Below are 287,029 nucleotides of genomic sequence, written 5' to 3'. Positions count from 1 at the left end.
TCACCACTTAAAAGCTGAAGATTTATTAGGGCCACTACCTCACCCATACTCTGGACAGAAGTGGTTATTAATGGGGCCAGGTGGGTAAAAAAGGAAGGAGTTTTAATTAAATATAATAATCACAATACATGGAAACAGATACAAAACATGCCCCCCCAAGATGTATAAGTCAACAGACCTAAGCAAAAGACCATTTATTTAACTTAGACAATCTAACCTCAATGAATAGCTGACTTTTAAATCACCCCTTGCACCCTTTTAATTTACACCAATCTATAGAACCTTAGTAGACATTTAGTTATTAGTTGGCACCTGAAAGTTTGTGCCTGTATAGCTTCGTTGGCTAACTGATTGATAACCCTCTTGGTCAAAATAAACTTTGTTTACCATGATTGATCTGTAAAACCTCCTGTACTTTTTGAAGTTATTTCTATGGTAACTGTTTCTGTTTTAATAATTACACTATGCACCTGCTCCATTGACTGTTGTATAACCTCCCCTGTAAAAATAAAGATTGATTCTTCTCAGGGAGTCGGTCAGGCCCAGAGAGCCTGGCCGTCCTCCGGCACCCCATCTGGTGTCTGTTTCCTTCGCCGAGTCGTTCCTCCTTCGGGGACAGCTGAGACCCGAGGAGGCTGGACCCTGGCAGCAGAGTTGTTTTGTTGTAGTAATACCACTTAATTTGTTAAGTATGTTTTCAAGTTATGTGCCAAATGTTCACTTATCTATAGTCAAAAATTACTTCTAATGACCTACCATCCAATAATTTTTTCAATTTTATGGAGTTTGAAACCATATGACTTTTAAAAGGATTTGCTATTCAATCACAAGAGTCACTTAGTTCTCAGTTTTTGGGAAGTAGGCAGAAAAGGCTTTTCTAAGACTTATCAGATGACTGCTAATTACAGTTACTTGACACCCACTGCTATTTCATTCTTGGAGGCAAAGAGTTTAATCTGATGTAATCAAAAAGGCTTGGGAAATTAAAAAGCAATGCAGTAATTTCAGTACACTTTTACCAGGACAATATTTTTATAGAGTTTACTAACCCTTGGAGTGCAGATTTAATTAGTCCAATTTATGGAAAATAATAACCATGTAAACTTTGCCAGTTAGTAGTCTTTATTATCAAATCAATCAAATAAATCAGGCTTATTTTCTCAGAAAAGTAGACATTCATTTTTCAGTTCAAATAAGTGTGAAATTTGTATCTCAAAACGAGGACTTATTTGTTTTAAAAAATTAGGAATACATCTCATAGGAGATCACTACGTGCAAGAGATTACTAACATCATGATTAAAGTTATATAGAGCCTACAGTCTGTTTCTTATTACTTAATTTAAAACAATGTAATATAACATGTGGCTGAAATTATGAGTTATTGATGAAGCAAAAAAAAGTGAGAGTGGGAATTCTATTTCTTCAGTAAGTATGTGTGCATGAGTGTATTACACTCTAGCTTTGGGGCTTTGGGGAATAATTAGAATTTATTTTAAAACTCATAAATAAGTCCTTCGATTTTGTTTTATACTATTATCAAACATTTTATATGTATTTAATATCACAGGAAAATATATACTGCTAAAAAACTATTCTGTCTGGCAACTAGCATATGAGGATAAGTACTTTTTAATTAACAGGAGGTAGAAATAAGAAATATTTAATTGGATGAAGAATGACTGTAATTGGGAAATAAACTTTACAAAAAAACTGGTTTTAACTATCTTAAAAAATATGCATACCTTATCAGGAAAAAATAACAAAATTTTACCCCATAGGTTTTACGAAATGTATTTTGGAAATATTGTCATACTCAACAATGGAGATGCATTTTGAGAAACACCTTCTTAGGTGATCTCCTCTTTGCGCTCACACAGACCCACATGGTCAGGTGCACTGCACCCCTGGGCTAGACGGTGCTCCCGGGCTGCACACCTGTGCCGCATGTTCTGTACTGAATACTGTGGGCAGTTGTAACACAACAGTATCTGTGTATGTAAACACAGCTGCACATAGAAAAGGTAAACATATGGTACAAAACATAAACAAGAATAGTACGCCCATCTAGGGTACTCACCGTGAGTGGAGCCTGCAGGACTGAAGACTTCCCTGGGGGAGTCAGTGAGTGAGTGGAGAGTGAGTTTAACAGCCCAGGACATTACTGTACACTACTGTGGGCTTTGTAAGACTCTACACCGAGGCTACCCTAAATTCAAAAAAACAACAGGAGATTAAATCAAGCACAAGAGAAAATGATGCAATCAAGAGACACAGTCTACGCAAGCTGGACGAGTCTGCTGCCTGGGTGACAAGGCGCCATGTTTCACAGCAACCTTGTCGTTTTAATAAGTAGAAACAGTACACTCTAAAATAAGGATAAATACATAAACCAGTAACATAGCTGTTTATTATCAAGTACCATGTCCTATATGTAATTGTATTGCTATACTCTCACGCATCTGGCAGTGCGGTAGGTTTGGTTACATCAGCATCGTGACAAACACGAGTAATGTGTTGTGCTATGATGTCACGACAGCTATGATGTCACTAGGTGATAGGAATTTTTCAGCTCCCTTATAATCTTACGGGGCCACCATTGTGTATATGGTCCATTGTTGACTGAAATGATGTTATGCAGTGCATGACTATAGTCCCCATTAACCATTTTTCTGCACCTTAGCAGGTATTTTAGCCCGCCTTCACCAACTATATAAACCGCTGTAACCCAGGTTCTTCCTTGAACTAGCTCATTTGTCCAGTCTGCACTCACAAGCTGATTAACTCTGAAAGGTATCCATTCTGTTTTTAGCTTTCTGGAAATCATACTTTGACCTCAAGCCCACACTCTTAACTATTTTCCATCTTGCAAATCTTATTCCTAGTGTGTTCTCAAATTCAATTTATAAAGCAGGCATTATCACCTCAGGTACGTGTTAGTGACAAACCATTTTAGTGCCAAATACCGGCAGATCTGAAAGAGAATGAGGTCTTCCTCAGGCCTTGTTGTTCCTAATCGCCGCTTTTTCTGACATCTGTTTATTTACCCCCAAGCCTTAAATGCCTTCCCTCCTCCAGCTTACTGTTTAAAGCAATACTATAGGAAAATTTAGACTCCTTAAAAACAAAAAATTTCTAAGTAAATCAATTGGATGGATACATAGTCTCATACTTGCTGCTTGCTTTGCATTCTGTCCAGCGTGAATTCCACACTCCCGGTTTGGAGTGGAGGTGAGGAGGGTGGAGGCCGCCATCTCCCCCCACAGCTGGGAGCCCCAGGCAGGCCCGTCCCCACCTCTGTGCTTCCCGTGCAGCGAAGGAACACGGCTTCACAAACGGCAGGAAGCTCCACAAGTGAGACATGGGCAATAGCGTTTCCCACTGGGAACACACACATTTTTTGACCAAGCAACCTCTAATTAGCCCCCAACGAGACCACCAGGCCTCCACTTTGCGAAGCTGTATAAAAATAAGACTGGCTGTACGTGAGATGCACCAAGATGGTAAAAATCCTATTCACTAAAACTCCTTTCCGGGAGACTATGCCCTGTGGCACAAGGAAGTATCTGGTATAAACGCTTGACAGGGTGAGGTTCCCCGTGGGCTTCCTGCAGGACCAGTGGATGGTCACCAATCAAACTCTGCCTTCTGAGACTTTGTTGTGAGACCAGAGAGAATCACTTAGGACAGCCAAGTGCCTGTGCCTCCTCCAGCTGGCACTGAGCTTCTCCTGAGAGAACGCTGAGCAAATATTTAAAGACTATTAGCTCAAAAGGAAGCAACCTATTAACTGCATTTGGCACCCACAAGACTGTCTGGCCTTGTTTCAACCCATTTCCCTCCCGAGTGCGAAGAGGTCATAACTAACTTCAACTCACGTGGCCTCTTCTCCATTCACTTAAATACTGAGTTTTATGACTAAAATACTGTGTGGTAGGACATTGCTGCTCTCGTCATAAATGTGACTCGGTGTGATTACAATGCGCACAGCCACCTTCTCTTAATCACTTTTCTTCTAACAGCCCTGTGAAGTAGATGCCATACTCTTTGCAAAGACAAAACTGAGGTGAAAAGAGGTGAGGTGCCCCCTTACTTGAAGGCAGGTCTCCTTACCACATAGGGGGTTTCTCTTACCACAATATGGTCTAATAACCATGGTTCTCAACCTCGGCTATTTGGAAGCACGTGAGACTCTAGAAAATTCCTAGGCCTGTGCCTGGCGCCCAGAAAGATTTCACTGGTCTGGGGTGGGGCCCAGGAATGTGTTTAAACTTTCTAGGTGATTCTAATGTGTAGCCAGGTTTGAAAACTGATAGGTAACATTGTGCAAGTCTGGGTGAGGAAGTGGTGCCTACGCTCTTGTAACCAGGACCTGAGGCCTCTCCTCTGTGGTGATGATGGAAAAGGTGCATGGGAAATCAAATAGGACTTCTTCCCCCTAGAGTCCCAACCACAGGGTGGGAGTCTACCATGGATATTTCCTGGATGGTTACAAGTGGGCTATTCATAACTCAGATGTTTGACAGTCTGAAATTCCCAAAGACCCTATCTCATTGCTAAGAAGTAGCCATTAAAAACCTGAACTTTCAATATGAACTTATTTTCCCTACCAGTGATGGTATCTAGCATTTATTAAGTGTGACCAGGTATCAGGCACTCTACTGTGTTGAGTGCTTTAGGCTGTCTTAGGCTGTAACAACCACACCTAGGTAGGTCCTAGAAGCCTACCCCATTTTGCATAGGAGGATAATAGCTTGCCCAAGTTCACCTTCACCACCACCCCACACACACTAAGCAAAGGAGGCAGGTTCACACGTAGTTTTGTCTGACTTCACAGCCCAACCTCCCAACCACTGTGCTTGTTATTTCCAGCACAAGAGGAATTGTGTGCTTGTCAAGCATTAAAGCCATAACATCCAAGAAAGCATGTCCTTAGCTCTGTCAGTGCCCTACCTCGGTTTTGGTGATGGCCAGGTGGTGGAAGCCCTTGCTCGGACAGGGAGCCTGGCTTCTGACCTCATACAGAATGTTGGGCAGGAGAGAAGTCGGGGCTCCTCCCGCAGCTCCAGTGTCTGGCAGCCACAAACAGTATCCAGGGCCTGACTGGTGTCTGTGCTCTCTGCTCCTGCTTTTTTTCACCAGTGAGAGCGGGTGGCCTTCACTCCTGGGGCAGCCTGCTTGAAGCAAAGTGCCCTCTGCCACCCCTTTCACAGAAACAAACACAACTGCTGAGGAGAGGTTTGACTTTACATTGTCACAATACATTGGTTGTGCAGTAATTCACCTGGCTGGTGTCAAGTTCCTGGTGTCATGTTCACTGGCACGTGTGTGGAAAACTCATACACTCATGTATTCAACTAATATTTACTGAGTTAACACACCAGGGAGCCAGCAGACCCTGTCATTTCCCACCTGCCTCAGCATGGCCAGCTGTGTGGACTTCAGATCATTCCGCAGACCCGGTTCTGCCTGGCGAAGAGAAAGAGCCCCACTCTCTTCAGCAAAGGCCCGGCTCCCTCCTGTACAGTGGACTCCCGAATGGTCCTCGGGCCATGGTTGGTCATCCAGTTTTGCTTAGTTAGAAAGCCTCTGCCTCACCACTAGATGAGGCATTGTGCAGTTTGTTTTCTACACACCTTATACCATACCAAACATGGAGCAAATCTGGAATGTTTTCAGTGATTGTTTCTTCAAATATTCTCTCTGCCCTCCCCCGACCCCCACACCTCTCTGGGACTCCTACGATGCATATTGTGGTCTGCTTTATGATGTCCCAGTTTCCTTAGGTTCAGCTCCCTTATTTTCAATCATTTTTCAATTTTGTTCCTTAGCCTTGAAAATTCCCATTGATCATTAACTGTCCTGAGTCACTTAAGCTGGGGGGGAGGTTTGCAACAACAGGGGAAGGGGCAGTAACAATGGCTGCCTCTTTGCATCTCTGTGACCAAAAGCAGCAACCAGCAATCCCAGCACAGATCCCCAATATTTGTAAGACAGGGTCCTTTTTAGCCACCCTGGCTGCCACAAGTTGTATGCAAGATGCTTACATGGCTAGGGGTGGGGGATGGGCAGCTGCCACTGCGTGGAGCTGAAAAATTAACAATTTCCAGTCCAAGCCTTCTCCTGAAGTTGCAAGCCTTTGACAGACTCGAGTCCCAAAACAGTTACATCTGATTCTGCCAATGAAACTGCTGCCTAGGTTGGGGGACAGATTCCTGTCTCCTCCATCTTCCTAGAACTCTCACCACCCAATTGGTTTCAATTTACTATCTTCCAACATAGAGGCAATTCTAGTGGGGCTTCCAAGCAGCCTTTCCCACAATGGCCCTCACCCCACAGGCCAGGGAACCAATGTGGGGATGTCATCAGTTACTGAGTACGTCTACTCTAATTATTCCTCTCATAACTGGGGGAATAACCACTGAATGGTTGGGGGGCCCAAGGTACCCACTGCGACAGGGACCTAAGCTGAAACTATTACCTGACCTCCGTAACCTACTGATTGGAGGGCCACAGGATACTTGGAGGTCTCTGTAGCCACTGTCAGTTCAGAGCCAGAAGCCAGGCATTCCTAATGTGTGATTATTTCCTTTTCCCCAAAGCAGTCATTCAGGTAAACGGCTGTGGTTCCCTTTGTGGAAGGCTGGGAAAGGGTTAACAGTACAGACTTTTTTTTTTTTTTGGCAGTGTACCCAGGCCCTTGCCCAGGGGGACCTGGCTGCCCTTTCCTTCAAGGAGCTCTGGGTATGCAAACTTCAAGACTGGGAGCTGAGGAGCCATGACTCTTTATGATTCAAGCTAGATTTTTGTTCACTTGACCTGTAATTCTTGCATTTAAACAAACCAACTAAGAATTTAGTAAGCTTCCCATATATTTCACCTAAGCCTCCTTGAGGTCTGTGGCATTTACAAGAGACTGGCTGGTGTTAGAATCAACATTATGCTCAAACCAACTTACGCTAGCCACCAACTGATCAGAATCAAAGTGTTGAAACATTTTATTCCAACAGTATTTTCAGTTTTAGGATTAAACATAGCATCCAGTCTGGGGAATTTATAAGGAAAAAGTACCATTTTTGCACTGACTCAAAAGTAAATGAGGCCTAATTTGGTCCTTTTTTTTCCAGCTCATAAAATGAAAAGCAGTTTAGGAAGAGTAACCTTGGCATGTGGAGAGAACTGTACCAGGCTTGGTGAGGGCAGGACTTTCAGAGGAAAAAGTGTAAGCAAGCATTACAGTTCAGAAAAGAAAAGGCAATGAGTAAGGTGGGATGGGAAGGTTACTTAAGGTATTTCATTTGCCAAAGCCTTAAGTAAATGGACCTTTAGGGGTCATTTTGTATTGAGAACGCAACATAAAATCAGTGTTGTAGCAACCCTAGTTTCCGGTGTGTCAAGCATGGGCTAGAGGCTCGACTACGAGCAGTCACTACCGCACCGATCTGTGCGCCACAATGAGGGTCTAGAACAGTGAGACCCTAGCAACAGTTATATTGGTTAAGAAAGGGTTGACTAGGCAAAGCAATCAAACCCCATTTGCAAACCCAGGTGTGGTAGGTAGAACGGCTCCCAAAGGTGTCCAAGCCCCAACTGCCAGGCCCTGTGAAAACAGTAGTTTATAGCAAAGATTTAAGGTCATTAATTAGCTGACTTTAAAACAGGGAGATCATCCTAGATTATCTGGGTGGCCCAATGTAATCACAAGGATCCTACCTAAAAGAGGGAAACAAAGTCAGTGAAAGAGATGTGACCACAGAAGGAGGCTCAAAGAGAAGCTATGTGCTAGCTCAAAGATGGAGGGAGGGAGCCATAAGCCAAGACAGGGCAGGTGGCTTCCAGAAGCTGAAAAAGAGAATGGATTCTCTTCTAGAGCCTCCATGAAGGGATGCCACGCAAGATCTCTTACCTGTCCTACTTGTTGGCATCAGGCCTAGAAGGAAACTCTGGAACTGGGACTTGTTCTTGAGGTGTCCAGTGTAAATTGCCAACCACTTGGTGCTTTCCCTGCCTGACTGTGCTCACCAAGATGATAGATCTGAAGCTTTAAGACCTTCCTGGTATTATCTAAACAGTCTTCCCAATTGGAATATTAATTTGGATGCCATAAAACAAAAAAGCACTCTTGTTCAAAAATGTCCAGGAATAGCTTAATTAAAGCCAGTGTATCTCAATCCTGGCTACGTAGAAGGATCCTGGTAGCACTAATGTTTCACATTGTGTACATGGAGCAGCCAGGGTTGTTACCACTGGAATTAAGCAACCTTTAATAAGGTAATGTGCACAGATGAGATTTTTCAGAATAAGCACCTAGGAGAGCAATTCCCTAACTTACCTGACCACAGAACTTTGAGAAAAGATTGTGCCAGATATGAAAAAACTGGTATGTTGAAAACAAGGGGAAATAGGAAAAAATAACAGAAAGTGGATCTCATACAATAAAAAATAAAAGATACACATGAAAATGTTGGTGACATGAAAGCCTTTTGTTTTTCATTTGATACACATTTGACAAAATATTTTAGAATAAAATAATCCATGAATGGGCTCAAGGTATATACAGTAACAACTTAAAAAAATGGACACATTCCCCAAAAGAAATGTTTGCGTATAAAATTTCCTATGGTCAATCTGGAAGACTTTCAGTTCCTCCCCATTACCCTAATCTGAAGTCCCGACGGGTGGCGCACAAGGCCCAGGAGCAGGAGGCACATCTCTAACGCTTGGCAGTTGAGGACCGTCTATTGGTGTGAGCTCACAGGAAAGCGAAGGGCCAGACCTTGGGATAAAATACAGAATGGAAGACTCCAAAGCAAACAACTAAGAACTAAACCCAAAAACATACTCACCTTTCTCAGTTTCCTATAGGAGAAGGCTGCAAACTACTTTTTATACTTGCTCAATTTCCCCCCTTTTAGCAGAAAATCAGCAACCCTGAGACTCCAATTTTCCATGACATAAAAGTTAATAAACATCTAGAAAATGTCTGTTCAAGATTTATAAAAATGATCAAATAGAAACTTCAAAATAACTTTTATGATCTGAAAATACTTTTAAAAAAAGAATATTTCTCAAAATTTTCATGCCTAATTCTTAAGCATTCCAACCAATTTCCATTGTCTGAAAGCAGTTTCACAAAAAGACACTTTAACTAGATATTTTAAAGTGAGTACAACTTGCTCTTGCTTGTTAAATGAATGCCTACATTTCATATTATCCACAGGTACTTAAAAGAAACTAGATACTTTATACATCTGGAATATACAGTCTGAACTGCCTTATAAGATAGCAACATAAACAGAGACCATGAAAAAATAACCAAATGCCTATTCTGTGTAACACTACTGAGACAATTAAAAACAGTACACCATACACGTCAACATCTACTGATCCAACTAAGCTACTTAACTATACTTCCAACAAAAAGTTTCAACAAACACCTTTGTAGAGCATATATCCACAGTTTTTAGAAATCACATCTGTTGCTCCTCCAGTGGCGGCTCAAGAGCTTCCATTAGCTTTTTGTTTGCCTCCTCATTATGTCGGCTCTGACAATGAGTTAAATGTTTCTTAAAGCCTCTTGGGAAATTTGATTCAAAATTACAACGTGGACATTTCAGTAGACTTTGCCCATGGGCTGCTACATGATTTTTAAGGAGAGATTCCAAGAGAAAAGCCTTCCCACAAATTGTGCATTTGTAAGGGCTATGGACATTATGCTTATTGACCAAATGATGCAAAACAGCACCTTTCTTCATAGCACGGCAGCAACAAATTTTGCAGTAATACTTTCCTTTCCCACGCTTCATATATTTTGCAATCTCTTCTTCTGAGATAAAAGCCTCTTTTTCTTCAGTAAACTGGAGTACATTTTTGGACTGCTCTGGACTAGTCAGGTCCATTTTGTTCTCTTTACTGAAATCAATAGATTCCACATCAACCTGCTCTTGATCACTGCTTGATTCTTGGCCCTTACTATCCGTGGCTTCCAAATCTGTTTTTATGTACTCACTACTACTAAGCTCAGCATCAGAGTTCTCTTGGCTGTCTTTCTTGAGCTTCTTTGAGGCAGGAAATAAAGTGTCTTCTAAGAGTTTCTTAGGTGTAGCTAGGAGTTCTTCCTGAACTAAAATATCACACTTTTGATCATCTATGGCATCTGTCTGTAGTTCATCACCTAGTTCAATTGCCTTTTGAGAGTCTGAGAACATAGCAGATTTGGCAAGTTCAGGGAAAGGGGAATGTTTCCGTGGCTCTGGGAAAAGAGCACGTTTTCGTGGTTCGGGAGAAGCAGGAGGGGCCGATTTGATAGGCTCAGAAAATAGGGCAGGCTTTCTAGGCTCGGTATCGATAGAGAGAACAGGCTTCCATATATCAGAGGTTGCTTTAGGGGACTCAGGTGGCCCAGAAGGTTTCCGGGTCTCAGGGAAGACAGGTTTCTGAGGTTCAATAAAGAAGGAAGATTTCCAGAGATCAGGGGAACCACCACGGGAACTTTTCTGGAACTCAGGAAAATCTAGTGAAGCAGGAGGAGTCTTTCGCTGATCAGGAGAAAGCTTCCAAAGCTCTGGAGACCCTGAGGGTTTTCTGAGTTCTGGAGATCCCGCTGGACTACAAATGTCTGGGGACAATGGTGGACCTGATTTGCGAAGCTCAGGAGACAAGGGAGGTCCTGCTTTACGGAGCTCAGGAGACACTGGGGGGACTGCCTTCCAATGTTCAGGTGACAAGGTAGGAGTTGTCTTTCGAAGTTCCGGTGGACCTGACTTCCATGACTCAGGAGATGCAGGAGGAGTTTTCCAGGATCCAGGTGAGACCGATGACTTCCAGGATGCAGGGGACACAGATGAAGCTGGTTTCCAAGGTCCAGGTGATATGGAAGGAATTGGTTTCCAAGGTCCAGGAGACACAGATGGAGCAGGTTTAGCTGGCTTCCAGGGTCCTGATGCTGAAGGACTAGATTTCCAAGACCTGGGGGACCCAGGTGGCCCTGGCTTCCAAGAACCTGGTGACACAGCTGGTGCTGGTCTCCTAGGTTCTGGAGAGACAGCAGGGAATGGCTTCCAAGGTTCAGGAGACTCTGACGGGGATGGCTTCCTTGGCTCCGGGGAGACTGTCCGGGCTGGCTTCCGAGACTCTGGAGACGCAGTTGGGGATGGCCCCCAAGGTTCAGGGGAAGCAGCTAGAACTGGTGACTCTGGAGAGGGGGCTGAAGGCGGCCCCGAAGTTTCTGGAAAATGGGAGTGTTTCTGAGGTTTGGGATTAATAAGAGCAGTCTTTACTGGCTCAGGAGACCCGGGAGCAAGCTTCTGTGGTTCTGGAGAAGGAACTGGGGTTGGTTTCTGAGATTCAGAAACAACAGGAATTGGTTTTGGAAGTTCAGGAGAAGAAACAGGGGTAGTTTTTAGTGGCTCAGGAGAAGGAAGAGAAGGTGTCTGTGGCTCAGGAGAAACAACAGGGCCGGGCTTCTGAGGCTCCAGGGAAGGAAGAGTAGGTTTGGGTGACTCTGGAGACAACACTGGACCAAGTGTCTGTGTTTCAATGGAAAGGGCAGGTGCGGGTTTCTGGAGTTCTGCTGAACTAGAGGGCATTTTCTGGTGTTCAGGAAGAGGAGGGCTTTTCACAGAGTCTGTTTCTTTGTTTGACTGATTTTTTGGTTTCTCATTCCATTTCTCTGGGGCTGCATGCTTGGATGTGATATGATAGTATACATTAGAGTACATCTTGCTGGTGAAGAAGCATTTATGGCAATGAAACAGCTTTGCACTTTTCTGGTAAAATATCATTTTACCTAACCCGCCAGCATCCATTTCATCACAAAATTCTGGGTGGATGGTGCCCATGTGGATCTGCACGTTTTCATAATCCGTGCCTCTGAAGCTGCAGTGGTCACACTCCAAACGTACTGGTGGTTTACGAAGCTCCTGAAAAACTTCCATTTTTCTTTCTGTTGTAACACACACAATTATATTCTTTAAAAAGTTTCAACAGGGCTGTAATGAAATAGAAATAAATTATTTTCAGGGAACATCATCTTTTTTAATTGTTTTTCCTTTTTTTATTGTTGTTCAAATACAACAATAAAAAATTGTCTCCATGTCCCCCCCACCCCTGCCATCCCCCACCTCCCACCCTTGATCCGCCCCACTTTGGCTTTGTCCATGTGTCCTTTGTACATCAGGGAACATAATCTTTAATGAAATGCTAGTCTACCTTATTGTAAAACTGCTTAATTTTAAGCCTAGGATGGCATATGCATATTATTCAATAATATCTCTATTAAAACACTGAAGAAGAAATGGAACTAATTTTTAACTAAGTCCCAGGAACTCTGCTAGTTACATATACATCATCTCATGTAACCCTCCTAACAATATGACTCAAGTATTATTTTTTCACTTTCATTTACAGATAAAAAACAACCGAGGTTCGGAGAAGTGACTTAACCAGGTTATGAAACTATCAGTGACCCATGTCTGACCCCAGAATTATCTACTGCATGAGCTTTACATCTTGATTTTAAAACTCCGAATATCAACAAGCTGACAGTGCACAAAACTAATAAGTAAACATCAAAATTCAAGTTAGGCTACTTAAGGCTGAGCAAGAAACTTTAAATCCATTTCAGAAAACACTTGTTAAATTAAGTCTAACTATGAAAAGATGTTTTTAATAAAACCCAACATATCTTGTATTTTAGCATCCTAATGTAAAGCATTTTATTAATTTATTTAATAAATTATTTTGTGTCCCATGCTTTTCCAAGCACCCAAGGCAGAAGGGGTGTCTTGCTGTATGGTGCTTAACACTGACAGGGAGGTAAGAGTGTGGAAGGCAATGCAGAGAACACTGTCAAGGAGACACTCCAGCAGAAATTTTGAATGACACACCATCCTAAGCTTAAAGTAATTACTTGAACAGAGATGTTGCCCTTGCCAAGCAAAGGGCAATTTAGATAGAGGACAACCTTGAGGCAGGAACTTGCTTGCCAGAAAATATAACTTTTAAAAATTTTAAATGAGTCTTCTTAGGTGGTAAAAGTAACAGAAGCTCGGTTAAAACCATTCACACTGTACAAAATACACAGTATCACTCCCCAGAGGCAGCCCCTGTACTCACATCACTGAGGAAATGCTCTGTGTATACGCAAATACAAAAACACATTCTACACAAATGGGGCATTAAACATACTATCTGCTTTCACTTAAGGAAGAGAAGGGGTCTCTCTGTCTCAAGAGAAAAAAACAGGACCAGGCTTGTGAGGCTCCAGCGAAGTCAGAAGAGCAGGTTTGGTGATTCGGGAGATAAGACCACGCCCATTTTCTGAGTTTCCATGGAAAGGGCAAGTACTGGCTTCAGGAGCCCTGCTGAGTCAGAGGGCATTTTCTAAAACATTTTTACATACAGAGTAAACGCAGAATTTTTGTCGCGTATCTTTTAATGTGAGGGTATTTCTGAAGGGAGAATTCCTAGAAATGAATTACCTGGTTCAAAGGCTATTTGCAATTAAAATTGATACATTTTACCAAAAACTCAAGAAGTTACAGGACTATTACGTGAGGAACAATTCCCCAAATTCCTCACCAACATGGAGTATCATTAAATTTCTAATCTTTGCTATCTCTTAAATGAAAACTACTATCTCACTGTTGTTTTAATGTGGTTTTCTTTAATGAGAAATATTGAACATTTTTCTTTGCTTATTAGCCATTTGTATTTCTTTGTCTAGGATATGCTTTGTCTATTTTCTTAATTATCTGAAAATCATCCTTATACATAAAAGAAATAAACTCTTATATAATGAAAATATTTCAGTTTATCAATTTGTCTTGACTTTATTATGACTATTTTTAACTACATACAATTGGTTTACATAAAAATTAAAAACTTAAGTGTTTTCCTTATGACTGCCTTTTAAATTATGCTTTCCCACTTCATTATTTTTAATCAATATTTCCCTATGATTTTGATACTTTAATTTTAATTTTTATTAATTTTTAGAGGGGGGAAGGGAGGGAGAGAAACACAGATGTAAAAGAGAAGCATTGATCGGGTGCCTCTACCCCAACCAAGGACTGAACCCACAACCCAGACATGTGCCCTGACCAAGAATCAAACCGGCGACCTTTTGCTTTGCAGGACTACACCCGACTAAATAAGCCACCCCAGTCATGGTGATAATTTACTGGCAACATTTTGCTTTGTGGGACAATGCCCTAACAACTGAGCAACACTCGTAAGGATGATAATTTAGTTCTTTTTTACATTTGTATCTTTAATAAGGACAAGGACTAGGAACCCAGCCTATTTTTTCACCCCAAATGAACAGTCCATTTATCTGCAACATTGATTACACAACCCTTTCCCTTACTGTGTTTAATTTTCCTCTTAGTATTTACTAAATTTCATGTATATAATTCTATTCTGGACTCTCCTGTGTTCTCCAGGCAGTTCCACCTGTATGCTCTTCTCAGCATAGGACTCCAACAATCGATAAAACAGACTCTGTAACGTACACATACAGTTTGTTTATTCACTAAGTGGCTTGCAAAATCTCTTCTCATTCAGTTATGCCCCATCATTTACCAAAAATACCAGCTACTAGTGAGAGTATACAGTGAGCTTTGTGCTAATGGTAAAACAAGGTCAAAATATACTTTTTCTATGTTACTGCTGCTCAAAAAGACAGTACAGATTAGAAACACTGATAATCACAGGATCTCCCTTTATTAACTTAAAAAACATTAATTTAAAACTCTATTACTTCTAATTTTAATAACTTGTTTTTAAAATGTTATTATACCCTGGGTTCTCTTCAGATCATATAAAAATCTTTCACCTTTTTAAAATGTTATTACTGACAATATTGTTTTCAATCACCGATATCAGTGGTATATCATTTGCATTTTTGAGAGGGGTCTAAAGTTAGAAAGGTGTGAATTGAAGAAACAAACTAGTGCTTCAGAAAGTATTAGCAATTATCCTATCTGTTAGAAAATTGTTTTCAGGGCCACAAGGACTACAAATATACACACACACAAATACACACACACACACACACACACACACACACACACACACACACACACATATATATATGAAATCACTTAGTTCAGAAAAAAATTTCTAAAAAGAATTTTTAACTTAAAAACAAAATAAAGAAAACATGTAAAAAGACTAGGTTATCTCAATAACCCCGTCTGGCCATAAGCGGCAGTAATGGACAGTAAAGGGATACTTCTATTATCCCTTTAGATAATAGATACTGGGTCTAATGTGCACCATGTCATACGCTACGTACATTATGACACAGAGGTTAAGAGCTCAGGCTTGCTAGGTTTGAGTCCTGATTCCACTATGTGGTTTTTATCAAGTGACTAAACACTTCTATGCTTCAGTTTCCTTGACTGTAAAATGGATGTACAGTAATATTTTATAGCATGTTTAGAATAATGTCTGCTACATAGAGCAAGCACTCAGTGTTAGCTATTATTATAGTATTGTGCTCCAGTCCTGCTTGTGACAAAGAAAGGCATTACTTTCATGATTTCTTGTCCAGGTTTTTTAAGCTTAAACAAACTTAACAGAAACTTTTTCCAACTTCTCAAGCAATAATTCATACACAGTATGAAGAACTTTTGTTTTCTCATTTCACTACAGCACTTACTCAGCCACACCTCTCTGCATAATGTGTAGTCCCATTAACAAAACAACTTTCTTCCTTTCCTACATGCTGCCCAACTTTTACCAACAGTAGCGCATATAATAGAGGCCATCAAAAAGCCCAGTAAGTATGTAATATAGGGATTAGATTATAAACTTTAAGGGTAAAGCATTTTTTTCTTCTATCCTCACAGACATGTCAGAATATACTGTTTTATAGTCAGGAAGATTTTTAAAAATGCTTCTGGCAAACTTACCAAAGAAAAATCAGAATAAAACAAAACCACATCTCAATACCAGGTGTCTCTAATACAGTCCCACAGTAGAGAACTGGTCCCCCTTTTCGCCACACTCTTCCCGACTGTTACCCCAGTCTTGTGGTCCCTTTCAGTAGGCGAAGCTCTACCACCTCTTCTTATTTCTATTGGGGTGGCCAAAAAGTTTGTTTTCCACAGGATGACTCTAGTAGCACTTAGATGTCTTTAACTTCATCTGAAATAATTTTGTTAGATTTTATTGTGACAGCTGTCATATCAGCATGCATTTTTAAAAACCATCAAAATTGGTGGACTTTTGTATAGCCATTTTAGTACTGAAGATGGAAGAAAATAAGCAACATTTTCAGCATATTATGCTTTATTATTTCAAGAAAGGTAAGAAACACAAAAAAAGATTTGTGCAGCATATGGAGAAGGCGCTGTGACTGATCAGACGTGTGAAAAGTGGTTTGTGAGGTTTTGTGCCAAAGGTTTCCTACTGGACAATGCTCCACAGTCAGGTAGACCAGTTGAAGTTGATAGCAATCAAATCGAGACATTAACTGAGAACAATCAATGTTACACCACGCAGGAGATAGACAACATACTCAAAATATCCAAATCAATAAAGTTATTGGTGAAAATAAAAAAATGTCTTTTATGAAAAAAATCATATGGTGTTTTTGACTACCCCAATACTTTCCATTGACTAGATTTCTCCCTTTCTCACCTCTTTTGAAGTTTTACACTAACCATCCATTTTACAGCTGCTCCTGTAATATAGTCCTTAATTTTATTCTTAATCCTCACCCAAGTACATATTTATTGACTTGAGAGAAACAGAGAAAGAGAGGGAGAGACAGACAGACACTGATATGAGAGACTTCCATCGTTTGCCTCCCAGCTCTGACTGCAGACTGAACCCTCAACATAGGTACGTGTCCTGCCCAGGATGGAACCTGCAACATTCGGGTATACGGAACAACGCTCCAGCCAACTGAGCCACCCAGCCAGGGATTCAGTCCCTCTTTTTAATGAATACCACTTAGCCTAATTCCTACTGCTCTCACCTTAAGGAGCCCCCTGCCACCGCAGCTTCTTGGAGTGGACAGACTACTTTTGTCCTCAACTGCTGCCCACCAAATCTGTCCATTCACCAGCTCTCCCACCCTTCACGTGGAGCGCCACTCTGTAAATACACCATCCGTTCCCTTTCAGTCTGTCTTAAACCCTGATGGCTCCTTAGACTTCAAACCATTCCCCATCTCTCCCAAATGGCCCTCCCTCTTTCCTCTTCTGACCACTCTTCTGGCCAGTCTCAAAGTTTCTATTACCCACACCTACCTACTATTAAGCCTCATTATCATACTCCAGTAACCTCTTAATTAAAAAATATTAAAAAGAATATTACAGAATATACCTCTCAAATCCCAAATTCTATCATAGCTATGAATACCACCAGCACATGTTCATATACCATATTATATTATGGCTGGGTATATTTTATAGTTTTTCCTTAAGAACTCCATGTGCTTTTCAAAAATATTTTCATCATAAAATGTTCTCCTAAACATTAAAAAGCAAAATAAAATAAAATAGAATTTTTTAAAAATGCAAAGAAATGCTGGTAGTTAACACTTTATAAAGACCAATATGCTTTTCCCTAGTAGACTTACCAGCTGTCTCACTAGAAATCTTAAAGTAGTCTTCAAAGGGCAGCAAGTTCACATGGCTTTTTGACTAAACCACAGAAAATAGCCTGGAGTACATGAAGAAGGACAAAGATGAACCTAAAAAAATAATAATAATAACAAAAGGCAATCAAAATCCTATCTCTGTGATTTCTTGTACCCCCTAAAATAGAATTCCGCCTATTTCTCTCACTATTCTGCCCCACCCCCCGCAGTGAGAGGCGTCTGATCCAACCAGCCTGGACACTTACTTCAATGGAATGACACCAAATACAGTAGATGCTATCTACCCCTGGCACCATCCCTGTCTAACTCCACTTTAGTAATCCATTATGGAACTAACGCCACGTACAGAACCAAACCTTTCTCAAACCACCATCTACCTTCAGCTGACGTGACAAGCACTCAGGAGACTGCTCCGTGACTTCAGCTGCAGCTGGCATTCTGTCCATTATGCGCACTGGACAGCTGGACAGCAAACTAACAGGCAGTGGGGAAGAACAACATAATCGACAGGATCAAGAGGCAAAGAGGAGGCCTCTAGAGAAAGGAAGGACGGTGGTGACTTCCTTTCAGTGACTGCTTTGTCATGCACTAATTTCAAAGAGAAGACACAAGGGTCTTGGTGAGTTGTTGACTTGAACAGAATGGGATAAACTGGCTGGGAACAAGCTAGGTGACAGCTCACAATACTTGTCTAATCAAGTTCCAGCACGTTTACCAGCCCTTTCCTCTATTCCCTATGCCACTGCTTTAATTCTGATATCCGACCTCCCTGCCACTAGTCTCACTTCCCTCCAATCCACTCATCATATCGCTACCATCATTTTCCAAACATAAAAACCCACTGTGACTTGACTGCTCACAATTTGTCAAGGTAATTCCAACCCCTATGGCACAAAATTTGAACACGGCTTATAAAGCTCTTCATAATCTGCCCCGACTACATTGCATTCTCAAAGTACTGACCCACTGGAATTTCCTGACAATTCAAGCTTCCAGACCTTTGTACAAGGCATTTCCTCTCCTTTACACTCTACATCTTGCCACCCAGTCATCAGGCACGTTCCTCCACACTTTAGGTGGGATTGCTTCTTAAATACTGGCCAATTCCCTGCCCTCTCCAGTCTTCCTTGGACCCCTTGCTGTATGTACATCTCTACTGTAGTGGCTGTCACCCTCTGGAACCACCGCATGATTCCACACCGGACCATGGGTTCTCAGAGGGCAGGGACTACCCACTCACCTCTATAACCCTTGCACATCCCTGGCACATGGTGTCTGCTCAGAGAGTACCTATTCAATCTCAAACCTTCTCTCAGGAAGATGAGCGATCTGATCTTAGATTCACAGGATTTTAAAACTAGAAAAGACCTGAGCTACCTTCTAGTCTTAGAGCCACTGGATTTTAGGATAAAAGAAGACCTCAGGGACCACCTACTTTAAAACTTCAATTTATAGTTGAGGAAGCTCAGACCTAAACATTAACTTGCTCAAGATCATGTAAATAATCAGTATGTGACAGAAGACCAGAATAAAGTTCAGCTATCCACCTGGGCATTTTCTAGTATATCATGACCAACCAAATACAGTGAAATTAATAAGATCTTGAAAAGCCAATACAATGGGCCAAAATCAACAAGATGAAATTCATCAGACATTCAGAATCCAACTATGAACTGCAGAATATAGCACTATAGAGAACTGCATTTCATATTCTGCATTTGGCAGAGTATCACTGTCTCCAGCTCTGGGCAGTTCCCTAACACCAGCAACTTGCATAAAAAAAGCAACCAGGACCACCCGCAGTCTTTGAAAACATGTCACTTGTGAACACAAGCACTTATCTTCAAAAGGGGAAGAATTGTGGATAATATGTAAGCTGTCCTAGAAGCAACAAGTGGAAGCCAGCAGCAAAACAGATGTGAGCTCAACACAAAGTTTTATGAACTACTCAATCACAGACCAGAGTAAGTTGCTTTGTCAGGTAGGAGCCTCTGTAATGGGCAGCCAATGATCAGGACTGGACTGGAAGAATCCTCAGAGGACTGGAGTCCTGTCTCTTCATTTCACAGTTGAGAAAACTGATGCTGAGTGAGAAAGATGACTTGTGGAAGGTCACATGAGTTAGGTCAGAGGAAGCAGCACAAGACCCTGATTTCCCAATTCTGGAATTATGTTGTAACACAATGCTGTCTTTCCCACTTCGGTGTAGCAGAACCGATTATAGAATTCACCTGCTGGGTAGAGAACAGACACTGAGATTCCTTTCGGCTTTTAAGATTCTAGCACATCCCCCCGCCCTTAATTTTCAGAGTTCCTAAGCCTAAAGATGAAAGTAAATCTAAACTGTCCAGATAATAAAAATTTCTCTTAGCCTAGCTTCACCTCTACAGACTACATGTTTTAAATACAGAAGTGCTAATCATTACTGTTTTGCCAGTGTATCATCCTGTACTTTTCAATGAAGTTATATGCCATATGGTATCACACCCATTTCCCATTCTTACTCAATTTCTTCCTGGTCATTTTAAAAAACATTCTGATGTATAGCTTTTAAAATTAAAACTCAACATGCAGAGCACATTTAAAGCTAACTGGGTTTTATGTACATACACACTAGTATGGCTCTTTACCACAGCTGATTTTTTAAAACTGTGTAAACTTTTTTTTGAGCAATTTTAGATTTAAAGAAAAATAAACAGAAAATTTTGTTTTCACATACCTTCCTGCACACAACTTCTCCTAATATTAACATCCGACAATAGTGTGGTACATTTGTTATAAATAACAAACAAATACTGATATAACTGAAGTCCACAGTTTACATCAGGAGTCACCTTACCAGTTTCACAGTTCTATGGGCTTCATAAACATATGGTGTCATATACCCACCATGACAGAATCACACAGAATACTTCCAATGCTGTAACAATTCCCTGTGCTCCTAACAGCCACTGATCTTTTTCCTGCCTCTGTAATTTTGCCTTTCCCTACACATTTTTAAAAACTGTGGTAAAACTTCCAGCAACGATATACTTTGTTTCCTCACACAACCAAAAAAAGGACAATCACCAATTAAAAAAAAACAAAAAACAACCAGAACTGCCAGAAAATCTAACTGTATGGAAGTATGATAACCAAGGAGTTAAAGAAACATTTAACCAGACCAGTAGTAGGGGCAGAGATGACATGCAGCAAGGCAGGGGACGGGGTGGGTGAGGTGGTGGCTGGTGGACGGGGTGGTCCCACATTCATGTGCGGATAAACCGGGAGGAACAACTGGGGAGTGAGACAGACCATGCAACCCAGGGTACCAGCGCTTAGAAATAAAGCCTCAAAACCTGACTATAAAAACCTGTGGGGGTTGAGGCGGCAGTGGGAGAAAGTCCCAGCCTCACAGGAGAATTCATTGGAGAGTCCCACAGAGTTCTTAGAACATACACAACCCATCCACCCAGGAATCAGCACCAAAAGGGCCCAATTTGCTTGTGGGTAGTGAGGGAAGCGGCTAAAAGTTGGGCGAAAGCCAAGCAAGAAGCAGTTGCTCCCTCTGACCCCTCCCCCTCATACATCGTCACAACAGAGATTTAAGTTGGCCTCCGCCAACTTAAGTCGCATACCTAAGGCTCCGCCCCTTGTAACACAACAGGTGCCCCAACACAAAGAAACATGGTCCAATGATAGAACTGATCAAAGCTCCTGAAAAAGAACTAAGCAAAGAGAAGATAGCTAACCTATCAGATACAGAGTTCAAAACACTGGTAATCAGGATGCTCACAGAAATTATTGAGTATGGACACAAAATAGAGGAAGAAGTGAAGGCTATGCAAAGTGAAATAAATAAAAATATACAGGGAACCAACAGTGAAGGGAATGAAATCAGGACTCAGATCAATGACTTTGGTCCAGAAGAAAGAAATAAACATTCAACCAGAATGGAATGAAGAAACAAGAATTCAAAAAAAAAAAAAAATAAGGACAGGCTTTTAATGTTGTCCCTAGGAGCCTCTGGGACAACTTTACATCACGGGGGTGCCAGAAGGGGAAGACGAAGAGCAAGAAAATGAAAACTTATTTGAAAAATAATGAAGAAAAACTCCTCAATCTGGCAAAGGAAATAAACTTCCAGGAAGGCCAGGAAGCTCAGAGAGTCCCAAAGAAGTTAAACACAAGGAAGCACACACCAAGGCACATCATCATAATTACATTACCCAAGATTAAAGATAAGGCGAGAATCTTAAAAGCAGCAAGAGAAAAGGAGACAGTTTCCTACAGTCTAGGAGTTCCCATAAGGTTATTAGCTGATTTCTCAAAAGAAACCTTGCAGGCAAGAAGGGCCTGGAAAGAAGTATTCCAAGTCATGAAAGGCAAGGACCTACATCCAAGATGACTCTATCCAGCAAAGCTTTCATTTACAATAGAAGGGCAGATAAAGTGCTTCTCAGATAAAGTCAAGTTAAAGGAATTAATTCATCATCACCAAGCTCTTATTATATGAAATGTTAAAGGGACTTATCTAAGAAAAAAAGATCAAAAACTATGAACAGAATATAAATCTTGACTTCTGGCCAAGATGGAGACGTAGTTATAAACAGTGACTCCTCACACAACAAAAAAAAAAAGGAAAACAACAAATTTAAAAACAAAAAGCAACCAGAACTGACAGAAAATCAAACTGTATGGAAGTCCGACAACTAAGGAGTTAAAGAAGAAATATTCATCCAGACCAGTAGGACGTGCAGAGATGGGCAGCTGGGCAGAGAGGACTCACGACAAGGCGGCAGATTGCGGACTGGGAGGTCCCACATTTGAGGGCAGATAAACAGGGAGGAGCAATGGGGAGCAAGACAGAATGCGAAACCCAGGATCCCAGCTGGAGGAGATCAAGCCTCAAAGCCTCTGACTGAAAACACCTGTAGGGGTTAAGGTGGCAGCAGGAGAAACTCCCAGTCTCACAGGAGGGTTTGTTGGAAAGACCAACAGGGTCGTAGAATGTGCACAAACCCACCCACCAGGAGTCAGTACCAGAAGGGTCCAATTTGCTTGTTGATAGTGGGGGGAGTCACTGAAAATAAGCAGAAAGCGGAACAAGCACCATTGTTCCCTCTTGGACCCCTCCCCCTCATACAGCATCACAAGGCAGCGATGTGGGTTGCCCTGCCCTGATGAAAACCTAAGCCCCTGCCCCTTACTATGTACCAGGTGTACCAAGACCCAAAAAAAAAAAAAAAAAAGGCCCAAATGGAAGAACAGATCAAAGTTCCACAAAAAACACAACTAAGTGATGAAGATATAGCCAACCTAACAGATGCACAGTTTAAAACAATGGTAATTAGGATGCTCACAGAATTGGTTGAATATGGTCGCAAATTAGATGGAAAAATGAAGGCTACGCTAAGTGAAATAAAGGAAAATGTACAGGGAACCAACAGTGATGGGAAGGAAATCAGGACTCAAATCAACAGTTTGGACCAGAAGAAAGAAAGGAACATTCAACCAGAACACAATAAAGAAACAAGAATTCAAAAAAAATGAGGAGAGGCTTAGGAACCTCCAGGACATCTTGAAACGTTCCAACCTCCAAATCATAGGGGTGCTAGAAGGAGAAGACAAAGAGCAAGAAATTGAAAACTTATTTGAACAAATAATAAAGGAGAACTTCCCCAATCTGGCAAAGGAAATAGACTTCCAGGAAGGACAGGAAGCTCAGAGAGTCCCAAAGAAGTTGGACACAAGGAAACACACACCAAAGCACATCATCATAATTACACTAGCCAAGATTAAAATGAAAGAGAGAATCCTAGAAGCAGCAAGAGAAAAGGAGATAGTCACCTACAAAGGAGTTCCCATAAGACTGTCAGCTGATTTCTCAAAAGAGACCTTATAGGCAAGAAAGGGCTGGAAAGAAGTATTCCAGGTCATGAAAAACCTATATCCAAGATTACTCTATCCAGTAAAGCTATCATTTAGGATGGAAGGGCAGATAAAGTGCTTCTCAGATAAGGTCAAGTTAAAGGAATTCATGATCACCAAGTTCTTATTATATGAAATGTTGAAGGGACTTATCTAAGAAAAAGATAAAAAATATGAACAGTAAAATGACAACAAACTCATTTACTAACAACCACACCAAAAACAAAAACAAACACAAACTAAGCAAACAACTAGAACAGAAACAGAATCACAGAAACGGAAAATCACATGGAGGGTTATCTATTAGTGAGGGAGTGGGGGAAAAGGTACAGAGAATAAGTAGCAAAATGGTAGGTAGAAAATAAACAGGGGGAGGTTAAGAATAATATGGGAAATGGTAAAGCCAAAGAATTTATATGCATGACCCATGGACATGAACTAAAGGGGGGGAATGTGGGTGGAAGAGGGTGTTCAGGATGGAGGGGAATAAAGGGGGCAAATGGGACAACTGCAATAGCATAATCAATAAATTATATTAAAAAAACAAACTATGAACAGTAAAATAACAACAAGCTCAACAACTATCAACAAATGAGCCTAAAACAAAAACAGGAACTAAGCAAACAATTAGAACAGAAACAGAATCACAGAAATGGAGATCACTTGGAGGGTTATCAGTGGGGAAGGGGAGCAGGGAGAATGGAGGAAAAGGTACAGGGAATAAAAAGCATAAATGATAGGTACGAAACTGATAGGAGAAGGTTAAGAACAATATGGGAAATGAAGGAGCCAAAGAAATTGTATGTACGATTCATAGACACAAACTAAGGAGGGGAAGTGCTTAGAGGGAGAGGGGGTGCAGGGTGGAGGGGATAAAGGGGAGAAAGTAATGGGACAACTGTAACAGCACAATCAATAAAATATACTTCAACTAAATAAATAAAATAAAAACAAACTGTATTAAAGATAACAAAATTTACCATACTATTTTAAAAGCACAATTTAGTGACATTACGTACATTCACAATATTGTAAAACCATCACCATTATTCATCTCCAGAATTTTTCATCACCACAAACAGAATCTCTGTACCCACTAAACAATAACTTCCATCCTCACCCCACCCCCACCTGGTAATCTCTTCCATTTTCTGAATGGAACTATACAATCCTTGTCCTTGTTTATTTGGCTTAATTCACTTAGCACATCTACACCATAGCATATAACAGAATTTCAGTCCTTATTAAGGATGAAAACCAATGGCCAGGTTGCTCAGTTGATTAGAGCGTCATCCCATATGACAAAGGTTCATTCAATACCTGGTCAGGACATAAACAAGAGTCAATCAATGTATAAAGTGGAACAACAAAAATCAATGTTTCTCCCTTTAAAATCAATACATTTTTTAAAAAGATAAGTAACATTCATCTGTCGGTAGACAATGGATTGTCTCCTTTTTGGCTATTTTAAATAAGGCTGCTATTTAAATCAACACTGGTGTACAAGATCTATTTGAGTCCCTGCTTTCAATTCTTGGGAGTGTATACCAGAGAACTGTGAAATTGTTGGATCACATAATAACTCTGTTTAAATTTTTGAGGAACCACTACTAAATCATTATCCACAGCTCCTGGCTGCAGCATTTTACGTCCCTGCCAGTAACGCACAAGTGTTCCAGTTTCTCCACATCCTCGTCAACACTTGTGACTTTTTTTTTTTGAATAGCCATCCCAGTGGGTGTGATACTGTATTTCACTCTGGTTTTTATTTTCATAACTTTGACGGCTAATGAGCATCCTCTGGTGTGCTCATTGGCCATTTGTGTATTTTCTTTGGAGAAATGCCTACTTAAGTCCCTTGCCCTATTTTGAGTTGGATTGCTTTGTGTTGTGAGTAACGAGAGTTCTTTACATGTTCTGCACACTGACCCCTTCTCTGACATTTTTCTCCCATTCTGTGGGTTGCGTAGCTGGTTTTAAAACAATGACAAAAACCCATGCAGTCTAGCATCGGAGAAAACTGCATCTAGGACTGAAACGAAATAAATGCATTCTTTTAGAGACAAAACTGACTTCCCAGCAGCGTTTTAAGTAAAATGTTACCTGCCTCCCCACCCTCAAGTCCAGTGCAGTCCACCCGGCCCGCGGCTTCTGGGAAGCGGGTCCTTCCGCCAGCCAGCCGAGCGGGATTGGAAGGGGTGCAGGCCCCTCCTAGGGGTACGCCCTAGGCTCCCTCGGGATGCAGGCCTCGGGGTGTGCGGGTTCCGACCGCGCCCCTCCCTGCCCGCCCCGCTTCTCACCGCTGGACCGCAGTGGCGTCCAAGTGGGCGAACGTCGGTGGGAGGCCGGGCTTGCGCTCTCGAGTTGCACCGCGAGGCCCTGCAGAGCAGGGGCCTTCCGAATGGCGGCGAGGCGCAGTCGCGGGCTCCAGACGCACGAGCGTGCGCGCGGCCGTGGGACGTGTGGACTGGGGCTGACGGGAAGCGAGTTTGGCGAAGCGCGCCCTTCCTCGCGGACCAATCATAGCTCCGATCGCGGGTCGCAGCCAGCTGTGGGCGTAAGTGCGCGTGGAGCTGCCCGCCCAAACATCGGAAGTGACGTGTCGGACCAGCTTCTGGAAATTCCCGCCAGTCGGTGGGGGCACTGGAAGGGTCGTAGTCGTAATGGTCCCGGCTGGCTGCGCCGTCGGCAGTCTTGTGTGGCCTGTCGGGTCGAGACATCCAGCCCAGGCCTGGGGACGCCCAACCGAGAAGGTGCTGCGGAAGGAAGAGGCCTGGAATTTCAGAGTCTTTGGCCGAAGGCGGGGGTAGAACCTGTTAGGGCAAAACAAACTGATCCTTACCCGCGGTTCCGCCACTCCGATCAGAGCGGGTTCCCACGTAGGAGCTAATGCCTCGTCGCCTGGTTGGCCGGTGCGAGCAAAGGGCGCCCCGCAAGGTTCATTTGTGTGAGCGAAAGGCATCCGCTGGACCTCAGTTCCCGACATCTCCATCTGTTCTGCCATTCTTTGTGTTAATCTCCCTTTCACGCCCGATTTAAGATCCTGTGTTCTTTACTTTCTGGACAAATGCTGACTTTATACAGTCACTTGGGGTGCATTTTAGGAAAAATTCAGAGTTTTGTTTTTGTACCAAAGTGACCTATTCATTTTGATTAGATTTAATCACTGCTGGGAGGGGGAAAGGGGGACCACACATTATTGAACATCATTTAAACCCTTCCCATCCTTCACGGCTCAACTCTAAAATGAACACTAATCTCCTAACATCAAAAAGTTCTTTATGAAAAAGTTGAACACCCTACTAGAAATACAGGCAGAAGGCAGCATATTTACAAGAGATAAATGTCTAATAAACAGTAAAAATAATCTTCAGCCTTAATAATAAAGTGCAAATAAAAGTACTTTTGAAGCTGTAAGTTTTAGATGCAGAGACGAGGGATCTTTTCTCTGAGCATCAAGTTCTATGTACCAACTTTTGGGATTGTTACTTTTAATATTATGTGGTAAAACTCAGTATAGGTATAGAGAGTGCCGTTTTTCTTATTTTTTAAGTCTACATTGTAAAATGTTGGAAGTGTTCTTATCGGAAGTGTTGCTGCTATATCAGCATTACCAAACTTGCAGCCCTTTATGATTATTGTAGTTGTTACTCCTAAAGCCACTTCATGGAAGGTAGTTTAATTTGTCATTCATATCGCCCAGCTTCCAATTAGCTGGTTAGAGCCCAGAGACTTGTAGCAATACATCATTTTATTCTTCCTGCAGTTGGTTAAGACGAGCTGTCCAGGGGTGATTTGTCAATGAAATATCAATTTGCAGATATGTACTCATTCCTTTGGTGTTTCGTACTTTATTATCTGCAGAGGGAATCCCTTGGGTCTAGAAGTGGTTGTGGGATGTGAGGAGCTTCTGGAGCATTGGAGTTCTAGCTTTCCTTCCTTTAAGGAGCTTCTTTGGATCCTTTTTACCTTGTGTTGTGAGATCCACTTTTAGAAACAAAGTTCTTTGTGACTGCAGGCCATAATGTGTGAGGCTGCTTTACTTTTTTTTTTTTTAAAGGTTTTATTTACTTAGTTTTAGAGAAAGGGAAAGGGAGGGAGAAAAAGGGAGAGAAACATCACTGTGTGGTTGCCTCTTGCACACCCCCTACTGGGGACCTGGCCTGCAACCCAGGCTTGTGCCCCGACTGGGAACTGAACTGACCACCCTTTGGTTCATGGGCTGGCACTCAATCCAATGAGCCACACCAACCAGGGCTGTGTTTTTAAGTGTTAGAATGAATTAATTATCCCAACTGAACTTTCAACAAACCTCTAGCATAGGACAATTCTTGGAAGCCAAAATCTAGATTGTGATGTGGCACAAACTCTGGGCCTTTTTTATTATTTTCTCTATTAGTAAGTAACGAACACCAAAACACCCTCTACCATTATTTTGAATTGAAAATCTGCCTTGTGAACCAAAGTGTTGCAGGTTCGATTCCCAGCCAGGGCACATGCCTGGGTTGTAGGCCTCGGGCCCTAGCAACCGCACATTGATGTTTCTCTCTCTCTCTCTTTCTCCCTCTCTAAAAATAAATAAATCAATCTTAAAAAAGAAGGAAAGAAAATCTGCCCCTTTCCCTCTCTCTTCTCTTTCTGGGACCCCCACAGTGATGCACTGATCCCCTTGATCCTGTTCTCTAAGTCCTGAAGCTGTCTTCACTCATTTTTTTTCCTTCTTGCTCCTCTGATTGGAAGAGTTCTATTGCCATGCCCTGGTGTTTGCCAATTCATCCTTCTACTTGATCTAGTCTGTTACTGAAACCCCCCTCTGTTGAAATTTTCAGTTTAGTTACTGTATTGTTTATTGTTTTAAACCACAGATTTTGAAAATGAGCACCAAAGACCTCTAGGATTTTGATCACCAAATACAAACAAGCCAAAAGAACCAAGATGGGGGCCTTAGCAATGAGATTTACTATGCCCTGGCCTTCAGGTCTGGAAATCTCCAGATCAAAGCCCAAATGAACAGCAAGGACCACAGCCACCTGCTGGCCAGGAGATCCAGTTTGATTCATCCTCTCAGCAGGGGCCAGCAAACTATGCTCCACAGGTTAAATATGGCCTGCTGCCTGCTTTTGTAAATAAAGTCTTATTGGAACCACAGCCCTGTCCATTCATCATGTATTGTCTAAGGCTGTTTTCTCACTACAACAGCAGTGTAATAGATGTGACAGACAGAGCCCATATAAGCCTGCAAAGTGCTCCTCTGGATCATACAGCCCTTAGGGAATCCACAGCAAAGCCTTCTCCCCACCGCCCCCCCACCCCGCCGCCCCAGATTCTTGGAGCTCAGGAGTAAAATGCAAGGAACATGGCAATATCATAAAACTGTCCAAAAATTACAGACGTTTTTAATGATAAGTGACTAATTCTTAGTTTTTTTGAGAAACATTTCATATTTATTAAGGGACATAATTAACAAAATGTTCAGATAATTAAAGCTACATTTTAAGAAGTAAAATTTTGTGTAAAATTCTATACAGGAAAAGTACAATAACGACTTCAAACTCATAGCAAGTAAAATTTTTAATGGTTCAAATCACAGCACCAAAAATACATGGACATTTTAAAATTTCACTAAAAGGAAAAGATACTTTAGAATGTATAGTTGCAGAAAGTTACAAAAAGTCACTTTAAAATGACCTCAGACTGCAAAAAAAAAAATCCTAGATGTTGTGCCTAGGCTGTTGTTCACGTCCCAAAATAACACCATTTATGTTAGCAATTCTTAAACCATAATGGTTATAAACCATGAGCACATCCATAAAAAGAAACTCTTTTCATCAAGTCAGTGGCCAAACCTGTAAAAGGGCCATAATTAAAGCTGTTGAGCTTTACACAGCGTTAAGGTTCCTATCGGAGGGACTACACACAACAGACTTCCTGGAATTGCAGGGCCGAAGGGGCACAAGTGATAGAATTACCAAGGTTATAATGGAGTGAGCCGCCCACTTCCCAGAAACTGGCTTATCGAAAACCAACAAGAAGCATAATGAGGTACAGATCCCGACAGATTATTTGCTTACAAATGTGTAAAATGCAAGGTGCAAGTTATTCCTACAACACGTCCAAAGTGTTTCAGAATTCATACTGTTTTGGTCATACTCTTCTACTTTCCAAAGGAGATTACTTTCTCTGTTTTGGCTAAATGATACACAGTAATTCACACTAAAAATGGTAAAATCGAAGAAAGCTCTGTTCAGCTTTTTAAAAGGTGGTTTCTGTACCACCAGTTTCTAGTTTCTTTGTACAGAGTACATTCACCTTGCAGGTTCTATTCCGGACCAATTTATACATTTCTAAGCCATGGGATTTGGGTGCGAGCTCACCCTTGTCACACCATGGCACACACACTGACTCATTCCGCCTCTTTGCTCTTCTTGGAACCAGCCCCTGCCGAATCTTCTGCCTCAGCTCTCCTCCCGGCACGGCCCTCCTCAGAGAATCTTCCACCACATTCGCGTGCTCTCATGCGTGCTCCTGGCTGGTACAGCGGCAAGGATGGCCGGTCCTGCCAGGACAAAAGGGTGGGTCACTCTTCAAAGGGTGACAATGCAGGAGGGATCAACATCTTTATTTCTAGGGACTGAGGATCTTAGTTACCTAAAGACTACGTCTTGCAGCTAAAAATCAACCTTTTTCACAGCACTATTTCCAAAGCTAAGCATTTAGAGGCAAAAAACAAAAAACAAAAAACAAAAAACTGTGAGACGAGTTACTATGTTATTGCTCAAACCTAGAACACTGAGGAAATAGTACAATGTGGCGTTTTCCTCCCAGTGTGAGAGCTGACAGGTCAAACACACACATCTCAGTGCCTCAAATTCGCCAGGCAGTGAACCCGAGGCCTGAAGCAAAATGAGGCATGGCCTCTCAGGAGGCAGCTTTGAGAGTCCTGAACAGTTATTAACATTCATAACAAGCAATTTCTGAGTGGATTACTTCTGAACTGTCCCCTTTACAGAAAATACTAACCCATCATCTTATTAAACTGTTAGATGTGTTGGAACAAAAACGAAGACTGAATAAAGTACATGAAATGCAATTAAATAGCTTCCGGGCAGAAGGACAGTGAATCTGGGAAGGACAGTGTGATTCTGAAGGCTGGGGCTGGTATCCCAGTGGGAACCACTCCTCTCGGGAAGCCAATGCTCAAGGAGAGGGAGGGAACAACCCCATGCCAGCCCAGCGGAGCTTAAAGCCCAGGGAGGAAGCTTCTTGCCTCAGTGCTCCTTCCTCGCCTACCTGTATGACGGAGCAGCAGCAGCCTTAATCTTTCCACAGCCATCTGGAGTGCAAGGACACTGCAACTGGGATGGGCATGTCCCACTGCTCTTTCTTTCACCCTTACCCACTCCTAGTGGAGGCCTCACAGTCACCGCCTGGGTTTATCAGAATGTTCTTAATGTAAGCCTGGCCAATGAGAAGATGGGAAAGGGGTCAGCAGATCCCATGGATCTGAACCCCTGTGTTGGCCAAGACACAGGCTTCACTGACCACCATCTCCTGAGCCAAAAGGCATAGCTTTGCTTTCCACCAGGGCTTAACGTCGATGTGTATAGAGTTCAAAACTGATTCTAAAAGCACCCTGGCTGGTGTGGCCAGTGGATTGAGTGCAGCCTGCGAACCAAAGGGTTGCTGGATTGGTTCCCAGTCAGGGCACATGCCTAGGTTGCAGGCCAGGTCCCCAATAGGGGATGTGCCAGAGGCAACCACACATTGATGTTTCTCCCCCTCTCTTTCTCCCTCCCTTCCTATCTCTCTGAAAATATAAATAAATAAAATATTTACAGAATAAAAAATATAAAAATAAAAAAAGCACATCATAACCTGCCAGGCCTGGTAAGAAAGGAGCTATTATGCACAAAGCACTTTATCACCGCTATACTGGAGACTTAATTGAAAGGAGTTATCATGAGTTCCCACACCCAAAGCTGTGCAAATACCCACATGCAAATACCCATTCCTGTTAAAAAAAAAAGGCAACTTAAAAACAAGTGTTCATAGGAATAACCCCCACCAGTGAGACCATGCCTGTACTTGGTGTACCCAAGGTTAAGGCAATAGAAACCCTCGTTAGAAACCCTTTGCAATACAGACTTGATCAGTCAAGGGTGAAGCTAGAAGGGTGAGGTTTTTCTGAAGATCTCCCTGGCCTTTACCAGAAACATTTAGAAAACTGACATCACTGATACCACACAGAACTTGGATGGATCTGACCGGACTCACGCTGAGTGAGAAAGATAGTCTCTAAAGGCTCCATGTTCTTGTTTCCATTTATATCATGTTCCTGAAATGACACAGTCAGAGACAGAACAGAGGGTGGCTGCCAGGTCAGGAAAGGCTGGAGGTGGGTGTGACCTGCAGCCTGGGCAGCCTCAGTCCCATTTGCCCTCCCAGAGTGGGGGCTTCGGGGGTATTGACGGCCTCATGGGGCCTGGTCCTAGAAGGGAGATGACCCTATTTATAGTGCTTCTGTGTGACAACGTGATCTAAATACAAATCAACCTCAAATTTCTAAAAGAAAACCTGCTTGTCAGTCATCTCAGTCCTGTTGATTGTGCAGATGTAAATTCTGGGTGTTTATGAGCCATTTGATTGTCCATTAATCATCAGACATTGTTAATAACAGAAAAGAAAGCTCCATGAAGTCTCATTAATATTTTCCTTACTGTCTTAGAGGCAAATCTGATAATATACCATTATTTATTCTCAAGCAAATGGTGTGAATGTGCTAGTTTTATGCTAAATAAAAGCTTATTTTTTTCCTGGTGAAAAGATGATGGCTGGTTCTAGTTTTCAATCTGCCATTCAGCACTTGGTGCCCCCTCAGCAGACAAGAATCACTGCTCCAGCAAATACAGACGCTCAGAGCAGTGCATCCCTAAGATAACTCGGCCTCTCACGGTCGTGGGCCTCACGGTCGGAGGGTGTGGTACTGTCCCTAAGACTCCTACGTACATTTCCCTTTTTTTGGTGAAATAAAAGGATTTCTGTTTGGAAAAGCAGTCATAAGCCTGCAGACGTACAGTTCATACTTAGCACAGACACATAAGTAAGAGACTATGTCAAATAAATAAAAGAACCTTGTTTCGCACGCTCGCCTTTCTGGGTGCCAGGCCATCCTCACTCTTCTGTTCCCTCCCTGGTCTCTCTGCTGCTTCCACAGGGACGCCCCGGTCCTGGCTCCCTGCCTTCCCTCTGTCTGAGGTGAATCCTTTCCCCAATTTCATCTCTTCTTCATTTCTTCTTGAAAACTTGTCAAACTCATAGTGAGCTCTAAGCTTTCTGCTGTCATCCAAGTGGTATTTTTGTGTTTCAAGTTCTTTTTCTCGAAATTTTCTCTCTGTTTCTTTTTGCTCTTTCTCACTGTCATTTTGTGACCTGTGATTTAATACAAATTATCAGTAACTTTATGTAAACTGCTTGTCCATTACCTGTCTTCCCTTCTAGACTGTAAGTTCCACAAAGAGCAGGGAATATGTAAGTCTGCCCATCACTTTATGCCACGTCTGCACATGGTAGACACACCACAGGCATTAAGTTAAAATAGTACTGCAAAGACAAGTAAATTGTATCAACAATATTCACTGCTATACCTGAGTGACACATATGTAGTAAGTCCTATGCTAATGTACCAGATATACGTTATTTTTCTAAGTTCTCAGTGGCTCTCCAGAGTATGTTCGCCCGCACTGCAGATAAAGTAGCTGAGATCACACACGGTCAAGCGACTTTCCCAGTAGCCCAAATGCGCATCAATTATGAGGCACAGGTGATACAGCTTAGTTTCTGTTCCACCCATAACTAAAATTAACTGAAATCTAGTAGTATTTTTATGTATGTCAAACTATTAAATAAATAGTAAACAAGTAAGTGGCTGGTTAACTTATTTGGTTCTCAAAAGTCTTTCCCTCCAGGAACCACAGGCAAAAGCCCTCTCACACCCCCTGTGGACCCCTGCACACAGAAGCAGCAGGGCTGGTGGGGCCAAAACAGTCTATCTGCAAAGTGTGAACTGATGCCAGAAACATGACAACAGGTACTGTTGTGTCAGCAATAATACAAATGTCTGTGACACAAACCACAATGCTAACAAATCAGACTGGATATCATGTATAAATTAACTTTACATATAATCCAATAAACCAGAATCTTCCAAAAAGCGGGAAAGAAAGCCTTACATAACTCTGTGCAAAGAAAGCAGTAATAAGTCATCCAGATTATTGTGATCCTGGGCAAACAGCAGCCTAAACCCATGACCTTGATCTCTGAACTCAAATCCACTTTCAGCCACTCCTGGGAGCAAAGCAACTCTAGCCTCCAGGAAGCTCTGCAAATATCCAAAGGTAATGCATGAATCCTGGGTCAACTTGGCCCCACTGGCTGTGGGGAAACACCAAAGCCACCATCAGAGGCAGGATGAAGGTTCTACCTTTTGACAGATGTCTTGTTGGTCTTCCTCTGCACCATATGCAGAGACTGCGATGTCTGTCTTATTCTCAGAGAAGCCCTGCCCAAGATCCTTTCACGAGCTCATGTCCTGAGCAGACAAAGACCGATGTGCCAAAGGACACCCAGCGAGAGAGGAGCAGGGCTGGGAGAACACCAGGATCTACTGCTGTGGGTCAAATTCCATGGGACCAGAGGGGTGGCAACTCCAACAAAGGAATTAGAGCACTTAGAATTTTACCTCTTCAACACAAAAGACTTTCAGCACCTAAAAGACTAAGTTCTCGAGTTTGTAATTCCATAAACAAATTGAAGGAGGTCTGGAATATCAAATAGGCAGGATAGCTCAAAACATAAGGAAAATTACAAACTGATAAAAACCACATGGCAAAGAAACTGGCAAGATCCTGAAAACATAAAGTGCACTACCAGAAACCCAAAGGGAATGAGAGAAGGGCATTTCCTCTATTCAAAGACAGACTTGAGGCTGCAGACTAAGTGGGTTTACCAAGATCCTAGCATGACCAAAGAGAAACAAAAATGTGGACAAGCATTCAAGAATTCCAAGAATGTTATGAAATACATGCACTCAAACAGACAATGGATATATGTCTATGAATTGGTGACACTCCTGCGGTGCTTAATGCGATCTCAGAAACGGGAAGTGCGGGGCTCACTTTTCCCTGCGCTCCTCCAGCAGGCTGTCCCAGGGCTTGGCCTTCCCGACAGCACAGCCAGGACAGGCGTCCCAGTGTCCATCTCCAGCATCAACTTCCTCTCCTGGTTCTTTTGGTTTCTCAGTGGCTGCTTCCTCTCCCTTTTCTGGTTTCTTAAGAAGCTAAGAAATTACGATGTTAGTAAAATATCACTTTTAGAGTATATAATAAAAGAGGTCATTTAATAAATAATTACAAATACATACTAATATGAGCCCAAATGTTTGAATAGCAAAAAATATAAGATAAAGGTCCAATAAACAGGTTTTTGGTTAAATACCCGGGGCAACATTCAGTCAATGAAACATCTTGTATTTATGAAAAATTATTTAGGATAATGTGATGACTCAATGTTTGTATTAATGAATAAAAGAATGTTACAAAAAAGAATGATTTGATTTCTATTTCCATGTTGATACACACACAGAAAAATATCTAGAAGTCTTACAACACTGTGTTAATAGTGATTATTTTTAAGTGGCAGAACTGAAACAATTTTCTTTTGTTTTACTTACAGGTTCTAATTTTTCTAAAATAAACAAGTATTACTTTTATAATAAGGAAAAAGACATTTTTTAAAAGGTTGCTTTATATTAATGACCTTTAGGGCAGTTTCAGAGTTTTCAGAACACTTACTATTCCCTTTCTTAGAACAGACTTAACAGGGAGCTATGGTGCATTAGTATGCCTTTCATCTGGGCCTTCCACCCTGGTAGTGACCCCACATAGCTTCTTACTCTTTGAAATTTAAGTACCACAGGTAGTCAGTCTGTAGAACACAAATGGAAGATCTACTTCTGAGAATTTTGTTCTCACTCACAAAAATAAACATATTTTAAGTTGAAGTACAGCAAAATTATAAGCAGATACATTTGGACTAAATGAGTTCATTAAAAAAAGAAACACCAGTGTTGCAGGTTCAATTCCCAGTCAGGGCACATGCCTGGGTTGCAGGCCATGACCCCCAGCAACCACACACTGATGTTTCTCTCTCTTTCTCCCTCCCTTCCCTCTCTAAAAATAAATAAATAAATTTTAAAAAGAAGAGGGAAAAAAAGAAACACCTGGCTGGCGTAGCTCAGTGAATTGAGCACGGGCTGCGAACCAAAGCATCGCAGGTTCAATTCCCAGTCAGGGCACATGCCTGGGTTGCAGGCCACAGCCCCCAGCAACTGCACATTGATGTTTCTCTCTCTCTCTCTTTCTCCCTCCCTTCTCTCTCTAAAAGTAAATAAATAAAATCTTTAAAAAACAGATATAATGTAAGGCAGTGGTCCCCAACATTTTTGGTACCAGGGACCAGGGTGGGCGGGTGATGGTTTCAGGATGATTCAAGTGTATTACATTCAGGCTCACCTCCTGCCCTGCGGCCTGGTTCCTAACAGGTCTCAGACTGGCACTGGTCTGCCACCTGGAGGCTGGGGATCCCTGAGGTAAGGCAAAAAACTAAAGGTGCTTCTCATCAAAGGCATGCATTATGTTACTTGTGTGTATGCTGTTATTCTGCCTATGTGGGATACGTGAATTTAAATATTTCTTTCACATAACTATCAACCTTTTTTTTAATAACAAAAGAAACATGTGCTTCTAATAAATGCAACTGAAGGAGGTCTGGAAGTGCAGTAGTATGTGTCTCCATCCATCCATCCATCCATCCATCCATCCATCCATCCAATAATTTGTGCTCCTATGAACTGTTTTTACGTGCAATACTTCTGAAACCAAGTGCGTGCTGGCTTTTCAAACACCACTTCCCCAACTCTCCAACACAGGCTACTATGCTATGATTCAATTCAGTTCTGACACCATCTACCCAGAACTAATGGCAGATTCCACAAGACTGTCCCCACTTCAGATGCAGTCAAAAATCCAAGGTTGTCACTGGCACTTCTGACTGAATGGCTACAAATTCACGGGCTTCCTGAATGAGACCGACTCACGGAACTTAGAAGCGCATTTCACTCACTACTATTGGTTTATTGTAACGGACACAACTCCAGCACAGCCAAATGGGAGAAATGCACAGGGCAAGGAACAGGGAATGGTTTAGAGCTTCCACACCCTCTGCAGGGACACCACTTTCCTGTCTCCTACATCTGTTCACCAGCGTGGATGCTCTCCAAACCCCAAAGTATGGGGACTTCTGTAGCGGCTCCATTACACAGGATTGATTACACCACTGGCCACTGGTGACTGACCTCATCTCCAGCACCACTCCCCTCTCTGGAGGTCAGGGGGTGGAGCTGAAAGTTCCAACCCTCTCACGATGCCTTGTGTTTCTGGTGACCAGCTCCCACCCCAAAGCTCTCCAGGGTATCAGCCTCCATCACCGCATTATTGCACAGAAGACATCTTACCCCCCATGGGGATTACAAGGGCTGTGAGACTGTGTGCCAGGAACCAGGGGAAAAGATTCCATGCGAGGTGCTAGGAATGTAGCTGTGAATAAGAGACAAGTACCCACCATTAAGGAACTCACACTTGCCATTCTAGCTGTGGCAGTGGTGGCTATGAGGTAGAAGACTGGTGTATGCAGTGACAAAAACAGAATGCCGCGAACAAGGTAACCTCAGGTGGTGTGAAATGCTACAAACCAAATAAAAGGACAGAAAGATGTGGGGTCAGAGGAAGAGGAGGAATGGTTTCTCAAAGGGGTTAGGGAAGGCCTCTCTGTGAAAATAAGACATGAACAGAGACCAGATGATGAGAAGGAGTCACTTATGAAAAGGCATACATCTTGGGGAAGGGCCCACTGTGAAGAAAAGCAAGCAGAGGCCTCTGGTGAAATTAGCCTGGCAAAGGGTGGAAGAAAGAAAGGAAAGAAGGAAGCAAGGGAGAGAGTGTGGGGCGAGCCAGGGCACGTGACACAGGTGGGGGAAGCGGCTGCCCATCCTGGCGTGGTTCCGTCCAGCCCTCAGCTGTGCTCCTATTTTTAAAGAGCTTCCTGAAAAAGATCATCACACAATGCGTTTTTAGATCATGTAATCTACCCTCTATATAATTTATATATTCAGGAACTTTACTTGTAACTTTGGTAGCCTAAGCTCTTCCTTCAACTTAAGCTGACTGCTTAGTTTTGGTCCTCACAGGGAAACAAAAAGCTGCTGGGCTGCTCTCAACCTGTGTCACATTTGTCTTCATTACAAAAAGTAGTCGTAAGCATGTCTCTCTGCCTTTTTATTTTTAGGCTATTAATATAAATTCATTTGGCATTTCTTCACTGACCTGAAAAACCCTGTTTTTCAGGGTTTGTTTTTTTTAATTCTCCAAACCATTCATAAGTCATGGGTCCCCAAACTGAGCAGATGCTTATTAAAGGCTAAACTTGTAACCTTGGGTCAGATACTCTTCTGTCACAACACCAGACACTCCCAGGGACACAGGCTGTGGACTCCTCACGTCACTGGGTCTAACCTGCCACTGAGGTTTTGTTCTATCAGATTTGGACAAGACTAACTCTTTCTCTTGCTGTGCTTAGGTGCTGATTTCTTTTTTTCCTATATGGAGGACCCTACATTTACTTTACTGACTTAAACTTATTTTTATTTCTTTCACTTATTTTGGATTTTAATTTCATTCTCCAAACTGAAAAAATGCTATACTCCAAACACTCGAAGTCTTATTTAAAATCATAGTTGAAATTGTAGTTATAAGTTTCAGTGATTCTTCCTGAAAAACCCTCAAAGCTGTTGACAAAAGTACTTTCGAGAATGTAAAACTATTAGGCACTGAGTGAGCTACTACTCTTTGTCTAGAAAGTAAAATGAAAAGGTTGGGCAATGTTCACACACCTGTGACCATACCATTTGCTTTAAATGTATACCTACTTTGTCTCTGGCCATGACAGAGCTGAATTTCTACAATGACAAAGACATTTCCTGTAATATCAAGGTTTCGTTTTATCTGTTGTTTGAGATTAGGTGGGGTCAAGTGCTTTGGCCAATGAAATGTGGGCAGAGGGACAAGTCACTTCCACGTGGAAGATTTAAGGACTAGTATACAATCTGCTGTATTACACATTCCCCCCTTGTCATGATAATTTTAGAGATAAATGCTAAGATGGAGCCTCCGTCAGCCTGGGTCACTAGATGGCTACAATGGGTAATGCACAATGGACAAGTGACACAAACTAGAACAGACCTTGAGTTTTACAAAACCACTGAGATATTTGAGACTGTTACTGAAGCATAACCTAAGCAGTCCTGACTGATACAAGTGCTGATGTGTTTTTGTAGGAATGTTGTTAAGAAATCGTTCCCTCCATTGTTAGTACACCCAATCTAGGAGAAACTTTTAGAAGCGACGGCCTAGACAAAGCATTGCTTCCCTGGAAAACCTGGCGTGTTTTCTCTCCACGAAAAATGAAAACTATGCTTCTGATTAACTTTGCTGTTTCTGACTGCTGAGAATATCAGAAACTAATCTTGCCCTGGCTGATGTGTCTCAGTGGATTGAGTGCCGGCCTGTGAACCAAAGGATCATCAGTTCGATTCCTAGTTGGAACACATGGCAGGGTCACAGGCTGGGTGCCTGGTGGGGGGCATACAAGAGGCAACAATGCATTGAAGCTTCTCTCCCTCTGCCTCCCTCCCTTCCCCTCTCTAAAAATAAATAAATGAAATATTTTTTTAAAAAGAAACTAATCTGTGGTGCAATGATGGCAACTGTGATCTCTTCCTCATCCTTTCCCTTTCTATTCTCTCTCTTCCCCCAAGTACCGACCTTTGATTTTTTCTTTATATGACACAATTTTAATGAATCCCAGTAAGGCACCTCATATTCTTCGTGGAGTAAGGGAAGAAGCATGTAAGGACTGACCACAATTTGGGACAATATATTTTACACGGAGAAAAGTTCCTCTATACATGAAACCACCTTCCTCAATTAGTGCATCAGGCAAAGGAGAAATCGGGCGAGAGATGTAAGAACCATTCTACGAGAAACCCAGTTCTACGAATCAGCCTTCATCAGCAAGGCCACTATACACTGAGCCAGTGGTTTTCAAATGTGTACTTTTCAGTCAGGAAACCTTTTTGTTAGAGGAAAATGTAAGCAGGAGCCCAATCTGTAGTACCCATACTGGAATGTGGGGCTCCTCTGGGGGAAGGGCGCCCGCAGCCCCAGGAGGCCGGTCCTCCTCCACACAGACCTCCCCCCAGCCTCCCAAACACAGATAGCCCAGAGGCTCGGGAAGTCTGAGAACTAGTACTACGGAACGGAGAAAGGGAACGGAAGTTAAAAGAAAAAGACTAGACAAATTGAAAATGTTCTTTTTCTTCTAGAAAGCTAAAATACTTAAAAGGCATAAGTAGGATAGCAGAACTATATTTGGAAAAAAGAAATGAAAGGTCTCCTCCAAATTACCTTAATCCTTACTTCTTTCTCAGCAGTTTTCTTTTGTTTTTCTGTTTCTTTTCTCTTACATTTTTCTTCTTCTCTTCTCTTTCTTTTCTCTTCTTCCCGTATGCGTTTCTTCTCCAACTCCCTTCGCCTTCGCTCTTCCCGCTTCTCTTCTCGAATTCTCTGAAGAGGTGGAAAAGTATGTGTATGAACTGTCAGCGTGGATATGGCAGAAATGGGCCAGATATTCATCAAGTAAAAGGTCAGACATACCTGCTTTTCTAATTTCCTATTTTTAATGTATTCCAAAAGAGGTGTGGTTCTTCTGGCTAAAATAAAAAGTTGTATTTCAAAAATAAGACTTCTTTCCTTTTTTTAATGTAATCTTTAAAATAATTAATGTAAGAATACTATCATTTTGACATTTACATAAGCATACACTGTATTTTGAGGGATTCGATTCCATCGCTTTAAAGTCAAGTAATTTGGAAATACTGACAATTTTACACACAACAGACATTTAATTCCTGGTTCTTAAAGGTGTCATAAATTACTCAAAAAGATGGTATAAAAGCAAAGCAGCAAAATGAGTACAATGCATAAAACTTCCCAAATGTTATACATGCATAACTTTGCAGATGTTTTAAGTCATTACATAACACTTATATATTCACTTTGCTTCAGCACATATTCTGACAACTTCTTCTTTTTGGCTCTCTATATAACAGTTTTAAGCAAAGAGAGTTATTATATTTTCCTTTTTTTAAGGATAGGTGTATTTTATAGATTTGATTTAATTACGTTTTTTTAGAGAGGGGAAGGGAGGAGAGAAACAGCAATGTGTGAAACATCAATGTGTGGTTGCCTCTTGCACACCCCCAACTGGGGACCCGGCCTGCAACACAGGCATGTGACCTGACAGGGAATCGAACCAGCGAACTTTCAGTGTCAGTCCACTGAGCCACACTAGCCAGAGCTCTTATAATCTCTTACAATATATGCTCCATAAATCAGAGTAACCAGAGGTAAAAGTTTAGAAAATAACTCCACATGGCACTGCTCATCTACAAATTACCAACTACTCAGGAATAAATGTCTCTACCAACTCAAAGTGGATCGTCAGCTTTCATGTCCTTGACCTGTCTGACCTGACCGGGATGTTGGGTGCCCAAACATGTAGCAGGCCTCTAGGTACTGCACCCCCAATCCCCCATTGCCGAGGGACTGGCTCTGAGAGGTATGTGTTCCCTGTGGCAGTGGCTGAGGACTTAGGTGAGCAGGTGGAAGATTCAAGACCTCAGATTAAATGAAAGAAGGAGGAATCTTTGGATGTACTTGAAGACTGATACAACATTTCCAGAATTCTGAGGATCAGGAATGAATCAGAAATAATAAGAGAGCCCCTGGCCAGGGTTCCTAACTTGGAATTGAGGACTCTTAAACATCCCAATGTCATGTATTAAATGACATCTGCCAGGAAGATCTGCCCCAGGTTCTCGGCCCTGGTGAAGAGCTGACACAGTGCAGATGCTCACGTTTCATCACAGGTGGGGAGGGGGCAAGAAGAGCCTCCTTCCTTCTTGTGTGGCTCCTGCGTTAACCATGAACTCTGGCCTAAGATTAATTAGCACAGCTGATGCACTTCATAACAGCAAGTTCAGGAGGACTCTGCTCTGCACCATGGAAGTTCTGCCAAGGATAGGGCTGGGACCTAGCTAGCTGGGTGGAAGAGCTGAACCTGCCTTCCCTCCTCTCCAACAAAACACCTACCTTGTTACCCTCAAAGAATCAATGTGAAGGGAGAATGAGACCCTGTATAAGAAAGTACTTTACAAACCACAAAAGTGTATCATTTATTAAATAGAGGACACATGATCATGTAATGTACTAATTTAACCTACAGTGTAACTGTTACCACCTACAGAGAGTCACTGCACAGTAGACACTGTCACCACAACCTTTGCAGAAATAGAGAACCTGAGGCTAAGGATGAGGCCACGGGGTTGATAGGTCCTAGGACTGTTTGCTCTCAAGACCCTGATATGCCACTGCACTAAGCTTCAACTTCAGAGCGAATTACTATTTCCATTTAACCCTCACTGCTTACCCCTTGATCATAAGAATCCACTGAAGGTCAGAATCTAAGAAAAGAAAGAAGCAATTTGCCATGATCTACCTGATAAGAATGCAAATCTAAGTGGACAGAAAAACGAATCACAGAAACAAAGCTCGGTAGCCTCGTCATGGACCAGTGGATTCTCAGTCACATTCATTCATTCGGTAAATAGTTATAATGCATCTACTATGCACCAGGCCTCGAGCATGGGTGAGGGAGGGACTTATCCATCCTCTGCAAAAAAGCCACTGGAAACTCCTGGAAGGTGTGTGCCTGGGAATGCAAGTTCTATAAACTTGCTGCCTTCTTTTAAACATATTCTACAGCAAGATCTGGACTTGCCCCAATACTATTTCTCCCCACCGTCTTCCTCATCTCAGCAACGGCACCACAATCCACTGATCTGTTCAAGTCAAACTCCTGGAGGCCCTTACCTCCCACATCCAACCCATCAGTCAGTCCTGTTAGTTCTACCTCCAGGATACAGGCCTCGTTCAAGCAGCCTTCCCTGGACTACTACAGGCGCAGCCTTCCCTGGACTACTACAGGCACAGCCTCCCAACAGAGGCCCAGCCTCTCCTGCTGGCATCCATAATCCATCATGTATAGAGCAAGCAGAGTGATGGGGAAAATAAATCAGACCACGTCACTCCCTCAATGGATTTGGGTGTTCCATAAATAAAATCCGAAGCTCTTATCCCCAAGCCTGGCATGATGGGCCCACCTGCCTCTCTAGCCACTCTGCTCCTTGTCCACCATGTGCCAATCACACAGGCACCCATCCTGCTCCTACAGCCCAAAGTGCCAACTTCCAGACCTTGCACTTGGAGTTCCCTCTTCTGGCACCCCTTAGCACAGCTGGCCTCAGCTCAAATACGGGCTCAGAGGGGCCTTTCTCTGTATCTCATTATCCCATTTCACTCCACTGTGCATGTATCACATAAGAAAATGCCCTGGCTTTAAGACTGATGATTTCTGCCTGTGTAAACCACAGCCATGTCCACGAGAAGGGCAGCGACATGAGGGCAGAGGCCTTGTGTGTCCTGTTCATGTTTAGCCCCCATGCCCAGGCTCAAGAGTCAGTACCCAGTCAGAATGTTCTGGGTACTGAAATAAAAATGCGCAAATGCATCCTGAGTACATCTTAGTAAATATTTACTTTAGTAATTAAAAATCCTTTGAGCTACATATTAAATCAGCCACTATAAAACATAAAACTTTTTTTAGACTAATGAAGAATATTTTAATAATGTTAACCTTTCTTATTAATTTACTTAACAAACATTTATTGAATACCTAAACTTGTCCAAGCAATGTACTTACTATGTGCTGGTCTACAAAGACAGAAATATAGTTCCACTGGGAGGGGAAGTAGAAAGGCCAATGAGAAAAGAGTTTATGCAGACAGACGGGAAAATAAGATAAATTATAGACTTCCAGTCAAGATGGAGGTGTAGGTAGAAACGCTTCACCTCCTTGCGCAACCACAGAAACAATTACAAATAGGCCTCAAAACAAGTAACACCCAGAACCGTCAGAAAATTGAGCTCTATAGAAGTCCAACAACCAAGGACTTGAAGAAGTCACATTCATCCAGACTGGTAGGAGGGGGTGGAATCATGGAGACTGGCAGAGAGGTGGCCAGGGCAGGGGAATGGACTGTCCCACATTCACATATGGTGGATAAAAATTGGGAGGAAGCCCTGGTTGGTGTGGCTCAGTGGAATGAGTGCTGGCCTGCAAAGGGAAAGGTTGCTGGTTCGATTCCCTTTGGGGAACATGCCTGGGTTGCTGCCCAGGTCCCCAGCAGGAGGCATGTGAGAGGCAGCCAATCAATGTAGCTCTCACACATGAGGTTTCTCTCCCTCTCTTTTTCCCTCCCTTCCCCTCTCTCTAAAAATAAATAAACAAAATCTTTTTTTTTTAAATTGGAAGGAATACCTTGGGAGCAAGTGATCTCAGCCCCAGACCACATGGCACCTCCTGGAGTTCCAGTGCCAGGAAGATAAATCCCTATAACTTCTGGTTGTAAGAAGCAGTGGGGGTTGGGGTAGCAGAAGAAACAGCCAGATCTTAAGGAGACTCCGTTTAAAGGGCCCACATGGCTCAGAACATATACAAACCCATCCACTCTGTGATTCAGCACCATGGCAACTGCTAGAAGGGTGCCAATTGCATACAGGAAGTGGGTGAAGTGACTAGATATGGGGCAAGTGACAGGCAAACCTCCAGAAGCCAGGCAGAGGCACTGTCCCCACTCCAAGCCCACTCCCCACACAGAGCCACAAAGTGGTGAAGCCGGTTGCCTCTAAGGCTCCGCCCCACACAATTTACAGGTATCTTTCCTACAACAGGCCACGCTACTAAGACATGGAGTCAAAGCAGCTTTACTAATACACAGAAACAAGCATAGGAAGGCTGCCAAATTGAGGAGATAAAGAAATATGGCCAAACGAAAGAACAGAACAAAACTCCAGAAAAAGAATTAAATGAAAGAGAGATAACCAAATAAGATGCAGAGTTCAAAACATTGCTGATCAGGATGTTCAAAGAACTCACTGAGTATGGCAAAAGCATAAAGGAAGAAATGATTATACTAAGTGAAATAAAAATCTACAGGGAACCATTAGTGGAGGGGAGGAAGCCAGGATTCAAATCATCAACTATTTGGAATATAAGAAAGAAATAAACATTCAAGCAGAACATCAAGAAGAAAAAAGAATTAAAAAAAATTAGAATAGTGTAAGGACCCTCTGGGACATGGCCAAACATACCAATATACAAATCATGGAGGTGCCAGAAGGAGAAGAGGAAGAGCAATTAAATTGAAAACTTATTGGAAAAAATAATAATGGAAAAATTCCTCAATCTGGTGAAGGAAATAGACATACAAGTCTAGAAAACACTAAGAGTCCCAAACAAGGCTCGACCCAAAGAGGACGACACCAAGACACATCATAATTAAAATGCCAAAGGTTAAAGATAAAGAGTGAATCTTAAAAGCAGCAAGAGAAAAGCAGAGAGTTACCTTCAAAGGAGTTCCCATAGACTATCAGCTGATTTCTAAAAGGAAACTTTGCAGGCTAGAAGGGACTGGCAAGAAGTATTCAAAGTGATGAAAAACAAGGACCTACAACCTAGATTACTCTATCCAGCAAAGCTATCATTTAGAATGCAAGGGAAAGATAAAGTAAAGCTAAAGGAGTTCATCATCACCAAGCCTTTATTACATGAAATGTTAAAGGGACTTATTTGAGAAAAAGATAAAAACTATGAACATTAAAATGGCAACAAATTCACAACTATTAATAAGAGAATCTAAAAAACAAACTAAGCAAACAAGCAGAACAGGAACAGAATCATAGATATGGAGATCTCATGGAGGGTTATGAGCTGGGAAGGGGAAGGGGGAGAATATGGGAAAAGGTGCAGGGATTAAGAAGCATAATTGGTAGGTACAAAATAGACAGGGATGTTAAGAATAGTATAGGAGCCCTGGCTGGTGTGGCTCAGTGGATTGGGCGCCAGCCTGTGAACGAAAGGGTCACTGGTTCAATTCCCAGTCAGGGCACATACCTGGGTTGCAGGCCAGATCCCCATTAGGGGTTGTGCAAGAGGCAACCACACACTGATGTTTCTTTCCCTCTTTCTTTCTCCCTCCCTTCCCTTCTGTCTAAAAAAAGTAAATAAATAAAATGTTTAAAAAAAAAGAATACAATAGAAAATGGAGAAGTCAAAGAACTTATATACACGATCTATGGACATGAACTTAAGAGAGGGATTGCTGGAGGGAAAGGGGTACTGGGCCGAGCGGGGCAAAGGGGGAAAAACTGAGATATCTGTAACAGCATAATCAGTAAAACATATTTTAGAAAAAGCAAGATAAATTATAAACAGCGTAATATCCTATTGTGTAATTCTTAGTGAGGGAGCAGGAGGCAGACACAGGGAGGGGGAGGATGGAGAACTGGGCCTTGAGGGGCAGCCTGGAACTGAGGAGAGAAGGACAGAACAGGGAACAGTATAGGTACTCGGGGAGCCACAGCTGGGTGCCAGATCATAGAAAAAGGTAAACTCTTTGTGTCAACTCTTGAGTTTCTGGGGACTGCTACTTGGAGATAACCAGTCCTAAAATACACCACTTGTAGACGTAGGGCAGAAGGCCTGGTTCAAACCAGATTCAGGGCTCCGGCTGGGTTTATCCACTCATTTGCTTGGCTTGTTCAGAAGGCTTGACATGTTTTTGAACAGCAGCAAGATGACCTCATACTGAAGACAAGCATCTCGTTTCTGTGATTGGTCTTTGAAAAGATACTGACTTCAATCCTGAGATATAACGCTCTTTCCCTAATACAGCCAGGGACAGAGCACTCAAATATCTTTTCTACCGTTCATTCATCACAACTTTAAAACAAGACAAGTGTAACTGAAAAATGAAGCTCCCCCATCCACAGACTCTGAATATTTTTCCCAAGCTGCCATCTTGCTATCCTTTTGTCAAAACTAGGAAATATTCTTCATTTCTGCCAAACCTGTCACAAGTATCACTTTTTTATGAAAATCATGAAAAACAAGAAATAAATACATACCCTATAAATACATATCTCAACAAAGTAAAGAAATAAGCAAAACAGACCAATAAGTTCTCTTGTCTTTGCCTCTATGTCCCCCAGAAGAGTTTCAGGATTGGCACTAGTTTTTTCTTCCTCCACAAAGTAAGTTTCTAAAAACTTCTTATATTCTGGATCTGTAAATTTAAAAAGAAAACAAATATATTCCTCTCCATATAAAGGAAAGAAGTTGTTTTTGATCAGTGTATTTAATTTGGTAGTTTCAGAATCCAGCCTTTGAAAAAGGACTCACCATTGTCAATGCTTCCAGTTTTGGCATCTTTTTTCTTCAGCTTCTTTTTGGCTATCTTCTGGAATGGAGCAAACTCAACCACTGCAGGATATTCTAGGCCTTCAACCAGAAACAAATTGCAAAAATCACTCTAAAATTCTACTATATTCATTTTGGAAAAGAATGACCTAGTGTTCAGAACGAAAGTCACTAGCAACTCATTTTGTTGTTATGTGGGTGGGGGGAACATACACATAGAAATGATCATTAAGAGAGTCTGCTACGTGCTTAATCAACAAATGGAACCCTCAACCTCTGCAGTGCTACACCCACCAAGTAATCACTTTTAGACTTGCCAGGAATGACCAGGTGACTACAATATGGTCATTCTCTCATTACCTGGAAGACACATGCTACAACATTAGTGGGCCATGACAACATTATGCTAAGTGTAATAAGCCAGTCAGAAAAGCACAGACTGTGTGATTCCACTTCTACGAGGTTTCTAGTGTAAATTCATAGAGACAGAAATTAGAAGGGTGGTTGCCCAGGGCTAAGGACAGGGAGAAATGGTGAAAGCTGTTGTTTAGTGGGTACAGAATTTCAGATTTGCAAGATGAAAAAAGTTCTGGAGACTGGTTGCACAACAATGCAATCATACTTAAACACTACTGCACTGAAAAAATATGATGGTAAAATCATGTTATGTCTATTTTACCACAATTTTTAAAAAGGTAAGAAACAAGCCAGATGAATTACTGATTAAATGAGCACTTAACACAAGTATCAAATAGTTCAAGCATTAAACTTGCTTGTACTCACAAAAAACATCTTGTGCCCCGGCCTAGTCACCCTTTCACCATCTTTTCTAGTTTGTGACCCCTCAGTGCAGGGGAAGAAAACACTTGTCAGTATGGGGGGGGTGTGGAGGGGAAAAAGGCTGGCTGGTGAGAGATGCACAGGAAACAATATGCTGTTAAAAGTGTACAGAGGTGATAGCAGCGAACACAATGGCTGTCGGTCTGACAGTAAAGAAGGAAGAAGAAAAAAGAATATCAAAAGCAAGACGCCAAAAGTTGGGAATTGGAACCATTTAGATAGGGAAAAATTACACGGTCTCAGTAGAGAATGCTATGAAACATGGTCAAAAACTGATGTTTAGTATTATAATCCCCTCCTCTCATGAAATTATCCAGAAATGGTATGTCATGAAGAATACTGTTTAGGAAGACAATAATATAAGTGAATAACACATTTGATAAAATCTGTATCAAACATGGGTAAAATAATTTAGTTTGGAGACATAAAAAGTAAAGTTCATCCCTGGCTGGTTGGCTCAGTGGATTGAGTGCCAGCCTGCAAACCAAAGGTCACCGGTTTGATTCCCAGTCAGGACACATGCCTCAGTTGCAGGCCAGGTCCCCAATAGGGGGCATGTAAGAGGCAACCACACACTCATGTTTCTCTCCCTCTCTTTCTCTTTCCCTTCCCCTCTCTAAAAATAAATACATAATTTTTTTTTAAAGTAAAGTTAACTTATCCAGAAAATTCACTTACTCATTTATATGAAAAACTTCAATCTCCAATGATAATATATAAATAAGTTGTCACTATTACATAATTGCTAGGATTCTTTCATGTATGTATAATTTTAATTTTTAACAAAAGCATACAATCATAGCAACATGATGTAAATTTATGTATCACTGTAGATTAGTAATATGAGATCTTTTTAATTAAAACTCTCAAATATTCCAGCAAAACTTAATTAATTTACATAAAGATTGTAACAAGAAGTTTAAAAGCCAATAACCCAACCTTTATTGTCAATGAAGATATATCCATCAAAACGATCTCTAAACAGAAGAATGTCATCAGGATTTCTAAAATTAATGTATGCTCTTGAGTAGAGATGAGGATAAAGACTGAAATAAGAAATAACAGAAGAATGGTTAGTAAAATATATATTACTTGTTAATTTGCCTTTTTTCTTTTGTCTGGATACAAAAAATACTTCAGATAAGACTTCTATGCAAAAGATTCATCTCTCAGTAAATGACAACAACCTGGATATTCTTTAGCAAAAAGAAAAAGGCAAACAAAGAAAACATAACTAGATCTTTTTAATGACTTGGGAGAGATACTTTAGGTTCGTTTTTCTATTGCCTGGAGCCAGACCTACACCACTGGCCCTCAGAGGTTGTAAACCAGAGGCAAGGTTATTCATAGGTCATGCCTCATCATGCATCATGGTGCAATACAACCTAGTTATAATTCCTTCATAAAAGAAAATGCTGTATTATAAAAAAAGATTCTGTACTGATTTAGCGAACAGTTTTAGGTATTAGAAAAGTATTTACTGTAGCACATTATACAGGGTCTACAGAAGAACTAGGCCTTTCTCTGCTCTCTCACAGCTACCAATTTCCTTTGCAAGCACAAACTTGCAAACCCATTTCACATAAGAGAACACTGAGGCTCAGAAAAATTAGGTATTTGCAGAGGGTGCAGTTACTGAAAGGGTGGGACTGGGATTCCCAGCTGAGTCACTCTAGGTCCACTGTCAGTCCTCCTTCAACTGGACCAGTTTTCCTACATTTTAGTCACTGGAAAATCATCTTTATGTTTTTTTAACCATACCTGTATTTACCTGTAAGTGGTATTTTTTATTGAATGGATTAACATATTTTACTTCAATGTATTTATTCAAAAGGAAAGTTTTTATGGCTACCATATTGAGAACTCATGATACTGAAGATAAAAAGGATAATAATAATAAAAACATAGTGAAAAATCACTAAATCACAGCTGAACTGTCACCAGTTGAAGACCAGTGCTGTCTTTGTTAATAAAAGGGAGATTTGAAAGTAAAAAGTGTTGTCAGGGTCAACCATCTACCAAGTTGTAAAGGGGAACTGAAAAAGATACAACTTGAGAGGGGTGGGGTGGGGCCTAAATGTTAGTTATGGAAGGGACCACAACGAGGCTTCTGGGGTCTGGAATATCCTGTTTCTTTATCTATTGTTAATTACATGGGCATGTTCAGTTGTGAAAATTCATGAGGTTACACATCTGTTATTTATTCAATTTGCTCTGTTATATCTTAAAACAATTCATGTTAAAAAGCTACATGAAATAAAGCTCACTGATATCCAAAAACAAAAATTAAGTAATATGTTGTTAGTTGGTCTGGTGGGTTTTTATTTTATTTTTTTAGACTACGGTGGTGTCAGTAAAGGCATATGTAGAATCTATTTTAGAAGAATTTAATGATCGGCCTACTTAGAAACAACTTGCAGAAATAAAGGACTGCACTGATTTCTGGGAACATGTGGGAAAGAAGATGGAAATAAAGATGTCTTCTATTATCTATAATAATTTGCCAGAAAGTGACAACGCCTCTCAGATTCTTAATGTTGGCAAACAACTTCTCACCTGAGATCCGCGGTAAAGAACTCAAAGTAATCATGTGCAGGTAGCGGGTGCAGATGCTCTTCCAGCTGCTCCTTGGTGAGGCTGGGAGGAAGGCGCCGGATAACCACCTGGTGAAAGGACACTGGCTGGGTTTTGTTTCACTATTACTGTGTTAAGCTTTAATTATTTCAATGCTTGGGGGCCTGTGTTTATGCTCAGAGGAAAAACTAAACCAGGAATCCAGCAGAAACACACATTTTAGAAAAGGTTCAGGAAAACATACATGAGAACATGGCTGCCAAAAGAGTAATGAAGGCCGAATAACTGAAAAGGGATCTGTGAGGTCAGAGAAGGCTGTACATGGCAGTTCTTTTCTATGTAATGATTTCATTACTACCAGGCAACTGTTGATACGTCTGTACCCAAAGTGAAAAATAATGCCTTCTCCTACACTCTTCTGCATGCTAGGCCACATCAGAAAGTTCAGACCCATGCAAGGAATGTATGAACCTTGGAATGTTTTTACCAGCAGTAACAAACTAACGGTACATTTGTTCTTACTGCCAAGAGGAACTCCGCCTATGGTAGACACCTGTTGCCTCAAGCCCACGGTGTCTACACTGCGAGCCCTCGCCCACCACACCATCAGGCTTTCCAGGCTCTCCACCTTCCTGCTTCTCTGGACCTTAGAGGATCTCCACCTAGCCGCACCAGCCGCCTTTCGTGCCCCCTCAAGCCCAGGTCCTCGAGTGTGGACAGCTACTACCCCTAGCTGGTGAGCCCAGCATCTCTGCCCTAACGTCCACCTCTGGAGGCTAAAAAGATTTTTCTTTCTCCCCAAATCAGAAAAGAAAACGTCAGAGTGCGCCGAAAACTGGCTCTGGCTCTCTAGGTGCTCTGGACAGGCCTGCGTGAATGCTGTCCACGGTGCTGATACGATCCGCCACTAGTAGCCCCGCCCACCGGCCGGAGAATGCACCAATCTGAGTCTCGCCCCTCCACCTCTGATCCTCCCCTAGGCCTCGCACATCCCGCCCCTCCCCTTGCCCCGCCCCGCCCCGCCCCCACCACGGTCTGAAACGTCTTCCTCTGAACTACGTACATTCGCATCACCAATACTCACTCCGCCTCCGCAAGGACCCTACTCTGGCTTTTGGCTCGCACCACCATTTTTCGCTGAAAACTCTTCTCTAGCGAATGTTGCTTGCACCGCTCCGCCCACCCGGCGTCCTTCCTCGCTCGGGTCTCTACTATTCTCCGGAGTTTGCAAGCACCACCAATTTTCGCCCCACTCCACAGTGGGCTGGACCTTCCACTTCCCGCAAAGTGTGCTGGCATCGAGCCGTCCTTACCCCCCCTCCCCCCGCCCCACCCCGTTTTTGGTCTCACACCCACCTTGCTCAGAACTGTCCTCTTCTCCTCGCGAGGTTTGCCTGCGCTGCCCCCACAACTGGAAGACAAGGCTGGCGGTGCCCCTGCATCTCTCCGTGGAGATTCCCGGCGGAATTGAACTTCCACAGCCGACGTCCTCTCCCTCCCGCTCTGGCCCCGCACAGCAACGGACACCCCGGGGCCTCCGGCCCCCTCCTTCTCCGAGCGCATTCCGCACCGCTGCGGACCCACCACCGCCTCCTGCCTGGGCCTAAACTTCGCGAGAACTGGAACGCCCCCGCCCCCTCAGTTCAAACACCGCCCGCTGCCCTATCCCCGGTCCACGTTGCTTGAGGTCCAGCACCCACGTTCCTTGCCCAAGACCTACGAAGCCACGCCCTCACACGGGACTGGAGACAGTCGGGGATCAGTGGGCCTGCAGCGGGGCCGGTATCGGGAGCGTAAAGTCTGGGAGCCCGGCAGCCTGAACATCCACACCTCCACCAGCGCCTGGTGCCGCCAGCGCCGAGACGTACGGTCACCGGAAGCAGCGGTCAGGGGCTGGGGAGGAGGGCGTGAGATGCCGGACTGTCCTCGCTCTCCTGCTGCCTGGATTTTGGAGGGCCTGGGGGCAGAAAAGGCGTCACCAGGAAATACAGGACCAAAGGACTTTTGGCTCCAGCTGGGGCCTATAATAATGCTGCAGGGCTGAATCTGTTTCCCACAGAGAAGAGCAAGAAGCCCTTTGGCTAAACGTTAAATACACATTCTTAATAAACTATTTACTTACTATTTTTCAGGGAAATCTGAACATTTCACCAGAGAATAGCAATTCTACTTACGAAAAGCCAGATGACTGAAGAACAGCACAAATCGACTTTCCTACATGGAATAAAATAAATGCACCGGAGTTGATAGCGTAAATGGCTGATACATGAGGTTCATTTCGGCTGTCCTTAGGAGCTCAGTTGTAAACGTTAACTACTGTCTGGATGGTGGTTCAGACTGGAGTATAGTAACTAGCAGCTCAGACCCGCGACGTTCACAAAACAGGACTTAAGGTTCTCAAGTGTAATTTTTACTGAACTTTTGGGGGGCTCTCAATTAATGGGACAGCAACCAAGCAAGGTTCACATTTGTTTATTTTTCATTTACAAACATACAGGCAGTAACACTTTAGGTTGGCATAATTTATATGGAAGTTCTTCATTTTTTAAAAGCCATGTGTTTTCATGTTTTTCTATTTTTTCTTTAGCACATTGGGCATATTTCATTCATAGCACTTTCCCCCAAGAACTTCAAGTATAAAAAAAGAAACTAGACAGTAGAGTAACTGGGGCATTAAGAGGTCAAGGGAGCTGCTGGCTGATAATGGAAGTAAATCTAGGCTTACCACAATCCAGTACTGTACCCTTGAACCACTAAATATCTGTGAACATCTTGTAAGTCCGAAGGTATCCCACTACAGACAGTTTTAGTATTATAAAGTGGCACAAACTATGAACAGATCCAGTGTTCTTTGTCTCAAATGAAGTCGGTACAGCAAGCCTAGTTATGCTGATTAGAAGCTCTGTCTTATCTGTGATAAAAATGAAAATGTGGTTGCCAGACAAGATCTTTTACTACATAGTGAGCGAGAAGTAGGAGAGAGTGGGCTGATAGTGAAAAACATGAAAACCATTCATTTGAAAAACTGAGTATTTCAGCAGTCTTTGAATACAAAGCACATATATAGATTATCTTTCTAAAAACCTGCTCTCCATGAATTTGCAGGTCTTCACTCTAATTTCTATATATAATTCAGATTAAATGATAACAGTATCTAATTTTAGCTCTTTAGTGATGTGTCTAGATAAGGGTAATAAAAAGGATCTTAAGTCTCACACCTCACTTCTATTCTTACTGAAGCACTCTTGCTCCAAGGGACCCCTTTTATTACTCAACTAAATAACACCAAAATTATCAGAGAAAATAACTCCTGACCTGAGCTTCTCAATAAGCCCAATCAGACACAACACCTTGTGATCTTTCTCATGTCCATATTTTAACCCCACCCTATGAAGCTACAGCTTATGCTATGAAGCCCTCTCAGCCCATCCAACTTCCAGCCAACCTGGCTTCATTTGAGATGGCCCAGAATCTTGAGCATAGCTCCATGAGCTAGTTAACTACATTACATAACTAGTCTGAAGGATGAAGTCTGTGCCCTACAACCCAAAACTGTACCCTTACTTAAGCAGGAAATACATCTTTATTCAACTCTCTGTGCCCAACTCAGGTCTGCAGCTGGCACTTACAGGTATTCACTGTTTGTTGGATGTGCGCAAGGTCTGTCCAGAAAGTATTCATCCATGTACTATGAAAAGTAGAGACATTTATTGAAGAAGATACAACATTGAACATAATACAATGATGCCTCAGTGTCCTTCGAAGTAGGCCCCTCGGGACCTCACAGTTCTCCCAGCATCTCTTCCACTGTTCAAAACAGCAAAATCCTTTGTTGGCATCCCATCAGCTGTCCCATCATATTTTCCTGAATCTCATCGATGGCCTGAAATCACTTCCCTCTCAAAGGTGATTTTTGTTTTGGGAAAAGCCAGAAGTCGCAGGGTACCAAATCTGGGCTATACAGGAGCTAAGTCACATGGGTGATTTGTTGTTTCAACAAGAAACTCTACACAAAACATGATGCATGAATAGGCATGTTGCCACAATGGAGCTGCTCATAGCTGCAGCCGTTATCATTGTAATGCATCTCTCAACTGACAAGACATTGAGTTAGTACTCCTTACTCATTGTTCCAGCTGGAGGAGTGTACTCATGGTGGACAACACCTTCCCAGTCAAAAAACGATTAACATGGTCTTGATCTTGATGTGACTTTGCCATACCTTCTTTGGGCATGGAGAACCAGGTAACTTTCATTGGGATGGCTGGGCCTTTGTTTCAGAATCATAGCCCTAGACCCACCATTCATCTCTGGTTATGACCTTCTTGAGGAAATCTAGTTCATTGGTAGGATTTTAAATCAATTCATTAGCAACTGCAACCGGATGTTCTTTCTGCTCTGGTGGCAGAAGCTTCGGAATGAGTTTTGCCACAATTCATGCCAAGATTCTGCATCAAACTTTCTGATACAGTAGTTTTTGGAACCCTAGATTAACCTTTAGTTCTCACACTGTCAGATGCCGATCTTTGGTGATTGCATCCTGTACATGTTCAACATCCTCAGGTATTCTGCTTGTTGCAGGCTATTGGGAACCAGTCCGCCTGGCAATGGCAAATGTAGCCCAGCCCTATCAGAAAACCAGCAGGCACGAGTTGGCACATAGGAGCCAAGCCCACAGATCAGCTTTCCCGTGGGAAACCAGGCCTGCATTATACCTAGGCTGCTTCAAGTCTTCCTCTTGCTAAAACTCCCTCACCCTGAGTTGAAGCAGCAAATGCTTGCTGCATATCTTTAGAGGAACTTCCTAAAGCCTGTGCTAATTCTTCCAAGGACAGAGTGTAACCAGACCAATTACTCTTATTGTCCCCTTGCATTTGCAACATTTTTCCCTGTTAATCTGTAAGAAGTCATCAGTAACATACTTTCCTTTGTTATCTATAAAAAGTAATCACCTAAAGCAAACCTGAGCATAATGAATGAAAATCTTCTTTGATGTATGCTATTAAAAAACAATAAAAGCCTGTTCAGGCAAGGGCGGGGGCACTTTCTCTCTCTCTCTCTCAGACAGTGGCCATGCCGTCCCTTTTGCTCCACAGGACTTGGGTAGTCCGTGTGAATTTGTTCATTGTAATCACAACACCACGGACACCACTGGCCAGAGTCCGAATCATCTGGCACTGAAAACAGGGACCCAGGGCTGCGAGCCGTCATTGTGGACAACACACCAACTTGGTTGGAGTGCACGCATCAGCTCAGGTAAGGGCAGACGACATCGAGTGCTTTTCGGTAAGGTCTCAGGGTATGTTGGATTTCAGAGAAAAAGGGGTTTCTTCCAGCGTTGCCCTCTTTTGTGGCTGCTTTGCATCTGCACCTTCTTTAGTGAGGAGGAGCCTTGCTCTCTCTCCCAAGTATTTGCCACAATCTCATCAGCACAGGGTGAGCAATTAAGAGCCACAAGGACACTTACTGCAATAGACACCCATGAGAGGATTAGCAGGAACATGGACCAGGACAGAACACTAGGTTTCCTGCCAGCCATAAGCACAAATCCATGCAACAAGAGGCACACTGTGAAAACACTCACAAGCCCATCCCTGTGAAACAACCCCCAACTAGGTCTAGGCTTGAAAGAAAGAGCAAAGACTTTCCCTTTAATCAGCTTTAAAAACAGCAACTAGTTACAAGGCTATTTACAAGCATCTCAGCAGATTCTTTCTTTCAGGTAGCCTCTTGCAGTCCTTTTGATTTTGCCTCTTTTGCCTTTTCCCTCCATCCGCCTGCATAAGGAAAAGCGAATAGTGAATGAGTGTTTTGGTTTTGACTGGACTCCGAAGATCACTTTCCAGAACAAATTAGTGTTAGTACCAGGTTTTGTATGAGAGCTTTTGACATTTGTCAAGCTCTGAAGACAAAAGGCACTTCCTCTCCCCGGCTGGAGAAATTCAGTATTCCCATGTGAGTCGGAACCTTGGGAGGGTGTCTGGGATTAATTCCCGAGACGTGTAGGTGCCTTGTAGGGAGGGACCTCCAAAATGACTTAATCTAACTTCTGGCTTGTCCAGGAAAGTGTGATATAAAGGTTGGTCACCTAGCACTTCAAGTCCCCCCTCACAGTCTTAAATGCTTGGGGGAGGACCCAAGAAACATAAGCAGGGTTAAAGTACCCGGAATGTCCGGTACCCTTCCCTGACTGTCTTCCGCCAACAGTACATTTCGACTCACTGCACTCCTCACTAGCAAGAAGTGGCATTTAAAGGTGCAGAGTGAAAACAAACCTGAAACTGGTTTTGTAATTGCCGCGCTTGCGGAGAGAGGGATTTCAGAAAAGTTTCTTTTATTTGTTAAAAAATTTCTTTAAAGGTTTCTACAAACCCTCAATCATGGGGAACAGGCTCTCTAAGGAACAGGACCAGCGTTTTAAGGTAACTCAGCAGCTTTTTAAGGCTGTTGGATGTCTCCCTCATAAGGGATCTTTAGACTTAGCTATTTAGGAAAAAGTTGGGCAGAAGGTCAAATAGCACCAGGTGGTGTGAGATAAGATTCTAAAGCTAGAGGATTTAATTTTAAAATACCAGTTTGCTTGAATTTTGTTTTTGTTTCTGTTTTGAAAGGAACAGCTCAGTCTCAAAATATTTTGCTAAACCTCTGGTAAATGGAATGAGATCTCTAATGTTACATCATAAGGATTCTACTCAGAAATAATTTAAATTGATTGCTTAAAGAGGGAAAAAGATCTCACTCCTCTCAGACAGTAAAAAGTGCAGGAAGAGGAAAAAAAAAAACAAGAAAATGTGCCTTTTAACCACTCTGAATCCCCCTTCTGGAGGCCCAGGGACTGCTTTGGTCCTGGGAACAAGCCGTGCCAAGTTTAGTATCCTCCCTCCCTCTTCTCCAGCCTCCCTAAAGTTATCAAAGGCACTAGATAATGAGACAGCTCACTTTTCAGCACACTCAAGGAATGCAGTGATCACAAAAAAAAAAAAAAAAAGTGTTGAAGTATTTGCCAGTGGAGGAAAAAACTGTTTCTGAAAGTTGTGAATGTGTTCATAAATTTGTCGATCTAAATCATGCTATAAGTGGGATGGGGGGTGTGACGTGTTAAAGAAATATCAAGAATCCTCCTTGTTTAAGCCAGAGCTGTGACCCTTTATTGTAAAAATGAAATATAGGTGTACTGTCTCCCAGAGAGAACTAGCCTTTCTCCAGGGAAGACTAACCACCATTTTTTAACTCAGTACCTGTAAACACTGATTATTTCCTTGGGGAAGAACTGTCCATTCTCCCAGAAGGAACGGTTAGTGAATAGAGTCACAAAAGGCTCTTGGTGCGTATCCACTTTTGTCTAAAACATATTTAAGTAGAGCCCTCCCCCCATCCTTCCCACTTTACTTGCAAACTTTGAACCTAGGAACTACCAGGTCCTGAGAACAACAGGGCAATCAACTTACTGCTCAAACTCATTGCAGCTTGTAGAAACAGCAGGGGGCCTGTCTTTCCAAGCAGAGAAAAAAAAATGGCACTTTTAAAACTGACGCTGTTTTTCAGCCGCCACTTGGACCCTCGTTTGTACTGCTCCCTGCCCCTTGCGAACTGGGAAGCCAAGGGTTAGGGCTTAAAGCCAAGAGGACCCCTCCCAGGAGGGCAAGAATCAGACCCCTGGGGCTAAACAGGAAAAGTAATATGAAAAATTAAAGGCCTGTTTCTTTATCATAGACTTAGCTAAAACGGATCGTGAGAGATTTGCTTTTTCAGTCCCTATGTTTAATAATTCACAACCTTTAGAGCGATTTCATTGGAAGTTTTTACGTCAGTGGATGTTAAATTGTCCCACTACTTGTCAGCATTTTGTTCATCAGCCATTCAGCCAGTAAGTTTATTTCCCCAAAGTGTTATTTATCAATACATGGGTGACATTCTGATCGCAGTTCCCCAAGATATTTTAGCAAAAACCTTCTTTCTTAAAAACTCTGGCCTCTGCTGGTCTAGTAATTGCTCCAGAAAAGATCCAGAGTTCAGAGCCTTGGAAATATTTAAGCTACATCCTTTTTAATAGGACAATTTGGCCTCAAGTCCTTCAAATTAATCCACCCAAGGATTTTACTCTTCATCGCCCCCAACAACTCCTGGAAGCAATCAACTGGGTGCCACCCAGCCTTAGAATACCTACCCAACAATTAACTCACTTAATGACCTTAAAGGGGACCTAGATCTCAATTCTCCTAGAAAATTGCCCCCCCCCCACCAAGTCCCTACAAGAATTACCTATAGTAAAGCCCTGGCTGGCATAGCTCAGTGGATTGAGCGTGGACTGGGAACCAAAGTGTCCCAGGTTCGATTCCCAACCAGGGTACATGCCTGGGTTGCAGGCCATAACCCCCAGCAACCGCACATTGATGTTTCTCTCTCTCTCTGTCTATCTCCCTCCCTTCCCCTCTGAAAATAAACAAATAAAAAAATCTTTAAAAAAAAAAGGAGATAATAGTTATAAAAAAGAATTACCTATAGTAAATCAACATATTCAGCAGTGACAATTAGAATTGATCCACTGTCTCCTGTCCAGCTTTTCTGCTTCCCAACGTTATGCACCCTAATAGGCCTTATAGGACAGCTGTCACCCACTTAGCTATGATAGAGTAGCTCTTCCTGACTTATCAACCACAACACTGATATTACCACCTACATAACTGCATTGTGCCATCTTATTATAAAAGGGCGTGAGCGAACACAGCAGTTAGTTGGATGTGATCCTGCCTTTATTCACGCCCCCTTACTCAGATTTATTTACAACAATGAACAGCTCAATCTTTAGAATTTTAGTGTGCTATAGCTAACTTTGTAGGAGGACTAGAAATTAATCTTCCCTCAGACAGATTGCTTCAAAACATTCTATTCTTTGAATAAGGCTAGAAGAAAAAGTCAGCCCAACACCAGTAACTGGGGCAAGAACCATATTTCTTGACGGGTCCAGAAAAACCAGACGGGCTGCTATTGCCTGGCAAGAAGGCAAAAACTGGAGAAATTTTGTGTCCTCAGAACATTCCTCTACTCAAAGGGCCCAGCTTTTTACTGCAACCATGGCCCTGCGGCAGTGGTCCCAGGAATCTCTGAATATAGTCTGTGACTCAGGATATACTATTTATACTATTCTGCATCTAGATGATGCATTAAGACTTCTATTGACCCCAATCTACTTAACCTATTTTTGACTCTACAGTCCCTCCTTGACAAGCAAGAACACTCCCTCTTCATTAGTCATATTGGATCCCATTCAGGCCCCCTGGTGGATGGTAACAATAAGGCAGATGATGCCTTGGTGTCCTTCCTGCCTTCCAGCAGGCAGCAGCTTCTCATCAGTTTTTTCATCAAAACAGCCAGGCACTCTGAAAGCAAGTTAACATTCCTCGCTCCCAAGCTAAGCAAATTATTAAATAATGTCCTGACTGCCAAGCCCTTACCAAGCTACCTCCATCTACGGGAGCTAATTCTCGAGGACTAGGTTCTCAAATAATTTGGCAAACAGATGTCACTCATTACCCTCCCTCTGGAAAATTCAAATACATTCATATTTCTATTGATACTTATTCTGGTGCCTTACATGCATCTACTTTAACAGGAGAATCTGCAAAAAAATATACAAGCCCACTGGCTTGAGGCCTTTAGTCATTTAGGATGGCCTCAGCAAATTAAAACTGATAATGGCCCCAGATAACTTGTCCATTCTACCTAGGTTCTTCAGCATTGGGATATCCAACATAAAACAGGAATACCTTACCATCCAACCAGTCAGGCAATTGTAGAATGGGCTCATCATACCTTTAAAAATCTTCTTAAAAAACAAAAATGGGAGCCATGAGTCCTCCCCTCAAAATTGACTACGTTAGCCATGTTTACCTACAATTCTCTGAATTGTGAAGAATCACTCTGCACTCCAATTGAAAAACATTTTCAGACAAGAGTCAAAATCACCTTAGCTTCAGGTTTGTTTTTTAATTTTTTTTCCTTTTTTCAAATTTTATTTTAATCATTGTTCAAGTACAGTGTTCTGCCCTTTACTCCCATTCCAACCCACCCCATCCATCTCTCCCCACCTCCCTCCCATTTCCACCCCCCTCCCCCAGTTTTTGTCCATGTGTCCTCCATACTTGTTCCTGTAAATCCTTCCCATTCTCCCCTGAATAGGGAGAAATTCCCTCCCCTCTCCCCTCTGGTCACTGTCAGGTTTTATATAGCGATCCACTAGGAGATGGCACTTGGCAGGGCCCTGCAGACCTCTTAACATGGGGAGGAGGGTATGCATGTTTCCACTCCTACAGGCACTGTCTGACTACCAGCAAAAAGAGTAAAACCTTATCATGAGCGGGACAGACGTCGAGCTCTGCCATCGGGAGGCGAGAACCAATCAACTGACAGACCTGATGGCCCAGCTGACACTGAGCCACCAGAAAGAAACTGGACCCTCACGGCGTACACACAGGTCTGGGTCCGCCAACGGAGGAAGGGGCCTGCCCCAATGATAGGGGCCGAGGCTCAGAAGCCTCCTGCAGAGGGCAACAACCCCCCCCAGGAGCCCCATAATGTTCCCTTTAGGTGTACCCCCACTACATGGGGTGACATCAAGGCTCTTAATGCTTGAGCCAAGGATACTCTTGCTGAAACAAGGGTAGAAGATAGCCCAGAAAACAGGTTTATCGCTTACCTAGCAGTGCTGTCAGCCAATTCGGCTAAAACTTTGCTTTTAATTGCCATTATACTTTGTCTAGGGTGGCAGGGCCTGGCTACGGAGGCTAATCCCTCTTCTATCTATTGGGGCCATGTTATTGATCCACAGTATTTAACATTCCATACCTGGTGGAATGTTGAGCCTCCCTCTCCCACTAACAATACTCAGTGGACCAGAGGAGTGTGGATGCCCCCTGATGGCCCACTAGAAGAAAATAAGCACTGGTTACCAGCACCAAAAAACAGTTTATGTTGCTGAACACTTACGAGTTTTTCTGTCCTTCTTAACACTTTGTGCTTTCCTTTAAAAGAACAACTTTAGCTGCAAACAAGAAGCAACGTAGTAACTACTATCAGCTTTCCATGGTAGTCAGCACTGGCCTGCGTACTCATGAGGGGGTCTACCATACTTCCAATCCCCCTCCGGTTTTTCCTTGTACCTTGGACAGTAGCCATAAAGACTCAGTCTTCTAGTCTTCATGCTGAGGACCAAATGCCACCATTGCTTTTCTCCCCAAAAATTCTTTGGTAGTGGAGAATTGGGGAGCTAACCAGAGAATATTAGCTAAGCCTGATCCAACAATTCTGGCTCAGCCTCAACACCTATATACTACTATGTGGCGGGAGGTGCCCTACACCGGAGCACCTATTACCAGAATTGTTTCTCCTAACCACACTAGCCCGTGACATTGTAACTCTTGGAAAATGGGTTTGCCTTTATTACTAGGAAGCATCCATATATAAAAATTGGTTGTGACCCTAAAGGTGTTCTGGGATGTTGGTACCAGGTTGATCCTCCAGAACAAGACTGGGTCACGGTTTGTACCTCTTACCCCTACCTGTTTTTAGCAAGCCCAGGGACAGCCCAGGTCTTTTACAATGAATCGGCAAAAATGTATTCTCTGCATGTCCCTGCAGGCTCCATACATGTCAGCTGCCTTACCCATCTCAATATTACTCAGCCAAACCTCACTACAGTTTATATAGTCACAAGACAAACTCAAATATGGGTGCCAGTTGATGTAACCAGAGAATGGGAGGATCCCAACGGCATTACAGCATTTAACGTGTTGTCCTCCTTACGAGTTTGACGATTCATCGGCACCCTAATTGCATTGTCTCTGCTATAGGTGTCACAGCTACTGCTGCCATGGCAACCGCTGCCCTCGTTGACTCAATTCAAACTGCTCACACTATTGATGTTCTCTTAATAAACACTACCTTAGAAATGCGCCAACAGGGTCATATTGATCAATAGATCCTGACTTGCCTTTCTGCAGTCGAATCAATACTTGACTGGATCGGCGAGTGCCAGGACACACTAATGACCCCCCAATGGCTGACCTGTGACCCTGGATTCTCCAAGCTGTGTGTCACCCCACTCCAGCGGAATTCCAGCCAGCACTCCTGGAGTGACATTCAACATTGCCTAAGAGGGGCTTTTTCTACCAATTTAAAAGGACAAATTGATAAAATGCAGCTAGAGCTGCATCAGCAGTTGCAGGACATTCAAACGCTTAACCAAGCAGGTGGTTTTTCAAACCCTCTATGCTAATCTCGGCTGGCTAAACCCCAAAAATGGGTTTGATGGACTTAAACTGAGTGTGAGTCTTTGGAGCTGCCGGTTGTTTACTGATTCTAATAATGCTTTGTATATACTTTGATTCATTTGCAAATTATTTTCCCAGGGTCATATAAGAGACCAGCAAGTACCAAGTTTGTGGGAGTCCTAACTAAAAACAAGGGGGGAATTATAGGGAACTGGTTTGCCTGGCAATGGCAAATGTAGCCCAGCCCTATCAGAAAACCAGCAGGCACAAGTTGGCACATAGGAGCCAAGCCCACAGATCAGCTTTCCTGTGGGAAACCAGGCCTGCATTATACCTAGGCTGCTTTGAGTCTTCCTCTTGCTAAAACTCGCTCACCCTGAGTTGAAGCAGCAAATGCTTACTGTATATCTTTGAAGTAACTTCCTGAAGTCTGTGCTAATTCTTCCAAGGACAGAGTGTAACCAGACCAATCCCTCTTATTGTTCCCTTGCATTTGCAACATTTTTCCTTGTTAATCTGTAAGAAGTCATCAGTAACATCCTTTCCTTTGTTATCTGTAAAAAGTAATCACCTAAAGCAAACCTGAGCATAATGAATGAAAACCTTCTTTGATGTATGCTATTTAAAAACAATAAAAGCCTGTCCAGGCAAGGGTCGGGGCGCTCTCTCTCTCTCTCTCAGACAGTGGCCATGCTGTCCCTTTTTCTCCACAGGACTTTGGTAGTCCATGTGAATTTGTTTGTTGCATCCACAACACCACGGATACTGCTGGCCAGGGTCTGCATCAGCAGGCCTTCCAGAACATGGGTCACTTTCAACAGATTTTCAACCATATCTGAAGCATTTGTGCCACTCTTACTTGTGCTGCATTGTCTCCCTAAGCCTTCTGAGTCATCTAATTTCCACGGAGGAATGTTCAAGCTTAATGCAAAATTTGATGCAGATTCATTGCTCTACTTGCTCATTTTGAATGGGGCGGCCACACAGTACACCTGCTCACTCAATAGCGTCTACCACCCCCACTAACTAGTACAGTGAAGTCATCATTGTTCACACATGCATGTTCCAGTCTACTCTTCTTGGCTGCCAGGTTACACTGATGTCTCACAAACTGTTCTCATTATATTAACAATGGCTGCATGTTTCTTCATGACCTATTAGCTTCATGACCTATTTCTTGTCAATTGAGCCAGCAAAATGTCCAAATGATTCTTTCCCTAAGTACAGACACCACTGTCAATTGTTAAAGACCCTCTGTTTCTGTACTGCCTGTTATCACAAATGAAATTCAGAAAAATGGATTCACAAAAATGACAGAATTTCACAATTCAGGTTTGTCTGCTGAAATTATTCTTTAAATAAAAGTATATAATGCAAATGTCAAGATATAGTAAATGAAATACAATAGGCAAAATAGCTTATGATTTTAGATGAAAAAAAAAAGTCATTAAAAAATGTAGCCTCTGTTCTGGCTGGTGTAGCTCAGTGGATTGAGCACGGGCTGTGTGAATCAAAGGGTTTGATTCCCAGTCAAGGCACATGCCTGGGTTGCAGACCAGGTCCCCAGTAGGGGATGGGGGAGAGGCAACCACACACTGGTTTCTCTTCCTCTCTTTCTCCTTCCCTTCCCATCTCTAAAAATAAATAGGGTCTTTAAAAAAACCTGTAGCTTCCTACACATCATCCAGCTTGTTAAAATGTTCTATTTTATATACGTAGAGAGCTACAGCAAAACAAACCAGTAATAAATCATCTTGAAACATCAGAGTGAACACAGTAACTTTGTTTTTGCTTAACACTCCACTCATAAATGTGGTCCTAGGCTAAATGTATGTCATAGGAAAGGCTGTTTCACTTGAGAGCATAGATCTAATTGGTGGTTGACAGTGACTTACAATCACCTGGTGAATATAACTCTCCCATTTTCCTTGGAAGGTGCCAGCAGAGCCACTTTGAAGAGGGAAATAAGGATAGCTTTTAGAAAACTATGCATCACTGTGAGGTGCTAGAGAACTGGGCAGTAACATGAAAATATGTGGCAGTATAATTACACATGACCTTTTTGATAGACTCCGAAGTCTAAACATTGGTATTAAATTGTTGATCTGAAAAGCAGCTTAGTCAAATGCCTGGAAGCTTTTGCCTTTTGTCTTTTTTTGTTTTGTTTTTTTAAAGATTTTATTTATTTATTTGTAGAGAGGAAAGGGGGGAAAGGGGGGAGAAAGAGAGAGAAACATCAATGTGCGGTTGCTGGGGGCCATGGCCTGCAACCTAGGCATGTGCCCTGACTGGGAATCGAACCTGCGATGCCTGGTTCGCAGCCCGATTGCCTTTTGTCTTAAAGTACTGTCTGTAAGGTAATGGCTCACTGTCAGGAGTTTGCTTTCCAGAAACCTAAAAACATCATAGATGATAAATGAAGAAATATCTTGATCTGGTGGGCAAAATAAATGTTAAAAAGATATATTCCTTTTTATTTTTAAAATGAAATTTTAAGTTTAGTCATTTGAATTTCTAGCCCCAGCTAAAGAGAAGGGGAGGCATAAAAAGAGACACATATATCTTGGCTGGTGTGGCTTAGCTGGTTGGAGTATTTTCCCATGAACCAGAAGGTCACAGGTTTGAATCCAGGCAGGGCACATAACTAGGGGGCAGGTTGGGTCCCTCGTCAGGGTATGTGCAGGAGGCAACCAATCAATGATTCTCTTTTACATCAATGCTTTTCTTTCTCTCTCCTTCCCTTCCCCACTGTCTAAAATCAATAAGCATGCCCTTAGGTAAGAATAAAAAAATGACAAAGAGATAGAAAAGCCATTTAAAAGAAAAATAAAACTCATAACATACTACTTGAGTCTAAATACTGGTAGGTCATGGTATCTAAGCGCCTCATTACATGAAACTGACATTCTCGGTGATGAGCTGAGCCAGAGATTGGGAGATGGATGCCTCATTGGCAGTGCTGATTCCTCATCGGTAGACAGCATTACTAGTGGGAGCCTCACAAAATAAGAGCTAGTATTTTTCTGCCTTGTATATTACTGGTGTATACATTTTTTTCTACCTTAGCTACTGTATTTCTACATTAAGAAGGTAGAGCCCTGGCTGGTGTGGCTCAATGGATTTAGTGCTGCCCTGCGAACCAAAGGGTTGTGGGTTTGATTCCCACTCTAAGGCACATGCCTCAGCTGTGGGCCGGGTCCCCAGTAGGGGGCTTGCAAGAGGCAATCACACATTGATGTTTCTCTCCCTCTCTTCCTAACTAAAAAAAAAAAAAAAAAATAGGTGGAACCATCTGGAATGCATTTTAGGTTAATAAGTTTTGGTGTTTAAGGAGCATTTCAGGTGCCTGAAAAATTCATTTCTGTGCAATATCTTATTTGTTAATGAAGCTGTGAATAAATGTCTTGGAATACAGAATTTTTTATGAAAAACTAGAATATTCATGAGCGAGTCAGGATGAGAACTTGAAAGAATTTCTGTAAATGAAGCATACATCTTTATTAAAATGACTAATGAAAGTGATGTTTGCTTATTGCAGGTATCACCCATGAAATCACAGTAAGATCTTGTCTTGTGCTGATTTCAGTGAAGAGGTAAGAAAATATTTAAAGATTAGAGACTTAGTAAATTTTTTATATAAACTTTGAAGAGTATAAATTTTCTAAAGAGAAAAATTTTAACATCTTTCACAAAATAAATCACTTGACAATGTGTAAAACTGAATGAGAACTTTTCTTTCTTCACACCAATAAATGCAGCATATCATTTCAATCAGCTCTACCATAGCTGATTCCAGATGCTTTTACTCATTACCTAGCTATGACGTATTAAAAATTACATGTCTTTACTGATCACCTACTTACTTCACATCAATTCAGTTTTCAATCTCATCCCTGTGTGAGACAAGTGCAAATGCTGCTGAAATGACTGAATAAAAACAAGTCAAGAGAGCTTACAACATTTAGCAACAGTTAAAAGGAATATCATCAGGTTAGTATGTGAGAAAGTAGGTAAAACTCATCTCAAGTCCTACACACAAGGATGTAAACATTTAGATAACAGTAGATCACATTTATTTTGTAAAACAAAATTGTAAGTTAGTGACAAAATTTGTTCAATTCTTTTGGCTTTTTAAAAGTGTCACAAAATGTGCTTACTAGTTAGTTGAATTTATTAGCTTAAATACAATTATGATCTTTGAGTGTTTTAATTAATTTTGGTATATACTGTAGATAATTTTATGTGACTCCCAACATTTATCACAGTAATAGGAAAAAAATCTAGCTACAGTTTTAAGACACAGCAGTGACATCACAGAAAGTGGCAGAGAAGGAAGCTACAGGGGCCAATCCCTCCACCAAAGCCATTCAGATGAAAAAAAATCATCAGAATTAATTTTTGGAAGCTGATCAGGCAGGTACAATGGGCACCAGGGGAATACTTCATGACAAACAAAACAGAACAAAACCCTGGCTGTTTGATAACGGTCCTTCGTGGAGAGGAACCACCAACTATTCCCTGCCGTGGGAGAAGAGCCTGGTCCAAAGGCTGACAGAAGGGAGACTGTCCTCTAAGAATCAGGAGTTGTACGTACGCCTGCCTCTCAGCTCCAAGGGATCAGCATAAATGCTTGACTCGATCTGATCTTGCTCTGACCCCCTAAGGCTGCAGCAATTTCCCTGGCAGCATCAATCAGAAAATTTAGACACATACTTTTTTTTTTTAAGATTCAGACATTAAAAAAATCTGTCAGTCACAGGCTGACTAGAGAGACAACAGAACAGGAACTTCAGTAACTGCACACAGCAAGGAATACAGACTTTTGAATACTCGCTAGACAAATGGACAACAGAAGCCCTCAACAAATAACAAAACCAGCTCCTACAGAGGGTAAAATCTGAATTCCAGAGTCGTCATACTGTGATACTCAAAATATATTCTCAAAAAAACTATAAAGCATACAAATAAACTGGAAAATATGGCCCTTTCACAGGAAAAAATAATTGACAGAAATTATCTCAGAGAAAGCTCAGGTATTGAAATTATTAATCAAAGATGTTAATCATCTCTATCAAATATGCTCAAAAAGGCTGAAAGATCCATGGATAATGAACTAAAGGAGTTAGAAGAATGATGGGTGAACAATGACAGAAAATATCAATAAAAGGATGGAAATTGTAAAAAGGAACCAAATAGAAATTCTGGAACTAAACAGTATGGTAGCTAAAAGAATTTACTAGAGGAGATAAACAACAGATTTAGGCAAACAGAAAAAACTCTGTGAAAAATAGAATAAAGAAAAATGAACAAAACCTAAAAGACCCATGGCAAATCACCAAACATTCCAAAATATGCATTACAGTAATTTAAGAAGAGAAAGTGACAGAAAATAATATTTGAAGAAATAATGACTAGAAATCCCCAAGTCTGATGAAAGACATGAATCTACACATCTATAAAACTCCAAGCAATATAAACTTGAACAGATTCACGCCGAGGTACACTAGAGTTAAATGGTCAAAAGACAAAGACAGATCTTTAAAGTAGCAAGAGAAGCTACTTGTCAGGTACAGGTGAGTCTCAACATAATTCAGAGTTGGTTTTTCACCAGAAACAATGGATGTCAGAGGCAGTGGGAGCACATAGTTAAAGCTCTGAAAGAAAACACTGCCAACCAACAATTCATATCTGGTACAACTATCCTCCAAGAATTAGGGAGAAATTTAAACTCTCTCAATAAACAGAAGTCAATAAGGAAGTCTGTTACTGGCAGACGCGCCCTATGACAAATGTCAAAGAGAGCCCTTGAGGCTGAAATGAAAAGGTGTCGAACAGTAACTTGAAATAATATAAAGAAATAAAGAACAATTGTACAGATAACTACACAGTAAATATGAAAGCCAGTATTGGTGTATTTTTGGTTGTAACTCCTCTTTTCCTACATGATTTCAAATTCAAATGAGTAAAAAAGTAATTATAAAACAATGTTAGTGGGAACACAATGAAAAAAAATGGAATTTGTGACAATAACAATATTAAAGGAAGAGGGTACAGGTGTATGGCATCAGTTTCTACACTATTAAACTAAATTGAGCCCTGTTCGGTGTGGTGTAGTTGGTTGGAGTGTCATCCAGTAAACTGAAAGGCAGCGGAGTCAATTCCTGGTCAGGGCACATGCCTAGGTTGTGGGTGCGGTCCCCAGCTGGGGCGTGTACGAAAGGCAACCAATTGATGTTTCTCTGTGACATCAATGTTTTTCTTCCTCTCTTTTCCCCACCTTTCCCCTCTCTCTAATGTGTCTTTGGGTGAGGATTAAAAACAAGAAAAACACCTAACTGGAATTACTACAACTAGGTTGTCATAAGTTTAAGGTGTAAATTGTAATCCTCAAGGTAGCCATGAAGACATAAACTAAAATGCAGAGTATTAAAATGGCACAGCACACATACAAAATTAACTAAATGCAAAATAATGCAGTAAAAGGGGAGCTGAGGAACAAAAAACATGCAATACCTATAAAGAGCTAATAGCTAAACTGCAGAAGTAGGTCTTTCCTTAGCAGTAATTACTTTAAATGTAAATGCATTACATTTTCCAGTTAATAAAAATATGATCCACTTGTATGCTATGTGGAAAGACTTGCTTTAGACACAAAGAGGTTGAATGCAAAGTGATAGAATAAACATTCCATGTAAATGGTAACAAAGAGTGTGGCTAGCTTTACTAATCATCAAATTTAAAAAGTCAAAACTACTAAATGGGCCAAAAAGGACATCATATACAGATAAAAGGGTCAACTGGTCAAGCAGCTATCACAAGCATAAACATCTATGTTTCCATGGAGAGAACCCCAAAATTTATGAAGCAAAAAATGGATGGAACTGAATGGAGAAATAGATAGTTTTACAACAGTAGCTGAAAACTTTAACACCCTCTCTCAATCACAGGTGGAGTAAGTAGGGAGATCGACAAGGAAATGGAGCTGGGAAAGCAACCTCCTTGTGCAAAAGAATGAAGTTTGATCCTTAACTTATAACATTTGCAAAAATTAACTTAAAATGGATCAAAGTCCTTAAATTTAAGAGCTAAAACTATTAAAATCCTAAAGGAAAACTTAAGTGAAAATGTGTATAACCTTGGATTTGGCAACAGTTTCTTAAACATGACACCAAAGCACAGTCAACAAGAAAAAAATATAATTAGACTTCATTGAATTAAAAACCTTCGTGTACCAAAGAGCACAATCACGAGCGTGAAAAGACGACATGAAGAGAGAAATATATGTAAATCACATATTTGATAAGGGTTTAATATCTGAAGTCTATGATGAACACCTACAATTCAACAAAAAATAAACAATCCAATTTTACAATGAACAAAGGACCCAAACAGACATTTCTCCAAAGAAGATATACAAATGACCAATAAGCACAGGGATTAGATGCTCAACATCACTAATTATTTGAAAAGATAAATTAACCCAATTAGTGATACCACACCTACCTAGTAGGAATGGAATATTATTCAGTCATAAAAAGGAATTTAAAAAATTTTTTTGTATTATCCTAACCTGAGGACATTTTTTCATTGTTTTTGAGAAAGAGGAAGGGTGAAGGGATGAGAGTGAGAGAAACATCAATCGACTGCCTTCTCATACACCCCCCGACTGCAGATCAAACCCACAACCTGAGTATGTTCCCTGAGTGGGAACTGAATCTGTGACCTTTCAGTCTATGGGATGACACTCCAACCAACTGAGCCACACCAACCAGGGCCATAAAAAGAAAGTTCTACTAGAAGCTAAGACTTGGATAAACCTTTAAAATATTATGCTAAGTAAAATAAACTAGACACAAAAGGACAAATATTGCATGATCCCGCCTATACGAAATTACCTAGAATGGGTAAATTCAGAGGAACAGAAAGTAGATTAGAATTCACAAGGGGCTGGGAGGAGGGATGAGTACAGAGCTACTGCTTAGTGAGTACAATGTTTCTGTTTGGGGTGATGAAAAAGCACTGGAAATAAATGCCACTGAACTGCATAACTGAAAATGTTTAAAAGGTCTACTTGTCTATATCCACATGTACTCACACTGTATTTCTTAGAGCAGTGTAGGTTTACAGAAAAATGAACAGAAAGCACAAAGTTCCTATATACCGTCTGCCTTCCCACTTCTCCCACATCCCATATTGAACTGGTATGGGCAGGCGTGTATACTTACCATAGAAAAGAAAACAAAACAAAAAAATGGACTGGGCATCTCACAAGAGCCTAGCTGAAAGAGCTCCCAATGGCCAAAGCTAAAATAATTAAAGCCATGCAATGAATAATATTGCATAGGATTTATAACCTAAAATATAAAACATACACATAAGTCCATAATACTAAATGACTGAAAAATGAGAGAGAAGAGACAAATTTTAATCACAGAAGAATTTCAAATAATATGTGCCGATATACCCTCTTCCAGGCTGTGGACCTTAATCGCTCTGGTCCCACTTAGGGTCGCATGGACTTAGTGACTGCTTCTGAAAATTCCAGTATGGTCAGGGAAAGCACAGTCCCTTTACAGTGGAGAAACTCGGCAGGCCCCATCATGACCAAACGGTCATGGTTAACACCATCTGTAGTAAGTTGTTACTGTGTAACTACTGTGACATGATGTGATGAGAAAGGTCCTTCATACCTGTGATATTTTCTCCCCTAAACCCAGTAATCATGACTCCAGTCAAATCATGAGACATATGAGATACAAACTCAAACTGAGGGATATTCTACTAAACAGGCCAGTCTTCTTCAAAACCGTCCACGTCAGGAGAGACAACAGAAGTCTGAGAGACTGTCTCAGCCACGAGAAGTGTGACGAGACAGGACAGCTAAGTGCAGCGTGGGCCCTGGATGGGCAACTGGGGCAGAAGCAGGACAACAATGCAAAAACCAGTGAAATCCGAATGAAGTCTGGAGTTTAGTTGCTAGTAACATAAAAACGTGGGTATCTTAGTTATGACAAAGGTCTCATGGTGACGCAAGATGTTAACGACAGAGGGAACAAGTGAGGGGTATACAGAAGCTCTGCAGGTTTTCCGTAATGAAAAAGCAGTCCAAGATACATCTACAGAAAAAGAGAAAACACAGAACAGATGCTTTACCTTCTTTATTCCACTACGCGTAACTATTTTGAAGGATCAGAAAATACCTGTTGCAAAGGTGTGCTGTTTGTTCAGTCTCTTAAGGCAGCTCTCCGTTCCTAAATGCAGAGGTATAGTCTGGATTCATGTGAAAAAACGGGAAAATCTTAAGACATGACAAGAATGTGAGGAACACTGACCTACTCTACTCGAGGACAAAACAAAATCGGGGCTCATTTGGGAATCACGTACTGTGGTCTGACATAGATGTCTCTAACATCATGTCACTTTCGTTCATTTCGATTTCAAAGGTTTCTTCCAAAGAAGGTCTGGAGTCTGGAGTTTTCCTTGAGGTTTCCAGTGGTGTAAGCCCTGTTTCTTCTGCAGTCTGTTTTTCTACTTCAAATTCCCTGAAATCCCACGGAGGTGAAATAATGTTTTTTAGAGTCTTCATTGTATGTACATCAAAGTCGTAACACTTCAATTTGTCTTTAATGTCTGCTCCTAAATAGAAACACCATAGTAAGAAATTCCATTAGTTAACTGTCATTTCCATTATTACATAACACTGTATCATTTAAGTCAAATGGGACTTTTAAAAGCAAAAGTATAGCTCAGAAGGAAAAAAATGTTCCCATCATTTTCCTCCTCTTCCTTTTATTTATATTATCAAGGGAGACCACTGGGAAGACTTCTAGAAGTACTGTATTTTGCCACATATAATGTGCATTTTTTGCCCAGATTTCTGAGGGAAAAACAAGGGTGCACATTGTACATGGGTAGTACCTGAAATACCTTGTATCTGTTCTTGTGTTTTGTAATTATTTGTTACGTAGAATTTTTTGTACCATAATATGTTCAAAAATAAATGCTAAAATTCCTTTATAATTAAAAAAACAAGTATCTAAATATAAATAAGTAAATAATTGAATGAAAAAATTAAAACGGAAGATTTTTTTCCTGAAAGTTTGGGCCAAAAACGAGGGTGCACATTATACATGGCAAAACGCAGTACATGCGGTTTCCAATTCCAGCGCAGCCCAACACCACCCCACTCCCGAAGCCCCTGCAGTGCTGACGGGAGCACGCGGGGAACTTCCCCTCAGCTGTGCTGCAGACAAGAACTGTCGGCACTTGGGCACTGGTATAGTCACAGGTCTTATGCATATGAAAACCGCTGTGAAGGTAAACATGCTTTCCACCTACCAAAATCTTTAAAATGGAAAAAAGATTTTCCACAGATATATTAGGTTCAAACATTTCTGACATAAACAAAATGACACTTTTACACAGCTCAAACTACTAGGTATTCTGACAGATTTAGACATACAAGCATTCTAAAAATGAAAACAGCACACACAGTGACTACAGTTAATACTGTCTCACACATTTGAAAGCTGCTAAGAGAGTAGATCTTAAAAGTTTCAACACTTAAAAAAAACCTGCCACTACGTATGGTGACAAATGTTAACTTACAGTTGTAATTTACATGTGTCAGTTATACTTCAATAAAAAGTAGTACAGGACATAAAATCATCGAGATTTTACACTTGGAAATCTTCTCTGTAAAAGCATTACCTTTGTGAGAACAGGCAAAATGTCTGTCTTATTCAGTATTGTATCTCCAGATGTCACTCAGCTGCATAAAAATTTTGCATTTCAGCCTCACAACCCAACCAAATGAGGAAAACTGAGGCTCGGATGTGCCCCCAAGTCTCAGGGCTACTGAGTGGCAGAGCTGAGATTTCAACCTAGGTCATCAGGATGCCACAGCTTAAGCTTCATTTTTCATTTTTTAACTTTAGAAAGCTGAGTCATAACCTACAAACCTTAAAGTGTGCACAGCTGGTTGAATTCTCACATATGTTTAAACCCACATAACCACACCAGACTAAAACAGAACACTTCCAGCTCCTAGAAAACCATGCCATGCTGCTTCTAGTACATACTTCCCTTTTCCAAGCCAGAAGTAATCACTGCTCTGATTTTTCTATCACCATTAATTAGTTTTGCATATTACTAATCTTCATATAAATGAAAGTAAGTACATCATCTTTTGGGGGGTCAAAATTTGTGAGATTCATCTATGTTACAACATGATTCAGTAGTCAGTCAGTCCTTTTCATTTTAATTGTGTAGTGTTTTATTGTATGAGTATACCAAAATGCATTTCTCCATTCTCCTATTGGTGGACATTCAGTTACTTCCAGTTAGGTGCTATTAAGAATAAAGCTGCTATTGAACAATCTTGTATGTGAACTTGGGCTTACTGAGGCCCTTGTTTCTGCAGGGCATACACTTAGGAGCAAAACTGCTACACCGTCAGGTAAGTACGATAGATCACTACCCTAAGAGCTGACCCCCACCCCCAATGATTCACATGGCCTGGCACTTCTGCTGCTCTTGAATAACCCTCTCCCTGGTTGATTCTGCACTTAATCACATGGCTTGTTTTGATGAATAGAATGTGATGGAAGGGATTTAATGTAACTTCTAGCTTTCAAGAAGTCTTGACCTTTACAACCTTGGGATAAAAGACCCATGGAAAGGCCCAGCTGTGTCAACTGAGGTCCCCATCTATGTATGAGACCATCGCAGATTACAAGCCCTGCCAAATGCCTGCTGACCACAGATGCATAACTGAATGAGAGTATCAAGAGCCAACAATCAACCCAAAGAACTTTGAGAAATAATACATATTTTTTGGAGCGGTTTGTTAAGCAGCAACTGATAACTGATATAATAAGCCTGTATAACTAGTAAGTATGTTAAAGAGTTTTCTAAACAGGTTTTATCTATTTATAACCCTACTGATAATTAACTATATGCAAGAGTTCCATGCCCTGGCTGGTGTGGCTCAGTGGATTGAGTGCCAGCCTACAAACCAAAAGGTCACTGGTTTGATTCCCAGTCAGGGCATGTGCCTGGGTTGTGGGCCAGGTCACCAGTTGGGGGCATGTGAGAGGCAACCACACACTGATGTTTCTCTCCCTCTCTCCTTCCCTTTCCCTCTCTCAAAAAATAAATAAAATAAAACCTTAAAAAAAAAGTTCAGTTGTTCCATATCATCACCAATACTAGGTACTACCAGTATTTCTAAATTTTAGCAATTCTAGCAAGTGTACAGTGGTATCTCATTATGGTTTTAATTTCATCTCCCTAGTAATGATATTAGCGCCTTCATTCGTTTTGTAAACTATATGAATATCCTCTTTAGTGAAACTCCTGTTCAAGTGTTTTATCTGTTTTTAACATCTTTTTTTTTTTTTTAAATTAGAGAGAGAGAGAGACATCTATTTGTTGCTCCACTTATTTGTGCATTCATCAGTGGATTCTCGTCTGCGCCGACCAGGGTTCAAACCTGCGACCTTGGAGTACAGGGAAGATGCTCTAACCAACTGAGCTACCAGCCCAGAGCTTGACTCATTTTTGGTTGAACTTTTTCTTACTGATTTGCAGGATTTTTTTTTGTACTCTAGACAAGTCTATGTATTATGAGTAACTTCTCCCAGTGTATTATTACATGCCTTTTCACTCTCTTAATATTAGTGTTTTTGGTTAACAGTTCCTAATTTTATTGAAGCTTAATATAACATTTTCCCCCTCTGTGAATTTATGTCTTGTTAAGGAAATCTTTGTCTACTCCAAAGTCTACATCTCAAGATATAACCTCATTGCACCTCTTTACCTTACAGTGTTTATAACTAAATGAGTGTCCAAGTATACCAGTTCTACCCACACAGGAGCTGCTTGTCATTAGAAAATAACTTAAAGAGCTAGGGCACTGTAGTGTGAATGTAAGCCAACTTACTACTCCACTGAAGTGTAAATTAACATGGTACACCCTGCATTATAAAATACTAAGGCCAGAGCCCTTTATTTATCAGAAAAATATCTCCAAGATTTTTCCAGAATGCAGTTAGATTTCTTATATGTCGCCATGTTCTGCACATATTCTATAATAGTATTTTGCATATAGGAAGTACTCAACTTTAAACTGAATGAAGACTTAATGAGTCATTAATTCTCACAGCATTGTTCAGCAATAAATAAATGTAGTTTCTTGACAGTAATGTAGTTAGAATGCTTAGAACCTTACACAAAAATTTGAGAAACGTAAACAAAGATATACGACAATCTAAAAAATGGAATATAATTATAATCTTACCAATATAAGCTTCAGAATCACCAATGTACATTTCAATGCAATGACCAAGCATTGTAACAGAAAATGTATCATCTCGCCTCAGACCAAGGGCCTGCCAGAAAAGATTCAGCATGGTTATTGTAAGAAAATGTATTTCCTTCTTTTTTGTTTCAAATTATTTCTGCTCGGCTCAATTCAACACACTCCAGGGAATCGGAGGTGCCAGTAGAGGGGGGTTGTTACTGGGGAAACAGCTGAAGCACAAAGAGCCACGAGTTATTGACTGTGAAGTCGGGTGATGGGCACACGGAGAGTTATTTACACTATTCTACGGCATTTTATATGTTTAAAATCCCCTTCCTCCAAAAATATTTTAAAGACCCCCATCTTCACCCAGAGCCCTCTAAGCCTCTGTGTTAATTAAATCACAGAAGAAAAACAAATTATGAACATTTGAATATACATATTTGAAAATCACAGAAACTAGAAAACTTGCTTAGTCCACACACTTCTGATGTGCTCAGTATTCAGGACATCCTCTCAACTGAAAATTACTAACCAAACCCTTTAAAATTAGTTATAAATCTACCACTTATGAATTTATCTTTGATATATTAATTTTCTCCTTTATCTTTCTTCAAGTACGGTTACTTCGTCAATTCCAAGATCCACATTTTTCCACATTCTAACTCCTCTGAACGTGGGATGTGCTACAACTGGTGTTCCTGCTCCTGCCGCCCGCTGGCCGCAGCCCTGCCGAGGGGCCCGTGGGAGCAGCACAGGTGAGGCCACAAATCACGTGAGGGAGCCACAGAAGTACACGATCTGTGGTGGTTGTCTAGAAACTTTCTGTCGACACTTTCTGGGAGCATAACATTGGCAGAGCCAACGTCCTTGGCTGGAAGGGACCTGAGTCAATGGCAGGGTGTGCTGGCAGCAGGACACTACTTTGGGAAAACCAAGGTATTGACCCCCCCAGTAAGAAAATGATCTAGGAGAACCGAACTCTGAATGTGAAGAATTGAGTATCTGATTTATTTCACTTATATATTTTTATGTAAACACTAGAGTGATTGCTGATAAAAGTCGATATTCTATTATTTCCAATGGAGCATGTTTTCTAAGGACAAAAAAACCCCCTGAGTGATAAAAACGAATTATGTTAAAATATAAGTGGCAGTGGTTTTTCTTGTTTGTTTTCTGTGGTCATCAGGTTCATTAATGGTGTCTTACATTTGATGAAATACAGCATAGGGATTAAGGAGAGATTCTTTCCTTGTAATAAATGAGGACTGTTTCGTTCATCTATGACAGGGATCTAAGGGAGTTCCTTATAAGCCATAAATAAAAAGACTAGAATTCCTAAGAGGTCCTCACTGTGCAACATGAATTTCTGCACTCCCTGCCTGGACTAACGCCCAACTCAGGCGGGCTGACAAACACCACCGGGCACTACCACGTCTTACTACACACAGGGGCGGGCTTGCCCTTGTCTAATTTGATGGCTACTGCATAGCATGCACGTGCTTTCCTCTGCCAAGAAGACAATAGAATGCAAGGTTGCCTAATGAATTTTAAAATTGTAAAGCAACAAAACACTGCCTAGAAAAGAGCTTAAAGTGGTAAATGACAACCAGATTTAAAATTAGGCACAAACAAAAGACATACTGTATGGAAATAGTCCACAGCATTTTCAAAGTTGCCCATCAGACTGTGGATATACCCTATGGCAGAATAGGTGGAAGCGTTTTGTGGAATTAACACCAAGGCCTGGCGGTGGTAATCCAGTGCCTCTGCATACTTTCTGCGAGAGAAGACAGAGAGGGAGTCAGGGGAGGGGGAGAAAATGGGAAGAGAGAGAGAACAATTAGTGGGTACAGTAAAAGCACTAAATTCCTCAGTCTAAGACAAGCATTGAAAACATAAGCACTTTCCTGTATCAGAGTAACATCTAGACTGGTAACGGTACTTAATATGCACTTTTGCGTATCTTAATGTATCTCACACCTCCTTGACGGGCCCCTCCCTGCCTTGCCTGCTCAGCCAGCTGAGGGTACTCCTGCAGGGGTATCGGCTGCACTCCTCTGGATGCTTCAAGGGAGACTGGAACCAGAACCTGCTACCTGACTCCCGGGCCCGGGCCCCACCTATCCCACGGCAAGGCCTCTCCTCTCCTGTGAAGTCACACCTCCCACGGCAGGGGCGGTGAAAACTGACTAAAGAGTTTTGCTTTAAGGGCCAAAGGAGTCACTTGGAACAGCATTTTCCAAAGTTCTCCGGAACACTTTCCTTGTAAAATCTTTTGAGAAAAGGTTTTGTGCTCAATAAAGTTTGGAATATGCTGTAGTCCATATGCCTAGTAAAGACTCCAAGGAATCTTGAAATAGAAAAACCTGTTAAATTTTGAGTAACCTAGAGTTTACTGAACTCACTTAATTAAAGAATCTATTCTTCAACTGCCATCTGTTTCTCACACCACAAAAGTGTTATCAAGAGGACAACAGTGAGTTAGAATATCGATATGGTTTTAATTAGATCCTACTGTCCTAATTCTTCTAAATTAATTTGGAACACTAAAATTTTTTAATCTAAAAGAAATGTTATTATAATTCTCAATATATTACTAAAAATCATACCAACAGAGATGATACAAACTACTTTGATGATTGTTCTATCTGAGCAGCCAAGTACAAGAGAGATGGAGGATCTCATAAAGTAAAAATATGGGAAAAACTACAAAAAATTAAGTAAACTTTTAGCTACAAAGAGTATTTCTGAAAATGCTCTATTTCACTTACTTCAGTTTTCTGCAAACATGCCCCAAGTTGTTCAACAAAGGCTCCCACTTGTCCACAGTTACCTGAAACACAGCGACAGCACACCCGCGGGTCTCAGGAGTCGCTCCAGCCCGGCCTGTGTGCACTGCATTACTGCACACACCTGTGCAGGTGGGCCTCTCCCAGTGCTCGTGAGGCACTAAGCAGGAGTACTTGGTTTTCCCATCTTTGTTTACTGCTAATGAGACTTCCTGAGGGCGTTATTTTATCAGCACAATTTTATCAAAGAGCTCACCTATGTTGAAGTTCAAATTCTGTATCTCTGGCCCAGAGCTGTCATTCTACCTACTAAACACTTCTGTTTAGAAATCTCACAAGCACTTCAAATTGAACATGTCTGAGGCTAAACTCCTATCTTCCCTCTCCTGCCATCCCAGCCCCCTCACCTCACCGCCACTTGAGTGCCCTGTCATCAGTACATGGCACCCACATCACCCCTGATGCCTCCAGGATCACCGAGGCCTACTTATCAGCTTCCCAGGTAAAATTACAACCGCCCATTGACAGTCTCTTCACGGCCCCGATCAGACAAGCCTGACCATGCTGACCTTCTGAAGCCTTTTGTTGCCCACTCCCTCAGGGTAAGGTGCAGGCTTTAACATCACCTTCAAGGCCCTTAAAAGCTCCTGTCCCATTTCTTGACATTCTCTGTGAACTCGAAACCCAAGCTGTACTGAATTAGCTCCAACTTTGTACACACCATCCCCAAGAGCTAAGATATCCTTTTTCCCTCACTTCTGCATGGCTAGCATCAACCATCCCTTAGGACTGAGGCACATGATGCTGCATCCAGGCCTTCCCAAACCATTCCCGAGTCTGGGTTAACGGCCCCTCTATGTGGGTTCCTTTCTTCCTCAATCACAGCCCCTTTTGTAAACTGTATTATTGCCAATTTACTTATCGGCATTCCTCAATAGATGTGAGGGCAGGAAATATCAAACCAATCCCTTGCTGCCTCCCAATGCCTAGCTCAGAGCTCAGGGCACAGTCGACATGCATTCGGTAGTTCCTAACTAACTGAATAAACAGACCTGAACCACACTAACTCTCCTGAGCCTGGGTCCGGGAGGCACAGCCCATGTGAATGAAACAAACCCTTTGTGATTTTAGGCATGACTGCTTTCCTGTGGCTATTTTGACAGTTTCTGTAGATGATAACTGAAGTCAAACAGTGTTTTCCCCTTTTCACATAACTTTTTAAAGGACATTCTGACAGTTTAATAGTATTGTGCTTTTATACTTAAAAATACTTTTAAATTTAAAATACTTTAAATTTCTCTAAGCCTCCTGAAGCACCTTCTGATCATCAAAGAATAGTTTCAATTGTAAGTGTCATTTTATGACAGTGCATCTCAAACTTTTCTATGCATGAGAATCGCCTGGGGATCTTGCTAAAACTGCAGATACTGATTCAGTAAGTCTGAGATTCTGCACTTCTAAAGAGCTCCCAGGTATTGCTGATGCGACTGGTCCAGTCTGAGTAGCAAGGTCCTACGGTAAACTGGCAAGGTGCTAAGTGGCAACCCTATATTAACAAAGACGTGTATTATCCAGACCATCCAAGACTGAGCTGTGACAGAACCTGTTTATATACATACATGTGCAAACACACAAAAATACAGTGCTTTTAACTTCACATGACAAATATAAAGACCAAAATAAACAAAGCTGTGTCTATGGGGACAGGAAGTCCAAGGGAGTTGTATCTGTCTCAGTAAGGAGGAACTACAGCCAAAGAAAAGGTAGTCTGTGAGCAAGGATGCTCGAACAGAAACAGAATGTAAGTGGTAAGTAACAATCACAACAGAATAAACCCAAATAGGTATAAATAAAAAAGAGCTAGGAACCAGAAGTGTTGCTATAGAAACATACAAATCCCTTACCTATAGAAGTTTACAATATCTATTACTTACTATTTAAAATAACATAGTGTATATACATCCATGCTAGCTGCAAGTTTAATTCATGAGTACAAATTCGTGGGGTACATCTTTCATATGATAAAACCTAGCAAATTTTTCAAACACTGTACAGTTTAAATATTTACTAAGTACAAGGTAAAAAAAAAAAGCAGTAATAGGCTGGAATTTGAATGACTCCTAGCCCTGTTTCAGCAAAAAAGGTATCAGCTACTACACCTGCCCATTAATCCAAGATGAGGCTTTGTGGGTGCTGAAGAAGGACAGACTATGTTCCATGCTACAGTGCCCACCAGGTCCCACTAACCATCACTCATCCCCGTGTCAAACAGTCATCAAATACATTCTGGTGACTCCCAATATCAAGACTATAGCTTCTTAAGAAGCAAAGAGCCAACATCTGCTTTCCTCTCAATTAGACACAAACTCATTTTGTACCATGTAGTGAAACAGTTAAGTGGCTGACAATTGTTACGATAAACATCAGGTTACTATTTTCGAGGCAAGACAGTCTGTATTATTTCCCTCACTCAACAGTAAACATACTTAGGAGTATGTGTGTGTATGTGTGTATTTATAGATATTACATAAAATACCTCATTCCCAATTGCTTTAATTTTTTCCAAAGCATCAAGAAACCATTTTTCTGCTGTTTTCCATCTAAAACAGAAGGAAAAAAGATGGCAGGTTAATCAAGTTAGCAACTATAAACATTTTAAGAAAAATCCGAGTATCTGCTTCCAGTGACATGAAAATGAAGTGAGGTAAACCTCTGAAAATAGTGCATTACAATTCAACTTTAAGTCGGATGATAAATGATTAGTGCTGGGCATTACGGTCACAGGAGTTGAAGATGCTGGGAGACACAGTCAACTCTGACCGTTCTCAGAAACTGTGTTGTAACCTCACGGTGTACACCACTTCGGTGCGCACTGAACCTCGGCTCCCAGGGGAAACACAGGGCTTAGGTTCCCATAAACCCCGGCTCACATTTTCTCCACCAACTGTTCATCCTACAATCTGTTTTATCTAAACTTGTGTCTAATGACGCCTAAGTTGACATATATTGTTGATTCATTAACACTGAACTCAAGGGATTAAAACTCATGCCTTAACAAAGTTTATCTAACAAACGTATTTTCCCCAAGGCACAACACAGCCTTCTTGTGCTTAGGAACACTAGACAGCATTTCGGCTCTGCACCTGGGGACCCTTTGTCAACAGTGAAATCGTCAATAAGAACACATTTACAGTAGGAGCGTGCAAATAAAAGGGCAGAACGTCATCTGTTTGACCTGAGCTGGGACACCTGCACATGGGAAAGCACCCTGATTGACTTTGGGGTTAAAAATAACTTGACTGTGTATCAGATTATTACTACATGTTATTTTAAAAGCTCCAAACTTTCTTTCATGAATACTAGTTAATCCAGTTTTCCGACTACACACACCACTACAGTAGTACTAACACACCACTACAGTAGTACTAACTCACTGCATTAACTTCCTGTACAATTTAGCACAAAGGGCTATCGATACTTTTCTCTTTGACTATGACAATGAATTACTTATTCTACAAATATCCAAGATTACAGTAATACCTCAATTGACTAAGAAATTCAGAGTAAGCCATTCTAATTAGTTTAATTTTTGGATTAACTGGTAACTAAACAGAAAACATTTTCATTTCAAAACTGTGGAAAACTTTCCTCAAACGCATGAATCCAACTCCTAATCAACAAGGAGACAGGGGACTGAGGATTCTGCAGTCCCCCGGGCCATGCTGTGAGGTTCAGTGACTTGACAGGGTTAGCTACGACTGTCCAGTCTTGGAACTTAAGAGCCTGTGACAGCTCACACCAAAGGGGACCAAAGCCCAAGGCTGAGCATTTTTAAAGAAAGCCAAGATAACCCTTTCTATTTTTTTTCACTGTCCACCTCCTCCTCCTAAAAGAGTACACATTTAAAAATAAAAACCCACCGAAGAGTCATTCTGATCCCATTCTAAAACTCGAGGTTGTATTCTGTTCATACAAAGGAAACAGAAGGGCCCCTCAGTACTTACTCTCCATTCTGAAATGCAACCACACCAACTTCATGCATAACGAAAGGATCTTCAGGGGCAATGCTCAGGGCCTGGCCAAAGAATCTTTCAGCCAATTTTGAGTTATTGGTCAATCCATATTCTAATCCAATATACAGCATTGGCAAATGACACCTATAAATATTGAAAAATTTCACATATTCAATACAAAAATATTTATAATTCAGTAGAAATTAATTTTTGACCTTAAATCCTGTCTGCAGATTAATTTAAACATAGCCAAAAAACCAGAGCATTTAGTTTTCTTTCTAAAGCTTTATATACTTATATTTAATGAATGTCAAATGAGCTTTGGCATATTGGACAACCCTCCAACCAGCTGAGCTATCCAGCCAGGGCCATGAAGAACTGCTCTGGAAGTATTTCCCTGCAGGAACTTCTGAAATGGCAGAGTAAAACCCACTCCTCCATGAAAGCAATTAAGAACATTACCAAAAATTATCAAAATAAACTTGTTCAGAACTTCAGAAGTTAACCAAAGACTAACAACAAAGTGAGGAGCGTTTACTCTAGAAAAACAGTGGAGTCCCAGCAAGAAGAACAGATTTAAGGATGTTTTAACTTATCCCATTCCCATCTCCCATGTCCCGGCTCCACACTGGCCTGAAAAATCAGCAGCCCCAGATCTTAAGATGGCCGAGGAATAAGGGAAAACTCCACTAACCCCCTCCCAGAACCAAACTGGAATTACAAGTAAATTAAAGAAAAGTTTGCCCTGGCTGGTGTGGCTCAGTGGATTGAGCGCTGGCCTGCGAACTAAAGAGTCACTGGTTCAACTCCCAGTCAGGGCACATGCCTGGGTTGCAGGCCAGGTCCCCAATGGGGGATGTGCGAGAGGCAACCACACATTAATGTTTCTCTCCCTTTCATTCTCCCTCCCTTCCTCTCTCTCTAAAAATAAATAAATAAACTCTTAAAAAAAAAAGAAAGAAAGAAAAGTCATGACCAACTAAACACTGGCTGGAGAGAAGAAGCAGCCTTATAACCAAGAACAGATAGAAGAAATCTCATCACCACAAAGAGACTGGCAGGGAGTGGGGAGGAGGTGCAAGAAGACTGGCTGGGCTCCACAGGCAGCAGCTGAATTTCCAGAGGGATTATTCCAGGGTTCCCCCTGACAAGTGTGGGATATAAACCCCAAGCTGGCCTCCCCAGCCCACAGTACCAGAGCCAGAAAGCCATTGATTTTTGCGGTCAGATCCCGACCACAAAAATCACTACACCAGCTTCTTTCTCCCTAAACTTCCCTAGTTATTTTATAACCATAAGCTAGTAACAAGATACAAGGTATTTTTCTTTAGTTTACCAAGAATATGACAGTGGCAGTAAAATTTCACTTTGTTAGTAAAAACAAAAAACAAAAAACAAAAAACAAAACCCCTTCCGTGGAGCTGAGCCCATTCGCGCCGCCATACCCTTTCATCAGCTGAGCCGCTGTGAAGTAGGCGGCCATCGCCTGGTCGTGCTCACTCTCCACCGCAAACGAGTGCCCGTATGCAATCCACGCGGGCCCGTAGGTCTTCTCCAGCGTCGTAGCTTTACTAAAATGAGATGTTTCATTCAATTAATGTATGTCATCTTAAAGTGTTAGTTTTAGGTAAGCTGATGGTTTCAAACACATTAAAATTAAATAAATGAGCTGTCAATATATCAGACACTAATGTAACATCTGTGTTCATTCATTTGAAATAAAAATAATATTTAACGGTACAAGTAAAAGGTTAAGAAATTTTAGGAGAGCTTCACAACTTTTAGGTACTATAGTTGAACCCATTAGCATTCTGTATAGAATTAACAAATTTTACTTAATCCAGGAGTGTACTTTACAACTTAGGTAAATGGTGGGAGCTGCAACCATTTAGGGCCTGTTTTATGCCAGGCACCATGTTAGATGACTTATGTGCATCATCTAATCCTTACTATTTATATTTTAAAGATAAGTATACTGAGGCTGGAAAGACTGAATCCTACACAAGGTGGCAGGCGATTCCCGCTGGTCCCATGAACGGGGCTACACAGGCTGAAACAGCCAGTCTCCAACCAGTGGCCCCTGGTGACCCACAACAGGAAATAAAGCAAACACCACAAAACATGGAAAATGTAAAGGGTAAGATTCAGACTTCCTAGAATTTTATTTTCTAAGTTTTCTTTCACCCAAACGTTCCCTGTTTCACCTGGAGTCCGTCAGCAAATAAGCATACTAACTCAAAAAAGCATGGCTCAGAAACAGTTCCAGAGCACACACCATCTCCTCACTCCGGGAAAAAGTTCCAGCGAGGTTTTGTGAGACACTTAACACAACTAACCAGACACTCTCCCTGTTTGCTTCCCAGGACAGGATCCTTTTATGTCATCTTATCCATTTTCCTAACAATCCCGGGATACAAATATTATGTAATTCCCATTTTTAGAAAAAATTATAGAGAAATTAACTTTGCCAAGAGATTATGGCTAGTCCAAGCAAGCAGCAGAGCCTGGATTAGAATTCAAGTCTGTGTTCAAAGTTTACGCACTTCCCCTAGATCCAATTTTATATTTTGCTCATGTGCAGTAAATCACAAGTATCATTATATTTTAAATCTTTAGTAATTAATTTTTCACATATAGACATTTTCCTGTACTTGCATAATTGAATAATACTTGATTGGGCTGCAACGAATTCCTTAAACTGAAACCACAGCAGGTCCTTGTATAAGTCAGTCCACTATGCCAAGAATTCTGTTTTACAGTCCCATTTAATGACCCTAATCTCACTTAAGTCATCTTCTTAACAAAAGAAATTCTAAAAGTAAATGGTTAATAGCATCTCTGTAAATAAAAGACAGAACCTTTCAAACTACTTTATATTGTTCTCTATTCTGTTGTATTTCTCATTTATAAATAAAAACTTAAATATAACTTCCTCGAGAACAAGGTCTATACCACTGATATACTTTTCTCTCCCTCATGACATCTTATAAAGAGCAAGGTGTGTAACTGATACCACTGAACTGAATCTGCCGAATAAAACATCTGTTCTTTTACACTTCTTTTAAAAAACTTACTATTTATTGCATTAAAGCAGATGAGCAAGAAATCTCTTCCTACCAGTTCACTAGAGAGTGAGGAATACAATAAATTCATACCTGAGATATCTTCTGGCATGTTCATTCTTATGGCCAACCATGAGATAATAGCATCCTACTGCAAACCAAGACACCTACAAAGTTCAAAATTTACCATGACCAAAGATCTGAACTTTGAGTTAAAAATACCTAACAAATTAGGTTAGTGGACAGACATGGTGTTCCATCCTACATTCTAGTTCAAGTACAAATTTTCTCTGAGACAGGCTGTCTAGTAAGGAATGAAAAGAACCAAATCTCCACAGCATTTCCTCAAGATGCCTTCAATCACTTCGCTACAGCACTGAATGTAAGACAAGGCTCCTGAACACATCCTATCTCAGATGCAGCCTGAGCCCTGGCCTCCCACCTGCACTGTGAGTCTTCCCTGGCCCGACCCCAATTCTCCCGGGTTCTACGTCACTAGATGACATCTCTTGCATGTTTTACCTCTTTGTAATTATTTTCACACTGGTCTAGGGTCCAGATTCTCACCTGAGACTCAGACCCTGATTCCTGACTCTTGTCCTTTTTAAGGACACAGTTCCTGATTCCATTTTCAACTTCCAGATCTTAGTTCTGATCCATGGCCGTTTAGAAGAATCAGTGCACAATCCAGTAAATTACCTTATGTATGCACTGTGAGAAAGCCACCAAGCAATTATTAGCATTACTTATAACAGGTGGGAATGTGACTTTGACTTTCAGTATTTTATTTTTCTGTATGTTAAGTATTTTTAATAATAAACATATACAATTTCTATAATCAGAAAAAGATGAAGATTTTTAAGTTATGTTTCGAGTACACTAAAAAATACCTTCATGAACTGAGAAAGTTAATGTTGCTTCTAATTATCATAAGCACTAGGAGATTCTGCTCCAACACCCTAAAATAAAACATATTTGCTTAATCTTAAATATAAGCTACTTTCTAAATACTAATTAAGCATTTTCTTTAAGTTCAAGTGAGAAGAAAAAAACACTTTAAGAAAAAAAGCTTGTATTTACTTACAGGGTTGCTAGGGTATAAATCCACCAATTTATGAGAAAGATAGAAAAGCTCTACATTAGAAAAAAAAGAATAAAATTATTCACATCAAATGAATTTTAAGGTTATCACTTTCCCCCAGTTATAACTCTTCACAATCATATAAATCATGTTCTCACAGCAATGACTGCATTCTTTCCTTTCTTTCTAGATACAAAATTCACTTACCTGATGAAATACAGAAACTCCAAGGGGCAGATACTATGGCTGTATCATTCAAGTCACCCCCAACCAATTCCTCACGCACCGTGCATCCCATGGTGGGCACTGAGCATTTGCTGAGTGACTGGAGACGAAGCACTTCATGCTCCTTAAGAGATTATTTCAAAGCACCTCACCTATCTTAAAAACTCCTGTCTCTTACTCCAGGGGCCTATATGGACCATGATAATCACCCACAACCCATGTGGGCGACCACGCTCTCAAGTTTATCCAAACAGCCAGATGATTTCCTCAAGTAATGTGTGAGTCCTGGGCATGTGACGATGATGGGTCCTACGTACAGGCCTGAGTCCACTAGACTGGGGCAGCTGGGAGTCTGAATCTCCTACAAGCTGCCTGGAGACGTGATGCTATGGGTCACGGGCCACACTTGGGCCAGCAGAGATTCGCAGCTGGGGTAGTGGCAGGCTTTTCTTCCATTTAACAGAACTCATTACACAGTTTAAAAGGTTTAAGGGCAAATACAGTCCAAACACAACTAAATGTTTCTAAAATGTTAAAGTATAGAAAACCTGAGCAAAAAAAGTCTGCCCCCTTCCAATTTCTAAGAAGTTACAGACTCTTGTCGTATCAGTTTGCTTAAGGATTTCACAGAAAGAGAGAAAAAAGGCAAAACTGCCATCCAACTCTTCGACCACAAATTACATTTGAGACAAGGAAGCAGTGATGAAGAAATAGTGTGTTGCTGAGATAACAGAACAGACCACTGGTCTCTCTGGTAAGCATTTCTTCCCCTAGCTGTTACTTTTATTGTAGAACTTCATTACGTTGTTACCTACAATCTCAATTATCCAGGACTTGTGAGACAAAATTTCAAGTTAACAGAAAAATTCTTACCGTTTGCTTTATTCAGCTCCACAAGTGTCCCTATGTGCACAGGTAAGCAATTTGCATGGAAAGGATCTTTTTCCATTACTCTGAAAGTTAAAGCAACACATCACTACCCCAGAGTCAGCACATACCAGCGCTCACTACAGTGAGCCGTGTTTAAGTAGTCATTACAGCACTGTGTACAACCCTGTTGGTTATAATGCTTGTTTTACTCTCTCAATACCACTGCCTTCAGGTTGGTTCAGTCAAGGCCATGATTAGGTTATAAATAAAAGGAAAATTCTGGTTTATTTAGAAGGAATAAAAACAAACATTGTGGGGGTAGGAGGGTATATGGGGGATAAATGGTAATAAAAAATACAATAAAAAATTTTTTAAAATCTCACTGATTTACTTTAAATCAATAGAACCGTAACATAAAATTAGTCCAATTATTTAGAAGAATCAAAAAAAATGTGAAATATAAAACAGATCACAAATACTTATCAATTAAAATTTTTCTGAATTCAAGGATTTAAGCAACCCTAAAAACCCATTAAAAATAGTATACGTAATTCAGTTAAAGGACAAGTTTGAGCTGTGTACCCTGGAAATTTGGTGTGGGGCAAGATGGCTTGGCTAGTCAGTGACTAAGCATCATTATCTACAGGATTTTACTAGTTTCTAACAAAGAAGGAGTTTTATAAAACTGTGTGCCATAATAGTATTTTCTTTCTGTTTGTTTGTTTGGCTCAAGGTTTTTTTTTTTTTTTTTTTTAATCTTTTTTAAATTAAATACTTTTGAATTTTATTGTTGCTCAAGTAGAGTTTTCTGCCCCCCCACCCCTCTCCCAGAATGGTGTTTTCAAACTTGCAAATTATCAAAGACTGAAATGAGACATGTATACCCCCAAGTTAATGGAAAGTCCTACAGATGTGTATAAACCGGTGTCTCTAAATGCTCTTTTAAAACAGTGCCCCCTTTGTTACTTTGCAAAGTAGTAAGGGCAACTTAAATTAGCATCAATTTCTAGATTACTCAGAAATCATGTCCCAAGCATTTCTTAGGTAAAATGGACTGAACTCTTATGTTCCTACATAAAAATGAGCGATATACTTACACAGAAGTAAGCTTGTAGCACATTTTAAAATCACAGTTATAATAATGTCTTTCAGCTAAAGATACAACCACATCCAGATTCTCTTGTAAACCATCTACAGACTCGGGGATGACCGTTTCACTTGGTTTATTATACTGAAATAGAAGAAAGTAAACATAAACTCAGTGAGCTACACCAAATTAAAAGGCAGGCTCCATCTGACCCATGTGGTTAAAAGATTTACATAAGGACATTGTGTGAGCCTCTAGAAACATTTTTAACCTCAAGACTCATCAGTATACTCTCAATGAACTTAATTTAATTCTCTTCTCAATTTTACCACAGAATTCCACAGTAGGATGTATTTTACAAAGTAGAAGTTCAGGACACATAAGACAAAGATCCTCATTTTCATGCAACATCATTCAATTTATCGCATAGTTCAGTATTTTAGTGTAAGTAGTCCCTGGGAGGAAGGCAGGTATTTTTAGAAGCTTTTTAAGAAATCATATATATTTTTTCTTTTCTAAATTTGTATTTAATGATTTTAGAGAGAAGAAGGGAGAAGACAGAGAAACACCGATCTGTTGCTCCACTCATTTTATGCATTCACTGGTTGCTTCTTCTATGTGCCCTGGCTGGGGATCAAACCAGCAACTTCAGCATGTCAGACAACGCTCCAACCAACTGAGCTACCCAGCCAGGGCCGCATCATATGTTTTAAATAATATAAATCTACTCTTGCAAAAGTGCTAAATTAATAAAAATTAATTTCTAAAAATTTAACTAGTAAAAGAACAGAGGCCAAATTGAGTGAAACAAGATACTTACATAATGCAAATACTGTGTTTTATTTACCTTTTTTAATTTGTTCTCAAATAGAAAACGTAGTAACTCTTGTTCTTCAGTACAAAGCTTGCTAAGAGGTAGTGATTCAAGAAGTTCTTTTTCTTAAAAACATTGAGAAAAAAAAGAATGTCCTCACAATACTGATGGAAGAAAAAACATTAGCAATGAAAAACATTCTTCTATAGCTCTTGGCCTAAGTAAATCAAACCCAAAGGAGAAAATGACAAGATCAAAATGCACCAGAGAAAGGGAAGACAGTGGTTGCAGGCCCAGCGATGAGAACTCCCTGGAGGGCCCTGCCAGGAAGCCTCCCGGGTGACTCTGACCGATGACCCACCACGTTGACAGCCCACCAAGCCAGCTTCCCACCCTCAGCACTTCAGCACTTTGTGAGAGTAATCCTCTGCCGTGTTGGCTATCCTGTGCACCACAGGCATTTAGCAGGATCTCTGGCCTCTACCTACGAGCAATCAGTAGCAACCTCCAACCCTCCCACCCTGTCCCCAGTTACACCAATCAAAAATGTCTACAGGTACTGCTCAATGTCTCCTGGGAGGCAAAATCACCCTGAGAATGACTGCGCTAGGCTAAAATATGTTGGAAACCCATTAAAATAACATCTGCATGTTCGGTTTCTCTTGTTTATCCACCTCACATTGCTGCTGACGCCTTCGGTCAATGGTTCTCAGCTGTTTTTTGTACCTTAGGATCATGTGGAAGCTTTAAACCACGCCAGAGTCTCCCCACCGGAGACTCTGATTCAACCAGTCTGGAGTTGGGACCTGCACACTGATGTCTTTAAAGTTCCTTGGGGATTTAATGTGCAGTCTGGTAGAGAGCCATGTAATCAGATATTCGAATCTTGGTTTACAAGACCTCAAATCACTTCTCAAAAACATGGCCCCATCACATCACAATCCCGAGATTCTGCCCGCAGTGGGCACTGCACAATACTGTATTCTGTACTGCACTTCATATTTGAAGTTAAGGAAGTTAATAAGTCTATTAAATCTAAATCTGTACAGAGCCTGCTCTTGATTCTACAGATTTCACAGGAAAAAAATAAAAATAAAAAAAGAGTATCAATTGTGCTAAATATAAAAACACCTGAGTTTCCAAACCTTCTTGGGCTGTCAACATGTGGTGTGACGTCAAAAGATCAAACGCTTCGAAACAGTAGACGTCGAGCTTCAAAGCTTCTTTATAGCTGTAGGTAGCTAGGGTTCGGTTATCTAGAGCATCATAGATTTTCCCTCGTAAAAGACAAATAGAACTCTTTATCTGTTGGAAAAATACGATGAGTCACATACTAAGTCAATATATTTTTGATAAACTTTATTTATCAAAAATTTTATACAATCTGAAGGCTGAGACCTTTTTACATCTAAAAGGATTTTCCCACCCCACTGTCCGACACAGTATAAACAGAAACACGAGGGCAAATAAGGCTCCTCTAACCTATGGTCGCTAGGCCCTCCTCACTTCCACAAATCCCTGTCATGTACACGCCACTGCTACTTCCTTCATTACCTGCTGTGTCTCAAACAGGGTAATGATTTAGGGACACCAACAACACAAATATAGTACATCAAACTGTAGTACAATTTGATGGGTGGATCTCATCGAAAGGATCTGGCAGCAATGTAGTCCGGTGGTTAGGAGCATGACTTTCTGGAACTGGACAGACCTGAGTACAAATCCCAGTTCCCACACATACTAGTGACCTTAGACAAGTGATATCACCTCTCTTGGCCTTGGTTTCCTTTTCTCATTAACTTACAGGGCTCTGTGAGGAGCAGAGGTAACACTCTCTGTGGAGCTAGCACATGGTAAGGTGCTATTCCCTCACTATTATCATTAACAAGAGAAAGCAGAAATCTGATTGATGTTCCAAGATCTGAACCTCAGGAAACACAAAACTGAGCGTAATGATGATCCTAAAAGGGGAAAAAGCTAAAACTGGCAAAGGGATGAAGAAGATTCATCATAACACCAAAACTTAAAAAACTACTGGAGGATCTTATGAAAGAACTATAGACCTACGCAGTATCTGATGAGTTATTTTTTTAAGTAATTTTATAAAATAAATAACAATAGATTACAAGTAAATCATGTATTTCTTAACAGATAAATGAATGGATAAGAGGTCCAAAAATAATACCAAGCTGTCATAAATGCATTTCTTGGCAGAAAGATGTACACTTTCTAGAACATAAACAGACAAACAGTCCAAAAACATAAGGTAAGAGAAAAAGAAAGCACCAAAAAATGTATAGTGTTTCTACATTTTTGAGATGAAAAGTAACCAAGTTTCTTAATGTCATAAAAAAAAACTAGAAAAATGGGAGAATTGATGGGCAACAGCTAAGCAGTTCCAGGTTTCTTTCTGAAGTGCAGTTAACACCGAGGCCCTAAAACTGACTGGGGTGAGGGCTGCTCCGCTCTGTGGAAACACCGAGAGCCAAGCAACTGCACACTGTAAGTGAATGAACTGCATGACATGTGGGTTATTTCTCGAGAAAGGATTTTTGTTCTAAAAATTAGAACAAAAAGAAGAGTAACAGTTCAGATTAGTAACCTGACTGCAGATGTCACTTAATATATATAATCTTTGCCAGCAAGGAATTTGCAATTTCATGCACATAAAAAGTATGCAAACTGAAACATATAAACTATCATAAATGGAAATGCCAAACCACTCTCCGTAAAGAAACAATCTAAGGTAATCAAAGTTTCTTGGGGGTAGATATAAACACTGTTGAATCACAGTAAGGATAAAAATTATTCCACCTGTGAGGAATAGTTTAAGGCATCAAATATGAGAAGGAAAATCTCAAATTAGCCTAATTCAGATTCAAGAATCTGAGAATGTAATTACAGCTTCCAACTGATAGCTCAGAAATGTCTCACAATCTTTTTGGGTTTTGGTGGGTAACTTAAGTAAGGTGGCAACCAAACTATTTTAACATGGTTATACTCAAGCAGAAGAAAATGATTTATGGTTGCTATACTGTGTGGGTAATTCCTACTGATGGTAATGAAGCATGCTCGTTACAGTATTACTTACTGAGGACTGTGACATTTCCCAGTCATTGGAGGGGTCTTTCAAGCCACTTTCATCCTTTGAGTACTTCTCAAATAATCGTTTGTTGATTGGCTCCTCCATATCAAGAATATCAAGAGCCTGCTGATGCTCTTTCGCAGCGTACTATATGGAAAACAGAAATACTGTTCATCAGCCATGACTTCTGACACTAGATATAGAGACAAATACTGCAGATTTTAGGAGCGTAATGAATATTATGCCCATTCATTACTCAAATTTAAAATGTCTAAAGCAGAATTTTCTTCATGCATGTAATGGGAGAATCAATATTTCATACCAAACAATATTTTAAAAAAGGACATTTCCTCACAAAATATTAATCTGCCAAACTCTATCGTTAGAATTCTCATACATATGTGAAGTATACGTAACACACACATAATTAAACTTTTATCAAATAAAAAGGAAACTGAGAGCACACTTACATGGCATCTAGCTGCAAGGTAGCGGCAGGACTCATACAACTAGAAAAGAAATTAATCTATTAAAATAGTTGTCAAGATAACATGCATCTTCACTCTGAAAACTGTGAGGATGAAATAAAGAAAGCTACTTTCATCATTTCTCCTTTTACTCTTGCAGAGAAAACAAGTCAGTCTCTTTAACCCACAGTCATCATACACCACTGCTTTACTAGGCACCGAGGATTCAACAAGGAGTAAGAACCTGTCCTCGAGGAGGTTAAAGCAGGGAGACACAAACACAGCACACTGTTTCTTTCACAACCATGAAAGGAAGACATGAAGAGGACTAGCCACTTAAAGAAGAAAACATCTGCAGGGGAGAAGGTAAACGAGAGTTGGTCAGTATTCCAGGAACTGAGCCTGAATAACTGCCTCAAGCCTAAAGAAATGCAAGTGACCAGCATGACAGGAGTACCTGTTCCATGTACCGATGATGGTGGGAGGTTAGAAGCAGACTGGTGAGAAATCATAAAGGACCCTGGGAGTCTATTAATGCTAATGCATCCAATTTTATACTGTAGGAAACGGGAGATCACTGAGAGGTACTGTGAGTGACGCAGTCAGATCTGTGTTTTAGGAAGACCACCCCTATGATAGTTTAAAAGATAAACTGGAAACAGAGAAGGTGGGAAGTAAGAAGTGGGAAAGATGTTACTGGAGAAAAGAGAAAAGAAAGACAAAAACAACAAAACAGATAAATTAAACGCCTGACATGTCTGAATGATAATGAGAAAGGACTATCCATAACTTCAGAGCTATTCAGAGAACAGAATTTTCGAAACTTGGTGACTAGAGGTGGAGGAAAAAACAAGGTGACTGAGATTAGGAATAGAAAACTTGAGCCCCGGCTGGTGTGGCTCAGTTGATTGAGTGCCAGCCTGAGAACCAAAGGGTCGCTGCCTGGATTCCCAGTCAGGGCACAAGCCTGGGTTGCGGGCCAGGTCCCCAGTAAGGGGCGTGCAAGAAGCTACTATACATTGATGTTTCTCTCCCTCTCTTTCTCCCACCCTTCCCCTCTCTCTCTAAAAAATAAATAAATAAATAACTTTTTATAGAAGGAAACTTGAATCCTTTTAAATAATTTTGACATAAAACATAAACCTACAATACTAATCTAATGACCGTTTTTAAAAACCTCTGAAAAACTTTAAAGTTCATATAATCACTTACTTTGTCCAGTTTTCGTGACCGAAGCGCATGAGCTGCTCTGTGATACTGTGCTGTCAGGTAAAGACATTGAGCCAACCAATAAATGTCCCGGGGTTCCTCTAGAGGGAAAAATTACATAAATGGTCAGAGGCCAAGGTAAGAGATAAAAAATTTTAAAGATAGAAAAATCAGGAAAAAGAATTAGAATTTGTCACTTACCATGAGAGAGTGAAGCTACTTTATCTGCCCAAAACAGAGCACTCTGATATTGTTGCTGTATTAAAAAAAAAGTGATGAATGCTGTTATTTCAACTTTTGAACAGATACCTAATATAATCAGAATGCTGTATAATAGGGTGACAACTCAGTACAATAATTTTTTTACATGTAGTAGGGGGTCTATCAATCAAATCTTTATTTTATATCTCAAAATAAGTGAGTTTTAATTCAAGGGTACAATTTTTAAAAAATGATTGCAAGATCATTGACATAAATAGTTGAAAAATGTAGTTAAAAAATAAACATACGGTACAAAATGTATCAGCAGGTACTGGCACAGAAACAGAGATATAGATCAATGGAAATAGAATACAGAATCCAGAAATAAATATTTACATGGTCAATTAACCTACAACAAAGGAGGCAAGGACACAATAGTGGTACTAGGGAAAATGAACAGTTACATGCAAAACACTGAAATTGTACCATATACAAAAATAAACTCTAAATGGATTGAAGACTTAAATGTAAGACCTAAAATCAAAATTCTTAGAAGAAAACATAGTCAATAAACTCTTTGACATCACTTAGCAATATCTTTTTGGATATGTCTTGGGCAAGGGAAACAAAAGGAAAAATAAGCAAAATAGGACTGCATCAAAATAAAGTTTTTGCACAGTGAAAGAAACCAACAAAAAGCTGACCTACTGAATGGGTGAAGATAATCACAAATGTTATTGGGTTGGCCAAAAACATTGTTTTGTTTTTTTTTTCTGTAATATGGCTCTAGTAGTACTTCATTATCTAACTTCACTTGAAACAATTTTGTTAAGATTGTATTGTGACATCTGTCATAGCAACGTGCGTTTTTTTTAAATTTACTGATTTATTTTAGAGAGGGGAAGGGAAAGGAAAAGAGAGGGAGAGAAACATCAATGTGTGGTTGCCTCTCATGCACCCACTACTGGGGACCTGGCCTGCAACCCAGGCATGTACCCTGACTGGGAATCAAACCAGCAGCCCTTTAGTTTGCAGGCCAGCACTCAATCCACTGAGCCACACTAGCCAGGACTCAATGTGCATTTTGTAAAAACTTATCAAAACTGGTGAGCTTTTGTGTAGCCATTTTAATATTGAAGGTGGAAGAAAATAAGTGAAATTTCAGCAATTATGCTTTATCATTTCAAGAAAGGTAAAAACACATGGGAAACACAAAAAAAGATTGTGCAGTGTACGGAAGTGCTGTGACTGATCGAATGTGTCAAAAGTGGTCTACAAAGTTTCAGGTGGAAGATTTCTTGCTGGATGATGTTCCACTGTGGGGTAGACCAGCTAAAGACAATGATCAAATCAAAACATTAACTGAGAACAATCAACATTATACCTATCACATGGGAGATAGCAGACATACTCAAAATATCTAAATCAATCAAGTTATTGATAAAATGAAAAATGTGTCTTACTTTGAGGAAAAAAAAACATATGGACTTTTCAGCCGACACGATACATTTGATAAGGGGTTAATATCCAGAATAATCTAAGGAATTCATACAACTTAACACCAAAAACATAAAGAACCCAATTTAAAAAATGGGCAGAGGACTTGAACACACACTGTTCCAAAGATGTCATATGGATACCCAATACACATATGAAAAGATGCTCAACATCACTAATCATCAGGGAAATGCAAATTAAAATCAAAATGAGATTATGACCCCACACCTGTCAGAATGGCTATCATCAATAAATCAACAAAGAAGTGCCCGTGAGGATGTGGAGAAGATGAGAACCCTCATGCACTGCTGGTAGGATTGCAAACTGGTGCAGTCACTATGAAAAACAGTATGGAGTTTCCTGAAAAAATTAAAAATATATGACCCGGCAATTCCACTTCTGGGTCTTTATCCAAAGAAAAACCAAAACACTAATTTAAAAAGATATATGCACCCCATGATCATTTCAGGATTACTTACAATAGCCAAAATAGGGAAGCAACCTAGTGTCCATCAGTAGATGCATATACAACGAAGATATGGGGGGAGGGCATAAGTCAGCAATAAAAAAGAATGAAATCTTGCCATTTGTGACAACATGTATGGACCCAGACGGTATGATGCTAGGTGAAATAAGTCAGACAGGCAAATATCGCATGATTTTACACACAAATGGAATCTAAAAAAATGAATAAAAACAGAAAGAGACCCATAGAGACAGAGAAGCTGACAGGTGTCAACAGAGTAAGGGGACAGGAAAAAAGTTTCAAAAACAGAAAAAAAAATGTTCCTGCAGGCATCTAAAACAGTAGATAATTTAAATCATTATTTTGCAATATCTAGTCATTAGTAATGGTTCTCAATTTTTCTACAATCTTTGCCCCAGTCCTCCTGGATGCAAACTAGGAATTCATTCTTCAGACTGGGAGGAGGAATGCTTGAGACCTGTTACAAATCAGCTCAATGCAGTAAGTGCCCCAAGGGCGGAAACCAGGCCTGTCTCATTCCTTACTGTATCCCTAGTGCCACAGAAAAAGTGCTCAGGAGGCATCTGTGCAATTGGTTTATGGGAAACCAAAATACAGCCCACCAAAGTAATGGCAACATTTGGTAGCATCATTTCACAACCAATTCCGAAAATCTCACATTCAACAAGCTTTTCTCTCCCCTCCTTGGTTTCCAATTTATTGGGAGAGCAAACATTTTACTAAAACTTAAGTGACATCAGCCTTGACCAGCGTTGGATGAGCGTGGTCCCGCAAAGCTAAGGGTCACAAGTTTGATTTCCATCAAGGCACATGCGTGGGTTTCTGCCCGACCCCAGATGGGGTGCATGTGAGAGGCAACAGATTGCTGTTTCTCTCCCTTTCTCCCTCCTTTCCCCTCTTTCTAAAAATAAAATAAAATCTTTTAAAAATTTAAGTGACATGGTAGATTAAACTGATGCTGCTGATTTTGGAGACAGTTCTTTCCTTACACACTGTTTGTTATTCATTGAAGGGCAGTGCAGGGAATACAGATGTAGTTTAAAGTACTGATGTGAGACAAGTTTGTTTCTTCACTCAAATTTGGCTAAATGAGAATTACAACTTCTCAAAAATTTTCTATTAGCTAGCTAAATTTAAAGGTCACCCTGCAACTTTCCTCCCAAAATAATTTTTTAACTTCCACTTAACAGTAAGTCTGTACTGAGCACCCACTGTGGGCCCAGGAGTTAGGTCAGCTGCAGAGCGGGACCTTAAGCACCTGTAAGCCTCACACTGCGTTTAGGTGACTTCTGTTTTCAGTGTTAACTCATCCTCCCAGCTGCAGAGAAGACTGGAGGACTGGATCCCGCCCTTCGGGTGTTTTACCCTAGAAGCCCAGGCCGGGCCAGGCCATGCACCACCAAACCCCCGAACGCAGTTATCCCCGCGGACAAGCTCGCGGCAGGATCCCCTCGCGAGTCCCAGGGCCCGCGCGTTCTTCGAGGCGGCTGCCCACCTGGTCTAGGTACTGCCGGACGCGCTTCCTCAACCGCTCCAGGTTCATGGCCAAGCGGCCGGGAGTCCGGCCGTGCGCCCTCCGCCGTCGAGACGTGTATACTCCCTTCCAGCTGCCCGCGGAACAGACCTTGACTCCAAACCCACGCTGCGAACTCCTGGAACCCAGCTGAACTACCCGTGCCGAACTGCCCGTGCCGCGCTGCAGCCGCCGGGGTTCTTCCGCTCCCGGCCGGGCCTCGCCCCGGAAGTCCTCTGCAAACGTGTCCCCCTCCGGCACCGGAAACGGGCGTCGCGCCATAGGTTCCGAGGCTCTCTCGGTGTTCTTCGGTTCCTAGGATGAGGCGGCTGGGTGGCTGGACCCTTTTTCTCTTCGGCTCGAGTTCCCTAGTGTGCGCAGCCCATTTACGTGTCCTTGCATCGTCCACTCATTAACTCGTTCTCGGCGGGGCTCGGGAACTCTGGGTCTGGGCCTGGTTCGAGTTCAGCCCCATTTACCTAGTTTTGAGTGAGTTCTTTGATTCCGAATGTCCCTCGTTTTTAACCATATGTGAAAGTAACAATACCCCTCCCAGAGGCTGTTTGTGAGGGTTAAATGAGCACACACTTCAAGCCTTGGAACAAGATGTATAAACTTTTACCATTATAATCATATCCAAGTGTCTCAGGTCGTCTTTTTGCAAGCAAACCCAAAAGGCTCGTTCCTCAACTTCAGTAAAGAATGCTGATCAAAAGTACATTAAAAAAAAATGATCTAGTAAAACTATGAATCTATGCCATGGAATATTACTCAGTAAAAAAATTGAATTAAGTGTTGACACAGGCTGCAACATGCAAGATGCTTAGTGAAAGAAGCCAGTCACAAATGACCATATACTGTATCACTCCCTCGACAAAGGCTCTCATCCACCAAACCCTACTCAGGCTCCCTTATCAGGGAAAGCACTGAACTCTTTGTCAACTAGTTCTCACTTTTGGACTTTATGTTGCTCTATATGTTGTCCAATTTTAGAAGAATTCTGTCAAGTTAGCCAGCATCCGTCTCTCATATATGATCAAATTCCTCATCCCCAATTATCCCCCCAGGTGATGTCTGATCACCCTGGCCTGCCCGACAGAATCTGAGGGCAAATACAGGGGGAGAATGTGAGACGAGGAAAATAAGTAGAATTTCTCCTATCAGTCAAACACACCTGAGTTTGTAAACATTTGGCAGAGTTCTAATTTTGTTTTCTAATCTCCAATCACTACCTAAAATGGGCCTCACAAGGCTTACGTCAAGGTGTTGGCAGGGATGCTTTTTTTGCTAGAGGTTCTAGGGGAGAATACAATTCCTTGCCTTTTCCAGCTTCGAGAGGCTGCCAGCATTCCTTGACCGGTGGCTTCTTCCTCCATCTTCAATGCCAGCAGAGTAGCATCGTTAAATCTCTCTGACTGTGACTCTCCCTCCTGCCTCTCTCACTTACAAGGGCCTTGTGATTACATTGCACCCACCCAAGTAACCCAGGGTAATTGACTCATTTAAAATCTTTTCTAGCATCTGATCCTGAAACATGTTTGTACATAGCTTTTGGGATCTGATAATAGGACTTCTTGTGGCTCCTAGATTCACATACTCCTTATTGCCACCTGCATAGTTCTGATTAGGAATTAGATGGGGCAACCAAGATTCTAGAATTTTACATGTCAAAAAATTTTTTTTTAATCCTGACATTAGTTTTCTAAAAAGGTATTATCTATATACCCTCTCTAAAACTATATACCTCCCTTGCCCTGGCAAGTGTGGCTCAGTTGGTTGGAGCATCTTCAGGTAACCAAGGTTGCAGGTTCAGTTCCCAGTTGGGGCACATACGTAGATCATGGGTTAGATCCCCAGTCCACAGCATGTGTGGGAGACAACCAATCAATATTTCTCTCTCACATTAATGTTTCTATACCTTTCTCTCTCTAAAAGCAATGAAAAAATATCCTTGGGTGAGGATAAAAAATAATAATAAGGAGGTGGAAGAGGGTATAGTAGGGATAAATGGTAATGGAAAAAGGTACAAAAATATATTTTAAAAATAAAACTATATATCCCTCTTTTTTCTGGAGAGCAAAAATTTATTAAATCTGAAAGAATGGCCTGAAATTTTTGTATTATCCTTTGAAAGTAACCAATGGAATTGGCTTAATCCAGAGAAAGGTTAACTCAAGCAAAAACTAGAATGTACCGACTTGCAGCACCATGAATCAATTGCAAAATACAAATAAAAAATAATAAAACCTTTAACTTAATCACATCAGCAAAGTCCTTTTTGCCATTTGAAGAAACATATTCACAAGTTCAGGAATTGGGCTTGGGTACCTTGTGGGCAGTTATTCTGCCTACCACATTACCTAACCAAGTCAGCCATCCAAAATCATGCTTTTATTACAACAAGGTAAAATATATAGATGGATCAGAGAACATTCATCCTTCCTATTGGAAACCTACTCAAAGTGCATTGACATGGACTACCCTTTCCAGGACCATCTCTTCTTTCCAACACTGTAGCCAAGTGACTTACCCACTCCTTATTGCCATGGGGTAGGGAGGGCAAACCTCTAAAATGCAGCCAGTGGCAGAAGAATAATGAAAGTGAAGGCCAAGGAAGCCCTAGGAAAAAACCCAGAACCATCTTGCAGGACCACACCATGGGGAAGGCAACAAGTGCGCTGATCAGTGAGAAGTGAGACACTGGGGTTAGACTGCCTTAGTTTGCAATTTGGGGGAAGTTTTCCAGCCTCTCTGTGTGTCATTTTCTTCATCTGTGAAATGGGGATGAAAATAGCTCATACACCATAGGATTCATGTATGTAAGGATTCAATGAGATGATTCATGTCAAGTGCTTAGAATAATGCTGAACATATTTTTGTGATTATAAATAATACAGAGTGGGGAAAAAGTAGGTTTACAGTTGTGAGTGCATGAAACAGCGTTTACTCTTATATTATTATTTCATTCTTGTATTGTTTTCTGTATGAACAACTGTAAACCTACTTTTGCCCCACACTATATGTATATCAGTATATATTGAATCACATTACATTATATTTTAATTTAAATCATTTTTATTTTTCAATTACAGTTGACATACAATATTATATTAGTTTCAGGTGTGCAGTCCATTGATTAGACATTATATAACTTATTAAGTGATCATCTCCATAAATCTCATACCCACCTGACAACATACATAATTATTAAAGTATGATTGACTGTATTCCCTATGCTGTAATTTACATCCCATGACTAGTCTGTAACAACCAATTAGTACTTCTTAATCCTTTCACCTTTTACACCCATCCCCTTAAGCCCCCCTCCCATCTGGCAACTGTCAAGTCATTCTCTGTATCTATGAGTCTGTTTCTGTTCTGCTTGTTCACTTGCTTTGTTTTTTAGATTCAATTGTTGATAGACATGCATTTATGGTCATCTTATTGTTTATATATTTTTATCTTTTTAAAAATTCTTCTTCTTAAAGCAGACCCTTTAGCATCTTATGTAATACTGGTTTGGTAGTGATGAACTCCTTTAGCTTTTTCTTGTCTGGGAAGCTCTTTATATGACCTTCCATTCTAACTGATATCTTTGCTGGGTAGAGTAATCTTGGTTGTATGTCCTTGCTTTCCATCACTTTGAATATTTCTTGCCAATCCCTTCAGGCCTGCAAAATTTCTGTTGAGAAATCAGCTGACGGTCTTATGGGAGCCCCCTTGTAGTTAACTAACTGCTTTTTTCTTACTGCTTTTAATATTTTATCTTTGTCTTTAACCTTTTGCACTTTAATTGTGATGTGTTTTGGTGTGGGCCTCTTTGGGTTCATCTCATTTGGGACTTTCCACACTTCCTGTATGTCTATTTCCTTCACCAGGTTAGGGAAGTTTTCTGTCATTATTTTTCTCAATAGGTTTTCAATTTCTTGCTCTCACTCTTCTCCTTCTGCCACCCCCATGATGTGGCTGTTGGTACACTTGAAGTTGTCCCAGAGGCTCATTACACTATCCTCATGTTTTGGATTCCTTTTTCTGTTCTAATTGGGTGTTTTTTGCTTTCTTATATTCCAGATCACTGATTTGATTCTCAGGTTCATCTGCTGTATGATTGATTCCCTGTTAAGTTATTCTTCATTTCAGTTAGTGTTTCAGTTAGTGTAGTCTTTATTTATGACTGGTTTTTATGGTTTCCATGTCCTTTTTTATGGTGTTGAAGTTCTCACTAAGTTCACTGAGCGTTCTTATAACTAGTGTTTTGAACTTTGCATCTGGTAGATTGTCTCCTTTTTCTTGATTTTATTTGTTTACATTTATTTATTTTTAGAGAGGGGGCAGGGAGAAAGAGAGGAAGAGAAACGTCAATGTGTGGTTGCCTCTCACGTGCTGCTTGCTAGGGACTTGGCCCAAAACCCAGGTATGTGCCCTGACTGGAAATCAAACCACCGACTCGAACCAGCGACCCTTTGGTTCACAAGCTGGTACTCAATCCACTGAGCCACACAAGCCAGGCATTTTGTTTAGTTCTTTTCTGGAGTTTTGTTCTGCTCTTTTATTTGGGACATGTTTCTTTGTTTCCTCATTTAGGCAGTCTTCCCCAGGAGGTGTTTGTGTCTATATATTAGGTAGAGCTGCTACATCTCCTGGGCTTGGTAGAGTGGCCTAATGTAGCAAGTGGTCTATAGGGGCCAGTGGCACAGCTTTTCCAATCATCCAAGCTGGGCATTCCAGGTGTGCCTCCCCACATGTAGGCTGTGTACACCTCTCTTGCTGTAGTTGAGCCTTGATTGTTGTTGATATGTCAATGGGAGGGATTTACCCCCAGGCCGATCATTTGTAAGGACTGGCTGCAACCCAAGGACCACTCTGGAGGATCAGCTATGCAGGGGCCCACCCCACAGAGTAGGACTTTAGCAGAACTCTGGTGCCCGCTCAGTCCACCCCTTCAGTGAGCTGCTTGTGAAGGTGGTTGAGTGGTGCTTCAATGTGATCTGAAGCTGTCCACCGGGTGTGCTGGCTCTGGAGCTTCCTGGGAGGTCAGGTCAAGGTTAGCCACCACCTGTGTTCTGCCCGGGGTCAGTTGGCACGAACTGCAAAGCAATCTGCATATGTCTGCTACTTGGAGGTGCTCAAGCAAGGCCAAGCTGGTTCACCTTGGAGGTGAACCAAGGCTGGCTCCTGATAGTGCCAGGCCTGGGGCTACTTATCATGCAGTACAGGGCACACTGAGACCAGATGCTGCTTGTCTGAGAGATTTTAGGAAAGTCTGACACATGAACCAAGACAAGCCATTTGTGTAGAAAAACCACTGGAAACAGCTTGGGTAGGCCTGCAGGTTGTGTGCGGAGGAGCCTCAGGAAATCAGCAGGGGACAACTGTGAGCCAGGTTGAAGGAGACTCAGATATGGCACCCCCTTGCCGGCTCTGTGGGAGGGGGTCTCAGAAAAGAAACAATGGCCTCTTCCAGAATTTTTGTCTGGAAGAAGGCTGCCCCTCACCCCCAGCTCTCACCCAGCTGATGCCAGACAATTCACGTCTTCCCCATGTGTCCCTGGTACCTTTCAAGCTGCTGTCCCAGCTCTGGAGCACAGAGGGAGTGAGTCCAAGTAAGCCTGTGCTCAGGTCCTTTAGGAGGAAATGGTTGGGACTCCAGAAGCCCTCCACCTCACCCAGCCACAGTCCCTGTTGGTTTTTACAGCCAGGAGTTATGGGGACTTCTTTTCCTGGCACTGGAACCCTGGACTGGGTGGCCTGGTATGGGGCAGGTACCCCTTGCTTCTCAGGGGGAACCTCTACAGCTGAGATATTCCTCCCAATTTTTAATCCACCGCACACGGGTGTGGGGCCAGCCTGCTCTGCATCTCTGCCCCTCCTACCAGTCTTGATGTGGCTGCTTCTTTAAATCCTTAGTATAAGACTTCCGTTCAGCTACATCTCAGGTGGTTCTGCATGATGGGTGTTCTGTAGCTTAGTTGTAATTTTGATGTGGTTTTGTAGTAGGATGTGAGTACCACATTTACCTATGATGCCATCTTGACCAGAAGTCCCTGCATTATAGTATTAATGGCATTTATTAGCAGTGATAGTAGTAGAAGTTTTGATAATGAGGCTGAGAGACACAAACTAGCAGCATGGAAATCTGTCTTCGCCATTTCTCAGAGTCCATCTCAAAGTTAGACGGTTTGCTCCAGTTCCATTGGAGGTATCTGTGCCAGGGCAGTTCCTGTCTACCTTCTGGCCTGCTCAGCTCTGAGGGGCTAAAAAGCAGGTTGCCAAACAAAGTTTCTGGGACTTGAGGTAGGCCTGGAGTTTCTCTCTAGTCATAAGGTTTACCAGGCAATTTGTCATACCCAATCTCATGCTTAGAGGTTTTACTGAACATTTTTTTTACTAACCTATGTCCTAGTTAAAGTTATATTCTATATTTCAGTGAGTAATTAGTAAAATCACAAATATAACTTAAATTTTTCTTTCCATCAAACTCATTTTTTAAATGGCAAAATAAAATAGTGAATTTTGTTTGAATTACAAGCCCTTAGTAGCTGAATCATGTTGACATTACCCAAATGTGCTTGAAGTTCATACATCTTTTTTTAAAGATTTTATTTATTTATTTTTAGAGAGGGAAGGGAGGGAGAAAGAGAGAGAGAGAAAAACATCAATGTGTGGTTGCTGTGGGCCGTGGCCTGCAACCCAGGCATGTGCCCTGACTGGGAATCAAACCTGCAACACTTTGGTTCGCAGCCTGAGCTCAATCCACTGAGCTACGCCAGCCAGGAGATCTTTTATTTCATTCAGTGCAGCCAAGCTCTCCAAATGTCTTCATGCCTTAAAAGCTTTGTTACAAAAGGATTTAATAAAGACATACCCTTGAGGGCACAATTTACCACTTTTTTCAGTTTACTATTTTCTGTTCTTCATGGCAGCTCCATAATCATCTCCACTGCACTCAAGTCAAGATGACTACTGTGACATTTGACTATCTGAAGAGTTTAAACCTTGGAATGTTTCATTTCAAAGTCCCAAGAATCTTTAAGTAATAGCCAATATCCATATGAGACTTCCTCCCTTTCAAAGCACTTTCCCACATAACACGTCATGCACCTCACACTTCCCTGTGCTGCGGTGGCGTCAGCTGTGTAGCTTGACCCGGGTCTGAGTCTCAGAGATGTGCAGAGACACAGCGCCAGGGGGCTGACTCTTTCTTGTGCTTTTTCAGGCCGCCCCACTGAAGGGGTGTGCAGGGTCCTTGGCTATAGTAAAATTTCTCTTAATGGGTCCTAGAATGTTCTTGTTAAGATCATTTCTCATTTCAAATGCTGTTGCTAGAAATGTTTAGAAGCTACACCAGTTTCCTTTAACGAGTTCAGAACTGTGGCAAGAGAAATAATGACAGAAGGTTCAACCTAACGAGCGTCATGCTGAGACTAGTGATGCGATGTGGCAGCAGGCTGTCATAGGTACAGACCGGGGAAAGCACAAGAATAAATTAGGTGGCTGCTGGACGCTAAATGTTTGTGTCCCTCCCACATTCATCTGTTGGAACCGAAGGAAGAATTAGGTATTACTAAAGCCTGCTCCTGACCTGCCCTTAGGGAGATGGCCTGTTGTTTGCCCAGCAACTCCAGGCCAGCATGTCAGCTATTGAGAGTCACCTCTTCTTCTTCAGTGGCCGTGGTGGCCGTGAGAGGGTGGCACCACCTCCCCTCACCTCGGGTGCTCCATCGCCTCACAGCCAGTGGACTCCTGGGGTCCTGAGCCTTCACAGTCCTGGGCGCAAAGGCCCTCCAGCTGCTGCGTGGCTGGTTGACTGCACTGGACGCCCACCATGGGAGGAGCAGTGCATTTATCTTTCTGGAACAACAACTTAATCTGGATTTGAATTTCCTCCTGCCTTTCACGGTCCCTGTGAGCACCATCTGTGAACTTCCTAACTGCATGTTTGTCTTCAGGGTTCTCACCAAGAATGTGAAGTAAAACAATAGCCAGTGCCTATGGGGCTCGCTGGATTCACCAGGTGCGGAGATAGCTGCATTATTTCCGCAGCGGGGATTCAAGAGGTACAACCATCGTGGGCGTCTGTGTGTGGAGGGGCACGATGTCCCCTCCGCTTGCTCCCTTGCACCTACACCCCGACCTGAATGCACCCAGTAGACGTCACCACTTAGGTGTCTGCCAGAGACCACTTACAAGGCCCGGTGGCAGGGTGACCTGGGGCAGTGGGCAGGGTGGCTGACCTTATGCTCCTTAAATTCCCTGTTTTCCTGCAGGAGAACTTCCCACTGCCTTCACAATGGAACAATGAAGAATCGTGTGTAGAAAGAGAATAGGACACTGATCTCAGTCACGTCACAATTTGTATTAGACAGTGATACATTTTCATCTAAGGAGTTCTAAACTCTTAACCCATGATTTTTCTGGTGTGTTAATTAGTGCGAAGTCAGCCAAATACTAAAAAGCAGCTGCCTATTGATATTCTTACCCAGTACTAAATTTTGCAAAATTGCATGTGTATAAATCTGTTTTTTTTAAACGGTTCCTTCCTTAAACTAGTCCATGAAATACAGTCAGGAAAACAAGGCATAGATTTTGAATATGACCAGAATATTAAACACCAAGTAGCTTCTCAAGAATTTAAATGACTCTGAAATGAAGAGGGAACAATACAACTCATTGAATTGAGAATTGATGTGATATTGTTACCACAGGAGAGTAATTTAAGAATTGATAGATTCCTGCTGGCTGAAATTGAAAAAGTATTGAGGCTTTGAAATAATTATTAAAAAGTCAGTGATCAGCAAACACGTTTGTTGTCATTTTACAATGACAGTTCTACAGATTTGGCAATAACTTCTACCCAAACACCAAACCTCGGTTTGCTGTGCCTGTCTTCAGGCCTTGATGTGCTTGCTGCTGGCGCAAGACTCAGGGTCTGCACCAAACACCTACCAGAAAGCCGGTTGGTCGGACCCGCCTGGGCTCCGATGGGCGGGCAGTGCCTGCAGCAGAGGCAGGCAGTGGAAGCTCAGTGAGCACCCCCTTCGCCTGTCTGCACGCCAGCACTGCAAGAAAGGCTCTGTTTATAATGTAAGAAACGGAGGCTCTTAAGGAGAAAACAGTGTCTTCTTATTAGTAATGGTCCTCTGAGTTAACCTCTAACCAGATAAATAATGTTTGATGAATAAATGTTCGTTAACTTGAACAGGAGCTGTCTGTTGGTTTATAAATGTGTAGCTTGTGATACTTACTCTTATGGACCATGAGACCCTGAAGGATACCTTACCTGGGCAACGTCAGAGCCAGTCAGTACCAAACGCAGCTAAAACGTGGCTGTTGAACTAACATCGACTTCTGTTGTCTTACTCATTAGTGACTCTAACTGTGGGGTTTTAAGGCAAATGTGAGCTCTGAGAGAGATATTTTGGGGCAAATGATCATCTCTGAATCTTCAGAGCATTGCCAATTGCTTGCCTCTGCGATCTTGTGTTCACTGGAGCACTGGAAAGTGGGTTAGTTCTTTGTTTTGCCTGGCCTCTCACAGTTGGGTGTAACTGGTATATCATTTTGAGCATATTTCCATTATGGAGTACTATTGGTTTGTTTATTGATTTATTCAGTTGGTCAAATTCAGGGCATGTGATTGGAGGCATTTCCGTGTCAGTAGGAGCCACAGCTACTTCATTCCTGTGGGACTTTACAGGAACACCAGCATCGCTGTGAGGAAAAGTCCAGCCTGTAGAGAACTTGTATGAGTTTATTTGAGCTGAATTGATGACAATTGCTGGGGAGCAACATCTCAACAGGTTGAGAAAATGCTCCAGAGAAAAAAATGGCAGTTTTGCAGCATATTTTACACATTACAGTCAATGGGGGAGATGTGGGGAGGATTACATGAAACTCATTGGTGGTAGATGAAGGGGATGGGGGAAAGCAAAGCGGGGTGGGGTGGGGGCCATGTTACCTGGGCATAGTGTCTAGTCTTCCTAGCAATGAGTGCATGCCACGCTATCTATAGGACTTAACAATGACCACTGCTCCACTGAGCTATGCAGCCTGTGGACACGGGCAGCTGGTCACACCAAGGTGGTAGGCCTGATAGGCCTTTTCATCAGGGTAAACATCCAATTCCCAAATGTCTTCTCTACTTGGTTACCTGATTACCTGTCTAAATGTATCAAATTAAGTGAATAAATCTCCGATGTTGTGTTAAGCAAACATGAACCTCATTATTTTCCAAGGAGTGGTCATCAGTCTCAGTCTGAATTTCAAATTCAGGGGAAGCACCTTTTAATAGAAAGTACTCTTATCATTGATTCATTTACATGTATATTTTAGTCTCACGTGCTGGCTGCTGTGCTAGGAAGTAGGATGATGACGAAGAGAGGAGGAAGGAGGAGGAAGGAGCTGCAAAACCAGCAGGAAGAGGTGGTGAAAGAAGTGCCTTAGCATTGAGCCTCATAAAGGCATGGCAGTGGGTCCTGGGCACTAGGCCTGGCATGTCTGGAGGGGCCGTGGAGTGTGAGGAGAAGGGAGGTGTGGGCACAAACTCTCACAACAGAGGTGCCCTCCTTGCACCAGGAAGAAGAGAACATCATTATCACCAGATGCGGGAGGCAACGCAAGGGGAGCCTCCACAAACGCACCTACTCAAATGACTCTTGCTTCCGTTAGTTTTCCACACACACGTCCTAGTCAGGGTCCCACAATTTACTGCCTCTGACTCAAGCCCCTTGGCCTTTCTTGTCACATCCCCACAAGTGACCATTCTTTGTTCAACAATGTATATAAACCTTTGGGCTAATGGTTTCCTCGGGGTTTCATTCGCCTTTTGAAGATGCTCGTGTACATGTGAAAATGCTAAAGAAACGTGTATGCTTTTCTCATGTTGATCTGTTTTATGTCAGCTCAGCACTCAGGCCTGCTCCAGAACCCAGCCGGGTAAAAGGAAGCATTCCTGCCCTCTGCAATTCTCACTCCTGCTGCTTGTTAAACACGATTTTAAGATTCTTGGGGCACCTAATATTGTTTCCCAAATTAAATTTCATAATTTGAAGAATCCTATTATAGAACGACAGCCCATAAAATTGTCGGAGAATTGCTGAGTTCGAAGGAAATAGAGCATGGTGATCAGATACAGTCTTCCACATCAGGTGTAAGTACAGACTGGTTGAGCACAATCGATTTTGTTGCTACAATTTACAATGTGATGAAGATGGAAAACATATGGGAAAAATGTTAATTTGGTGAGTTGAAGGGTGGGCTCCTTAAAATTTCTCATCAAACTTGGAGGAAAAGAGAAAACTTTGAATTGTCCTTCAGGATTTGGAAGTGCTTTGTGGTTTGCCTCTCTGACCAATCCTGGCATCTTCCTGCAAGCTGCAATTCCAGAAAACACCACTAGTAGGCGCCATTTCTCCATACATCCATTGGCTTTTCCCTAAGGTCGTTGGGGGACCAGGGCTGGCCTGAGGTATTTAATTTTTGTGCAAGTGACTGGCCAGACAGGTGCTTGGTCAGGATAGGGACATTGGAAGTTTGTCACGAAGTCCAGGTCATAGAGCCTGAGAATCAATGAGGACTGCTAGGGTTCTTTTGAATTTGAATTGAAATTGTTGAAGGTTTTGCTGACTTTGGTGCAGTCATCAATTCAAAGGGACACTGCAGCCAAAAAATCAAGAGAAGGCTGAGAGTCAGAAGGATAGCAAAGGAAGAATTTGAAAGATTTCTAGGAGTAAAAAAGTGTCATTAGAGACCAAGGCTAAGATCACGCACACCCTCCTATTCCCGATTTCTATGTAGGGGTGCAAAAGCTGGACAGTGAAGAAGGCTGATAGGGAAAAGACTGATTCATTTGAAATCTGGTGCTAGCGGAGAGCTCTGGACACTGTGGACCAGCAGAAAGATGGTCCAGAAAGATGAACAACTGAGTCCTAGAGCACATTAGGCCTGAAACATCTCTGGAGGCAAAACATGACAAACTGAAGCTGGCCTACTTCAGGCACATCATGAGAAGGCAGGGTTCTTGGGAAAAGACAGTGATGCTGGGAAGAACAGAAGACAACCGGCAAGGAGGAGGCCAAGTATGAGATGGACGGACTCCATGAGATAGCCACAGGCACGAGTCTCCAGGAGCTGGGCAGGACTTCCAAGGACAGGGCGTGACGGACATCACTCATTCACATGGTGGCCAGGAGTCAGAGTGACCCAGCAGCACGAAACACAGAGGGTTCTTGCTGTATTAGCCACTGTTTTGAGTGTTGGTCCTATTTGTGGTTTTCCCTAATTACTAAGGGTTACATAAAAGTGAATATGGTCCTTAAAAATATATTATTGTCCACCGTGTTTTAGGACATTATAGTGAACATTGAGGGGAGAAGACTAGCACTACACAACAGACCTGGCTGATAAATACGAGAAGCGACATCAGTTTGGGGAGGAAAACAAGGCCTCACTGATCAAACTCAGTGTGACCCGGGACAGGCTCATCTAGGAACCTGGTAACACTGTGCAATTTGCTTTTTTTCAAGTTATCTTCAAAATCAGCCACACTTGTTTCCTGGTGGGTTAAGCCCATGTCACAGTTTCCAATTTCAATGCTATTTCTGCGCTCACCCTTGGTGTTCTACACAACCCAGGTTGTGCAACCCACTTCAGCCCCCAAGGGGTTTGCTTTCTCTGCTGCACGAGTCTGTCTAACCTTCGGGGCAGACAGCCATTTCTGGAAGTAAGAAGTTACAGACCTCAGCACAGGACGGGCCTGGATAATCTATCCAGCCACCCACATCTATATTTCCAGAATATTCTCTCACATTCAGGACTCTGCCTACTTGGTAACCAGAGGAGTCTTCATGTTGAAGACTCCAAGGCCAAAAGAAAGGGGACTGCCCTATGTAGTGATCTCCCTCTTCTCCGTTTGGGGTACACGGGACATAGGAGCCCCAAGGGCAGCCTTATTTCAGGCCCCTTTGGCTGACTTAGCAGCAAGCAAGAAGGTGGGTAATGTAAAACTTGACAAAATTGGCCCATATCTCACCGTCCTTGAGAAAGGAAGAGTGTCCACTGTGTTGTGGAGCTCTCACTGGGGGCCCGGTGGTGCAGAGGAGGGGCCCAGGCTTCGAGATGGAAGGGGCGCCCACTCTCAGGCCCCACGAGCAGGGTCGGGACCAGTACACCCTGAGGGGAACCTTCTCCATTCTGCACGAGGCCTCTCCTTCCCTCGCACATGCTAGCCTTGGGCAAGGCTCTTCCAGCCATGGCTCCCCTTTCTCCTCCCAACCTCCTTCTCTTCCTCCTCTCCCCCCTCTCCCCTCCCATCCCCCTCACTCACTGCTTCTGTTTGTTGGATTTATGGTGATTTAAAAGTATTTCAAGGTTCTGCACATTTAAAATCATTTGATGCACAGTGTAATACAGGACAAACACCTTTCCTCACCTGAAAACATGCCTGGTATGGACTTTCCTTTTTCAAGTTACCTTCAAAGTCAGAGCTTCTGGGTGACCAGTTTTTGCCCTAAGGGGTGTGTACGGAGTAAGACCCATTTGCCAACGAAAGGCTCTCTGAGCAAGGTTCAGAGAGGAGAGAGCTGAAGTCACCCTGCGCCAGGAAGACTTGGGATAAGTCTGTTTTCCAATAGGTAGAGCCACTTACTGACCATTTGGAGTAATTAGACTGTCTTTATAAACTGTCAGCTTTCTGGGAAATGGCAGGTAGAAAAACAGGAATTGTGTTCTTATGACTAAGTAACATTTCCAGCGCTGTGATAGATTTTTGAAATTCCATAGCATTGGGGTTTTTCAGAACCGGGCTGCAGAGACCAAGCTGCTGAACCACAGTTCTGGGAGTGATGTGCTCGCTGTGGGGAGGGTCGGGGCATGGAAAACGCTGTCGTCAGAAAGTGCTGCTGATGTGAGCCCTGGATCGCCACCGTTAGAAAGGAGGTGCAAATCTGAGGGCTTGTAAATCATGTATGCCATCACTATTAAAGGGCCATTTCTTAATCGAATTTAGCAGTGATCTAGACATTTAACACAGTATCGTGCCCGGTTTGCAGGTTCACAACAGAAAGGGGCTGGGCAGCCAGGAGAGGTTCTGGAGGTGGCCCCTACAGTGCACTGAAGGAGGAGCACAGAGTCGAGATCTGGGCTGTAGCAGTGCTTTGCCCTGCGGGTGAGGAATTCAGCAAGACTGAGCAGTCTGCTCAAAGTCACTCAGTGAGTGAGATGAAGAGTTGAAATTCACATCCAGGTCTTTCTGATTCCAGGCCCACGATTTTAAACACTACTGACAGGCCTGCCTGCAAGGAACAGTATGGGACCTGGGATGATTCTGTTCAGATACAGAAACCTGGAACAAGACTCACTATTGATCATCAGTACGTTTTATAGGGTTTGTGCATAAAGGACTAAAAGTACGTTCTTGTTCTCCCTTTTTTAAAGTAGAGGATTCAACCCAAATTCAATATAGCAAAGAGTAACTGGGTGCCATGACCTTACAGAGGGGTCTAGCTCTGCGAAGCGGGGGGCCACATCTGTCTTCCTCAGCTTGAGTCCCCGACTGCACAGAGTTTGTTGAATAAAGGAATGAATGTGTGTATGGGTCTTTTCATCATGTGTTTTGAAGCACTTACTATAAGACAGATGTTCTTTGTTGTGGAACCCCTTAAGTGGGATGTCACCTGGGCGTGACAGAAAAGAAACGGTTTCTCAGGCACTCTCTGCTATGTTACTCTAACCGAGACCCACCATCCCTTTTACCTGAGGCTGTATATTCTGGAGGCGTGTTGTAGTCCCATCACATGGAGGAGTTTTCACCTGATTTATTTAAATATTTGTTAAGTGACAGTCACGGGTTTTTAAGATAAATTATACAAATCCACTTGGGAATCTTAAACAAATACACAATAGTACAAAATATATGGTAACAGAGAAAGTATTAATAGCTAGAGAAAAAAAATCTAATTTAAAACTCTTGAACTCCCGATATTAGTTTGCATAATTTGTTTCCAGCTATCAGCCTAAGAAGCACAAAAAATAGTTTCGCTGCATCATCTGGTCAAGTGCGTTGTGTAAACACACCCGGTTTAGAGTGCTGCCTCATGCACAGTTACAGCTGTCCCGGGGGTGATAACAGTGGGGGGGACCTGGCCAGCCCCGCTGAGGAGGACCTGCGGCGGCTTGGGCGTCAGGAAGCCAGGGCAGCCTCGCTGTTTCCCCATCACTGCTTCTCGTACTTCTCTTCTCTTCCCAGTTTCTGCCGGAGTCCTCCCTTCCCACCTCACATGTTGGGTCCAGGCTTGGATGTAGCCTTGCTTAAAGGTCAGTGTCAGCTCCTGCTGAATCAAAAATGCCTATTAGAAATAAACACTTTCCTTAGGCAAGAACAGTAAAATAGCATTACACTAGAATGTATGGGAAATGGAGTATTTCAATTCATTGACAACTCTACTCTATTTAGAACTAACCACCCAATCTTTATTCTTAACAGCTTCATTGAGAAATAATTCTATACCATAAAGTTCACCCTTTTAAAGTGCATATTTCAGTGGTTGTGGCATATTCAGCACTGTGAATCATCACCAAATCCAATTTTTAGACTGATTTTATTACCCCTCCCCCCAAACCCCACACTCCTTAGCAATCATTCCCCAGTTTCCCGTAGCCCCTGGCAATCACCAGTCTACTTCGTGTCTCTGTGCATTTGCCTGTTCCGGGCATTTCCTATGTGTGGAACCACACAGCATATGGCCTTTTGTATCCAGCTTCTTTCACTTAGGGTAATGCCTTCAAGGTTTATCTGACCCAGTGCAGTGTGTCTACATTTTATTTCTTTTTTTTTTGTTTTCATAATATTTCATTGCATGTTTGCATCACATCTTGTTTTTCTGTTCATCAGGTGAGAGCCATTTGGGTTGTTCCTACTATGTGATCATTATAGATAATGCTGCTACAAACATCCTTGTACAAGTTTTTGTGTGGGCATAGATTTTCAGTTCTCTTGGGTATACACCTAGGAGTGGGATTGTTAGGGTTCATGGTGACTTTATGATTAATCTTTTGAGGAGCAGCTAGACGTTTTTACAGCATGGCTGCATCATTTCACATTCACACCAGCAGAGCATGAGAGTCCCAGTTGCTCCACATCCCTCGCCAACACTTGCTGTTTTCTGTCTCTTGATCCAAGTCAACTAGAGGGTGTCAAGTGAGGTCTTGTGGTTTCGAGTTACATTTCCCTGATAATGTTGGGCATCTTCTCCTTAGCTTATTGGCCTCTTACACATCTTATCTGGATAAATGTTTATTTAAATAATCAGATAATCCCTTGTTATTACAATTTTGTTGTTGAAAATCTTTCTAAAATGCATCAAAGTACTTTTACATTAAACCAGTGCATCTGCAGTTACATTTTGAACATTGTCTGTCTGTTGGTGTTGGATGTGCTGGGCCCTCGGGATGCCATCCAAAGCCCAGGGTTTTTTTCTTTCCTTTATTTCCCTCGTCCCTCCCCAAAAGCTGTTCTGGGAACTGTCTGTGCAGAAAGCCTGGAGCGGTGGGACCTAGTCGCACAGCTCTCTCAAGGAAAGGGGTGGAACAGGGTCTCTCTCCCTGCTGTGGAATCGCCTGGACGTGGAAAAGGGGGATTACGGCTCAGTCCCATCTCCTCCACTGGGAGCGTCCACTCACCCTGACCTTCCACCGCGTGTGGGGCTGCAACGCACCTGTCGGTGTTTCATCTAAAACGCTAGTTGGATTCTTACAGTTGTATTTATTTGCAAAGATATAATTGGGTAACCAAGCCATCAAGGTATGGTCAATATAATCACAAAATATTCCCAAAGCTTATATATAACTCAAGGGGTAAACTGAAAGCCACTTTAATAGACACTGTGATGGATTCCTATGGTTTAAAATTAGTCACATTAAAGGTTTTTTTCTGTTATCTTAAATGGTTAAAATCATTTCATAGAACCTATTGGATTCTCTTTAGCTCTAACTGTAAGTCTAAAACAATGAATCCCTACTGGGGGCTACCCTGAGTGATTGATATACAGTAGGTGCTCAGTGAGCACTTTGTTGACTGATGATGCAGGGATATTTTAAAAATTAAATTCTTGATCTCCACTACCTGTGTAAAAATGTCACCTTAGTCCTAGTTCTGTACTCTCGTAAAATACTTGAAATAACTTTAACAGCAATCTCTGCTTTGTCATTAAATTTGTCATTTCCACACCCACTTCTTCAATACACACACGCACCCCATAATACACTAAATCCTTGAGGGGGATAAATGTCTTAAGGTACCACTTGTCCACATGTTCTCAATAAATGATTTTTGATAAAAAGAATTTAGAGTTTGCATAAATGTTAAAGGCCCTGTCCTTACACTTTTATTTTAACTTATTGAATTCCTTCACCTATTTCTCCCACCCACCCTCTGTCACTGACAACCGCTAATATGCTTTTTGTATCTGTGAGCTTGTTTGTTTGTTTGTTTGTTTTTAATATTCGACATATACGAGAGATCCGACTGTATTTGTCTTCTCTGTCTGAATTATTTCACTAGCATAGCACCCTTGTGGCCCACCCCTATTGTCTCAAATGGCAAGACTTCACTCTTTTTATGGCTGAAAATATTCCATCGTGTATATGATATATATCATAATTTATTTTAAAAAATTTTATTTTATTTTAATTGTTGTTCAGGCACAGTTTTCTGTCTTTTGCTCCCTATGTCATCATTTCCTTATCCATTCACCCTCGATGGGCAGTCTGGTTCACGTTTTTATTGCGTGGCAGGTGCAAACAGTAAAGACGGGGGAAAAAGAAACAACTTCATTGCTTGCCAAGTAAATGCCAGGCAATTTCATAGCATTTTCACAAATGCTACTTATTTAACCCTGACATGAGTTCTGGGATGCGGTTCGAATCCTCTCTTGACAAACTAGAAACAGAGTTCCAGGGGGCCGAGTGAGCTGGGAGTCGACCTCCCTTCCCCTGTGTCTCCACCGTGCCACTCCGCACGGGGCATGTAAACGTTTAAGTGTTGCTCCTCGAGATCCCTTGTGTTTTATTTTTGTTTCCTTCTCACGTATGTGGGTTATTTGGAGTTAGGTCACTAGATTAGAGTAATGCATACTCCTAGTTAACTGAGAGCTCTAGTAAATTCCGGGATGGCTAATGGGTTTTGTTGGATAATTTTGTAGAAATCTCATCTTCTGTTGGTAAACACAGTTACCAAATTAGTTAAGTGATTTCTTACTTTGGAGTTAGGAATACATGAGGATGATAGAAAGTTGAAATCCTTCCTTTAAAATATTTGACATATTTTTTCAGTTAACAGTTAAACTAACACAGCATACGGTGGAGGTGGGCAAAGGGGGCGGGGACCACGGGACATCTGTAATGCTGTCAACAATAAAAAGTTTTTAAAAAGCGAAACACAGTATTTTATTTTTATACCATGACATGCTGGGTCACTAGTGATGTGCTGTTGAAGATCAAAAAAACAGCTCTTTGGGGAAAAAAAGTTTGTGTATGTGTCTTTGTTCATTATCAATTTTATGGATATAAAGGTTATAGCTCATAAATTACAAATACAATAAAATTTAAAAATATTTAAACTAGCAAAAAAAAAAAAGGATTGAGACACCCAGGAGAGCTGGCAGTGCAGCCCGTCAGCAAACTAAGAAATGTGCAGCGTGCCCTTGTGAGCTGCCACTTCCAGAGCAGAGTAGGAAGCTGGGCTCTAGGCAAGGAGGGCAAGTCAACGAGAGAGGCCTGCGTTCTGGACATTTAGGGGTGAACTGTGTTATATATACCCTGTCTGCACGGGACCAGCGAAGGTCCCAGTCCCAGCTGACCGGACATCTGGGAGGCGGCATCTGGTCTTCGGACAGCTGGTCAAGGCAGCTACTGGGTTTCTTTGGTCTACTTTCCACCTTTCTTGTCCTATAAAACTGATTTCTTTTCTCCCTAAACTTGCAGTTTTCAAATAGCTGATTATTTTTTCCAAAATTTTTATTTTTTTATTGTTGTTCAAGTACAATTGTCTCCATTTTCACCGCACCATGGCTCCCCCACCCCCCATCCCTGCCTCCCACCTTCAAACCCACCTGTTTTGAATTTGTCCATGTGTCCTTTATACATGTTCCTTGATGGACCTTCCCCTGTTACCCCCCATTAGCCCTCCCCCCCACTGGTTACTGTCAGTTTGTCCTTTATTTCCATGTCTCTGGTTGTATTTTGCTTGCTTGTTTGTTTTGTTGATTAGATTCCACTTATAGGTGAGATCACATGGTACTGGTCTTTCGCAGCCTGTGTTATTTCACTTAGCATAATGCTCTCCAGTTCCCTCCACGCTGTCACAAAGGGTAGGAGTTTCTTCTTTGTTTCTGCTGCATAGTATTCCATTGTGCACATGTACCACAGTTTTTTGATCCACTCATTTTCTGATGGGCACTTAGGTTGCTTCCAGTACTTGGCTGTTGTAAATTGTGCTGCTTTGAACATTGGGGTGTATAGGTTCTTTTGGATTGGTGTTTCAGGGTTCTTAGGGTAGAATCTCAGTATTTCTTCTTTATGAAGGAAAGAGCCCCACCATGAAGGGTCCTGCCCGAGTCCCTGATGTTTGCAAGGCTGGGAGGCAGGGGCTCCTGGAGGGAAAGCACAGGCCCTGCTAGCTCCAAGTCCTCAGACCTGACCCCAGGAAGGGGATTTTCCACTGAGGATTCCTTGGCCCGACCCTCCACCTCGGTGCCTGTCACCACCTTCCTCCCTCACAGACACACTGAAGCAGAAGGCCCCAGAAACTTGTAAACAGGGTGTGACAGCCCCTCGTGACAGAGCTGCCTGTGGGTCTGGGACACTCAGACCACAACTCTGACTTGGACCAGGGGCAGCGAGTTGGCAGTTGTTCACGTACGCTTTCCACGCTTGTCTTTTCACGAGGAAGGAAAGCGCAGAGCACCCATCGGTGATCGTCTCACCAGGAGGCCAGGGCTGGGACTCCTGCCACCGGGCTCCCCGCCTCTGGTCCCCGCCAGAGCCGAGTGCTTCTCCGGGACCCTTGGTCAAGGCCCCGTTGTTCCTCAGAGCTGCGCCTCAGGGGCCGCCTCGAGACCCCCAGTAAGGCTGGCGACCCAGCAAAGAAAGTGCAGTCTCTGCGCTGCCGCTGCAGGAAGCCCTGTTTCTAGCCCTGCTGCTGTTTTCCCCTTTCTTTGTTTCGCTTATCTTAACATCGCTCAGACCTTATCTGCTTCCTGTTTTGTAAAAGGAGGCTTTCAGGAGAGTCAAAGTAAATGAATGAAGGATGGATTTGAAGCATAAGTTCCAAGTGGATTTTTTTTTATATTTGCTGAAGAAAACAACTTAAACGGGGGGAAAAAAGTAAGGAAATGAAAACAAACAAAAAATCATAAATAAGAGATAAAATGGAGGGGATAAAAGCCTCTTAGACTAGAACTAAAAGCAAAACCACAATGTTTGGCTTAGAAGAAACAAACCTGAAATAAAAAGACATGAAAATGTAAAAAAATAAAATGATGGCAAAATCTGAATTAGACAGACACAAACCAAAGGAGGGCAGCAGAGGTAGCAACACAAACAAAAGCAAGATCCCAGTGGAGCAGGGCCCCAGGACGCAGTGCGCCCTGCTCTGCGCTCACGGCGAAGGCGCAGCTTCACTGGCAATCTAGGTGGCCGTTCCTGCCTCCGAGCCAGTGAGGACCCAGGAAACGCCCGCATCCTGCTGGGGTCGGTGAGCCCCTGGAAACCTCCGGAGACCAGCTTGTATGAAGTGTGAAGAATATGAAAAGTTTCTGATCATGCAAACTGTTTTCTTCATGATTTGTTTTATTGTACATATTCTGCTTTTTATACATTAAAGAACATTTTATAAAATAAAACATTACAGCAAATTTGGCAAACAAGAAAAATCACAATCTATGACCATAATACAACTAATACCATTTTTGTATGTGTTCTTTTTTTAATTTTAATTGTTGTTCAAGTACAGTTTTCTGCCTTTTACAGCCATCCCAGCCCACCCCCCCAGCACTCCCCACCTTCCTCCCATTTCCACCCCACCCCTTGTTTTTGTCCCTGTGTCCTTTATACTTGTTCCTGTAAACCCTTCCCCTTTTCCGCTGAAATTCCTCTGAAATTCCTCTGAAATTCCCTCCCCTCACCCCTCTGGTCACTGTCAGCCTGTTCTCAACTTCAGTGTCTTTGGTTACATTTTGCTTGTTTGTTTGTTTTGTTGATTAGGTTCTTGTTAAAGGTGAGATCATACGGTATTTGTCTTTCACCGCCTGGCTTATTGCACTTAGCATATAATGCAAACTTTTTTTAAACTTGCAATAAATTTGGGAAAAATGAACTTTGATCTCTGACATGATGTATAAAAATTCTATTTATTTAATTCTGTATTAATTAAAGATTTACAGTTAATCTAAGAAAACTGTAAAAGCATTAGGAGGGTGTTTTCCACTCTTAGTTTGAAAGAGCCCTTTCTGTATATGGCACAAAAAACAGATGCCATAAAGAAAAATAGTGACAGATTTGACTACTTAATATAGGTGAAATCATAAGTAAAAATGTGGGGAAAACATTTTTGACATTGGTAATAGAAAAAGCCATTAGTGGCAAACAGTTACTACATACTGATAGCTAAGACACATCCAGCAGGAGAGTGATCCAAGGGTGTGAACAGACGATCAATCCACAGAAGAGGAAATCAGATGGGACGAGACCCTAAAATGTGTGTAACACCTGGGGTTGGCAACAGTGTGAGGATGCAGACAATTTGTTGCCCCCGCACGTGGAGGGGCAGATTGCTAGACCTTTTGGGAGAGCAGTTTTGCAGCATTAGAAAATTAAATGGGCTTACCTTTTAATTTAACAGTTTTACTTCTTAGAATATAAATTACAGAAATATTATATTGTTAGGTAGATAGACAGCAAACCCAGGCAGGGAGGAGGGAGACACATCTCACCCACTGACTCAGCTGTCCTGAGTCTGGTCCCAGGATTTTGCCAGGTGTTCCAACATCACAGAAAAACCCCATGCTAACATGGGAGGACGGCAGTCCTTGAAATTCTCTGTATTGTCTCCACTAGCTGGGAGAGAAAACATTTGAAACTGTGCTTTCATCCCAAGGCTAGAAAGGCCAGAAAGGGCCCACAGTGCCCAAAGGAAGAAGCCCATTAACAACTTTTGGGTATTCATGCCTCTCTGCGAAGCTGGCACCACCTTTACCTGTCAATCAATGTGTAATTTCTGCCCCCCAACCCCCCCAACCCCCCCCATCCTGCCGACTACCTAAGTACTCAGAACAAAGGACCTTGCTTTCTCTTGCTCTTGCCACAGCTGCCCTTGCCACCCTTGCTCTTGCCTTTCTCCCCCACCTCAGCAAGGCTCATTCTCTTCCATGAGTACATATCACCTGCAAACCCTGCTTGCATGCTGATAGACTTGCTGATCTGTAATTCTTTACTGTGTCGGTGAGAAGAACTGAGTTTCTGGGAGCTTCTCCTGTAACATAAAGATACACATGAGTTAGGATGATTGTCATAGTTTCATTGAAATAGTGAAAAACTGGAAATAACCTAAAGTTCCATAGTCAGGGGAATGATGAAATAAATCAGGGCACATCTGTACAAAAATCTAACTTCTCAGAAAGAGTGGAGAGGATCTTCTTGTACTGACGTGAAACTATTTCTAGGCTGTGTTATTGCAGTGATTGTCCATGGGTGTGCCGCAGCAGGCTGGCGTGCGGCAAGAAGCACACTGGTGCACGGCAAGAATTCTTAAACGGTGCAGTACCTGGTTACTTAGTCAGGGCCACTCACCTCTTTTCCCTTAGGTTGGCAAGTAAAAAATTACAACAGCCAACACGATGTCTGTTTGGTGTGAATGAACCAAAATTATACCTGTTTGTTTTTGTCAGATCGGCAAAAAATATATTTTTTTGGTGTGCTGCAGAATTTTGGTAATTAGTTTATGAGAGCTATGGGATGAAAAAGTTTGAAAATTGCTGTGTTATTGAATGTAATGAGCAATTTACAGAAAATATATAGATTATGGTCTTGTTTTTGTTTAAACAAATAAACAACAATAAAGTCAATGTTCATAAACAAGTTGTTAACAGTGGTTATTTACAGGAAGTTCAGGTCAAGAGAAGCCCTACCCTTTACTTAGACACTCTGTACTGCTTGATATTTTATTTTTTTGCAATGAGGATGTATTAGTTTTATAATCAAAAATAAAGATTTGAAACAAAATGTCCAAGTTTTCCATGTAAATTGCAAAACAAACTTCATTTTCTGAATGCCTTAGTAATTACTAATTGTGTATTAGTTAAGCACCTTTGCAAAAGATACTTCTTTTCTCCATGCCTCAAGGTTTTGCCAGAAATGCCCAAGTCAATCAGACAGGAAGGCTGGGGCTGTTCAATGTTCCTCAAGGCAAGGGGGACAGTGCTGGTGGAGCCAATGTCAACTCCGGTGCCTGTGGGGTCAGCAAGGACCAAAGGGAGCAGGACCCTTTGGGAGGAGTATGGGATGCAAGCCTCTGGGGCCTGGAGTGTGCTCAGGGGGTGGGGTCTTGGGGCCAGGAGTGCTTATTTAAACTTTGATATCATGTAGTAGACCATTCTGCATGACATGGACCCAGCTCCCACTCAGAGATGCACAGGATCCATGCCCATGGATAGGTTCTCCCGTGGGGAATCAGGCCTGCAATGTACCTAGGCTGCTTTGAGTCTTGGTCTTGCTAAAAAACTCCCTCGCCCTGAATTGAGGACATTTACTGCAAAGTAACTTCCTAAAATCCATGCTAAACCTTCCAAGGATGAGTGTAACCAGTTCAACCACTTTTGCCTTTTCATTTGCAAATATCTCTCTTCTGTGATGTGATTAGCAGCATTGGCTTTTTTGTTTTCTGTATAAGGTAACCACCTAAAGCCAGCCTGTGTATAGTAAATGAGGACCATCATGTAATGTGCCGAGAAACCCAATAAAGGCTGGTCACAGCAAGGGCCAAAGCTTTTGCTCCCCTTGAGAGAAAAGCCATGCTGTCCCTTTTCCTCCACCAGACTCGGTAGCCCTTGTGAATGTCTTATTTCATCCATAATGATGTGGAGGCCACGAGCTGGGGTCCACAGCAATACCATGCATTTTTCTTTATGATGGACTAGATTTTAAGGGTAAACAATGTGTCAAAATGTTCCACCACATAATGACTATATATTCAGGTAAGGGTAGTGAGCAAAGATTTTACAACTCTTTCATTGGATTTTTTGGGACATTCATGAACAGGATTATTAACAACAAAATTTAATTTTTCTTTGTTCAGAATTATGGTTGTGCTAGCCAAAAGGATAAGATGAAGAGGGAGAGTTTCGAGTTTAAATTATCTGGCAAACTCTTTCAAATTACTGATTTTCGTTGTTTTTCTGGACACAGTGTGCAGCAACTAGTTCAGAACTGTCACATGATTTCCTAATGAGGTTTTATGCATAATATCCTGCTAAGTTATTATTTTTCACCAAATCTTTTTCTCACAACCTGTAACCTATCAACTGAGCTCATTCTTATCTCCTCATAATTCACGTGTGTGTGTGGACAAATTCATCAGTTGAGTCATGGTTCTGTGTCTTCTATTATTAGGATATGGCCATTTGGCATACTCTTGTTGATGATAGAATTCCCTAAAATAGCTAAGAATCAGTGAGCCCATATGTTTGATAAATCTGAGAAAGTAAATGGAAATTTGAGACAGCTATGGATTTAAAATGAAAAAAAACTATAGGTACCTTTTCCCCTGGCTTGTCTGCCAACTCCAAGGATACTGTGCAAGGGCACGCTGGCACTTCTCAGTCCTTGCCCAGCCTTCCTGCCACCGTTGAGCTTGATAAAATGGCTCTGAGTTTGTGATCCTTCCCAGAATTATCTTGTTTTCTCTTTGTGGCACATTGCTTTTCCTTTGAACTCCGAGAAGTTCCTGTTCTCCTTCCCCCCTGTTTAGGCTAAAGAACAAAACAGAAACACTTTAGATATTTTCTTGAAGTACTGAGAGAGTTAAAGCCAATGACAGAGTTCTCATTCTGCATTCAAGAGAAAGCACCTGAGTGCCTAGGAGGCAGGAAGAGCTCCGGGAGGGGAGTGTTTGCTCTGGTTCACTTGTTTCACAAACCCTTAGTAGCCTTCCCTTCTCCAGGTACCTGGATTGGGAGATGCTGGGCTTCTGAGATGATCACAGCCATGAACTCAGGAACCTTATGACCCAATTAGAGGAGATGATATGTGCAGGAGAAAATGTAATGCAGTGTTGTAGATGCAAGTGGGGGCACAGAATTGGGAATACTCAGGGCTTCCTGAGGGCAGTGAGAAGATGTGTCAATCAGGAGAAGTAATGCTGGGACAGAGGCTTGAAAGAAGAGTGGATGTCACCAGACAAGCAAGGGGACGAAAGACACCCCTGGGGTGTCTTTCATGGCACATCTGGGAAAAGTGTAGTGGGAGGTTGACAGAGGCCTGGGTGCAGCTCAAGGACTTCTGACTCATCTTGAAGGTAATAAGGAGTCATCGAATGGCTTTAAACCACATTAAACATGTGTTTTAGGTCACTGTGGAGGAAAGGTGGAGAATGCATTGGAGGGAATGAGACTGGATGGGGCATTGATTAGGAGTCCTCTGCAGTGGTCCAGGTGAGAGCTGACAAAAACCTAGGCAGGGGGCTGCATCCATGTGGGGAAGGGAACTGAGGGATGGAGATCCGAGAGCGGCTGTCTCTCCATCAGCTGCAGGAGCTCAAAGGAACCAGGAGAGAAAAATGAGGCACAGATTTTAGGATCAAGTGATTGGGTGAATACTGGAAGAGTTGTTGAAATAGGGAATAACAGTGGAGCATCATCCACCATCAGAATATTTATTGAGCACTGTTCTAAATACTTTATCCATGCTCTGCTTTGTTGATTGCCATCCATTGTTTCATATACTACCAAGAGAGAAAAATTGCTGTCAGCAAACCACACCACACCATGCACTGTAGGGTGCCTTCCCACTTCAGAGCCATTAAAATGTGTGTGCGTGTGTGTGTTAGAAGGGGGTATATCTTAGAATCTAAGAAATAGGATTATCTCACATAATCCTTAGGGCTTATTATTAGCCTTAAAGAAGTTAAAACTTGACCAAAGTCACAGAATGAATCAGTGGAGGAGCCAGATCTCGAGCACAAGGTCTAATGTGTGTTTGGCTCACTATGAAATCACCTGTTTGGCTGATGTTCCAGGCGACAACAGGGCTGAAGATGCAGACGTGTGAAGAAATCTACCGCGTCGGAGTGTGTTGAAGTGAAGGCAGGGGTAGAGAAGGGGCGCCAGTATTGGCTGATAAGGAGAAACTTCTGACATTTTTCTACTCATTTTCCATATGCCCTATAGTTTTTGTTCCTCATTTCCTGTATTACTGTCTTCTTTTGTGTTTAATTGATTTTGTTTGTAGTGAGTCATTTAAGTTCCTTTCTTATTTCCTTTTGTGTATATTCTATAGCCATATGATTTGTGCTTACCATGGGGATTTCAGGAGTTACAACACTCTGAATTGAAATATACCAGGTTAGCTTCAATGATACACAAAACTGTTCCTTTACAGCTCTGTCTTCACTTTCTTTGTTATCAATGTCACTGAATTACATCTTTACACACCATGTGCCCCAAAACATAGAATGATAATTCTTTTAAATGAGTTACTCTCTTAAATTGTGTAGAAAACAAGATTTGAAGTTACAAACCAAAGTTCCAATGGTACAAGCTTTGATATTTGCCCACGTAGTCACCTTTACTGAGATCTTTATTTCTACACATGGCTTCAAGTACTGTGTGCTGTCCTTTCATTTCACCCTGCAGGTCTAGCGGTTGCAAGCCCTCTCAACTTTTGTTTACATGGATGTATCTTAATTTCTGTAATTTTGAAGGACAGATTTGCCAGACATAGGATTCTTGGCTGACAGGTTTTTTCTTTCAGCACTCTAAGTGTGTTGACCATTGCCTCTAGCCTCCAAAGTTTCTGATGAGTAATCTGTTGATTATCTGATGATTCATACATGTAGGATTTTGTTTCTTTCTTGCTGCTTTCAAAATGTTCTCTTTTTCTTCCCAAAGTATGATTATAATGTGTCTTGGCATGAGTATCTTTGAGTTTATGTTTTTTGAAGTTCATTTTGCTTCTTAGGTCAAGCTTAGGGTGTTTTTAGCCATTATTTCTTCAACTATTCTCTGTGCCCCTCTTTTTCTCTCTTCTCCTTCCAGGACTCCCACGATGTGCATGCTGGTCCCCTCCATGGTGTCCCATAGGTTCCTTGGTCTCCGCTTTTTTTTTTTTCAATCTTTTAAATTCTGTTCCTCAGATTTGATAATATACATTGATTTATCTTCAGGTATGCTGTTTCTCTTTTCTGCCTGCCCAAATCTGTCTTTGAATACCTCTAGTGAATTTTTTTTCATTTCTGTTATTATACCTTTCAGGTCTGTAATTTCTTTTTCAATTTTTTTTAGGATTTCTATACCTTTATTGATACTTACATTTTGTTCACACATCATTTTCTTCACTTTCTCCACATCTTCTTTAGGTTTTTGAGCATCTTTAAGAGAGTCGTTTGAAAGTCTTAGTCTAGTATTTCTGACAGGCCATTTTTAGGGACAGTTTTGTTGATATATTTGTTGTTGTTGTTGCTCCTTTGAGTGAGCTTTCTTTCCCTATTTCTTTGCATGCTTTGTGATTTGGGGTTGAAAATGGACATTTGGATCTAATAATGTGATAACTCTGGAATTCAGATTCTCCCTCTTCTCAGAGTTTGCTGTTCTTTTTTTTTAATTGCTGTAAGCTGTCTCTGTGCCAAAGATCAACCTGAGAGATAAATTTGATGTCTTCTTATTTCTTTTGTGAGTCTTTCCTTGGTCATGCACAGTTACTTTCTAATTTTCCATGTATATGCACCTGTGTTTGAATGTCCTAGACTTTAATGTCTGACTCTCAAAAGCGGAGAAAGAAAAATGAAGGTAGGGTAGAGAAAGGATGCCTTTAAATTCCCTGGATGCCACTTCAGCTGGAGTTGTGATGGTCTTGCAACAATGGGGTGGGTGCAACAAGAATGGATGCCACCTCTTCATCTGCAGGTAGATGAGTAGAAGCAGCAATAGGTGATCAGAGAACTGACCTGATATTTGGAAGTTGGTACTTGTTTTCTGCTTTGGCTCCCACAAGTTGCTCTAGGATCTGTACTCAGCTGTTTGTCCAGGCCCAGGTGGGGGATAGATATTTGCTACTTTGCTAAGAGCTGAAATTGACTGAAATTAACTAAAATTAACCACAATTTACCATACAGGCTTTCAAAAGGCCCCAAAGTTCCAAAATAGTTACTTCATACTGATTCTGCTGGTTAACTGTAGTGTAGGTGGAAAAACAGATATTGCTGGTGCTTCCTGCTCTGCAATCTTCCCAGCAGTGAGCCTTACTCATCCTTTTAAGATGAAAACTCCTTCCTGATCTCATACAAGTGTCTTGGATAGGTTCAACCATTGGCACAATGAGAACATTTCCATCACCTTCAAAAAGAAACCCTGTACCCTTTAATTACCAACTCAGTAGCCCTCCATACTGTCAACATTCATGTACTTGTGGACATGGTTTCATTTCTCTTGTGTATGTAATTAGGAGTAGAATTGCTGAGTCATATGGCAATTTTATGTTTAATCATTTGAAGAACTTGTAGACTGCTTTCCAAAGTGACTGTACCATTTTACATTCCCATCAGCAGTAGATGAGGGTTCTACTTTCTCCACATCTTAACCAACACTTGCTATTATCTGCCTTTTTGATTCTAGCCAACCTAATGGGTGTACAGTGGTATCACATTGTGGTTTTTGACTTGCAATTCCCTGATGACTAATAATATTGGGCATTTTTGAATGTGCACATTGGTCTTTTGTATATCTTCCTTGAGGAAATATCTATTCAGATCCTTTACCCATTTTTTGAAAGATTTTATTTATTTATTTTTAGAGAGAGGGGAAGGGAGGGAGAGAGAAAGGGAGAGAAACATCATGGTGTGAGAGAAATATCAATCCGTTTCCTCTTGCACCACCCCCAGCCAGGGAACTTGCCCACAACCCAAGTATGTGCCCTGACTGGGAATCAAACTGGTGACCTTTCAGTTTGCAGGCCAGAGCACAATCCACTGAACCACAGCAGCCAGGGTCCTTTACCAATTTTTAAAACTGGATTATTTATCTTTCTATCATTAGCCTGTAAGTGTTCTTCATATATTCTAGATACAATTCCTGTATCAGATACATGATTTGCAAATATTTTCTTCCATTTTGTGGGTTGTGTTTTCGCTTTCTCGATAGTGTTCTTTGAAGCACAAAAGTTTTAAATTTTGATTAACTTTGTATATATTCTCTTTTGTTGTTCATGCTTTTGGTGTCATGTCTAATATCACTGAAAATATGAGGTCAAGAAGATTCACCTCTATGTTTTCTTTTATGAGTTTTACAGTTTCACCTTTTACATGTAGGTCTTTGATCCATTTTGAGTTAGTTCATGTATATGATATGAGGTAAGAGTCCAACTTTACTCTCTTACAAATGAATATAGAGCTGTCTCAGCTCCGTTTGTCGAGAATGCTATTCTTTACCCCAGTGAGTGGTCATGGCACCTTTGTTGAAAATAAATTGACTATAGACATATGGGCTTATTTCTGGGCTCTCAATTCTATTCCCGTTGACCTAAATATCTGCCCTTATGCAAGTACCACATTATTTTGATTACTGCTGCCTTGTAGTAAATTTTGAAATCAGGACATATGAGTCATCCTACTTTATTCTTCTGAATTTTCAGGATTGTTTTGATTATTTGGCATCCCTTTCAATTCCATATGATTAGAACCAGCTTGTCAATTTCTGCAAAGAAGTAAGCTGGGATTCTGATAGGTATTCCATTGAACGTGTAGGCCAGTTTGGGGAATATTGCTATCTTAACATCATGTCTTCCAAACCATGAACACGGGATTTTTTCCCATTTATTTAGATCTTCTTTGATTCATTTCAACCATGTTTTGTAGTTTTCAGAATGTTTTACATTTCCTTTGTTAAATTTATTCACAAGTATTTTATTCTTTTTTATACTTTTTTCCTTTCTTTAATTATTCTTATTTATCCTATTATAGTTGCTCAGTTTTTCTCCCTTTGCCCTCCTTTGCCCAGCCCCATGCCCCAGTCCCACACCACTGTCCATGTCCATGGGTCATTCACACATGCTCTTTGACTAGTCCCTTCCCCTTCCTTCCACCATTCCCATCTCACCTCCCCTTTGGCAGCTGCCAGTCTGCTCCGTGTTCCCATATCTCTAGTTCTGTTTTGCTGGTTAGTTTATTTTGTTTATTAGATTTCTCTTATAAGTGAGATCATATGGTATCTGTCTTTCACTGCCTGGCTTATTTCACTTAGCATAATAGTCTCCAGTTCCACCCATGCTGTTGCAAAGGGTAGAAGCTCCTTCTTTCTTTCTGCTGTATAGTATTCCATTGTGTAAATGTACCACAGTTTTTTAAATCTACCCATCTACTGAAGGGCACTTTGATACTTTTGTGAATAGAATTACTTTTAATAATTTCATTTTCAGATTGTTCATTGCAAATATCTAAAAATACAATTAATTAACTTGTATATATTGACCTTGTATCTTGCTGCGTTGTTGAACTTGTGTATTAGTCCTAATAACTTGTTTAGAGGTTTCTTTAAGATTTTTTTATGCAAGATCATATCATCTATGTACAAAGACATCTTTACTTCTTTCTTCCCAATTTGGATGACTTTTATTTCATGTCCAGTAGGGCTTGGACTTCCCCACACTCTGTTGCAGATGAAGTCAGTTCCTTTTGCGGAGAGGTCAACAGCTGTCTGTTTTACGATCTGCTTGTTCCCCTGGGTAGGAATCTCCGAGCTTTGGAGCTGGATGGTAAGCTTCTCTCTGAGTGACACCTTCGGTTAACTGTTATCCTAGGCCCCTTCGTTGTAGCTTTAAGATAAGTAACACTGAAAAAAGAGCCTATACTCAGGTTAAATATCCGTCCTTAAAGCAGAAAAGGATGCTAGATTCAACATAAACTGTCCTAGGAAAACAGAGGTCGACCCATAGCTCCAGGTTTTAATGACAGTGACTGAAGTATGAGTACAAACAGGAAGCATAGGATGTTCCTGACACCCAGGCTGACTCCACCTGTCCCAGACCCTCCAGCGTGAAGCCGAATTTCAGGTAAGACTTTGATTCATGGACCATAGAGAAAAACGCAATTCTCCAGCATATGACTCTCCTGAGGGAGGAGGAAATGCCTCACTCTAGCTCATGGGTGACGCTCCTGCTCAGGCCCTGGAGCCAAGTGCTCTGGGTCCCTGCTGGGTCCCTGGGTTTGGTGCTGGGGCCCCAGTTACCTCCTGCATGCGTAGTTGTTTCTGCTGTCAGTTTGTCCCCTGGTCCTCATGATGCAGGACAGCTTCTGCAGCAGCAGGCGGTTGTCCCTGTCTATGACAGAGAGCCGCTCCTCCTCCAGCTGTGGGCAGACACACAAGGAGCCTTTAGAAGCGCCCACTGAATCTGTGCTCCACTATGCACTGATTGACTCAAAGGAACCTTTCAGCCCCACACTTTGACTCGAGCACCCTGTGAGTTCCACTTTGCCTCCCCCAACATCCGCAAATGCTGCTGTAGCGAGCTTCAGCAGTAAGTGCGCCGTGCACAGGCCCCTTCGTCCATGAACTGGAAGACATTAGGAGGGAGCCACATCTCTCAAGCTCGGAGTGAAAGTAGCAGCAAGGATGATATGACTCTTTGTGAAATTAGGTCACCCTCTAACACTCTGACCCATGACAGTGACGCTAACGAGAAAATTGCTTTAGATTTTAAGAAAGATATTTTACATTGTTCAGAAGAAAAAAAGATTTATACCCAGAGGAAACAACGATTTTCTTGCTGTGGGTTTTTAAATTGATTGATCTTCTGATTGGCTCGACACTGGTTACTTAGTTTTTGTTCTTCCCATTTAGGCCATTGTTACTTAACAAGCACATAAAAAGCACACAGCACTTTGCCTCTGGAGGCAATCCTGCCAGCATAACATGTGATTCTTACTTACACTAGATGGTTTAAGCTTCAAGAAAGAAATATTCTGAGGTGGCCATGAAATGGCCTGGTATAAATAAATGATGCTAACCAATCAATTACTATAGAACTGCACTAAGTAAATTACCACTGCGAATTTCCTCTCCTCCCACTCCCTCTTTTCCAGAAGACCTAATGGATCTATAGGAAGACTAGAGAAAGATTTCTGGAGCAATCACCACGCATTTCCATTTGGAGTAGTGACAAGGGTAATTGGTTGCCTAGATGGCATTTTACTTTGATAGTAACTTGTTTATTGTTCACTGAACCTGTCAGTTCCATTTTCCTGGGTTTTTAAGCTGACATTTTCTAGTTAGCTATGATGGTAGCTGAGAGGTAAAACTGAAGGACACCTTGAGCTTCTTGAGGTTCAAGTGAAAGTGGCTGAGAGACCATGGGGCATGGGTATCCACGAGTGGCTGGGCATCCTGGACCTATGGCACAAAGAGAGTGGTGTGACCTCAGGCACGCTGTAACAGATAATTAATGTGAGCTTAGATTGTGCAGCTTCTGGGTTTGCTGGCACTGGGGACAAGTATAGGTCATTTTTCATGGCACCAAAGCTTCAAGTCAGCCTGTGGCTGAAAAGTTCTGAATGAGGCTCAGGACTTGATTCAGAATCCGACTATCCCCTGGAGGAACCAGGCAGCCCTCAAAAATGAGCCTGCAATGTCATTTTTAAATGGCGAATTAAATGGGTACAGAGTGAGGATTCATTAACCGTCACCACCAGCTGACATTTCTGTTCTGCACTCTGTTGCCAAAGGCCTTTAAGACAGTGAATTATGTCCCTGTATCCACCTCACTCTAATCTCTGAGCCTCCAGTAGTATTTTCAGGATGAGCACTTTAAACACTGATTAGTGCAAAATGATCCCCACAGAGTCTCCTATCAGAAAAATGTATAAATGAGAGAAATTTATATTTTAAAATATGATGGACTAAGTGCATGAGGACTGTTTACCATTTGCAATAAAAAGGAACCCCCCAAATTCTATAGAGATACTTACCTATGTACATCACTAACTAGTGGGACCATTAGTTGATAATCTGAAAGCAACAGCATTGGGAAGCCCCTCCCGCTGCATCTGTCTAAAATCATGCACTCCTGGGATCAAACCCATGGAGTGTGTGGTCTTGGAACAGAGCACATGTGGGGAGAGCTGGGAGTTAGGGAAAGCGCTAGATGGTGAGAAGGTCTGAATAACACACTCACTTTGGAATGCTTTTAAAGTTTTATTTTGTTTTATAATATGCAGAAATATTTACATGGCTCCAAAGTCAAATCTGTGAAACAACTCATTTTTCAAAGTGGCCTAAGCCCCATACCTATCATCTTTGCCCTATTCCCTACTGACAAACCTTCTAATTCTCTTTTCTGAAAATATAAAGCTATATAATATGTGTATATGTATAAATATCTCTGTGTGTACATATAAATATATACATTTCACCACTTTTTAAATAAGCATCACATTGTACACATTTTCACCCCACTGTTTTTTTCATTTCAAAATACATTCTTGAGATAACTTTATAGTAATACACATAGATGTTTCTCATTCATTTTTATAGCTGCATAGTACCTCACTGTGTGAAAGCATCCTAATTATTCACCCAGCTCACTTTTGATGGTCATTTTGGTTAGTTCCAATTTTGCTATTACAAACAACACTGCAATTAGAATCTTTTGCAATTTTTTTTGTTTCTTTGCCAGTGTACCTCTGGAATGGATACTTAGAAATGGGACTTCTGGGTAAAGGAAAAACCCATGTATCATTTCATTAAACATTGCTAAACTACCCCTCCCCCGCACACACACAGGGCTGCGCCCTTTTGCCCACCAGAGCACTGTCCACATGTTTGGGGAGCGGTGCCAATCTGAGAGTTGGGAAATGGTATTAGAGTGCAAGGTTAATTCGCATTTCTCTGTCATACATGAAGTTGATAATCTTTTTATAGGTTAAGAGCTATTTGCAATTATTTTTCTGTGAACTTTTCTTCATATCACTTGCCCATTTTCATATGGGATTGTGTTTGCATTTTTCTTTTTTTTTAGACATTCTTTCTACATAAGGATATTAACCCTATATCTCTGATATAAGTTGTAATTATTTTGCCCAATTTATATTCATTTCTTTTTTCTTTAATTCTTTTGGGTTCATCAGTTATTTAATCATTTCATGCACAAAGAGGAAAATGACATCTATTTTCTTGCCCAATGGATTTGTGTTGTCTTCTTGCATCGGCCAATGCCTCTGACGCTGTTTGAAAGCACATAAGAGATAGTAGTTATCCTTGTCTTATTTTTTACTTTATAAGGAATCATTTTAGTGTTTCTCTGTCAATTAAGATACTGGTTTAGGGATGAGATACTTATGTTTCATTGTATTAGAGAAATAGCAACAGCAATTTGTATTTCATTGAGGTCATTTTGATTTTACGTCAGCATAAGTGTGTGTTCAGTATAAGGTAGAAGGCTCTGTTGAGATTCTAGGGTGAGGGTGACATGTTGGATTCCAGAGATGACTCTGGGCACATCGATCTCCTTCCGGTCAGTTTTTCCCCCTCTACTGCATCAAAGTTTCTTATATTCCCAGGGTTCTCAGCCAAGCAGTAAGAAACAAACTTACTCTTTTTTAAAAATATATTTTATTGATTATGCTATTACAGTTGTCCCATTTCCCCCCTTCACTCCCCTCCACCCTGTACACCCTCCCACCCATATCCCCCCCATTAGTCATGTCCATGTATCATACTTATAATTTCTTTAGCTTCTACATTTCCCATACTATTCTTGCCCTCCCCCTATCTATTATCAACCTACATTCTATGCTACTTATTCTCTGTACCTTTTCCCCCTCTCTCTTCCTCCCACTCCCCTGTTGCTAACCCTCCATGTGATCTCCATTTCTGTGGTTCTATTCCTGTTCTAGTTGTTTGCTTAGTTTCTTTTGGTTTTGCTTTAGGTGTGGTTGTTAATAATTGTGAGTTTGCTGTCCTTTTGCTATACATGTTTTTTCTTTATCTTCTTTTCTTAGATAAGTCCCTTTAACATTTCATAAAATAAGGGCTTGGTGATGATGAACTCCTTTAACTTGACCTTATCTGAGAAGCACTTGATCTGCCCTTCCATTCTAAATGAGAGCTTTGCTGGATAGAGTAATCTGGGATATAGGTCCTTGTCTTTCATGACTTGGAATATTTCTTTTCAGCCCCTTCTTGCCTGTAAGGTCTCTTTTGAGAAATCAGCTGACAGTCTTATGGGAACTCCTTTGTAGGTGACTGTCCCCTTATCTCTTGCTGCTTCTAGGATTCTCTCCTTCATTTTTACCTTGGCTAATGTAATTATGATGTGCCTTGGTGTGTTTCTTCTTGGGTCCAACTTCTTTGGGGCTCTCTGAGCTTCCTGGATTTCCTGGAAGTCTATTTCCTTTGCCAGAGTGGGGAAGTTCTCCTTTATTATTTGTTCAAATATGTGCTCAATCTGTTGCTTTTCCTCTTCCCTTTCTGGTACCCCTATAATTCGGATGTTGGAACGTTTAAAGATGTCCTGGAGATTCCTAAGCTTGTCCTCGTTTTTTTGAATTCTTATTTCTTCATTCTTTCCTGCTTGGTTGTTTTTTTCTTCCTTCTGGTCCACTCTATTGTTTTGAGTCCCAGTTTCCTTCCCATCACTATTGGTTCTCCGTGCATATTCCTTCATCTCTTTTATGGTAACCTGCATTTTTTCATGTAATTTGCGCCTAAAATCAACCAATTCTGTGAGCTTCCTGATCACCAGTGTTTTGAACTGTGCATCTGATAGATTGGCTATTTCTTGGTTGCTCAAAAGGATGAGTCCTGGGGGACTGATCTGTTCTTTTGTTGGAGACATGTCTCTCTCTCTCCTTTTTTTTTTTTTTTCGGTCTGGTCGCTCTTGTTACGGTGAGGGGCAGAGCCTTAGGTGTTCACCTAGGCTGGGCACCCCAGTCACTAGATTGTGACATTGTATGTGGGGGCAGGGGCAGGGGCGGGAGGGAACAATGGCGGTAGCTCCGTTCTCCTGGGACCTCAGTCTCTTCTCTGGGATCCTGGGTTGCGTGCTCTGCCCTCCACAATGCCGCCTTACTGGGTCTGCCAGCCGCCACTTGCATACTCAGGGTCCACCGCTGTGTCCTGGAAGGCTTACGCGCTCCTGGTTGCCTTATGTGCCCAGTTCTCCCCGATCTCCACGCGCTGCAACCTGCGCCCGCTCCTCCTCTCAGCCCCTCCTACCGGTCTGGATGAACGGGTCTACTTCAATTTCTTGGCTGTCCGACTTCCATTCAGATAAATTCTCTATCAGTTCTGGGTGTTATTCTAGCTCTAAATTGTTGTTCTAATCTTGGTTGTGTGTGGAGGTATGGTGCGTCCACCTATGCCTCCATGTTGCCGGAAGTCCTCGAAACAAACTTACTCTTAAAAGCAGAATTCCCCCTACTCTTAATATGGAAGAAATTCGTTCTAGGCAAAGTTTTAATGCCAAGCGGTGAGGTTTGGAGTGGTAAGGGAGTCTCACTGGCTCTTTACTGATGCTTCCAGGCAGAGCAGGTGGCTCCCACACCCGCAGCTCTCGCCCCTCCTCGCCCCTCCTCGCCCTTCTTTCTGCTGCAGGTCCACGCTTCTCCTCGTTCTCCGGGGCCTTTAGCATCTGGACCACGGTCTTGTCTTCCCCTGAATGAGTTCTGCCCCAGGGAGACAGCTGTGCCAGGGCGCCAGGCATCGTGCTCACACGGAACCGGGCCTTTGGGAGCTGCGCTTCAGTTGTCCCATCCCTCACCCAGGGTCCCTGTCTTTTCAGTTTCATAGTTGACTGCCCAAGACTGACTCCTTGACCTTATGTGGCTCCCTGCGCCTCTCCCTCACGGGCTTCCTGTCTTTACTTCATCCCGCTCCTGGTAAGATCTGGGGCTCTCCCTTTAACACCTCGTGCCAGGATCATTGGCTTCCTGGCCCCGTGTCCTGCTGCTGGCCACAAGCCAGACTGGGGCGTGCCAGCGCTCCACTGTTAGACCCAGCAACCAGGTGTCTCTGGGACGTCGCAGAACTGCTGCCTCAGTGCTGTGTGCACTTCGGCTCCCCAGCCATGCCTGGGGCCCTGTGCCCTCCGTCAGTACCCTGGTTCCTTCCATTTACTCAGCTCTCCACTTTCCATGGTGAATGTTTTCAGTCCTCCGTACACTGGGGTGTTTACAGACCACCTGTCTCTCTCCAGGGACGATTCAAAGAGCTGGTGCTGATTGACTTATACGTGTTACTATCATGCATACCCTTTTCCGTCTTCCCCTAGCAATGACAGTTTACTACGAGCACCTATTCTAGGTGTTGAGAATATCATGGTAACAGGAAGTAGCCACCAGTCTCACAGACTGGGGGCAACAAATGAAATAAAATAATAAATCAGTTACATCAATCATGAAGTGACATGAGACAGCAAAAGAAGGGAGTACAGAGCGATGCGGAGGTGTGCTTCTTAGAGAGGCCACAGACAAGACTTCTCAGAGGTCTAAGGAAGTGGGGTGAGCCCTGTGACAACCGGGTGAAGAGTGTCACTGGGACTCTCAAGGGGTCAATGGGTTCAGGGCCCACTTGTGCATGTGGGCACTGGGCCAGCCTTGCAGCAAGTGCCACCTGAGCTTCCCTGAGGCCATTGTGTCACACTTCAACCCAGGCAGGCAGAACCCTCAAGGAGAAGATGGGCTCTCCTGGGTGCGCCGCGCAGGGGGATCGCTTCAGAGGGATCGCTTCAGAACCACAGAGCAGCAGCCTCTTCCAGAACGTCCCCTTGAGTGTTTTTCAGTCTCGAGGAACACAGCTGGGGAGACATGACCAGCCGAGCACCGAGCAGTTGGATGGGTCCCCTGAGGTTTCACAGGCCGAAGACTATGGCAAGCCATTTTCAAACCACATGGCGACCTTCTCAAAAGACATCCACATTGGCATCAAATAAAGTGGAAATAATAATGACTCTCCCAATGGAGATGAAAGTTGGCTTTTTGTCCCCACTGGAGTATGCTGTTTTCATAGGGGGAATGGTCCTTCGGATCTTTTTTTTTTTTTTAAGATTTATTTGTTTTAAGACAGAGGAGAAGGGAAGGAAACAGAGAGGGAGAGAAACATCAATGTGTAGTTGCTTCTCACGCACCCCTACTGGGGACCTGGCCCGCAACCCAGGCATGTGCCCTGATTGGGAATCAAACCAGTGACCCTTTTGTTCGCAGGCTGGTGCTCAATCCACTGAGCTGAACCAGCCAGGGCCCTTCATATCTTTTTGTCTGAAGGTACTTTTGAGTAATTTATGAAAAGTTAAGTACTTTATAAACATATGCCTTAATTGTGAAAAAAATGGTCCTAAAACATGACATATGAAACCATAATCCATTTAATGGAATTTTATTGTATGGCAACATATATGACCAACTTTTTAAGGAAATGTCATTTCAACCATTCCACCTCTGAAAAGAAAACTAGCTTTTGGTTTCCAGGGAAAGCCCTGGCATTTCATAGTTGCTGCTTTGGGGGCCTCGCCCTGAGCTCTCAGGGCCTGGCTCTGGCCTTTCCTACCTTTTTCCTGTGATCCTGGTAGGCTTTCTCCCATGTGCTCTGCAGGCACTCACTTCTGCACGGAAGCATCAGCCGGGGTACCCTGGGCATCTCAAACACCACCACCAACCTGCTCCCTGCAGCCAGAAACTGGTTCAAGCTGAGCTGCAGCTCTGGAGAGGACAGTGTTTGCTGGGTCACATGACAGTTGTCATGGCATCCAAGCTGCGGAGAAAAGAGAGAGGGCCTGAGAACCGCCTGTGTGTGCTTAACAAAGAATTGAATATTCTTCCACTCCAATGAGTACTTTCTTAAGAGATCTCGCATCGCCTAGTGATGCCACTTTGATGACTGCCCCTCACCTCCCCCATATTCATGACCAGGTCAAAGAATTGCTCCTCCAACTAACTTTTTCTCCTTTCCGTTCTTCCCTCTTTTCTTGCTTTCTCCTTCCCCTGTCCCCTTGTCTTCTCCTTCCCTTCTTCCTCAGGGTTTCTCCTTCCTCCCTCCCTTCCTCCCTTCCTCCCTTGCTTATCTCCTTTCTTTCTTATCATTTAATAATATATAATAATTTCCAATTATTTTATTTGCCATTTAGGTGGCAGATCTTCATTAAGTTTTTTTCAATTGATTTGAGGATTAGTTATGGAAAGTTTTAGCCACTTTAAGCCATTCCTTGCTCAGTGGCTTTTATCTGGTTGGGCTGAGTTTTCCATGGGATGAATGAAGTAAAAGTCATGTTGGCCTATCCGTTGAGTCATACATGCATCTTTGTTGAAGTCATATATGTCATTTTGGAGATGACGTGATTAGAAGAATTGGTTAACAACAAAATAGCAATATTATTTTCATTTCAGAATTCTAGTCTTCATGACATTACAGTATCCATTACGAAAACTGTTGTAGTGCCAAATTAGTGAATGGGAACTCATTGTTCATCTGTGTGTAAATAAAGAAAAGGGGCATTTTATGAGAAATAGTGTTTTGCCTATTGGCGTGATTCAGAGCCTGTCAGTCTGAAAGAGAATTAACCAACCTAAATTGAATCAGCTTAGGGGAAAAGTAAGATGTGGATAAAATCAGAATATGATTGTCCTTCTTCCCACTTTAGGCAGCTGAGTTACACCGTACTTTGCTGGTTCTTATGATCTTCAAAGTTTTGGTAAAAACCTTGCAGGCTGGTAAAATGTTGATGTACTGACAGTTAAAAAGTTGTCTGGGTTTTTCAAAGAACTCCTTTATATTTTTTAGTTCAGAATTGTCCACAAGTAATAACTTTAGAAAACTATGCCCTGGCTGGCGTGGGTCAGTGAGTCGAGTGCTGGCCTACGATCTGTCAAGTTGCTGGTTCAATTCCTGGGCAGGGCACGTGTCTGGGCTGTGGGCCAGATCCCCCGTTGGGGGTGTGTGAGAAGTAACCAATTGATGTTTTTCTAGCACATCAATGTCTCTCTCCTTCTCTTTCTCCCTTACACTCTCTATAAAAAGTAAAATCTTTTTTAAAAAGTAAAAAGCTATACATGTACAGTAGAAAATAGATGTAAGCCCTGGCTGGCGTAGCTCAGTGGATTGAGCGCGGGCCAGGAACCAAAGTGTCCCAGGTTCGATTCCCAGCCAGGGTACATTCCTGGGTTGCAGGCTATAACCCCCAGCAACCACACATTGATCTCTCTTTCTCTCTCCCACTCCCTCCCTTCCCTCCCTAAAAATAAATAAATAAAATATTTAAAAAAAAATAAAGTGACCTTACAAAAATAATTAAAAAAAAAAAAGAAAATAGATGTAAGAATTACTACTTAAAAAATAAAGCCAACACTTTAAGACATAGATTTCATTAGGATTTCTTAACCTATAAAATCCATATGTCACAGTCAGAGGAATTTTATTAAAATAATTTCCTTTACCCAATTATTGTCTTTGATCAAGCCCAATATTAGTAGTTGTTCACTAAGTATCTACTATTAATGATGATGGAAATCATGATGATAATGTTAATGAATGATTCCCCATCTGAGATTGTTTTTGTTCAGACTGTAAGGCTGGTTCTACCTGATTCTTACCTTCCCCTTTTCCTGAAGCCTGTTTGCCACCCATGCTGAGAAACTTCTGACAATGCTTAGTGTTGCTGCCAGTCAGCTGCGGGGGGAGGATGTGGGGCGGGGAGGCCGTGTTCTGTCCAGTTTGCTCACATTCGGTGGACAGACCGTAGGTTGAGGGCCAAGTAGAAACTGGAGGGGGTTTTTGATGATGTGAGTACTCATAATGTTTTGATACACATATTGGTTTTGATGCTCCTTTTCAAATGAGTGACCTTGAGGAAGAGTCCTAGCCATCTATGTTTATTCTTTTTTTTAAAGATTTTATTTATTTATTTATTTATTTATTTATTTATATTTATAGAGAGAAGGGAAGGGAGGAAGAAACAGAGGGAGAGAAACATCAATGTGTGGTTGCTTCTCAGGTGCCCCCCCAGGGGATCTGGCCCACAACCCAGGCATGTGTCCTGACTAGGAATCAAACCAGCAACATTTTGGTTTGCAGGCCCGTGCTCAATCCACTGAGCTACACCAGCTAGGGCTCTATGTTTATTCTCGACTGACTAACCACTCAGTTAACATTTGCTATTTGATTAGACTCGATGGTACAGCCCAACACAAAGGATCTGGAAAAATTAAAGATGCCTCCCATCAATTGCATGACCTGGATTTCCACACACCCGCCCCACAGGCTCAGACTACATTTTAGTTCTTACCGTGTCTTAAAAAGATCCGACCAGAAAAGTCAGTTAACCAGTAGCTTTTTGGAATCTATCCTGAGGAAATCATCTGAAAACAGTGATAAGGATTTATACACATCAAAGAATTACTCATAAATGTGGAAAATTGAAAAGTCTGCAGTTTAATGAATAGAAAGTATCAATGTAAGTTTCCACTAATGTTCTTTTCCTTGTTCCAAGATCTATTCCATGCCACCACTTTGCATTTTGTGAGTTTTTAAGTAGACACTACTTTTTTAAAATATTGAGCTTGGTTTGAATATTTAATATCACATGGTTTCTACTCACACCTTGCAGGAAATAAACACAAAAGCCTAGTTTTGATTTTATTATTAAGATAATAACTGTATGTTCGGCTGCAGCCTTAATCAGTGTTTTGGCCCAGTACTGACTTGAATATTGTGTTTATTAGAAATGTCTTGAAGAAAAAGAAGAAGAAAGAAATGCCTTGAAATGTCACCAAATGATACATATCCTGAGTACGTGAAGGCCACTGCATAGAATTGATTGTTGTATTGTTTATAATAAAATATGTGGTATAAAGTCTTTGTGATATAACATGTATTAATTAAATCCTTAATGTTCATAACTCTTTTCATGTGTCCCATGACTATCCCTTTATGCTCAAGCTTTGCTTTGTATGTCCCCGTGCTCTCGCATAAGAACAGTGAGCTCAAAACAAAGCAACAGACTTCATTCTTTTATTTTTTTAATGGATATTTTTTAAAGAGACAGAGAAGAAGAGAGAGATAAAACATCGGCCCGCTGTTCCACCTATTCATGCCTCCTGGGTTGGTTCTTGCGTGCGTCCTGACCGGCAACCTTGAACCCAGCAACCCTGGTGCGTTGGGGCGATGCTCCAACCCACTGAGCAAGCTGGCGAGGGCCCCGACTTCATTCTCATTCCACCGGACAGAGTAGTTTAAAAACAAACTCAGATGACTTCAGATTCATTCAACGCTTGGAGGGCAAAGGTGCTCATAGTGTTGTGTCACAGAAAAAAAATGAATGAGTCTCCAGTACCCTCTGTTGTGTGGGTGACTAACTCAGGGACCTTAGTTAAAGACCAGGATGCCTGCTTCCAGTAGGATGGGCCAAGCTGCTTTCCTCCCACTGAAAACAGCGGAAAATCCTGCACGTTGTCTTAAACGCATTAAGGAGTTGGCAGAGGTGTCAGGAACTTCCAGGCTACGGTCAAGGGAATCAGAGCCCTGAGCCAGCACACAGGGGGTTCCTCCTGGGGGTGCTCATGGTCCTGAGAGTTGGAGGCTTGGCAGGTGAGAAAGACAGGTGGGGAGACTAATAGGAGACAGAGGCTGCACGCTCAGGAAGAAGTGAATCAGAAATAATTGCCGCCCTGGAAAGCAACTGCCAGGTTACTGCAGAGCAGGGGCAAAATGGGGGAAAGTTCCTGCAGCCCGTATTTGCAAGGCCTAGGCAGCCAAGACACACTCAAACAGTGAAAATGGCTACAGTAGCTTCAGGCTGACGGCGTTCCAAGATGCCGGGGAAGAGTGATGGCTCTGTCTCGAGAAGCCTCAGACTTCCCCAGTGCTTGCGTGGCATGAACTGTGACCATGGCTAGAACCAGCACAAACCTCGAGAACAGACTTCTCGAGGAGTCCTTCAGACTCCTACAGTACTGAAATCACAAGACACAGATTATAGGACAACTACACTTACTGTGTTTTGAGGAGAATGAAACCAAAAAGCGACAGAACTGGAAATAACTACAGGGTACAGGAAATCACAAAAATTTTTAATATAGGAGGGAACATTTACAAAATTTGACCATATGCTGAGCTGTAAAAAAAGTCTTTCAAGTTTCAAAGACTGCAATCACACAGATAATGTTGGCTGTGGGATTGAGCTAGGAATTAACAGCAAATGATAACTCAGACTCCCATATATTTGGAAATGAAGCAATGCCATTTTCAGGTTGAGAACATGACAGGGGTGTCCCTGTGACCTTCAGGAGGTGCTACTAGTATAAACTGGGTACATTTGTTGGGTGTTGGAACATAAGAAGTTCTAGTTGCCAGTAATTAGTAATGCCGATGTTAACTGTAGCCTTAGTTAGGTAATTGCTCCTTAAGAATGTAGTATAGGGCCCTGGCTGGTGTGGCTCAGTGGACTGAGTGCTGCCCTGAGAACCAAAGGATCACAGGTTCGATTCCCAATCAGGGCACATGCCTTGGTTGCCCGCCAGGTCCCCAGAAGGGGGCGTGTGAGAGGTACCACACATTAATGTTTCTCTCCCTTTCTTTCTCCGTCCCTTCCCCTCTCTAAAAATAAATAAATAAAATCTTTAAAAAAAAAAGAATGTAGTACAGGAAAGGAAGAAGCCAAAGAACTTACACTCATGACCCATGGACATTAACTAACAGGGAGTGGGGGACTGCTGGAAGGAAGGGGGGTGTCCGGCAGACGGGGGCAAAGGGAAAAAAACTGGAACAACTGTAATAGCATACTCAATAAAATATACTTTAAAAAAGAATGTTAGTCCTGAAAAAACTCACTGAGTTCTATTAATCCTACACTGGGATGGCTTTAGGGAATTAATCCACAAGAGATTTAAAACTGTGTACATAAACAGTGAATGTTAGTATCATTTATTTACTTCTACAGGGGACATCTGAGCATATTAACATGATGGCATATAGTACAGCTGATACTATTATGACTGGAAAGATTATAAACCCCATGAAGCAAATACCAAGTTGCTCCTCTTATAATACGTATGATTCAGGAGTGTTTGGAGACCAGAAAACATGCTGGAAGTTACTTCGTTAAAGATGGGAGGAAAATATTTTTAATTTTGAAAATGGATTTTATCTTATTTGTGTGGTTAATTTTTAAAAAATCTATTTGATGTGCAAATTAGGCCTTGATCACACCATTTCCAACCCACCCCCTTCTCCCTGCCACCACTTCTCTTATCCAATGAGCTCTGAGAATTCAATGAACACATAACACGCCCCCTAGTGCCCCCACTGGCCCCTTCAAAAGACAGCGTCTCTTGTAAAGCAAACAAGCATCTCCTTGGCTTCTGATGTCTAAACAGTGCATTCCTGGGTCCTCGCATTTTCTGGTCCTGCGGTCAGTGAATGCATCTTTGCTTAATCAGCCCAGCGCTGTTTTCCTGGCGTCTGGCTGTCTTAGGGCATCCGCGGAGGAGAGACCATGTGTCGAGAAAGCACTGAACCCTGGGAACATTTCAGGGCCACAAAATATTCCTGAAAAGAACATCTGGAAAGGATTTGAAGGGCACTATTCCTTCTTTTTCTTTCCTCCTCTTCCAAGCCAGCCTGAGTGGAGAGCTGATTTGAATTTTCAGTCTGCTTTTACTGGGAAACCAGGGCAAAGCCGACCCCTCTGGCAGTCTTGCCAAGAGCTCCCAGCTCCCAGTGTGGAGAAAGCAAGGGCGCAGGACCCACCAGGATCAGAATGGACGCAGAGCTGGGGAGCTCTTTCCCAGGGTCTCCACCCCAAGTTATTTATTTATTTGGCTATAGAAGGCAGTGAGACCTTCAGAGCTTTTGTGCTATTTTAAAGCAGCTGTTTTGGGTCACTAGTTATTGGTCCTCAAGTCTGGCCTTCGGAGAAGCTCCAGCAGTCAGCAGGGGTGGGTGGATCCCTGGGGGTGAGGGGCAGGGAAGCGAGTGCTGGTGGAACAGAGGAGTCAGCAGAGCAGCTAGTTCCTGGAGGAGAACCCACAGGCCCTGCCAGCCAGGAAGGCTGCTGGGAGCCGCCTTTGACTGGACACTGTCTCAATAGCTCTTGAAGTTTGGGCTCTGCAGGGGGCACAAACTAAACAGGATGTGGTGGTGTGTGTGTGTGTGTGTGTGTGTGTGTGTGTGTGTGTGTGTGTGTGTGTTCTGAGCCCCGGGGGGCCTTGTCAGTGTTCGGTGTTCCGGAGACACTCCAGATGCCCGAGAGCACTTCAGGAACCCGGGGTGGGAGCAGGGCCCCAGGCTCTCAACCCCTGTCCCTTGCTGCCATTTTAATTCAGATGTGACTGTAAAATAAATAAACCATGTTTTCCATCGTAAAAACAAGGAAGTAGTTTGTAAATATTTTTGGCAACAGAGCCTTCCCTTCAAGAAAAAGGAGAAAATGAAACTGAAAAACAAACTAAGTACTTCCCTCCAATTTAAAAGGCAAATGAAATGTGAGAAGAATGTAAAATTCACCTGAATAGTAATGAAACGTCTTGACCTTCTGGTGGGATAGCAGGCCTGGCCGGGGAGTGGCTCCCATGGTTTTCTGTCTCACCTGTGACTTGTGGCTGCGGGGTGCTGCCCCCCTGGCACATTTGTGGGGGACCAGAGGAGGCTGTGAATGGGAGGCTTCCTCTCAGTTGCAGCTTCATGACTGCAGAGCTTCTCCCTGGCAAAGCTAGTCACTGCGGCTTGGGGTCTGGCCCACCACGACCTCCTCCAGCCCTTCTCTTTCTCTTTCTCTTCCTTCCCCACAATTGCCTGTCAGAATCCCCATTATTTTAGAGACAGTGACTTCCACTTGGGGCTTTGGGTGGAAAGCAATCTGATTAGAGTTATGCTCCCCACCCCTTCCCACGCTTTAATAAGATTGCTTGTTGCCTAATTGGAAGAGCTTCAAGCAAGGCAACTAGAAAAATGGTCTAATTCAGGGTTTCTTAACGTCAGCACTATTGACATTTTGGGCTGAACGGGTCTTTGTGGCCAAACAATTTTCGATGCCAGCGGTAACCCCTCCCTCCCAGAGTGACACCAAAATTGTCTCCAGATGTTGCCGGCTGTACCCTAGGGAGAGCTGGGGGCTAACCTCCCCCAGCCATTGAGAACCATTAATAGGCCTAATCTGTGAGACTGCAGGCATGGTCACGAGGTGAATTTTGAGGGAGATTTGTGAAATCAGAACAGACAGTTGTCTTTCATGTGTGATAAAAGCGAGACGGTTGTGTATTATTATTAATTACAGACAAGCAGGAAGGACAGACTGGCCTGAAGAGTCTGTACCCGTGAGAAAGGCAGTTAGAGTGAAATGCTGCCTGCCCTTCAGAAGGGTCCCTGTGTGTGAGGGGTCAGGGGATGGGTGGGTTTCGGCAGGTGGAGCACATGAGGAGTAAGCCAGGAGGCTGGTGGACAGCTGTGTGGTATGCAGCGTCATTTCCACGCACAACCATCAAGTTCTCAGGAAAGTTCCAACCTCTCAAAACCAAAGTGCAAGTGGATTTCCTTGTGGGAAGTCATAGTGTGTGCCTGCTAGTTCAAGGCCAAATGGAGGGAGCATTTACGGACACGGCAGCAGAGATGAAGGGTCCTGGAGGTGGGAAGGTTGGACATTCACAGAAATGGAAAGGATGAAAACTCACACAAACTGTGCTTTTGGGAGTTCAGGCCAGTGAGTGTAAATGGAAGCAAAGTGTGTGCTAAGAGTGCACCCCTGATAGCAATTAGGAACGTATGTTTTAGAAACAAGGCAAGTGGCAGAAGCCCTGAGCTAGGAGCCCAAGACGCAGAGTCAAATCCCACCTCTGCTATCTCGATGCTGTCTTTGGGCGCACCACATGCCCTCCGGACCTCCGTGCCCTTGTAAGTGAGACATGGGGCCATGCTACCTTAGACTTGATATGAGAGGCAAATAAGCCCACAGGTAGAAACACTTGGGAAAAACTGCTCCCCAGATCTCAGGATTGAACAATGGAGAAACTTTGTGCTCTCGACTTTGATCCTCCTCAATTTACAGATTTTGGATACAGAAATAACCACAGGGAGGGGGAATTCAGACATTTAGATGAAGCACATTCGATTTAGGACAATGTGAATTTAGAGAAAAGAATTGAAGTGATCAGCAATTTGCCTTTTCGTAACCTCTATCTTTTGATTCTAATTCTGCCAAAGAAGTCACACCGAAGAATCAGATGTCCTTCTGGATGTGACAGCCCTTTCAGTGTTTGGCGTGTCTGTAGTAGGTGTCCCTCTCCTCTGTACCCCCCTTTCTTAAGCTGAGCTTTTTCAATTCCTTTAATTATTCCTTAAAGAGTGAATGAGCATTCCTCAGAACTGTGACTCACAAGCAAGAGAGGGGGCTGTGGAGGAGAATTCCCCTGTGTGGAACAGAATCTGGTGGGCAGAGTTCAAACGGTGCACCCAACCCCTGCCCCAGAAGACGCTGATATGTCCTCCTGGTCCTGGGGATTCCCTCTAAGTGCCATCTCTCACGTCCCTTGCCCCACACGGCCATTTGGACTTCACCCCTGCTGGTCTGGAAGGAGCACGTCTGTCAGTGGAAGTGGTTGGTCATGGGCGTGCAAGAAGAAGTGGTCAAATAGCATGGAGAGATTGTCCCAGTTCAGTCTCATGTTTTCAGTAAGGAAACGGTGCGACAGGGAGGTTGACAGGACCTGCTTGGGGAACATAGCTCCCCAGTCCCGAGATTATTAGGCTATAGGGTTCTTAACTTCTGTTCTTACACATTCCCCCAATCGGTGGTGAGATCTCATCATCTCTGCTCTCTGCCGATGACATTCTTATTATACATGGATGTTGCAGATACCCTTTGAGGTGTCTGCTGAGCCCCCGTGATGCCCCAGCAATCTAGACCTGCCCCTGGCTGCTATGTTTTTACCATGTTATGCTTCCACCCCTGCCCTTGGCCTGGGACCCAGTTGATTGGATCAATAAAATGATCTCTTTAGAAATTGGAATTGGTATTTGAATTCAGCTAGTCTGTCCTCGCATGTGCTGGCCCTGAGACACCCACAGCACCTTGGAAGGCGGGGCAGCCATCTTTGCCCGGGAGACACGGAGGCTGGCAGGACCAGCCCCCAGAGTGGAGAAGACTGGAGGGCGTGAGGCTGGGGTAGAGAAGGGGCACCAGCGGCTCTCGCTGGCTTTCCAGGCACAGGAGGTCTGCAAAAAGTCTGGTTTCATTTGGGTTTACAACAAGCTCCAGAATCACTCAATAAACTCTCCTGTCTTAAGCTATCTAGAGCAGACAGAGACCAAGCTAGAGAATCTAAGATTGTAAGGTAAAGTAATTCCTGTTTCTACCTAGTTTCCTGTCCTCCCAGGAAAACACAGAGAGGTAAGCCAGCTTCTTCAATAGAAAAATCTTCAGATTTCGAGTTGACTGGCCTTCTTTATTTAATTTGACCCCTAGAAAAACTAAGAACTATTTCCAAGATCTTTAGGTTCATGTTTCTACTTGAAGAATTTTTAAGTGCTTTGTTAAGCCTTGACACCTGAACGGTCACAGCTTAGTTAAAATCTGATAAATATAGTGAGTCCCTCAGAAACCCAATTATATTGGTTTATAATTATGAAATTGCATTGGTTTAAATAGTTATGTTTATTTTCAAAATAGGGCCTCAGTCTCCATTTGCAGACCTTTTACACTTTTCCCTCCTAGACATCAGTCAATAATAGTAAATGGATGAGTTCTTAAAGCTTATTGCTCCCAAGTCAAAATTGAATTTTAAGTCAGAAAAGTGTTCTGTAGTCATCTTATCCTTGGGTAGAGACACTCTGGGGCTACTTAATTAAAAACAATAGAAGTGATTATTGTCAAAAATGTACCCAGATCCAGTAAGCGGTAATGATTGTTCAATCTTACAAGGTCGTCTCAGCTCAGGTGCAAATAGAGCTGGAACCCAGGTGTTCAGACTCCTGGCTTAGCGACATCTCCCTCTGATCAGACCTCTGTGTTTGAATGTCTTGATGAAATAGGCCCGAGTTGTTTCAATGGCATAATTTGCCTTCTTCTGCAGACAACATAATAGATACCTGGATTTCGAGGACACAGAAGTTAGAAGTTTTGATCAGGTCTTTAGCTGGGGGCAAGCTGTTGCTTTCTTTAAGACAAGGAGATTACAGGCAAAGGGTTTTCATTTCTGAGTGTCACTAACACACTGGGCCTGGGGACGTGAGGACAAGGCCCCAGCTGGTCAGGAGCTGTGCTGTCCTCCATTCCTCCTCTGATTCGCAGGTTGCCAGAGGCTGTTTCTACCACTGTGTGGGCTTCCTGACGACTAATGCTCACTGGGCTCTTTCCAATCAGGCTCCTGGCCTCCAGTCTTCATGCAGACCGCAGAGATGAGGATTTCCAAAATCTGAACTTGCTCACTGCCAACTTTGAAGATCCCTATTCCCATCCCATCCCCACCTTCTCCTTGCTTCTTTCCAGTTGCGCAGGCTCTCCAACCCACTGCTGTGCCACTGGCATCTCTACGGGGAAAATGCAGCTTTCCCCTGAAACTAAAGAAGCTTAAGCTCAGAGCCCCCACCTGCACTGGCTCCCAAAGCTTCAGGAAGATCCTAGTCATTTTCTGTTTGTAATTTTGATTTCTTTTCTTTTTGATATTAAAAGAAATACCCTGCGCCCTGGCTGGCATAGCTCAGTGGATTGAGCGCGGACTGCGAATCAAGCATTGCAGGTTCAATTCCCAATCAGGGCACATGCTAGGTTGCAGGTCATGGCCCCCAGCAACCGCACATTGATGTTTCTCTCTCTCTTTCTCTCTCTCTCTCTGTCTCCCTTCCCTCTCTAAAAATAAATAAATAAAATCTTAAAAAAATACCTGCTACAGGGTACCATTTACAAGAGCATGACTAAAGGCAGTAACTTACCCTCTAGTCTAAGTATGCCCCAAGCTCTTTGAAGAGCAGTAGGGCCTGACTTCCCCAGGGAATACTATGTAGGAGGTGTCCTAAAGTGGCCGACTGCCCCCAAAGGTTTGGTCACTGTGAACCTGGGCATCTGTCCTGAACTCAAGCCGAATAGGATGCAGTGGGCTGCCGAGGGCACCGAGTACACACACAGCCTCCTTCCTCCTTCGGCCCCACTGGACTGGAAGCAAAACATGTGCAAGGAGAACACACCTGTAACAGCAAAGGGGATGGCACATCCAATGACAAACAACCTCTGAAGCTGGAAAGGGGTTGGAAGGTGTTGGTGGGCGGGGGAACCCTGGAAAGGCACTGAGATGTGGGATGTAACTGTAACTGGGAGTAATTGTCTGTGAGCAAAGTTCTAGCAGCTGCCCCCCGCCCCCGGCCCCCACAGCACACAACTTCCCAGCAGGCAGACATGGGAAGCCCCTTCTTCAAACACTTCGAATCAACAGCCTGGGTTGGGCTACAACTTCCAGCATGGGCCTGAGGCCCAGAGTAAAATCTTCCTTATTCAGACTTGCGATGGGCTGTATCAAGGTATATTTATCTATCCTAAATATAGCACAGCCAGCAAACCCCATATGTGGACACAGAAGTTGCAGCTTCCCTTTCCATTCAGAGAAATCCACAGAAACCCACAGGAGCTCATCAGAATGAGCCACGGATTGTTCACATGCTCGGACATCCAACTATCCTTGGACTTTCAGAGGAAAATCAGCAACGTAGGAAGGAAACACCTAAGTTAGAAAACAAAAGAAACTTACATTATAAGTCAAATTATTGTCCTCAGAAAGAGTCAAGGAAACATTGCTTATCCATAAGGTAAAAATGGGATGCTATTTACAAACAGGCTGAGAACGAGAAGCAATGAAAAAATATGATTGCTAAACTTAAAGCCTCACAGAACAGATGGAGGCTGGAGCCCACTGAATCTCCAGAACATATCTCCAAAAAGTGGGGAGATGGAGAAACACTCTAGGAGAGATAAGAGGCATAACCGTTCAGCTGGAGAGTAATATGTCTGACTACTAGGAGTTTCAGAGAGAGAGAAAGAAAGAAGGGTGAGTAATCACTAGGACATAGCAGAGGAAAATTTCCCAGACCGGAGAGAAGGCGTGACTCATGAGACAGTCCCATCAAGGGCTGAAGCTGCCAGGTGTGGTGAGCATGCAGAGACCCGGCCAGAGGAGCCCACAGCATCTGGACGAGGAAGCATCCAGGAAGAAAAGACGGGGTCACCTGTGAGGGTCTAGAATCCGACCGGTTCAGACGTGTCAGCAACAGTTTAGAAGACACTAGAGCACTTGAGACTTCACATGTAAAACGGCAGAGTGAAAATGACATTGACTCCCTGGCACAAAAATAAAGGAAAAGGAAGAAGAAAGAGAAACACTTTCTAGCTCTAGGGAAACAGGAGACAGTGTTAGTCTCAACTGCAGTATATGGGAAGGCGGTGCAGGCAGGGCCAAGGGGGCAGGAAGACCCTAAGAGGCTATGGGTCACAAGTCTTCAGAGTAACTGTCACATCCTCAGAGAGAAACAGTGTGAGCATCAGGCCTCACTTGGCGTGAAAAAGTAGAGGGAGAGCCACTGGACAAGACCCACCTGCAGGGAGCTGCGTGTTGCAGTGCTCACCTCGGGGCGGGGGGTGGCGGGGGGACAGGCACTCGTGCCCTCCTGCTCTTGAGGGGAGTTGTGGCAGCAGGGCTGGGCCCAGGTCCCCAGTGCAGCCTTCTATAAATAGCTGATCAGGGAGGACTTGCTGCACTTGAAGATGAGTCATAATTAGAAAGAAGCCAGCACAAGATTTATACAAAGATAGAACAAGAATGAAAAGTATACAACAAAGGTTTAGAAACAAGTGAAGCACATTGCAGAAGAGGTGGAGGAGACGCATCAGGAAGGGAATGAAAACCGTGACCAAGCATCTCCTGGAACAGAAACGCCACCTTCCAAACTGAGGAACGTGTATGTAGTAAACGCAAGAACACAGTGAACTTTTTTTAGAGGGAAGCGATTATAACTAGAAACTCTGACATGAAATACGATGACAACACTGAGACCAACGGTGTCATTCCTGTCAACGAGTGTCCGCAAATGAGCTCAACTCACCTGGTAAAACAAAAGCCAGGCTGGAGCACTGAGGCGAACCCGGCCTCACGCTGTGAGGAAGCACGTCTGAACAGAGGGATGCGGGGGCTCACGACAGAAGACAGCCAAAGCCACGGCTCACAAACAATCTTGGAAAAACATCGACCTGTGGCGCGTGTTTTTTTTTCAGCAGACAAGATAAAGCATCGAAGCAAGATACAAAAATGTACGAGAAAAAGGACTCGTGGAGGTGAGGGTAGTGGTGGTAGGGAAACAGACAAATCAATGAACAAATTAGAAAGCCCAGAAATAGACTCAAGTTTATTCAGGAATCTGTTGATAAAAATGACATTTCACATCATCGGGGAAAAGATTAATCCATGTACGACCTTGAGACAACTAAATGGTCACCTGAACAATGAGCTTCAATCCATGCCTTCCACCTTATGTCAGAATAAATCCCAGATCAATCAGAATTTAATTGGAGAAAATAAAAGCATGAAAGTAGTAAAACAAAATATGAATGATTTAAAAATAATATGAGAGGACAAGGTCTTTTTAAGAATAACACAAAATTGTAGAAGATGAAATAAAAGATTAATACAAATAATTTTAAATAAAATAAATTAAAAATTTAAGCCCTGGCTGGAGTAGCTCAGTGGATTGAGCACGGGCTGCGAACCAAAGTGTTGCAGGTTCGATTCCCAGTCAGGCCACATACCTGGGTTGCAGGCCACAGCCCCTAGCAACCACACATTGATGTTTTTCTCTTTCTCTCTTTCTCCCTCCCTTCCCTCTCTAAAAATAAATAAAATCTTAAAAAAATTTAAAAATTAATAAATTCTATTACATAAAAATAGAATATATCCTCAAACAAAAATTATAAACACAGTTCAAAACCAAAATAACCAAACCGAGGTTGGTTTGAAAGACAAAATGAAATAATGAAAGACAAAAGCTGAATTTCCTTAATAAATAAGGAGTACCAACAAATTAATACAAAGACCACAGATAAAGCAGAAAAATGAGCAATAAAGGCAAATAGATATTTCACAGCAAAAGAAATACATCAGCCTTAAATTATGAAAGGGTGCAGGACACCAAGAAAGGCAAATTTGCTTTACACCGAGCTCTGTGGCAGAGTTTGTAAGTTGTTCACTAAAATTCAGTCTCTCTTCCTTCTTATCCAAGAAGGAAGAGAGACTCCCCCCTGCAGTTGGCAGTGGCCATAGGTTGACTCCCAGCCAGGGCAACGGAAGAGACATGTACTATTTCTAGGTTTAGGCCTTTGAATCATGGATTTGTTTCCTCCACCCTTTCCTTGGGTGGGGCCCAGAGCTCGCCATTAAACTGTCATGTCTCCACCAAAAGAATACCCAGTGGGAAGTGGTGGGTCACTGGATTTTCAACTAACCAATGAGCACTTATTCAGCCAAATGAGGGAGGTTCTTCCAAACATGGGATTTATTGCAGCCCAGCGGACAGAGCCTGTGCCCTGGGGCCTGGGACCTCCCTTAGACCTCTATGCCTAAGCAAAAGGGCCCCTGTGTGTGGTGAGTAAGCATGAACTTGGGACACGGGACGGGTTCAAATCATGGTTCTGCTACCAACTGGCTATGTCACCTTAGGCAAGATGCCTTAACTCTGAAAACAAAACAAAACAAAACAAAACAAAGCAAAAGAAAAAATGCTGGAAAAACATCTATTTCATGAAGCTATAGAAGAATTGAGTGGCTTACTACACGCTAAGTACCTAAGATGTTGCTGGCATGTGTAGTCAGCGGCGGTCAAGCAAAGCAGAGGCACAGCACTGGACGTGGCCTTGACGAAGGACAGACAGCGTGGCCCTTTTTGCTAACACTGCACTAACAGTTAATTAGAAGAATACGCGCTTATGCAATGAGGGTGCAGCTCTTCAAAGCATTTTTATACTTCTTCAGAGCCAGTGGCACATTCTTTGGACTAGTCTTTTTTGTTATTGTTGTTCAGTTACAGTTGTCCCAATTTACCCCCTCTGCTTGGCCCTGTCCCCCCACCCCAGCCCCCCTCCCTGCTCCCTCAGCAGGCCCCACCCTGTTGTCCGTTACCATGGGCTCTGTGTGCACATTCCTCGGCTATTCTTAGATATGGCAAATCTCTGTGTTTGAAGGTAAATTTGAATTTTGTTTTTCAACACAGGCCAAAGTAATTTGGAATCGTTATTTAAACAAAGTGATTGATTTAGACAGGGCAACAGTACTTACCCAAACGTTAAATGTGCCTTTCGGTTGTTGAAGCGATGTGGTGTGGCAGCTGCAGCTCTGACATTGCACTGTCCAGGTTCAAACCTGTGCCCTGTTTCTTTCTTACAAGAACACCTGGGATTATCACTTCATGTCTCCCAGCCACGATTTTCTCATCTGTGAAAGGGGGAGACAATAGTGTAAATCTCATGGGGTGAGCACACAGTGTCCAAATGTCTGGTTTGCCCAGGACTGAGGGTCTCCTTGGGCGCCTGAACAGGGTCGGTCCTGGGTAACCAGGTTAGTTGGCCCCCTCGACTCTAGAGTTAGGGGAGCCTTGTCAGAACCAAGCTAGGTCACTGCTCTGCTCCATAGCCTTTCTCATTTCTCACAAGTTACTTTTAAAGATGATTCAGAAACAATACAGTTTCCTGTTAAAAGAAACAATGAGATGTGACAGACTACACATGGCCATGCCTCTGATCCCCTCTGAGCCTGTCTGATCCCCTTCCACACTGCCTCCAGTTTGGCCCTGTGGCTTGGTTTGACCATCGGGATACAAGCGGACACTTGAAAAGTGCATGAATCTTGGGGTTTACTACTCTTACTGAGAGGAGCCTTCTGCCACACCGTGTAAACAGGTGTGGTTTGCTTGCCTGAGAACACCTGAGCAAACAACTAGAGACACCCCCATGTCCCTGCCCTACTCCCACTGCCCCCTCACCCCAGGGAGTGAGGCCCTCCTAACCTCCCCCTTCCCCAACCTTGGGCCCTCAGCTCTCAGGAGGACCATCTCACCCCCCTCCCCCAGAATGAGAAGGATGCTGGCTGCTTCGTGGGGGTGTTTGTCATATAACTGATTGAGAGATTTCGTTAAAAAGTTAATGAATGAAGCTAAAGCTGTTTAGTGCATAAGATCAAAATGTGGAAATTATTCTATGTACTGTTGTTAGAAAAGAACATAACATTTTATAAAATCTAGATCTAAGACCAAATAAGTGAAGTATATAAAGTTCATGTTTAACTTGAATGCACAATGTTCCTTTCAAGTTTTTTTTCCCTGTTTAAATGGCTACCTCTTTTGAAGTTCCTCTTTTTTTTTAAATGTTTTTTTTTTAAGATTTTATTTATTTATTTTAGAGAGAGGAAGGGAAGGAGAAAGAGAGGAAAAGAAACATCAATGTTTCTCTCACACACCCTCTATTGGGTACCTGGCCTGCAACCCAGGCATGTGCCCTGACTGGGAATTGAACCTGTGACCCTTTGGTTCACATCCTGCTCAATCCACTGAGCTATACCAGGCAGGGCTGAAGTTCCTGTTTGTAAGAGAAAATGTCCTGTACATGAATTCAGATGAGGTGCTAGAGACTTATTCTGTTACCTTCCATGTGCACTTGCATCATGGAGAAGGAAGCCTGCCATAAAAATACAAAGTTTTGAACAGTTAATACTAGAAGTATAACTCCATCACTGGGGTCGATACTTCAGTTCTCAAAGCGTAGTCCCCAAGTGAGCAACTCGTCCCACTGTGAACCCAGGACTGCTCCAGTTTTGAAGCTGACATCCCATGTCCGGAGAACCCCCACTTAGTCCCTGGCAGGCTGGGACTGCTGGCTGAGGGGGGCTGTGGTCCGACCAAAGGGAGGGGGCCTGACGCAGCCCTGATCTGGCAAGACTTGGGAGCCTGAACTTGCCAGGGTTGCTCTGGGGCCGCCTTCCAGCCTTCTCTTTCCACTGGGGACATTGTGGTTATTTCCAGCAGGTGGCACATAGCTAACCTCCCCCCGCCCCCCCGTTAGAAACCTGAGTAAATCCAACCTTTGACTGAGTTACTGAAACACCAGGTGTATACATTTGCGAAGCACTTGCAGTCACATTATGCCATCAGCAGTGATGAAGAGAAACTTACAATTGGCATAATTAGTACTGGAGTGCAGGAATGTGTCATTTAAAAAGAATATTCTCTTGGGTGCTAGTAACACTGAGACTGGCAAGCACAGATTTTTGGGGGACAAAAATAAAGAATGATATTTTAAAATTCAGCACTTGTTTACTCAATCAAATTTTAAAATTTACTGCTCTTTGTAGGATATATGCTAATGTTGCCCAATCCTGGTAAAAATCTATGGAATATCTTCACTGAGACAAAGAAGAAAATAAGATGATTTAGGGACTTATGTATGACCGAAAATGCAATCTGTTTTTTACTTCTAAAGGAGAAAAACTGAGGCACAGACAGTGGTCCTGTACATTTTTGTTACATTCCTACTATTTCACAGATGCCTTAAAATAAAAAGGTTATTTTCTGCTCCCTGAGAAATTGCTCTATGTGATACCAACTTCTGATGTGATTGTCTGTGGTCTGGGGATTGCAGTCTTTTGCAAACAGTAGAGAGAGCAGCGGCTGTGGAGCTGCTGTGAGCATGACCGTGAACCTCGGGCAGCAAAGCAGATTTGAGGTGGCCTTGGGCCCTGAGCTCTGCAATGGGCGGTGATGGGGACTTGGTGATCTGCGCAGCCTGTTCAGGCCACACCTCACAATGAGCGTCGCTGAGAAGTGCAGTAAACAGGTGCCTTTGGTGCTCCTCCCAGGGTGTCTGCCTCATGCTGCACCCAGAAGTCTTGGCTGCTCTCATCACGTCCTGGAGTTGGGGAGAAAGGTCAGCATTGGAATTAGTAGTGTATGGGCCTCCCATAGTTCGAAATAGATGGCCTTATAACTCATCTCTGCAACTTAGCCAGAAATTAAGCATTTCAGTACAGTGCAGGGAAGTTCATTGCAGCTGGCAGTCCTGCCAAAGCACTGGGGTGCAGCAGGCCCTTGCTGGTTCTCACAGAGTCTCGCAGAAAGGTCACAGCCAAGAGCATTATGAACGTGGTTGGGAATTTTCAAAAATCCTGTTAGTGAAAAGGCCTTTGACTATCCGAATCTATCTTAAGAGAGTCTCATGTTGATAATTACATAATCGTGTCTATATATAGTTTAAATGCAGGCATTTAGTTTAGAGAACAACAAAAAAAAAGAAACAAAAGTATAAGATCCTCTCAAAAAAGAAGAACCAAATACCGTCCTTTTGAATAGAAATTTCAGAATACTCTACACCATTTTTTTGTATTTCTGATTATTTTGTGGCAAAATCAAGACACTGCTGATGCTAATATCTGCTTAACAAGTGAGAAGAGAGCTGGGAATGAACTGTCAATCTTAGATTCTCATTTTGAGCTGCAGGAATTGCTTCTCCTTACTTTTCCCAACTCTCTGCCTTAAACCCACTTAAAAGTAAAAAGAAAATAAAACTGTGTGTGCTTCCTGTCCTGGGTCTTCCTACTTGCTTTTTAAAGTCAGCATTGAGGGCTGGGAAGGAATTCCAGGAAATGCACCGACCAGGCGTTGCCACTGGATTAGTCATTCAGAACTGCCCCCTGACGTCCCAGCTCCCCAGCGTCTGCCCAAACCCACCAAACTTCAAGTCTGGGATCCCTGACTCATTGTTTAAAATAGGCGTTTGTCATCAGGTTCAGAACAGCTGCTAAATTAGAAAAAAATCCTCAATTACCACAACAATGATGATGCCCCAGATCTTAATTCTCATTTTGACCCATATTTTAATTTCCATTTGAGTCTAATAACTTCTTTTTTTCAGTTTCTTTTTAAGTTGCTTATTTGAATGGGTGTGAAAGTAACCTGTGTGTGGGGGTGTGTGGAAAGGGAGGTCAGACCAGTGAACACAGGCCACACGCACAAACAGAAGACTTGCTTGCAGGCTTCTGGAACTGCACGGAGGAGGCTAGAGTGGCAATTCTTCTTGTCTCCCTTGTGAGAAGCCCCCTCCGGAGAGCAGGAAGGAAGTGACTGGATGGGCCCTGGTGAGTGAGTCACTGAGCTCAGCGAATCCCGTCAGGGATGGCATACAACACATTGAGGACGCTGGTTTCTGGAAGCTGGAAGCATCCCATAGGCTCTGTCTTTCTGTTTGCAGATCAGTGTTCACTCTGGTTGAAAAACTACTGTGCGTGAGGTTCAAAAAGCCTGACTTTAGATTCTCAGAAGGAGTAGAAAGAATGACTGGTGAAGGCTGGGTATTTTTTTCTTCTCACAGTGAAGAACTTAGCAGTTCTTCATGTAAGTTCCTGGACTAGCTGTGTAGCTTTGGGAAAGTCACTGAACCTCTGCTCTGTACTTAACGTAAAGTGGGGGTCAAAAGGAACGTACGTCCCTGCTGTGAGAACCCAGTGAGGGCGGCAGTGTGACACCCTGGCTGGTGCAGCTCACAGCAGATGGCAGATGGCAGCTTGCAATACCATCAGCTCTATCGTTCTTATTACCAGTTGGACACGCCAATTTACCCACGAAGCAGATTCTCAAGGGTTTGAAAAACACCACAAAGGCATCATCAGTCTAAATGCAGATTAGAGTTTTGTTTATTATTATTTTTGCAAAGTGAGTTCTAAATTAGATATTCTCATCCCACGCCGTCTGGGAAAGAGAGATAATAAGCAATCAATTGCATCTATAGTAGGTCAGGTAATGATAAATGTTGGGAAGTAAAATGAAGCGGAGTGAAGAGATAGGAAATGAACAGGGGGTGGGGAGGGCCGTTATTCAATACAAGGTAGTCAGAGAAATCTCTGACCGTTATCATTTGAGCAAAGGTGCAAAGGAGGAAGAGAGAGCACTGTGCAGCTGTGTGGGGACAGAGCGTTCCAGCAGAGAGAGCTGCCAAGTGCAAGGTCCTGAGGCGGCAGCCAACAGCTCCTGTTGAAGGAACAGCCAGGAGGCCCGTGGCCTGGAGCAGTGAGGAAAGGTGTGGGAGCTGAGGGCAGAGGGCCTGGCAGGCGTTTGAGATTTTAGGTGAGGGCCCAGCACAGGGTTTGAGCAGCGATGTGGCCTAAATCAAGTTTTCAGAGGATCCCTCTTGTTGAGAAATAGAGAGTAAATGTTTATTATGGACCACATTCCCTATGTGGTATTTTACATTCCTGGGACTATTTTTAGAACTAGTAATTTGTACTTCTTAATCCCTTCACCTTTTTCACCCAACCTCCCAACCCCCCCTCCCATCTGACAACCATCAGTTGGTTCTCTGTATCCATGAGTTTCTTTGTTTGCTTATTTATTTACATATTTATTTATAGATTCCACATATAAGTGAAGTCATGTGGTATTTGTCTTTCTCTCTGACTTATTTCACTTAACATAATAGGTTCATCCACGTTGTTGCAAATAGCAATATTTCATTCTTTTTTATGGCTGAGTAATATTTCGTTATAAACATGTATGTATCCATTTGTTGATCTATGTGGCCATATCTTGGCTATTGTAAAAAATGCTGCAAATGATGACTTTGTAAGTTACATAAATGTCTGATTACTATGCAGTACGCCTGAAAGTAATAAGACATATATGTCAACTGTAATTTTAAAAAATTTTAATTAAAAATTAAGTATCTATGCTTTATTATAATAGGGCAATAATCTAAAAACAAAAAGGATAGATGTTTACTGTTTACTCCTGTGCTGCGTGGGTCCCAGTGACTGTGCTCTATCTAATTCACCCCAAATTTCTAGCCTGATAAAGTAGAAATACTGCACACACTTATTTTAAAGGCAACTTCAGAGTGATCACAGGGTCCGGTAGCATCCCAGGACTGTAGTTAATTCATAAACTTAGGTTCTGAGTCCCTTTGGCTGAGTGAGCCTGACCTGAGCCAGAGTTATGATCCAGCTGGCGGTGGCTCGGGTCCCAAACACGGTGTTTCAGCGCAGAGGGCCCCAAGTCTGTCCTCGGCGGTCCTCCCATCACCCTTCCCTTCTGCGCACGCTTCCCAAAGCTGCTCTCTCTACAGTGGTTTGTGGGGGTGGGGAGAGGCAGAGACTATGCTGGCCAGGGAACTTGTGCCTGGGGCTCATCAGTGATCTCGTCTGGGGCCATTATCTCATTAGAGGCACTCTGCAATTTGCAGCTCATTTTTCCTCTGGGGGAAACGAGGCCCTGCTAATTGCGTCTGTTCTTACTTAAACCTGAAAAACGTTGGGAGAGTGCTGTGGGAGAAGACAGAAATCCTGGCCTCACACCTCCTCCCCTTCAAATATGCAAAAGAGATGAGCAGAGCCCTAATTATCGGTCCCAAAGCCCAGGGCAAACCCTCAGAGCCTCAGGGCCCGTTCAGGTAAAGGGTGGGAGGCCATGCACAACAGCTTCAGGAGGGATGTGTGGGGCTCCAGCTGTGTAGGACCTCGGTTACAACTGAGAGGAAGCCCAATGTCAAGAACAAGACTGCTGGGAATGAGTATGGAAACAAACACAGCCCTCATGTGAGAGAGGTGGGATTATGAGTGCATTCTTTTAAATATCCCTAACTGGTGCTTCTATAGCAATTAACATTGATGATGGGAAAAAACACTTTGGAATATTGTGATTGAACATATTGTAGGGGCAGTAAGGGCCAGTCATGTCTATCAACACAAATTACATAGAGTTTCCCCATCAGGCACTCTTTCTAATTTAGGGACAGCCAGCAGAAACAGTTCTAAGGGTTAATGTTCTTAGTTACTCTATGTTCTCTTCCTTTGCCTCCCAAATAATGTGTCATAAATAAGTTCGGGCGGGGCCAATGAAGAAGCACACCCGAGGAGGGCAATGTATCAGCAGGACAGGCAGAAAGCACAGATCCCACACGTCTGTCTCCAGAGCTGGGGCTGAGTCTCCACAACTGCCTTCCCTCAGCCAGCATCCTGCCCTGTGCTGAGCGTCAGCTGCCTGACCAAGAAGACCAACGTCCAGCTGGTTGTGGTCCCCGGACACATGTAGGCAAAGTGGACGTGCCTGGAGCGAAATGGGGTAACTCCAGATGGGGGTGAGAGGACAGGCAGAACCCTGCTGGGCAGGCAATTCCGGAATCAGGACCTCCAGCTGCTTTTCTATCCAATGTTAGTTTGCCAGCGACTACCCGGAGGGCTTCAGCGCCCCCGATACAGCCCAAATCTCAGAGCTGAGAGAGTGTAGTGACCGGGCTACAGGGAGCTTGTGTGCTCCCTGAAAGAAACGGAGATTATTAGATAAGGCCCAGAGAGGCTGAGAAGGTTCTGGAAAAGGAGACCCTTGAGAGAAAAGAATGCAGCAGGAGCCAGCTTGGCTCTCGGCTCCCTGCAGCTGCAGGTGCACATTGCGGTCTTCAGATGTGGCTGGGTCTCAGAGGTCAAACAGGGCTGGCAGGGTGTTTGCAAGTGAGGACTGAGGTTTCTTCTGGCCTCAGCCTTCCTCTCATGACAACAAGGGGGTGTTTTCCTCACAGGGCAAGGTGAGTAAACATTAGGTCACACCCTTCCTGTGGGTAGCCAGATTTCAGTCTCCCCACAGGAGAGGATGTGGGCCCATGTGGGGCTGTATGATGAGAACAGCAGGAGATAGATAAATAGTCAGTGAGTTGGTCCCTACCTCCATATTGTCCTTTAGTTTTTTGGAGATAACTATACATTTCCAAGCAGTTATAAAAAATTACAGATACTGGGTACCCTTTACCCAGTGTCCTCTAATGATGACATCTTGCATGACTGTGGAGACTATGGTACAAGATCATGGCTAGGAGAGTGCGCCAAGACAATCCACTGATCTTATTCCCATTGCACCAGTTTTACATGCATTTGTGTGTGTGTGTGTGTGTGTGTGTGTGTGTGTCTAAATCCGTGCCATTCTATCTCACAGACAGATTTGGGTGGCTACCACCACTGTCAGGACACAGGCCCCTCCTGCTGCCTTGTCAGAGCCACAGCCACCTCCCCGCCCCCTTCCCTGACCACCGCTATGTCTTCCTCCACGCTCTGCCATTTCGGGAATGTTGTGTAAGTGGAATCATTCGGTGCACACAACAGACACTCCTCATTCACCCTTGTGACCCCCTGGTTTGTTGTGGGCCCAATTTCCCCTTTTTGTTGCTGAGTAAATTTACCTGTCAAAGGGCAGGTTGAAGGCGGTGTCTGCGTTTTGGCCATCATGCATAAAGCTGCAGGAAGCTTTGGTGGTGTTATGTGCATAAAGTCTTTTGAAGGACATTTCCTTCTCACAGAGGGGAGCAAGGATGTCAGTGTAAACATGGGCCTAACATCCCCTCAGGTCGCCAGAGGCCTCCCCCTCCCTGGGCGTCGTGGAGCTTGGGACCAGCCGGAAGAACCTGGAGGCAGCTGACTCCTTGGACCCACATCCTGAGATCCCAGAGCCAGAGCTGGTGTCTGTGCTTCCTGTATTTCGCCAGGCCCGGTGCTTTTGTCACAGGACAGCTTCGGTCTACCAGGTGCTCAGCAGGGCGTGCAAGGTCAGGAGTGCAAGGTCAAGAGAGAAAAGAAAGAGCCCCGCCCTTGCCCTGGGGGCGGGATGCTGAGGAAACCACTGAGAACTGACTCTGACTGATCTGCTCCACACTGACCTAATTGCTGTACCGTAAGACACATGCCAACTCTCGGGTCCCCAGTCCTGTGCCTGGGCACTACTGTTCACCCCATTTCACAGTCAAAGACACTTAGAGGTAATCTGGGGGGAAGAGTTATGTTCACATTAAATTGTTTGGAAGGAATAGAAAGGAGTTTAAGTGGGGTATCACAGACAAGAAATATAATAAAAGCACAGCCAGCGAACCATCTATCATATGCAACATTAAATGGAGTTTATTAATTAAGGTGCACAGACAGATGCTGTGTTTGCTTCTGAGCCCCAGCTTTACCTGTATGCCTCTCAGTGGTCCCCAGGACGCCCTGTGATTCACAGTCTGGCAGATGTCCTCCTCAGCCAGCTGCCACCACCCCTGCAAACTTCGCGCAGGGACGAGGGCCGTGACAAGGTGGGTCTTCGGTCTCCCAGAGCCAACACGCCCTTAGAAACAGGCTTTCTGTTGTTCATGCAGTGAGTGCTTAGAGACCACATCTGCTTTCGGATGTGCTCTTCTGTGTCTGTTCGCTGTACCGATCCAAACTGAACCCCCTGCAGGCCGAGGGAGCTGTGGAAAGGCACCCTCTCCAGTTATTTAAGTGCCAGCTGCATAGCTCGTGTGAGTGAGTGTTCTGATGTCATAAAATTGTATAAGCCTTGAAGGAAACAACAATAAACAAATACTTGTGTTAGAATGGTGGGCACACAAGTACACGTTTGCCCTTTTAAAGTTTTTTACTGTTATGTTGTGTCTCTCAATCTACTGTTTTACAAAAGGAACGGCCCTTACTGGTCACTGACAAAGTCTGGGTTGCTTGGCTGTGGCCACGCTGAAGACCAGTTGGGGCTTCTGGCTGCGTTTCTTCCGGTGTCCGGTCTCTGGGACAGGCAGGCCTGGGGGCCAGGTTCAGGGCTTTCCAGGCCGTGTGTGGGGTTTTGCTGTGAGAATCGAGTGTCAGCATAGAGTCTTGATGGTGGACCCTCCTTCCCAAGGGTCTGAATTGGGTGCTCCTCTCCTTTGAAACTCCTTCAGGAATAATTTGATGGAGATTTTAAGAAAAAAATACATACCTTCCTGTCATAGTTAAGAAGATAAAATTTAAAGTCTTGTTAATTGCTGATTTCAGGGGTGTCTTCAAAAATCATGTTGATACATTGCTAATTAGGGTCAAAATAACAATTATACTTTGTTGTGATAAAAACAAGTAGCCATTTTGAGCAAATGTTCTCTGTACTAGGCTATCAAGGCATTGCACAAATGTTTTCAACAAGTAAATCCATCAGATATCTAAACTTATCTAATGGTTATTTTACCATTAACTCAAATTGACAGGGGCATTGACAGTAATCAAACAGCATCCCATATAAATTCTATTAATCCTTTTTATTAATGAGGATAGGATGGGCTTGGGCTATGCCAATGATTCCCAGATCTTCTGGGCTTTACACAACAGACGTTTCTTTCTCACTGTTACAAAGACAAATGCAGATCCCAGTATAGCAGCCCTTCATGTAGTGACTCAGGGGTTGAAGCTGCTTCTATCTGATCTCTGAGTTTCAAAATGAGGTCTCTTTAAAAAAAAGATTTTACTTATTAACTTTTTAGAGAGTGGGAAAGGGAGGAAGAAAGAAAGAGAGAAACATCAATGTATGACAGAAACATTCAGCCGGGGACCTGGCCCACAACCCAGGCATGCGCCCAGACCGGGACTCAAACCAGTGACCCCCTCGGTTCACAGCGGGTGCTCAGCCCACTGAACCACACACCAACATGAGGCCTCTTATTTGTCACAGCAGAAGAGAGACACTGGAGAATACCACAGTGGTTTTCTGAGCTTCCAATCAGATGTGATGTCACTTCCTTTACAATTCTAGGCACACAATTCCCTCCTGATCTGCCTGGAGGGTCAGCAGTGTGGCCCTCATAGACACCGTAAGCAGTGACCTGTACGCACTAGTAAGGTCTACGGATGTCTTACTGCAGTGGCGAGGCTGGGCTGGCTCGAACCCTAAGCACTGGTCTCCTTCCTACTGGCAGTACTGAGCATCCGGGCATCGAGCATCCAAGGGGAACCTTGGTGCGGACACGGTCACTCTTTGGTTCCTTTCCTCTGTGTGGCACAAACAACTAATATTTTAGAAACAGTATTCATTTCTCTAGATTCTCTCAATGCTTTCTCTCATAGCCTATCAGGTCACTAAAACTATATTCTTTGGCTCTGAAATGCCTGGATAAATTTTATCAGAGAATTATCTTTTAGCACTATTGTTTCCAACTTTTTCATGATCAATAGGAGAAACCACTACATTCTTTCAACAAGTATTAGCTGAGCCTTTCCTGTGTGCCAGGAACTATAGGGAGCGTATCAGCAAAGGTTAGTCATTTGAGATTGAAAACAACCTTCCCTAAATTGTTGAATACCCTTAATGAAAAAAACTATCTAGAAAATTTTTGTATTGTATAGTTGGCCAAAATATTGTCTTCTCTGAAAAACTGATACACTTCCTTCTATTAAATAACATAGCATGGGAAATACCCCATCTCCATCTTGCCCTTTTCACCTTGATTATTGGGAAGCTGTGCTCTATATTCATTGCAATTGCTGTGTTTACTGTAGATGTTTCATATAATAATTTCTTCCCATGATACTATTTTTTGGACTCTTTAAGAATTATGGTTTCATACTCGTCATTTATTTTATGTTACTCAAATCCTTTGAAAGCAGATTTCTCTGATATTTATAATAAACAATCAATGACACTGTCTTAGCAATAAAGAAATATCCTCTTGTTGATAGACCGACACTCCTCAAGAAATATTTTTGGGGGCACAGAATAGGATTCTATCAAAGAAAAAATGTAAATGAGTTATAAACAAAAGAGATTATAGATACTTTCTATGAAATTTTCATCCTTTCCTTTAATCCCTCAATATTTTCCTGTCTATTGTCACACTTCTAAGGCAACAATTTTCAACCAGTGTGTTGTGGTACATCTGTGGGCTGCAGGGAATTTTAAAACATACGGTACCTATTGATATTTAGTCAGGGGCACTGACCTCTTTTCCCTTAGACTGTCAGATTAAAAAATGACAACAATAGCTGTCTAGTGGGAATGAATCAAAATTATATGCATTTTTCTTTTGTAAGATCGGCAGGTCTCCCTGCTTCTTGGAAGGAAAGAGAAACCCATCGTCAAGAACACCTTGCCCCACGGATGCGGGGAGTTCCTGAATCTTTTTTATTTAATAAATTTATTTCCTAACTTCTGAGCACATGTGTCTGACAGCACACATATCTTATCAAAGCTTCTGATGCACTGCCAACTTCTGGCTCATGCAGCTGATTAAAATGGCATCAATGTAGAGAACCAAACCGATGTTCTGCAGACTGTCCGGATGCTCTAGGTCTCCTGATAGGGCAAGACTGTGTAAGTGTGTGCTAGAGTCTATGCCACGTGATAGAAACTGTTTTGATTATCCTTCTTTTCCGGGATGGAGAAGAGTGCATTTGTCAGCTGCGTGGCCACACATAAGGACCAGAGGCTGTGCTGATGTGGCCTGGCAGAGGCACCACAGCTGGCATACAACTGCGACGGGGGCCGCTGTGTGGCTGAGCTTGTAGTCCACTGTCATGCTAACTGGTAGGACCTAATTGGTATCAGAGGCAGGACTGGTGAATGAAAGGAAATTTTAGGCCCTTTTATTTTAAGATTTTATTGATTTATTTTTAGACAGAGGGGAAAGGAGAGAGAAAGAGAGGGAGAGAAACATCAGTGTGTGGTTGCCTCTCACACACACCCCACTGGGGATCTGGCCTGCAACCCAGGCACATGCCCTGACTGGGAACCGGACTTTGGTTTGCAGGCCGGCGCTCAGTCCACTGAGCCACACCAGCCAGGGCCAATCAGGCCTTACGGGCAGTCTCCATCTCTGTCTTTCTCCCAGAATGTGTTGTTGTTTTCGATTTTCCTCCTTGGCACCCCACTTGGCCTTTCCTGCTCGGATGACTCTTAACCCACATACCAGGAAGCCGATGTGGGCCTTCTGACAACTGTCACATATGTCCATACCGGTTTTACCTTAAGTTCCAGGGGAAATGATCCCTGGATGGGTAAGCAGATCCAGTGATCCCACTGTGAGCCATTCCTGGGCCAGGACTTCATTAATTTTTCTGGACCTCACAAATCCCAATGTAATAGGGGCATGAGGACTCTTCAGGTCTCTGGGTACCAGTGTTGACTCAAGCCAAACCCCATGGCCCTCAAAATATCGTGATGTTTCCATTTCCACCTGAGAAAATGGCTACAGGCCCCTTTGGGGGAAGCCCGGGGGGAATCTTTGCCACATACATTTGCAGCCAGGCCCTTTCCTCCAGTCCGTGGCTTCTGAGGATGAGAACTGGTTCGTGTTGGGAAACTGGGCAAGGGATTGTGACATTTGATTGGAGCAACTTTCTTCAGCTTCCTGATATCTATCATTGATTTCCTTTGATTGTACGAGTTGAGCAATATTCTTGCTGGCTGGCAATCTGTCCTACCCGAGGCTGTGTTCCGTTGACCGTTTTGATTCCTCTTTGCAGTTTAGGGTGCCCAGGCTGCCACTCCAGTCTCGCTGCTCACTACAATAATTGCATCTGCCTCACTTCTGATGGTCAAATGTCACTGCCTGGCCTCTATTATGTCACTATCCGATCACCCTCATTGCTCTCAGGGAGCCCCACATTCCCTGTAACAGCACCCCTCCCCTCAGCCCAGTGCTACGGTGGCCGGCCACTGCTGAGGCCCTCACCAGCACACTCCTCATCGCTTCCACAAACGGTGTCCTGTCAACCACAGGTTTCCTGATTTTACGAGTATTTTTACTATTCCGTGCTCTTCTCAGAGCATTTGGATGCCTTCCTCTGCTGTCTGCCATGCCCATTTGGCATTTCCACTTCATTTGGTGTGGGACATCAATTTCTGTACACTTCCAAAGTCCATCCCAGCGGCACTTGGTACTTGCCAGAGTGCCAAATTCTGCATCATGGCTGAATAATCCCATGTCAGTAAACTCTGACCTGACCATATCTTTATGTTATGCCTCCTCTGAATCCCACATTCTCTGGACCTGGTTCTGCAGTGAACTCTCCCAGCTCCCTCTGGCACAGCTTTCCCAGATCCTGAAGCTCCTTTGCAGACAGGACCTTCCTCCCTTGTGCAAATGTTGTGGAGAAGTGAGCTGGAGGCAGACCACTGGGATGTATGTATTGCCTTGCAGAAGTCTCTGCATCATCTTTAAGCACACAGAGCACTAGCCTTTAACATGGGGAAACAAGACCCCTCTTCAGATTCAGAAGATTCAGGGAAATCTGGGATTCAAGATTGTTGAGTGCGTTAATCCAGAGTTTCCTCCACCAAGCTCCAGGGTCTCCCGTTTTCCCAACCAGTGTCCTGACTTTGGTACAGCAACCTGCCTTGGGTTGAGCTTTCAGTTTTCTTCTGAGTGCTGCTATCTTCATGACTAAGTCCTGGCTCTGATCCACAGAGTTCTTGGTTTTCTGGTTGCAGGAGATGACAGTGTCTTTACATGGTACCAAAAAAGCCCTCTTTTTTGCTATACTTTAAATTGATGATTTTTTCATTGCTTTGCTCTCAGCAACAGCAACCCGATTCCAGTGTCCAAATAATCACTGCCTTCCCAAACTCTCCAGTGCCTGTGACACTGCACCTGCCAGGTGTTTCCTTCCACAGGCTTCTGTTCCCGTCACCACTGCCATAGCACGGCAGGCTGCTGTGCCTCCAGCCGTGTGCCAGTGGGCATCTGGCTCTCAATCCGCACCATGGGGGCTGCTTCTAGACACTCCTGGCCCCAACTGTCTTATGCTGGGTTCCTCTGGAAGCAGACTCTGAGGCAGAGATTTACGTGCAGGATTTTATCAGGAGTGTTCTCAGAAAAAAAGTCCGAGGAGCATGTGAGGGAAGAAGGATGGTGCAGGGAAGCAGCTTAACCACAATGCAGTTGCTACACAGGCCTCAGCCAATCCCCTGAATAGCTCAGGAGCTGGGGGTGCTATGTAGTTATCCTGCTGGAGGCAAAGGGGAGGAGTCTGGACGGCACACACTACAGAAATCTCCCAAGGTCCCAGAGTTAGAGGTAGCAACGCTGAGGTTTGAACTAAGAAGCTGGCTTTCCTAACCTCCGTTAAACCACTAGTAAACACCACAACGAAGGCCTCAAGAGGCTAAATGCAAGCAGATGATTGAGGACCTGCAAAGAAGCTCAAGTGGGTCAAGAATGGTTCTTCAGTCTTTCAACACATACTTAAGCATTTTGTTTTTATTTTTTCAGAAAGTGAGGGTAAAGTAGCGAAAAAACCAGATCCCTATCTTCATTAAGCTTGTATTTTGGTATATGCAGGGTGTGTGTGTGTGTGTGTGTGTGTGTGTGTGTGTGTGTGTGGTGTAAGGCCCTATGACGATAAAGGGGAGGAGGGAAGTGGAGAGAAAGTCAGGACGGGACCTTGAGATAGACCAGTAAACGAAGTGAGGAAGGGACCCTGCAGACGCCTGGGGGTGAGAGCTGACAGCAGTGCACTTGGCCCAGTTCCTGCCCCACCCCAGTCCAGTCCTCCCAGCAAACAGCACCACCCCACCCCCATCCACCTGGTGCTCCCCCACCCGCCTGGTTCCCCCCACCCCTCCCCGCGAACCACCAAGTCCCCCCCCCAGCCCCCTCTGCGCTGCCTCACCACTCCCTGACCCCTCCTGCCACCTTGCACTCGCTGCCCCCATCCCTGTATACCCCTCAGGTCCCGCACTCCTTGTACCCTAGTCATGGTCACCCCCTTCCCTGTCTTTTCCTATCCCACCTCTGAGACAGACCCTGCCCCTCTCCAGGACTCGGCCAATAGGCAGTTGGGGTCTCACTGTGGGCGGAGCCGTCCTGCTCTGCCCCTCTGCCGGCCCTCCACCAATGGGGAGCTGAGCAGGACCAATGGGCGGCCACGAGGGTGGAGCCGGGAGGCGGGGGCACCCCAGACCTGGCGGCAGCCGGGTAGGGTGCAGAGCGCCGGGACTGCGCGGCCGCTCTGGCTTGGGCTACTCCACTGGGCTCAGCGCGCGAATTCCGATCAGCATGGCGGTGGAGGAAGAGGGGCTCCGGGTCTTCCAGAGCGTGAAGATCAAGATCGGTGGGTGCCCGGGAGCCGGCATGGGTAGCGGGGTCTTCGTAGGTCTCGCGGCGGGCGCCTCCGGGTCCCCAATACGCTCCTGGAGATGAGCGCTCCGGGGTTGAGGTCCCTCCCTCACCTCCCAGGGACTGCTGGTCCGCGGGTTGCGCCCCCTTCCCACCTCCTGGAGACTGCCGGTCAGTTGGCTGCGCCCCCTCCACCTCCTCAAGGACCGGCGGGTCCGCCAACCACGGCCCCTCCCCACCTCTCCCAGAGCTCGGTGACTGGGCAGAGCCGGCCCGGAGGCTTCGGGAGACTCAGCTCCCCGCACCTCCTCTGCGCCGAAAGCGACCCCAAGTCCCTGGAGGTGCAGTGTCGGAGGCGGGGTCGCCTGTACGGAGGGAGTGGTGGGTTGCAGGACGCGGGTCCAGTCCCCGCGGAGAGTGTGCATGAGTGTGCGCATATGTGGGGACTCTGGATGCGTGTATTTCAGGTGCCAAATCCACCTATCTCAGGGTTTGACATCTCTCCTCAGCTACTGCACCCATAAACTTCCTTTTCTTCGAACGTGTAAGCTCTTCCACATGTTCCCCCAGGGGGATGGGGCTGGGTCTGGCTGAGGACTGGTTGCCTGTGTGTGCACACGTCGGTGTGGGTAGATGTGCGTGTATGTGTTTTGTGTGTGCATGTGTCTCTGTGCGCGCACACATCTGTGTAGGTGAATGTTTTTGTGTGTGCATATAAACGTGTGGAGCTCACTCTGGCCCAGCGCTCCGTCAGGGCAGGGCAACACTGGAGCCACCCCTCCCCCACCTTCCATTGAGAATTGGCGAGGGAGGTTTTTGGCCACCAGGGCCTTCCATTCAGGCAGGCCCTGTCACCACGGAGGATTCTGCCTTTCTCACCGGACTCAAGAGCTGGGGGAGGGAAATGAAATGCAGATTCTAGAGTGGGCTGGAGGGCTATATCTGGACTTCCTGGGTTTATCTGGAGAGATTTGCTTTTTGCCAGTTCTGTTTTATCTTGGGAGGGTGATGTGCAAGTTTTCCCCCCCTCAAAACAAGATCGGTGCCTGGAATGACTGGTACCTGAATGCCATTAATGTGCCGGGTGAGAGGACAGTTCATGTTGGAGAGGGCTTCTGAGGCCCCAGAGTGCCGTCCTCCTCAGGGTCCGTCTTGCCTACTGAAATCCCTGTCCCTGGGAGTGCTCCACATTCCCATCTATTCCCTTGTGAAAAGGGGCCGCAGGGAACAGAGCCAGGCACCCAGTGACTGCTGAAGTGTCAGTTGTTGATGACATTCGATGCTGCCCGAGGAATTCCAGCTACCCTAAATCAGCATGTTGTTTCCTGTCTGCTTTATTTTGGTTTATGGATCATTGCTGAGACGCTGTTGATATTTGGCTCAGAAGCACCACAGATAGGATGTGGTAGCACTTCAGCCTCGAGGAGTCAGCCTGGAGAGGGCTTCTCTTGTTTACTTGGGTGAAGTCTGCTGGGCTCTCACACTGAGAGTGTCAGAGTTGAACTCCACCTGAAGTAGGGGCAGGGGAAGTGCCTCTGCTAGGGTTCCCTCAGGCAACAGCCCTCACTCAGTGCCTGGGTCCAGTGAGTTGGGTGGGGGCTGCCCCCCGGAGGATTTGAGGTTCTTCCTTAATCAAGAGGAGAAGGTGGGGGCATTGGAGTGAGGGTGTGGGGGAATGTGCCAGGGTTCTGGGTGCAGCAGGCAGGAATGGGTCTGGGGATGGGGTGGGCTGGGTCCAGCACAGCCAGCCAGACTGACACTCTGGTTTGCAGAGTGTTGGTTTGTTGAGCAGAGAGCATTGGTTTATTTCCAGAATGGCACAGTGCATGCAGCAGGAGGGCCAGGAGATACCTGAAGGTCCTGGGGAGTAGCCCCACTGGCCTGTCACGTGCACGCTCCTGGGAGGGCCCTGGACCCCAACACAGAGGGGCCTGGTGTGGAAGAAGGGGGTCAGAAGACACTGCTTGGTTAGGCATCTCTTGTGTGCTCCACTTTAAACAAGCGAGAGAAACACCCGGCTCAGATGAGGATTAGTGCAGTGACTGGAACATCTGCCGTCTCTAACCCCACGTGGGGACTGGGTATTGTTAGAGCCTTGGAGCCTCCCCCACTCGCCGCCCGCCCCCTGTGTCTGGGAGCTATAGCAGGGAGGCAGAAATGCCTGTGCACTGGCTATCCAACTCTGGACGTGGCTCCAGCTCTGAGAAGCCCATTGTCTCTCTTCTCTGAGGAGGGACTTTGCCTACAATGCTGGACTACAGGGGTGCGACCTCTGTGTCTCGCCTTTGTGGCTGGGGGCATGCAGGGAGCCATGGCCCTCACATGGGACAGGCAGGGCCTCCTCCTGCTTCTGAGCACAGAAGTGGATGAGGCTGTGCTGCTGAGTTAGAGCCTGAGCTGGGCTGGAGACCCTGAAGGTGACCTGTGAGTGGGCCGGCTTGGGACATAGTTTTGTTTCACTTGAGGGAAAGCCTGTTAGTAGAACAGGCTGATGATGATCCCGAGGGAGGTGGTGTGCTCATTTCTTATCCTAGTCCTCTGTTTGCGACCGGTCTCGTCTCTGACTTGCCTGAATGCCCTGATCTTGAAGGCGTGATGATGAGGGGCACTGTAGTTGATTTGGAGGAGAGGCAGATGTGCATGAGACACTGCATGCAAGGTCACATGCATCTCCTTCGGAGAGACACTGGCTGAGCGGTCCATTCATCTCCGAGCCTTGTCTCCAGGCTAGCTGGCCGCACGCCCCATGTCTGCTGCTGGCCTGCTAGATGAGATGACCCAGGGCAAGTCTCCTCCCCTTTCAGAGCCTCATTTTTCCATCTGCAAAATTTGGGCTCTTATTGTCTCCTGCATCCGGTGGGAGCTTATAAGACAAACCGTTGTTCAGGCTTACGTTAATGCCTGCCCTTCTCACTCCCAGAAAAAGACGAAATGAAAAATTCCCCCTGAAGTTATACCACTACGCAATATCATTGCTGTTGCTAAGAAAAAGGGCAGAACACGTTGGAGGAGATGAAGAGTTTTTTAGGTGTGGGAGCCTTGGCCTTTAGAGCTTAAATGTTTTGGTAAGTTTTGGAAAGTTTGATGGTACTTGGTTTCATTAAGAGGCTAAAGTTGGGGGAAATGGGGAAAAATCTCTTTTTTAACTCTTCCCCTTTCTTTTTCCTTCCACCTTTTACAAATGAGATAGTATATAAGAAAGTATCAAATAAAAGTGAGGTATTTTTTATTGTAACTTTTGAATCCGGCTCTTGAAGAACATGTTGTTTTCCCCACTTCAGTCTTGCAGTGTTTTTTTAAAAATATTTTGTTTATTTATTTTTAGAGAGCAGGGAAGGGAGGGAGAAAGAGAGGGAAAGAAACATCAAGATGTGGTTGTCTTCTGCATGCCCCCAACTGGGCACCCAGCCTGCAACCCAGGCATATGTCCTGACTGGGAATCGAACCACCAACTCTTTGGTTCACAGGCTGGCACTCAATCCACTGAGCCACACCAGCCAGGGCTGCAGTGTTATTTCGGATAGCCCTTCAGGACACTTAACAATCTCAAACATTGTCTTTGGTACCAGTTATTACCTGTTTTTATGCCAGTGTCTCATGTTGTGTAAACCGAACGTGCTTCCTATGAGATGACACTTTGAGGAAGTGTGTTCTTCTTACTTTCCATGAGTCAGGACTTCGGCACTGGGAGGGAAGCCACTTGGAGATCTGTGGTCACCGACAGGGGAAGCACCCACCATGACAGCACTTCTGCTGGGCAGTGCTGTGTGGGACTGGGGCTCCTTGGGGCACTGCAAGGCAGCTTCACTTCCCGGTGATGTTTTCCTTCTCCATAGTCATTGCTATTCACTTTTCAGTGTCATCTTATTTTGATAAATGTGTTCAATTAAGAGCAACATACAAAGGTGTTCTCTCAAGCCTTGCACTTCAGAGTGCAAGGAAATCAGGTTAAATATCAGAGCACGCTTGCTCTCCGTCTGACGGTACAGTTTGGGTCTGTTACCTGTGTCCTCTGTGAGGCCAAACTCCGCCTGGCTCCTTGAGCTGCAGGTCTTCCTCTGGCCCCGTCTGTCTCTCCCTTCCTTCTCCTTGAATCTGGTGCAGCCGCTTCTCTTGTGCACAGTGGGCCCCGTGTGAGCTTCCCCGTTCCTTCTGTGAAAGACTAGAGCTTGCCCACCAACAAGGGCGAGGGCAGTCTGGGTCCAGCGTAAGCACCTTGGACCTGACAGTCCCTTCCATTCAGTAAAACGTGGCTTTGTGTGTGGGCCTGCCCTGGCCTCTGCCCTCCCTCCACCTAGTCGCAGACACAACCCTACCAGGGTAGGAAGTCCCTCAGGCAGGGCGTGGAGTGAGAGGAGAATGGGGAACCGTGGCTAGGGTCCCTAGTCTGGGCCCCCCTTGGCCGTTCAGCCGGCCTGGACGTGGCGCGCAGATGGGACCTCAGGGGTTGGGACCTCGGGGGTCTAAGTCCGCTCTGCTGAAAGTGTGGTATTTAACCTGAGGTCTTCCATGGGGAGCAGTATCGTGACTGTCCCAGGGTCCTGTAAGGATCAGATGAGGTGGGGGTCCTGCTCAGTAAGTTAAAATAGTTATCGGTGGTAGTAGTGTCTTTACGGGGTTAAGAAGGAATTGTTTTCTCAACTAGAGAAAACGTTTTGTGAATTTAAGAGAGTGACATCAGTGACGTTAGTGTGTGTGTGCCTTGGACAGTGTAAGAAGCAGCCATACTGGCCACATGTGTTCTTGGCATCAGGGCTTTCATATTCTCTTGAGCTTTTTGATGCTAAAATTAACCTGGATATTCTATTAACCGAGCTCAGCTAGCTGCCTGTGCTATTTTTAACCCCTGAAGACGAGTGTGCAGAACCTGGGCTGAGCCTGGGGAGCAGCCGGGCGCAGGGCCAAGGGTGATTTCAGCCTGTGGCTCCAGGTTTTGCCTGGGCGGGAGGGCGGGTTTGCTGTGCAAGTGTGTGGGGGTGGGAGGGATGCAGACGCTCTGAGTCTGGTTTGTGTGTGTTGTCTCACTGTAACTTAAATTCTCACAACTCCATGACTTTGACTTTGAGGCAGGGGGACTTAGAGAATTTGAATAATCTGCCCACAGTCACCAAGACAATAAGAGCGGAACTGAGATTTGAACCCACCCTTGTGCTATGCCAACATTCTTGTTCTCTTCATCACTTAATACTGTATGTTTTTGTTGCCCGTGATCTTGGATTTGAATAGTGGTGGTGGTGGTTGGGGTGGGGATAGTGAAGGGCTAGGAAGAAGAGAAGTGCTGACTTTGCAGGGAATGCTGGCCTGGGTGCTCTGGGACACTGGTCAGGGGGTGCTGGGGTAGGAGTTGGAGAGGAAGAAAGTTTCGAAGATGGGGTCTTGAGCAGAATACAGCAATCCAGAGGTGGTTGTCTGAGCAGGGCCATCGGCAGCCCAGGTGCTTTAGGAAAAGGTGAGCCCTACCTGGGCCCCTGAGGCAGCCCTGTAGACGGAATCAGTTGGCTGGGATATAGCATTTGGTAGAAAATGTTTAGGTTCTCTGAAGCTAATGAGGCATTTGAGTGTGTAAAAACTCACACCTTCTTGAAGGTACTTGGGGAATGAGAGCACTGGCGCATCGTGTCTTAGTTGCAAGATGTGCATGGGTGTAAGTTTTCTTAAAGATTGATTTTAGAGAGAGGGGAAGGGAGGGAGGGAAGCATTGATCGGTTGCTCCTTATAGGCACCCTGACTGGGAACCTGGGCACATGTGCTGTGCAGGAATCGGAACCTGTGATCTTTCGGCTTAGGTCATGATGCTCTAACCACCTGAGTCGAGGCTCTGCCTCAGTCTCTTTGTCAAAGTGGAGAGTAAAATCTTTTGGGGGGAGCTTAATGACCTTGTGTGAACAAAGGCACTTCCACTGCTTTGATCTTTACCGACGATTTGAGGCACCAGTTTAAAGCTATTTGTTAATGTTACTCTTGTAACAAATTAGAGTTTCCACTAAACAAATATAGGCAGCTGCACTTTGTGCAGTTGCAGGTGGGTAAGACGAGGCATCTGGGGAAAAGCAGCCTCAAACTTGCGGTGCAGAGTTTGAAGAAGGAGGGAGTCACTACATGACGCAGTGTGCAGTGCATGCGGCCTTGGGGGACAGAGGTGGTTGGCTGGAGCGGTCTGTCAGGCGCGTGGATAGGCATCTGGCTCTGAGTGGGTAGAGTGGGGCACATGAATGGCCTTGTGGGGACTTGGATGTCGAGTCCTGCAGGTGCTGGTAATCCCTGGAGAGTACAAGGTGAGAGAGCAGGTGTAAGATCCTGGCGCTTGGTGGGATGGGGGCATCCTCACAGGTTGTCTAGTTTTGTGCATCCCCATGTCAGGGTGTGGGGTCTCTACGTGGCACAGGAAATGAAGAGCTCACAGTGTGCCCGAACGTTCTGACATTGACTGGTAGGTAGAGATGCACAGGGATTCCATGGCACCACGACAGTCAGGGTTAAATGAACAAATAGCAGAAGTGAAAACGAAGTATATGCATTTGGAAGGGTGATTATGTTATGGTGCTTCCACCGCGTGTAATATCATGCAGCGTTCCAAGGAATGGGTTAGAGCCTGGCTGGGCCACACAGCGGGTGGGAAGTTCCATAGGGTTCAGCTTGAAACAAAAGCAAAATACAGAAAAGTCTTATCTCAGATCATCTCTTAAAGAGTAATAAAAGCCAGATAAGCACGTGCAGATGTGGAGATAAACACCTACCCAAGCCCATCAGGTGACGCAGATACTGGCCAGCAGTATCTGAGGTGCTGTGGATGGACGAGACACGAGAGAAATTCACACGGACTACCGAGTCCTGTGGAGGAAAAGGGACGGCACGGCCACTCTTTCAAGAGGAGAACACCCCACCACCCTGCCTGAACAGGCTTTTATTAGTTTTTTTTTGGTAGGAATACAGATACAGCTTATTCATCATTGTCTGGCAGTGAGGACCAAATGATAGATAACATTCAAAGAACTAAAAGGGCTCACACTGAGACAGGGTCTATCACCTAAAAAGTTACAAAGCTTAAGAGACTAAACTCATTTCCTGCCCGGGCCTTTATAATCTAATTAAGAGTATTCTCAGCAAAGCAGGTTTCACAGGATTTTACATATTCTTTCTCAGGCCTAATCCCCCCGGGGAGTCCACCGTTTCCAGCACAGGGCTGCACCGGCCCTTGTCATTGTTTCAGGCTTGAGTCGGGCAGAGGAGACAGGGCAGCCGAGAGATTTGGAGACTTCTTGCAGGCACAATGAGGACTCAGGCTTTGTCAAAGCCAAGGGGTGAGGGGCGATCACCCCCTTTTTGCACAGCCCCCCAAGTCCTTCCCTGAGGGCCTTCCCACGTGATCGTGCCTGTCTTAGATGGCCCCACCCATGAGGGATCTTACCGGGCATTGGCTAACCGACCTAGCAATGAGGGCCAGGCAAGGAGCAGAAGCAGCGCTCCTGCCAGGGAGATAAGCTTTGTCTCCTTAGTGGCTTCTGGTCCGGAGGTCTCTCACTCAGCCTTAGCCATGGGGTGGGGGGCGGGTGGTGGTGGTGGTGGGTTACAGCTCCTGAAACCAGGCAGGGTGGTTCCCAAAAATCAGGAAGAGGGGAAACAAGTAAATACAAGGTTTGTTTCAAAAAAAGTAAAGACATGAATGCATGGATGTGAACTGTTGTACATAGATAGGTAAACGGAGACTTTAACAACACAACAGCTTGGAAAATGGAAAGAACAATGTTCTGTAGAGGAACCATGGCCCAGAAGATAAAATCATTTGCTTGGAGTGTGGAAGGCTCGCTCCCTGCAGGAAGAGTGTGGGACCGATGGCAGAGGGGCCACCGGGAGAAGGGCCGCCCGCAGCGGCCAGAAGTGAGGGAGTGAACGAGCCGAGCCGGAGCGCAGTGGCGGCCGTCGGAGTGGAGGGCCTCAGGCTGGCTCCGGGAGGGGCTTTGCGCCGGCTCTGATGTGCTGAGCGGGTTTGGCGCTCCAGCTGCTGTTTTTAGGAAACTCTGACACGGTGGCTGGGAGCTTCAGGTCGTGTCATCCGCAGCAGAGGATCCGATGCCTTCCTTTAAGTGTGAGGCAGCTTCCCAAATTAACAGTTAACATGGCAGGACTCCTTAGAAATAGGAGATGAGTGCCTCCCGATTCCACGGGCTGGAACCAGGAAGCGGTTTGCGTGGGAGGGTTGGTAGGGCTCACTTAAGCCTACGAGGGGATCAGAGTGTCCGGGAGCTTTTGGCTTGACTGTTTTTTTATCCTTGCTGGAAAGGATGGATCATCAAGATGACTGCCGGGTCAAAGATAGCGATTCCTTGTCCTTTGAGTGTCTGGAAACACTAGGTGTGTTTCTGCACGCAGGGTTGGAGTCCCAGGGTCGCAGTTCTGTCTGTCCTGAAATGTGACATTAGTTCCAGTTTTCAAGTAAGTCTGAGGGCGGTCAGCCTGCTGGTGTGAGAGCATGGCTGGTACGTGCTGCATCTCAGCGTGTGAAGCGTGTTGTCACGGGTCCGTGTGCTCCCAGGAGGATGGACGCAGGGTTACCCGGTAAATCAGAGCCTTTTCCAGAGACAGAGCACAGTGCCCCTCCTTCGGAGTCAGTTGAGGAATGACTGGTGCCTGTACTTTTCCTCTTCACGTTGTTTCTGCTCTTGTTACTGAATACTTTCCCAAGTGTAAAGAACTGTTGTCTTGGCTCCTGAGTTTGGATGGGATGAAACACGCCCATCGGGTGACGGTGCGTTCCTAACCAGGTGACTGCAGCCCCCTGCGCCCTGGCCGCATTGGTGCTTCCTCCTCAGCCACCGCCAGCGCACCAGGACCGGGACCCAGATGACGACCAAGTCGCCAGGCCTTTCCTGAGAACCGTCTTCCCTCCAGCTGTCCTTGGGGACCGATAGGATTCTGGGACTGGCTCAGGCTTCTGGATTCTTCCGGACATTTATCACGGCTGAGGATGCTAATTGTTAGTGTATCTCTTTCTGGAACGTTGTTTTTGGACGTTGCCAAATGGGTCCAATTAGGTGTGATCTGTGTGCCGGCCGCTTGAGTCAGGGCCAGTTTCTCCTTCCTTGTCGTTACAAAAGCCGCAGAGACTGACCTCCAGCGATCCCCACACAGCCAAGCCCATCAAACAGTTGAGGACGCTACATGTTTCCCCCAGATCTTCTCTTCAGCTCAAGTTTTGTGGTTTTCTTTTTTTCTGAGGTAAAAGATTTCATTTTTCTTTTTAGCTCTTGTGGTTTCTCTTTTTGGTTCAAAATCTATTGCTGGGAGGCACCAGAACAGCCAATTTGTTTGACTCTGGGTACGCTGTGCATTTCACTCCACCAGGTCAGGCATTGCGCAGGGAGCCGTGGATGCGCCGAGTGACAGAGAGACAGCTCCTCTTGTTGTGTCTGGATCTTGCACCGCGGCCTGCCAGGGTCACACAGAGAGAGTTTGTGCCTGCCGGAGCTGTCCTGTGATGAACTTATAATCACCCAGGCTCAGGCGCTTCTGTGGTTAGTAAGGAACGGCCTTCCTGGGTGTGTATCAAATCACTTCCTCAAGCAGGAGATAGCTGACTTCTCACCCAGGCCTTCTCCTTCTCAGTGCCTTTAAATGAACATTTATGGGACTTATCGGCAGAGCAACGCTTTCTCATGAACCTGTGGCCCTTGAGAGGCCAGGCCAGCTGGGGGCTTCCAGCCTGCTGACCCACTTCCCAGCCGAGTATCTTGAGCTGCCTGAAACGCCTGAGCGACTTCTGAGACTGTGCTTCCAATGAGGGCTCTGCGCAGGGCAGGCCAGAGGGACGCGGGTGGAGCGGGGCAGTTAAAACTGGGGTTACAGGAGGGTGGTTCGCCCCCGGCCCCCAAGCCTCGGGCCATCTGTTTATGTCAGCCCAGCCGAATGGGGGCTTTCCAAGGCTAGGGTCAGACTGCGGTGCAGAGCTGTTAGCAGAGATCCAGGAATAAGGACTGGTTCCAGAAACGCCATCAGTGTGCAAGACCCCAGGGGACCTGGCCAAGCTGGCTTCTTGTTAGAGGCCTGCAGAGGATGCCGTGATGGGCTGGTTTTCCCATGGCCTCCGGGATGGGGGCTGGGCGGGGAATTCCAGATCGCTGGGGCCTGGGCGGGCGCAGCCCTCTCAGGGGACCCTGCTGACCTGACCTGGGGCCAGCTGCCATAAATGGTTTTTAACTTAGGATCAAACAATTGGGTATTTTATCTCCTTTATTGGGGGCGAGTTTCAAAGGCAGTAAATTCTGCTTATAGGATGTTCACATGGAAAACACACCCCACACTCCGTAAGCCCTGACCGGCTTCTAGGCAGCATGCACCCTGAGGAGCGAAGTGTTCAAAGTCTTTCCTCGGGGCCACTCTCTGTGAAGCAGAGGGTTTAGTTGATGGAGGGAGGTGTCCATCATTACTTCCCTTACATGGTCTGCTCTCGTGTGTGCACACACATAGGCACATACGTGCACATCACACAAACAAGCACACAGATGCACATGCACACGTGTACATGTGTGGCGCATGCAAGATGCATGCCACTACCATGTAACACACGTGAACACACATGGGACCTGTTTCGGGGGTAGAGGTGCACAGTGCTGTGTGCACACGTGGGGATGGAGGTGTAAGGGAGACTCACAGCAGCTTCTGCGGACCCTTTCCCAGTAGCTAAGATCCGTGGCCCCAGGAACAGGCCTTGTGTGCCAGAGGAAGATGTGTGGCATTGGAAACAGTTCCTGTTTCTCAAGCAAGCCTTCCTGACATGGTGGAGGCTGCAGAGACACTGCAGACAGTCACACGCTCATGCAGTCCTGGTGCCCGGGGGCCTCTGGGTGTGTGTCTGGGGACGCCTGAGTCTGAGAGCCCTGCGAGCTGCTTGGTGAGCCCCTGCTGCTTGCCCTGGGGCCCCATGGCTGGGACATTGGCCTTTCTACTTTCTATGGCTTGAGAGCTTTTCTGCAATTGTTTTTGATTTTTTAATATTTTGTATTTGAATCAGGAACCATATACTTTTAAGGCCCAAATGTCTGGCCTGTTCTCTCAGTTGACTGTAGGCAGGTGGGAGTTCCCAGTCTTTGACCAGCTCTGAGGACCCTGGGCTGGGCTGTGCCAGGGGTAGAATGTGCTGGAATTCAGGTGAGAGGGTTGTTATTCCAGGGAAAATGGGAAAAGGAAACCACTGCAAACGCTGGTGCTGGAGTTTCGGTTAGAAGTGACTGGAGGTGGCCCACCCTGCCCCCTGGAAGTCTGCCCTCTGGCCAGGGAGCGTGATCTGGTGTCAGTAAAGGGAAGGCAACCCTTGGATGATTCTGTGGGTTTTGATGAGAAATTCCTTCCACTTGTTAACTTGGGGCAAAGTCAGAGGGGGCCTGTATGCAGGCACTTGTTGTATACCAGACTTCATTGGTGCAAACCCCAGGAACTAGCCAGCTTACTTCTGTGAGAGCCCCCAGCCTGGCAGCCTGGCCAGTGCCTCCCTGTAACGGGTGGGGCTTGCCTGGGGTATTCCCTTGGAGCTGGGCGGACAACAGACGGCTCCACTGTTCCCTCGCCATTGTAGTCACACGGCGATGACTTCCTAAGAAACTGTGGGAGGTGATGGTCAGAAGACCTCGGCAGCTTCCTGAGCCCCCCCCAGCTGGCTCCATCCATCTGGAATCTGTGGCATTCCTTTCTCTGTTCATCATTTCCTGCTCCGCTCAGCTCTGCGTCAAGTATTTGGAGAAAGGGTTTCAGCATTTGGACCCGAGAATGTGTTTATGCATGTCCTGACTGGAAATAAAGGGTCGTGTGGGAAGAGAAAAAACACTTGTCATTATGCTTTTGCTCAGCCTCTTGGTTTTCTGTTTATTTTGTTTCTTGAAGTATACTCTGATGTTCTTTTCAGGGAAGCCTTCTCTGTCTTCCTCGTGCCCTTCCCGGGCAAGCAGACATTCAGTCCAGAGCTGAGGGGAGCGGTCAGGAGGGAAGACCGGGGAGCCTGCTGGGTGTCTGGTCCCTTGGATTAGCCTGGTCTTTGATTTCTTGTTCATCTGATCATTATTCACTGTAATCAGTAATAATTTAGCGTTCTGTATTTCTCCTGTTTTTCCTTTTATTTCTTGGGACACTGGTGCAGTGGCACCCCACCCCGGCCCCCCGCCCTTCCGTGAGCCACCCTCTCCCCTGCCCCGTTCGGCTTTCTTGTCGGTAACTGCACCAGAACCTGCTGGTTCTGTGCGTGTAAGAATGTTGTTGTTTTTGAAGTCGGCCATATCTGCTAATTTTCAGTGAAGAGGGCCACATAACAGCGAGTTGGGTCACTACTTCCTCAGGGACTGCAGACAGTCATCTGAGCTCATGGGTCGCTGAAGCTCTGTCTCTTGCTTTCGAACCTAGTCCAAGACTTTAGCATCACCATGGCCTAAAAGTGGTGGTGGCACTGTTGGTGAACTACAGTATTTCAGAACTGTTTGGGAAATTTCTGTGTGCATCTAATCTGGTAAGCATTGTGGGGTGTGTAAGTATGTGCTGATTTTGTGTGTTAGGTGTGGGGGTGGGCCAGGATGGGGTAGCGTTCAGAAGTCAGTGTAAGACAGGTGAATTTTTAGGGTCACCACCAGGCAATGACAGGAACTTTTAGTTTGATTTTAGGCATTAATCACAAGTACTAGTTGGAAAAAGGTTAGTTTTCGAAAGGTCTCCTCTGGTTAAAAAGTACCCATGGGCTCCTTGGGTGGCAGTCTTGAATCACACAGGCTGTTAGCTGAAGTCGGGGGGGTCCTGCTGTTTGCCACCCTGAGGGTTTCATGGAGTGGGATGCCACCCTGAAATGCTTCGCGTGGACCTGGGGAGATATATACTGGGGATTTCATGGAAGGCAAAGAAAATAGAGGCCTTGCCTTCCAGGGTGTTAGAGGCAAACTCACTGCTCCAGTCACATGTGTATGGGGACAGTCATAGCTGGGGACTTCTCAGGTCTTTAGGGTCTCCTCAGGTCTTGGGGAGGTGAGTGCTTCTTTGTGCTAAGGTAGACTGAGGCAGGTCTAAGCTGCTCTTTTTATTCTCCCAGGAACATACACCTGGGTGTGCACACACATGCACGCACACTTGTGTGTGTACGCACACATATGCACACTCTAGATAATGTATTTTCCAAACCAGAAAATTCTCAGAAACTGTATGTGCAGAATTCATTTTTAACCATACATAGTGGCTCCCACTGAATAAGAGCAGGACCTTCATCGTTAGAAAGAGATCGAACATTGTCTCAGTGTTTCCCCTGTTCTGAAGTTTCATCTGTTCTTGAGTGCCATTGCCCCACATTGTCACAGTGCTGAAGAGAGGGTGCTTTGATGAGCGACTGTCTGATCGTCAGTGTTCCCCGTTTCCTTGGTGGGAGACCACACTGGTCTGTCCTAGATCCGAGGCTTCTTAGGTTCCTTGACTTTGCGACATTCTCCTTGGGAAGCAGAAGGAGGGAAGGCCGCGGATGGGGCCTGTGGATTGACAGGAGAGCAGAGCAGGGCACGATTTTGTACATTTATGTTTACGTGTGTGTGTTTCAGAGTTGCCAGCTGCCGTCAGGTAAAATAGGGCCTGTTGGACATGGAGTGGTGGGGGGCCTGGCTCAGAGGGACGGGGCCACACTCTTGTTCCATCAACTTGCTCTCCAGGGGGACCCCAGGATGTCGCCAGCGCCAGTGTAGGCTGCTCCTGAGCCTGTGTGTTCTCCTCACGGAGAGGGTCACGCTGTCTCTTTAAGCACGCTGGGTGCGACTTAGAAGCGGAGTGCTAACCCAGAAGCATACTCACACATGTAAGTGGGCTTTTGTGGGAACAGATACGTCTACAGCAACACACGAGCTCGGAAGCTGTGTTTTCCCTCAGAATGCGATGGAAGAAGGGAATAGGAGGTATTTCTGACTTCTGGGCTAGTGGTGAGGCATTGAGTGTCATTAAAAACAGTTCACACAAGGCTGCATGTGTTATGGGAGAAACTGGAAAAACCGCGGGCCACACCACTCCGTTTGATGCTATGGACTTGAAGTGACAATTGAAGTTAGTTAGCATGTTGTTTTGAATTCTGTAACTTTTTTTTCTGGATCGTTCCATGGCTTTATCTCTGTGGCACAAAGCTCTTATGACAGGAAGTGGGTATTAATGAATCAATTAATTATTTTAGAAACTATAGGAAGTGAGGACGAGACTACACTCAGGGCATGCAGATGCCCCCCCTTCCCCCAAACACAGTGACGAAGACACAAGCATTGCTTCTGTGTCCCCGGTGGGGGTATAACTGCTCTCACCCCCAGCTGTTATTCTTGGGTCCTGGTCATCGAGACACTACATCCATGTGCTAACTACACCCAGGAGACGCTACCAAAAGCTGTTACTTCTCTCACACTTCGGGATGAGGCTGTTAATATTGGGTCCCTGGATGCAAGTTTGAGTTGCAGATTCCCCTTCAGCAAGGGATGCCCTCAGTGGGCTAGAGGTTCTTGTAAATGGTGAGGCCTTGCCTTGTGTCCCCTGCAGCAGTGACCATGACCTCTCCAAGGGGCTGGGCTGTCTGCCTGGGGTGCTTTCTGCACAGATGCCATTCAAGCAGTAGACTCACACTAGTTGAGCTCCCTTCTCTCCTCCTCGGGATTAATTGGGAGTTCCGGATAGTTGTACTGGTGAGTTAGAGCGTCTGTGTGTGGAAATGGAGCTGCTGAGAAATCAACACCAAACAAGTTTTGGAGGGAGCGTGCTCAATCTGCTCTCAAGTTTATACTAAAACCTTGCCTAAACGTTATTAATGGATAGGAGTAAATGAAGATCAATGAAGGGTGAAGAAAACCAAGTTGCATTTATAAGTAAAATTAAATGATGATAATGCCCCACTCATTTTGACCTGTGCATTTGAAAGGCCACCCAAGAATAAGGTCGGTCTTTCTCTTTAAGGTAGGATTAGGGTCCTGGCCCACTGTGCACCATTTAGTGAGTGCACTGCTAGGTTTTGTGGCTGGACCCGACGCACCGCCAGAGCTAGGAAGTGCCCACTTCTCCGGCCACTGCTGGTCGGGAGCGATTGCTGATCCTAGCCTCACTCCCATCCTCCCACCACACGCTGCTCCCCTTCCACGTGCAAGGCTGCGATGACCCAGAGTCCTTTCCAAGATAGTTTTGGACTCAAGTCTAATAAAGGAAACCCCAGGAAATCCAGAATAGAAAGTCAGCACATGACAAGAGGAAATTCATTTTGAGCTCACAGATAAATTTGTGGTTTGGCTTTCTAATGTCGGAGTGAGCGACATCCCCGAGGGCACTGATAACCGTGGTGTGTTCAGGTGGCCCCGGCACCCAGCGCAGTGTCTGCTTGAATTGTGCACACTTGACAATGGGTTGTGGAGTAAAATAGTGGATACTGTGCAAGTGAACCAATAAATGTGGCGTATAAACTGTTCCACAATCATGAAATTCGAGTTACAAAGATTATCAATCTGGTTTTCTCATTAGCACGTTTCTCTTTTCTGTTTTTTAAAATTCTTGTTTGTTCCATTACGGTTGTCCCAGTTTTTCCCGCTTTGCCCTCCTCCGCCCATCCCACCCCCAGTCCCACAGTCAGTCCCTGCTCTCTCTTTTTTTAGAAGTTTGTCAAGAGCAACTTGGTTATTCCAGATGGGCTTAGCAGAGATCTGCATGACATTTCAAATCTATTTCTTTGACGTTTCTTTTGTTTCTTGTCACCATTCTGCAGTCACAGGTAGTGTGCTGTCAAAGTGTGACATGTCAGGTTGCTGTCACTGAGTGCTTGGCGGATGCACGAGGCTGAGCAGGGAAGGCCCCAGGCCAGGACGGCTGCGTCAGGGTGTCTGCTGGGTTAGGTGTTTGCTGGGTTAGGGTGCTGGGTGAGCCGGGGGTGGGCCCTGGGGGTGGAGGGGGTCTCTGAAGCCCCAGGTGCCATGCGTGGGCCTGTCCCAGGAAGGAGGTGATGTCCACGAATGAGCTGTACCTGTGCCTTTGGGTCTCAGAGTTGCTGTGGCTCGTGACCCAGCGTTGCTCGCGTGGGCTGCCCCAGGACCGTCTCTAGCCGCCTCCCCTAGTCAGGAAAGGCTTCCCTCTGCCTCCCTCTCTCAGCTCCTGGTCAGCTTCCTCCAGAGGAGCCTAGCACTCCCCTCTGAGCTTAGTGCCCCCCTGCCGGGTTCCCCTCAGTACCCCTTACTCTGTGCCCCTAGATCCCTGCCCTGGAACCACCCAGCCACCCCCTTCCTGTCCCTTTACATGTCTCCCCTCCCCCTGTTTCCCTTCAGAGGGGCAAGGTCTCCTTCCTTCTGAGGTTCCTCTCAGAAACCTTTTGCTCTGAGAGCTGAGCCTGAGGCTGGGCCACCTTCACCTCTGCTGCCTCTGGGAGAGGAGGCTGTTGGGTCCGCCTGCAGGTGGGCTAGGAGGGGACCTGCCTTGGCAGGAAGAGCTGGCACACCAAGCCTCCCTTCCTGGAATTATTTCTCTCCACCTGGGCTCTCAAGTGTGGTCCCCACGCCAGCAGCATCACCTGGGAACTTGTTCATCGAGCCGGTGTTCAGGCCCCACCCCCAACCTGCAGAAGCAAGGACTCGGGGCTGGGCTGGCAGTCTGTGTTTCCAGGGGCTCCCGATGCAGTGGGAGTCTGAGGGCCCCTGGTCTGAAGCACGCCATTCCCTTCCAGCTGAGCCTCCCGTATTGTCATTAGTGGAGAGTGCGCTCATCACGAGCTGTGCTCCAGCTCTGGGGACCGGGGCCCTGACTTTTCTGGGTGAACATCCTCCATCCGCTGCCAGGTTCCGCTCCCTCGGGAGATGTGCGGAGCTGGCCCAGTGCAGCTGCAGCTCACGGAAGAAGCCCCTTACTGGGAACTCTCTCTGGGCGCTGTGCCAACACCCATTAGCAGTAGATGGAGAGTTCTGTTCCCTTATCTCTGTCTGGTGTCACCAAATCGGTCTGACTGCACACCAGCATTTCCCACGCAGACTGTGCAGCAGCCCCAGTCTTAGGTGCTAGTGGGGCCCGTGGCCCGAGTCAACAGGACCGTGCCCCTTACCCGACCACGCAAAGGGGCCTCTCTGGTTTTTGCCTTTTCCACTAAAGCCTCCACTCCCTGCCTAGTCTTTGGAATCAAAGGGTAGGGTGCAGTCTGTGCCACAGCGTACATGGAAGACAGTGTAGTTGAGCGTGCTCTGTCTGGGATTATTGCTGCCGTGTGTTGTTACCCAACTGCAGATTTAGGGTTTGACATGCCCCTGGAAGTACCGACTTCGCTCAAATTGCAGTCAGGGAGAAATCTAACTACTGACCTGGGATGGAGGTTACATACTCTGTTATTGCAGTTGAGGTTTTTTGAACAGTTGTGTGGTTAGAGGCTATTTTGGAAAGAAAGATTGTCACACATGTAGTTGAAAGTGCCAAGCTTTTTTTCATGGGTGTTATGGAGAGGCCAGGTCTGTGTGGGGTGTGGGGTGTGGTTCGTGGGTAGTGATGCTTCTTTTCCAAAGACACCAGCCCACTAGAATTTTGTCTGCACTTGTTTGTGACATCGACAACTCGCCGTTTTGTGGTGCAGTTTTCAGTGTTTCAGCTGAGTGGCCCTGAGTGACGATGTAGGTCGACTTGACTGCTTTTGCAGGACCTCACTGTGGAAGCGTGGGCACAGCCCCGCCTTCAGGGTCTCAGCACTGGAATCTCTCCTATCAGCCCTAGGGGCTGACTAGTCTTTTAGGGTGGATTCAAGGTTCCCCAACAAGCATCAACCAGGGGTTTAGCTTGTTGTGTGTCTTGTGCAGTGAGGCCCTATCCAGGGGCATGTGGGGCTAAGTGACTGTGTGGATGGGCCTCGTGCTGTGCTGGGCAAAGGCTAATGCTGCCCGCCCTGACGGTCTGGCTAGCCGCTGTGCCTGAGCGTCACACTCAGACACGCTGTGGGGTGTTGGTGTGCAAAATGTGTTGCGGCACCTCTGACCCAGCAGAGAAGTCCCTGGGGGCCAGTGCCCACCTCTGTGTCTCTCTAACCCAGCGGAGGAGCCTCTGGGAGCCAATCTGTCAGAGGGGCGCCAGCTGGGTGCACGTCACACTCCCTCGGAGAGCTTCAGAGCAACAGCAGTGCCTGGTCCACCCACTGAGGACCTGGCTCTGTGGGTCTGGACTGGGCTGCTTGCAAACTTCTAGTTCTGCCAGGGTGGAGAAGAGGAGAAAGAATGTCAGTGAGGCATGCAGTGGGGCTGAGGGTCTGTCACCCTTCTCCTCTCTCCCCTCACTTTTCTGCTAGAAGGGTCTCTGGCCCAAATGCTCTTCACGCTCGACCACTGACAATTGCCAGAAACTGTTGGCTTTGCATCTTTTGGATGCTCTGTGTGTGTGTGTGTGTGTGTGTGTATAGAAGTAAACATTTTCACTGAAGAAGATAGTTGGGGAGTATAGAAAAGCAAAGTTAGAATGTGAAAAATTATAATTCCACATTGGATGCCTTTTGTTCAGGTAAACCCCAGACACTCCCTTCGACAGATAAGACTGAATTGTCACCATGTCTGGGTGGCTAAGACACAGGGCACCCTGAGGGGTACTTGTTGCAAGGGTGCTCCAAGTGTGAGCATCCCAAGTGGGCCCAAAGCCGTCAGTGCAATGCTTAAAGCTTAGGGACCCCCTGGCCCTTATCAAAGAGCACCCCTCTCTCCCCAGCACGTGGAGCCTGCCGCAGCCTCTGCTTGGAAGCCAGAGCCGGAAGGGACTGACGACAGCATTTAGAGATTGGAGGGCCTGGCCTCAGCTTCATACGTCACACTCAGCATCACACTCAGCGATTGTGCAAGGCCTTAGTGCAACGTTAGGAGGACAAGTTTAAAGTCATTTGGTCTCAGGCTCAGTTTTAGCTTTGCCCGGCCAGTTGCGTGCCTCGGGAAAACAGGAACTTAGCCTCTGAGCCTGGCTGCACAGCTAATGCACCTAGAAGAACATTGAACAGAATCATAGCGTGCCTGTGGTATGTGCCACATAAATGTGGGTGGGTTTTATCCTTACGTTCTTGAGCTGTCATTGGTTTGGATCTATCTAAGCATGCCCAGGGTGTACGCTGGAGGTGAGCTTTAGGACTGATGTCTGAGACGAGAGGAGGCCGAGAACAGGGTCCATGTGCTAGATGGGTCCTGGCGTTGATGGGGAAGAACCCAGTGCAAAGCTGTGACCGAGTTAGCCACGTGAAGGGAGTGAAGAGATAGATGCTCAGTGCTGTTGACGTTTTTCTCAAGACAAGACCACAGTGCCAGAGGTTTGGACCGAAATAGAGCCATCTGCATGTCCCATGACTGAGGTGGCGTTCTGAGAACTCATTTGTCAAGCCTGGCTCAGTGCTGCCTCTTGTCTGACCTGCAGGATGGACAGTTCTCAGAAAAGGTTCCCTTAGGGAACTCTTGGGATTTTGATGCGGTTGCAGGCTGTAAGCAGGAGAGGGTAGGCACCACTTCTGACTCTGGATCTGGCTTTTCCCTAACGCACCACGAAGCCCCTTGACACCCGCTGCCGTCCTGGGGGCCGTCTCCTCCTCAGCTCTACATTGAATTAGGTGACGTCTACATTTGCTGCCAGTTCTGTTATTCTGATATACTTCGGTGGTAAAGTGAATATTTACTATGATAAGTTAGTGGAACCAGATTTTTATGGAGAGACTGTGATTTACTACAGGGACATTGTGGGACAGTTCAGAATATCTCAGCTGAATAGCTGTTGCTGTGGTTCGGGGAAATCACCAATGTCCCTGTCTGGGACCTCAGCCCCCAGAGCAAGGCTGCAGCTCCAACAGACCAGCGCCTGTATAATCCCTGTGACCGAGTACACTCAGGAGGTGTCACTCCCTATTGTGTCCTATCCCCTGGAAAGCTGTACAGTGATGACGATGACTGGTTCCTGATCCTAATGTCAGTGGTTCAGACTCTCCTGAGGGCTGGTGGGGGCCGAGAGGGGCTGAAAAGGCTCAGAATGGTCATTGTTGAACGCTTACCCTGTGACTGTGCCAGGAGCCACGTGCAGCATTTTGTAGGCAGTATTATCCCTGTTTTATTGACTGAGAAACGGAGGCTTACCAAGAGGCTCATACCTGATCTGAGATGACAGGAGGGGAGGGCAGTTTGGCTAGGTGTGGGGCCATGGGCATGCGTGTCTAGTCTGGAGAGAACCAGGCTTGGCTGCATTCTGGAAAGCTCAGCAGTAATCTGGACCCCTCTCAGGTGGCCCCCCAGTTCATTCCACCTTTGCAGGGCCATCCCTGCTCACCCTCTGATCCCGGTGGCTTTGAGCTTCTCGGGAGGATTGGGATGTGGGTGGTGGTTGGCCAGGACGCCCTTTCAACTGCCACAAGAACCTCCTGGAGGAGCTCCAAGGAGGCTTGGCCGCCTGCCCGGGTCATGGCGGATGTCCAGGCTGTGGGTGGTGCAGCCCCAGCCCCACGGAGAGAAGGAGCTGGGCCCGGAGGAGCACAAATGTGTGTGTGCAAAGAAAGAGTGTCGCACACTTTGTCCTGACATGAGATGCTGACCTTGAAAGAGCAGGTTATGAGGGTGGGAAGTTAAACCATGGAGTCATGGTGTGAGAAGGCAGGATAACAAGTGTCACATCCACTGCTCACCAGCATGTCAAAGGTGTCAGGAAACATTCAGGGTGCGAGGGGCTGTGTGCAGGCTGGAGGCTTCTGTGTGATCTTTCCTCCTTTCATCATATCTCAGATGTTCTAGTCAGTCATTTTAACACACACACACACACACACACACACACACACACACCCGTTTAGCTGTTTCCTGTGTTTCTAATTCAGGCCACTGTGCAAACCATCTGGAACGTTCCCTCTGCCCTTGGGCCTCCAACTTCCCTGACCCCGCGCCCTTTGCCCTCTGATCTCACAGCCTCTGTCCCCCATCTTCCTGTGTGGCTTGACGTCCATTTCTCTGCCCCCTGGTCCCCTCTCTCGGCCGACCAGGGCCTGTCTGCTTTGTCAGGACTCTGGTGGGGAGGGCCGTTGAACGGTCTCGGTGACTCGGAGTACTTGGTGGTTCTTAGACATAACGGTAGGAACCAGGATCGGGGATTTCCTGTGAATTCAGTTTATTTTAATTCATGAAAAATTATGAATTAGCCCTTGATTGAATAACAAGCAGTCTAGACCAGCCAGCGGCTCAGATTCCGGGAAGCTAAAAATAGCAGTGGTAGGGGAAGGGAACAACTGCGTGGCGCGCAGAAACTCCAGATGACGCGCGAGGGGAGCGAGTGGCCCAGGTAGACGCTGGCGTCCGGGCCGCAGCGGCGTGCGGGGCGGCGGGCTGGCCCGGGCTCGGCAGGGGGCTCTCTTCAGCTGTGCGCTTTAATCAGACGGCAGTGGGGGGACAGCTCAACTTTAAATGACAATAAGTTAAGAATAAATGTGGACTTTTCAATGTTGGTGTATTAGCTGTAGCCGGACTTTAAACCTGAGAACGTTATCTGGAAGGTGAAAGGGCTCGGCGCCCGCTTCGTGCACGCGTTGGTGGGCGGAAGTGCGCTCGGAACGTGGCGAGTGAGAGAAGGGAGGCAGTAAAGAGGCGTGTGCTGCGTGTGTCACCTTTACATATGCGTATGTATGTGCATATATGTTTAACTTTTTAAAATGTTAATCAGGATATTTTTAGGTTCACATAGATGAAACATATAATAGAGAATACAGAAGCAAATCAGAATATATCCAGGAACCTAATTTATTGTAAAGATGGCATTTTCGTTCACTAGGGAAAAGGTGGTATATTTAATAAATGGGGTTGGCTTGACTGTCTTGAAAAACATGACATCCTAACTCACACCACATAAACAAATCCATACAGAGTAAAGCTTGCAGTCTGGAAAAATAAATATCAGGGGTATTTTGGAGAATATTGTGAATAACTCTGGAACATGGGAGAGCTTTCTAAGTAATTAGTAAACTAAAAAGCTGGAGAGGAAAAGATGACAATTGATTATGTAAGAATTTAAAATTTCTGGAGGCAAGCAAAGGGGGGAAGTGGGGACAACTGCTAACAGCATAAACAATAAAATATAATTTAAATAGGAAGAATTTAAAATTTCTGTGTGAAGGAGACCCTGAATGACAAGTGGCCCCCCGAAGGAAATGCCTGTGACACACTTTCCTGACCAGCCTAGCCTGCGCACAGCAGACCCTGGGCTCTCACACGCTGGACAGACCGGCCATCCAGGGGCACACAGGCTGTGAGCGACAGAAGAGAAGAGGCAGGTTGCGCCCCCAGGCCCGGCACCCGGAGCAGGGCAGTGACATACGGTGCGCAGCAGCAACGGCTCTTGGTGGCGGGCGCGCAGCTCGGCACTGGTCTCCCCCAGAGAGGCGGGAGCCGGGCTGTGGGGGAGTCTGAGTGCCCTGGGATGCCCGGTGGCGGCGGCGACTTGAACTCGGTGCCTGCAGATTGAGTGTTCAGACAGAGGTTGGGGGAGTACATCCGCGTTGGCGCTGCCATCCCATGGAACGCTGCCGTTCCAATAAAGGACTGAGACAGGTAGTGACACATTTATCATATGGTGAAGAGAAAAAAGCAGGCCCAAGAGTCAAGTGCACTATAATCCTAGTTTAGTAAACAAGCCCAGAACGCCCCCCTCCCACATCTCAGTGCATTTATTCCTCCTGTGGCTGTAAGGGCGCAGAAGGGTCCGCAGGTACCCGCAGCCACCGGTCAGAGTTACGGCTCACAGGTGTGGGGCTAGGTGAGCGGAGGGACAGATGACTATCTTTTTCTGTATACTACACTTAGGGAGTGTTACTGGTTGCAATGGGTATGTATTTCTTTTGTAATTAAAAACATCTAAAAATGCCTAAAGGAAAAAATAGTTTCTTTATAAAACTTTTAATTTTAAACGCAGAGGTTTCTAAAAGGGACTTTGCATATCATCCAGTCACTGTGGATTATGTACCTACTGTGTGCCCAGAAATGGGATAAGTGACACTGTACAACGTGTCCAAATTTGGACCCCATGGCCCGGCCCAGGGTTGCCAAAGGCTCTCTCCCCTTTGGAACCTCCCACTGCTGACACTTAATTGCTTCCTCTTTCCTTGGTCAACATAAATTTTGTTGCAATAAACATTGATCATTCCTAAATCATTCCTTGTTTTATGGATTATTTTCCTAGAAGACACAGATATTGATTTATTCATGGTTTTAAAAAACTTTTTAAAAAGATTGAGAAATGGCCACTGGGGATTCACAACCAGGCATGGGGGGAGGGCGGGAGAGCAGCCTGGGGAGCGGTGGCTGCTGCTGTCATTTTCCCTGCTCACGTGTGACTCTGGCAACAAAACACAGATGCCACCCTGTCAGGCCGAGGGTCACTGAGAACGTGGAAGGTGAATGAGTTTCTGTTTTGTCACCTTGTACCCCTTGATGTGTTGGTGTCTTTTCAGGGAAGTGGGAGGAAGATGGGGAGGGGTCTTGGTCCCCGTGTGGGAAGCTGGGGACCGCTGGGGGCAGCTCCACTCTTGCCTAAGGGGCTCAGAGCCTCTCTCCCCAGCAGCCCCTTGCCCTGGGCACTTCTCCCAAAGGTTGGAGGTGCCACTTCACCAGCACCTGTTCTCTGAGCTCTGAGAGCCTCAGCTGATGTTATAAATAAACCTGCCATGTGCTAAGTATACAGCCTCAAAAGGTGAGCCTGTGTGGGGTGGTGGGACAAGTGTGTATGGCACAGGTGCGGCCCGCTGGGGATGTAGCTGGGAGCCCGTGGGTGTAGAGGCTTAGGACCTCCGTGGGGGCCATCCTCCCACCCCCTCTAGCCAAGAGAGCCCCGTTTTCCTTCAGCTTTGGGTCGGGAGAGCCCCTTTTATAAGGCCTGTGGAGCAGGAACTGCTCGCCCTGGGTGGGGGCGGAAAGCGCTCTCCATGGGCTCCTGGGGTTTGGGTGGTGGGGACAGGCAAGGGCTTACCAGTGCAGTGGGCACTGCGTTGGAGAGGGTGCTGGTGACTTGTGTGCATTTCCGTGTTTGCTGGCGTTTGTGATGTCAGGACTGCGGAGGAAGGTGTGCTGCACCCGACGGTCTCTCTGCGCTGAGAGCCTGATCTTTCTCTCAGGCCATCTTCTACGGTAATGAATGAGGAAGGAAAAACCAACGTTTCAATTTTACAGTTTCCTCCTATTCTAAAATTGCCATTAAGACTCAAAGCCAGTGGCCTGAGCAGCCTTTGGTTTGTGGTTCTTTGTAGGGGAGAGCAGATTAGAGACTGTCTTTGTGGCCAGCTCACTGAAGTCGGGCCAGAGGATCGGGCCGGGGGCGGGTGCCCTTGGCTGTCATCCCTGAGGACCAGGGTCAGGCAGAGAGGCCTGTTTCTGCTGGCTGAATGTTCACATGCAAACAGCCTGGAGGTGTAGATCCGTGGGGTTTTGTGGACTGTGCTGCGCTTGCAGGAGGGGTACTGTGTGTGTGTGTGTGTGTGTGTGTGTGTGTGTGTGTGTGTGTTGCATGACCTTGGGCAACACCTGCCCACCCTAAGGTTTGGCTGCATTGAGCAGTTAGCCCAGGTTGTGGACCCTGCCTCTGTGGCAGGAGCTTTCTCTAGGGCTTGGTCCCGTGAGCCCTGTGCCAGCCTGCAGGTTCCTTTGGAGAATGGAGTTCTCTGGAACAGACAAAACATGCTTCTGGGATTCTTGGTGCATTCGTTGGTGCCTTTGAGCTTTTCAGACCTTCGCACTTTGATTGGACTAGAACTACACCAAAGGAGGCTGATGAGTTATTTTGGGACAAACCCCCCCCGGCACCACCCACGGCCGCTCCAAGAGTGTCCGCTTGGACCCAAAATCCAGTAGGTGCAAATAGGCACATATCCCTCAAAGCATCTCATGGGACCCTTAGGTGTTGTCATGTCGGAGCTGGTAAACCCACTTCTCTTCTTGCCAGATACCACCACAACGATGACAGCAGGTGGATTTGCTGTCTGCTCCCTGGGCGGGTGTGGTGGTCTCAGAACAACTTGGCGCTGCTCTTGCTCCAACGGTGAGGACGCTGCAAACGGGCCCTGATGACGCTGGTCCCTGCACTGGGCCGTGCTGTTTAGCCCTTGAGAACCCAGAGCTGCGCACACCTTCTGGTGTGAATCTGGTCCACGGACTGGCCTTTTGCTGTTTGCTTGTTTTGTCTGATCTCAGCTGGGTCACTCAAAGGGGTTCCACACTTCCCAGATCTGACAGATGACACGTGGCAAGGAGAGGCATCAGCACACAGCTTGGTGCTCAGAGGGCAGCAGGTGTGAGGGCCAAGAGGGTGGGCATCACTCAGGTTGCCGTGACCCACAGCACAGGATGCCGCAGGGGGGCGTGGCCCTGCTCGGGCCCTCAGCCCGGAGAGTCTGTGCAGAGGGATGATTTGGATTAGGAGCCTGACTCAGGAGCTCCACATCCAGGTGTGAAGGTCCACCCTGCCAGGCCAGGCCAGGCTGTGTTACCTTGCCCTGTGTCTGGGTCCCCACGGCTCGGGGAAACCTCCGCCTCCCAGAGACCAGACCCTTTTCAGAGGAAGCAGACACCGTGTCATTCACTTCCATAAGGAGGTAAGTGCCTTTGTGCATGAAGGGGCCTTGGAGGCTCAGGTTCATCTCAAAAGGGTGCCCAGAGCAGGAAGGACAGAACAGCCCTGTATCTCAGAAACACACATGACTTCTGACCCAGACGCCATCCTGCAGTGTGGTGAGGAGCCCAGAAGACCCGCTGGGTTCAAATTCCACTTCTGCCTCTACTGCCCGGGACTCTGGGCCAGCTGTTCGGCGGCCCTGGGCCGCAGTGGTTCTGCATCTGTGGAGTGGGTGGGGTGGCAGGGCCCAAAGCAGTGCCTTTGCCTGATGATGTCTGCGAAGCCAGCAGCATTGGTGGTGATTTGGTGCATCTGATCAGTGATCAAAGGATCCCTCACTCCTTTTACATATGCTGGGATCTCCACAGCTCTTTGTTTTCAGAGATAAGGTGGCTGGACACATCTCAAAAAGCCTGCGAGAAGGAAGAGGGGAAGGGGGGAGGACGAGGTGAGGAGGGTGGAGCCAGGGGGAGGGGAGAGAAAAAAGGGAAGAGTTCTTTGATTCACTTTTTAGTTTCCTCCTTATTTCAGCAAAGTTCAAAAACTATCCTGTGCTTAGCTCTCATCTGTAATTGTCCATGGTTCTTCACATGCAGTTGACTTGTAAACTTGGCTGTGTTTCTTGCTAATTAGACCAATAGTGAAATTAAAAATAATTTTGGAGTTCTAGATAGCAAAGAGAACTCTGACTTCTTGTGGGAGGTGCTGCAGCGCTGAGGGTCTGCTGGTGTGTGTGTGCGAGAGACAGCAGTTGGTGCCAGATTTGAAGCAGCCTCATTGAGGCCACAAGGGAAGGGAGGGGCCGCTCAGCATGGGAAGCTGGTCTGAGGCATGAGTCCTGCCCCGTATACTTCATCCAAATGTGCCGGTGGGTCTGGCATCCAGGTGGTGTTTCCGCCCTGCGGCTGGAAGACTGTGCCAAGCTTTTCTCCTCTTGTGCATGAGAGACACAGCTAAGAGAATAGCCAATATCCCATTAGAAATAATTTTAAAGCTCTTATGACTTCAGTCTTGAATGTTCTGCCTCTGCCCGCCCCCATGCTTTCTAGCTGCCTGTCTCTCCTTGCTGGACTCTGTTTCGAGGAAGCCCGCATTCTGGAACATTTCATGGGGTTTCATGTCTCCTCTGGATCTACGTCAGCTTCCACCTCCCCTGCCCTTCCCTGTCTCCCTCCTTCTCCGCGGCGTGGTCACATGTTCTGGGAAGCCTTTGCCTTCCCAGCCAGAACTCACTCTTGTCACACCTTTCTGTGCCCAGGCTGCGGGATCCGAGGACGGCTTTCCTCCAGTCTGTGCACAGTTAATCGGAGTATCGCTGGTTTGCAGTGTATGCTGGCCTTCCTTACAGAGGAGCAATGACAGGCATGTTACGCGTGCATCTTCCCCATAGGTATCACACCTGCCCACGTGTGAACAGTGACAGGCATGTGACACACACATCTTAATAAATGCCACGGTTGCACAGTAAATAATAGGCTTATCACACACGAGCATCTTCGCAGATGTTACACTTACTTATGTGTGAAGCCGTATGAGCAAATAGCCTTGCATTCAGCTGCCAAGTTGCTGCTGCCTTCCCTCTTGGGAAACCCCCAGGAAGAGTCGGAGGCAGCCCTGACTGCACATTGGACCTGCTGGGGAAACAGAGCTTGCTGCGTATTTAACCGATTGCAAATAAATTATATGTGGAAATGTCATGCTTCGGTCATGTCTGAGTCCCCTTTAGCTGCAGAAGAGTATGTGAAAGACATCTGATTCCACGTGAGGTTGTGTTTCAGCCATGGGCCTGGGGCAGCCCACAGTGTGTCTGGAAGTGTTAGGTAGTTTCCCTTTCAGGTCAGAGGCGGATGAACAAAGGGAAGCTGACCATTTAAAACTCTTTCCAGGACCTGTGTTTTGCACTAGATGTATTAATGGCAAACTCTGATTTTGTAAGGAAGAAAATGATTTTACAATTCTTTTGTTAATATCTAAGAAATTCTCTTTCTCCAGTTCAAGCCAGGACTCTTCTAGAGAATGGGGTGGGAAAAAGAAAGAAAAGCAAAAGTAGTCAAAGTACACGGAGTGGGAAAGAGCAGGATGAAATCCTATGCTGATTGTTTCCAAAAAATAAGCTTGAGTCTTGCAAGAGAAGCTTCTTTCCAACCACAAACTGGGAACGGTTGTCTTTGGCTAAGTCAGGCGTCATATTTTATGTATCAAGACCAGTCAGGGGGCTAACAGCTGCAGTACGCGTGACTTTCCACAAATTTGCTATTTTTCAGATTGTCTTCCTTCCTTGACTTCAAAAAAAAAGCACCTAATGCAAACTATGAAGAACTTTTTTTTTAAAGATTTTATTTATTTATTTTTAGAGAGGGAAGGGAGGGAGATAGAGAGAGAGAGAGAAACATCAATGTGCAGTTGCTGGGGGTCATAGCCTGCAACCCAGGCATGTACCCTGGCTGGGAATCGAACCTGGGACACTTTGGTTCCCAGCCCGTATGAAGAACTTTTTGCTGTTGGAATCCAGGAACCTGCACTGGATGCGGCGGTGACAGCCAGTCGTTAAACTGGTCGTGATGAGGTCCTTGGCCTTCACCTCCACCAGGGACAACTCTGGCTGGAGGGTGGGGAGAACTCTGCAGCGTCTGGGCTGCCCGGGGTCCTGGGGCATCTGGCTAAGCCGAGGTCTTAGCCCCTCTAGTCCGTGTACCACTGGATATGTTAGAGTTAGAAGCAGTGGATTCAACACAGTTGGAAAAATCAGGCTTTGACAGCGAAGATCATTTTCATTTCCCTAAACTTTGTTTTCATGGGTTCCATCAGAATGGCCTGGCCTGTGTCAGGGCTGGACTGAGGGACCTTGTCTTAGGGAGCACAGAGGACGGAAAACGTGCAGGTGCCTTGGGCGTGGCTTTAACTCCCAAATAAATGGGATAAAGTTAGATCCTTTAAAAGGAATCCTTTGTAATGAATGAAGTGCAAACTAGACGCATCCACACACCATTTTTCACCTATCAGATTAGCAAAGATCCACAGTTTTGATAGCTTAGTACTAGCAAGGGTATAGGAAAATGGCATTTTCAAACATGGGGGTGGGAATGTAAATTGCTACGATGGAGAACTCTTTGGCAATACAGTACATTTGTATGGAAATTACATATCCTTTCTGCCTAAAATTCTGATACTAGGAGTGTATTGTTTCTCATGCATAAATGGCGTCTCTGCAAGGTTATTTGTTGCTGCATTCCTGGTACCAGCTAAAGACTGAAGATAATTGTGAAAGGGACTTATCTAAGGAAAAGAAGATGATCAAAACTGTGAACAGTAAAATGACAAAAACTCAATAACTGAACCTAAGAAAAAACAAAAACAAACTAAGCAGACAACTAGAACAGGAACAGAATTACAGAAATGGAGATCACATGGAGGGTTAGCAGCAGGAAGGGGGAGAGGAGAGAATGAGACAAAAGGTACAGAGAATAAGTAGCATAGATGGTAGGTACAAAATAGACAGGGGGAGGTTAAGAATAGTATAGGAAATGGAGAAGCTGAAGAACTTATATGTATGACCCATGGACATGAGCTAAGGAGTCGGGGAATGTGGGTGGGAGGGAGGTGCAGGGCAGGGGGCGGGATAAAGTAGAGAAAAAAATGGGACAACTGTAATAGCATTTTATATATATATATATATATACATATATATATATATATATACACATAAATATATATATATATATACACACATAAATATATATATGCTTGTATTTGCTTCCAAAACCTCCAGTAGGAGCAAGAAACTCGTGGCGTTGTTGCCTGTGAAGGAGGCTGCAGGGTGGAACTTAGTTTGGACCATTTAATGCTTTAAAGAGCTCTGACAAATGGAATGGTGCCTTAAAGTTAACTTCAATCCTAAATGTGTACTGTGTCAAACAGTAAGGACATTTGGGTGCCAAAGATGTGTCCTCCGTGCACCGCGGAACACAGTGACTGGAGGAGGTGCTCGGGCCACATGAAAAAGGAACGAAACAAAGGGTGACAGGGTGTGAGAAGCAGCAGTGTGTCCAGGCATGACATGGGAGAGACCAGAATGCTTCAGCTGGATGCAGTGACCACACCGAACCTCCGTTCTCAGAGGGCCTGCCGATCGGGGTGCAGTCGCAGTGACCGGCTGCAGGATCTCGATGTTGTGCATGACATCTTGTGGGGTGAAAAGATTCAGAATCAACTTGCGAAGAAAATAGGTAAGGCAGTGGGAAACCAGCCTAACGGCAGACATTGGGAGGTAGAGGTAGGAGATGTGTGTAGCTTCCAGTTCTTTGTCCTTCGCAGCAGGGAGTCAACACTTCAGTTTAAGCTGATAAGTCAAGAACTGTCAGTGAGGCTGTTGTTTAAATTTACCATGCTTGCTCAAAGAACTAAGAAACAAATTAGTAAACAAGGCTATTTCTAGAGATTGGGTCTATGGCTGGGCATGGGGCGACAGAGGCACTTCTAAGGTTTTATCTTGGACTCCTGCATCTGGAAATTTCCTACCATGCATTCCTAGTACTACTGAACAATAACAACAACACAAAACATGTGTGTAATAACAGTTTTAAACCCTGAGACAAAGTTATAGGTTAGGTCTCTGGAACTGCTGCAGTTTTCTCCAGAAAAGGGAACTGTCCTTCTCTTCTCTCCCCATGACTCACGGCCGGCCCTGGGGAGCAGAGAGGAAGCAGACGGATTTCGTTGTTGTGTGGTTAGTGCCCAGGCCTCCAGCAGCAGTGCCCTCGCAGTCACGCTCGCCTGCTCCTCAGGTCTGGCTCACAAAGGGACGTGCTTTTCTCTTTGTGTTTTCAAAGCCAGTGCTCGAATATGGGCAGTATAAACCCAGAATCTCTCATGATAGAATTAGGGACTGGGAGGTCACTCCTCTGCAAGAAAGGGGACCTGAAACTCAAAGTGATGCATCCTCGACCTGCTGCTGCTACAGAGGGAACTTCATCTGTGATCTTCGAGGCAGTTTCATAGAGAAACGGAATCTGTGGGCTTCCCAGGGTCCATGTGCCTGGCCGTGTGCCAGAGATATTTACTGTCTTAATAAAACCGTTGCTACCATCCTCCCCTCTTTTTGCCATCTTAAAAAAAAGAAAGAAAACCAGTGTTTGTCTGATTCGAAGTGAAGGTGTTGTTGAAAAGCTGGACAGTCGCAAGCGTCAGTGAAGGCGTGGAGAAATTGGAACCTTCGTACGTACAGCGCCGGTGGGAGTGTCAGATGGTGCAGCCGCTGTGGAAAACATCTCGGAAGTTCTTCACACGGCGTTACCCTGTGGCTCAGCAATTCATGAGTAGAGAATAACACTCTACTCTCATGCATACAGCCAAGAGAACTCAAAACACATTCACACAAATGCTTGCACACAGATACCATGGCAGCATTCTTCACAATAGCCCAAAGTTGGAAACAGCACAAATGCCCATCAGCTGAAGGACGGAAGAACACATCATGCTACGTTCATACAACATATTACTCAGCAGTGAGAGGCCCAAGCCCTGGCACTCGCCGCGGTGGGTGTGAACCTCGAAAATGTCATGCTGACCGAAAGAAGTCAGACTCAAAAGATTGCATATTCTGTGATTCTGTTTATATGAAATATCCAGGACAGACCAAGCCATAGGGATGGGAAGTAGATTGGAGGGTGCCAGGGCCTGTGGAGAGGGGAAAGGGGTGGGGCAGTCAATAGGCCCGCGTTTCTCTTGCAGGGACTGGAGTGTTCTAACGTTGATTGCGGCGGTGGTTGCACAACCCTGTCGATGTACTAAGAACACAAAACTGTGTCCCAATGGGTGAATTTTATGATATGCTGACCCTATCTTACAAGTAAAGCTTGTAAAAAAAGCAGCAACAACACACACACACGCACGACATAGGCACACACGAGCACACGTTCTGCACATCCGCGGGAGAAAACAGCGGGCTGCGGGTGTGGCCGTGTGGGGCCGCTGTCTGTCCCAGGTGCCGGCCAGGGGTTCTTCCAGGCAGTTTCCAAGGTGTTCACTCAGGGTGAACACCCAGTCATTCCGCCCTTTTCCTGATTCTTCTTTGGGTCACATTATCAGTCCTCTGGAGGTGGGGGAGCGTGAGCCTCCTTGTGCCCGAGCTGCAGCCCACAGCCTGCGCTTCCTCTAGGGGCGTGGCCTGCACTCATTGGCACCTCTTGTTCGCTGTCCAGGTGTGCAGGGATCCGCGCGGAAGCAGCCTCCCTGCCAGTGAGTCTTGCTCTGGGGCGGGCCCAAGGCCTGCCTGGAGACAGGTACTAGTTTCCAGGGGTCCACTCTTCCAGAAGTTTCCATAATATCCTCACCTTAGCAATACATACCTACATTGTATTTTGTACCTGCTTGCTCTTTTCTGGTCTTAATAGCAAATAGATACAAGATACAGCATTAGGTGAAAAAAAAATACTTTGTAAACAGACGCAGAAAATTTTAGTTTCCAAAGAATCAAAAATACCCATCCAACACAACATTTTAAAAATCAAAACTAGAGGTTTCTTTTTTCTTTTCTCGACTTAATTTTACGGTTTTTATTTCAAGATTGAGTTATTGTCAAGAACACTATTTTCATTTCTGGCCTAATTGGAAAAGCACAAGAGAATAGAGCATGCATTTATGTTCCTAAAGGAAAAATACCAGATTTTAAGTGAAAGAGCAAAGTTAGCTAAAGTTTCGTGGTTTTAGGTGTTGAATAGGGTGCATGTAATTCAAAACGGAAGATCTAAATAATTCTGGGGATGTACCATTGTCTATAAAATTAATCTGAAGATGGAGAAGTGTCTTATTTTCCATCTGCCATACTTAGTGTCTCGGGCTTTTGTTTCTTGTCTGGGAGCGTGAAATGCACTTTCCTTCAGACTTCTCAGGCGCCCCCCCCCGCCCCCCCACTGCAGCAATTCTGATCATTCCGTGAAAGCAGAGAGATGTCTAAGGTGCTTCACTAAATTTTAATGACTGTTCTGGCCCAAGGCTCTTCAAGGAACGTTTGCGGAAGTGGCATTAATGGGACAGCCCAGAGTGGAGGGGAGAATGGAGGAGGGAGGAGGCGGCACTTCAGGGGCGGCACAAGGCTGGAGTGTTCAGGGTGGGGACCATGGTTCCAAAGCTACACAGGTGGGGGGTAGGGGGACAGGGCCCCAGGGAGCTGGGTGGGAGTAGGTTGCCAGCCCTGCATTCTGTAATTGCAGAGCTGCCACACATCTTTGCCTTGAAGTATCTCCTCCCCACTCACAACCTGCCACAGGCTGCTGCCCAGTCGGATATTCCCATGATTCAAGGTGACCCCAGATGCCCCTTGTGGGACGAGATGGGGACTTCTAGGGCCAGTCTGCATCTTGGCAGATAGACCAGCTCTCTGAAGAGCTGAGGCACAGGGCAGATGGTGTCAGGTGTGGCTTGAGGTGAGGTGTCAGGAGTGGTGGTGTGAGGAGTGGCAGTGGCAGTTGGAATTTGTCTGGAGCTTGGGGAGTTACAGCCTTGAGTCAAATGAGGCAGCAGAAAGTGGCTCCTCTTCAGTTAGCACCCGCCTCCACTGCCAAGAACTCTTCACAGGGTTTGTGACTTGTACCGTGCACCCCCTTCTCCTGATGCAGCTACACGGAGCATGTTTCTGCATCTCTTACATGCCCAGTCTGTCACGGAATGTCTCCTGTGTAAGGCTTCCAGCCCTGGAGCTGCTGTGGAAATGTGTTTCCTCCTGGAGAACTGGTGTGTTCCATCGTATTTCCATTCATACCTTAGCTGCTAGGAAGCTCAGCGCTCAGTTGATTGCTGAGTCGCACAGGTTGGGATTGTATAGATGTAATTTTTCCCCTCCTTTTACCACACCTTAAACTTTTAATTTCCAGTTTAACAGCCTTATTATATACTTGTTTTTGTACACTGTAACATGTTACCTGTCCTTTTTGGACATTGGAGGCCATCTGGCAGGGATGCAGGTCGCTATTCCTGTACCGCTCTCCCCGCAGAGCGGAGGTCTGCTGTGTCGGTGACGGTGGTCGGCCGGGCGCTGCGGGCGTCCAGGCCGCTCCGCCTGGGGTTTCCAGACGTCTGCATCAGTGTGCAGTGGAGGAGGCTGTGTATACTTGATTTAGAGATCCAATCTCATCTGGCTTGATCGAGTTTTGTTCTATTTAATATCAAGTGCTAAAATAGCAAGGCAGCCAAAAACGTATTCAAGGAAATAGAATTTTTAATCATGAAACTGATGTCTTTGGGAAATAGACTTTTATTTTGTTATAATAAGCTCCGCTGGCTACCAGAATGTGTAGACCCATTTGTGTGTTCCCAGCTGGAGTTACCCAAGGCCTGCGTGCAGATGGGGAGCATCAGAGCCAGTGTTCCCCCACGCGTCTGCTGCCCCGCACGGAGTCCTCTGGCCGGGTGGGGACTGCTCTCATGGGACTGCTGCAGGGGCTCCCGGCCAGTGCGTGCATTCCTTAGTGAGGATGGTCTGTGGTTGCATTGGGAAACTGTACTTAAGTAGGAAAGGACAGAGTGCCGTAGCTGCATGGATGTCTGGTGGATTCAGGCACCTCTGGGACGTGTACCCTAGGGAGTTCTGTTGGTGTTGGCCCCAGGCTCACAGCTGGAAGAACTGTACTTTGTGACCCCTCACCCTTCCCTCCCAGTGCCGCCTCCATTCCTCCCTCCGTCCTCTCTTGCATGGATTTGGTGAGAGCACACTGGCCCCCGTGCTAGGTGCTGGAGTGACCCAGGTTTCAGCTGCCGCTCCTCAGTACTGCGGTGCCTGGTGTCTGACGGGCCCCCCAGGCATAGAGGGCATTGTTCCTGAGTGCGCGCCAGGGAAGCCAGCCTTCAGGACAAGGAGGGCACTGCTCTATCAGGGTTGAGCCTGGCGGTGGCACTGAGGCCTCCCTCGGCTCCTCCAGTGAGGCATGGCGTTCACACGTGGCCCTTCCCTGTCCCCAAGGTGCAGCTGGAGACCCAGCTGCCCGGGGGTGTGGGTTTGGGGTTTGGGTTTCGGGTTTTCTGGCTGCGTTCACCGAGAGCACACACAGGAGTTATTACCAGTCGGGCATGATGACTGCTTCCAGATCCTACCTTCGTTTTCTTCACCCAGTGCCTGATTCCTGTGTTCAGAAGCAGGGCTTGCTATTTCAGCGCTGTTTATGTTACTGTTCTTTGAGGGCTGCCTTTTACTGCTGTTAGTAGATTAGGTGTTCAGAGATGATATCACACACCAAATTTGCTGTCTTTATAAAATCTGATGGGCAGTTCTGGTTGGTGAACAGTAAATTTAGAGATGTGGTTAAATAGGAGGAGTCAGATGAAAATGATTACTCATTTGGTTTTTAGAATGAAAACACAGTTGACTTTTCATTTACCTTGTAGTCATTTGTTCACCTATTCATTAAAATAAATAATTCAGCACTGACTTTATGCCAGGGCCAGCTTTACATTCTTATGTAAATATCTCTACTTACTGCGGGGGGGCGAGGGGGGGCGGGGGGGGGAGGTTTTTCTCTGAGCAAGACAAAAAGGCACCGTAATATGAAGTTAGAAAGGGAAGCAGCCTCTAGCCTTTGGCATAAATGATCAATGTGGAAGAAACAAATCTGTTCTGAGTACGGCTGAGCTGAAACAACCCCTGAGAACTGAGAGAGCCACACTCGCTCTGCTGAGGGGCTCCAAGCAGGGACTTGGGAGTAACTCATTATTCTCGGCCTTTTATGATGGGGTCCCCAACTGTAAGGACCCTGGGTAGATTACAGGGTGCTGGCCGCTGCTCCCAACCCTCCTGGTCTGAGTGGTTTATTAATGTTGGCACGGGTCGATCAGCTGGCTCTCTGGTGGTGCCATTGTCATAGCAACCAGGATGTTTCTATAACAGTCCAGATTGGGGGCCTGTAGGGTGGGAGGAATGTGGCTCGGACTGCATTCGTACCAGAATGAGATAATGCGGCATCTTCCCATTTGCCAGCATCTGTTGTTTAGGGAAAGCTCTTCCTTCTGTTTCGTCCTGGCAGCCCCCACCTGGAAGAGAAGTGTCTGCTCCCCTTGCTTGTGCTCGGAGGCTCTTCGGAGAATAAACAGGAGCAAAATGCAGGTTCTGTATGGTCTACAATGGCCACCTCTCTTAGACTTTTAATGAAGTATTTTTTCTCTTTTTAAGAAACACAGGAACTTGCAACTAAATATCTCACTTGTGGCAAAAAACACTTTTCAAAGGAACATATGATAAGCCCCAATTCACATTGTAAAGGTAACAGCTAAAAAGTCAATAAAGACAAGCTGGTTTTGAGGTGAAAGATCTGTGAGCACTGTGCAAATGATCGGTTCCAGACCCAGGACTGGGGGGCCGAGAAGGCCCATGTTGGGGCCGGTGTGTGTGCTGCAGCTGCCGGTCCAGGGCAGCTCAGTGGAAGGAGCTGTCGCTAGGGAACCTGGGTCTGCTTCTGCGTGTACCTCTTACCTCCCCTCCCTGTGTGGAGAAGGCCATGGACCACGCCCCACTCTTTCCATCTGTGGGCTCATCACTTGCTCCGAGTGCATATGAATGTGCATACATGACCTTTCACATCTGCCAGAAGCCTCCAGAAAATCTGGCTCTTGACATTTAACAACTGACTTGAAGCTTGGCTCTGATTCAAATGCCTCTTACCAGATTGGCCACGTTTTCGTTTGCTTAACTCTTGTAAAAATGGCACGTTCTGGAAGGAAGTGTTGTAATAAGGTGGTTTCAGGATAATAGTGGCTAGAAGAAGACATTTATTTGTTCTTTTCCTTCGCCCACTGATAGCCATTGATGATTCCTTAATGAGAAAGAAAAAATTCTGGAAGCTTTGGGATTAGAAGAATCTCAGAGCTACAGGAGCCGCCGAGAGCTCTTTCTTTTACAGTTGGGGAAACTGAGGCCCAGAGAAGCAGGTCTCATGTCTTGGCCATGTGCAGGAAATGACCACAGGTACAAGTTACTACCAGTACTGTGAGGAACCCTAAAAACACCTTGGTGCATCAGAAACTAGACTTATTGGCACAGAAAACATCCACTCAGTTATTGAATGACTTCTGTTAACCTGCTGCTCTACTTGGCCTCAAGGAATATTAATGAAAAGTCAAAAAAGAAAAGCTTCAAACAAGGCAAGTTTCTCTCTGCCCTTTGGGAGTCCTGGCATGCCAGCACACAGAGGGCCATCTTTTCAAGGGAGCTGATTTCCCCATGAGAGTTGCAGGTTATGTTCTGGTTGGGGTCGTGCAAAAGAAGGCGTGGTCGCACTGTGTGGATTGATGCCAAGTGCTCTGCACTGACCTGGAAGATGGAGTTTGGAGCAACTTCTTCTCTAGTTTTGTTTGATCCCTCCCTCCCTCTCTTCCTCCCTCCCTTCCTTTTCAGTTTGAACCAAGAGTAAGGTGGGTTGGCCCTCAGTGGTATTAACAGGCATTATCAGTGAATGCCCGGGCATGGTGTGAGGGGCTCAGACCTGTTCTTTCTGTCTAGCTCTGAGTTTGGTGCCTGTGGATGCCCAGGCCCAGACATCTTTAGAATTGCAATGATTTGGTGACAAGGAATACTCTCAGAGGAGAGAGCACGTCCGAGGCATTTCTTCCATGTAATGGGCTTCACCTGGGCATTAGCTGTCCAGGTTGAAAGGCACCTCTCATTCATTCCTGCTCACTCTCAGTTCACAAGTAAACAGGGGTGTTTGGACAAGCCCTCATGCTTGCTCCGGGCTTCTCACAGAGGATGCCAGCCATTGTGGTGTTGATAATGATCTCCAGACAGACCCAGGGTCAAATAGGGAGTTGTGACATCGAGGGCACTTTCTGCAGGGCTAGACGGGCAAGGTGACTTTCTTGAAAGTTCCTCCCTTCTCTCCAAATGTGCTTCGGTGCTCCTAGGGCTTCTGCGTGGAGGAAGGGGCTTGTGGGAGGGCAGCACTCAGCCTAGAACAGCTCTCTTGTGAGTTTTTCCTCACTGGCTGACCATTCTGCATTAAACAGCTGTAGTTCATAGTTCATTGTCATTAGTAAAAAAGAGTTCTCCTTAATTATTGCCCCAACTTTGACCTAATATTATCAAATTAATCTCAAAATACAAAAAGGACCTGGGGGTTGAATCACTGATGCGGTATACACACAACGGAATGTCATTTAGCCCTGGGAAGGAAGGAGATTCTGACGGATGCTGTGTAGCGTGGATGAGCCTCGAGGACATTTATGTAAGTCAGACAGCAGCACACATACTGTGTGAGGGTTCTAGAGCAGCCAGAGGCAGAGAAACAGAAAGTAGGTGGGTGGTGGCCCGGGGCAGGGGTGGGAGGCGGAGGAAATGGGGAGCTGTTGTTTAGCTGGTGCAGAGTTTTGTTTTGCAAGATGAAAAAGTTCTAGAGATTGGTTGCTTAACAGTGTGAATATACTTAACACTACCGAACTGTACACTTAAAGATGATTAGTTTTAATTTATATATTTCTTACCATAATTTAAACATTAAATTAAAGGGACTAATGTGAGTAAAAACAAGTAATTCGTAATTCTTAGGCTGATGGAATCCTCCTTCTGTCAATTTGTTTTAGAGGTTAATGTGTGTTACTCTGCATTTTTAACAGTAAAATGGTATTTTCATCAATATTTTGACTTGTAGCAAGAAAACTAAGACCTTACAAAGACCTAATAAGTATACAAAAGTGAAGGTGCATTGCTATGAAATAAATCCATTGTTTGGAAATGTGTCTGTACTTAGCAAGGGGATGAAATAATTCTATGCTATGCCATGTTGATGATATATTTACACTTGCTTTTTAGGTGAAGCCAAAAATCTTCCCACTTACCCGGGGCCAAACAAGATGCGAGACTGCTATTGCACCGTGAACCTGGACCAAGAGGAGGTTTTCAGGACCAAAATTGTGGAGAAATCACTCTGGTAGTCTGCTCTTGCTTTCTTTGATACTGATAAGTTTTCTTCCGTATGGAAAAGTATCCTGAACACATATGCCATCTTGCCATCTCCTGGGTTGTTTAGTTTGCGTGAGGATGAGCAGATGTTCACATGGGCTCTGGCGTACGGGGCAGTGCCAGCCTGAGTGTCCATCCTCGGTAGTGAGCTGATACTCTCCAGATGCTTGTGATGCCCAGGACTGAACATCATAAGGGAGCAAAGAGCACATATGTAACTGTATATTTGCCTCTGAGATAATTTCTTTCTTTTTTTAAAAAATATTTTATTTATTTTTTAGAGAGAGGGGAAGGGAAGGAGAAAGAGAAGGAGAGAAACATTGGGTGGTTTCCTCTGGTGCACCCCCAACTGGGAGCCAACCCGGGCTGCAGCCCAGGCATGTGCCCTGCCTGGGAATTGAACTGGCAGCCCTTTGGTTCTCAGGCCAGCGCTCAATCCACTGAGCCACACCTGCCAGGGTGAGATAATTTCTTATTAGAGATGAACTGGAAAGTGGATACAGCAACCAAAGTGTACAAATCAAGGATTTTGAGGCCATGTCTGGCTAGCTCAGTTGGTTAGAGCACCATCACCATATGTCAAGATTGTGGGTTTGAACACTGGTCCAGGGCACATGCAAGAATCAATCAGTGAGTGCATAAATAAGTGGAACAACAAGTTGATGTTTCACCCTCCCCCCCTCAAATCAATAAATAAAAAAGAATAGGGAAAACCCACAGGTTTTCAGTGGATAAATATTTAGAAAGCTTTCCCCTCCGCCTTCCTTTAAGTTTATCTAGGTAGGTATGCCTAAGATGGCCATGGAAGTAGTTATTCACTGAGGTAGGTGACCTAGGAAACATCTGTTGATACAATTTGGGAAAGACAGGGGTCAGGTAAGAAAGAGCAGCACTCAACAGGTCTTAAGATTGAGATGTTTGCTGTATAATAAACACATCAGTGCTTCTCAACTTTAGCTTTCCTGCAAATCACTTGGAGGGCTGGTTAAAACAGATGTCTGCCCCAGGATGTTTGGGGTGGGACTGTAATTTGCATATATAACAAGTTTCGGAGAGATGCTGCTGCTGTTTGCCCTGGACCACACCCCAGGGGATAGGAAGTGGTGGCATCCGGAGAGAAGTCTCAGGGGATGGCACGAGAAACCAGAAATGTGAACAGTGAGGCTGCAGAACCTCTCTTCACACACGTGGCAGCAGGTGGGGTGGGGGCTGGTGGGTGCAGTCTGGGGAAGCACGCCAATGCCGGTAATGGGCCCTGAGCCTGCTGTTTATAGGAAGTGGTGAACGGAGTGAAGAATTCCTGTGCAGCCAGGGACCCCACCTTCGGGTTTAGAATTATGGGTTGTGTGGGTCCATCCACACAGCTATTTTGAGTTTGAGAACATTTTTGGCAGATGAATTATATCCTTGCATGTTGCTACTTCTAAGTGGGAACAAACAGCACGTTCCAATGACTTAATGAATTTAATTTTTAGAAAACTGCTAAGGATCTCCTGCCCCTGAGACGTAGACACATTTCACTCTCCATCTGTACTGCTGCCGCCAACCCTGGCGAGGCTCCTCCCGAGGCTGAGCTCTCACAGCTGCTGAGGCATTTTAATGCACACTCCAGATTCTCTGAAATAACTTCTGAAGAAAAATGAAAAGTCTGAGGAGTTTGTCAGGAGTCAAGTCTGGCTTTGTGTTGATGATGAGATGATATGGGGGGTGACGATGTGACTGTAACCTTCAAGGCTCGTTTCCGTTAGCTCAATATGAGAAAGATCCTTTTTGTGTTTAGTCGATGTTGGAGACCTGTGGTTCATAAACCCAGGGGATTGGAAGATTACTGTCCGTCTCTGTAAAGCGGGGCTCTCCCCAGACCCACTGAATGAGGATCTCTGGGAAGGGAATATATTTGGGACCCCCTGTTTATTTGTTTCTGGTATTTATTTTTATATGTATGTTTATTGATTGATTGATTGATTCATTCATTCATTCTTGTTCCCAACGTCTGTTTAAGTGAGGTTGAAAAATGGGGACCACTATCTTCAAAATATTTCAGATGGATTTAGAAGTAGAAATCATGGTTTCTGATTCTGGTGGTACTAGAAGATACATTTGTGAGGTAGGAAAGGGAAGGTAAGAGCTAAATAAAAATGATGATGTGGTAATACTGTCCTTTCTGGGAAGCCAGCTGTGTTACAGCCAGAATCAGGTGGGAGTCCCTAACACACTGTCCTGAGTAGCCAGTTCACTCCAGCGGGTGTGCTGAGGTTACGCTCCCAACTCATCAGAGCTGCTGGCCCCTTCGCAGACTATCCACACTTTCCTTACAGAGAGTTTTAATGAACTTAATTATTTTTTGTTTGTTAATTATTCATTAGCTTACTGAATATTTATCACACACTTACCTAATATGCCAAGTAAGGAGAGGGGTGCTGTAAGCAGAAGGTTAAGACTGGTAGCAAAGAAAGAGACAAACCTACACAAAATAATTCCATTATTTAAAATATGTGGGTCTATGTGGCCATTTAGTATTGAGGCAAAAACTCTATTCCTACTGCTGGGTTTTGCAAGCTAGTAACCCCAAAGCTCTACTATATAGTGTAACAGAAAAGGCAAAACCATTTTATAAAAGAAGTTAGTAAGGAAAATTGCTGGCACCACTTGGTGCTGAATATATGAAACCAAAAACTGTCTCTCTTGTGAGTTTATAGCTTGCCACAAAACATCTGTGGTCAAAAAACCTCAGTCTATTCATATACATTAATGTAGTCCTGGATCAGTAGTTTGTAATATCCACTATGCCAGCCAAAAGCAAATCAAATCATCTTTTTCAATACAAGCCCCAAAGAATTCTACATAAAGTTCCTTCTGAGTTCTGGCCAAGATGGAGGCGTAAGTAGAAACCCTTCGCTTCCTTGCACAACCAAAAGGAGGATAACAACAAATCTAAAATCAGTAAACAACCAAAATCTCCAGAAAATTAAACTGCACGAAACTCAGACAACCAAGGAATTAAATAAAAAAATCAATCAGAACAACCAGATGTGTAAGGCAGTGGACCCTGCAGGCAGACTCAGAACCCCCACCCCAGGTGGCTGAGGGGCGGGGCTGACTGCTGAGCTGGGCAGAGCCGCAAGGGAGGGACTGACTTAAGGGGAAAACTGAGACTCAGAGCTGACTGTGGGCTATGGCCGGGGTTGCTGCGGTGGGGGATACTGCCAATCTGACTCTAGAGTCTGTTGGAAAGTGCGCTAGAGAGGAGCAGGTGAGCTGCATTGCTCCCTCTCTGGCCCCTCCCACACAGGCAGCACAGCAAAGAGGGGTGCCCTGTCAGGGTGAATACCTAAGGCCCCGCCCCCTTATAATCTATCAGCTGGGCCAAGACAAAGAAATATGAACCAAATGAAAGAACACAGCAAAACCTCAGAAAGAGAACTAAGTGATGAGGAGATTGCCAACCTATCTGATGAAGAATTTAAAAGCCCTGGTAATCAAAATGCTCACAGAACTGATTGAGCTTGGTCGAACAATGAAAGGACAAATGAAAATACCCAAAATGAAATAAAGCAAAATGTTCAGGGAACCAACAGTGACAAGAAGGAAGCCAGGACTCAAATCAATGATTTGGAACAAAAGGAAGAAATAACATCCAACTGGATCGGAACGAAGAAACAAGAATCCAAAAAAAGGAAGAGAGTCTGAGGACTCTCTGGGACAACCTGAAACGTTCCAACATCCGAATTATAGGGGTGCCAGAAGGAGAAGAACAGCAGGCAGAAACTGAAAACTTATTTGAACAAATAATGAAGGAGAACTTCCCCAATTTGGTGAAGGAAATAGACTTCCAGGAAGCCCAGAGAGTCCCAAAGAAGTTGGACCCAAAGAGGAACACACCAAGGCACATCATCATTTCATCACTGAGTTACCCAAGATCAAAGACAAAGAGAAAATTGTAAAACCTGCAAGAGAAAAGGAGAGAGTTATCTATAAAGGAGTTCCCATAAGGCTATCAGCTGATTTCTCAAAAGAAACCTTACAGGCAAGAAGGGGCTCGAAAGAAGTATTTGAAGTCATGAAAGGCAAAGAACTACAACCAAGATCACTCTGTCCAGCAAAGCTTTAATTTGCAATGGAAGGGCAGATAAAGTGCTTCCCAGATAAGGTCAAGTTAAAGGAGTTCATCATTGCCAAGTCCTTATTATATGAAATGTTAAAGGGACTTATCTAAGAAAAAGAAGATAAAATATGAAAATGAAATGACAAACTCACAAACTCACAACTATCAACAAATGAACCTAAAAGAAAAGAAAAACAATGAAAATAAAAACTAAGCAAACAACCAGAACAGGAACAGAATCAGAAAAATGGACATCACACAGAGGGAGTTCAGTGGGGAAGGGAAAGGGAGGAATGGGGGGGAAAGGTACAGGGAAGAAGAAGCATAATTAATAGGCATAAAATAGATGGGGAGAAATAAAAAATGGTATGGGAAACAGAGGACTCAAAGAACTTATATGTATAACCCATGGACATGAACTAAGTAGGGGGGGTGCTGAAGGGTTGGGGGTGCAGGGCGGAGGGGAGATAAAGAGGAAAAATCGGGAAAACTAATAGCATAGTCAATAAAAAATACTTAAAAAGAAAAAAGTTCTAAGGAACATGAGCTCGGATGAGCTCAGAGGAGGAAATACACAAAGAACACAGAAAATAAAGGCATCAGAGGCCTTTGCCAAAAGAAACAGCAGACAGTAGAATCAGACCTGCAGAGTTTGTAGAATGTCAACGAAGTTTGAGGAATATAAAGTAATAGATAAAATTAAGAACATGAACAGGAAAAGAAACAATAAAGAATTATTGAACCAATTTGAAAAAGAACAAAGTAGAATTTCCAGACGTGAAGAAAAGAATTTCAAGGAAAAGCTCAGTGAACAAATTAAAATAGCTGATTAGACATAGCTGAAGGGAATATTGGTAAATTTGAAGGTGAGTTTGAAATATACCCCAGAGACACAAAGAAATGGAAAGTAGGAGAGGTTTAGAGGAGATACAGAGATAGAATGATGTCCGAATTGTCTCGTAGGAGTTCCAGAGGTGAGAGCAGAGAGAACGGTGGAGAGGCCATATGTGAAGACCGCAGAAAGATTCCGCTTACATTCTTGAGTGGCCTTGATTAGAGAGGCAGAGTCCAGAGGCAGACCAGTCTGGGGGCCTCTATAAGAGTCCAGGGGGACAAAGGCTGAGACTCAGATGGCAGCTGCGAGAGTGGGAGAAAGTGGACAAACCTCAGGGGCCGGCGGGGGTGGGCACTGCTCCCCCCCACCCCCCCCGCCGGCCTCTGTGTGGACCAGGCCAGCAGCGCAGGCAGTTGTGAGCGTGCCCCACCCCGGGGTTTGGTTGTTGCCTTCCAGGAAGTGACTGTGCTCTCGTCTTGCATCTCCCCAGCATGCCTCCTCCAGGCTCAGCATCACCTCTGAGATTTGGTCATGTACTTGGCAAAGCCACTGTAGAAAACAAAAAATCTGCATGTGATTTCTGAACTCAAAAAGCCTAAGCGCTTGGCTTCCTGGCAGGCAGCTGGTCAGATCCAGCAGGGCCTTGTGCGCTGTTCGAGCAAGGGATGTAGTGGTCCCACGTAGTGGAGCCCTCCCACGGCCTCTGGGGGCAAGGGTCAGCCTTGAGCTCAGCGGCTGCAGCCCAGCATCGTCTGTCTTCTGACTCAGCATTAAGTGCAGATGGAATGTGTGAGAAGAGGGAAAATGTGTTTCTTCCCCTCCTTTTCTCTGGCTGAAGGTTGCCTCTGGGGTTCAGACCAGGCCCTGACCACACTGCGTGTCCACCAGCAGTAACTCACCAGTGTCTGTAGCATCACTCCCGAGTCCTGAACAGACATCTTAGTGAAAGTGTCCGTATTTGTTTTATCTTTCTCTTTATTTCTGACGGGGAAGAACGGACATTGAGAGATCGTATCTGCTGCAGATTTATTGATCAGAACTCATAGGCTCTAACACATTTGGAAGAACAAGCCCTTTCTTTCTCCTTGACCTTGTCTCTTCTCCAGGGAAGTGACGTGGGGCAATGTTTCTGTCCTACTAGGAGAAATACCTTCCTGGTGTTGAACGTGAGCAATTTTTAAATCATTTAAATGGCAACTCATTATTTGTTAACTGTTTGTTTAAACTAAAAGCTTCTGTGGAATTGGGTGGGCAGGGTTAGGGCCGGGGCCAGCGCCTGCCCTGACTGAGCAGTACTTCTGTCACAGGACTGCCTCCAGAGGGGCCGCCTGCTGCTTCGGAAACAGGCAAGGGGAGGTCACACCGTGGCCAGTCACTGCTTTATCTAGTAGGAGGAGCGTCCTGGCGTTATATGGACAAGAGAGTTATAAGTAAGAGCTCTTAAGGGCTTGGGTTAGTGTAGTCATTTGCAAGAATATTCCAGAAAGTATCAGCGTTTTCGTTTCCTTTTACCTATGTAAGTGATTCTTGTGAGGGTGATACTGCCCACCTTCCCCCAGAAAAATCCTCATAAAATACTAAAAACCCCAACCAACCCAGCTCCTGGCGCTCAGTGAGGTGCTGTCCCAAGATTCCTGATCTGACCCTCACCTTCCCCAGTGGCAGCTCTGGTTGTGACTGTGCTGAATCTCCACCCCGCAGCTCACCCTGGGCCCCTGCCCCACATCTGGCCCAGAAGCCCCTTCCCTCCTGCTTCTGCTCACCTGTTTGTAGGTGTGTTGCGATCTAGAAGGAAGCGGCCTACCACGTTGTCCTGGCCCGGTCCACCAAGTCACGGACCGCACTGTCCGCCCCTTCTTGACTTTCCCCAAAGGCAGAGCCCTGCGACACCTCAGGTTCTGGTTGGAAAGGGGCTTCCCTTTCTCAGAGTTTGGCTGTGTCTGCTGAGTGGTAAAGGCAGGTTACAGGCTGTGTTCATTGTAAGATCCCTTTTGTTCTGGAATATATGAACACAGTTGTCCATGTGGTTATTTTCTCAGTGTATTGGGATTATGGGGGGGTATTTCTGTTCTTTTTCTGTATGTTTTTTAACATAAATTAGAAATTAGACAGTAAAATGACTGTTATCTGTGGCAAACTGAGGAGGAGCTAACTCATTGCCTCATTTATTGACATGGGCATAACTACAGACTCTCAAATCCTGTCATTCTTGCTCACCCGAGAGAAAGACTGTTCACAAGCGGATGGGTGTGCACCTCTAGTTTAGAAGGGCCGTGTGGGCCAATGCCATGTGAGTGTCTCTGCTTCTCCTGAAAGATGCAGATTGCTCAGAAACTAGCACTTTGTGTGTTCGATATGACTAAACCAAGAAAGACTTCAGCAGCTCCGCACTTTTAAGGAGGGGAGAAGCTATTTGGGGTTAGAATTTGAAAGGCCAGGAGGAAGTCTGTGGTTTGGGAGACAGACTTCATTTTCCGAGACATTTTGAATAACGATGTTGTTAATTGGAAAACACTGACTTTGAAATCAAGAGATTACACAGGTGACATTTTCTCTTTAGCATTTACTTTCTATTTTCTCAAATTAAAGCTTTTTAAAAAGTCTGTTTGACACAAATGCTGGCCTGCAGCCTGGATGCCGCACGCCAGCTGGAATGGATGGGCCCATCGTCCCACAGTCCTGGGGTGCTCCACGTGGGGAAACTTGTCCCCCACAACGGAGGTGCTCCAGGCGGGGATCCCTCCTCCCACAGTCCTGGGGCGCTCCAGGTGTGGAGACACGTCCTTTTAGGTGTCTTTACACAACTAAGAGAATGAGAATCCAATCCACTAACAGTGGAGCAGGTCCTCCATGAGGTTTCCTGGAAAGGCCTGTGTTACGGTCCCCACAGTCTCATTGGTGATGTTGTTGTTATGGACGAGTCTTGGGAAGAGAATTTTTCTGGGTAGCTCAATGTAAATCAGATTTTCCGAAGACCTTGTGTGCTCTCTGTCACACCATTGATTGCCATCCCCTGTGTTTCTGACAGAGGGCCGGTTGGCCTTGCCCTCACACAGAGTCACGGTGCTCTTGCCCTGGACCGCCGTCCGTGCAGCGGTGTAGGAGCGAGGGCAGAGCTGGGTGAGGTGGGTGAGCACAGCTCGACCACCTGTCGTCCGCTCCCTCCTGTTTTTTTCCTCTCGGGTTTGGGAGGAGTGGTATTTGCATCCGGGGCGATTCTGTGTTGAAGAAGCCATCTGTGTTGTTCTCACGTCTAGGAATGGTTTAGATGTGCAGTATTCTAAGTGAGGACTCTTTCCCCAACTCAAGATGTGGGTGACGACCACCCACTTCAAGGTCCTGGCCATGGCCTTGAGGACACCTCACATTGACAGCTCTTGGCAGAGTTGGCCCTGGGAGTTCCAGGACCACTGTGGGGTGGGCGGTGGGTCCCTCGGGTTTATGACAGCCCGAGGGGCTCACTGGGTTCATGTCTAGCCGGCCTTGTTACGAGCACCCTCTTCCTGACATCCACCTCCAGTTTCTCCCTCAGTTTGTCCTGAGACACAGAAGCCCGCCTCGTGTCAGATGTGAGGATTCTCTCAGAACGCCACAGGAAAGCTCAGCAGATAGCAGGTGCTGGTTTCCTTTCCTTGAGCAAGCACCCAGTGCCTGCTGCACCCCGAGGCCCCGGCCCGGGTCCAGTAGGGGCTTAGTAGCTGTGCGGTGTAGGTGTGGCCGGCACCTGTGGGGAGAGATGGTGGGTCTGCTCGCAGCTGGAGGCGCTTGCGTGGGGAAGGAGCCATGTCTGTCCTCACACCCTCCTGTCCTGTCCGCCCTCTGGGTGGAGGGTCAGGGTGGCTCCCTTCCTTTCTCCTTTTGGGAGCGGTGGGCTGGGCACTTGCTCGGCTGGCAGAATGCTGCAGTTAATGGGCTTCCTCTGGGCAAGTGAGAACCTTTGGTACAAGACCCTAACAACGTCCCCCACAGGCTGCCCTCCCCTCTCATCCCCTGGCTTCTCCCCGACACAGTCCTCTCTCAGGGCCTTTCTGTGGGAGTTCGAAAGGTTTCTGCTACCACAACTGGCCAGTGTGTGAGTCAGGCTTCTCAAAGAAGCATCATTTCAGTCACTTTAAAATGCATGGCCAGGCCTTGATAAGGATGGGTCTGACCGTAATTTATTGATAAGAACATGCGATTTCTGTTAGGGAGACCTGGAGAGCAAGGAGAAAGAAGTTGGTGTGGACAGATTTTGGCATTTGGGAGCCTTGTGCAGTGGTGGGAGCTGTGCATAGTGTCTGGTGGGCCCCACCCTATCCCTGTGAGTAGGAGTTTTGCAGACGGGGAAACTGAGTCTGGGAGAGGTGAGGTAACTTGCCCTGGCCACGTGGCACCTTGGAGCTGGGTCAGGCCAGGAAACACAGGCTGCAGGTTGCCCACTGAGGGGGTGGCCGTCGGGCTCTGGTTCCGATGCACAGTTAAGTCCTGGTCCATCAGGAAGAGTGTAAGCAGCGTCCTGAGTGCGTTTCTTAGCCTCATTCCGGTGCCTGCCAATGTTGACTTCCCTCTCCTCTGGCCCTGCCTGCAAGGGCGGGGTCCCCAGTGGTCCTCGGGGTCCCTGTTACCTGGCAGCAGCCACCACGGACCCTTCAGTACCTGACTGCAAGCCTGCTGAGTCCCTGAAGTGCACGCTGTGATTGGTCCAGGTGACAAAAAATGCGCAGTCTGGTCTGCCAGGACACTTCTGTTTCAGCATTTGGACAAAAGCTGTGCTCTGACTTTAAATTCTCTTTCTGGGGGAGGGTTAACTACATCCCCCCAGTCCCCACATTAGATCTGCGAGATACTGGGCAACAGGTCATGCATTTCTTCATCCCGTCCTTTGCGGTTGACTGAGTGGCTTTCTCTTCCTGGAGTTGCCCCTCTGTGGAGGCTGCTGTGACCTTGCAGTGAGGGTTAGAGTTCCCTATGAGAGACTGAGTGAGCATCTTGCCTCTCAATGTCTTATTGGAAACCTCGAGGGGGAAAAAGCCTTTTATAATGAAAGGTCACAGATACCGAGGGCTGTGCTGCACAGCGGTTTTAAAGGAGTTTTAAAATCACTATTTAAAGGAAGTGAGAGGTGGACTTAGCAGAAAGCAAAAAGGTTCTCCTTCTGCCCCTGAGTGCCCGTAGGGTAACTGTGGCAGCAGGAGGCTCCTCTCTGGAACAGTCGATCGGCAGCATGCCTTCCCATGTCGGCCGCAGCACCGCCGGCTGCAGATGTGGGGGACGCGGACCCTTCAAGCACCAGCAGTCCATGTGGGGTGCAGGCGACCTGACTTCCTTTCCATGCCCAGTTCTTCTGCTGTGGACATTCGAATACAGCATTTGGGTTAATGACATTTTAATCCAGCTGTTAGTTAATGATTTAACCACATGCACATTTTATTAGCTGAGCACGGAGCTGTTCAGAGATAGGCTGGTGCCCTTTTTGGAAAACTGTCTCTGCTTGCTTGGCTTCTAGTTCATGCTGGGCTGGGAAATGAGCCCTGGCTCTCCGCTGGGAGCCGCGACCCAGTGCTTCCGGACACTCGGCCCTCGGCAGTGGCCCTCTCTGTGGGGTATCCATCGTTCAGACTTTGAGGCACAAAGACCGTCTTAGGAATAGGCCTCTTACAAAGAGGCTCAGTGTGGGGTCGCCATTCTTCAGCATGCAGCCTTTCCATCAACCCTGAATGTGGAGCAGCTCAGCAGCTCCCTCACCCCTCCTGTCTGACCCCAGATGTTGGGAAATGGACGCAGGCATTTGCGAAATAGCATGAAAGTGGGGAAAACCAGGCTCACGGCTGTTTTCTCATGAGCAAACATTGTTGTTGCAGCGGCAGCAGCCTTGGTGTGGGATGGGGCGTGCCAGCCTTGCAGATGCTGGGAAATGACTCATGGAGAAGTCGGAGTGTTCTCTGTGGCTCCCAAATGGGGCCCCGTCTCAGCCTCTCTCGGCTGCACATCTGGGCTGTGGGAGGAGGGGGAGGGGTGCCAGTGGTTTTCCCTTGTCAGAGTGCTCCTTCAAGATCAACTTGGCTTTCTGGGGGAGGTTTTTTCTTTCTTTCCTTAGGAGAGTTTGCTCGACTCTGTGAAGCTTCTCTTGAACTTCCCCCTGTAATTACCGAGGGGAAGATCTGTCACTCTGGCCAGCCTCGGAAGCAGATGCCGCTGTACGCATTAATTTCCTCCTGTCAGATAGCATGTTTAAGGCAAGCCAAGTCCTTTGGGCGGCATTTTTTCTAATTTGGAAAGGGTTCTGGAGCCCTAAGGCTGTAAGTGGGAGCCCACTGTGCAGGGACATTAATCATGAATCTGACTGTGCTGACCTTGGGCTGGTGACAAAGCCAGGCCTGTGGGGAGAGATACCCCAGGTTAAAGCCTCTAATAGGAAGGGGAAGCTCAAGGTTACGTGGCCTGTTTGACTCCTCCGGAAGGAATATATTGTCTTGCCAGGCACATGGAGAAGGTTCACCAAGAAGGAGGGGTGGGCCATCCAGACAACCACGTTGGTTGTGGGGGTTGTCACTTGGGATTGGGGGGGGCTTCATCCCACCTCTGCCCTCTGCAAGGCTAGAGGGAGGAGAGACGGACTGTGTGGCTCGCCCTGCTTGCAACCCCTCGAGGGTCCTAGTTAAAGCTGGGAGGGCTAAGATGTCCTGAGAGATGCCATGATCAGGGCTGAAGTGGCCTTTCCGCCATGGGCAGCGTCAGCTCCTGAGTGCAGGGACCTCCTTGTTCTTCTGGGAGAACACACTTCGGGAATGGCCGGACCACATGCCCGCCCTTGCACACTGATGACAGATATTGATAACAAATTTGTGGTGTGTCTAGTTTAAAAATATATTCCTTATATGTTGTGCTTTAGTGATTTGTCTTTTAATTTGCAACATAAATTTATAAGTTCTCAGTGGATTAATATCCTGAGCATGGACATAATATGAAAAGATGGGTATTTAATAGAAAATGGGAGCAACCAAGGCTCAACTACAACAGGAGGGTGTACTCAGCCCACACAAAGGGCGCACCTTGAGTACCCAGCTTGGGTGATAGGGGAGGCTGTGCCACTGCACCCTACAGGACACCTATGACATTACGCTATAATACCAAGACAGGGAGTCATAATAGCTCCACCTAATACATAGAAACAAACACAGGGAGGCAGCCAAAATGAGGAGAAAAAAGAAACATGGCTCAAATGAAAGAACAAATTATAATTCCAGAAAATGAACTACACAAAATGGAGATAAGCAAAATATCAGATGCAGATTTCAAAACACTGGTTATAAGGATGCTCAAGGAACTTAGTGAGGACCCAACAGCATAACAATGATCTAGTCAGAAATGAAGGATACACTAATTGAAATAAAGAACAATTTACAGGGAAACAATAGTAGAGTGGATGAAGCTGAGAATCAAATCAATGACTCGAAATATAAGGAAGCAAAACCCAAAAACAACCAATCAGAACAACAATGAGAAAAAGGAATAAAAAAAATGAGAATAGTATAAGCAGCCTCTGGGACAACTTCAAGCATTCCAACATTTGTCTCGTAGGGCTACCAGAAGGAGAAGAGAAAGAGCAAGAAAATGGAAATCTATTTGAAATAATAATGAAAGAAAACTTCCCTAATTTGGTGAAGGAAATAGACTTGCAAGTCCAGGATGTACAGAGAGTCCCAAACACAATGGATGCACAGAGACCTACTCTAAGACACATCATAATTAAAATGCCAAAGGGCAAACATAAAGAGAAAATCTTCAAAGCAAAAATTGAAAAGAAATTAGTTGTCTAGAGGGGATTACCCATAAGACTGTCAGCTGATTTCTTAAACTTTGCAGACTGGGATTGGCAAGAAATATTCAAAGTCATGAAAAGCAAGGACCTACAGCCAAGATTGCTGTACCTGGCAAAGCCATCATTTAGAATTGAAGGGCAGATAAAGAGCTTCCCAGGCAAGCAAAAACTAAAGGAGTTCACATCACCAAACCAATACTATATGGAATGTTAAAGGGATTTATTTTAAGAAAAAGATCAAAACTATGAACAATAAAATGGCAAAAATATATACCTATCTAAAAAAATACGTGCATATCTAAAAAAGCCAACTATGCAAACAAGAACAGAGACAGAATCATGGATACAGAGAGCATTTTGATGGTTGCCAGTTGCAGGGGGTTTGGGGGAATGGGTGAAGAGGTGAGAGGATTAAGAAGTACAAATAGGTAGTTACAGAACAGCCAGGGGATGTAAGGTACAGTGTAGGAAATGGACTAGCCAAAGAACTTATACACAGGACCCATGGACATGAACAAGGGTGGGGGGACTGCCCGAGGGAGTGGGAGGTGCGGGGTGGAGGGGGGCAAAGGGGAGAAAATCAGGAGAACTGTAACAGCATAATCAATAAAATATAATAAAAAACCTACAAAAAAGAAAATGGGCCAAAGGCATTTTGACAGAAAATGAGAAAGAAAGTGCTTGTACACATATGGTACATATTTTTGCCATCAGTTTAGCAAAGTTTGAAAATATTGGTAAGGCTCTGTGTCAGTAGGTTGGGGTATATTAGTTCCCCCTTTTGGGAGTGCCACATGACATCATGCACCAAAGCCTTAGGACAGTGGAGACCCTTCCACCGAACAGAATTCATCCTAAGAGAGCAGTCAGACAGCTGTGCAGAGACCCCCTACTCTAGAGTCTCATTCTGTGCTGCTCCTAATTGTTAGGAGTTGGCGAGGACCAGGTTGTCTGTTGGTGAATTGAGCAGTGACGGTCATTCAGACCTCGGGTGCTGTTTGGCCACTAACCTTTTATATTCCTATTTGGCAGGCTGTCCATGGCATGATGTGAAAAGAAAAAGCTGACTACATATCAGGATATATAATGTAATCTCCCTTTTATTTTAAAAATATGTTCCTCTGTCTCTATCTATTTCTATTCTACGTAGCCATATACCTTTAGAGAAAACACAACTCTAGGAGGATAGACCGTAGAATGGCACTTTTTTTTTTGCTTTCTGACATCTTTATGTATTTTTTAAATTTTGGTTTTTTAAAGATAGCTTTATTGAGATACAATTCACATACCATGTAATTTACCCATTTAAAATAGACAATTCTATGGTTTTCAGTATATTTAGAGTTGTGCAACCATTACCACCATCAATTTTAGAACATTTTCATCTCCCTAAAAAGAAATTCTTCCCTTTAACTGTCCTCATTTCCCGCCAACACCCTGCTACCCAGCCCCTGGCAACCACCAGTCTACTGTCGGTCTCTACAGATTTGCTTGTTCTGGGCATTTCACGTAAATGGAATCATACACTGTGTGGCCCTTTGGATCTGACGTTTAACACAGTGTATTCCAGGCTCATCCACACTGCAGTGCGTGTCAGTGGTTCCGGTCCTTCTGCGGCTGATACCTCATGGTACGGCCGGACCACACTTTGTTTATCCGTTCATGTGTTGATGGACACTTGGGTTGCCTCCGCTTCTGGCTGTTGTGAATTATGCTGTTAACTTGCTTATATGAATTTTGTGTGGATCTGTGTCTTCATTTCTGGGGCATGCACCCAGGAGTGGGGTTGTTAGGCCATGTGGTTACTCCCTGTTTACCATTTTGAGGAACTTCCACTGATTTCCAAAGTGGCCACACAAAAGATATACGTTCCTCCAAGCAGTATATAAGGGCTCAGATTTCCCCACATCCTCTCTCCAACACTCGTTATTATGTGTTTTTGACCGTAGCCATCCTGGTGGGCCCAGCTGATTTTGCAGTGTAATATCCTCAATAGACTCCCATCCCTTTAAAAAAAAAGATTTTGTCTATTTATTTATCTTTAGAGAGGGACCAGGGAGGGAGAAAGAGAAGGAGACAGACATCGATGTGCGAGAGAAACGTCGACCCGGTGACCTTTCCCCTTGGGGGATTGCACCCATCCAATTGAGCCACACTGGTCAGGGCTAGATTGTCATTCTTAAAAAGAAAAAACAATGTCTTGTTTTTAGTTAAAATGAAAGGAAGTATGTTTTCCGTGAGTGTGTGTTTTCTTTTAATTTTTTAAAAATAGATTTTAGAGAGAAGGGGAGAGAGAGAGAGATTGATCGCTTACATATGCATTCATTGGTTGCCTCTTGCATGTGCCCGGACTACAGATCAAGCCCACAACAGTGGCGCATCAGAGTGCTGTTCTGACCAACTGAACCACCTGGCCAGGGCAAATGTGTCCTTTTTAAAAGCAAACAATATTCAGATATAAGAAGTAAAAGAACAGATATTCTAAAAAAATTACACATAAGCCTAATTATCAACTTACTGTGAAAAATAGCATCTTCCTGGGATATATATATACCAAACTTGGGGGGAGGATTAGGTGTAGTTGATAAGGAGAGGGTGCCTGCAGGTGGAGCCCCCACAATAAACGCCCTGCAGACCTTCAAGGTCGGTGGCCATCTCCCGTCTGAGCCGCTGCCACACCTTTCATGTGGGAGCCCTTGTCTTCCTGAGCCTGCACGATTTGTTGTCTTTGGATCTAAGAGTACAAACAGTTCCACGTGGACATAAAGCAGCCAGAGTCCTACCTAAAGAGACGGGGGTCCCAGACCGTGGGGGTGGGGGTGCTGGTGAGGGAAGAGTGGAGACAGGACTCTCACGTGGCTGCCTGCTTCTGTGGCATTCCGGAGAGATATCTGCTACTGGAAAAGCAGAAAAGTGCGCGTGGGCTACTTCTCCATAAGGCCTTGGGAAACAGTTCTGATTTCTCTGTGATAGTGGGTTCAAGACTTCTGTCCCTCCTAGGTTTTTAGGAAAGATTTTATTTATTTATTTTTAGAGAGAAGGGAGGGAGAAAGAGAGGGAGAGAAACATCAATGCGTGGTTGCCTCTTGCAGGCTCCCAACTGGGGACCTGGCCCGCAACCCAGGCATGTGCCCTGACCGGGAATTGAACCTGTGACCTTTTGGTTTGCAGGTTGAGCCACACCAGCCAGGGCCTCTTAGATATTTTTGATAGCAACTCTAATGGTGAAAGTCGTCCTCATGTTACCACGTTGAGGCCACTCTACTTTGCTAGAATGACTCCTACCCTTCGTTGCTTTCCTCATCTCACTCTGTTCTGGTCCTTCTGTATCTCAGTTACCTGCCTGCGTCTCGTCCCTCTGGATTAGTCTCTCTGGGTCCTTTATTGTCTCAGCTCTCACAGGACCACCAGCTTCTGTCTTGGGTCTCCAAGGAGACACTGTCGAATTGCTTCCCTGTTCCAGCTGGAAAGCTACCTGCCCCTTATTCTCAGACCTACAAGTGAATAGTGTTTTTTTTCCTGTGCAAAGGAAATAATGCCATAGAACATCTAACCATCTCCAGAGTGATGTGCCTGGAAGGGTTTATGGGCCTGAGTAAGGGAGAATGTGTATTCTGAAGCTCTGTGCTGTTTTAAATTTAATTAATCTTCCAGCACACTGTGATTTGAGACTTGGGGACAGGCAGGGTTGTATGCCAATGAGGGTGGTATAGTCATCTAGGTGTGGGTCTGAGCAGGAAGAGGTGGGTGTTGCCTGGTCTCCCTGCCTTGGCCCCATAGCTCCTAGCGGGGGGTGGCTACCTCCTTCCTCCCTGCTCCCTCCCAGTGTCCCTGGTGCAGAGCCGTTGGACGAGATGGCAGCCCAGGTCTGGAGGTCCGCTCTGAGTGTTGCCCGAGCTCTGCTCTTTGTCGGAAGGGCATCTGTCCCCCAGCTGCACCCGATCCTCTTTCCTGGTGAGCTGCCATGTGATGTCCCAGGAGAATAAAACACCTTCACATGTACAGTTTCTTTGGTGATTATTGCATTTCACTTCATGTTCTACTTCCCTGTGGGGTTTTTTTTTTTCACATATTCCATTGACTCCATCGGAAGGAGCTCACTAGGTAGCCTGAGAAGCTGGTTCCATACAGGTTGGGCCTGGTGTGTGAGGGTCCCATGGCTGCTGTAACGAAATGTCACAAACTCAGTGGCTAAAACAATACAAACTTACTATCCCACAGTTCTGGAAGTACGAAGTCCAAAGTCACCACAGTCGGTATCACAGTGCTGGTTCCATCTGGCGACCCCAGGGTAGAATACTTTTCCTGACCTTGTCCGGCCTTGTCTCGGGGGCCTGCATCACTGCAGCCTCACTTCTGTCACCAGCTGTCCTTCTTTGGCTCTGACCCCTCTGCTGCCTCTTATGAAGACCCCGTGATCCACTGGGCTACCCCAGATAACCCAGGATAACTTCTGAACTCTGGATCCTTAGCTTAATGCCATTTGCAAAATCCCTTTTGCCATGTAAGGTAACATATTCACAGGCCCTGGAGATTAGGACCTGGACATACATCTTTGGAGGGACATTATTTTTATGACCATAGTGGGATTCAAAGCTCACTCTTTCCTTGCTTGTGAGGAGGGACCCCAAAACACTGGAATGGTCTTCTGGAGGGAGGGCCCTTGTAGTACAGACGTCCCACACTAAATGAACGTTCTAGGAAGCCATCGGTATCAGTGCACCAGCTGGCGTTGTTGTGAGAGGCTGCGTTCAGCTTCAGTGAATTTTTTTTGCAGACTCTTTCAGTGTGTTTGCCTGTTTCATGATGAGTGACTTATGAGCACACCTGCCCACACCTGTGCTCGGAGTGTTCAGCAGTTTTACCAAAAATGGCAGGACCTGCGTGCCCCACCCTCCCTATTCACCCGAGTTTGCCCCCAGCAACTTTTTTCATTCCCTGGATGCAAAAAGTCCTCAAAGGGAAACATTTTGCTGATGTGGAAGAGGTGAAACAAAAAATGGCAGAAGCACTAAACGGCATCAAAATTGATGAGTTTAAAAACTGTTTTGAGCAGTGGGAAAATCATCTCAATAGGTTTATTGCATCACATGGAGAGTACTTAGGAGGTGAACGGAATTTGAACATGTGAGAATAAATACACAATTTCTTATAAATAAATTCCGATTTTTGGGGGGTCCCTCCTTGTACACAAGCTGGACTGCCTGGTTTCCCCACCCTGTGAGGGTGTTGTGATGGCTGAAGGCGGCTGACCCTGGAACAGAGTGGGTTTGAACTGTGTGGCTGTACCTGCACGTGAATTGTAAAACCTGCGTTGTTCAAGAACCAACAGTATTTGCCACCTATTGGGGCTCGGAACAGGACCTGGGATGTCAGGGTGCCCCGGTGATGCTAGCCACCCCCTGGAGCACCAGCTCCCTGAAAGTGGGGTCCAGTGCCCAAAACAGAGTGCAGAGCACATTTGGCCTCCCTTCCTGAGGTTGAGCTGTCAGGAGGGCAGAAGCTGGGGAAAGGGCTGTGAAGAGCCCTCTTCAGGCTGTAGGGGTTTTTGAAAAGCATGACATTGAGTGATTTTTGTAAATTTACAGAGCTGTGTCATTGTCAGTGTAACCTGTTCCAGAACACTGAAGAAGGGCCTTGTGCAGTTCCCACCCTCCCACCCCCGGCCTCTTGTATTCACTGACCTACTTTGTATGCATGCATATCTGCCTTTTCTGGACATTTCATATACACGTAGTATCACAACATGTTGGGCCCTGGCTGGTGTAGCTCAGTGGACTGAGCGCGGGCTGCGAACCAAAGGGTCGCTGGTTCGATTCCCGGTCAGGGCACATCCCTGGGTTACAGGCCAGGTCCCTAGTGGGGGCCATGTGAGAGGCAACCACACATGATGTTTCTCTTCCTCTCTTTCTCCTTCCCTTCCCCTCTCTCTAAAAATAAATAAATAAAAATTAAATTAAAAAACATGTTGGCTTTTTTTTGTTTTTTGCATCTGGATTCTTGCACTTAGCATGTTCCTGAGATGCACTGTTGCAGCATTATCAGTACTTGGTTCTTTCGTGTCACCAAATGGAAATTCTTTGTGTGAATTTACCAGATTTTGTTTTTCTACGTGTCACTGGATGGACATCTGGGTTGTCTCCACCTGTCGGCTACCGTGAATATGCTGCTGTGGACATTCATGTGCAAGTTCTCGTGTGGACACGTTCTCACTTCTCTTGGGTGTGCACCTCGGAGGGGGATGGTCTCTCTGTGTTTAACTTCCCTGGACCCTGCCAGACGGTTTTCTGTCTTGCATCTGGATCCTGAAGTGACTGCACTGTTTTGCATTCCCTCAGCAGTGTACGAGGGTTCCACTTTCTCCACGCCTTACTCAACACTCGTTATTTGTCATCTTTTTTCATTACTGCCATCCTAGTGCATGCGAAGTGGTTTGTTGTCAATTAATTTGCATTTTCCTGATGGCTAATGACATTGAACATTTTTTTTATGTGCTCGTGGGTCATTTTTCTTTGGTGATATCTGTTCAAACCTTTTGCTTGTTTTTCAACAGAATTACTTGGCTTCTTCTTACTGTGCTGTAAAAGTTTTTGAATGTATTCTGGGTGCAAAGTTTTTTATCTGATGTATGATTTGTGAAGATTAATTTCTGTATAGTTGTAATTTTAGGTGTTGTAGTTTTAGCCCTTATATCTAGGTATGTGATCACTTTGAGTAAACTTTGCGTCTGGTGTGAGGTAGGGGTTTCTCTGTCTGTCCCTGGGATAGGACCATGCTGTTTTGATTATTGTTACATTGCAGTAAAGTTTGAAACCTGGAACTCTGAGTCCTCCATCTTTGCTCTTCTTTCTCAAGCATGTGCTGGCCATGGTGGGTCCTGTGCCTTTCCTGCTGGCAGGATCAGCATGTGGTTTGGTTTCTGGGTGTCAGACCTGTTGGCTCCCTGCCTGTCGCAGCCCTCTCCTCCACGCCGACCCCCTCTCCCTGGCTCAGCCCTCTGTGGGTTCGGGCACGGGCAGTGCCTGCTGCTGGCCCATTCTGGACCCCAGACTTGCTCGACTCCCTCCTTGCCTGCTGCTGTCCTCTCCTCCACGCTGTGCTCCTTTCCTTCTGAACGGGTGCCACTTTCCTGTCACGCCTGCCTCCTGTGATGGCTTCTTTGCCCCACTCCCTTGTCCCCACAATGACCCTGTAGCTCCCAAAGCTCCAGTTCTTTGTGCTAGTGACCTTCAAGCGACAGCCAGTGGTTCCATCCAAAACACTGTGTTTTAGGGAATCTGTGATGTTGGTCAGTTAAGGGTGCACCATGGCACCCTTAGTGCTTTATGAGCACTAAGAAAAAGCAGTCTAATCAATCTCTGAAACAATCCTCTCTGATGGTGACTGCAGGGTACTTTCTGATTTCAGAGATACTACAGTTGGGGCGGGGGCAGGGGGCATCTCAGAGCTGATAGAATCTGGCTTTGGAGCTCTCTTAGTTGGGAGCTGATCTCGCCCTCCCTCCCTTTCTTTCCTAGTGTCATGCCTGTGTCACTCACAGTAAGCTCTCACTAGGAGACACTCATGGTATCAATTCTTTTTTCTATTTCTTTTCATACTTGGGCAGGAGCCTAGACCCCTCTTTCTCCTAACAAAGTGTAACAGACTGTTATAGTTTTTACTTGGCCTGCTGTGGTCCTCTGTTGGGCCTCAGCCGTGCATGTGCACAGCAGTGGGATCGTGCCAGATCCCGAGGTAGCTGCAGGTGTGTGTGGTGAAGGGACCGCTCCATTTCCTACCTGTGGGTGCAGGTCTGGGGGTGCCGTGTTCTGTGTATATTCACCATGGCTTCCAGGACCCGGCATCTGCTAACCTCAGCCTGTGCCTGGTCGGGATGGTCCGGGGCTCCTGGCCCCTCGGTTAGAGGTGGGTGAAGCTCCTCTCCTGGGGAGGGGTGCAGATGGTCGCCCAGTTGGAGTTTCACCCTGATTTCTTCACAAAGGGGGACGCTCTGCACTCTCTCAAACAGGGATGCTGAGTGAGGCTTGCCCCGCCACCCAGACCCTCAAAGTGGTTGGCAGTGCTGGAGCGTGTGTGTTAAAACTGGACACACGACAGACATAGTTGTGTTAACGGCACCACCTGTGTCGGGCCCTCTGGCTGTTCTGACCTGACATGAAACCGGCACAGCCATTCACTCATTCAACACAGGGATTTCCAACCCGCCTGCCGCACCTGACTCTTTAGTCAGGGGCACTGACCTCTTTTCCCGTAGATTGTCAATGAAAAAATGACAACTGCCACACAACAATAGCTGTCTGGTGTGAGTGAATCAAAATTACACCTATTTTCTGGTCAGATCAGCAAAAACTAAAGTACATTCTCTGGTGTGCCGCAGAATTTTAGTAATTCGTTTCTGTGTGCCAGGAGATGAGGAAGGTTGAAAATCGCTGATTTAACATGACTTGCCTTTGGAGCCGGGGCCGCATCTGTGAAGATTTTTACAACCTGCTTACTTTTGAATTCATTTCTATCCCAATTAAGGAAGCGTGATTTCATGTCTTACAAGCAGAACGCAGAAAGGTGTGCTTGTGGTGCGTTTACAAACGCGGTTGCTGCGTGTGCCTGGCTGGCGCGGTCTGCAGGCTCCGCCCCGCGCGAGCCCACCGACACCGACGCTGGCGCCGCGGCCGTGCCGCCCGGACTCTAACGCGCTCTTCTGTTTGTTTGTCCAGCCCCTTCTACGGAGAGGACTTCTACTGTGAGATTCCTCGGAGCTTTCGTCACCTGTCGTTTTACATTTTCGATAGAGACGTTTTCCGGAGGGATTCAATCATAGGTAGGTACCAGAATGGATGTTTCCTTCTTCATCTCCGCCGCCTCTGTACGGCGTGTCATTCTGCCGTGCCTGGAGCAGCTCTCCCCGGCATCCTGTTCTGAGACGACAGAGCTGGGTGGCGTTTCTGGCCTGGCCCTTCCGGCTGTGCTGGGGGGAGGGGGGTGTTGCCGGTCTGGGGAAGACCACCCGAGTCCTGCCCTGGCAGCGTGGAGGGGCTTCACGGCATGACGTCCTGTGGGAGAGACTGGAACACGCCAGCAAAGGCTTTGGAGCTGTCTGTGAAGGCGCGGGTACGGCAATCGTCAAACCTGTCCTCAAATGACCCCCAAGGGCTCCGCCAAGGGGCCACTGTGCGGAGGAAAACCCTCCCACCATCCCCAGGCTGCTCCTGTTCCTGACTCCCAGCACCCCTCCGAAGGCAGTGGGATGGCACTGGGGCTCTCTCAGAGATATTGGGTGCTCTCAGAGGTTTTGGTGTTCTCAGAGGTATTGGAGTGTTTTCAGAGGCATTGGAGTGCTCTCAGAGGCACTAGCATTTCAGTGGGGGACTCTCGGAGAGAAGGAGGCCCAGTCTGAATGAGGAGGACAGGTGTGGAATAGCAAAGAAGCTTCCCGAGTTCAGGAGAGCACCTGTGTCCTTCTTCATGTTTACTGTGGCCCCAGAAATAGAATTGAGAAGCTAAACATGGGCACAGTCGTAGGTGCTGGAATCCAAGCACCATGTAACGTCCGTGTTGTGGCCTTGGCCTGTCCTGTGGCGGAAGGCTCTGGGGTAGAGCACTTTGAATTTGAAGTGCACTTGAGTCACGCAGGCCTTTCTTCTTGATTGTGCTTAGGGTGTTCTGACCAGCTCCTACTCTGCCCAGACCACAGGGGCAGGTCACCCACAGAGCCAGTAGGGATATTTTCATCCAGGCTGCAGCAGACTCCCAGCAGCACTCGGGACAGTTGGCCACCTCCCTTGCAGCTCCTTCTCAGCCTCCTGGCCTCACCTAAACTCTTACTCCCGGGCCTCTGGCGGTTTCTCCGCTGCCTCCTCAGCTCTCAGCCTGTAGGTCCAGCTACCCTGCAGGACCCCTGTTGTTGTCTCGAGACATCTCAGATGCATCATGCTGAACTCATGGTGGCCACCAAAGGTTCCCCTTTGCTGGATAAACCCCTTATCTGCTGCTTCCCCAGTCTCCTAGCTGACCTGCCAAGACTTGGAGGTCAGTTCCTGCAGGGTGCAGCCTCATCACCCTATACCGAGCCTTTGCTTGCTTGGACTGTAGCCTGCATGGTCTCAGTGCCTGGCCCTCATACCCTTCCCTTCAATCCACAGCTACCAGAGCTGCCTTTCCTGTGTGTGGGCCATAAGCATCTCCTCCCCGTGTGAAGCCGACCACTGGCTCCTCACCGCACTTACAATATGCTCAAAACATGGTTAGGGCCCAGAACTGACTCATGGTGTCTGTCCCCAACATCTGGCTTTGGCTTAGTAGGCAGTCACTAAACATTTGTTGAAAGAATGGACAGTTTTGTGGGTTTTTTTTTAGTTTTTAAAAAAAAGTATTTTATTTTAGAGAAAGGGGAAGGGAGAGAGAAAGAGAGGGAGAGAAAAATTGATGTGAGAAACATCGATGTGAGAGACATCGATCGGTTGCTTCTTGTACGTACCCCATCGGAGAACCGAAACCACAACCGAGGCACGTGCCCGGACTGGGAATCCAACCTGAGACCTTCCGCTTTGCAAGATGACACTCAACCAACTGAGCCCCATCGGCCAGAGCAGAATGGAAGATTTTTGAAAATACCTCCACGCATTGTATTTATTCCATTTGAGAAATTCAATGTGTTTTATAGATAGATTCCCATCTAAAGAAACTATTTGCTAGAGTTACATGCTTCCATTTTATAGCCTGACTTATTTTCAAAAAAATGTCCAAGTTTGAGTCCACACTGCCTGGTTTGGTGTGGAGAAGGAAGTCTGTACTTCATGGGATGCATTTAAGACCTTTCATGATCTGACCCAATTGTTCTCTGGGCTGAACTTCTCAACGCCCACAATGGCCTTTCTAGCTGCGTCAACATATACACACTCACGTGTGCATTCACACACGTGCGTAGAAAGAACCTTACTTGTGTGCCTGTGCAGGCCTCCACTTGCATTGTCTACCAGTCACACCCTCTTAACACTGGAAGCCTTTTCAGTGCCTCAGTTTTCTAAACCTGACTAGTCCTGCAGGGACAGCCCGCATGCCGTCACCCCTCAAGCAGCCTGCTCCTCCTTTGCTACCGGGGAGTGGGTTAAAATGCGGGTACCTGGGCCCCCACCCATGCTGGTGGATCCAGATTTTCTGGGCGCTGAACCCGGCGTTCCATGGCTTTATTAAGTTCCTCAGGATGGCATTTACAGTTAGAAGAAAACTAACGTGTACTAATGCTTACACGTGCCAAGCACTGTGCTCGGTGTTTAAATGAGCACAAAATCATGCCGTTTATCTTTTGCATTAACCCTGGGAAGTAGATACTACCTCCCTCGCTGTATCAGGAAGGAACTGAGGCTCAGAGAGAATAAGACACTGGTCCGAAGATGCACAGCTGGTGAGCCGGCAAGTCAAAAAATTCCCATTGTGTTTGTAGAGAAGTGAGGACCAGTGTTAGAAGAGACACGGGAGGAGAAAGGTGTGTCTGCATCTGCGTTAGTCATCCTGAGAAGTCATCTCCGTCACTAAAGACTCTTCAGCGCATCCTACCCATTGTCCCCAGAACTCGCTGTCACCCTGAATCTCATTTTCATCCTGCCCAGTGTGTGATAGGTGCCCTCAGAGAATTCCAGCCTGAACCTTTCCTGTCTGAACCAAGCGTTTAGATTTATGCTTTCTCTGGGACGTTGGGTCCCAACCACGTGACGTGAGAGTGTGAAGGTGTGCCTAAACCAAGTGATTCAGCCTGACTGGAGGCAGGGAGAGCAGTAGCCACCCTTTCTACCAGAATCACCGGATCCACTCCATCTACAGCAGGAAAGTGACAAGGAGGAGAGTTCTTGTCACTTTCTCCAGCCCCCCACTCTGCTCTTCACTCGTTCCCTGGTGGGCAGATCGGGGAGGTGCCTTAGAACTCCCCTCCCCTCCCCTCCCCTCCCCTCCCCTCCTCTCCCCTCCCTCCCCTCCCCTCCCCTCCCCTCCCCTCCCCTCCTCTCCCCTCCCCTTCCTCCCTTTCTGATCTCATGCTTCATCATTTCCTTCTCTCCTTTACCGTGTGTTTCCCTTTTTAGGATCTTGGTTCACATGTGAATTTCTTATTTAGTCCACGTGTGTGGCTTATTCCCTACCCTTGAGTCATCTCCGTGAGCCTTCAAGATGCCTCTTAACGAAGGTGGATGAATAATGCTTCCAAGGCAGTACAAGCCTAGGGTTTATGAAAAGAAAACAAAACCAAACCGGCGGGGCAGTGAGGAGCCTTTGTACAGGAGGAGGACGTGTTGATTCTTGTTTTATTGTGGCTAGGGTGGCTTAGCTGGAAAATAATGAAACTTAATGAAAGATTTATTAAGCATTCATGCGTTGAGGCTTCAGTGAACTTTTATACTGAACACGTTTTGTAGGGGTGCAGATTAGCGTTCGATCCTAGGAAGCTAGACCCGCCCTCTGGCTTCAGTGAGCCGCACTTCTGCTCCGTCATTTCTCCCATCTTCCCTACTCTCGCTCGGGCAGGGCGGAAAGTGCTGCCTGTTTGTTCCAGAACTGTCTAGCAGGAATTCATGTTGTAGGAAAGGAGGAGAGGTGTAAATTGAAGTGTCGGGTGCATATACGTCGTATTTCTCTATATAACAAACACATAGCATTTACTATGTGCAGGTATTGTTCTAGACCCTTTACAAATATTGACTCATTTGATCTTCATAACTCTGTGAAGTGTGTGCATTTTTCAGATGAGAAAACTGGTACAGACAAGTCAACTCGGCTTTTAGGTGGTAGAGCTGGAGTTCAGACCTCAGCAGCTGGGTTCTCAGGTCTGTGCTACTGAACTCTTGACCTTATTTTAGGTTATGCTTCGTTGCCTGCGTGTAGAGGCAGCAGTTGGTTGAATGTGGAGCCTGATGGGGGTGGGGGTGGAGAAGTCCAGGACGGCTCCTGGCTATGGGTTTACACCACCAGGTGGATGGGGATGGTGGCGGGGGCAGCAGAATGAGTTATTCGTATCAGAGCAAGATGTCGTCCTCCTCCCACGAGCTGCAGTTTACTGTCACCACCTACCACCCCCTGTTCATCACTCGTTGTCTGTCCTCTGCCCCCCTCCACTCGTCACCTGCCTACCATTTACATTTATCACCTTCCCCTCATCCTCGGCCGTTCCCTGTCCTCCACTCAGAACAGCTGCCACCCTCCGCTCATCACTCACCACCCACTGCTACCCACCCCCTACCCTTTACCCATCATGTAACATTCATCTGTCCTTCATTGTCTGCCACCCTCCGTCCACCCCTTACCAACTACCGCCATCTATCAATTACCATTCATCGTCACCACCGCCGCTGCCCACCATCACCGTCCACTACCCACAGCCCCATGCGCCCTCCTCCGCCACCCTCCATCACCACCCTCCGCCACCCTCCATCACCACCCTCCGCCTTCAACCCACTAGCTGTCACCTGTCCTCCACCTCCTCCACCCATCGTGTGCCGTCCACCATCCTGAAATCCCTGTCCTGTCCCTTGGCCCACCATTCCTCTCCCCCCACCCACCGTCTGCCATTTCTCAGCTCCATCTGTGTCTCTCCACCAAAAATCCACTTGGTGCAAACCATAACCCCGGAGTCATCCAGGATTCCCCACCCCCATGCACCCCTGTCCTAGCCCCTGACCTACGTCTCCCCTCTATTGGAATGCAACCCTGTACGTGTGGAGTGCTTCCTTCCCGGGTGTCCGCATCTCAGTGTCGGAGCCTCGCAGCGGACTCACTTCCCCCTGGAATGGGCAGTTCTGTGCCGGCATGGGACAGCAGGCGGCAGGGGTGGGCTGAAGGCCCGGGGGGCCGACCCTGCAGAGCCTGTTGGTGGAAAAGGAGTACTCACCCTCTTCCACCAAAAGCTCCTTTCAGCTGGTGCCTCCTCTGGCGGGAGCCACCCCGAGCGCGCCAGGTCTACTGCTTTCCCAGGCCAGTGAAGATGCTTGGGTGGTGGGCTTCCACCTGACAGAGGACAAGAAATTCAGAATCTAGTTCAAAAAGTCTAAAGGCAGCTTTGGTGCTGAGGGAGCACCGAGTGGAGCTTATGAAGGAATGGCCGTGTGTGCCCCCGGTGGTGTTTCTGGCGGTGTGGACCAGAGCTGCACGGTTGTTAACATGCAGGTGCTGATTCGTGAGTTTGGGGCCGGGCGTTTCCAGCTGGTAACATTCTTGGGAACTGCTGTGATTGAAGTTCGGGACGTACGTAGCATGGATCACACAGGCACTGAGACAGTTCACATCGGACTCCGTTTTTATATGGAGTCGTATAGGAGCTTCCCGATGGAATCCCTAACTCTGAAGGAACCCACGAAGAAGGGTTTGCAAGTTGACAGCACGCACAATGGCAGCCGTACCCGTGTGTCTCTGTTGGCGCGATGGGTCTGAAATTCAGATCTGACCCTGGGACTCCTTTGCTCTGGTCCTTCTGGGCTCCCTTTGCTCTCGGGGTGACTCCCAGATTCTGAGCATGACACTCAAGCCCTTCATGATTGTTCTGCCGAGGGACTCCTCCTTCCTGTCCTCCTCATCCCAGACGTAGGCTCAGCCCTGCCCGATCCCTCCCAGACCCTCTCCTGATGCCCCCCGCCTCCTGGCCTTGGCTCACGCTGCCTCCTCTGCCTGGCACCCTTTTCCCCATCCCCACGCCCACCTGGCTACCGCTGCCCACGGGAGCCCCTGGTTAGCCAGAGGCGGCACCAGAGCGAGCTGCCCCCTCGCTGTGTGTGCTCCCCCATGGCTTCACCTGCTGGAGCGTTTCTTTTGCTTTTTGTCGTGTGTTTGTTGGACTGTACTTCCTATGGTCTGGAGCTCCCCGAGGGAGGGAAGACCCAGGTTTCCCTCTGTCCAACACCTACTGGGTGTGCCGAGATTTGCTCAAGGAGGGAAGGAAGGAAGCAGGAGAGGGAAGAGCAAACGGGTAGAATCTTAAGCTGGTTAGAAGTTGACATTTTACCCAGTGACATTGTGGCTGCATTGGCCGCAGCAGTATGACAGGTGAAAGTGAGTATGGGGAGATAGAGTATCGGTTTGAGTGACTGGCCCAGATTATGCTCAAATGAAGAGGAACTTGACTAATCCTTGTGAGGCAGGACAGTCAGGAGCTAGAAGAATTCCTGGGCCAGTGTAATGGGGAAACTGAGACAAGAAAATAAAACAAGGCCAAACAGTTTGAGTGACTTAAAACCAGCTGGTGAATTGCAACAAATTATCTCCTCTAACCAAGGCCACTTGAGAGGGAATGGTTCATACCTCTCCTCCCTAACCCGAGAATGCATGGCTTAACTCTCCCTGGTTTGGGAGATAGAGGACAGAGACCCAATTAAGTCACTTGTGCCAGCTGAACTCAAGGACAAATGAAGTCAGGGGAACAAATGACGAAAACCCCATTAAAAGCCAGATAGATTCAAAATGAAAGTAAGGCAGTGTAACAGACCAGAGAACATTCCCAACCCCCTCTATGTGCTCACTTTGACACATCATATTAAAAAATGCACCTAGAAAGCTAATGAATATTCTGCTAAAACCTTCCCATAAGATTCTCACCCATGGAAGGAAAGGTAAAAAGCCCCCAGAACAAAGACATGCAGTGCGGGCTCACTCCGGAGGAGGGGGCCCCAGCCCCTGAGCCGCAGACCCAGGGCTGGGGAGCTGGCCTGCTGGCACAGGATTGCCAGTGAAGCTTGCCTGAGCCCTGCCCCCTGTCCCTGCCCCCCAACACCCCCTGCCCCGCAGAAGGTGAGCTTTGGGTGAGAGACCCCCGTTCCTGTCCGCAACCCCACACTGCCCCCCAGCACGTCTGTGGAAAAATTGTCTTCCATGAAACTGGTGCCAAAAAGGTTAGGGACCGCTGCTGTCGGGCACACCCATGCCCCTTCCCAGGCGTGAACCTTTTATTCCTCCTAAACCCTAAGGGTCACAAGGGGACTTTCAGCCAGGGGAGCAGTGGGCAGTGGCAGCTCCACTGGGTCCACCCCCGATCCTGTCTCCAGGGCCCCCTTCTCCTCTGACCAGTGGACTGACAGCAGCCTCACCTTGGCTCACTCCTTTCCTGTAACGTTTCTAGGGAGCCAGAGCAGAGCACCGCCTGGGCCCTCTCCTGTTACTTCTTGCACCCTAAGTCCTTCCTTTGACTCGCTGTCCCTGGCATTAACAAACGTATTCTCAAAGTCACCTGGACTCGTGTTGTGAAATCTTCCCTGCGTGAAGCCCAGAACCCCCACACTGCAGGCTGGCCTGAGGCACGCCAGCTCAGGGCCCATGCCTGTCTGGGGACGGGGGCGCAAGAGAACTTTTCTGAGTGGTAATCCTAAGTAAAAAGAAATTTAAAAATAGTTTTGTACATTTGAATCAAATAAACTGATCAAGTTTGTTCTGGGGTTAGTTCTCAAAATAATCAAATAAGTTGTTTATTAATCATTCTGTTTAAGGTGCCTTCTATTTTTGAAGATAACCAGCAAAATCATGGCTTAGGCATTCCTGGTGGCTTTAAAATTATGGTGTGTCAGTGTACAATTGGACTAAGATGTCTTCACCGTCGTTTTTACAGCTGTAAAAATAAGTGGCTGTCTGAATCTCCAGGAATAATTTGAAGTTATGACTAGTAATTACGTTGTTGCCAGAATGAGAAGCCAAGTTCTAGGGTATAAATTTGTGTCACGGAAACGAGCGCGGTGTCCCAGGCCCCTCGCGGCCTGCGGTGTCTGCCGTTGGCCTGGCCCCAGGCGGAGCCCACGCTCGCCCTGGGCTGTCCCGGCGCAGCCGCACGGGCGCCCCCATGCGGGTATCCAGTGAGCGTTTCGCCAGCCTCGTTCCTTTCCAGACTCATTTTGCTCTTCTAGGGCCATCGCGCTGTCATTTACATTTTTAATTGGCTTGTTTTAATTTTTCCACCATAGTTTACACTCAGTACCATTTGGCACCAGCTTGAGATGTAGAGCAAAGTGGCGGAAAAGCCGTGCACTCAACGGAGCGGTCCCCCCACCCACCACCACTGCCTCCAGCACCCACCTGGCCCACACCCGAACATTACCGACTGCATCCCCCACGCCGCATCCCCATCGCTGTGGCTGCAGCCAGTCTGTACTGCTTAATCCCTTCACCCTTTCCTCCTGGGCACCCCCCTCCAGCTGTCAGTCACCCCCTCTGACGGCAGTCTGTCTGTTACCCATGAGTCTGTTTCTGTTGTGTTGCTTTAATTTGTTCATTAGATTCCACCTATAAGTGAAATCATGTGGTACTTGTTTTTCTCTGACTGGCTTATTTCACTTAGCATAATACCCTCTAAGTCCATTGATACTGTAACAAAGGTAAAATTTCCTTCTTTTTTATAGCTGAGTAGTATCCTAATGTTTAAATGTACCACAGGATACTCCTCTTTCATCCACTCATCTGCTGATGGGTATTTGGGCTGCTTCCATATCTTGGCTGTTGTAAATAATGCTGCAATGAACATGGGGTGCATATATTCGTTTAAATTAGTGTTTCAGATTTCTTCATCTATATTCCCAGAAGTGGAATTGCTGGGTCATAAGGAAGATCATTTTTACTTTTTTTAGGAACCTCCACACTGTTTTCCACAGTGGTGGCACCAGTCTGCATTCCCACCAACGGAGCAAAAGGGTTCTCTTTTCCCCACATCCTTATTAACACTTGTCTGTTGATTCATCAATGATGGCTGTTCTGACAGGTGTGAGGTGTATCTCTTTGTGGTTTTGATTTGCATTTCTCTGATGTTTAATCAGCTTCTTAATTTCCAAAATGACTCTGATTACTTTGATCTGTAGGTTAATTTGGGGAGAATTAACATCTGAGCAAAATGTTGGTCTTCAGATCCTTCAGCACGGCTTATCTTCCATGTACCTGGGCCTTTGATTTCTTCCATCAGTGTTTGCGATGTGTGTTCACTGTGCACATCTCGAGCACACACACATTTATAGATGGATCCTTATATATTGCCTTGTTGATGAAGTAGACAAAGACTTCTTTTAGATAGTACACCAAAATTACCAATCCTAACAGCATCATTTTGTGAAAGACACTGTTGGGTTTTTAAGTGTCAGTTTGCATCGTCATCGCCTGTGTGCACAAACACAACTGGTTTTATGCATCAACTGAGTCTTCCCAGGTCTCGCTAACATGCCTGTTCCCCCAGCTTGTCTTGTAGACTTCCCTGTTGATTCTGTGAACAAAGACTTTTCTTCCTTTCTTTTTGGTCTGTGTGCGCTTGTTCTTTCTCTTGCCTTCATGTGCTGGTAGGACACTGGGTGGACCAGGAGCGAGAACAAACTTGTCTCCCACCGGAGCAGTCTCAGGAAAGCACTGGGTTCTCCCTTACCAAGTCTGACCTCAGCCAGCCTCCTGCGGACTTCGCTCTGACCCTTCACCTCCCCCCATGTCCTCTGATGCCTCTGTGCCTGGTTTCCCATGTCATCTGCCTTCTGTCGAGCTGCTTGGCGTGCTCTGTCTCCTGAATAGCCCCTGACAGGTCCGGCCCCCACCAGAGGAAGTGCTACATGGGGTTTTTAGTGGTGGAAAGGCAGGCAGCACCGCTCTGTCCAGGTGAGAAGGTGAGGCCCAGAGGGACTGGCAACCTTCTGATGTCAGTCACTGGTAGATTGGGACAGTGCGGCGGATTAAGCCATTTGAGTAGACGCTCTGGTTGTGGACCAGGTGTTCTCTCAGAACAGCATTTAGAAGCACCAATACAGCTGCTTTAAAAAGTACATACTTGCATACTCTTCAGTGGGAGAGAGCTCTGGAAGGACAGACTGGAAGCTAGTGCAGAGGTGACTGAGTCAGGAACTGTTTAGCAGGGGAAAGAGAAACTTATTCTTGGCTGTATTTTATTTCTTTTGAATTTTTCACATTTTGTACTATGTTCCTGTGTTGCCTACTTAACGTTACATTGAGTACTTCCAAAAACAAAGGGATGATGTGTGTGCTGTAGGATTCATGTAAGCACTAAGTACACGACTCCTCCCTGCTACAGTGAAAGCTCATAAAACATTGCAATTACTTAACATTTCTAACTTCAAATATAATCCTCTTATCCAGCGAGCTAATCACGGAGTCCGAAGACTTAAAATGTTTTTTCAATGAAATATGTTGCCCAATTCGATTCCAAGAAATTTTTTGTTTCATGTGGCTTTGTTCTTGCAAGACTCAGAATTATATTCCCACTGGGGCAAAAAGGATGGAGCCAAGCAGGGAGGAAGGGGTCTTCTCAGGGGGACGTTCTTTCCAGTGACCAGGTGTGCGGTGGTGGAAGGATGCCCACTAGGCAATTTGGGGGCGGGGCGGAGGGCTGGGCCTGGGAGGAGCCTGAGATGAGCCCCGAGGGAGCTGTTCTGCCCCTGTAGCTTGATGCGTGTTGGAGGCAGTTCCTTGTGGCCTATGATTTGGGTCTCTGAACTTCTATGGAGTATACTTTTTCTGCATTCTGTGTCTGCAGTGTGTTTCCTGTACCTGTCTCTCTTGCTCTCCCACCTGCTGACCTTGACTGTGTGCACTGACTTAATCCATCGTGCAGTGTGTGGCTGGGAAGGATCTGGCCCCAGATGGCTCTGCCCAGTGAGAACAGAGCCAGTGAGGTTGACGTGGGCAGTGGCATTGACCCTTGAAGTGCTCGTGTGCTGTGGCCCCCTCACAGGTGGACGAAAGCACTGACCGTGTGAACTTGACTGGCCTTGCGCTGAGGAGCTCTGGGTGGATGGTTGCGGGGTGTCTCCCACATCTCTCAGTGTGGGGAGCAGGAGGCACAGTCACTTTCCCTCTGGGACTGTGGGGCGACGTGAACGTGCTGGAGGAACGAGAGGCCCTGTGACGGACGGCGGAGACCGAAGGCAGGTGTCAGTGCCTCTAGCGCGTGGATCGGCTTTTTCACGTTCGTCTTGCCTTTCGAACAAACGTCCCATCTGTGCTGGCGGGGGAGTCTCTCGGGGGCAGGCGTCTGGAGCAGGGCTCGGTTGGTCGAGTCCTCAGAACAGGGTGTGAAGCCCGTCAGAGAGGAGATCTTGTCCTCTGCCCATGGAAGTGCCCCGGCGGGGGCCTGTGAGGTCGGACTGACGAGGTGCAGATGAACGAGAGGGAGACAGGCAGCGCACTGTCGCCTGCAGCGCACAGCCCGTGGGAGAATCCCCACAACGAGTGACTCGGAGTCAGTTAGACGTGCATTGGTTCCCATCGCAGCAGAGGAATAGTGCACTTCAGAGACGGTGTGAGGCAAGGGGGGAGGTTTTAGGCCCCCAAGGGTGGCAGGCGGTGGGATGGCACATATATGGGAAAGGAATGGAATAGGTTTTTTGTACGGGGCCATGTTGGTGCCAACTTTACGTCTCCTTTGTGGCCATGACGCTTCCTGGGTGGGGGATGCAGGTGGCCCCCACCTCTTGTCAGTTTCTCCTTGTAGCCAGGTAAGGGTGGCTCGGAGCGGGGGGGAGGGGGGCTTTGTTCTGAATCTGCTGATCCTTGTTTGCTTCTACTCAAGTAATCCTGATGCCAAAGTGGCATTTTGGGGTGGCGTATTCTGGACTCCCACTGCACCAAATAGCAGGGTGCCCTCCTCTTCACTTAAATCTGTCATCGAAGAACAGGTGGGTGGGGGCCCCAGCAGGGTCTCTTGTGGGCCTTTGGGACCTCATTGCAGGGGGACCCCCTGGGGTGAGGACCTTTGGGGAAGAAGAAATGATGGAGGAGAGGCAGGGAAACAAACCTGCACATAGAATACATAATGCATATATCAGCACATGTACTTACATGTGCATTTTTATTGAAGTTCCAGCTCCTAGTACCAAGCCTGTGTGAAGAACATAAAACTATCTAGAGCGTACAACCTCAGACTTTGGGGCCCACAGATGTTCCCTGGGCCTGTTGCAAAAACGAAGGTTCTGGGACCCCACTGCAGAGATTGTTTCCTGCATCTGGGGTAGGGCCCAGGAACTTCGTTTTAGGACACTCTTCAGGTGTTTCCACGTAGGTGGCCCGTGCTCAAACTTTGGGAGACATTGACTCACAGACCCAGGCATGCAAGAGGAGGGTGGTGGCTCATTCCAGCTGCATCCTCAGTTTTTGTTCTTGCCGTGAGCTAAGAACAAAACGTGTGCCACTGTGTACACTGAGGCATTTTGGGGTGCCTCAGTGTGCCACTGAGTACACATGTGCCACTGTGACTGTGGGCCCGACATGCACACATGCTGTGTAAGCTAATATACACGCATGTGCATTATATAAGCTGACTGTACACACACATACACAGCATACACATACTGTGTAAACAATATACATATGTACACGTGCACATGCACTACATACACTAAATACACGTGCACGTGTGTTCTGAGCTACAGCTCACACAAGTACACACGCAGGCACAAATTTCCGTGAAGCCCTCATCTGAGCTGTACCAAGCAGATGCTGCCCTGTCCCCACTTTGCAGCGATGGCGATGGCCATGGCAGCTCTTACTGCCCGCGTGGCCCCGAGACTGCCCTCAGTGCTCCTCTCGCAGCCCCACCCCTCGCTCCTCCAGTCCTGGGCAGTTCTCTGTGCAGGTTCCCGGTGGAGCAGTTTTCTCAGCTGGAGGAAATGACCCCTACCTGGTGCACCCACCTCACTAAAACCATCTTGGGTGACATGCAGGTGGTGAACATGCTCGTATGAGGTGGGCCCCGTCCCCACCCGGCTGCGCTCCCTCCGGTGTGAGAGCCGGAAGACCTGGGTCGGCCCTGGGCGTGACAGGTGGTTGTGTGTTCCGCCCTCGGGGTGGGACGTGGGCACCTCAGGGTGAAATGCTGCACACGGTGGTCAGAGAGGGAGGAGGACAGTGCGGCATTATCGATGGATCTGATCCTCTGTTTTGGATTGTACCGTTTGAAATGATTGGCAGTATAAATGGAGTGACTTACGCTCATGAACCTCGGTGAGCCTCGTTGGGCCTGGAGGGTTTGTTCTCCCTCCTGACTGCTTCTCCTCTTGCTGTTGGTTTCAGGGAAGGTGGCCATCCAGAAGGAAGACCTGCAGAAGTACCACAACAGGGACACCTGGTTCCAGCTGCAGCACGTCGACGCTGACTCCGAAGTTCAGGTGAGGCCCCGGCAGAGCCTGTGGGACACAGGAGGTCTCTGGGGATGGAATACACTCGGATTGCGGTTAAAGAAATAGGAGTCGAGTTTTGGTCTTAACGGAATCCTGGTTAGCAAATTGTGTCCTTTTACATACAGTAAGGATGGGCTTGTTAATTTTGTTTGTTCAGTTGCTTATTGTCATACTTTGTCATGCATGATTGAAGCAGCTTTAAAAATACTAAATGTGGAAAAACGATAACATAATTGAAGGTGAAGAGACAATATGGATAAGAAAACATAAAGCTGTGGAGTGAGAACAGTGCATGGAACCTCGCCAGTGTTTTCGGGAGGTCACCAAATGTGTTTTCAAGCTCCCTGCACTCAGCAAAGAGCTTGAAGAAGTGACCTCTCCGAAGAGGTTCCCCTCATCCGAAGGGTCCTGGGCTCACTCTGGCTTGCCTGGGCAGCATGTTAACTGGGACTGAGCCTGTGTCCAGTGGTGAGAGCTACCCCTCAGGACTGGGGGTTGGTTCCTCTGCGTAGTGTGGGAGACTGCAGGGACCCAGGACCCTAACTCTTCCCCATAGGGCTGCCCTGGGACTTCCCCATAGCTCAGGGTCAGTCCCCACGCTGCGTGTCCAGGAGCACACCTGAGCACCGGTCGGGACAGTGGCCACGTCTCCTCTCTTGTGACACTGGCTGGTGTGGTTTCCAGTCAAACCTACTTCATGGCAGGGGCTAGAATTCTGAGACCGGGAGCACGACCAGACAGCACTGCCACCGTAGTGCTGAGATACACGAGTGTTCTCCTCAGTGGGTGCTGTGAGACGCCAAGGCCTGGCAGGGGTGCGTGATGGTGCAGGGCCTCAGGCACAGGCAGGCCCGGCTCAGAGCTCCCTGCCCCACTCACTAGTGAAATAGGCCAGTGGGGGGCCTCTCCACACCTCCGTCTCCTCATCTGTGAAGCAGGGTTTTGTGAACAGCTGGGCCGTGTCTAATGCATTGACCTGGCCCTGCCTGGCATGCACCACTCCTGGGCCCCTAGCCCAGCATCGGAGGCCTGGCTGGCCGTCAGTGCTCATGCTTCCTCCTGGAACCTCGGCCTCGGCTGAGCTCTGAGAGTGAGGGCGGGGGATTCAGGGTTTCTGCCTGCTGAGGCCGTGGTGGGGGTGCACAGGCCCTGGAGGCCACTGGGATGGATCCACAACTTGAACAAAGAGGCAGCCGGAGGGAGGGGTTGAGGAGCCGAGCCAAAGGGAGGCGTTGTGATGGTGTTGCACTTAATTAGTTCTGACCCAGGGGCCCAAGCGTGCTGTAAATTAGAAGACGCTGTAAATTAGAAGATGCTGTAATTACTGCAGAACCAATGACTCTGCCGTTGAAAAGCAGAGTTCTGACAGGAAGATGAGCACTAACACCCAGAGTACAACAGCCAGCCTCACCTCCTCTGGTGACTTGGAGGGCTCATCTTCAGACAGAAGGTTCCCGGAGTGACATGCTGTGAAATGGGTCTCTGTAGCTGAAGCCATTCCTGCTTTTTATTCCGACTTTTCCCCCATCACTTTTTTCCTTAAATGGCACGTCCCGTGGCACCGTCACCATATGGGGCCCCTGCAAGCAGCCACAGTGGTCTCCAGCTGTGTCTCCCCCAGATCTAAACTGTATTTTATTGGCAAGTGTAACTTTTCTTTTTTTCTTGGCCCTTTTTTTTTTACTTTTAATTTTGAAAGGGTGACAGATTCACAGAACTCACAGAAAGTACACAGCGGAATAACGATTAGCAAATGATATGCTCTCCTATTTCTACTCCAAGACTGACAACAGTGAAGAAGGGCCACGCCCCTTCACCCCGGTGCCCCCACAGTGGCATCCTGTGTGACTGGCACGAGACCACGACCGGGACGTTCACGGTCCTGAGATACACAGAGCCCATTAAGATCTCACCTGTGTTACATGTATGCACGTGTACCAATGTGTGTGCGTATGTGCGCACGCACAAGCACACACACACATTCTGTGCAGGTTATCGTGTGTGTATGTGCATTCTGTGCAGTTCATCAAGTGTGTGAATTTGTGTGACCACCACCACAATCATATCCAAAACTGCTCCCTCAGCACAAACCTTGGAAACACGGATGTGTGCGTTAACCGTGCAGCCGTGTGGAATATTTGCACTGTTTCATAACTGATGCCTTTGTGTGGCCACAGGCAAGTCCCTGTCCTGCTGAGCCCGGTTCTAGCGTCTGTGCCATGGCGCACTGACCCGCACTGGGCCAGTGTCCTGCGACTTTGTGAATTATGGATGGCAAACGCATACCGTTATTACTATGAGGAGAAGAAGGAAGGGTGGTGTGTATCGGCTGCTCGCTAAGTCCCAGGCGCTGAGCTGCGTGCCTTGTTCGTTGGTTCTCCGAGTGCCCACCCATGAAGCGGTCCTACCGCCGAAGGAGCCGTGTGCCCCTGATTCCAGCTGGCCTTTAAAAGTCCAATTACGATCTTTTCCCTACAGCCAGTTTCATTTTAAAATGTCACACTTGTGGTTTTTAGAAGGGCAGCGGATGGTATCTATTTTCTTGAATCCATCTGCTCTGTAATTTGTAGTAAAAGGCATGTGTCCGAAAAAGTCACAAAACTGGGGTCCACAAGACACCAGTGAGTCGCAGAGTGAGGGGAAAGGACAATTTTAAAAAACGGTTTGCTTCTTTCTGGAATGGATGTTTTTAAAAGTCTCTGGTAAATCACTTTATTAAAAAGAATCAGCCGCTCCTGTTCCTTCCCTGACCCTATGCAAGGAACAGAACGAGGCGATTGGCAGGAACAGACCTGAGCTGTGGGCTGTGCGCACAGCCAAAGTGTACGCTGGAGTCTGGAAGTTCCCTTCTCCCTGTGCCTCGTGTTCTCCTTGGTGTCGGATGGGCAGGGAGGCAGTCCCTTACTCAGCCGCCAGCGAGTCCTCCCTCGGCTCCCCAAGGACACCCAGCAGCCACTGAGGTCTGCTTTGTACTCCGTTTTGTTTTAGTGAACTTGCTCTGAAAGTATATATTCAGAAAAGAGCACCAATGGGCCATCACAGCAAAGCCCAGCAGCTGCATCCAGGTCATCTCTGAGAATCTGACTCATGAGTCAGACCATCCTATGGGAAGGGTTTCCCAGACAGTGTCAGCAGTTGTCCATGTACCCGGACCCAGCTCGAATCTTTCTAAGGGTTTAAGGAATTCCAGGAAGGAAAGGGCAAGGTCAGGCCTCCTTCCTGACCCTGCACTTGCCTTGACGTATGTGGCTGAGCAGGTTGATGCTCAGACTGGGACGTCTGTGTCCAATGCTCTGTGAGCTCAGACACCAGCTGTGCAGAGGCTGAGCCCAGAAAACCCAAACTTCCTGCCCGTGCTGATGAGGTGTAAGGTGTGGCCCTCAGTCCCTCTGGGTGTTGGCAGTTGTGGGCTGGGTTGTTTGTACTGGAGGTGCTGTGATGCCCAGACCACGTGCGTGGCCCCAACCGTCAGCGATGCTGAGTGACAACAGATGTGAACTTCTGAACTGCAGGTCTGTGAGTTAATCTCTGAGGGAAAGTCCATGTAGTTATCTATAGCATTTCCATTGTTTTGTTTTACCCATGCCCTCCTCTCTCAAATCCCCAGAAAATAACAACAACACAAACTGGCTGACAGTGTCTGCCACCTTGGTGAGGAAGTGTTTGCCCTCAGAGAGGAAACGTGAGCAGTCACAGGGGCTGCCGGTGTGGACGCGCCGTCCTCTTCTGGGAAAAACAGGAAACAGGACGGCGAGCCGGGGCGTCAGCCGCGGGGGCTCCATCTCGCCCCAGGCACATTCTTTCACTTCTTAGGAGCCCATTTAGAATGAATTAGTGAAATATCAGTCTGAATGGCCGTGGCCAAATTAAACCAAGAAAGCATTGGTGCCCAGTGCATTTGAGAAGGCAGGGGAGGAACCAGACTTCCCAGGAGACTGTTTTGTGACGTGTTCTTACTCTGTTTTTTGATTTTTTAAAAGATTTTATTTATTTTTAGAGAAAGCAAGGGAGGGAGAAGGAGAAGAAGAGAAACATCAATGTGTGGTTTCCTCTCACGTGTCCCCTACAGGGGACCCAGCGTGCAACTCAGGCACCTGCCCTGACTGGGAATCAAACTGGCGACCCTTTGCTTCGAAGTCTGGTGCTCAGTCCACTGAGCCACACCAGCCAGGGCCTTACTCTGTTTTATTGTGAGCGTTTGTCCTGGCTTTGGTTTTAGAGGGCAGGTTGCCGGTTGCTGTCAGCCTCAGTGTTGTCATCTTAGCAGAGGATGACCATGTTCCCTTCATGGGATGTTCTGAGAATTATGGGATAGTGCAGAAAGTTCTAAACCCTGGCCGGTGCTCAGTAAAATAGGGCCACAGGAAATCAGTTTTGTCAGCATCATTGCTGTCACTTGGGGCATTCGTCTGGCCCCTGCAGAGCTGGCGTGGTACTGAGGCCCCTCCCTCAGTTACTGGCCCTGAGGGTTTGCTCATGGCAGGGCGAGGTCAGCCAGGAGCTGGGCCCAGACCCATGGCCACCCGGATGCAATGCTAGTAGTCTGGTTCTGTGTCCAGGACTTACTGCTGGGCATATGACCTGACCATCACTCTGGCCCCCTGAGGCCACTCTGTCCGACAGGTGAGAAAAAGGCCCGAAAGGCCCGTGTCCAGCCCTTCCCACAGCTGGGTAGTGGTTGGGTGCATTTGCAGCCATGTGTGCCCAGGCCAAGGCCTGGGCTTCTCAGTGCCTATCTCCTCGCCACCAGTGGAGCCGGGAGCCCAGTGTGCCTGATGGATTGGAACCTTTAACCCTCTGGGAGTCACGCTGTCCTTGTCCCTGGGATCTGGGTGGGGGCTGGAGGGAGTACAGTGGATGCCACATGAGGGCAGAGGTGGCCACCATTTGTGAACAGACACTCTGTGTGGTTGTTCCCCCGTGACCCTCTACCCTTGTTCCTTTCAGGGCAAGGTCCACTTGGAACTGAGGCTGAGTGAGGTCATCACTGACACGGGCGTCGTCTGCCACAAGCTGGCCGCGCGGTAAGACCTGAATGTGCCCCGGAATAGTAACTCGGACCCCTGGGAGCAGGGCAGGCGGTTGTTTTTCACACAAATGAATCAGAATTCACAGATTCAATGATTCCCCCAGATGACATCATTTTTAGAGGTTCTGGCATGCTCTTAATGCACTCAGTAAAGTAAAGCAAATGCTCATCCAACAGTAACCAGCCAAAGTTATTGTTTAGGCACAGAGGTTGGTGTTGCACACTGGTTACAAATGAGGAACCAGGATTCTACTCTCACTGGCCCATGAGTGGGGTCTGGATGAAGGCGGTGAGGAGGGTCCCCCATTGTTTACTCTTCAAGAGGGACCTGTCCTGGCTGTCTGGTTTGCATTCATCATCCGATGGTCAATGTGGGCCGCAGGACCATCACTGTAGACCGTGCAGGAGGACATGGGGTAGCGACACAGTGCAGCGTGTGCTGCAGGACATGGTGTAGGGCTCGGTCAAGGACAGGGTGTAGGGCACGTGTCGCAGGTGCAGAAGGTGAGAATTCCCTGTTGTCTGAAACCCGAGGCCTGGGGAGTAGGTGGGAGATGAGTTCAGCGAGTTTTACCCTCAACTCCTTCGTCATTTCCATTCCTCTTGAAGTGGTTGCAGGGCTCTCAGATTTTGTAGCCCCAAGGAGAGAGTTGCTTCTTTTCTTGTTTATTCGCCGGTTTATTCCTTGTTCTAAAAGGACTTAAGGCTGCTTAACACAAGCCTCTCATAGGACAAGGAAGTGTGTTAGCGGCGGGGAGAGAGGAAGGCCTGGGCTGAGCAGAGAACGGAGCCTGGAGGGCAAACACAGGTGTGGGCTGGGAGCCCGGGCCCCGGAGTGGCCCCGTCTGGCCCCACGTCTGCGAGGTGGAGGGTGGAAGGGTCCACTCAGTGCTGAGTCTGTGTGTGATGCACCAGGACACCGCAGCCGGTGCAGCTCTGCATCTTACTAGGCTGTGGTTTCCAGGAACACAGTCGTCTGAAGTCAGGACTGCCTGTCCGCAGCAGCAGCCGCCGCCTGAAATGTGGGCGTGCAGCTCCTTCCACACGCCCACTGCTGGCACCTGAAACCCCAGAGACGGGTGGCTTGGAACTCGGGCCGAGGGCTCGGGGTGCTGTTATGAAACACTGGAGTGTGCTGTGCACGTGGCCTCTTTCTTTGTTTTTTTTAAGGAGTTTTGGTTTAGAGAAGATGTAAGAGTGGGGGTTGGGGAGTTCCCGTGCGTCCCAGTGTTTCCTGGGAGGCAGTGCCTCTGGCTGCTCAAACAGTCTGGAACCTCGGGCTGCCTGGTGTGTCTTGGACCCTTGCAGACAACTGCTAAGTGGAGCACGCCTTGTTAGGATTGGGCCCTAGCAACCCCACTTTTCCAGTTGGGTTCAGATTCGTGCAAAGAGATGAACTGTGCCTGTTCTGAAAGTGCTTTCTTAAATCCATGTGCCAGTGTGCTCTGTCGACAGTTTTCCTGCTCAAATACCTGTTTGAATGTCAGGATGTTAACCCCCTGCCTCACCAAGTTCTGGGTTCTGTCCCCCAGCAGTCAGCTGCACACTGCTCTCATCAGCACTGCAGGTCAGCTTTTCGTCCCTTCCCCACGTGCACAGGAGGGGCTGGAACTGACATCACTGGGCCAGGGCCTCCTTCCCCACGCTGCCCAGACACGGCCTCCCTGTAGGTTCTCAGACACCTCAAGCCCACCCTGCCTCGACCTTTGCTCTTGTCACCCTCTGCCAGGAATGCCCTTCCTCCAGATCCCTCTTACTTCAGGTCTTGACTCAGCTGCCCTCAAGGAGCCCATCCGCTTCTGGAGCAGCCAGCCCTCTGTGTCCCCGTCCCAGGCCCCCCCCCCCCCCCACGATGCAGCAGTTGATGACTGCTCTGTTCTGTGCATTTCCCCCGAAATGCGGATTTTCTTGTTCACTGCTGTCTCTTCGACACTTGGAGCAGGGCCTGACACCCTGCAGGTGCTCAGCAAACACCTGCGTACTGGGCACGTTCCAGCTCGTGTTACAGGGCTCGACCTGTCCGGCAGAGCAGGGAGGGGTTTCTGGAGAGGGAACAAGATGAGGCTTCCTTTTCCTCGTGACTGTTCTGTGACGGCTGAGCAGTATTTGGGCCTGTCACACCCTTTAGTGCATGCACTAAAGTATACACACTAGTATGTACTATTACACATACCAGTATGTACTATTACACACACCAGCACAGCAGTCCCCAACATTTTTGGCACCAGGGACTGGTTTCGTGGAGGACAATTTTTCCAGGGACTGGGGTGGGTGGGGATGGTTTCGGGGTGATTCAAATGTGTGACATTCAAGCTCCCCTCCTGCTGTGCGGCCCGGTTCCCAACAGGCCACAGACCCATACTGGTCCACAGCCCAGAAGTTGGGGGCCCCTACACTAGCACACAGTAATACACGTGCTGATACACAACACTAGTACATACTAGCACACATGCTAGTGCACATGCCATTACACTACTGTGCACATGTACACATGCTTATACACACTAGTGTACATGTGCACTCACAACAGCACGTTTTGTTCCGAGTCCTGGGGCACAGGGTCCAGCACAGGGGTGCACTGAGGGGGAAGGGGTGGGGTTCCCACAAGGGCCTGTGTTTTCTAATCAAGGAACTCAGAAGTTTCTGAGGGACCAGTGACTTTTCTGTCCTCACCACACCTCCTCCTGTAGGTTTTTTTTTTACTAAAAATATTCTTTGCACACATAAAACTCAACCTTTTAAAGTGGATAATCGTAGTGTATTCATGAGGTGACACAGCCATGGCCACTGACTGCTGTCTGACCTCATTCCTGTGAGCAGGCACACCCTGGCCCCGCCCCCGGCCAGGCCCCCCCCCCCATGTGCTTTCTGTCTGTGGATTTGCCTGTTCTGGACATTTTGCATAAATGGAGCCCCACGGCACGTGGTTCTTTGTGCCTGGCTGCTCTCAGCGTGATGTCTTCAAGGGTTTCCGAGTTGTAGCGTGTGTCAGCACTGCCCTCCTTTCAGGGAGGAGTGGTGTCCGGTTCTATGGGCACCACATTTCGTTAATCTGTCAGCCATGGGTGGACATTTGGGTTGTTGACCATTTGTGTGGTTATTGTGAATAATGCTGCTAAGAACATTCTTGTGCAAGATTTTGTACAAATGTATCGTTTTCATTTCTTTTGGGTATATGCCTAGGAGGAGAATGCCGGGCCGTATTGTACCTCCGTGTTTAACTCTTTGAGAAACTGCCAGACCCTCCATCATGGCGGCTGCCCCGCGTTACACGCGCCAGCTGCATGGGAGGGTGCTTGTTTCCCCACATCCTTGCTAACACTTGGTGGTGGTGGCTGGCTTTTTTATTGTAGCCGGCCTCGTGGGTGTGAAGTGGTTTTGATTTACATTTTCCTACACGTAATGACTGAACATGTTGACCATTTTCTCTTTGTTGACCATTTCCACATTTTCTCAGAGGAAATGTCTATTTAAGTCCTTTACTGATTTTTTAAAGAGATTTTATTTATTTAATCTTAGAGAGAGCGGAAGGGAGGAAGAAAGAGAGGGAGAGAAGTATTGATGTTTGCAAGAGATACATCGATCAGTTGCCTCTTGAACACTCCCAACTGGCGACCTGGCCTGCAACCCAGGCATGTGCCCTCACTGGGAATCGAACTGGTGACCTTTTGGTTCACAGTCTTCAATCCACTGAGCCACACCAGCCAGGGCTAAGACCTTTACTGATTTTTAATTGGGTTATTAGTATTTTTATTATTAAGCTGTTATAGTTTTTCATACATTTTACATACTAGACTTTTGTCAGATATATAATTTGCAAATGTATTCCGTTGGCTATCTTTACTTTCTTAATAGTGTCCTTTGTAATACAAATGTATTAAATTTTGATGAAATCCAGTTTATCTGCCTTTTCTTTAGTCACTTGTGTTTAGATACTTATCTTAAGAAACCGTTTCCTAATCCAAGATCATAGAAATTTACAGTTATGTTTTCCTTCTAAGATTTTCATACTTTTAGTTCTGAACTTTAGGTCTTTGATACATTTGGAGTTAATTTTTATATATGGAATCAGGTAGGGGTTAGCATTATTATTATTATTATTATTATTATTATTACTATTATTATTATTTTGCATTTGAATATCCAGTTGTCCCAGCATCATTTGCTGAAAAGGCCATTCTTTGCCATCACATTGTCCTGGCATTTTGCTGGGAGCCACTGGCTGTCACTGTGTGAGCTCACACATGGCGTCTGTTCCGGTTCGTTGCCCTGCATCCCCATGCGGGTGCCGCACAGTCTCCATCACTAAGGACTGGCAGTCATTTTTGAAATCAGAAAATGTGAGTCTTCCAACCGGTCCTCTCTTCCTGATTGTTTGGCTCTTCTGAGCTTCTTTTATTTCCACGTGGATTTTAGGATCAACATTTTAATTTCTGCAGACATGGCACCTGGCATTTGATGGGGATTGTATTGACTCTGTACATCAGTTTAAGTCTTCCAACCCCTGACCACCATTGCTTTCCATTTAGTTAGGTCTTCTGTAATTTCTTTTAAAACTTTTGCTTTTGTAAGGTATTAGTAATGTCCCCTCCATTATTACTGGTTTTAATAATTTGAGTCTTCTTCTTGGTCAGTGTAGCTTGTGCAGCTGAGTGATTCTCCACCTGTGTGTCACGGCACACCGGGTGTGCCACAAGACTGTATAAAACATGTGGTACCTGACTGTTCAGTTGGGGGCATGGACCTCTTTTCCCTTAGACTGTCAAAAATGATAGCAGCCAAAACAACAATAGCTGTTTGGTCTGAATAAATTCAAATTATACCTAGTTTTTTTTTGAGAGAGAGAGAGATTGGCAAAAAATATATTTTTGGTGTGTTATAGAATTTTAGTAATTCGTTTATGTGTGCCATGAGAGTAAAAAGGTTATAAATCGCTGATCTAGCTAAAGATGTGTCAAGTTTGTTGGTGTTTTCAAAGACCCCATTTTTGGTTTCACTGGTTTTTCTCCATTGCCTTTCTGTTCTCTATTTCATCACCTCTGCTCTAATCTTGATTATTTTGTTGTTTCTGCCTGGGTTGGGTTTAGGTTTTTCTTTGTCTGGTTTATTAAGGTAAAAGTTTTTGTTATGAATATGAGGTCTTTTTTACTTTTTTAATGTGAATGTTTATAGCTACACATTTCCCAGTAACATCACTGTAGTTTTTATATTTTATAACTTTATTTCTTCACACTGTCTAAATCTGTTTCTCATGCCCGAGACTTCCCACAAACAACTGTGAGTCAGGATGGGACGGGGAACAATGGGCACCCACGTGTGATCAGGTGCAAAGGCTCTGGACCCAGCCTCCTAGTGTCCAAGTCAGCAAGATCTCCCCTAACTGTGACACTGGGCGAATTGCTTATGCTCCTGTGTATCGTCTTCCTTCTGTAGGGAGCAATAGCATCTATGCTGGCATTTTCCTAGGATGTAGAAAGGAACCCAGTTATGGGCAGTTATGTATGTGGGTCCTCCCCTGTGACCTGATGTCTCAAAGGTTACCAGGGTCTTGGGCCAACCCCATGGTAGGTTATGGGCTGAGGAGAAATTAAGAGCTGGGGTGATGACCACTGAAGAGAAGCCAGTCTGGCAAAGGCAAGCTCATTCCAAGAAATCACTTTCTTGCCTTGTCTGAGAATCACTGCACACCCTCCCTCTGCCCAGCAGCACTGCGACTCATTCCCGCTTTGCTCACTAGAGAGTGATGGAGACATCGCAGGGCCTGTGCTTGTGCTCACAGCCCAGGGAGCGTGCTTTGCCTCCCTGATGCGTCATTCCCTTGCCACAGGTGTGTTAGTTTCCTGAGGCTGCCTTAGCCAAGTACCACAATCTCTGTGGCTTGAAGCAACAGAAGTTGATTCTTTCCCAGTGCTGGAGGCTAGAAGTCTGCAAGCCAGCTGGGCTGTAGTCCCTCTACAGGCTCCATGGGAGGGTCTGTTCCTTCCTCTCCCAGTGTCTGGGGCCGTACACATTCCTGGGCTGGTGGCCGCATCGTGCCAACCTCTGCTCCGTTTTTACTGGGTCCTGCGTCTGGGAAACCTCCCTCATGTGAGGATACTTGTTGGGTTTAGGACCCACCCAAAGTCTAGATGGTCTTCTCATGTCAAGATCCTTAACTTGAATGTTTGCAAAGATGCCTTTCCAAACAAGGTCCCTTTCATTGATTCCAGACTAAGACGTGGACACATCTCTTTGGGCAGTACCGCCCCGCAGGTCCTCCCTGAGCTCCCTCTCTTCTCACCTGACCCCCACGCCGCCTCTGGTGCGGTCCCTGGGGGTGTTCTGGCTGGGCTGAGGTCTCTCTCCAGGCCTTCCCTCTCCCCACATCCGGCGCACCCCTCTCTGTGGCCAGGTCCACCCTTCCACACTGGCCCAGAGAGCAAACTGCAGGTTGCCCCACGAGCCCTTGAAATTTCTTTTCGGAGGTTGTCCATTCTCTACAAAAGCCCCCAATTCGGGAGGCTGGAGGCTCCTGCCCTTACTCCTTCTTCCTGCTCCTGAGGATGGATATTATCTGTGGACTGTCCAGCTGCTGGGCAGGAAGCACAGCACCGGTTCCTTCCCTCCCTGGATTAGCCGGTGAAAGCCTTAAGAAACGGGAAATGTTTACAAAATAAGTAGCAACAGAGGGTTTTCCACCTGGGCTGGGCCCGCCAGTTCAGAGCCTTCCTGTGGTTCTGGGGAGGGAAAACCCTCTTGACGTGCCCGTAGAAATGCCACCTTTTTTGCCCCCACACGGCCACTTTTCCTGGTCATAGCTCACCTTTTTGTCTTGTTGTACCCTCTGCGTCCAAGTCTGCGGACCTGGTGCCTGACTGAGGCCCAGGCTGTTTGGTGACCCGCCTTCCTGAATGTTCTTAGGTCTGTACATGGACTTGGCACCCACAGATCCCTGCTTCGGCCAGTTACCTGTTCATGCCTATTCACCTGTGAATGGCTTCTCTTTCCAGCTAGATGTCAAGCTGCGAGTCAGGTCCTATCTCATGATTCGTTTTTTTATTTCCAACAAAGATAAACACCACATCTTTTAATCATTCATTCAGAAATACTCGCCGACCCCCTGCTAAGTGATGCCACTGGGGCAGGCCTTCCAGAGCCTACGTTCTAGAGGGGGAGACATGTTAACACATCACATTCATAACACGCAATGTTCACGGCACTGGGAAAGCCTGGAGAACATAAGCCTGGCGGCCAGGCTGCCGTGCACAGTGTTGAGGCCCAACAGCCTTTTGTGGAGCGGTCGGGTTTGGCCAGTGCGACCTGGCAGTGTGTCGGGCTGCACTGTCTGCACGGGGTGAGCAGAAATCCTGCTGTGGGTCGAAGACAAATTGGCTGTTCATGGGCGTCTCTTCGGGCCCTGACTCTTTTCCTTTAGAGTGCCCGTGTGTGCGGGAAGAGTGCAGCAGCCTCGGTGTGGGGAGACCGAGGCGGGAGGAAGACACGCCTGCGCCTGTTCCCGGCTGTACTCTGCCGAGACTGGGCGTCGCTGCCTCCTTTCGCAGCCCTTCCTTTCTTGTCACTGTAAACGTTCCTTTCTTGTCTCTGTTCCTTTCTTTCTCGTGGACATCCTGTGCCTGCCCGCTTTGTCTGAGAGTGAGGTTTCTTATGTTTCCCCACTTGCGAACTCTGTCACTTTGCAAGCAGACAAGAGTCTTGTTGACAACTTGCAAATGCCCGCTGAGCTGGCCCTCCTGACCGGAGCAGTGGGCGCCGCAGGGCTGCTGGGCTCTGAGATGCTGGTCGCCAGAGGAGGCGGCGCAGTCTGCCGGTGGCTCCACCTTGAGGAGCACTCAACTGAGAGGTTATCTGTTTGCAGGCTTCCAACAGTAGATCTTATTTTTTATTACCAAGGAATTACAGGAAGAAAAACCAGCCGATGGGCTCTTTCTAGGGTCAGAAAGCCTTTCAAAGCAACGGGCAAGGGTGGAGGCTGGGCAGGCAGCAGGTGGGCCCTCTGCTGGTGACCACGGGTGGTACCAGGGTGTCTCTGCAGGCCTCTGGTACCTGCCCTCAGGCCAGGGCAGCAGGCGGGTGGCATTTCCTCCCGGGGAGGCAGGAGGTGGAGGTGCAGCACGCGCCCCCCTCGTGGGAAGAAAATGGAAACGAGTGCACAGCTGCAAGCTCTTCCTCCAGTGAGGCGTGACTATTTTAAGGGTCAAGTTGAAGATAGAAACCTATAAATGTTAAAATAGATACACAACATTGTGCTTCTGGTACTTTAGATTCCAGATTAGTGGACCGTTTCAAAGTGTCCATGCCAGGACATAAGAATGCCCAGTTCAGTAAATATCGTATTTTTCTCCCTTCATTTTACCTATAACATCCTAAATGTTTGTGAAATTTGTTTTGCATGGAGTAGGCCTAGACCGACGTACCATGTGGGTACACGCCTTTCAAGTAAAATGAACCTTGGCTTCAGGAGCTTCAGGCAGCCCAGGAGAGCACCTCGCCCTGAGCCCCAGGACAGTGCAGCTGAGCTGTGATCCAGCTAAAGCTGTGAGGGCGCTAATGAAGTGAGCCCGCTGCCACCGCCGCTGGGAGGAGGGTGTGAGGGAGGCTAGCACCATTTTTATTCCACGTTGTGCATTTTGCATGCCAGATGGCAGGGTATTGGTTTTCCTTTTTCTCTGAGATGCCTTCGTGTAGCCACCACCAGGAGCCATGCTTTGCTCTGGGGCCCATAACGGAGCGTCTCTCAAACGGGCCTTTGAAAGGAGTGCAAGCGACATCTCCATGGTGGCTGAGTGCGCGCTAGGTGGCTGCTGCCCCGCGTTTGCCCACGCTTCTCTAAAGATGCGAGGTGGGAGAAGAGCCGCCTCCCGTTGGGTGCTTTGCTGGCCGGGAAAACCCGTTATCTCTGAGGATCCACAATGGGGATGTACCTGCCATCTGACACTTTCTTGATCAACAACGGAATGTAATTAAAAAAAATGCATTCATGTTAAATGTGTACCATGTGCACAAGGGGGCGTGGGCCTCCCCTTATTCCTCCTGAACAGGCTGTTGTCCCTGCCCCCGGCTTCCTGTCTCAGAGATGTTGCTCTTTGGGGACCTTCTCGCCCCAACTTATGATGGCCGAGCCCTTGTCTGTAGAACCTCAGCCTGAGGGCCACTTTTTCCCAGAGGCTCCCACCACCCTGCATCTCTCCATGTTATGTGTAGCTTGTCTCCTCGCTTGCATTACCACACACGGTAATTACATGTCACCTACCGACGGTCGCATGGCTGGCTGCTGTGCCAGCCAAGCAAGCCTGAGCTGCACGGGGCATGAGCTTCACAGGTGAGCCTTTGTCTCCTCTCGGCTCTGGTCTCCTTCCTGGAAAGCTGCCTGGAAAGCGAGAGCTCAACAAATGCTTGTTTAATGATGAGTTAACGGATGAATAGACCTTTGTGTCGTGATGGATTAAGGGATGAGTGAATATATTTTTAATGATGAATTAATGAACGGAGGAAGAACACTGAAGACCAAATCGGCAATCTGGGAGAGAAACACAGACCTATTCCAGAAAGTAGAGGAAGAGAGAAAGAGCTGACAGCTGTTAGATGAAGCTAATTGAAACAACAGACCAAGCCATGGGGCCCAACCTCATCTAGCAGGCGTTCCAGAAGAAAAACGGTACAGAAGCGAAAAGAGAAGAAACTTACAGAAGAGTCCTTGGCCCAGAACGGGGGTGGTACCGGCCGAAGGGCCGGAAGAGCCGTGAAGGAGGGATGAAGGAAGCAAACCGCTTGCCCGGAAAGGAAGATTCTGGTGAGACGTCAGAACCTGAAGCTTTCCCCCGGGGGACAGAGCAGCTGGGTCGCTGGACTTTGGAAGGCACGAGAGAGCGCGGTTGCCTTCCAGCTTCCACCTGCAGGGAGAAGTGTGGCACTCAGATGTTCGAGGGGAAATGATCGCGCATCTCTATGTAGCCAGACTCACGTTCAAATGTGGGAATTGGTACTTTGCTTCTGGCCACGCCGGAATGGTGGTGGGAGCTGGGTCCCCACTCCCACCCTGACGAAGAGCTGGATGCTGGAGGACTGAACCATTTCAGAGCTTGGGCAACTGGCAGCTTAGTTTAGTGACCCCCCAATAAACGAAGAAGATGAGGTGAGCCACAGCGGCCAGCTTTCCTCCTGGAGGTGTGCTTGTGACATGGGGCAGGGAGGTGCCCCAAGCAGAGCTCCGAGGTGGGTGAGGAGACTCGTTGTTAGGGGTCTGAGCCCACCGTGCTCAGACCTGCTGGAGAGGAGGGGGCCTCACAGTGCGCCAGGAGCCAGTGTGAGCGCACAAGGGGAAGTGCCTCAGGGCCAGGCAGGCAGGTGTTTGTGGGACGAGGGCGCCCTTCACGGCCGAGAGTCATTTGAATCCCCCGCAGCCCAGCGGAGAGCCCTGCCGTCACTCAGGACGCTCTGCACGAGCTCCAGGAGGGCTGCCCGTGTAGTGGGGCTGACCTCATCTTAGACAACGGCTGCCGGCCCCTTCCTGCACAAAGCTTCAAACCAAAATTGCCACAATCAGCCTGAACAAAGCGAGAGACTCTTCAAGGCTGACCAGCCCAAGGAAGGCCCAGCAGCTCTGTTCTTTATAGAGGACAACAGAATCGGGACACCAGCAACATCCAGTGTCTGCTCAACACTGACTGACGCGGCAGAAGCGGGAGCAGGTGATCTGCAGCCTGGAGAAGGAGTCGTCAATAGAAACAGACCTGGGCACGACGGACAGAACAGAAGTAGTAACGAGGGTGCTCAGGGAGCTGGTGAAACTAACTACGGTCCAGAAGTCAAACAAAACCATGAGCCGGGACCGTTGGTCCCAGACCTGCAGGTGGGGTCAGATGTGACGTTGAGACTGGGGAGGCTGCTGCTGCCAAGAGGTGCGTGTGACATGGGGCTCAGGCACAGGCTGTCACTGTAAGCCCCTTCACGTTGCCAGAGCCTCAAATAACACATTTAACAATAGCACAACTTCGTAAGGTGATCGGAGAGGTCAGTGCGTGAGTTGTGTAAAGCTCTGGAAAAGTGCCCGGCTCCTAGGAAGTGAGGCAGTGACAATGCTCGTAGAAATCCCCCAGGACTGTTTCCTCCTCGACCAAGGCTCCTTTACTGTGAATGCAGCACACACCGCACCCCCCGCCCCAGTGTTTTCAGGTTGCTAATCAGTGCGTCCATTACCACTTATTGGGCGGGAGTATCTGGGCAGTTGGCGACCAGCACCAAGCCAGAACTCATGGCTCTTGGCCTTGAGCTGCTGAGACAGCTGCTCTTTTGGACCCCAGAGGGGCCTTGCGAGGCAGCCCGCAGGCCCTTCGTCTCCTGCTCCTGACCCCTCCCACTTCTCTCCTCAGCATCCTGGAATGCCAGGGCCTCCCCATCGTGAACGGGCAGTGTGACCCTTATGCCACTGTGACACTAGCAGGACCATACAGGCAAGTATCTGTCCCCAACACCTGCTACAGCCTTCGGGCCTGGCGGGTGGACCGCAGTCCCCTGCAGTGGTGGTGAGGATTCCTCAGGCAGAGGGAGACAGGGTATGCTGTGAGGGAGAATGTATAATTCTGACTTTCTTTTGTTTCCCTTATTGCCCTAAAATTGTCTGGTAAAAGAAAAATGCCTTTATGTTCTTCCTGTGGAGTATTTTTGGCTCAGTAAAGGTTCCTGATTTGCATACCATCTGGGGTTGGAGACAAACAGAAATATTTATAAGATAAATAAAGGCAGCAAATTACTTGTGCATTTGATAGCTCCGTCTTAAGGCTGAGAGATTTGGCATCAAAAGTGTTATTTTAATCCTGGTCCTTCCTCCCTTGATTACAGATCGGAAGCAAAGAAGACGAAAGTAAAGAAGAAGACCAACAACCCTCAGTTTGACGAAGTGTTTTATTTTGAGGTTGGTATTGGAGCGGCTTGAATGCGAAGTTGAAACCTTACACCCGAGATTCTTTGGCAAAACATCTAGGTCTGAAGGATCTCAGTCCCTCACTTCCTCCTGAAAGATCTGGGTGACTGCCCACACACAAAACATTTCCCCTCCTGCTCTGCCGCTCCGGGCTGGACGCGCCTCTCCTCCCTCGAAAGAAAGGCCGTCTGTTGCTTCCAGGATGACTCAGTTTGAGCCGAATACTGACCAATTCATACTTTCCAAATTATCAGGACTTTGGTCTTTTTTTTCACATTGTTTGTTTGGTTTGGGGTTTTTGTTCTTTGGGCTGTTTCACCCAATCTTCCCTGAGCAGTGAAGGGAGGCTTGTTTTACCGGAAATAGTGAGGGTTTTGAAGCAAAGAGGAAGTGCATTTGGACGCAGATGCCCTGGCTGCCTCTCAGAATGTGGCCCACCAAAATTAGTACGATGAAGGGTGCTCAGGGCTGAAGACCAGAACAGAACAACAGGGTTAGTGACAGGTCAGCCCGCATAGAACATATTTAGGCAGGTGTTCTGTCTGTCTGCAAAGGTTTCTTGAATGGTTAGTGTGCACCAGGTCATGAGTAGGTAAGGATGACTGAGAGACTGAGGCCTTCGCTCTGTCTGCTCGAGCCTGCTGCCTAGCAGAGGAGAACTTACGTGAGTGGGTTGTCCCACTTGGTCCAGTGAGTGTTAAGTCAGCGGCTTCGGGGAACGGAAAGCAAGTGCACCCAGCAGTCCTGCCCGAGAAGTGGGGCGAGGCTTCCCAGAGTGGTGAGCCCTGAGCAGTCTGGGAAGGGGCATGTGCGGAGCATCAGGAGGGTGCGGGAAGCTGCCTAGAATGTGGAGTGAGGTTGGCGTGATGAACGAGGAGTTTTGGAAAATGAAGGTGGACAGATGAGTTAGAACCGGGGGCTCATGGGCAGAGGATCTTGACCTTTCTGGCTGGCAGCTAGAAGCTCACACGTTTCTAAAGCGGAGAAGGCCAGCGGCCGGCCCTGTTGGGGTGGCTGTGAGGAGGGGTGTGGAGGTGGGGTCCTGAGGACGTGGATGAGGAGCCCATCTGTGTCCCAGATGCACGTTCTGGCGTTGCAGTCAGGTGAAGAAAATGGCTTTTAAGAGATTCAGGATAAGTCAAGGAGCCGATGCGGTCACTGGGTCCTCAAGCTCCGGGACTCCTGCTGTGCCTCCCCAGGCGGGGATGAAGTCTGCAGCCAACAGTGTGGAGCTTGTAATGTGGATGTGCATCAAAGGTGGCAGCGGCCTCCATGTTTAGGCTGCCTAGAATGGCTCAGACCAGCGCCTTCCGAACTTTTGGTTTTAATACTACACACAGGCAGGCGTAGACTTCACGTGGTGACACCCTTCACTCTAACAGCGGTATCCGCTTCTGCGTGGTTCCACTCCCACGAGGAGTGGTGTGTATTTCCTATGTCTCGCACTCTAAAATTGTGGGTCTCTCAGTTCACTGGGTTAATGTAACGACCCCCAGGTGTGATTGAATGTAGTCATGAGGACCGAAGCCTGCAGGCCCCAGGCAAGGCGGAGACCTGGGCCCCGGTGCTGCTGGTTAGGGCCCCTCGGGTGTCAGTCTCGCTCTCAGCCTCAGGCCAGAGGGCCTTGGGAGTATGCTTTTGCTCGGAGCTTGTGTCCTTTGAGTCGAAGGGCTCGCCCTGCTTAGCAGCACACTCCCACTCATCAGGTTCCTCCTCTCTCCTTTCAGCCTCGGCTGGCGAACAGCATGAGGCTGAGCCCCTGGCAGGGGGACCCTGGGGCCTGGTGGCTGGCAGTGGGCTTGGGGCTGGCAGGCAGCCTCCGGCAGGAATTTCAACAGGAGGTAGCCTCCAGACCATTTTCTTCCAGGATAACAACCAGATGTACCCTAAAAACCCTTAAATACCCAAATGAAATTATTTAAAATTCTTAAGAGCCACCTTTATTCACTCAATAGATATGTTAGGTGACAGGCAGTAATAAGACAGAAGAGAAAACAGACCAGCCTCCGCAGCCATCCCACTGGAAACCAGGCACCTTATCTTAGTACTGTGAGCCATGCCAGGGGGACTTCCTGAAGGAGGTAGCATTTCAGAGATACCTGTAGGCTTCCCAGCATGGGCCATAGTGAGGAATGGACTCAGTTGTGAGATGCACAGGGGTACAGGTTGTAGAAAGATCCTCATGTGCTGGGAGAAAAAGAGAAGTGGGGGCCCCTGGGAGGCCTTTAGAAATTTTAACCAGAGGCAGATGAGGCTGGGCCAGCTTGGCTGTGGCTGGTGGGAGCCCTGCTTGGGCAGTACAAGGACAGGTTGCCAACAAGCTGGAGGCAACAGGTGGAGGTAATGAGATGGGAAAGCTGGGGAGGAGCAACTTGGAGGCACAGGGAGTAGAGGTGGCTGTCAGAGGAAGATGCTGGGAGGGGGAGGAGGGACGAACTGGCTGGGTGCTTCTGGGTGCTGCGAGGATCACGAGGAAGTTAGTGGGAAGCGCCCTGAACAGCCCCACACCACAGCTCCCAGGAAGTTGGGCTCCAGTGCAGCCTCTGCTCGGTCACGGTGAGCGGAGCGTTGTCTGCGGCGAGGGGGGCGCCCAGCCTCCTCCCCTGAGCTGGTCAGCCCGGGGCAGGCGCTCCGTCTAACTCGCTCTCCCCCGCTGTACCACCAGGTGACCAGACCCTGCAGCTACAGCCGCAAGTCCCACTTCGACTTCGAGGAGGAGGACGTGGACAAACTTGAAATCCGGTAAGTGAGAATCGGGGTTTCGGGATTCCTCCTTGGCAGCTGCAGTCTGAACGCCCCTCCTCTGTCCATTTTCTTTGTTTTGTTTCTAAAAACAGGAATGGATAGAAAAGAATTTTAGTGTTCTTGGTGATTTTAACACGAGGATGTCGGAAGCTGAAGTCAGTCATAATCATCGCAGATGTTTGGGTGGTTGTGGCTGAAAACTCAGTTTTCTAGTTCACTTTGCAATGTCTTCTCAGAGTCGAAGGTCAGAGGCTTTGTGCTACTTAGCATGTGCGAGCCTCTGTCCACCAAGTGGCATTGCCCAGCCTAGCACGCCAGTCCTCGCTGCCTGGGGATCCTCGTGACACGGACTTTAGTGTGCAGAGTCAGAGCTTGTCGTCCTAGGAGATTGCAGCCTGAGTTCACCAGCACCAGTTTTAGATCCACTCAGGGGCCTTCTTCCCGTCTCCTCTGGCTGTAGGAAGCCCCACCCCCCTGTAGCGCCTCTTGCAGGTATGAGGTGCCCTGGGAGAGACAAACCATAGGCCAAGTGCACTTTCTCATTGTCCTGGGCCTGGGCGACCACACTGAGGTCTGACTGTTCAGAAGAAACGCAGGAATGCTCCTGATTTGACATGGTTTAAAAGCTACGTTCCTTCAGGGCCAGGGTTTCCTGAGGCCTGTGAGGCTCAGCTGGAAACACCACAGGTGTTCATTTAGGGGGTGCTCTGGTGTGCCCCCTCAAACATGCAGCAGCTTCCCAGGCCTCTGAGCAATAACCAAGCCGTGGGGGGCCTCCAGGCCAGATGGAGGCTGACCTTTGGGGTACAGGGTACAGGCCAGGGCCCTCCTCTCTCCCGAGTGCAGGGTCCTGGGGCTCCTTCCTTGTCCCTATCCCGGGCTCAGGTCCTGCGGGATCGTGGCCTCCACCCACAGATCTTGGTTTGAGCCGTTTTAAGTGTTTCCCAGTAGTTTAAATCTTCCCTTTCAAAACGCTGAAGCTGAGGCAAAGTGACTCCGAGTCGAGAAGGTGCCTGCGGGAGGTCCATGGGCCTTGTTTGAGGCTTGGCTGCGTGCCCCCTGCCTCCAGACCCGCAGCTGTCCTTTCTTGCTCAGGGAAGGAAGTGTTTATGGAAGACTGGGCTTTGAATTTGAGCTAAGCCCTAGTTCTCCTAAGCCTGCACATCAAAGATGGTTTTAAATGTGTCTCTTATTAGAAGGAAAGACTGTCTGGTGACCCGTTTGTGTATGGCCAGGGTGTTGCTTGGCAGATTAGAGGTCCTTCTGCTTGTCATTCTGAAAGAACCGCGGCTGGGACACTGCTCATCTTCATGTCCCGACGTGCGTGTGTTCCTGTGGGATGGCCTTTCCCTTCTGTGACATCCCTTCTCCTGCTCGGACTTGCAGGGTAGCAGACGGACTGGTACAGTCCTAGGATTTTTCCCTGGTCTTAGGTTTTCAGCTCACAGAATGCCTGCTGCTCCAGCTGTTCACTGTGGGTGTTGGCAGTGTTTGCTAGTTAGCACCTGGGAACATTGTCCACCTTCGTCTGTCACACATGACAGTCACTGTGTCTCCAGAGGGAGACAGTAAGAATCAGAGGGAACAGTAAGAATTCCACCCAAGGGAAAAGGGTGAGTGACCAGACCCTCTAGCAAGGTGAGTGCGGGCTTTGCACAAAGATGGCGATCAGTTGTGCCGTGGCCGTGGCGGCCAGCTAACCAGCGTCTCCGCTTCTCCGTTGGGAGTGTCGGGCCCTCAGGTCATGAGTCACACTGGTAGGGTCGTAGGAATGTTGGGTGTAGGGTTCTGAGTGCAGGTGGAGAAGGAAGGGTCAGAGACAGTTTTTCTTCCCAGGTGCACTTTCATGGGACGGAAGGTAGGGGGCGTCCTGGCTGTTAAATTGGGCAGCCCGGTCATTCCCCTGTGGGCACCATGGTCGGCAACAGCCCGCGCAGAACTAGACTTCATTCACTCACTCCACTGTGTTGAGCCTGCAGACTGCGGTTGCCCTGCTGGGCACTCCCGCTGTGTGTGAGGGCTGCCCAGCCCTGAGGGGACAGTGGGTTCTGCTACCCTGGGCCCTCTGCCAGGTAAAGGCAAAGGACGCTGCTGGCTTCGGTGCCCAGCATTTTGCTCCCGTTACAAAGCCAGGAGGCCCCTCACCTGACATCAGGCCAAGGGCTCTGCCTCCACCTCCTCTGGTCCCCTGCAGCGCCTGGAAGTGCACATCTCCGTTCCAGAGTCAGTCCGGCTCTGGCCTCAGGTCTGAAACGCCCCCGTCGGTGCCATGGAGACTGACCTGTGGGAGCCGAAGACCCCATCTTGCTCCACACCCTCTTGGGGAGAAAGAAAGGACATCGGTGGCCACTCTGTGCCTCCCTAGGTCGTTCTGTGAGAAGACCCACGTACTGACTGTTGTTTTTCAGAGTTGACCTCTGGAACGCCAGCAACTTGAAGTTTGGAGATGAGTTTCTGGGAGAACTCAGGATTCCGCTGAAAGTGCTGCGGCAGTCGAGCTCCTACGAAGCCTGGTAAGCTGGCCGCAAGCCTGGGCTGGCGTCCATGAGCTGGTGGGTGGAGGGACAGAGTTAAAAGGATGAGTCAAAATGACACAAAGCTGCCTCTTTACAGCCCAAACGCAATGGCACAGGTTAGCTTCCTACCTAGCCACCCACCCTTGTTTTGCCATGCATGGTTCTTATTGGCTCTGGTATGGTGACGGGTTCAGGTGAGAAAGTACGGGCGGGAGGGCGCCGGTCCAGGTGGTCATGCTGATGTCGTGAGTGGTGGCTGGGACCCTACAGCAGAGAAGGGCAGAGGCATGGAAGCCTGACACCCTGGAGAGGAGCGTTCTGGGCCCGCTTACCGAGGGCAGGCAGCTGGCACGCCTCAGAGCGTCGCCGTCCCAGGCCCTGCCCTGTGGCAGGCAGGCAGGGAGGACTCTTGCCTGGAACCAGCAGTGTCCCCGATGGGGAAGGTGTGCAAGGTGCTGCGAGCTCCGGGCAAATCTCCACTGTAATCTGCACGTCTAAACTGAGGGGCCCCAGCTCCGCCTCACCCCTCACTCACGTGTCCCAGAAGACTGAGCTTTCGCTTCCCGTATCTATTTTCTCATTTTCCCGAGGCCATTTTGTATTTAGACATAAGGAATGGCCTTTGTTTGGTTTCACGTTCAGTTCGTAAATCGAATTGGTTCACAGTGCATGTCAACACAGGGAAGCCGCAGACACTCTGGCCACTGGTATTCTATTCCATGTATCTCCCTGGCACACGCACAAGATGAGGACAAGGTGTGGGTCACACCACAGGTCATGCTGTATGCCACACATCTCCCACCACATGCCTCATGTCACACCACACCCACACCCGCACCCTGAGGCCTTGCATGTTTACAGGCTCACCAGGCGGGTGGTACTTGTGTTGTGCCCAGTGGTGGTTTCTTATCACCGGGAGACAGTGAAATTCACGTCTTTAATTCCACGAGGACAGCACAGCCCCCAGCTGGGTTCTGGTTCCTGCCGGAAGGCATTGCTTAGCTGAGCAGCCCTTGGCCTTGTAACTGAGGATGTGGCATTCCGCTGGCAGCCCAGCGCAAGCTCTACCCGCATCGCACCTCGAAGTGCCTGGCCAGGAAACTCAGAGCAGGGGGCGCTGCACGGGGCAGGACTGAAGAGGAACCTGTTGGAGAACACCGCTGCAGTGACCGTGTGGCTGTGCGCCCAGTGGCGTGCCTTGGCCCCCAGGACAGGCCCCCCGTCCCCTCTGATGTTGAGTTCAACTGCATGTTTCTTAGAATACTTTCAGTTTGCTCTGCTGATTGCTAGCCGTTGTTGGGTTGACCGCCACAGGTAATATTTTACTGCAGAATGTCCCTCAGCTGCTGCATTCATCTTCCCGCCTTCTCATCCCCTCCTTTTCTCCCACCCTTCCCGCTTTCCTGTCATCAGTTCTGTCGGAGGCTCTGTGGAATCAGCCCTGACAGTAAACAGCCCTTGGGGAACACTCGGGGGCACGGGCCCTGCAGGCATGTGTCCTGCAGACTCGCCCTGGAGCTCCCTCCTGCCTCAGAGCCCGACACAGAGCCCTTGACAGGAGGACCAGCCCCTGGGAGGTGCTGCCGCCTCACGCCCCCTTGTCCTGTGTCCTGCACCCAGGTACTTCCTACAGCCCCGAGACAACGGCAGTAAGAGCCTGAAGCCAGGGGACCTGGGGTCCCTGCGGTTGAATGTAGTTTACACAGAAGACCACGTCTTCTCCTCTGACTACTACAGCCCGCTTCGGGACCTTCTGCTGAAGTCTGCGGATGTGGAGGTACTCTTGTCCCAGGTGCACCAAGACCTGCCCCTGTCCCCTGTCACCTGCCGGGTCCCTGCCTGGTCCTCCTTTACCCAGATCCACTCCCTCTCTGGACCCCCCACCCTGCACTCTGCCCATGACACCTGCCCAGACCAGCACCCAAATCCATCCTTTACCCCTGTGGCCCCCTGGCTGTCCCTTAACCCCTGCCCAGGCCCTGACCATCTGGGGCCCAGCACCTGGGGCCCCTGGGCCTGAGTTGGGCACAGGAACATCTGCATCTCCCTTTGCTGGGTGAGGAGGGGTTGCGGGGTGGCTCTGGAAGTGGCCCTTGGGTCACGCTATGTCTCTGCACAGCCTGTCTCAGCGTCCGCGGCCCACATCCTGGGCGAGGTGTGCAGAGAAAAGCAGGAGGCAGCCATCCCGCTGGTGCGACTCCTCCTGCACTGTGGCCGGGTGGTGCCCTTCATCAGTGCTATCGCCAACGCCGAGGTCCGCAGGACACAGTGAGTGCCACTGCCACTTCCGCCCAGGGCCCCTTACGTTGCCCCAAGGGGTCCGGCCTGGGGCACCCAGATAGCAGAGGTCTCCCTCAACACACACCAGAGCAGAAAGGTGGGGCAGCTAAAGGAAACCACGTAGGCTCAGGTTTTCTTTCAGGGAGACACTTACTGTTTTTAAGATGCACCTTTTCTCCTGGAAACCCAAGGTGCACAGCCTAGCACGCTGGTCCTCACCGCTTAGGGATCCTTGTGACACAGGCTTTAGTGTTCAGAGTCGGAGCTTGTTGCTCCAGAAGATCGCAGCCTGAGTTCACCAGCACCAGTTTCAGATCCACTCGGGGCCTTCTTCCCATCTCCTGTGGGAAGAAGGGGTGAATGAGGCACCGGTTGCCTTAGGAATGGGCTCAGGTTAGCGTTAAACCCACATTAGGGGACTGGGTTGCTGTGTCCCCTCCCTGAGTTCCTTAGTTCAGAAACATGCAGACACACACTTGCTTGAAGAGGTTCTAAGAAGCGTGACCTGTTCTGTTCACTTCCCTGCCAAATCTCCTGTGCCGGCCCCAGGTTGGGTCCTTCGAAGCACTCGTTAGTTTGTAAAAATCAGGCCTCGAGAAGAGGAGGCACCGTGAGCTCCTGCTCCTCCAGATGGGTTGGTGGCAGGGGGCACGCCACTGGGTCGTGGAGCTGCGCTGGCCACTGTTTGTGTGCTGGGCCCGGGGCACAGGCAGGGCCGGGGTCTGGAGCCCCTGCTGTGAGGCCTCCGGCCAGTCAGGTGCTCCTCCTCGAACAGCTGACAGCACTCGGGTGAGCGTGCTTCTGCCCCCGGTGGGCTGTCCTCGGGTGTAGGTCCTGCTGCTGTCTCCACCTCGCTGTGCTGAGGAGACAGAGGACACCCCTGATGCTGTTTTCCAGGGACCCCAACACCATTTTCCGGGGAAATTCATTGACATCCAAGTGCATTGACGAGACGATGAAGCTGGCAGGGATGCACTACCTGCACGTCACCCTGAAGCCCACCATAGAGGAGGTGGGTTGGGGTCCCCAAGGGCCTGGGGTCCCTGGGCTGTGTGCAGGAGACTCCCCCAGGAGCCCACTTTTTCGTGGCAAAGAGGCAGGCACACGGGGAACGCGGGGCGTCGGGGTTCGCCGGGACGAGGGGCTGTCTCTGATGGCAGCCTTGTTTTTGGCTCACTGCAGGGGCAGTTCAGAATCTCCCCCTTCCCTCTAGTCAAACAAACACTCAAGGAAACCCGCTGCTGTGAGGACAAGGCCACACGTGGCCCTGCCTCCCCACAGGCGTTGGCCGTCCCCGAACCCTTGAGGCCCTGCAGCTGCGGGGCCCTCCCCTCGCACTGTGGTTGGACACGGCCCCAGGAGCGCACGCTTCCTTTCCAAATGACTCAGCTCTTCTTACCTGGCCCCTTCATGGGGCACCTGGGCGGGCGTTGCCCCCAGAACAGTTTCATAAAAAACAGGCCCTTGGCCACATGAGAGGATCTAAAATAGCATTCTGGTTTGGCTGTGCGAGATCCTGGCCGCCCTTTGAAGGGAAATCATTGTTAGGCTTCATGACGCCTGACTCTGTGTGAGCTAATGGCCTTCGAGAAAGTCCTGTGCCTCCCAGGACTGTGGCCTCGCCAGCTGCCCGGTGTGTTCTGCCGCTGTCCCCTTCCTCATGGCTGAGCAGGAGCTGGCTGTGGGCAGCTGTCTTTTGAGCAAGAATCGCTGTGTCTGTCCCTGAGCCTGCCACCACTGACTGCCACCACTGACCGCCACCCCACCTGTGCTTCTGGAGTCTGCTCACTTCTTGTCATGCCCTTTCCAGATATGCCAGAGCCACAAACCCTGTGAAATCGACCCTGTGAAGTTAAAAGATGGCGAAAACCTTGAAAACAACATGGTAAGGGGTTCAAGTTTATTCGCCAGCACTTCCCAGAGCCAGTCACCTGTCTTGAGGATCTTTGGCACGTGGCCACTGTGGACACTCTGTGTCAGGGTGACGTGGGGCAGGCGTTGGGAGGGCACCCACAGGAGCCTGAGGGGCAGAAGTTGACTTTAATCTGGTGTCAAGAGACCAGTCCCGGTCTATGATTGGCCGTCATCTCCTATGCCCCGCCCCAGCCCCGCCCCACCACATTGAGGGGCCTCACCTGCCTCATGGGTCTTCCCAGCCCATCTTTTCCCTCCTCTCAACAAACACAGGTCCCGCACCCGGCCACTCCAGGCTGTTCCCAGAGGTGTTTCTTGGAACAGAAAAAAACCCTGATTTTGACACTTCACCCAAATGTTGCAGTCTTTTTTATGATTTCTTCATCCAGATCATGCTGTGTCTTTGTCATGCCTTAAAAAATACACACACACAAAAAGAGGCGGGGTTCTAGCCTTTGGGAACTTACATTTCAGTGAATTTGACCTCTGTTTAGCTAATGAGGTCAGGGGTCGAGGAGGGGAACGTGGTGTGGCTTTTCCCCACACCCAGAACTCCAAGTATTGGTGCCATGTGAACTGCTGTAACTGCTCAGTGTGTGTTTTAGAGAGGTGGTTTTTTCATCGTGATGGGAGGTGCACGTTTTGCTGCCACGGCTCCCCTGGGCTGCCCGAGCTGGCCCCTGGCCTCGGCGGGCTCCCTCCCCGGGGTGGTCCTGGCACTCCATGCAGCCTGGGAGGGAGTTGGGCGCAGACAAGCCCTGTTGGGGTGCCCCGCCCCCACCTCGTTGCAGGAGAACCTGCGGCAGTATGTCGACCGCATCTTCAACGTCATCACCAAGTCCGGGGTGAGCTGCCCGACTGTCATGTGCGACATTTTCTTTTCTCTCCGAGAAGCGGCTGCCAAGCGCTTCCAGGGTGAGTCCTCCTGGATAGGCTCGTGCCGGCAGAAAGTGCCGGCAGGCCCTCGCCGGGGCTCCCCCTCTGTGCCACATGCTTCCCAGCCCCTGGAAAGTGGTTTTCTCAGAGCTGCTGGGCCAGGGCTCAGATGTCGGTGCTGGGTGCCTGGACAGCAGCCCTCTCCGCCTGTGCCGTGCGGGGCCCTGCTCCTAGTCCCTGCTCCTAGTCCCTGCCTGCACTTGTCTCTGGGTGCCCACCCCAGCAAGAAGGTGGTTGGCCGAGTTTTGTCGCAGCGGGTTATTTGGGACAGAGCCCATCTGTAGTCAGAGAAGCCGCCCTTCCAGGTGGTCCCAGCAGTTTCTCGCCGCGGTCCATCTCGGCGCACTGGGTGCTCTGTGGGCTCTGCCTGCCCGGCTGTATCTAAAGAAAGATAGGATGAGCCCTTTGGGGAGTTGGGACTGCAAGGGTCCTGGGCATGAGCCCCTTCTTTTTAATTGTGCTAATTCCTTGGGCGGCACCTGGAGCTACCTGGCAAAGCAAAGACATCGGGCCCTGGTGGGCGGGGTCAGGTTAACTGAGGCCCTGGATGCCCGGCACTCACCAGCTCAGACCAGGTCCTAGGAGGCTGAGAAAGGGGCCGCTTGCTCCCTGGGCCCTGCCTGGTCCAGCAGGCACCATCCCTAACCTGCTTTGTCCATCCCTGGGAGCTCATGAATCAGCCCAGGTGTGACCTGCTGCCTTGGAGAACTGCTGGAGCTTTGGCCTCGGAGCCCCCAGGCAGTCCCTGTCCCCGGAGGGGAGGCCTAGCCCCTTCCTTCCAGCCGAGCAGCTCAGCCTCCAGCAGTGGAGCTGGGCCAGGACCTCCCGCTTTCAGAGAGCTGGGGCTCCTTCGAGGACTGAAAAGCATCTATGGAGTTTGGGGCGGGCAGTACCAAGCACACCAAGCCTCCGATCCCTTTTGGAATAAAATGGAAGTAAATAAATAATAAACCATATCCTCCCGTCCCAGGTGTGAGTAAACCACCCAGTAATGAGCCTTATCCTTGCAAGGCCACCAGGGCCTGGTGAGCAGGTCGTGCCTGGGACAGCCCAGCTGGTTGGCAGTGTTGAGCTTTTAGTAACAGTGAGGGGGACAGAGAGGGCGAGAGGCGGTGTGGTCAAGGAGAGACCTGCAGGCCAGCCCCGTGCCTCCAGGAGACCCTCAGGAGCAGCAGAGGCTCTGGGTCGCAGCCCCTTGTTGGGTCCGCTGCCGTCGCCTGCAGAAAGCCCCGCTGAGTTGTCCCTCCCTGTGTCCCGGCTGCAGATGACCTGGACGTGAGGTACACGGCTGTGAGCAGCTTCATTTTCCTGAGGTTCTTCGCTCCTGCCATCCTGTCCCCCAACCTGTTCCAGCTCACGCCCCACCACACAGTAAGTGATCGCCAGCCCTTGCAAACCGGGAAAGCAGTCCTCCCACACTGGCGGTGACGCTGGGTTCTGGCCGGGCTCTTGTCACCTGGCGTGTGCAGTGGCAGGGACAGCTGTGCCTGGCAATCGGGCTGTGAGTGGGCCGTGTGCCTGAGGTGCGACTGTTAAAACATGGATGGTGGGACCAGGTGTCAACTGCTGCCTACTCTTACGTTATCCCTGCCCCCTTGGGAAGAACTGAGTACTTATTACCTCGTGTGTATTCAGTCATGCATTCAGCCAGTCAACAAATGTTTGTCAGGCACCCACTGTGTGCCAGCCTTTGAGTGTTCACGGAGCTGGCGTCAGTGACGCACGAGGAAGGAGAGTGGCAGGTGGTGACAGTGCAGGGCGGAGACCCTGAGTGAATGGGTGCTTGGGTGATGGGCCCATTCCTGGTTTTGTTGGTTTTAAGTTAAACTCCCAAACCAGGTGATGGGAAGACAGGTGACCTGGGAGATGCAGAAATGGGGATGGTAACGGGACAGGGCTGCTGCTAAGTTCGAGATGCCCCTTTTGCAGGTTGGGTCCAAAGTGCTGATTTGGGGCAGCTCTTTCTTATGTTGTCATTTGGGGAGCCTTCCAGTGCTTTGTGGGGACACTGGGCTCTGGGGTGGCCGGAGATCCTGCATTTTTAGCAGCTCCCCGGCCACACGGAGGAGAAGGGTCCACGTGACCTTTTCCGAACCCAGCGCTGTTTGCGTGTTTATGGTTCACCCACAGACAACCTGTGTGTGATGTGGCTTTCAGGCGGTGTCATTCCTTTTGTCAGTGGTGTAGTTCTGGGCTCGATCCCAACACTTCCGTAAAAATGAGGTGAAACTTGCGCTTCTTCCCCCGTCTGACAGGACCCGCAGACGTCTAGGACGCTGACGCTCATCTCCAAGACGATTCAGACCCTGGGCAGCTTGTCCAAGTCCAAGTCTGTAAGTCACTCGCTTCAGCCGTCTCGTCTATAACAGGGAAGGAGGAGCGTGTGCTCAGTGCGATTACAAAGATAAAGAGAATAGAACCAGCCAGGCATCCCCATCAACGACCTCAGAAGGTAGAACATTCCAGCATTGGCCAAGGACCTCTTGTCACTGCTGAGCCATGAAAGTTGGGTTTTTGAGGAGAAGATTAGGATGGCACTTATATGTGACCATCACCCGTAGGAGAGCTAGCACGTCCACTCCCGTGTCTGGACTTGGGGACTGAGTCCCCACAACTTGGCTGCTGCAGCCCCACTGCAGTGAGCTGGCTGTGGCCGAAGCCTTGAGTATCTGAGGACATTTGTGTCTCAGGAAGGTCCAGTCACTGCCTGATGACCGGACGCCTGTCCACACGCAGCCGGCAGCATGCCCCTTTCCGCCCCTGGGCTTCGTGCTCATTTTACCCCTTTTGGTGACAAATCTGTGTCTCCCCTTCGTTGCTGCTCACTTCAGACTGGATCTGGGTGCTGAGGGCATCCCGAGGGTCAACCCCAGGCTCCGTGGCCCCAAGAACGAGCCTGTGACAGGCCGTTCTGAGGATGCTGGAGCTCACGTGCACAGAGAGTGATGTGGGGAGTGAGGGGGCATGCTCCCTAGGGATGGGGCTGAAGGCTGGTCCTCACCGTGGACTGGCTGGCCCAGCTGCAGGGCAGCCTGCCCTCTGTCTGGAAAGGGTTGAGGAGCGACCCACAGAAGCCACACCAGCCTGCCTCATTGTGTTCTTTCTGAGGCCATGAGTGAACTGGGGCCCCATCACTGCTGGCAAGCAGTCGCCCTTTGGGGCCCATGCTTGGCTTTCTGAGTCAGAGTAAAGTTAAAGGTGTACGGTGGCCCATGGGCAGCCTGATGTGCACTGAGTGCTTCCTTCTGTCAGTCAACCCTAATCTTTGTTGGGCGGAAATTCACAGAAACGGGCACCTGCCGGGTCAGGGGTCTGCACAGAACCCGCCTCATTTTCACATCCAGAAGTAGCAAAGTGGCCTAAATATGGAAACAGTGCACCCTGGGGTGGGGCCTCTGGAGTGGTTGTTGGAAGGCCCCTCCTGAGTTCCTGCACTTGGCCCCAACCCCTGTCCGTACCCCTCGGCTCACAGATGAGGCCCCGTAACAGTGACCATGTCCGGGTGCGGTGTAAACCTTGTGGCCCCGGAACGCAGATGTTAGACACCCCCCCCGAAAGAGTTAGCTTTTGCAAACACCGCGTCAGTGGAGTTGGGCTCCTGTGACTGTGTCAGCCTGCTGCTGGGCTCTTAGGTCTGCCCTATTGGGATGAACTTCCGGGACGGCCCCTGCAACCCCAGTGATTCCCAGCACCTTCCCTTGGCTTAGCCATGGCGACTGAGGCTTGTCACCGCCTGCGCCTGTGCAGTGTTCAGGTTTGGGACACCAACCAAGAGGCCTGTGGGCCTTTGTTAACAGAGCTGTTTCATTTTAGGCCAGCTTTAAGGAATCCTACATGGCTGCATTTTATGAATTCTTCAATGAACAGAAATACGCAGATGCAGTAAAAAATGTAAGTACTGACATCAGTTAACAGACTTAGCCCCCCTCCCATTTGCTGTTGTTTCTAAGAAACAGAGTAGCTTTTTTTAAAACATTGAGTTTAAATTTGAATCACATAAAATTGACCATTTGCCATTGGAAATAGTTGAGACCGTTCCGTCCATGAGCAGGTAGGCAACCACCCCGCCCCTCCGGCCCCCGGGCACCCCCGGCCCCCACCTCCCACCCCCAGGCTGCTGTGGACTCCTCCTACACTGCTCTTCTTTGGAATCTGACTGGGGGATCCTCACCATTTTCATGTCCAAGTTCTTTCTCTAAGTGACTGAGTATTACATCTTCGTGGACGGTCTCCTCCTTTTGTTCCACAAACTCCCGTGTCCTGCCGGTCCCTGCTGCCTGCTCCTGGTGCCTCAGAGTCCCGGAGCCCTGGGGCCCCAGACCCAGAGTTAGGGGAGTGTGCTTGGGGGGAAGCTATTCTGATCTTAAAGCTTTTTTCTTCTACTTAGAATCAATCATGCTTATTGCTCAGAAATCATGAAAACCATGACCTAGAGGGTTAGGAAGGGAGAGGAGCTGGGGGCAGCCGCCAGTGGGTGGGAGGAGTCCAGACAGGCTGTGGGACAGTTGAACTGAGCAGGGAGTCCCCCGCCCCCCAACCCCGCAGCAAAACCACAGGGAGGTACTCTTGGGAGGTGCGGAGGCCCAGGAGGGAGAGCCTGCGCTGCTTCACGTTCCACGGGAGGTGCAGTCTCGGTTCACCTGTTGGAATGCGGGACCGCCAGGTGTTACCTGCAGCCTGGCAGCTTTTCAGGCCAAGTAACAGCTGGGGGGCAGTGGGACCTGCCCTGGAGGAGCCAGCGGAGTTCGGGGCAGGGAGCTTCTTAGCCACAGCAGAGACCAGCGCACAGTCCCCTCAGTTCTCAGAGGCACTCACTGCCCTAGAGCCTGCATCCCAGGTTCCTCTCTCTCTTCTGGTCTCGGACAGGGACACGGAGCTTCCGTAGCATCATTTACACGTGGGAGCGAGTGTATTCAAGGATGCCATTTCCCCTTTTAATAATCCGCTTTCTCTCCCACTTCAGTTCTTAGATTTGATCTCGTCCTCTGGGAGAAGAGACCCTAAGAGTGTGGAGCAGCCCATCCTGCTTAAGGAAGGGTAAGGCTCGCTAGCGCCACTGGGCAGGCCGGAGAGAAGTGCAGGTGGTGGGGCACTCCCAGTCCATCTGGGCCACAAAGTGGGGTGCCTGTGCCCTCGGGGCTGGTGGTGTCCCAGGTCACAGGCAGCCCAGACCCTTTGGGGCTGTTGAGGCCCAGGAGAAGTGTGGCCTTCGCCCACCATTCTTCAACTCCCCAAGACTGCCCCCAGGGGACGTCAAAATGTGGCGTTTATGTTCATTTTTCTGTGCCTATTCTCTGCCGAATTTGTGGTGGAGAAATGCCTGTCATTGGGAGGAAAGGGGGGTGAGAGACTGAATGACCGCGAATAGTCAGGCATTCATGCACAGTTGGCTCAGCCACACCTGAGTTCCAGGCCCTGCCTCCCCCTCCATCAGCCCGTCCTTCCTGAAGCATCTGTCCAGAGACACTAAAGCACAGCACCTGCCAGAGGGCAGGCACTCCACAGCGCTGGCCTTTGCGTTGCAGAACACACTTGCGTGGCTCTGAGCCTGCCACCAGCGCCGTCTCTTTAAGGGCATCTCGTCAGTGTTTTTAGTGTGGGGTGTGAGACGGGGGTGGCTGCTTCCTCGGAGGTCTCATAAACCCACCGCCATCACCACCTTGTTATTTAAAGTTAACACCAGCATGGGGGCTGAACTTCCCTAAAGTAGAGATGCAGGCCTTTGAATTTTTCCGTCCTGTCACTTGTAAATAAAATTAGAAGGTGCTGAAAATCCACAGTCTGCATCATGCATCGCAGATACGAAAGTGGCAAGTTGCCTGACTTTGGGCGCGGGCCAGGGGCCCGGGGGAGCTCGCCCGAGCCGTGGGGCATTCACCCTGACGTGTGCCGCTCACCACAGGTTCATGATCAAGAGGGCCCAGGGCCGGAAACGCTTCGGGATGAAGAATTTTAAGAAAAGGTGGTTTCGCCTGACAAATCATGAGTTTACTTACCAGAAAAGCAAAGGTAACAAGAAAAACGTGCTTTTTTCCTTCTTTTCACATACCTTTACTCCAGGGGACCCGAGTCTTGTTTAAGCTCCAGATGCGGTTACCAACTGCTTCTCTGGGTGGAAACTAAGAGCAGAGAAGGTGCGTTCCTCAGAGTGCACCGTTTCTTTAAACAGGAGAACTGGAGACAGACACCCACGAGGTGGCCCCGGGGGGAGTGGGGCGGGTGCAGCAGGTTCCACACTCCAGGTGGGGGAAGCAGGGTCTCACAGGGCAGTGAGGGTCTCGTCCTACTTTGGTTGGGTTCTTCTGGGCCAGAGATGGCTCAGATTAAGATCATGGAATGGTGAGAAAGTAGTTTCTCTCCACAAAAAGGAGGGAATGTGGTCCCTGTGTGACGAGAGGCTTTAGTGTCCTGATGGGTACAGGTGTTGGGTGTTAGGAGCAAGTGAAGGAGGCTCATTTGTTCTGTGGCCGCAAAGGACCCACTCCAGGCCTTCTCTGACCACGGCCCCTCAGCCCCCTTAAGCCCGTGGTCTGTCGGTTTCTTAGCCTTCTCACCGAAGAAGGGAGACCCTATTGCCGCCTCCCAACCCAGCACAGACCTCTGGGCCTGCCCGCTCATTAGCCTCTGTCACCACAGGAGACCCACCTCTCTACAGCATTCCCATCGAGAACATTCTGGCCGTGGAGAGACTGGAGGAAGAGTCCTTCAAGATGAAGAACGTGAGTGCACCCTCTCCAGGCGCTTTTCTGGGGCTGGCTCTCTGCTCTCGCTCCAACACCCTGCCCCCCGTTTCTCCTCTCGGGGGCCGCACATCGCCTGGGTGTCCATGCGACTGCTGCTGAACCTTGGAGCAAAGCAGCCAGGCTCTCCCTGCCCGGTTGGTCAGGGCAGGCAAAACCTGCAGCAAGATGGCTTCCCTGGTGGCTTTGTGACCGAACGCTGGTCCGGCTGCCTGGTGCTACGAAAGCCAGTACTCGGGAGGTGGGAGCTGATGCGAAGGAAAGTGGTTTATTTGCGATGCTGGCCACCTGGAAGATGGGGGCTCACGTCTCAAAGCCCATCACCACCTCTCCGTGAGGCAGAGGTGTTTACGAGGAGGGAGAGGGGACGGAACAAAGAGACCAAGGGAGGGGGTTGCCAAGTTCTCTATGTGCAGATGAGCACAGTCCATCCCGATAAGGCAAGTGACGGTGTGGTGTGCGTCACCCTGGTTTAGTCAACCTCACTTCATGTCATCATCCTGGTTTTACATCATCCTGGCTCCAAGGTCAAAGGTCAGCCTATCTCCCAGAGCTGGGGTGCCTGAAGGTCGGTTTCTTTGTTTTTTGACTTAGTTCCTAGGATTCCTACACAAACGTGCTGCTCATGCACACACTAAGAACGGTGCGTTGGTAGTGGTGGGGTTACAACTTCCCACTGTGACAGCTCCAGGGGTCCAGGGACTCTCTGTTAAAGGACACAGGGACAGTCTCTGGGGCCATGTAGAATTTCTTTGAAATTTCTATTTTGATTTGATTTTGAACTTACAGAAAAGTTACAAGACTAGAACAAGGACCTGCTGTGTCCCCTAACCCAGGGTCCTGTTTGCTGAGCATATTCCTTCATTCTCCCCCCTTATCGCTCTCCACATATGATGTACATATGTTTCTCCTGGACCGTATAAATACTTCAGCGTTTCCTAAAAACAAGGGTGTTTCTAGAATCTTACAGTGTCTCTAAAGTCAGGGCGCCCGGCACCGGTGCAGCGGTACTGCTGATCCGCAGTCTGTGTTTAAGTTTCGCCAGTTATTCCAGTAACATTCTTCACACTGTCGGTGTTTTCCCCACTGGCATGCAGGCCAGGGCCACGTGGTCTGTTACTCCTCAGTCATCTCCTTATTCTGGAACGTTCCTCAGTCTTTACCCCTGTTTCGTGGCCGTGGCATTTTTGAGGCACACACAGGCTGGTTCCGTGGACGTCCCTCCGTTTGGGTGCGTCGGGCAGTCTGCTGGGTGTGTTCAGGTCACGCATCCCTTTGGGGACCCTGGAGGCACTCTGGGCTGCCCGCTGCGCCCCGTCAGGAGGCAGGGCGCACAGGTGGTCAGTGACCGTGGGGAGCTACACTGAACTGTGTCGTGTCCTGGTCCCAGATGCTTCCCCGTCTGCGATGACTTTCAGTCTCTGTCATTCTCTCGCTGCTTCTGTTGGCTTTCTCCTGTGCATAGCTTTTCCTTCTCCCCCGGGGAAGGCTGATTCATTGATTTGTTAGGACTGTAAAGTAAGGACTCCCAGGGCCCCACTTTATCCAGGGGCTGGAGTCCCGTTGCTCTGGGAGGGTGGCCTATTTCCACGCAGCCCCCGGCCCGTGGTGCACTGCTCTGTGCACACAGCGGCATTTCCTCCCCCGGCAGGCTCTGCTGCAGACCAGGTTCTCGGTTTACAGAACTGGACCTCAGTCAAGGCTCTGCCCGTCGGAAGTGGACAGGGATCCGCTCCCTCCTCTTCCCTCTCCTCTCGTATCTGTCTGCCTCTCACTTGTTGGCGTAGCTCAATGGTCCTGTGTTCAGTGGGTGCCCGGGGCCGCACTGGGTGTGTGGGGGACGTTTTGGCTGGGCCGGGGCTGAAGGGTCACAAGGTGCTTCCATCTCTGTCTGGGTCTGAGATCAGCCCCCCAGCCTTCTGGACAGACAGAGGGGGCGGCGGCGGCACCCTGGGCGCTCAGCCAGTGGACAGCAGTTCCTGCTGGCCCTGCCCTGTTCCATTAACTTGATTCCTTGTCCTTCTCCAGGACTGTTTGAGGACTTTTCTTGGGCAGCAGATAGGGGTTTTTCCCCCTGGCCCTTAGGGATGTTCACCATCGGACCTGCTCCAAGAGCTGGAAGGCCAGCCTCCTTTGCAGGCAGCTTCCTGTGGTGTGTCTGTGCCCCGCCCTCTGCAGGACGGGGTGAGGGGTGGGGGTGGGGGGGTGCCTGGGAACGCTGTGCCCTGGGCTGGCAGCATTCTCAGACGTCCACGGAAGGATGCAAGTGTGGAAACCATCCTGGCGCCATCTGTAAGCTGTTTTGGTCCCGCAGTCCCTTAATTTAGATTTAGAATAATTCCCTAATTTTAGCATTGTTTGTTCATCAGCCTGTTTTCTCCTGTTGCCTTCCTCGGAGCCAGCTTCCCCGTGACACTAAGCACTGGGTTAATGTCCTTTCCATTTGAGAGGCATTTGTGAAGGTTTGCTGTGTCCTGAGCCCTGTTGCAGGGCCCAGACTACCAGAACAACCAGGGCAAAGTACCTCCTTTCAGAGGCTGTCCTGCCCAGGGCGCTGGAGTCCCACACAGGTCCCTGCAGCGTGAGACCTGTGCAGCAGTGCGTGTGCGACTCGCAGCTGCTTTCCCCAGAGCCCATCACTCCTGCTCCTCCCCCCTCTCGACGCACACCGCCCCCCTTGGAAAAGGCCACTGTCATCTTTCTTTGCCATCCTGATTCCTGGCTCCTGGCTCCCCTCATGCCTCTGACAAGCCCAGTGTGGTAGCCTCCCAGCTCTGCCTGCTCACCCCCCGCCCCCACTTCTGGGTGCAGCCAGCCTGCTCCTGCTGGGGGCACCTGGCCCTCCCGGATGCTGTAGGACCTTAGCACCTACCTCCCTGCTGCCCGGGGCAGGTTCTGTCTCTGCTTTCCCCCCCTCAGCTTGGTTAACTCTTCACCATCCTCCGATCTCAGCTGGAGGGTTGTCCATTCAGAGCTTCTACACCGACCTGCCCCCGGTCAAGCTGCACCCTCACTAAGCCCCTGCGCTCTGTGTGCACTTTGTCTTGCTGGCTGGAAGCTCATGAGCACAGAAACCGACCTCACTGTGTCCCTAGGACCTAGAACAATAGTACCAGGTGCTCGGGAATGTTTGTTGAATGGACAATAAATAAGAAAGGCACTGGCAGCTCTGGGAGGCCTGGTGGAGGAAGTGACAGCTGCCCGGAATGAGGAAGAAGAGTCCCCAGGTGGTCAGTGGTGGGGGAGAGGCCTTGAGGCAGATCTGGGGATGAAGACAGGAAGGTGGGCAAGATGAGCTGTGGCGTGCTTTCCACAGAAGCCCATGCCAGCTTAAAATCACGGGCACCCAAAGAAACCAGTCCTTTTGTGTAACAGCCACAATCAACTTTAGTAGGTCCCACGGGCAAGACAGGCAGTGGTGCTCTTCTGCTTTTCGAACGGAGACCCCTGATGTCCCCCCGGAAGGGTAGTGCCTCGGCCAGGCTGGCCGTGGGTGACCAGCTGAGTCACATTGGCCTTCTGAGTCCCCCATGGCTCCCGCTGCTCCTGTGTGCTGCAGGGGGAGGGCTTTGGCTTCTGTTTTCAAGTCCAGGGGCAGCAGAAGCCCTTTGTATTCCCTGCAGCCATTGGGCTTGACTGGGTCTCTGGGTCAGTTTCAGACCCTTTGCTGTAGCTCCTGGGCTTGTAGGCATTGAAAATAATGATCCCTGTGATTCTTGCTGGGCGGTCCCCTGAGTCCATGCTCTGTGTCCTCAGATGTTCCAGGTCATCCAGCCTGAGCGAGCGCTGTATATCCAGGCCAACAACTGCGTGGAGGCCAAGGCCTGGATCGACATCCTCACCAAAGTGAGCCAGTGCAACAAGAAGCGCCTCACCGTCTACCACCCCTCCGCCTACCTCAACGGCCACTGGCTGTGCTGCAGGGCCTCCTCGGACACAGCCCCCGGCTGCTCCCCCTGTACCGGGTAGGTCTGCGCCTTTCCAGACTCCTGGACGCTCCCAGCCACCCGGCGCAGTTGTCCACCTTGTGCACCTTTTTGGTCAAGGGGTCAAACTGGGGCTAAAATGCAGTCTCCGCCCACTCAGCAAACTGCACACGTGCAGGCTGGGTCTCCAAGGCTGTTCTCTGAATGGTCCGGGAGCCTGCACCCCAGGGCGCCCCTGGATTCGTCCTCACGGAGACTCTGTGCAGACTGGCAGGGGCTGTGAGCCTTTGTGGGTTCTCCTGTCCCTTCCGGGGGTCAGAGCCATCCTTGGGGAGTGGGTGGGCGATGAAGGAGGGATGCCCCTGGAGAGAGAAGACCCCCAGGGGCAGGTCTCACTGTATTATTTCTTCCAAGAAGAGTCTGGAAGTATCCCACCCTCCTGATTACACCCCCTTGGATTCTCTAACTGACACCCCTCCTTCCCCTCGGGGCCCTTCCCCTCGGACCCCTCCTGGAAACCTAGTGGCCCTTCTTGCCCAGCCCTGCTGTTAGCTGGGCCTCCTGAAGGTCATTAGAGACTCATCTCGACCATTCTGGAAGGAGGCCTAGTGGCTCAAGCTTGGCTGGTCCCTGTGTCCCATGTGACCTGTGAACAGCAGCAGCTGCTGTATGTTGTGGTTGTGGGTGTGACAGAGCACCCCAAAGCTCTTGGGAGGTGGGCATAGAAAACTCAGCTTCACAAACAAAGGAGCTAAGACTCAGGATAAGTCCCTGCTGGGTCCCACCCAGGAGTCTGTGACTGAGCCCCCATCCCGTCTCTGCTGAGAGGCTGGGTGCTGTGTCTGGGGGAAGGGCGGCTACTCTTCCCTCAGGAGGAGCAGGAGCCCACCACAGTCTCCAGAAAGAGAGGGGACCCTCAGCTCCCTACCTGAGGCAGCCAACTGACCCTTTCGGGCCCAGGGCCCAGGTGCACCTGGCAGAGCTATTTTTATTCCCGGTCACTTCTTTTCACAGCAGAGTAAGAGTCTGCCTCATTTGCTCGCTGCCCTGGCAGGTCTGTGGGTACTGAGAGGCCGCCAGTCCTCCCAGACTGGATGGTCACTTCTCAGCACTTGAGATTATTTCACAAACCACACACAAATGCCCCAGCCCAGCCGGGGATATGCTAAGTGTTGGATCACTCCATCTTCTTTAGTGATCTTCAGAACAGTCAGTGTCAGGATTAATAGCATTGCGCTTTCCATTGTTCTCACTGTGTTTGGGCAGTGGCCTCCCCGCGAACATCCAGCTGGACATCGACGGGGACCGAGAGACGGAGCGCATCTACTCCCTGTTCAACCTGTACATGAGCAAACTGGAGAAGATGCAAGGTGAGGACAGGGTGGGGTCCAGCCTCTGTCACACAGATCACAGGCAGCTTTGGGGACGCCCGGCTAGGGTCCTGGTGACACGGAGCTTTCTGCAGCTAAGACTCAGGGAAGTGTAGGCGGACCTCATCCATTCGTGCTTCGCTCTGTGGCGAGTCCCAGAGACCACGTTTTTGTCAACATCCAGGGGAGGCGCCCTGCACCTCTCTCTGAGAGCACCCGTGATGGTTAGCATTTTTTAGCCACAAAATAATTTAAATTAAAGTATGTATGTTGGGGTTTCCAGACATAGTGTTATTGCACAGTTAATAGACTATAGTACCGTGTAAACATAACTTTTACATGCACTGGGAAACCAAAAAATTAGTGTGACTCATTTTATTGAAATATTTGCTTTATTGTGGTGCTCTGGAACCGAACCCACAGCATCTCCGAGATGTGCCTCTGAGTCTCCCTGTCCCACGTGTGGTGTCATTGTTTATAGCTTTCTGAAGGCATTTGTTTGGGAGGCAGTGGAGTCCTTGGGCCCGTGGATGGTCCACATGAATCACCCGATTAACCATTCCGTTGTCTAGTGCTGCATCTTGTTCCTGGGCTGCTTTGTAAAAGCGTATCAGTTGCCTTGCTGAAATCAACATGTACACGCTCTCGGCATTTCCCTAAGTCTGGTTTTATAGACCTTGTTAAAGAGGAAGTGCGGTGAGTGTGTGCTTACTGTGATCCATTCTAGTTGGTGGTGTTTCAGTTTCTCCTCCCCAAGCTTAGCTTATAATCTATTTATTATTATCAGCACTACTGATTTCGCGTCTGATGTGCACGTGGTTTAGGGGCTCCTCTTTCTTCATGGTCTCAGCAGTTAACACCACTCACCCCCCGTTACTCCCCAGATGTCCTCCAGGATCAGGGCCCCTCCCAGGTCACCCCCAGCACTCGCCCGCTCAGAGCACGCTCTTTGGTGCCCTGGGATGGGATTCTTCCAGGGTGGAGAGGGCTCGGTTCAGAGCTAGCTTTGGCGTCCGCTGTGAGATGGACTGGGCAGGTCACGCACCAGGCCAGCCCTGACTTCCTCTTCTGTGACATGGGGCAGAAGTGCCATCAAGCCTATTCGTTGGGTTAATCTGGGGACTGAGCCGTGAGCCCAGAGCCCAGAGGTGAGAAGGACTGGGTCTCCTCTGCCTGTGTCCTTATCTGTGTTACCATCACCACCGTTGGTCTCTCCGGCCTGGGCCTTTGGTGATTCATCCTGTGCATCCTAGCTGCAGATGAGAAATATCTTTTAGTTTCTGGTTTTTTAATGAGCTTCACAAACAATTGCTAATTTAGGTCTTAGCTTTCTTGACCTGTCCAGGGTGGCTGTGACATACCTTTGCATCTGTCCCCTCCTTCTATCTTTATGACAGTGGCAACCACAGCTTACACTTTTGCTGGGCCCCAGGCCCAGAGACCCATTTCCCAGAAGGGTTAACTGAGGCTCTGGAGCTTAGCTAGCTTGTCTAAAGCCAAGCAGTGACAAGTGGTGGCTGCAGGGAGGAAATGCAGGCCCTCTGGCTCCAGGGACTGGCACCCTGTGCTTCGCTCACTTCAAAGAGGAAATGGCTGAGCTCAGACTCGGCATTCTGGGGGCCGCCGGACTCCTCTCCCCTCCCCGTCTCCTCCTTGTCTTTGCCTGTTGCCCTTCATGTTTAGAGCCCCTGTCCTTCCCATGGCCCTCTCCCTTTTCCTTTGAAAATTTACATCTTTCCCATTTTCCTTTGCACAGACTTGTGATTTTTCAATTAGAATTGAGAGGTTTCCCTGAGTGGGAAGTAAAGACAGTAATGTGGACACCAGAGCTTCTGTGATAACGAGCGGACAGGATGAGGCACCCCCTTGCTGCTGGCCCACCTGGGCCAGGTGTCCTGCACAGCACACGTCTTCCCACCTAGTCTCTCTGTTGCACTGGAGCATAGGGCCCAGCATAGGTGTTTGGGGACAAATGGGAGGGGCCTGGACCAGGTGTTTGGGGACAAGAGAGGGGCTGCTCCAGTTCAGGTATTGATTGGATGCTTCCTGTGGATGACTAAAGGCCACAGTGAGGTCTTCAAGCAGGAGCAAGGTGCTCAGTGAGAAAGTTTTCTGCTGAGCAGGCGCGGGTGCTGGGGGTCTTAGGAAACTGCTAGCACAGACTGGCCAAGAGGGGACATGTCCAAGCTCATCTGCCCAGACCAACTGCGTGTGGTCCCACATGCCCTTGGGCCAGCCTGGCCCAGTGCCCAGGAGCCCACAGACATCCACTGTTTCTGGCTCAGTGAGCCAGTGCAGCACGGACAGACGCAGGTCACCCAGGAGGAGGGTTCATCAGAGAGAGGGCTGGGGCCCTGGCATTTGGGGCACTGGATCCTCAGAAGCCTCAGTTCCTGGGCCCTGGCTTTCTGGCTCTGCAGGCTTTTCTGGTGCTCAGTATGGGCGGCACCTCTCGGTGTTGGCTAGACCGGTGGGAATGACTCCTGTTTCTGGGTGCATCTGTGTGTGAATGATCAGCCTTTTCCTGTGAATTCTGGGGAGCAGCCTGTCTGGGCGCTTCCACTCGCACTGACCTCCCACCCTGCTCCCCACGATGCAGAGGCCTGTGGGAGCAGATCTGTGTACGACGGCCCGGAGCAGGAGGAGTACTCGACCTTCGTCATCGATGATCCCCAGGAGACTTACAAGACACTGAAGCAGGTCATCGCCCAGGTGGGGGCCTTGGAGCAGGAGCACGCCCAGTACAAAAGGGACAAGTTCAAGAAGACCAAATACGGGAGCCAGTGAGTATGGCATGCCCTTGCATGGGAAGTCTCAGCAAGGGTGCGGGGAGATCCAGCGAAGAGGAGGGTGTGGGGCCTGCCCTGGAGCCACTGTGTGCAGCGCGGGCGACTGCACAGGCTCCCTGGCTCCTTCAGAGCAGGGCCGCACCTCACTCCTCAGCGTCCTCTGGGCCGTGTCCCGGGGGCAGCACCTCCTCCCTTCCTGGCCCCCGCCTCTCCTGTCCCCCCTGCCTCCTGCCTCCCTAGCTCATTCCCTTCCAAAATTAGGCTTTCCTGGGCCAGCAGCCCTGCCTGCAGCACGTCCTGCACCTTTTCCCTGTCTCTGGAGGCCAACTCTGGACTGGGCCCCATCAGCGTCTTGTGAGGAAGGTTGGGGGTGCAGCACCCCCAGACTCAGCCTGGCTGCCTTTGTCCCCTCTGCCCCATGGGCCTTGCACCTGCAGACAGTCCAGCCACGCTGTGTGCCTCCTCCTGCCCCAAGAACGGAGGGCAGGGAGAGCCTCACTGACGCTGGGAACATTGGGTTAAATCACGTAAGGCGCATTGCACACGCTCGGTGCACATGATCATGTGTGCACACGTGACCACGCTGTGACCAGGGTCGAAGTGGTACTTCCATGGGTGGCTTTGGGCTGATTCTTTCTTCCTTTGCTTATCTATGTTTCTCACATGTATGACAAAGGATATGCATTATGTATATAGATAGAAGAAAAGACTTAAGTAAAAGTACAGATGAGCGCTGGCGGTGGAGGGGACTGTGCCTCATTCTCTCCTCTCCCGCTTCCCTTTGCAGGGAACACCCCATTGGAGACAAGAGTTTCCAGAGCTACATCAGGCAGCAGTCGGAGGTCTCCACCCATTCCATTTAAAGCCTGGAGGCGCCCTGTCCCAGGACGGTGTCGTGGGCTGCACCAGCGAAGTCGCAGTCTCTGCAAAGGGGGGAGACAAAGACCAGAAGGCTGAGCGAGGAAGCAGAGGGACCCTTGCTTCCTCCACTGGCACAGACGACAAGCATCAAGCTCATTGATCTTCTGAGACTCCGGGGCTGTTTCGTGGTTGCGACGCACTTTATTCGCACTGGTGGGTGGGCGTCCCGACCTGGCCCTTCTGGACCGACCGAGGGGCCATCTTGCCCTCTGCAGAGCGAGTGCTTCTGTCTCTCTCGTCGAGCCCCACTGCCTCTGCTGGTCTCCGTGGCGCCTGCCCGGGGAGCCCGCTGCTTCGGCACAGCTGGGGCCTTGAGAGCATTATTCTTTTTCTGTGAGCCTGCTGTCCCAGTGCCCATGGGCAGGTGGCCTCCTGGTTTCAGCTTTTGATGTTGGTGGTGTTCCTGGCTGGAGGGTCAGTTTTGTGGCCAGGGAGTGCAGAAGTGCATGGAGATCCCAATTTGAGGGTGCTCTTGATGTTTTAGGGGGTACAGGGTCCTTCTGTAGAGTTCCCAGTGGGGGGAGTTCCAGACGTCTCTCCCCCAGAGGTTAGAATCCCACCCCTGCTGGCTGCCGATATGTGCTCCCAGCCTGCGCAGATGCCCCCGAGCGGCTGACGGCCGAGCTGGGTGTCCACCCCATCCCTGCTCCAAGCACAGGTGGTGGTTGCTGTCAGTGGGGCTGAAAAGTAGGATCCACACTTTCCACCCTTTGTGGAAGCTTGGGGAAGATTTTAAAAATAGAAATGTGCATTATTTTCGAGCCGTTTTTCTTAATGTTTTTAATTAGCTCTTTGATACAAATAACTCAGAGTCTCCAAACCTGGACTTTTTAAAGGGGAGGGTGCCACAGTAGGACACAAAAGGGAATGGGGTACATCTCGTGGAAGCTAGTTCCAGGTCCTCCAAAGAAAGCGAGGAAGGGCCCTGGCCAGGTGACTCAGTTATTAGTTGGAACGTCGTCTTGTACACCAAAAGGTTGCAGGTTCGATCCCTGGTCAGGGCAATACCTAGGTTGCGGGTTCAGTCCCGTTGGAGTGTATAAAAGAGATGACCAGTCAATGTTCCTTTCCCTCTTTCTTTCTCTCCCTCTTTTTCTCTCTTTCTGCCCCCCTCCTTCCTCTCTTTCTAAAATCAATAGACATAGGATTAAAAGAAAGCAGAGGTGGGGAAGGAATGCTGAGCTTAAAATGGGAGGCGCTGGGCTGTGCAGACGCCCCCTGGGCCCCACAAGCAGTATTGCACTGTGTTTCTTTGAAGCCCTTAGAAGCAGCGGTGGGGGCTGCTTGCTTTTGGGGTGGGGAGCGTCCTATAATGCAAGGGGAGGTGCCTGCTGACTTTTCCCAGACAGCCCTCGTAGCTGCACGCGCCGGCTTTGGAAAGCACTGTTCAGACATGCGTGGCCACGCGCTCTTGTGCCCGTCTTTCTTCTTGTGCGCGAGGACTGTCCTTCAGACTCAGTCTAGATGGCAGAGAGTGATGACACTCGCTACAGAAAAAATGGTGGACAAATATGTTACAAAAAATAAACTTTGAGACACTCACCGAATGGCAGTTTTTAACATGGATTTGTATGTAACTTAATGTTTCTGTTTATAAGATACTAATGATTTGTGACATATTTTACCAGCCAATTAAAACGGACATTTTATTCTTTGTGAGGACTGGCGTGGTTCCCCAGGAGTGCCCACTGATAACTGCGCGAGTGGGAGATGGGGGTGTGCCGTGGAGCTGACAGGTGGGGAGCTGGATGCCATGCCTGTGATGACAGGCGAGGTTCGCCCCTGAGGACAGGTGAGGCACCTCCGACAGGTGAGGTGCAGCTGTGGAGCTCCAGGCTGAGCTGGAAACCGTGATGCTCTCGGGCAGAAAGGCGCAGGGTTGGGCACTGCGAGGGCCCTCGGAGGGGGTGTTCTGCTGGGAACCTCCAGCGTGGATGGAGACGGGGGTCCAGCTCGAGGAGGAGGGTGGGAAAGATAGGCTGTGT

At 46.4% G+C, this 287,029-nt stretch overlaps 5 protein-coding genes across 15 annotated transcripts; 1 reads left to right on the top strand and 4 right to left on the bottom strand.

The window, feature by feature from the left end:
- Positions 1-9,042: 9,042 nt before the first annotated feature.
- On the bottom strand, positions 9,043-25,955 carry CHAMP1 (chromosome alignment maintaining phosphoprotein 1). 4 transcript variants are annotated; one of them, XM_045821603.1, is made up of 4 exons: positions 25,823-25,955; positions 19,573-19,846; positions 17,592-17,705; positions 9,043-11,988 (listed from the first exon to the last, which is right to left on the bottom strand). In XM_045821603.1, the coding sequence occupies exon 4, from the start codon at positions 11,932-11,934 to the stop codon at positions 9,469-9,471; it is 2,466 nt and encodes an 821-aa protein (XP_045677559.1). In that variant the 5' UTR covers positions 11,935-11,988; positions 17,592-17,705; positions 19,573-19,846; positions 25,823-25,955; the 3' UTR covers positions 9,043-9,468. The 4 variants fall into 4 exon arrangements, with proteins under 4 accessions (XP_045677559.1, XP_045677558.1, XP_045677560.1 ...); XM_045821602.1 differs by having other exon boundaries at positions 19,573-19,843; positions 25,823-25,942; XM_045821604.1 differs by lacking the exon at positions 25,823-25,955 and adding an exon at positions 25,626-25,805 and having other exon boundaries at positions 19,573-19,843.
- Positions 25,956-29,075: 3,120 nt separating this feature from the next.
- UPF3A (UPF3A regulator of nonsense mediated mRNA decay) lies at positions 29,076-52,125 on the bottom strand. 5 transcript variants are annotated; one of them, XM_045821398.1, is made up of 10 exons: positions 51,843-52,125; positions 50,469-50,575; positions 48,852-48,958; positions 47,055-47,153; positions 46,828-46,938; positions 40,349-40,404; positions 40,100-40,258; positions 34,697-34,857; positions 32,654-32,951; positions 29,076-30,078 (listed from the first exon to the last, which is right to left on the bottom strand). In XM_045821398.1, the coding sequence occupies exons 1-10, from the start codon at positions 52,047-52,049 to the stop codon at positions 29,926-29,928; spliced, it is 1,458 nt and encodes a 485-aa protein (XP_045677354.1). In that variant the 5' UTR covers positions 52,050-52,125; the 3' UTR covers positions 29,076-29,925. The 5 variants fall into 5 exon arrangements, with proteins under 5 accessions (XP_045677354.1, XP_045677355.1, XP_045677356.1 ...); XM_045821399.1 differs by having other exon boundaries at positions 40,112-40,258; XM_045821400.1 differs by lacking the exon at positions 32,654-32,951 and having other exon boundaries at positions 51,843-52,124.
- Positions 52,126-55,689: 3,564 nt separating this feature from the next.
- On the bottom strand, positions 55,690-98,667 carry CDC16 (cell division cycle 16). 4 transcript variants are annotated; one of them, XM_045821691.1, is made up of 20 exons: positions 98,444-98,667; positions 94,965-95,019; positions 94,767-94,864; positions 93,558-93,596; positions 93,094-93,234; positions 91,148-91,307; positions 90,036-90,127; positions 89,199-89,332; positions 88,105-88,184; positions 87,010-87,059; positions 86,019-86,092; positions 84,309-84,434; positions 82,855-83,007; positions 81,387-81,450; positions 78,833-78,894; positions 77,703-77,838; positions 76,056-76,146; positions 72,140-72,391; positions 71,956-72,025; positions 55,690-56,263 (listed from the first exon to the last, which is right to left on the bottom strand). In XM_045821691.1, exons 1-19 carry the CDS (start codon positions 98,489-98,491, stop codon positions 71,988-71,990), a joined length of 1,893 nt encoding a protein of 630 aa, XP_045677647.1. In that variant the 5' UTR covers positions 98,492-98,667; the 3' UTR covers positions 55,690-56,263; positions 71,956-71,987. The 4 variants fall into 4 exon arrangements, with proteins under 4 accessions (XP_045677647.1, XP_045677646.1, XP_045677645.1 ...); XM_045821690.1 differs by lacking the exon at positions 55,690-56,263 and adding an exon at positions 70,104-71,871; XM_045821689.1 differs by lacking the exon at positions 55,690-56,263 and having other exon boundaries at positions 71,899-72,025.
- A 22,114-nt stretch (positions 98,668-120,781) lies between these two features.
- Positions 120,782-137,347, bottom strand: CFAP97D2 (CFAP97 domain containing 2). The gene is made up of 5 exons (XM_045821791.1): positions 137,258-137,347; positions 131,026-131,106; positions 129,946-130,064; positions 123,268-123,480; positions 120,782-120,986 (listed from the first exon to the last, which is right to left on the bottom strand). The coding sequence occupies exons 1-5, from the start codon at positions 137,345-137,347 to the stop codon at positions 120,782-120,784; spliced, it is 708 nt and encodes a 235-aa protein (XP_045677747.1).
- Positions 137,348-168,432: 31,085 nt separating this feature from the next.
- On the top strand, positions 168,433-286,703 carry RASA3 (RAS p21 protein activator 3). Its single transcript, XM_045821568.1, has 24 exons — positions 168,433-168,573; positions 206,950-207,067; positions 228,555-228,658; positions 241,852-241,946; positions 246,906-246,982; positions 258,357-258,437; positions 258,826-258,898; positions 261,573-261,649; positions 264,061-264,165; positions 265,789-265,945; positions 266,288-266,436; positions 267,346-267,460; positions 268,259-268,333; positions 269,154-269,277; positions 270,563-270,669; positions 271,554-271,631; positions 273,112-273,189; positions 274,262-274,335; positions 275,201-275,307; positions 275,935-276,017; positions 279,795-280,003; positions 281,231-281,334; positions 283,934-284,117; positions 284,911-286,703. Exons 1-24 carry the CDS (start codon positions 168,519-168,521, stop codon positions 284,984-284,986), a joined length of 2,505 nt encoding a protein of 834 aa, XP_045677524.1. The 5' UTR covers positions 168,433-168,518; the 3' UTR covers positions 284,987-286,703.
- Positions 286,704-287,029: the final 326 nt, after the last annotated feature.

This window comes from Phyllostomus hastatus, unplaced genomic scaffold (assembly GCF_019186645.2).
Source record: "Phyllostomus hastatus isolate PE091 unplaced genomic scaffold, TTU_PhHast_1.1 phas_scaffold_46, whole genome shotgun sequence".
Classification (NCBI taxonomy): Eukaryota; Metazoa; Chordata; class Mammalia; order Chiroptera; family Phyllostomidae; genus Phyllostomus; species Phyllostomus hastatus.
This window is presented reverse-complemented; position numbering and strand designations above follow the sequence as displayed.

Excerpts from the sequence above, each read along its gene's own strand:
- CHAMP1 (XM_045821603.1), bottom strand. The coding sequence starts at position 11,934 with ATGGAAGTTTTTCAGGAGCTTCGTAAACCACCAGTACGTTTGGAGTGT.
- CFAP97D2 (XM_045821791.1), bottom strand. The coding sequence starts at position 137,347 with ATGCCCAGGGTACCCCGGCTGATGCTTCCGTGCAGAAGTGAGTGCCTG. Across the intron at positions 131,107-137,257 it reads ACCAGGATCACAGGAAAAAG|GTCCAGGATGCCCAGCCACT; the intron begins GTAGGAAAGGCC and ends TTTGTGCCATAG. Across the intron at positions 120,987-123,267 it reads CAGACAAGCCAGGGGAAAAG|GAGAAGCTCCCAGAAACTCA; the intron begins GTACCTATAGTT and ends TTTATGTTACAG.
- RASA3 (XM_045821568.1), top strand. The coding sequence starts at position 168,519 with ATGGCGGTGGAGGAAGAGGGGCTCCGGGTCTTCCAGAGCGTGAAGATC. Across the intron at positions 269,278-270,562 it reads GGCTGCCAAGCGCTTCCAGG|ATGACCTGGACGTGAGGTAC; the intron begins GTGAGTCCTCCT and ends TCCCGGCTGCAG. Across the intron at positions 274,336-275,200 it reads CCCATCCTGCTTAAGGAAGG|GTTCATGATCAAGAGGGCCC; the intron begins GTAAGGCTCGCT and ends CGCTCACCACAG.
- UPF3A (XM_045821398.1), bottom strand. The coding sequence starts at position 52,049 with ATGCGCTCGGAGAAGGAGGGGGCCGGAGGCCCCGGGGTGTCCGTTGCT. Across the intron at positions 40,405-46,827 it reads AAAGACAAGAGAACTTATTG|CCAGAAGAACCACACCTCTT; the intron begins GTCTGTTTTGCT and ends TTTTTATTTTAG. Across the intron at positions 32,952-34,696 it reads CTGGAGGAGCGCAGGGAAAA|GTCACAAAATGACAGTGAGA; the intron begins GTGAGCCCCGCA and ends ATTAAATCACAG.
- CDC16 (XM_045821691.1), bottom strand. The coding sequence starts at position 98,491 with ATGAACCTGGAGCGGTTGAGGAAGCGCGTCCGGCAGTACCTAGACCAG. Across the intron at positions 93,235-93,557 it reads ACCTTGCAGCTAGATGCCAT|TACGCTGCGAAAGAGCATCA; the intron begins GTAAGTGTGCTC and ends TTTTCCATATAG. Across the intron at positions 87,060-88,104 it reads GGAGCTGAATAAAGCAAACG|AGCTTTTCTATCTTTCTCAT; the intron begins GTAAGAATTTTT and ends TTTCTAATGTAG.